The sequence below is a fragment of the Triturus cristatus genome, chromosome 4_2 (genome assembly GCF_964204655.1).
Source record: "Triturus cristatus chromosome 4_2, aTriCri1.1, whole genome shotgun sequence".
Taxonomy (NCBI): domain Eukaryota; kingdom Metazoa; phylum Chordata; class Amphibia; order Caudata; family Salamandridae; genus Triturus; species Triturus cristatus.
This window is the reverse complement of record NC_140586.1, coordinates 928467166-928724719: the sequence shown is the minus strand read 5'-3', so window position 1 is coordinate 928724719 and position 257554 is coordinate 928467166. Positions and strand designations below refer to the sequence as shown.

At 46.4% G+C, this 257554-nt stretch overlaps 2 pseudogenes across 1 annotated transcript; both read left to right on the top strand.

Annotated features, from left to right (window-relative positions):
• The first annotated feature begins 6954 nt into the window (after positions 1 to 6954).
• Positions 6955 to 8361, top strand: LOC146835435 (endogenous retrovirus group PABLB member 1 Env polyprotein-like; annotated as a pseudogene).
• Positions 8362 to 15423: 7062 nt separating this feature from the next.
• Positions 15424 to 121127, top strand: LOC146835434 (uncharacterized; annotated as a pseudogene). The gene is made up of 4 exons (XR_014960732.1): positions 15424 to 15735; positions 27701 to 27778; positions 87705 to 87753; positions 118917 to 121127. The product of XR_014960732.1 is annotated as an uncharacterized LOC146835434 (transcript).
• Positions 121128 to 257554: the final 136427 nt, after the last annotated feature.

Here is a 257554-nt window from a genome sequence, read left to right as displayed (position 1 = left end):
AGAAACGTTTATGGACCACAGTGGTCAAGATATGAGTACGGAAGGTGGTCAACGGTTGTTTGTCGATAAGTTTGTGCACAATTTGCTTCCTGAGTGTTGTAAGAAATTAAAAGATTCAAAGAGTTCTTGGGCCGTTTCCTCTTCAGCACAAATATTGGCTACTGCACAGTACTACGAAAATAGGGATAAAGATGAGAAGGATAGAGCAGAAAAGAAAACTAAAGAGTTAAAAACGAAGGTTCTTTTACAACAGGCTTATCCTCCACGTGGTGGTCAGAGTAACTATCAGCAACCTCAACAGTTTCAGAGAAACTCGCAAAGGTTCGAGTATTCCCAACCGCGTGTTCCTGTAGGTCCCAATCAGTGTTCATATTGCAAAGAAGAGGGTTATTTCAAGTATAGTTGTCCTATTTTGTTACAGCGTACGAATGGTGCTTTTGGCGCAAGAGGTAGAGGTGTTCAACAAGCTCCTAGAGGTAGAGGACGTGGAAGTCTTCCCCAGAGCGCACGTCCCCTTCCATCTCAGAATACGATTAATAGTTTTGACCAACAAACGAACGCATCTGGTAGGACAGCTCAGTACTGTGCTGACGACTACTATGCAGAAGATGAGAATATGGAAGGTACTGTTTGCTAGGAAAGCCATAGACAAAGAGAGGGAGTTGTTTCGGTTCCAGTAAATCAAAGTGGACCGTATGTTAAGGTGACTACATCAGGTGTGTCAGAACCTTTTCTGTTGGATACTGGTGCTACAAAGAGTTCCATTATGCATTCAAAACTCCCTGGCGCACCTTTGTCTGGCGAAATGAATGTTTCTGTAGGTTTTTCTGGCGCCCCGGTTAGGAACCCGATATCTAGTCCTATGCCCCTTTCTGTTGGACCTTGTGAATTGGAAGCACCCCTTATCCTAACGACAGGTTGTGGTGAAAACTTGCTGGGATTAGATTTGTTGAAAAGATTGCATGCAACATTATATTGTTCTCCCTCGGGAGTACAACTTGGGTAGGGAAGTAATTTCACCAATGTATTTGTCGAAGGATAAACTTCCGACCGAATTGTCGTTTCTTCCTGATGTTCTTTGGGCTACTGGTCCTAATGATGTGGGTCTTTTGGAAATACCGCCATATGTTGTGACATTGAAAGCCAATGTTAAATTGCCACGAATTCCCCAATACAAGATCTCTAGTGAAGGTGAAAAAGCGTTGCTAGCGATCATTTATGATTTGATTGAAAAAGATGTAATTGAAGAGACAAGAGGCAACGTTTGCAATAGTCCTGTTCTGCCTGTCTTAAAACGTACTGACCCTTCACAGCCACCTGTTTACAGGTTCGTGATTGATCTTAGAGAGGTCAATAAGATAGTTGTGCCACAGTTTCCAGTTGTACCTGATATCACTGCCCTATTGACTATGATTCCAGCTTCCGCCTCCTGGTTTTCGGTGATTGACTTGAAAAATGCTTTCTTCAGCATCCCGATTGCTGAGGAGAGCAGGTATATTTTTGGGTTCAGTTTAGGATGTCGAAGCTTCCGTTTTAAACGCGCTCCTCAAGGCTACTGTGAAAGTCCATCAATATACAGCCAGGCTTTAAAAACACAGCTCGATGCAATTGTTTTACCTAGTGGTGCTACCCTTATTCAGTATGTTGACGATTTGCTAATCGCCGCAGATACTGAGGAAATTTGTAAAGAAGCCACCTTGTCGTTGTTGCGTCATTTGTCTGATTTAAATCACAAAGTGTCTCTTTCAAAACTGCAATATTGTCGACAAGAAGTGACCTACTTAGGTCATCTCTTATCGAAGGAGGGAAGGAAACTGACCCCAGAAAGAATTCAGGCAATTGCGAAATTGAGTGTGCCAAGGACACAGAGAGAAGTACGTGCTTTCTTGGCCATTACATCCTACTGTAGGCAATGGATACCGAGTTTTTCTTTGCTGGCCAAACCTTTGGTAGCATTAACCTGTAAAGACATACCGAATCCCGTTCCATGGTCTGAAGATTGTCAGAAAAGTTTTTCCGAGTTGCGTAAAGCATTATGTTCGGCTCCTGTGTTGGGTACCCCCGACTACAGCAAGCCCTTTACACTGTATGTCCACGAGAAGGAAGGTTGTGCATTGTCAGTGTTGACACAGTCTTTTGGAGACAAGCAGCGTCCATGCGAGTATTTTTCATCAATTTTGGATCCGGTAGCTAAAGCATTGCCAAGTTGCGTGAGAGCCACAGCGGCAGCAGCCGTATCTATTCGACAGTCTGCTGGTTTATTGATGAACAATACGTTGATTGTGATGGTTCCACATGCAGTGGACACGTTGTTAAACAGAACCAAGACACAGCACTTAACTAGTGCTCGATTGTCAGGTTACGAATTGACACTGTTAGCGAGTAATGTACACATAAAGAGGTGCAATACGTTGAATCCAGCCACGTTATTGCCGATCTCAGCAGAGACAGATGATGAAATTGAACAGCATGATTGTCTTTTCAGGACAGAAGAAGAAACGAAAGGGAGAGTGGATCTTAAAGATACTCCTCTGGTAGAATGTGATGGTACCTTATGGGTGGATGGTTCATGCTTCAAGCTTCCGAATGGTGATACGACTGCAGCATATGCTGTCACGACCTTGCATACGATTGTTGAAGCTGCACGTATACCACATAATTCAGCTCAAGCAGCAGAGTTAATTGCACTTACGAGAGCGTGTGTGTTATCAAAAGGAATGAAAGTAACCATATATACAGACAGTCAGTATGCTTTTTGTGTGGCCCATAGTTTTGGGCGATTGTGGAAAGAACGTGGGTTCCTCACTTCACATGGAACTAAAATTCAGCATGGTCAGTTGGTGAATGAGCTCCTTGAGTCACTGACCTTACCGTTACAAGTTGCGATTCTGAAATGCAGTGCACATAAGAAGGTTATCGATGATGTTGGTCGTGGTAATGCATTTGCTGACGAAATCGCAAAAGAAACAGCAAAAGATGTGACAAATCGAATGTATGTTGCAGGCCCTGCAAGATGGGTTGGTGATATTGGAATGTGTGAAGATACGATAGAGAGTGTGAAGTCTCTTCAAGCTGAAGCTTCAGAGAAAGAGTTGAGTGTGTGGAGAGAAAGTACGGGTAAACTGGAGGAAAACGGTTGTTGGATTGACTTGTCAGAACATCAGCGATGGCTGTTACCTGATGCGTATGTGCTTGCAGTGGTGGCAATGGCTCTTGGAATGGCCCATATCAGTGTGAAAGGGATTTGTAAGTTGTTGGCTCCAGTATGGCAAAATGCTGGAATTCCTAAATGTGCAGAGAATGTGATCAAAAATTGCATGGTGTGTCTGAAATACAATCCTGGTAGGGGAACCCCAACTCCAGCTGGTCATTTTGCGCCTCCAACGTATCCGTTCGAGGTTTAACAGCTAGATTTCATTCACATGGAAAGATGCAACAATTTGAAATATGTGCTCGTCGTTGTTTGTGCCTTTTCAAGGTGGATAGAAGCATATCCCTTAAAAGACAACACTGCCTTATCCACAGCTAAAACCCTTGCCAAAGAATTCTTCCCTAGGTTTGGAATGCCGAGAATGGTCTGGAGTGATAATGGGAGTGAATTTGTGGGTCAAGTGATGAAAACAGTATGTGAAGGGCTAGGCATCCAGCAGAAGTTTCACGCTGCAAATCACCCCCAATCAGCTGGACTAGTAGAGTGCTATAATGGCACATTGAAGCTTAAATTAGGCAAGATCCAAGCGAGCTCTGGTCTTAAATGGCCTGACGCTCTGCCTTTAGCACTCCTATCAACAAGAATGACTGCACATTCACGAGTGGGACTTAGTCCTTACGAAATCGTGTTCGGCCGCCCGGCCAACATATGGGGAGTGCCGAGGCCGACGAAGTTCAGTGAGATCGAACATCCAGTACTGCTTGATCATTTGTATGAATTGACGGCTAAATTGCGTGTCTTACACCAACAGGTCCACGATACTCTGCCTCAGGTCTCTGAAGCTCCAGGACATCCTATCAATCCTGGATCGTGGGTGCGGGTCAAAAATTTTCAGCGGACGAAAAATGATGAGCCCCGTTGGACCGGCCCCCACCTCGTCCTTCTCTCAACAAGATCAGCTGTTCGAGTGAAAGGGAAAAAGAACTGGATCCACGGCGTGCACTGTAAAAGGATCCCTTTGCCTCTACCGTATGACCAGTGGGTCCAGGAGGGTATCGCTGACTCTGAGACTGAGACTGTGCCTCGTTTTCTGCCATTTAGCGATGCACGTGTAAAAGGAACAACTTCTGAACAAGAAAGCGACGACATTTTGCAAGAAGCTGTGCCACCGTCAATTCGATTGAACACTACAGAGCCTGGACTCTTGTTAGAGGACCAGACAGTACCTGGGAAAAGCCGTTATAATTTGAGGTCAAGGACTATGGACAAATAAAAATTTCTTTTTTCCTTGCTATTTTTGAAAGTGCAGCACTCTCTTTCATCTGAGAAACTTTCTCATTTTTGTTTTTTTCGAACCACCATCCGGGTTCAGCTGCAGGGTCGCGGTTGCCCAAGTCTTTGGAGGGCAACTGAAGACGTTAGGTCGACAGTTCTGGTCGGTCTAAGGGAGTTGCCCTGGACTGACAGAAGCATTCCTTAGCATAGAACACCCTACCACCGCGAGCAGCAATTAGAGAGGATGGAGTTTTTCGAGAATGAGAGACCTGCCAAACAGATGAACTTCAAAGACAAAATGTGTATAATGATGACAAAGAAACGATTTTTGATATTATGTATTTCAATTTTATTTTATTATGTTTTGGCTCTCAAAAGAGGGCCACATAGAAGTTTACAATGATAAAAGCAGAAGACAAGTACATATCAAGATTATGACATTTAAGAAACATATTTAAGTACAAAAATAACATACAATGACAGATCTACAGCAGGGAGCAATGTCAAACATCTCCAGAGGCATGTTAATAAATAGCTAAAAAACCTTTAAAAAAGTTAAAAATATAGAAACAGAACATTTCATTAGGAGGCCAATAAAGTGCTTGGAGAAAGCCGTTCAAAGTGGAAATGCCCAGACGGATACAAATAGGTTTTAACCATCTGAGACGCAATATACGGAGCGCAGGGCAGATCAATAAAACATGCATACAATCCTGGGTACTCAATTTACATAAATTGCACATAGGAGAAGAACCGTACCATTTGGATAAAAGTAGATTTAAAGGTACTAGGTCGTAACGTAAAAGAAACCAGAATCTACGAATACCATGCGGCAAGTTCCATGTGACATAGGGTTGGGCCAACTTCATCACATAAGAATTAAGGAGAAGGTCTACATCCCTTTTTTCACAGATTAACTTCTTATCAGACTGAAAACATAGTTCCCACGAGGCCTGTTTTAATACGAGTTTTAACTGTAAGGGAGAATAAAAAAACAAGGTGTTTTCATCTAATTTTAGAAGGGTTACGGCTTTTCTAAAATTCCTTACAAGTTGTGAAAACTCTTTCAAATTACCCAGTAATTCACTTCTGAGGAGAGCTCTCATCGTCCCTAGTTCAGCTCTAGCCAGGCAGGCCACCCATTTTACTAGGGCACATAGTCCCTGTACCCAACTGCTCCTGAGACCGAAATCGAGCCTACAAGCGGCCAAAGAGCACGCAGTATTTAGAGAAGATAGGGATCTTAAGAGTTTCCCCTCAATCTTATGGCAAAAGTCCCAATATTTCACCTCTATAAGTTCTATACCATACAGTATCGTTGCGCGGATTTTAGACCTGTACACCTCCAGTAAACACGAAAAGTGCCTTTTCCCCGTAGCCTGATAGAGGGAGTTTAAACCTTTGCCATGGGCTAGGGCTTTGCGTGAACTATGCTCAATATGGGGCCTCTCACTCAAGTTAGCCGTGATAATTTTCCCCAGGAAGGTATAGGAGTTAACAACCTCCAGTTTTTGGCCGCCGATATACCATCCAAAATTTACAGATCGGCACTTCTTCTTACCGGCTATGCACATAACTTTACTTTTAGATATATTAATCTTCATGCAATGGGCAGCAGCAAAAACATGAAGGGCATGTAGCCGATTTGTAAGTCCTTTAGGAGTCAAGTCTAGAATAAGGACGTCATCAGCATACATCAAGCAGGATATTGGGGTCCCCCCCATCACCGGAGCAATACACTCACTGGCAGACAAGGCGGCGGGTAGGTCTACAGTATATAAGGAGAACAAAAGGGGAGCCAATAAACAGCCTTGTTTAAGGCCATTCAAGGACGGAATTTGGTGGGAGAGCCCCCTTTCGCCCCCTTGCAAGACACTACACCAAGTCTCTGTATGGAGAGTCCGAACAAGCTCCAATAGATAAGCTGGAACACCAAGAGCTGCCAATTTTCTCCACAGCGTTCTACGATCTACTTTATCGAACGCTGTGGAGAAATCAATAAAAGCCGCATACACCACCCCCCCTCTCACCTGCACGTATTTATCAGTAACCACATGGAGAGCGGTGAGGTTATCTAAAGTACCATGCCCCCTACGGAAGCCAGTTTGTTCAAGAGGCAAGATATTATTCTCCTCGACCCAGTCGGAGAGGAAATTTAAAAGACATTTCGCAAAGACCTTTCCGATAGAGTCGAGGAGGGCTATCAAACGATAATTGCTGGGGCTATCCCTGGTTCCCTTCTTAAAAATAGGGACCAAGATACTTCCCCTCCAGGAGGCAGGTACCGTTTTAGACAAGAAACAGGCTTTAAACAATGGATACAGGATTTTACTCCACCTTAAAGGATCCTGCTTCAGGAATGTCATAGGAAGTTCGTCAGGACCCATTGCCCCAGAGGCACGCATATTTTTTATAGCCATCTCAATTGCTTCCTCTGTGGGATAATTAATAAGACCTTCGGGCGTTGCATCTAGGACAATATCTTCACCTGTAATACCATTCCCTGCATAGAGGTATTATGTATTTTTATGTTGCTTAGTGTGATGATGTTTTTTATAGGATATGTTTTATCCTCTTTTCAAGTGACATTTGCACCCACTACACAGCCCATTCCTCCTCCTACTGTTTCCTCACATTCTTTTCACCCTTTGCCTGAACACAAGTCCGCTAGATTAGAATTTGTCAATAACTCATTCATTTAGCTTCTACAACAACATCAATTGGTAGTGAACACAACTAACTGTTGGGTGTGTGGCCTTATGCCTCATACTACTGACAAAGGTATCCCCTATCTAATTCTGCCTTTCAGCCATAATGGTTCTGTGTGGGCCTATACAACGATGTTCATGTATGCTAATGAAGCAAACCCCCTACGTTCCGTGAAAGATAACCCTAAGAATAGTGCTCTAGTTAAGGGAATAGTAGATATGATTAAGGAAGAGATTTCCTATGAGACTATCCCAAGAGATGAGACACTAGCATACATTGGATGGAACATGACAGGATATGGAGTTACCCTGAGTGAGAACCAGCGAGGTAAGAGATCCTCCCCGATTTGGATTGTACCCCATCAGGGTCACCTATGTCTGCAAGGTAGAGGCAAGAATCCTAGAGCTCAGTTAGGGAAAAGTATCTGCGCTAAAACATATGTTTTTGCGTCTCAGACTTCCCCTTCGTTTCTAGCAGCTAAGGGTACCTATTTCGTCTGTCACGATAGAGCCTATACATGGTTGCCCCCGGACTTCTCGGGCACATGCTTTGTTTCGTTCCTGTTGCCTCCCACCTACACGACCACGGCAGATTACCATAAGACAAGGATAGTTAGAGGTGTCATCAGTAAAGAAGACACTGCCGGACAAGAACTTGGAGATTTCATAAAGGGTTCTCTGCCGTTTTGGGGTCCAATGGTGAACAGCAGGAACATAAGGCAATTGACAAGAGTGGTTGAATCCACGGTAGTTGAAACACCCGGTGCCCTTAGTAATTTGACTGCTGAGCTCCAGTCGGATCGCCTTATGACTCTTCAGAACAGGGTCGCATTAGACGTCATACTTGCAGACCGAGGTGGGGTATGTACAGTGATCCAATCAAGTTGCTGTGTTTTCATTCCAGATAACGCTCCGACAGTCTACCAGGCCATTTCCAAACTGCATAAGATTTCCGAATCTATTCACGTGGATAAAGGAGATTGGTCATTGATGGGATGGTTCTGGGAACTGATATCCGCCTGGGGTTGGAAGGTACTGATAGTCATTGGGATGATCTTAGCCATCCTTTTCCTGTTCTGTCTGTGTGTACAGTGTGCTCCTACAATATGTGGCATCTGTGCTGCATCCTGTGTAAGGAAACCTGTATCAAGAGACGAGCTAAGTAATAGGATGATGCTACAGCAACATCTCCACGACTTTATGGACATAGACCTAGACTCAGACTAACAAGAGTATGGGTTATTGCCCATGTAAGGGCAAAAGGAGGGTCTGTGGTACTGTAAAAATTCGGAACCATGTTGGAAGCATGGTCCTACCATGCCGATTTTGGTATCAACAGACCGGAAATGATTAGAATACTATGCACAAGCATTTGCGTCATATTCGAGTGACAGAATCGCCCGAAATCAGAGTTTCCGTCCTGAACCCTCGGGTTCCATTTTAGAACGGCAGCCATTTTAGTGATTGCCCTCACATGGGCTAAGCATTAAGGCCAAGCATGGGTCTGAAGGACACGCACACCTTCGCTGACTCCTCTGTGACCTGAGCGAACTGACTGCATTGCCTGGGGTCAAACCTGTTCGGCCAGTTCATTTCCCAGCGGCCGAATGAGATTAGTATCAGGGCCCACCTCATCATGAAACCCTTTCATCTCACACGAACCATGCCTAATCTTCCATACACCTGTCCCTGTTTCCTTCTTTATGACTTGCTTTACGCGGAGGAGGTGCCCGTTTTTATTGAGGGGGTCCGTCGATATCTGATGAAAGTACTAAGCTTTGCCGGGTATTTTATTAAGGGCTGGACAAACTGAAATATGTGCTTGTCATCATGACTCTGCTTTTCCTTTGTAGTAAAAAATGTGAATGATCAACTGTAAAATAAGGAATGTTTGCCTAAAGCATAATATTTTGTATAAAAGAGAAGACAGAGTTTTGTTTGAGAGCAGTCTCCTGAGAATATACACCGTGTTGTACTTCTCGGATACCTGTTACTGGCTGCAGCTAATAAATACGATCTTTGACTTCACCTAGAAGACTCTGTGTTTCTGTAGTCTGAAACAGGAAGAACTCGAAGTCTTCGGGTGTGTTCCCTGGCACCGCTGGGTTCCGAAAAACCCAGTACTTCAGAAGCAGTAATACTTTTCAAATGCAGTAAGATGTGTTTTGCAAAATAGTAATACAGTAATAGAAATACTTTTGAAGGATCAGTTTAGAACAGTAGAACTTGACATACTTTTGTATGCAATAGATTTGTAAATGCAATGCAATCCTATGGGAGGAAAACAGTAGTAGGCATTAACAGGTAAGTACACGACTTACTGTCCCAGTCTTGAGGGGTTTAGATCGACATTGGGCAAGGTTCCGTTTCAGGTAATTACTGCACCACCAGCAACAGTGTGGCAGCTGGGTGCAGCGGTCAATGTGCCCAGTGTAAATCAATGGAAGCTGGGGTCACCTCAGAGAGTCATGGTTTGCAGGTAAGTACCTGCGGTTTCAGGGCACAGGCCCCAGTGGTTAAGATCAGCAAAGGGGGGCCAAAAAGCTGCATCAAAGCTACACCACCAGCGGCACAGGGGCGGCCGGGTGCAGGGTGCAAAATCAGCATTGGGTGCCCAATAAGTTTCAATTGGGAATCTCTGTCACACACACAGGCTGCAGGCTCGGACCAGGAAGCTGGATGAAGGTGAGCACCGGCTGGGCAGTTAAGCTGAAGAGTTGAGTTGGTCGAGGCACCATTGGTTGGGCCCCACAATGCCAGGGGGGCTGAGGATGCGAGGGTACCTTTTGCTGTCAGATTTCTGAGTTGGAGCCGGTCGGAGTCAGGGGGTACCTTCATGTTGAGACTGCAGGCGACTTTGTGGGGTCCAGGAGAGGTCACCCAACACTGGAGTCGAAGTCAGAATAACTGGGGAGACGTCACTGGACAAGTAAGTCACTTGGGCCGTGGGCAGGGGTCATGGATCCACCCAGATCCAGAGTCCTTCAGGATGGTGGTTTTTCTGGACCGAGCCACTGTCCTCTGGAGATCTTGGCCTTTATTGAAGAGAGTCTTCCTGAGGTTCTTGGAAGTCGCTGGCCACGGGACAGGCCTCCTCTTCTTTGCAGACTAGGGTAGCAGGAGACAGGCTGGTAGGGCTAGGGCCAAAGCAGTAGCTGTCTTCTTGCTGTGCTGCACGGCATCCTGTTCGCCTGTCTTCTTCCTAGGTTGCAGGAATCTGAGGATAAAGGTTCAGGGGGGTCCCTAAATACTGAATTTAGGAGTGTTACAGGTACTGGCAGATGGGAGACAATGAGCCCCTTGCCTTTTAGGGTGACTACATCATTTCTACGTCCCCTTCCTTGGGGATGGGGCATCCTCTAATCGTATTGGCTAAAATCCTTCCATTCAAGATGGAGGATTTTCTAAGGAAGGGGTCACTTCAGCTCTCAGCGAGGTCCTGGCTGAGAGGGGCACACCTCTCCTGACTACTAATTTTCCGACCAACCTTGCCGCCAAAATTGGGGCTTGGTCAGGGAGGCGGGCATCTTCACTGGCTGGAAAGGGCCTGGCTAGCATTACAAAGGGCAGAAAGCCTTTAAGGCTCACCACCCTGAATGCTGTTCCTGCAAAGGGGGAGGTGTGAAGGACCTCCTCCCAGGCAGGCTTTGTTTATGACCCACATGAGCACAAGGGCTCTCACCTCAGGAGGTCAGAAACATGTCTGTGTGTGGCAGGCTGGTGCAAACCAATCAGCTAGACTCAAGTGGGGTGGTCATTTTTGTAAGATGCCCTCTGAGTGCATTTTCCATAAATCCAACATTGGCATCAGTGTGGGTTTATTGAGCTGAGAAGTTTAGTACCAAATGTCTTGGCTTTCAGCTACGCCATCATGGAGCTGTGGAGTTCGCAATGACCCATTCCCAGCCCAACTACTCTATATGGCTTCACTGCAGACCCTCTCTGGTCACAAAGTCCTTGGTACCAGTGGTGGCTTTTACAAGGGACTTACTTATATGTGTGCCAGAGTTGTGTCAATGGTTGAAGTTTTTTAGTCACTTCACTCCGCGAACTCTGCCCAGGACCAGATACAACACATCATTATAGTGCAGCAGCGATATTGGCACCCCTGCCCTCAAACGGTACCCTGGAGTTATAGGCAAAGCCTCTTCCCCCATACTAGGTCGTGTTTAAGAGGGCAGCCATTGGCCTCAGAGAGCGCTTTCTCCTGCAACGCACAACAATCCACCCCCCGGCGCTATTGTGAGAGAGTGGAAGGTGAAGGGGATTTCCAACGGGCAGCAATATCTCTCTTAGCAAGCACAAGGGCTGTCCCCAGGAATGTTCAGTCAGCCCTCATACCACCTGAGCCCTCGACACCCAGGAAAAGCATGAGGGGGAAGAGGGGGACCTCCCATTCCAGCACCTCGGTTAATTTACCCACCACTGCTGACCAGAACCTTTAAATGATACCCTGACGGCCTTTGAGAAATGGCTTGGGTGTAAAACGAATGATAGTAAGCTCGTCTCTGAACTTTACGCTATGATCATGGCCTCAGCCAAGAGGCACCACACAAAAGCGCAGGTCCGATGGGAAGCTGACTTAGGGGGGCCATTGTCGCATAAAGAGTGGGAACTCGTTTTTTATAGGGCACACCATACTGCTTCTAACACGGCAGGAGCGGAATCTGCCTATAAGGTGGTCACTCACTGGTACTATACTCCAGTGCGCATTAAGAGTTGGGACAGCTCCAAGTCAGACCTCTGCTGGCGGAGGTGTGGGCTTGTTGGCACTCTGGTACATCTCCTTTGGCGCTGCCCCAAACTGGTGCGCTACTGGGCAGCAGTCCTTGATGACATTGATGCTGCATTTCAGGTGACCTTGCCCCGTACTCCAGAGTCTACTTTGCTAGGTCTCTCCCACCCTAAGTTTTTCCCATTGAAATCGTTGAAGGGGTAAGCAAATCGCTATGGCATTGCTGGCAGCGCGACAGGTGCTTCTAGCCCATTGGGGGTCGCAGACGATTCTGGACTCCCGGGATTGGATTCAGAAGCTTTGGCAACTCTTAGCGATGGAGCGATTGTCGATGAGTGTGGATGGGAAAGGCAAGGACTTTGCGCGGCTGTGGGCTCCTTTCTTGCAGATACTTACCAAAGATATGAGAGAAGTCACGTGCCCGAAGTATCTGCAAATTCTGCGTCTTATACCTTTAGAGCCGCCTGGGGCATCCCCGAACTGAGCGCTGGTTAATTGCTCAATGATAGGTGATGCGAAAGGCTGATTTTGCCAGATCGAACTGATGCGGAGGGCGGGCGGGAGGGTGGGGAGGCGGAGGGTTTGTTTTCTTCGGTTTATGTTTTTATAAAAGTGGCACCTTTGCTTGCTGTCTTCGTGTCTCACTATGATTTGAATTTATCGCGGGGTCGGCCTCAGGGATTTAGACCTAAACGCTGTGTCCCTTTAGTGGTGTCGCTCTGCTGGCAGTACGATGTAGGCAGCTAAGCTGTGTATTTGATCTCTTGCAGCCACGTAATAAAAATGATTGATTCCTAAATGATAGGAGACAGCCAAACCACATGATAAAAATTGTCAGGAAACATCGCCACACCGAGAGCAGGAGGGATCGGGAAGCAATCTTGCTCGGTGGAGCCGGGCCGGGGAGAGATAAGCACCATACTGGTAGTATGTTTGGATAAGACCTAACTTGGAATAGGTTGTGACTGTCCTTGGTGCCATCAGTGTGTCGCGCCGGTCATCATCCTAAAGGGGTCCCAGCCATGCCTCCCAATGGGCCCTGAGCTGCACTAAGGTGCCTTGGGTGTTAATTATCAAGGTGCAGTACATTTTTGAGACTCCCTCTTTGCCCAAATCACCCATTAACAGCTTAGCCGCTAGTGGACTGATATCTGGGGCTAAGTCAACTTGAGAGAGGTGTGACTGAAGTGCATGTCTTGGCTGGAGTTATTTATAAAATTGTGTATGAGACAAGGTATATGTAGTTTGAAGTTCCTGATATGAGCGCATATGGGTCCCTGACCAGACGTCCCCAAGCTGTGAGATTGCAAAAACCCTGTGTAGCCGCCACTTCTCCCAACCAAGTCCCATGCTAAAGAGGTGTTTGCTGCATGAGTTTGGTATCCCAGTGGGTGTGCTGAAAAGCAGTCCCCCATGCCTGCAGGACCAGTTTGGCCACTGAGGGTGTAGAGTTAGGAATAGGGAAACCATACAGCTTAGACAAGAGTTTGGGGGAATCCCATTAGGGTTAACTTCAGGCAGTAGGCAGGATTAAACCAGCCATGGATAATTAGTAGGTGATCAATTGGGAGTTCTTCGCAGCCTGTTCTGGGGTGGATATTGTGTCTGGGAGGTTGGAGTTGAGAGTGTTGTTCCACTGGTTTTCTGATATTTTTGAGTTTCTGCACATTGAGCTGAGGGGCACGGTGCCAGTGATGGTAGGTCCTGAGAGGGTGTTGTGGATGCTGTAGTGGTCAGTCCAGGTGAGCTGTGGGATGTGGTTGTACTTGACTCTTTCACTGAACGTGAAATGGTGTTGAGCATGTCCTGCAATATGAGTTGGGTCAGTGACAAGTTTCTTGAGGCCGACGTTGCTCATGCTTTTCAGGAAGCCGGTTGAGTTAATGTCGCTGGGATCATTGAGGTGGAAGATAGGATCGCCCAGGAAGATATAGTGCTCGGAGTCGCAGGCGACCAGGGTGATGAGGTCGGGGATGGCACTGCAGAAGCTGGACGTGGTCCTGGTAGTCTGTATGTGAGGGTGCTTTTTCCATCTGTGTGAAGTTGAGATACTCCATTATCAGGGTTGAGTGGTCTGAGAAGGTTGTACAGCGGATGGTAACCTTGTAGATGATGGCAATTCCACCACTGTGTTTGTTGGTTCGGTCCCACAAACTAAGCTGCTCATTGCCTACGAGCCAGTTTCTGAAGAGGCCAGTTCTCCAATTTTTGTATCAACCTTTAAAAAGATTGACCGTCTGTGTTCAGCTGATAAAGACCAGTTCACCTTGCCCTTGAGACTCATGGCCTACTGGGAATAGCATGAAAGGATCTCAATGTCAAGCTGCCTTCTTGGCAGGCTCAGTCGATGCCATAATCTTAATTAATGGTCCTGCAACTTGTCCTGGAAAGTGCACTGGGACCTATCAATACCTGCTCACAGTTTTTTGGTTAATTTTGCCAGGAAACTCACCATGTTTGCATCAAGGTGGATGATCTTGGCTACTCAGCTCTCAATTTGTTCTTTACTTCCCTGTCCTGTGATTGTCCCCGTCTTCTTGGGGGCAAGTTCCAATTCTGCCAAACAGGAGTGTCTGGCTTCCTCAGTATTGAATAACCCATACACCAGATTACGGTCATTTGTTAGATCTCTTTTGACCTTCCCCCATACATGCCAATAGACTTGATTCCGGCGGGAGGCTCCCGATTTTTGAAGCCCAAATGGATTTATCTTACCCTTCACTCGGTGGTTCATGTAGGAGTATCTGTGTCTCCATGATCTCGGTCCTAATGATTTCCCCCACCCACATTGTAAGTGGGAGCTAGAAATAGGACAGCCCCAGGTCTGCACAGCAGTCCTCCTTTCTTTGGCATACATGGAAGCTCCTGAGGCTTCGACGAAGAACCTGGGTGTGTCTCCATGAGGGGCGTGGGAGGAAGCAGGTACAGCGGGGTTGCTGCGCTGCTGAAGGAACTCTTCCGAGTCGTGCGCAACGAGTTTCTGTATAAATAAAGCAGTTAAAGCAGTTAAAGATATAGGGTAAAACCAACCTTCATTATGCACAGCAACACGAATGGCATAAGAAAATGACTTATCTCAGCAGGAAAGAGCAGTGACTATGAGGAACTTGTTTTTGGGCTTGAAATAGTGTTTAATGGTGCTCACTTATTGTGTTTTGTATTTCTTCATACATATGCCCATTGGTTATAATGTAGTTTGTGATAACATTGACCTATTCCCCAGCACGGACACAGCATTCACATGTAACATTAGGCTCTTTACAAAGGAACATAAGTTCTTTTTAATCAACCAGCGCTTTGCTGTTTCAGGATACTAAAGTGTAAACAAATAAACAGCATTTTTTATAACCAAATAAACCCGGGAGCTCTGCTTGCTTTTACTGAGCGGGACCAGTGCGCCGTGCATACAACTGTCTCTGCCAGAGAGAGTCTGAGGGATAACCCGTGCTTTTCCGGTTCCGGGGCGCGGCTTCAAGTGACGCATGACGCACCGTCCACGGAGTGAAGCGGAAGTGTGCGTCACTCACGTTCTCAATGGAGCAACCAAGGGGAGATCACAATCGAACCTTCATTCCAGGGCAGGAAGGCGAGGAGGAGCTCCTCGCCTTCCTGCCCTGGAGTAAGGGCGCTGCCCCCCCTGCCTTCCTGTCCTGGAGTAAGTGCGCGGGTCTCCCTCGCCTTCCAGCCCTGGAGTGAGCCTGCGGCTGAGATCTCTCTCCCCCCCCCGGCTTTAACTTCATGCAGAAGTCTCCGCCGTGCCTCGAGGCCCCAAGTCTTCCTGAAAAAAAAGAAGCTCCTTTCATTAATAAAACGAAAGCGCCGTTGGGACTCCTCGCCTGTCCTTTGGCGGAGACATAAAAGCACAGGTATGTCCAGAGAAAACAGTCCCCGGCCGAGGCACAGGGCCCCCTCCTGCATTACCCATAACTTCTCTGCAGCCCCCGCCCGAGGCACAGAGTCCCTCCTTCATTATTACCCATCATTTCTCTGCAGCCCCCGCCCGAGGCACAGGGTCCCTCCTACATTACCCATCACTTCTCTGCAGCCCGAGGCACAGGGTCCCCTCCTTCATTACCCATCACTTCTCTGCAGCCCGAGGCACAGGGTCCCTCCTTCATTACCCATCACTTCTCTGCAGCCCCCGCCCGAGGCACAGGGCCCCTCCTGCATTACCCATCACTTCTCTGCAGCCACAGGCATAGGGCCCCTCCTGCATTACCCATCACTTCTCTGCAGCCCCCGCCCGAGGCACAGGTTCCCCTCCTTCATTACCCATCACTTCTCTGCAGCCCCCGTCCGAGGCATAGGGTCCCTCCTTCATTACCCATCACTTCCCTGAAGCCCAAGGCAAAGAGCCCCCTCTTTCATCGCCTATCATTCCTGTGCAGCCCCCGCCCAGTGCACAGGGGCCCCTCCTACATTACCCATCACGTCTCTGCAGCCCCTGCCCTAGGCACAGAGCCCCCTCCTACATTACCCCTCACTTCTCTGCATCTCCCGCCCGAGGCACACGGCCCCCTCCTAAATTATCCATCACTTCTCTGCAGCCCGAGGCACATGGCCCCCTCCAGCATTATCCATCACTTCTCTGCAGCCCAAGGCACAGGGTCCCCTCCCACATTACTCATCACTTCTCTGCAGCCACAGGCATCGGGTCCCCTCCTACATTACCCATCACTTCTCTGAAGCCCCCGCCGAGTCACAGGCCCCCTCCATCACCCATCACTTCTCTGCAGCCCCCGCCTGAGGCACAGAGCCCCCTCCTATATTCCCCATTACTTCTATGCAGCCCCCGCCCGAGGCACAGGGCCCCTTCCCACATTACCCATCACTTCTCTGCAGCCCCTGCCCCAGGCACAGGGCCCCCTCCTTCATTACCCATCACTCTTGTGCAGCCCCTGGCCGAGGCACAGGACCCCTCCTTCATTAACCATCACTTCTCTGCAGCCCCTGATCGAGGCACAGGGCCCCTCCATCATTACCCATCACTTCTCTGAAGCCCCCGCCCAAGGCAAAGAGCCCCCTCTTTCATCACCCATCATTCCTGTGCAGCCCCCACCCGATGCACTGGGACCCTCCTTCATTACCCATCACTTCTCTGCAGCCCCTGCCCGAGGGCACAAGGCCCCCTCTGCATTATCCATCACTTCTCTGTAGCGCCCGCCCGAGGCACAGGGTCCCGTTCTATAATTAACCATCACTGATCTACCGCCCCCGCCTGAGGCACAGGCTCCCCTCCTTCATTACCCATCACTTCTCTGCAGCCCCTGCCCGAGGCACAGGGCCCCTCCTACGTTAGCCATCACTTATCTGCAGCCCCCACCCGAGGCACAGGGTCCCCTCCTACATTACCCAGGGACCCCACCTACATTACCCATCACTCCTGTGCAGCCCCTGGCCGAGGCACAGGACCCCTCCTTCATTAACCATCACTTCTCTGCAGCCCCCGCCCGAGGCACAGGGCCCCTCCATCATTACCCATCATTTCTCTGAAGCACCCGCCCAAGGCAAAGAGCCCTCTCTTTCATCACCCATCATGTGCAGCTCCCGCCCGATGCATTGGGACCGTCCTTCATTACTCATCACTTCTCTCCTGCCCCAGGCACAGGGCCCCTCCTTCATTACCCATCACTTCTCTGCAGCCCCACCCGAGGCACAGGGTCCCCTCTTTCATAACCTATTACTTCTCTGCAGCCCCTGCCTGAGGCACAAGGCCCCCTCCTAAATTACCCATCGCTTCTCTGCAGCCCCTGCCCCAGGCACAGGGCCCCCTCCTTCATTACCCATCACTCCTGTGCAGCCCCCACCCGAGGCACAGGGCCCCTCCTTCATTACCCATCACTTCTCCACAGCCCCCGCGGGAGGCACAGGCTCCCCTCCTTCATTACCCATCACTTCTCTGCAGCCCCTGCCCGAGGCACAAGGTCCCTTATCACATTACCCATCACTTTTCTGCAGCCCCTGCCCGGGGGCACAAGGCCCCCTCCTACATTACCCATCGCTTCTCTGCAACCCGAGGCACAGGGCCCCTCCTGCATTATCCATCACTTCTCTGCAGCCCCCGCCCGAGGCACAGGGTCCCGCCGTATAATTACCCATCACTTCTCTACAGCCCCCGCCTGAGGCACAGGCTCCCCTCCTTCATTACCCATCACTTCTCTGCAGCCTCTGCCCGAGGCACATGGCCCCTCCTACGTTAGCCATCACTTATCTGCAGCCCCCACCCGAGGCACAGGGTCCCCTCCTACATTACCCAGGGTCCCCACCTACATTACCCATCACTTCTCTGCAGCCAACGCCCGAGGCACAGGGCCCCTCCATCATTATCTATCACTTCTCTGAAGCCCCTGCCCAAGGCAAAGAGCCCCCTCTTTCATCACCCATCATTCCTGTGCAGCCCCGCCCGATGCACTGGGACCCTCCTTCATTACCCATCACTTCTCTGCAGCCCCTGCCACAGGGCCCCCTCCTTCATTACCCATCACTTCTCTGCAGCCCCTGCCACAGGCACAGGGCCCCCTCCTTCATTACCCATCACTCCTGTGCAGCCCTCGCCCAGTGCACAGGACCCCTCCTTCATTACCCATCACTTCTCCACAGCCCCCGCCTGAGGCACAGGCTCCCCTCCTTCATTACACATCACTTCTCTGCAGCCCCTGCCCGAGGCACAGGGCCTCTCCTACATTAGCCATCACTTCTCTGCATCCCCCACCCGAAGCACAAGGTCCCCTCCTACATTACCCATCACTTCTCTGAAGCCCCTGCCCGAGGCACAGGGACCCCTCCTATAATTACCCATCAATTCTCTGCAGCCCCCGCCCGAGGCACAGAGCCCCCTCCTACATTACCCTTCACTTCTCTACAGCCCCTGCCCGACGCACAGGGTCCCATTCCACATTACCTATCACTTCTCTGCAGCCCCCACCCGAGGCACAGGGCCCCCTCCTACATTACCTATCACTTCTCTGCAGCCCCCGCCCAGTGCACAGGGTCCCCTCCCTCATTACCCATCACTTCTCTGCAGCCCCCGCCCGAGGCACAGAGCCCCCTCCTATATTCCCCATTACTTCTATGCAGCCCCCGCCCGAGGCACAGGGCCCCTTCCCACATTACCCATCACTTCTCTGCAGCCCCTGCCCCAGGCACAGGGCCCCCTCCTTCATTACCCATCACTCTTGTGCAGCCCCTGGCCGAGGCACAGGACCCCTCCTTCATTAACCATCACTTCTCTGCAGCCCCTGATCGAGGCACAGGGCCCCTCCATCATTACCCATCACTTCTCTGAAGCCCCCGCCCAAGCCAAAGAGCCCCCTCTTTCATCACCCATCATTCCTGTGCAGCCCCCACCCGATGCACTGGGACCCTCCTTCATTACCCATCACTTCTCTGCAGCCCCTGCCCGAGGGCACAAGGCCCCCTCTGCATTATCCATCACTTCTCTGTAGCGCCCGCCCGAGGCACAGGGTCCCGTTCTATAATTAACGATCACTGATCTACCGCCCCCGCCTGAGGCACAGGCTCCCCTCCTTCATTACCCATCACTTCTCTGCAGCCCCTGCCCGAGGCACAGGGCCCCTCCTACGTTAGCCATCACTTATCTGCAGCCCCCACCCGAGGCACAGGGTCCCCTCCTACATTACCCAGGGACCCCACCTACATTACCCATCACTCCTGTGCAGCCCCTGGCCGAGGCACAGGACCCCTCCTTCATTAACCATCACTTCTCTGCAGCCCCCGCCCGAGGCACAGGGCCCCTCCATCATTACCCATCATTTCTCTGAAGCACCCGCCCAAGGCAAAGAGCCCTCTCTTTCATCACCCATCATGTGCAGATCCCGCCCGATGCATTGGGACCGTCCTTCATTACTCATCACTTCTCTCCTGCCCCAGGCACAGGGCCCCTCCTTCATTACCCATCACTTCTCTGCAGCCCCACCCGAGGCACAGGGTCCCCTCTTTCATAACCTATTACTTCTCTGCAGCCCCTGCCTGAGGCACAAGGCCCCCTCCTAAATTACCCATCGCTTCTCTGCAGCCCCTGCCCCAGGCACAGGGCCCCCTCCTTCATTACCCATCACTCCTGTGCAGCCCCCACCCGAGGCACAGGGCCCCTCCTTCATTACCCATCACTTCTCCACAGCCCCCGCGGGAGGCACAGGCTCCCCTCCTTCATTACCCATCACTTCTCTGCAGCCCCTGCCCGAGGCACAAGGTCCCTTATCACATTACCCATCACTTTTCTGCAGCCCCTGCCCGGGGGCACAAGGCCCCCTCCTACATTACCCATCGCTTCTCTGCAACCCGAGGCACAGGGCCCCTCCTGCATTATCCATCACTTCTCTGCAGCCCCCGCCCGAGGCACAGGGTCCCGCCGTATAATTACCCATCACTTCTCTACAGCCCCCGCCTGAGGCACAGGCTCCCCTCCTTCATTACCCATCACTTCTCTGCAGCCTCTGCCCGAGGCACATGGCCCCTCCTACGTTAGCCATCACTTATCTGCAGCCCCCACCCGAGGCACAGGGTCCCCTCCTACATTACCCAGGGTCCCCACCTACATTACCCATCACTTCTCTGCAGCCAACGCCCGAGGCACAGGGCCCCTCCATCATTATCTATCACTTCTCTGAAGCCCCTGCCCAAGGCAAAGAGCCCCCTCTTTCATCACCCATCATTCCTGTGCAGCCCCGCCCGATGCACTGGGACCCTCCTTCATTACCCATCACTTCTCTGCAGCCCCTGCCACAGGGCCCCCTCCTTCATTACCCATCACTTCTCTGCAGCCCCTGCCACAGGCACAGGGCCCCCTCCTTCATTACCCATCACTCCTGTGCAGCCCTCGCCCAGTGCACAGGACCCCTCCTTCATTACCCATCACTTCTCCACAGCCCCCGCCTGAGGCACAGGCTCCCCTCCTTCATTACACATCACTTCTCTGCAGCCCCTGCCCGAGGCACAGGGCCTCTCCTACATTAGCCATCACTTCTCTGCATCCCCCACCCGAAGCACAAGGTCCCCTCCTACATTACCCATCACTTCTCTGAAGCCCCTGCCCGAGGCACAGGGACCCCTCCTATAATTACCCATCAATTCTCTGCAGCCCCCGCCCGAGGCACAGAGCCCCCTCCTACATTACCCTTCACTTCTCTACAGCCCCTGCCCGACGCACAGGGTCCCATTCCACATTACCTATCACTTCTCTGCAGCCCCCACCCGAGGCACAGGGCCCCCTCCTACATTACCTATCACTTCTCTGCAGCCCCCGCCCAGTGCACAGGGTCCCCTCCCTCATTACCCATCACTTCTCTGCAGCCCCCGCCCGAGGCACAGAGCCCCCTCCTATATTCCCCATTACTTCTATGCAGCCCCCGCCCGAGGCACAGGGCCCCTTCCCACATTACCCATCACTTCTCTGCAGCCCCTGCCCCAGGCACAGGGCCCCCTCCTTCATTACCCATCACTCTTGTGCAGCCCCTGGCCGAGGCACAGGACCCCTCCTTCATTAACCATCACTTCTCTGCAGCCCCTGATCGAGGCACAGGGCCCCTCCATCATTACCCATCACTTCTCTGAAGCCCCCGCCCAAGCCAAAGAGCCCCCTCTTTCATCACCCATCATTCCTGTGCAGCCCCCACCCGATGCACTGGGACCCTCCTTCATTACCCATCACTTCTCTGCAGCCCCTGCCCGAGGGCACAAGGCCCCCTCTGCATTATCCATCACTTCTCTGTAGCGCCCGCCCGAGGCACAGGGTCCCGTTCTATAATTAACCATCACTGCTCTACCGCCCCCGCCTGAGGCACAGGCTCCCCTCCTTCATTACCCATCACTTCTCTGCAGCCCCTGCCCGAGGCACAGGGCCCCTCCTACGTTAGCCATCACTTATCTGCAGCCCCCACCCGAGGCACAGGGTCCCCTCCTACATTACCCAGGGTCCCCACCTACATTACCCATCACTCCTGTGCAGCCCCTGGCCGAGGCACAGGACCCCTCCTTCATTAACCATCACTTCTCTGCAGCCCCCGCCCGAGGCACAGGGCCCCTCCATCATTACCCATCATTTCTCTGAAGCACCCGCCCAAGGCAAAGAGCCCTCTCTTTCATCACCCATCATGTGCAGCTCCCGCCCGATGCATTGGGACCGTCCTTCATTACTCATCACTTCTCTCCTGCCCCAGGCACAGGGCCCCTCCTTCATTACCCATCACTTCTCTGCAGCCCCACCCGAGGCACAGGGTCCCCTCTTTCATAACCTATTACTTCTCTGCAGCCCCTGCCTGAGGCACAAGGCCCCCTCCTAAATTACCCATCGCTTCTCTGCAGCCCCTGCCCCAGGCACAGGGCCCCTCCTTCATTACCCATCACTTCTCTGCAGCCCCACCCGAGGCACAGGGTCCCCTCTTTCATAACCTATTACTTCTCTGCAGCCCCTGCCTGAGGCACAAGGCCCCCTCCTAAATTACCCATCGCTTCTCTGCAGCCCCTGCCCCAGGCACAGGGCCCCCTCCTTCATTACCCATCACTCCTGTGCAGCCCCCACCCGAGGCACAGGGCCCCTCCTTCATTACCCATCACTTCTCCACAGCCCCCGCGGGAGGCACAGGCTCCCCTCCTTCATTACCCATCACTTCTCTGCAGCCCCTGCCCGAGGCACAAGGTCCCTTATCACATTACCCATCACTTTTCTGCAGCCCCTGCCCGGGGGCACAAGGCCCCCTCCTACATTACCCATCACTTCTCTGCAACCCGAGGCACAGGGCCCCTCCTGCATTATCCATCACTTCTCTGCAGCCCCCGCCCGAGGCACAGAGCCCCCTCCTATATTCCCCATTACTTCTATGCAGCCCCCGCCCGAGGCACAGGGCCCCTTCCCACATTACCCATCACTTCTCTGCAGCCCCTGCCCCAGGCACAGGGCCCCCTCCTTCATTACCCATCACTCTTGTGCAGCCCCTGGCCGAGGCACAGGACCCCTCCTTCATTACACATCACTTCTCTGCAGCCCCTGCCCGAGGCACAGTGCCTCTCCTACATTAGCCATCACTTCTCTGCATCCCCCACCCGAAGCACAAGGTCCCCTCCTACATTACCCATCACTTCTCTGAAGCCCCTGCCCGAGGCACAGGGACCCCTCCTATAATTACCCATCAATTCTCTGCAGCCCCCGCCCGAGGCACAGAGCCCCCTCCTACATTACCCTTCACTTCTCTACAGCCCCTGCCCGACGCACAGGGTCCCATTCCACATTACCTATCACTTCTCTGCAGCCCCCACCCGAGGCACAGGGCCCCCTCCTACATTACCTATCACTTCTCTGCAGCCCCCGCCCAGTGCACAGGGTCCCCTCCCTCATTACCCATCACTTCTCTGCAGCCCCTGCCCGAGGCACAGGGCCCCCTCCTATACTTCCCATCACTTCTCTGCAGCCTCCGCCCAGTGCACAGAGCCCCCTCCTACATTACACATCGCGTCCCTGCAGCCCCCGCCCTAGGCACAGGGCCCCCTCCTACATTACCCATCACTTCTCTGCAGCCCCCACCCGAGGCACAGAGGCCCCTCCTACATTGCCCATCACTTCTCTGCAGCCCCTGCCCGAGGCACAGGGCCCCCTCCTACACTTCCCATCACTGCTCTGCAGACCCCGCCCTAGGCACAGGGCCCCCTCCTACATTACCCATCACTTCTCTGCAGCCCCCACCCGAGGCACAGAGGCCCCTCCTACATTACCCATCACTTCTCTGCAGCCCCCACCCGAGGCACAGAGGCCCCTCCAACATTACCCATCACTTCTCTGCAGCCCCAGGCACAGGGTCCCCTCCCACATTACCCATCACTTTTCTTCAGTCCAAGGCACAGGGCCCCTCCTACATTACCCACACTTCTCTGCAGCCTCAGGCACAGGGTCCCCTCTGGCATTACCTATCACTTCTCTGCAGCCCTCGCCCGAGGCACAACGCCCCCTCCTTCATCACCCATCACTTCCCTGCAGCCCCCGCCTGATGCACAGGGCCCCTCCTACATTACCCATCACTTCTCTGCAGCCCCAGGCACAGGGTCCCCACTGGCATTACCTATCACTTCTCTGCAGCCCCCGCCCGAGGCACAACGCCCCCTCCTACATCACCCATCACTTCCCTGCAGCCCCCGCCCGATGCACAGGGCCCCCTCCTACATTACCCATCACTTCTCTGCAGCTCCGCCCGAGGTACAGGGCCCCCTTCTGAATTACCCATCACTTCTCTGCAGCCCCCGCCCGAGGCACAGGGCCCCTGCCTAAATTACCCATCACTTCTCTACAGCCCCTGCCCGAGGCACAAGGTCCCTTATCACATTACCCATCACTTCTCTGCAGCCCCTGCCCGGAGGCACAAGGCCCCCTCCTACATTACCTATCACTTCTCTGCAGCCCCCGCCCATTGCACAGGGCCCCCTCCTACATTACCCATCACTTAGCTGCAGCCCCCACCCAGTGCACAGGGTCCCCTCCTGCATTACCCATCACTTCTCTGCAGCCCCTGCCCGAGGCACAGGGCCCCCTCCTACACTTCCCATCACTTCTCTGCAGCCTCCGCCCAGTGCACAGAGCCCCCTCCTACATTACACATCACGTCTCTGCAGCCCCGCCCTAGGCACAGGGCCCCCTCCTACATTACTCATCACTTCTCTGCAGCCCCCACCCGAGGCACAGAGGCCCCTCCTACATTACCCATCACTTCTCTGCAGCCCCCACCCGAGGCACAGAGGCCCCTCCTACATTGCCCATCACTTCTCTGCAGCCCCTGCCCGAGGCACAGGGCCCCCTCCTACACTTCCCATCACTCCTCTGCAGCCTCCGCCCAGTGCACAGAGCCCCCTCCTACATTACCCATCACTTCTCTGCAGCCCCCACCCGAGGCACAGAGGCCCCTCCTACATTACCCATCACTTCTCTGCAGCCCCCACCCGAGGCACAGAGGCCCCTCCTACATTACCCATCACTTCTCTGCAGCCCCCGGCACAGGGCCCCATCTGGCATTACCTATCACTTCTCTGCAGCCCCCGCCTGAGGCACAACGCCCCCTCCTACATTACCCATCACTTCTCTGCAGCCCCGCCCGAGGCACAGGGCCCCCTTCTGAATTACCCATCACTTCTCTGCAGCCCCCGCCCGAGGCACAGGGCCCCTGCCTAAATTACCCATCACTTCTCTACAGCCCGTGCCCGAGGCACAAGGTCCCTTATCACATTACCCATCACTTCTCTGCAGCCCCTGCCCGGAGGCACAAGGCCCCCTCCTACATTACCCATCACTTCTCTGCAGCCCGAGGCACAGGGCCCCCTCCTGCATTATCCATCACTTATCTGCAGCCCCCGCCCGATGCACAGGGTCCCGTCCTATAATTACCCATCACTTATCTACAGCCCCTGCCCGAGACACAAGGTCCCTTACCACATTACCCATCACTTCTCTGCAACCCCTGCCCGGAGGCACAATGCCCCCTCCTACATTACCCATCACTTCTCTGCAGCCCCCGCCCAAGGCACAGGGTCCCCTTCTATAATTACCCATCACGTCACTGCAGCCCCCGCCCGAGGTAGAGGGCCCCCTACGACGAAAGCCAACAGCCCCCGGTTGGTCCTCTGTTCTTGTTCTGAGGCTCAATGTTGAGTAGTTGAAAGGAAGGCTCAGAGCGGTGTTCTCTCGCAGCCCAAACCACTCTTGCGCCTCCAGGTGATAGGTTTTTTGTAGTTGCAGTTTTATGAAGCGCATACTCAACCCAGCGGTATCGGTTTGCTATACACGAGCACCAGTTGCATTACAGACGGACACAATCATTTTTAGGCACAAGACGATTAAGTGATTTGCCCAAAATCACCGGATGCTTAAACCTCCCGTTAGATTCTAACCTGGTTCCCCAGCTTCAAGGTCAGGCGGGCTCTCTAGCCATTAATCCACATCCTCTCCTGGCTCTGATTTGTATCTGAGTCAGTGTTTGCCCTGGTAATTATTGTTGAGCATGTTGTGGTGATTAATATCGAATAGTGAGGGTGTTCCATGGTTCTAGCCTAGCTTGTGTACCTCTCTTGGCCATTCCTATCTTATTTTCTGAACATGTCCTCGCTATTAACACTACACACTACATATCTTGCAACTCGATGCCCTCCTGTGAAAGAGGACTACCTCCCACCCATCTCATCTTTATTCTCCAAAGTACCTCTGATGAAAAGTGCAGACACTCGGCCTCTCAGAATAAAGAATTGCAAGTTCTCAGTGCCTGACCATGCCGACCCATTTAAAGCACTGGTCTTTGTAACTCAGAAAATGGAGGTTTGCAAAACATGATTGTATCCTGGTTAATGCCTCATCTTCTGAGTAGGTACTGTTGATGCTACATAATCAAGTCAGTATTTCTTATGATTAGGAACTCAAAAGAGGTCCGCACGATATGAGCTAAATTATACAAAGAATACTACAGGGATACATACAATAAAATATATATACATATTTAAAAGTACAAAAAGATGCCACATTACTTAATACTACAGTCTACTTCAAAGACAGATAAAGTGCAAATGTGCAAAGAAAGTTCAACATTATGCAATTCTCAAACAATACTAGAAACTATGCATTCTTGATACATTACAACAGATACGAGTACAAAATAACAAGGAAGAGCTAAACAATTAGAAAAGAGATTCATTCAACTTTTCAAATCAATAGTGATACACCACTTTTGTAGTGGGATACAGTCTTGAACCTTCTGATACCCTATTCAGACATATGCAATGCCAAATACAGTAAATACTAAAAATACTGTAACAAAGCAGATTTTAAAAAATATTTTGAAAATGTATGTTTTTTGTGTGCAATCTGTTTGAGATAAAGGGTTGAAGAGGCATTGACGAGCTTCTGCTGCCAAAGTTAGGTTGTACTTTATGAACAGTGGTCTTAACCGTTGGCGTCCCAATGAATGTAGGAAGGGACACACAAATCTCATGTTTTAAATCTTGCACACCGTTCAAATAAAGGTCGCGAAGTCTCTTATCTCTGAAAATACCTTCCCAAGCTCCCGTAACAGCTCATAACAGAAGCAAGTTCAACCTGAGCAATAGGATAGGTCCACGCACACCAGGGGGAAGGTTCCATGAAACATACAGTTGAGGTTTTTACATGTACTACTTTCTACTACAGTTCCATTCTGAGCATGATCGGCAGAAAATGAAATTACCCTTTTCCGTCTCATTACAAAAATTGATTTTTTAAAATCTGGTTTCTAAAAAAAAGCTTGGGGACAGGTACCACCTAATGCTGACCAATTTCGAACATAAGCAGTGTTTTCAAGTAATTTGAATACAGGGTACTTCTTCCCTTCAAGGGGTAAAATATTGCATGGTTTAGTGATGCACGGATAAACCTGGGTCCCTATTCAATAAATTGTCCCCCTACCTTAGAACAGCTGCTATAGCAAACACATTTGTAGAGAGGAGGCCAAAGTCGGAGGGCAGAAGAAGCAGCTGATTGATTCAAGTTACAAATTTGGCGCCAAATTCGCCCTTCTCTAAAAAGGGCCAATTCCACTCCTTCGTTACTTCCCACGCATAACTCCGAGAAGGTGGGATTCTAATCTTGCAGACTGCAAGAACATGGATTAAGTGCCTTTACCCACAGCACTTATATAGTCTACGAATAGCGGCGACTAAAGTAATATTTCCTGAATTGAATATCGCAACTAAAGTTAGCTAGAGCTATTGTGAATAACTTTCTTCCACTCTTCCTGTTCAATGTGTTATTTCTGCCTTTAGCAACAAATGGTTTGAGTAGTTCACCAACCCACATTTTGTTACATTCAGGGCTGCAGCTGTTGTAGGATTCTTGAGGAAAACCAGCTGTCTTCCTGGAAGGCATTTTCCAGCCTGAATTAAGATTAGGTGAGTAACGCACAGCTGTTTTCTTTATGCCTTTTGCAGAATTGCTCCCTTTACAAACAAATATTTTTGCTGTTTACAGTAAACCCTAAACACAATGAATGTCAGAACTTTATACTAGCAGTAAAAAGATCGAACCTGCAGGATAAAAGATGCACTCACACCTCCTGGCCAGAGTCTGCTCTCCTCCTAAGCAGCTCTGCTGTAGCCTCACCTGCCGCTGCTCCAGACACCTCTCTCCCTGGTAGGTGTTTGAGGCCCTCCTCCACCTGCATGCTACTGCTGGTGCCTAATCCCTGGTGGTCCAGTCGGAGAGCCTTGCTTTTCTGCTGTTCCACTGTTGTGTGTCTGCCTCATTGTGCTCGTTTTCTCTTTGTATCTTCTTTCTGTTGTTTTATTGTATTGTGATTTCTGTGCCCGTTTTATCCTTGTGTCTTGCTCTGACTGTTTACTGTACTGTGTTGGGATTTCTGTGCTCTTTTTATCCTCGTGTCTTACTCTGTCTGTTTACTGTACTGTATTGGGATTTCAGTACCCGGTTTTGTCTTTGTGTCTTTTTCTGTCTTCTCACTGTATTGTATTGTGATGTCTATGCCTGCTTTGTCTGTGCCTCTGTTTCCTGCCCTTCTTTTCATCTTTTTGCCTGTGCCCCATTTTTTTTTCCTTCTGTGCCTGTCCCTTGCCACCCTTTTTCCACCGCTGCTCCCCTGCGGCCCCTCCTCCCTGCCTCTCACACTCCCGCCTCCCAGCTGAGCTTCCCTCACCCTTCCCTATTTGATGGCAGCCGCTGCATTGCTGTGCTCAGCGGGCATGCCAAAAGCAAGCCCGTCTGTGCCATGTCTGCATCCAGGGGCAAGGATCTCCGACCACTCACCACTATGACTGCTGCCCTCCTCGTACTCCACTCTGGAAGAAACATCAACTGCCACCGGTCCACTCTGAAATCCACCCACGGCCAGTTCTCCTGCAGACGCTGCAGTCGAACCTTCACCACACCCTGCACCCCCATGGCCGTCACCCCCACACTGGACGCCAACACCCCCGAAGCCCTGAAGTGCATCCTCCTTAACGTACGCTCCCTGCACAGACACGCCATAGAGATCTGGGACCTCTTCTTCACCATCTCGCCCAACGTCGCCTTCGTCGCAGAAACCTGGACCAACTCCAACCTCCGCCCCGACATCCCCAACGGCTTCAAGATCCAGAGACCGCCCCAACCACCCTGGAGGAGGATTCGCCATCGCACCCAAGAACTCCCTCCGACTCACCACCTCCAGCACAAGCGACTGTACACCACCGAACACCTCTATTTCCAGATACATACCAGTCCCAGATTCACCCTACGTGGTGCCCTTGCTTACAGGCCCCCGGACCTCGAACAGCATTAGCCACTTCGATCACCAACCTTGTTGTCCCCCCACGCCATCGCCTCCATGGACTACATACTCATCGGGGACCTCAACTTCCACCTCGGGGACCTCAACTTCCACTTCGACAACCTCAACAACCCCAAATCCTCCACCCTGCTGGACAACCTCGCCAACCTTGGACTGAATCAGCTCGTCACCACCCCCACCCACAAGGCAGGACGTACCCTCAACCCTATCTTCGCAGGAGGAAACAACCTCCACCCCAGCAACACCACGCAACCCCTTTAGGCGGATCACCACTGCGTACACTTCCACGTCAACAAACCCCCGCCCCCAAACCTGCACCTCGCCCACCGCGAACAAACTGGAGCAAAGACACAGAGAAGCACCTCAACTCCACTCTCAACCGCGATGTCCCTTCCTCGACCGACGCCAACCTCGCAGCCAAAGAACTACACAAATGGATCTCCAACTGCGCACACAAACTCCCACTCCTTCCCAATCCCGACGGACAGCACCCCAGAAAAGCCACCTGGTTCCCTGCCAACCTCCAAGAATCCAGACACACCTGCAGACGTCTGGAGAAGAATTGGCCAAACAACAAAACCTCAGAAGCCCGCACCACATACAAGAATGACAGAATACCACCAACTCATCAGATCAACCAAACGATCCTTCATCCAGCACAAGATCACCGCCAACTCCAGCAACTCGAAGGAACTCTTCAGCATCTTTCAAGAATTCACCAAACCCCCCAGCGAATCCACGGCAGTCATCCCTCCCACGACCTCTGCAACAAGCTCAGCTCCTACTTTCAACTGAGAATCTAGGCCCTCTGACAACTTCAGCGAACAGACACCGGACTCCAAAACCAGTCCCCCCTCCATCGACACCAACAATTCCCCCATCTCTGCCTGGACCCCTACCACCACCAAAGACACTGAATTGACCATGAAAGGCATCCACTCAGGAACAACCACGGACCCCTGCCCTCCGCGCATCTTCCACAAAGCTGCTGCCGTCGCACCGGAACTACGACGCACCATCAACCCCACGTTCGAAACCAGCACCTTCCCCAATGACTGGAAACGAGCAGAAGTCAAGCCCCTGCTCAAGAAGTACCAACCCATCTCCCTCCTCCCCTTCGCGGCCGAAGTCACTGAGAAGAACGCCAATGCACAATTAACAAAGTTCATCGAAGAGAACTCCATCCTTGACCCCTCCCAATTTGGATTCCGCAGCAACCACAGCACGGAGACCGCCCTACTTGCCGCCACAGATGACATTCGCACCCTCCTTGACCAAGGCCACTCCACAGCCATGATCCTACTCGACCTCGCCGCAGCCTTTGACAGTCTCCCACCACACACGCCACCAGACTCCACGACGCCGGCATACAGGGAACTGCCCTCAATAGGCTCTGCTCCTTCCTCACCGGCAGAACCCAAAGAATCAGACTGCCGCCCAGTGCTTAATTTGTGTCGGAGCTTTCCGGTGCTCAGCACCGGCACTTATTTTACCGGCCTATACGATTTTTCTCCTCTGTCAGATGGATTGCCCGGTAATTATTAAAATAATTTCCTGCACTGCTCTCTTTCTGTGGCTGCTGCCTGGTATGTCTCATAGGAAGTCACACCCTTGTCCAGGCATACTTGAAGAGCGTCGTCATCACGTTAGTGATGTCACGTCATGAGCAGATCGCGCCTGCCTTTCACAGAATGTTGTTTCATTTATGTTGGAAAATGCTTGAGGACGGGCTTTTGGCTGCGCTGGGGGCACGTCAGCCTGGAAGTGTGCAGCAAGACTGCCAAAGTGCCAATAAATGTTTTAAAATATACAACGTCCTGTCCAGCATGAGGGAAATACTGAATATATATGAGCGCCGGCGCCCGCAATCAATACAGATATAATTTTTGTATATTAAATGTACTTGCTTCATAAAAGCAACAAGAGCTGTACGTTAAAAAAGAAAATAACTTGTCTGGCATTTAGGCACGTTCTTTTAATCTCCTGTGCTGAGGGCTCAGCCTGCACTTCAGATTTATTGCCTAAGCCTTGTAAAATTGGACGATGGTTGCCAGAGGGCAGGCTGCGCTTGAGTCTCATAGTGCACGTGCTGCTCTGCACTCAGTCTAGGTCAGTTTGTGTTTTAGTGAAGTAACATGTTAAAGCAGATTGCATTCTTCTCGCAGTAAGCCTGCCAAAATCTTTGTCTAATTCTGTCTGGCATGGTATTGTAATAGTGTAGTGACAAACTGAAGAGTTCGGAGGAGGTAGTACTGTGTTTTTTAAGGGGCAAAAAAATAGAATTCTCACGTAAATATTCTGCAGGATTTCCCATATGCTTTTTTTTTAACTTTAGCATCTTTGCAAATTTCCGGCTCCACTTGTGTAGGTAGAGTGTGCAGGTTATTGCTTGACTTGTTCGGAATAAATTATATGACCCTTGGAATTTAAAAGACATCTTAAGTAGATAATAATCTTACATTTTAGATAAGGGGGAACATCAATTCAAAACCTGCAGAGAAACAATGTGATTCGGAAACATTAAATTACTATCAGGAACCTGGTATGAGATATAGCGGAACTCTAACAGAGATTTTTCTATGTAAAATTGGGAAACCAAGAAAGCCTGAAACCATTTTTAGGTCTCGGCTCAAAGGCTGCGCTTGCGCAGTCTCGCTCCGAGATTTAACGTTTTGGAGTGGGGCTTTAAGCCGCCCCTTTTTTTTTTACCTCTTCTCCATTGGCTGGCCTCTAAAATACTGGTCAGCCATTGGAGAAGAGCATTGTCTCTCCAAACAAGCCCCGTCTTTTTCGGATTCGGGGGCGTGTTTTTTCAATTTTTTCTCTCCTCTGGAATGTAAACATTCCAGCCAATGGCAAGAGGAGAGAAAGAAAAACACGCCCCCGATTCCGAAAACGACACTGCGTTTCTTCGAGGCATTTCTGGCTGACCTCGGAGAAAGGCGGTGGTTTTCATGGCGACTCCCTCCCCCTGCTGCCTCCTTTCAGTGCGAGGCGCTACATGCCGCCTTATTCTGCGCTGCCCAGGTTCATGGCTCAAAGGCAGCTCGTACACCTTCCCTCTTCCAGATGTTTGTCTCTGGCGTTTCCAGTTGAATTGGCTCAGTGAGGCGCGCGCTATTCATTACTTTGTTGGCGCTGCCTGCACAAGTTTAATCTGCAGAACAAATGAATGCGGGTTTAATTAGCGTCTTGTTCCTCGTCTCTAGTATGTTGCACATATTGGATAATGAGTAGTGTGGTTTCTATTCAGCGGCGGTCAGCTGATATCTGCTCTCTTCCTCGCGCGCGTCTGTCTCTGCTCCTGGATCTTTTCTGCTGCCGGCTCAAAGTCCAGAAGCCAGGAGCGGGCGGGTGCGTGCTTGCGTTGCACTAACATCATTGAGTACTCTTCTTCCCCCACACGTGTAGGCTGAACTTTCCCTCTGTGACCCCGGGCCCAAGAATCGCGAGCAGGCTGCCGAGTGAGCGGATAGTCGCAGGTGACAAGGCGGCGGATCATTTCATCGATATCACGAAGCAGGGCCAAAGGGACGAGCACTGAACCTCCTGCCGTGCACCTGATAGGGTTTGAAACCGCTACTACCACCCAATGAACCCCTAGCAGAGCACTTACCGTCCGTTCGGGGAAAAAAACTTGCCAAACGTCGTGACTCCACAGACTGTCAGCCCGACCGTGAATGAAAACCAAATTCTGCACATTTGAGCTCTTACTAGGGCCTGGGTACCTATGGTGCAACAAACTGAAATACCTCAGAAGATAAAGGAAGTCCTGGCTACACCTGTCTCTGACTTAATGCTGAACGGTATTTTCATAACAGGTCATTTTGGTTTGTCAAAAGACAACGGTGCTGTGCATGCACCTGCAATGTGGATTGTGATATTACAGTGTTGCTGTACAAATCTGGGCAACACACTCCCCTCCCGACCCCCGCCTCAGAGTGTTGAAGCTGCCTGCTCTGAACCATAGCGGAGGTGAGAGATGTTGCACACTCCTCTCAGGGGCCCCGGTAAGTTCACTTCATTTATGCTCTGCTTCTGAATCCGCTGCTGCCAGTCTCCATCCCCATCTGCGCTGCCCTAGCCTGCTGCTGCTCCTGAGAGCGCCACCTCACACCTCATTTTCCCTGTCTGGATCCCAGTCTGGGCTGTCACGTGCACCTAATTATGTACTCTGATTTTTTTGTACTTTTGGTGTGCACGGACCCAGTGGCTATGTGTACTTGCTTTGCATGTTTATAGTCAGTCACTCAGTGGAAAGGTATGTCACTGGTAGAAGGGGGCCCGCAGCGTGTCGGCCGGCAGTGAGTAGGGTGCATGGAGAAGCTTTGACCTGAGTCCTCTTTTACGGAACAACCCTCACGTTTCGTGTCTTCAAAAATACAGCGTGTCTGCCTGTTTCATATGATTATAAGAAGAAGTGATCTGGAAACTAAACTGCACTCTTCAGAACCAGAGATCCGGGTTTGCAAATTGGTTGCTTCTGTTGTGTGATCCTGCCCAAATTACCCGAGTGTCTTCCTCTGACCCGCGTCTCTTGTCTGGCAAAAATAAACGGGAGTGCCTCGGTGCATTGTGTAAAGTTTGCATTGTATGTTCTCCATGAAAAACATACTTATAGTTAAAAAATAACTTAATGATGGTAAGTGATGAGCATTATACGCGGTAGGTTGTATATGAGGCGCACTTGTTTACAAGTTGGATTCTGAACCAAACCGACACATCGGTGATTGCTGGCCATTTACTTAACCCTCAGATATCTTTAATGCGATTCAATTGTACGAATGACTCGGCGAAGGCTTGTATCAGCTGTGCTCTTCTGCTTCAGTTTCAGTTATTTGTTTGATGCTGGAGGCGAGAGTGCGTATAAACTCCTCCCCCTCGTTAATCCAATTCTGCTTTGGAATTCAGAGATTCGTGCCTGCCCCGGTCACGCTAGAAGCTGTTATTTTTAAACATTAGCATATCTGCCAAGTCATCCCTGGTTATGAGATAGTTTAGTGTTTGTCCACGATTCACAAACATTTTGTGCTGGTTTTGTGTTACAAAAATGATGCAAATCGGAGAAGGTAAGATTAAAATGTTTGTGGTGCACACCTGCCAACTTAATTTTTAGTGATAAATGCAAAGATCTAGAAACAACGGTGCCACTTCTGCTTTGGCTCCCAAAATCAAGATGTATGTGTCTAGATCTATGTGTGTGGTTCTGTATGTGTGTGTGTGGCTGTGTGTGTATGTGGCTCTGTGTATGTGGCTCTGTGTAAGTTTGGGTGGCTCTGTGTGTGTGTGGGAGGCTCACACACTCTGCGTGTGGCTCTGTGTGGGTGGCCTTTTTTGTAGGTGGCTTTATGCGTGGGTGGCTGTGTGTAGGTGGCTCTGTGTGGGTGGCTCTATTTGTGTGTGGGTTGCTCTGTGTAGGTGGCTCTGTGTAGGTGGCTCTGTGTAGGTGTCTCTGTGTGTGGGTGGCTCTGTGTGTGTGGGTGGCTCTGTGTGGGTGGCTCTGTGTGTGTGGGTGGCTCTGTGTGTGTGGGTGGCTCTGTGTGTGTGGGTGGCTCTATTTGTGTGTGGGTGCAAACGCAATAGGTCTCGCATTTGAGAGTGATTACGCTATTGACATTGTAAATAACAATGCAGTTTCTTTAAATGTTTTAACCCCTTCTGTGCCTAGCTCGTCATGGAGCACAGTCGCGCTGTGCCCATGACGAGTCCAGCTCGTCATGAGGCATTCCCTAGGGAATCCCTCTGGTGCGGGCACCAGAGGGATTCCCTTTAAACCAAAATAGCCTCGGGAGCTGGGGAAGAGCTTCCCCAGCTCCCGAGGCCCCCCCCTTTCACTGTAATGACGATCGGCACGCACGTCGCGCCAACGTCATTACAGTGAAAGTGAAACTGCCAAGAGGCTCATTTCAGGTTTCACTTTGTACGTGCTCAGGCCCTGAGCACGTAGAAAGACGGGAGAGGTATCGTTGGAAAGGGAAGAATCTCCCCTTTCCAATGGTACCCCTCCCCAGTTGATCCCTGCTTGGGGATCGCCACAGGAGGGCGATCCCCAAGCAGGGATCCACCCACTAGACACCAGGGAGGGGGGAGCGGCCCCTTGGGCAAGGGCCTTTGCTCCCCCCAAATTATTTTGGGCACATTTAGTCTTTTTGCCCCCCCCCCTGGGGGGCAGATGGGGGCAGTAGCCCCAAATCTGCCCCTTCGGGGGGGGCAGAAAGCCCACTATACACCAGGGAATTTTTTTGACAACCCACCCCTAAATTATCACAGTCTTTCTGCCCCCCCCCCCCGGGGGGCAGATGGGGCACTGGCCCCTAATCTGCCCCTTCGGGGGGGGCAGAAAGCCCACTATACACCAGGGATTTATTTTCAGTTTTTTTAGGGTGGGGGCTGCCCGAAACAGGCACGCCAATGCCCCCACCCACCCACCACCATTACAGCCTTCCTGCCCCCCCTGGGGGGCAGATGGGGCATTGGCCCCCAATCTGCCCCCCCGGGGGGCAAAAAGACCACTAGACACCAGGGAAATGTAAAAAAAAAAAAATAGGGGTGGGGGCTGCCCAAAATGGGCAGGCCCATGCCCCCACCCCACCCCCCAATTATCACAGTCTTTCTGCCCCCCCGGGGGGCAGATGGGGCATTGGCCCCTAATCTGCCCCTCGGGGGGGGGGGGGGGGGCAGACAGCCTTCTGAACACCTGGGATTTTTTTTGCGCAATTGTTTTTAGGGTGTGGGCTGCCCGAAACGGGCACGCCAATGCCCCCACCCTCCCCCCCACAAAAATGACAGTCTTTCTGCCCCCCAGGAGGCAGATGGGAGCTGTAGCCCCCAATCTGGCCCCCCCTGGGGGCGCAGAATGGCCACTGGAAACCATGGATTTTTTTGTTTTATTAGTGATGGGGTAGGGGCTCCCCAAAATGGGCATGACTATACCCCACCCCCAGAGAAATTCCAGTCTTTCTGCCCCCCCGGGAGGGCAGATGGTGGCAGTGGCCCCTGATCTGCCTCCTGGGGGGGCAGAAAGCCCATCAGGCGCCAGCGAGTACGCAGGCTTTTTTATGCGTGGGGGTGGGGGCTGCCCAAAATGGTCATACCAGTACCCTCACCCCCACAAAAAATAGCCACAGTCTTTCTGCCCCTTTAGGGGCATATCAGGATGAAACCCCCTTCCCCGATTCCCCCCCCAGGGAGGCAGAAAGGCCACTGGGCTCCGGATTTTTTTTAGCAATGTGCATACCTGTGGATTTTGGGCCCTAGCGCAGTTGGCACGTAGGCAAACCTAGCAAACCTGTACATTCTTTAAAACTAGACACCGAGGGGAATCCTGGATGGGTGACTTCACTGGCTCTCACCAGGTTCTGTTACCCAGAATCCATTGCAAACCTAAAAATGTTTTCCTCACATTTCTGTGGTGGAAAGTTCTGGAATCTGCGTGGGTCCACGCTGGGTGGTAGGAAATTTGTGTCAGCCCGCTGATGCCACAACTTCCCACACAAAAATGTGTGAAAAAGGTGAATTTTTTGCCTAACTTTGAGGTTTGCAGGGCATTCTGGGTAAGGAAACGTGGGGGGATCCACGCAAGCCATACCTCCCTGGAATCCCCCGGGTGTCTAGTTTTCAGAAATGTGTGGGTTTGGTAGGTTACCCTAGGTGGCCGCCGAGCACCGGGCCAAAAATCCAGGTGAGCCCCTTGCAAAACCAGGTCGTTTTGAGGTAGGCAATTTTCATGTCGCCTCAATACGTTTTGGACCCTTGCCTGTCGCGGGTACTTGGGCCTCCGAGTGAGGTACCGTTTTTATCGGGAGACCCGGGGGAACGCTGGGTGGAAGGAAATTTGTGTCAGCCCGCTGATGCCACAACTTTCCCACACAAAAATGTGTGAAAAACGTGATTTTTTCAGCTAAATTTTAGGTTTGCAGGGCATTCTGGGTAGGGAAACGTTGGGGGATCCACCCAAGCCATACCTCCATGGAATCCCCCGGGTGTCTAGTTTTCAGAAATGTGTGGGTTTGGTAGGTTCCCCTAGGTGGCCGCCGAGCACCGGGCCAAAAACCCAGGTGACCCCCCGTGCAAAACCAGGTCGTTTTGAGGTAGGCAATTTTTATGTCGCCTCACTACGTTGTGGGCCCTTGCCTGTCGCGGGTACTTGGGCCTCCCACACGAGTGAGGCACCGTTTTTATCGGGAGACCCGGGGGAACGCTGGGTGGTAGGAAATTTGTGTCAGCCCACTGACGCCACAACTTTCCCACTCAAAAATGTGTGAAAAAGGTGAATTTTTTGCCTACCTTTGAGGTTTGCAGGGCATTCTGGGTAAGGAAACGTTGGGGGATCCACGCAAGCCATACCTTCATGGAATCCCCCGGGTGTCTAGTTTTCAGAAATGTGTGGGTTTGGTAGGTTTCCCTAGGTGCCGGCAGAGCTAGGGTTAAAAAACTACAGCTAGGCACTTTGCCAAAAAAGGTTCATTTTTCACTGCGAAATTGAGGTGTGTCCACGATGCGTTTTGCGCCGTTTCCTTTCGCGGGCACTAGGCCGACCCACACAAGTGAGGTACCATTTTTATCGGAAGACTTTGGGGAACGCGGGGTGGGTGGAAATTAGTGGATCCACGCAGATTCCAGAACTTTGCACCACAGAAATGTGGGGAAAATGTGTTTTTTTTGGCAATTTTTTAGGTTTGCACGGGATTCTGGGTAGCAGAACCTGGTGGGAGGCAGTCAAGTCACCCCATCCTGGATTCCCCTGGGTGTCTAGTTTTAAAAAATGTATAGGTTTGCTAGGTTTCCCTAGGTGACGGCAGAGCTATGGTTCAAAAACTACAGCTAGGCACTTTGCCAAAAAAGGGTCATTTTTCGCTGTGAAATTGAGGGTTGTCCACGTTACTTTTTGCGCCGTTTCCTGTCACGGGCACTAGGCCGACCCACACAAGTGAGGTACCATTTTTCTCGGAAGACTTTGGGGAATGCGGGGTGGGTGGAAATTTGTGGATCCACGCAGATTCCAGAACTTTCCACCAGAGAAATGTGGGGGAAAAGTCTTTTTTTTGGCAATTTTTTAGGTTTGCAAGGGATTCTGGGTAACAGAACCTGGTGGGAGGCAGTCAAATCACCCCATCCTGGATTCCCCTGGGTGTCTAGTTTTAAAAAATGTATAGGTTTGCTAGGTTTCCCTAGGTGCCGGCAGAGCTATGGTTCAAAAACTACAGCTAGGTACTTTGCCTAAAAAGGGTAATTTTTCGCTACAAAATTGAGGTGTGTCCACGTTACGTTTTGCGCCGTTTCCTGTCGCGGGCACTAGGCTGACCCACACAAGTGAGGTACCATTTTTCTCGGAAGACTTTGGGGAACGCGGGGTGGGTGGAAATTTGTGGATCCACGCAGATTCCAGAACTTTCCACCAGAGAAATGTGGGGAAATGCGTTTTTTGGCAATTTTTTAGGTTTGTAAGGGATTCTGGGTAACAGAACCTAGTGGGGGCAGTCAAGTCACCCCATCCTGGATTCCCCTGGGTGTCTAGTTTTCAAAAATGTATAGGTTTGCTAGGGTTCCCTAGGTGCCGGCAGAGCTAGGGTTAAAAAACTACAGCTAGGCACTTTGCTAAAAAAAGGGTAATTTTGCATTGTGAAAATGTGGTGTGTTCACGTTGGGTTTTGAGCCATTTCCTGTCGTGGGCACTATGCCTACCCCTACAAGTGAGGTACCATTTTTATCGGAAGACTTAGGGTAATTCAGATTTGTAAAGGAACTGTTATTACCTATTGACTTTCAATGCATTTCTGCCTTCCAAATTAAAGACATTGTGTAAAAAAGAAGTCATTCTAAAAAATGACTGATAATTCTCATGCTAGTATGAGTTTTCCCAATTTCGGAAATGTGCAAATATCTACTGTTTCTAAACTCTATATTTTGTTCCCATTTCAGAAATACATAGGTGTCTTTCATACCGATTTTTCCATGTACACATTTTTACAGAATAATTACTATATACCCGGTACATAATAAAAAACCATTGCAAGTTGCTGCTCAGTTTTTGGCTCTGGGTTCGTCGGGTTCTTGGTGAACCTACAAGTCCTATATATCCCCACAACCAGAAATGTCCAGCGGATGTAACGGTATATTGCTTTCAAAGAGCTGTCAAAATTAGAAGAAGTTACAGGTGAAAACGTTGACACAAAAGGCGTTTTTTTTCAACAAATTTTCAATTTATCTTATATTTAACTGTTAGTTTCTATAAAGAAACCTTGATGGATCTACACAAATGACCCCTTGCTGAATTCAGAATTTTGTCTACTTCTCCATAATGTATAGCTTTCCAGGATCCATTATTGCTTTTGTACCCATTTCTACCATTAACTGGAAGGAGGTCGAAAGCACAAAAAATAGCAAAAATAGGCTATGTCCCAGAAAAATGCCAAAACTGTGTAAAAAATGTTGTGTTTCTGACAAAAGTCTGATATCCCCTAAAAGCTGGGAAAATGGTGATTTCAGCCCCACAAACCCTTTTTTGATAACACTTGCAGGGAAAAACGCAGATGCTTTCATTTGCAGCCCGTTTTTCCCATTTCCCCCCCAAAAAACTAAATTTTGCTGTATTTTGGCTCATTTCTGTGACCCCTCCAGGGGAATCCACAAACCCTGAGTACCCTCAGAATCCCCATGATGTTGGAAGAAAAGGACGCAAATTTGGCGTGGATACCTTATGTGGTCAAAAAGTTACAAGGGCCTCAGCGCGCACTACCCCAAATAGCCAAAAAAGGGCGTGGCACAGGAGGGGGAAAAGGCCTGGCTGCAAAGGGGTTAAAAACAAAAACATAAACAAAAATAATGTCATGAGCAATACCAATAGCTCTAACTTTAACAATGCCGAGACCGTTGCATTGTAAATGCTTGTTAGAAAAGTCACTCGTACTGATATAAAAAGCATGCTGTTCCTTTAACAAACGAGACGGACCAAGTGGTGTGCATGAGAGTTTGTGTAGAGGCAACAATGTTGGATATGGAAGCCCTCACACACCCATCAGGATGTCATGCTTCATCATCGGGCTGCTCCACGTCGAGTCGGCTCGTGCAATACCCGACGGGCTCCTTATTAGGGAACACTCTTATGGAGATCTTTTATCCAACAGCCGTCCGGTGAAGTGGGGGTGAGGGGCTCTAATTTAATGTAGATGAAAGGAGATAGTGATTGTGAATTGAAATAGGGATGGGAGTGCTTATATAATATGAATATTGTGCACCGTCACTGCAGCTGCACAAACTAGTTCACGAGACGCACATTTTAAACATGAGAAGTTGTATTTTTGCATTCTATAACCACCCTGGTCTTCCTTTCCTTCCTCTCCATAGGTAGACCGGGTTACAGGTAAACTTGTGGAACACTAGCTACCAATATGAATGCTTACTGAATACTGGATAAACAGTCTAAATGTAGATAGAACACACTAGGTCGTGAAGAATCGCTAGAGTAATCCTCAGATAGAGCGAGAAACATGTTGACCCCAGATGAGGCAGTGTATACAACCTAGCACATAAATCTACGTTACCAACACTTCACCTCATAGCTTTTAACTAGGTAAGGAGGCTTCATAATAAACTGATTGAGAAGCACTCCCATCCCTATTTTAATTCACAATCACTATCTCCTTTCATCTACATTAAATTAGAGCCCCTCACCCCCACTTTCAAATAGTTTTAAACCAATTTAGGTATGTGTACTACATTGTATTTCTGCATGCTGGACAGTTGTAGAATATATACTAATTTCACCACAGTGACTAGAGCAGGGGCAATACCACTGAATATTCACCAGTTATCCTTCATATTTTGTGCTGACTTTTTGAAGTTTTTTTTTTCAGGAACAGAAGTAGGGCTTCTAAAAAGTAGTTTCATAATAAAGCTGCATTTATTTGCTTTTGAAGCCCTGGTGAACCCAGTTGTTTAATGTTATGCTAAAAAAAAGAGTATTAATTGGGGTTTGCACAGTTGAATCTATTTTGTCACCATTTGCACTGATGGGACAAAACAAAGGGAGCCACTTGGAAGGGTGTTCCTGGGGTTGCAGTCATCTGTCACCAGCAAAGAACACTAGATTTGGAGAATGAAAAGCCCAGCTCTTATTACCTTGGATAGTACATCAAAGAGTAATGGCAATATTTTCCATACGAGAAGGCCTGTTTTTCTCTATCACATATACTGTGTTGTGTAAAGGAAAGTGCTGTTACCAGACTGATTTTCTCTAATAGCTTTTATAGGGGCGAAGGGAAATGCTATATTTCTCAAAAGAACACACATACAGAATATTGCAAATGTTTGTTCAGTCACCTAATCAAGTATGCAATATAAGGGAAAAAGGGGATTGCAGCCATCTTAACCTGTCCTATCAAAACCTAACTATGAGGAATGCTCCTTTGCTGATATTCAAATTGGTTATTACATCTGATGTTTAGCAGTCAGTGCCAGTTAAGGATGTGGTGGAGCTAATAGAGTAAGTGGGTCGGGCCAGTGAAGGAAATGGGTGGAGCCGAAGAAAAGTAGGTGCAGCCTCCAACAAACATTTGAGCACCTGCACTTCATATTTTACAAATTAAGCACTGGCTCTGCCCCGTCTGCTCTTTCCTGTCTCGTGCTTGGGGGCTAGCAGGAGGAGCGTATCCTGTAGACTGCTTTGGGGGTCGGGGCCCTTGCTGGGAATCTGCAGGTCGGGGCCCTGGCAGTGGCGAGACTCGATGTGCCACCGGTGAGGCGCCTTTTCACCTGCTGAGGACTTGCAGTGTGTTTTTGAAAAAGAGGGGACCCCTACATTACCAAATAGGATTGCTATACGTAGGGAATGTTAATGAATTTAGAAGAAAATTATAGCAATCTTGATCAGAAAGTGCCACTCGTTTACCAGGTGTATATCTATATAGATTTACTCGTATCTATTTATAAGTGCAGCTCCAACAAGTTGAGTTATTTTTTTAAAAATCATTTATTGAGTATTATCATAAAAGATAATTAATGATAATATACAAAATTATTCTTTAATTCCAAATGATTGAAGATATGATACAACACATCTATACACATAAGAACATTGATACAACACATCTATACATATAAGAAAATTGATACTGAATTCAAATCAAAATTGGTGAAAGCAAAGTGGTGGTTGGGGACTATGCGCGTTTCGGCAAGGAATGCCTTCATCAGGACACCGTCTTAATGCATTGTCACTCTAAGAAATGGAAATAATATTTATACATAAAGGTAAGAAATAAATATTGGAGGGACACACATAATCTTATTTACATATCATTTTTGTTAGGAACACCTGGAAACTACAGTCTACTATATACAACATAACTACATTTTATATGTACACATATTTACAACAGTTACTAAGTAAAGTTCATACAAACCAACTTTGGTACTACTGTACATAAATGCTAACAAACCCATAATTACTTAAAGAATCAATTGAGTAATTCAAGACAAACTTAAAACTTCACCAGACAGAATATAATCAAATAATACTTTTAGTGCATCATTATAGATCACATCGGAAGAAGATATTAGAGAATAGGTAAAGCAAGAAATGAATAGGTAAGAAGGACAAATAACGGATGGAATCCTAACTAGTAACTTCAATAGAAATTTTAATTGCCTATTTTACTTTGTAAAATTCTAGGATATCAAAGCCAATATATTGTTCTAAATCTGGTTCCTGTAATATCATAACAGTTCGAGACTTATAAGTACCTGATAGTTTGTAATAAGTACCTACGATATAACTGGTTTCCATAGATGTTATTAATTTGAGATAGTACTTACTCAGTTGCTATCAGGTAACATTTTTTAGATTGGAGGATGTGGTGCCAGCATCTCTTATTACAGTAGCTTGTGTATACTGCAAAGAATTTATGTCCTAAAAGAAAATGTATGAATATTTTAGTCTTTGCTGAATAGCTATTTAATGGACAGTAAGGAAGGCCTTATTACTGAACTTACTTTGAGAAACTAGAACAAAGGCTTAGAAAAAAAGTAGGCCCAAAGTTAAAATCAAGTTGGTAGTTGAGGAAATTCTGGATAAAGAGGATCTTATCTGTGAAGCAAAAAACCTATAGTCAGTGAAAAAATGCTGTGTTCAGTTGCTACGACTTTTTATAAATCGTTATCATTCTGCATTATTAACCCTAAATTAACGATTGGTGAAATTTTTATTTCCAACATTTTTGGAGATTACGCCTATGAACATACGTCTATCGCAGATCATTGTTCATTGTAACTCTAATACAAAAGCATGAGAAAAGCATCTCCATGTTTATTTATAATCTGAGGATTGCAGATCTATTTTATTAAAATGGACAAGAAAAAATTCGAATCATTCTGAAGAATACATACGGAGATAGATCATTAACTAGCCTAAAATGGTGATAGCTCGTTGTTTGAATCAGAGGATGAAATCAAATTGACTACCTAAAATATTTGCCAAAGAAAGTCAGTACTTACAGCAAACAATAGAAGATAATGTTTATAGAAAAGTAGTTGTGAGCGGGCGTACTATCACGAAATTTGTCAGCTTCTGTGGAAAGAGATACAGAGGAATTTATGTAGAGTATTGTACTCTTTAATAGTAATATTCCTTAATTCAGATAGATTTTCCGCTGTATTGAAAAAAGATCGTTCAGCTAGTTATTGTCAGTTCCGTACTTTGGTCATAATATAGTATTAAATTGCGAGGCTGTTATATCAAAGATTTCGCCAATTACATAAAGCTACGATATAATAATCCAAGAGTACTTTATCAGATAACGCTGTATCTCTACCAAATATGTTGGATCTGGCGGACTAAATATTGTCCTGACATGGGGTATTATATAGACCCTGTCTGCAGTACGCGTAGGTAGTAGTCACACAAATTCAGACAGCCTGAAACTTCTATAAAATGACCAGCCTCAGTATACTTACTGAGGAGTATAGTCAAGCCGCTTTTGTTTCAAACAGGTGATTCTGGCTCGTATACGGGTATATTATCTGATGGATTAATATCTAAAAAAGATAAGACCGGGTGGACAACATTACAGCTATAGTCTCTATATTGAAGAAAAAATGCCTTCTTTTTGGAAAGAGTAACTTATATTTAAGGTCTCACCTGGCGGATAGAGTAACGCCGTATATCGAGGGGGGCCTGATTCTAAAAAGAGAGCTTCGCTGTTCAGCTGGCACTCGAATTGATGGCTGCAAACCATAGAGTGAACCGGTGATGTTTAAATACCATAGAGTTGGTGCGCAAATAGGGCCATGTGATAGCGTGAGCCTATGGGGAACAGCGTGAGCCTATGGGGAACATAGTATTTTGTCCACCATTTTGAAATCAGGCAAATAAGAAGTGCATCACTTTTATAGGAACAATGTGCGTGACAATTATCGAGTCTGAACTGAACATAATTTCTAAATATATTCTTTGTGACGATGTGCATGGGTATAAATCTACTTTCAAATTGCCAGTAATAACGGAGATGTGAAATGGACACAGAATCGAACTCACGCTACTTGGGATCTAAAAAATGATGAATAGCAAAGGCTCTAACTGGTAGAGCTACATGAATAGTACGTGACAAAGATAAGAAAGTGCTAACATATGTGCTTACTACAGAAACAATCTAGAGAAAGGAACAATAATAGTGTCTCTAGGGAACAAAGTCAATCAGTGAGTATAGATAAAAAATACATCCACTAATCAACATAAAGAGAGAGGCAGTATGTTGATTGCCAATCGTTAATACAACTAATTTTCAAAATCAGAAACCCGGATTGTTAGAAGACTCGCTACTGAGAGAAGAGAGATTGTCTGAATATAATTATAGAAACCTACCAGGAGTCGAGAATCCTGGGCAGCTTAATACAGATTATACAACAGAACCTTGTACTTTCATAAAAAGCTCTGCTCCCATGGAATTTCTAAATTGAGTCCCTTGTTGACAGTATCCAAGGAAAAGCAGTGTGACCAGATCATGGTGGTGCTGATGGCAGCGCCTCGAAGCGGTGAGATCACGGCTGCACGCTGTGGCCCGTGGTTCATTGAGGGCTCAGGCGGCGGCCTTGGACTCCACCTCTAGCAGACTATAGACTGCCTGCCATGCCCCACAATTGGACCAACTGCACTTACCTCTGTTCACCCCTCAATCTGCTGATCTGATTCGAGTCCTGATCGGGCTGAGGTGGGGGGCTGCGAAGTCCATCGCAATGTGTGTTATTTGTACATTGGAAGGCTCATTGTTGACTTTCTATGTTGTCGTATCGAAAGGTACAGACAAATGCTGTGCCATGGAAGTCTCTCCCAGCCTGTTTTTCCATGTCTGCCAGCCCCTGCAGTTTATCCGCACAGTTGTTTGTGGTGGTACCTGCTGGGAGTGTTGACTCGCACATGTCAGTGATCTGATGTTCTCCTCCGCCCCACCCCCCTCCTCTACTCTTGTCCTCTGGTTGTTGCCATGTTTCTCTGCCTTGTTCTGTCTGATTTTGGACAGCTGGCCGGTGTCAGTCCGCCCTGGGGTTGGGGGGTTTGGGGTTTTTACAGTTGTTTTATAGTGGGATTGCTGTCTCCTTGGGAAGAAGAGGGATTGAACCCTGGGGAGGTACTTTCTGGTCTACACACACTACATGGCTTGATTCATGCCTCCCACTGAATTGAAACTACTCACCTGAAACATCAGGGGCATGGGTACTGTTGTCAGCGACACATATATTTGTTTGACAGCGAGCTGTACATATAGCGCCCCTACAGGAGGCGCGCTTCACTGCGAAAGTGGCGCATCGCCTTCGGTGGCGTTGGAGCGGGTCAGGTGTTAGCCACTGGCTTTTCTGCCTATTGCAGGGTTGTCTTTATCTGGGTTGGGGCAGGTGTGCTCTTCGACGCTCTGCAGAGCCATGTTGACAAGAATGGTTGCTATGTACTGGTGGAAGGGGGGTTGGATGAGAGACAGTTGACTTTGGGCAGCATTTATCCCCCCAACCGCGACCAGATTGTCTACCCAGCTGCTCTCTCTAATCAGCTGAGACATGATTTTTTGGGGGAAGGGGGGTCTATGGGGGAGGATTACAACTATGTCATTAAAAGCTCCTTAGATCTTTCCACCCCTCCATTGCCAGGGGCAGTAGCCTATAGGGTGACAAAGGGGTTTCGAGATTGGACAGTGAGCTGGAATTTTGAGCACGTATATAGAGAGTGCAACATTCGAGGGGAAGGGATTACTCATTTTAATTGAGCCTTTATGCTCTTCCTGGCCGCCTGGTTAAGGTGCTCTGCTCCACACCTCTCTGTCCACTTTCTACCACACGGAATACTTGGGTTGCACCATCTCGGACCACAATCCACTTCTTAGGGGCATTCGGTTAGGTGCTCCTCAGCTGGCGATACCCATGTGGGGGCTTTGCGCTGTGGACCTAGAAGAAGACATCTACCGGGATGGCCTCCATGTGTAATGCGGACGCAGCCTCAAACTGCCTTGTTGAGTGGGAAGCATTTAAAGTGTTGATCCAAGGGCATTGTATGGGGTCGTTTGTGGGGGTCCGACGAGACCTAGACAGCAAGCTGCTGCTGTTAGATGGGACAGTGCATGACTTGGGGAACCAAATCGGTGCTGATCCAAATGCATGGGCGTAGCTGGCTGAAGCTCAAACTGTATAGTGTCTTACAGGAGAGACTTTGGTGTCACAATGACAAGGCCTATATAAGTAGGGCTCATGAGAAGGAGGGTAAGGCGGACAGATTGCTAACTTGGCTAATCCACCCTGAGCTATGTGGGTACCATATAGTGCCGGTGATGGCTCCCAATGAGCAGCAGGTCTGTTCTCCTGTGGTGATCAACAGGATCTTCCGCAATGATTCTATCCAGTTCTATGGGCAAAGCCCAGGATTCTCAAACCACAATATTGCAGCTTTTCTTACCCTGTTGCAGTTAGGGACGCTACCTTCCCCTGCACTCAAGCGTCTGGGGGTCCTATTACACCCCAGGAGGTACGGGAGTGATCAGAGACATGGTCGGGGCAAAACATTGCGCCCTGATGGGCTCCCAGTGAAGTTTTACTCACCCTTTGTTACCTCACTGGCCCCCAAATTTAGCGCCTGTCTATAATAAAGCCCTGAATACTTTCAATCTCCCGGTTTCCTCAAGGGACATGGTGGTTATCCCTCTCCACAAAACAGCTATGCAGGGTGCACTCACCACAGTGTACCGCCCTTAATCCATGTTAAACATGGGCTTTGGAATATGGAGTAAAATTTTAGCTATAAGTCTTCTGCCCCACATGTTCTGTTTGATCCATCCTGCCCAGTGCGGATTCCTCTCCAACAAAGTACAGCCCGTAATCTCCTTTGCTTTTATTGGGTGGTGTTCGCCACCCGCCCGGTGGAGGACCCAGGGTCTGGCCTACTTGCAGTGGACCTGGAGAAGGCATTTGGCACTGTCAGCTGGCAATCTCTCATTGCAGTCATGACTAAGATGCAATTGTGGGCATGGTGGGTGGCATGGGGGCAGCTTTTATATACTAAGCCCATAGCCAAGGTCCGTACGGGCCAGGTTATATCGGCCTCCTGTGACATCTGTCGGGGTACTAGACAAGGGTGCCCAATTCTGCTGCTCCTGTTCGCCCTAGTTATAGAGCTGCAGGCAGCGCTCTGCCTGGCTCAGGGACGCGCTATCCATGTGGGAGACACCGAAACTCTGATCTCACTGTATGCAAATGACTTCCTAATATGTCTCCAACATGGCCATGGATGTTCCATTCATGCTCCAGCTACTCAATGGCTAAAGGTGAATCTGGCTATGACTCGTGTCTTCTCAGTGACACCCGATGTGCTGAGGCGCGGGTCTCTAGCCCCAGAAGTCCACTAGGCCGTCCTACATTTCGATATCTGGGCATACATGCTTACAGTACTTCATAAGATCTGAAGTAGGGCAAACTCGGAGTGGTGTTGAGTTCCCTTAAGGGTTGTGTGACCTTCTGGCGCTCCCTTCGACTTCCTAGCACGGCTCGAATAGCACTAGCATTGATGAATATGTGGCCCCGTTTCTTGTATCTTTTTTTACCAACTTGCCAAATGAGTTGCCTCCCTCCTGGCTTAAACCGTTAGATGCACTGTTACTTGGGATGGGGCAGACAGAGTCTCTATGGACATTCTCCGACGGCCTATTTTAGAAGGGGGCTTGGATCCTCCTGACTTCGAGCTTGATTAAGTGGCCGCTCAACTTCAATGGATTGCTTAATGGCTGGCTAGTGCAAATCTGGCTGAAGTGGGCTGCGGGGGGTGGGGTGGGGGGGGGGGTGGCTCTTTGGATGGAGTTTTGTTACTGGCCTACTTGCTGCAACGTTTACCTGGGCGGCAGGCTGATGGCTTACTCCTAGAAACAGCGCTCCGGTGTTGAGGCGACGTGTGACTCGAACTTCGGACCTCCCACCGTACGCCCCCTCGTTGCCATCGTGGGACTTCCACATGGCGACCGCCCTACACTCTTCACGGCGGCTCGGCTGGCACTTTGTTCTGAGGCGGGGCTGGTGATGGTCGGGGACTGCTGAGGTGGACACATTAATATCCCTGGAGTTCCAGTTTGACTCAAGGGACCTGGTTGACTCGATTGAGAGTTTCTTGTCTACGAGGCACTGGTGAAGACCTTTGGAGCTCTGTGGGGCGTTGGAGCGGCTCAGCCACAACCGCATCCGGTTTGTAGTTGCTACTGACATTAGGTAATCGCCACCACTTGGTTAGCTGGTTCCATGGAGCTCTGAATAGACTGGTATGGAAACCCCTGGCTACACTTTGAGACAAATGGGAGACTACACTGGGTAGGGCCTGGTCCGGCAGGGATTGGGCCTGAGAGCTCGTTTCTCCGCAGAAGGTGCCCTGAAAAACTCGTTCTAATGTGATCCAATTTAATTATGTGCACCAGACTTACCTAACCCTGAAGAGACTGATGTCTATTTACAGAGGTCCACCTTTGTGCTGCACGTTTGAAAATGTAGAATTCTGTCATATGACTTGTTCCTGGCACACTGTGCAGGCGTTCTAGACAGCACTAATACAGAGGGTGAACGGGACATTGCACCGACATTTACCCTGTGCGTTGGGAGTCTTGCTTACTGGGTCGGTTTCCACGCCCTGGGCCCAAGAAAGTGGGCAATAGATTTATGGATTTGGCATTCATTGTGGCCAAAAGGCTTATTGCAGTGACTTGAAAGGCAGCTGCTGGGGCAGGGGTGGCAATATGCAATCTGCAGTTATGGACTGGGTGACCGAAGAAGACCAGGCTCTACACAGGGAATAAACTTGCGCCATCCATAGGGGCCCTATTGCAGCCTTGCGGGCTGAGGTTTTAGCAGAATTTGATGACCCCGGAGACCCTGTTGGATCTTCCGCAGTGGTCTCGATGTCTGAGAGTGGTGATGAGACCTGTCTAGCGGTGTCCTCATGAGGAGACTGAATTGACTGTGGATAGCAGGTAGACGCATAGTTTTGATTTCTGCGGGTGTGATCGGGTGATACCTCTGCGATGTCGCAGTCTGCCTGGCGTGTCCTGAGCATATGTAAGTGTTGTGTGCCCGTGGGAGCCAGGCTCCCATGGAATGATGGGATGATCCTGACCCTTACCTCCCTAGCCAACTCTTGTCCATCTAGATCTCCTTCTATTTCAGACATTCTAGTCTCAACTACCCGGAACTCACTGTTTGTTTACTCATTTTTAGGTTTTGCCTGCACAGCGCTTGCAAAGTCTTTTGTATTTATAAAAAAAAAAAAATCATAAAAGGGGCTTTCAGTCTGCCCATACTTTCCATATGTTTGAATGCATGTCACTGTTTTCCTTGTTTTTGGTCTGATGTAACATGCTATTTCCTGTTGTATTTGTCTTTCACTTTGTGTGTTTTCTTATCAATGGAGTTTGGAGTAATTGCTCCTTTTGAACTTTTCCTACTCCTCTCATGGCAGCACTTCTCTTGGTGCTCCAGCCTGTTTGGCGACTGCATGTTATTTGTGTAGCTCTCCCGATCCATGCCTAGCAGCATCCCTGCTTGTCCCGTCAGACCTCTTGCCCAGGCGCAGCAACCTGACCTCCCTCAGATTCTTATCTTGTTTTCTCGACAGCTGTTCCCAATATGTGGCATCTGTTAAATATCAAATATGACCATACGAAGAACAGCCAAACTCAGAGAAGAAGGAAGTGGACCCCATGCTATCACGGAAAGAGGGTGGGTGCGGGATTCTTATGTATAAGGCGGCTACTGTCTGAGAAGGCATCAGCCCTCTGCTATGCACCGTCCCCAAGTACCTTCAGCCTGCTTTTATGACTATCCAAAGCCAGATTCTGGCTGCGAGACCAGCAGTGGGCCCAGCTAGGAAAGTACATCGCCGCCGCTGAGATCACCATATGAGAGGCTCTGGTATCAGCTTGATGTGAGTGTTGGGCGTTCTCTCTCACTCTCCCCAGTGGTTTGCACAGTGAAAGCGAATTACGCCACAAGGAGCCCAACCCAGGTTAGTATGTCCTCTTTAGCAGTTTAACATTAACCGACCACGTTGGCACTCAGGATTTAAAGCCATATCATTTTACAAACCAATCCCCTTCATTCTATTGGACATTCTAGCCTTTAGTCGTTTGTTGTCTCTTCTTCAAGAGCACTGCGGCATCTTCAATGTGCGATCTAGTGCTTAAAGCGTTGAGGCATTTTGGCGACTCGAAGTGCGTGTTTGACAAATTTCACATGACAGTAAAAAAAACAAGTCTTGGTTTTATTTTCTTCAGCGAGCACAGCAAGCTGTTGCGTCATGGCACCCATGGCATAGACTATATGGCACTGTAGTGCGACAAGCGATAGTACTGGAGAGGCTGTCAGCCATGAAAATATCTTGTAGACTATTCTTTAGATACCTTCCCCGCCCCAGCTCTACATTATGCCCACACTATGTTGCAGACAGCTTAATTCTTCGGCAAAACAATATTGTAAACATTGTAGAGCAAAGAGTATAATATGCCTTGCTGTAGTAGTAGCATACGTAGAGCGACTAATAATGGGAAATTTAGCTTCTTGTCATTGTTTTTTTAAGGAATCCATGCATTTTGGCATTTGTAGTCCTATTCAGGAGCAGTCGCACCACAAGCATGAGCATCATTAAAAGGGAACCCCAGGCGTGATAAATGAGTGACAAAAAGTCGGGTGGTAATTGAGCAGGGACTCAAACATCTAAGTGTAGTGTGTGCACACTCCAGCACTCACTTTCTCCTATCTATTAAGCACTGGGAATCAAGTCCGTACAACAGCTATGCTAAAACTGGGGGTCTCTGGTTGGCAGAGGTAGGTACCTTTGACCAAATAGGGGCCCTTGCTTCTAGTCAGAGTAAGGGGGTACACTCCTAAAATAACCCCTGCTCACCCCCTTGGTAGCTTGGCACGAGCAGACAGGCTTATCCCAGAGGCAGTGTGTAAAGCATTTGTGAATACATACAGTAACCCAGTGAAAACACCACACCAGTTGTATATAAAAAAAGAAGTATCTTTTATATAGACTTAACACAAGACCACAAACGACAAAAATCCACAATACTGTACTTTAAAATTGGTAGAAATAGCTTAGTTCTCTCAAGATGTAAAAGGCGACACTTTGAGTTCAATGTACCTTAGGATGCGGAACGCTATACAACGAAAGTGTTGCAGGGAAGGTGATGCGTCGGTTCATTACACGTAAGAACGGTGATGCGTCGGGTCCCTACTGATGCGTAGGGGATGCGTCGGTTCTTCTCTGCGAGGGGAAGTGAGGCGTCAGTTTCTTACTGTGCTTCCGTGGCGATGCGGCCCGCAACGCCATGATGCGATGAAGATCCGGTGCAATGAAACAAAGATGGCATCTTCTTCTTGATGCGACACGATGCGTGCACGCCCGACAGCCGTGCGGCGACTCAGCGATTCTTCTGAGCCGCGACAGGCCCTACGATACACTTCCCGGTGATGCGGCGGCATCTGATGCGACTATGATCTTCTTCTCCGGCGATGCGAGGTGCTTCGGCAATGATGTGACAACTGCAGCGGCGACACTCTTTCCCAGCGATGCGACGGCTGCGGCTGCCACACGCTTCTCCGATGATGCGGCGGCGTCTGGTGCGACGTCGATCCTGTTCTCTGGCGATGCAAGGCAGCGGCAGTTCGGCGACCCGCTTCTTCGTGCGTTGCGCTTCCAGCTCCTTGCAACACGCAGTCCCTCAGAAAGCCCAAAACAACTGCAGACACTTCCAAAGAACTCTTGGGGAGCTGGTGGGTGAAGTCTGTTGTCCCTGAGACTTCAGCAGGAAGCAAGCTCTTTCTCAAGCCCTTGGAGATCCTTCACAAGTTGATGAAAGTACACACAAAGTTCCTCTCTCCTTTCTTTGGCAGTCAGGCAACCACTGCAGGCCAATCCCCCAAACAGCACTCAGCTTTAGGATAGTCTCTCCTCAGTCTATCTGGTTCCTCTCCGGCACACCCAAAAACATTTGTCAGACTATTATTAAAAAGGTTCTTAATAATCCATCTAATTCCAGAAACATCCAATATGGCTATCATTAGAAACAAAATACATGCAAATAAGACCGTTATTTTTTACCTCATCAACAAAATACTCAAGAAAAACACCGTCAACACCTACTCAAAAAGGAGAGTGACAAGATTAACAGAGAAAAGTTAAGAGCGTTACAAAACATGGGAGCATTTCGGCACTATCGAGCAGTATCCATCCCTTGACGATACGAGTAAAAGGGACTACTCTCTCATTTATAAAGTTACAATATAGTCAGTAGCCAAGACTCGGAGTAGTACAACTAGAAAAACCCTTTCAGGTCACCTCAACTTCAAGAACATTGCTGAAACATGCAAGTCCGCTTTGTTTCCCAAGCAACAGTAGGAATATTTAACCGTACTAATAATCACACCGGCTTCACGATGCAACGGTAGCCTTTCTACCAACTCTTCCAGCAACCAAATCAAATAAACTTAGAAATAGCATAATTAATTTTGAATCCTCCACAAGAACATACTTCCCACCATCTCCAAAGAAACTTTCCAAATCCTACCGAACAACGAGTCCAACACCAGTCAACCTGATCCATAGCAGAATCACCAACTTTCAAAGTGTAGGAGCTTTTTATATATTTTATTTAAAACTGATCTTCCTGTCCTACTCGCTCTTAACGATAGGCTTCTAAACCCTCAATTATTTTTCCATGAGGCCTAGCCTTTTCCATCCGCCTCCTCTCCACAACACGCACATTTCCTCATAGTGTACACCTGCCTGCAGGTTCAGAAAAAATGGGTAATCCTCCATTCTTTAAATCCAACAGTCCTCCGAAAAGCGTTCCTTGCACAACTGCAACTGCAAGGCAGTCCATATTCACACACACCACTTCCTGCTTTCGGCTCGGTTCCCCACAAGTAGGGATGCAAGTTCAGTCCCATAAATACTATATATCACGACTCTTTCAAGTGAGCGCACACAAAACTGACATGGCCTCTCCTTCACTCAAAGTCTAGTTAGTCTTCAGTTAGACACCACAACTTCTCGGAGCATGAATTATCACCCCACAGCTTCCAGTGATTCTGTATTGCAATCCCTAGTCACTCCCTTTGCATTGCCTCAACCCCTTGCAATTCAGTAGACATGGTCACCATCCCCAAATCTTTGCAAGCACGGGCCATCAGCTGTAGCCATATTTCTATATGAATGTGTCTCCTCTAGGGTCTTCCACTGCCCACTTCCATAACCTCTGTCTCTGTTCCCTTCCAGGGGCCTCTAGGCTCTATATCAAGCCCCTCATCTTCGTCGTTTGGCTTTCTATGCACACCTCCTCTACAATCTACAGTATTACTCTCACTTTCGAGGCCTCTGTGGTCACCCCCCAACATTCTGGCTTCTCTACAAGGCTCCTATGTCTGCCCTCCCAGGGGCGTACACGTCGCCTCTCTCTTCGGGTCCCATAAAGTCTACTACCTGACAGATTCTCGGGGTTCGCAGTCTGCCCTCCTTTACGTGGCACTTCCTAGAGCCTAAATCCATCCTCCCACTCCCAGGACCTCTGCATCTGCCCCACAAACCCCCACCCTCCCAGGGCACTTCTATGTTTACCACAACCCTCAGAAGGCCTCACTGTCTGCCCCCGCTCGCTAGGTTTACCCTCTTCGTGAGTCCCTTTGACAGCCTTCCCCCACCGCTGCCACAGCACCCAAACCAGAGTCTCCTCCCCGGGAATACCAGTGCCCGCCCGCTTTCCCCTCCGAGAGCTTCATGCCCCTCTCTTGCCCCCGGTGCTCCATTCCAGTACACGGCCCCAATGTCCCTCAAAGTTAAGAATCATGGACTGCACCCCTCAGCCCCCCTTCAGGCATGACCACCCGCTCCGGTGCCAGGGTTACCGGCGCCGCTCGCTTTGCCGCCGCTCTTTTACCTGCCAATGTGCTCACAAAGCAGCAGAGCCTTTCACGTGACACCAGCCCAGCCGCGCGGACATCTTAACAGCCGCTGACGTCACCGAGCTTGGTGCCGCGGCCTAGGGCTTTTGTGAAAGCTGGCTCAAATAACATGAAAGGAACGAAGCTGCCCTTCTAATCTCTCCGTCATACCTGCCCTTCCCCCTCACAGGGCCCCATCTGCCCTGGCATTTAAAAAAAAAAGCATAACGCACCTAACGACGAGGAACCGAGTCCGGGGGCCGCGCACGCAGTTATGATGTAGTCCCAGGCGCTGCCAGTCAAGTGCCTGGAATGCACTCCCGAGACGCTGCTGTCAGTGCTCCCCTCAGCTACTGTCTGTCGCCAGAGACCTGCGCGCAGAGTGGGGTGGTGCTGCTGCCAGCCCTCGCACCGTCCGAGATCCGCACGTGCCCCAGGGAGCGCCGCAGCACGGCCCAAAGGAGGCCTCAAACCCCCCCATCACACGTACCTGAGACCAACGCGCTCTGTGCGCAGACCTCCCAGCCTTACTCAACCATGCTTCTCAGATAACCACCAGTGACCATACCGGTCACCCCCTTGACTCAAAACTTCAGGTGAAGGCAGGTTTCTAAGAGGGTGATACACTTTAGGTGAATGGAGAACAAACTTTTTTTCTTTTTCAGAGTAATATAGATTGGAAAAGTGGGTTACCCCACTCAACCCCAGACTGTTGAGGCTTTTTGTCAGGGGGTTGTAAAAAGAAAGTGTCACTGTTGGACCTGGCCCTTTTGACCGGATGGTCCCTAGACTTTTCACCTTCCACCTGTATTTTTTCTGACCTGTTGTTGGCTGTTTTATGACTCTGGGCACTTTACCACTGCTGTTCAGTGCTAAAGTGCATATGCTCTCCCTTTGTGAAATGTATTTGTTGGTTGGATTCCATGATTGGCTTATTTGGTTTACTGTCAGACCCCAGTAAAGTGCACCAGGAGTGCCCAGGGCTTGTAAATACAAATGCTGCTGGTGGGCTTGCAGCACTGGTTGTGCCACCCACAGAAGTGGCCTGGTAAAATGTATCTAAGGTCTGCCATTGCAGAACCTGCGTGCAGTCTGGTACTGTCATGCTGACTGGGCAAGTGCACACACTTGCCAGTCCCTAAAACCTTCCCTTAACTTCATATCAGTCACCCCTATGGTAGGCCCAAGGGCAGAGTGCATTGTAAGCATAAGGTAGGACAAGCCCTGATGTGTGTGGCATGTCCTAATAGTGAATTACAGCCATTTTCGTTTTTCACTATTGTAAGGCTACCTGTTCTCCATAGGCCAGAATGGGCTGTTAGAATTGTTACATTCTATGATCCTAACAGACCCAGGGAACATGGTAGAAATTCGAGTTTAGTATGCCTGAACTCAGAATAATAAAATACATATTTTAGTAAAGTTTATTTTAATATTCTGTGTTTGCAAATACCACTTTTAGAAAGTTGGTATTTGCTTGCCTGACCATTTCAGCCCGCCTCTGCTATGATGTGTATCTGCCTGTCTGGTTGTGTGAGTGACAGGGCTGGGGAAACCCAGAGGGGCAGCAGCAAGGCAACCACTGCAGGCCAATCCCTCAGGTCAGGGACAGTTACTCCTCTACAGCTTGCCCCCTGAACGAAGTCCCAGGACCAGTGGACTTCACTCCCAGCTCCCCAGAGTCTTTTGGAAGTGCCTGCTGCTGTTGTTGGGCCTTCTGAAGGACTGCGTGTCGCAAGGAGCTGGAAGCGCGACGCAAGGAAGAGAAGCGTGCCGCCGTCGGAGCCGCTGTTGTCGCATCTCGCAAAGGGTGTCGCCGCTGCATCATCGCATCGAGCGGAAGCGTCTCGCATCATTCCGGAAGTGTCTCGCAACGCCGAAGAAGCGTGTCGCCATCGCAGCCATCGTAGCTGTCGCATTGCACCGCATCGAGAGAAGAGTCTCGCATCGAAGAGGAAGCGTGTCGCCATAGCAGCCATCGTAGTTGTCGCATTGCACCGCAACCAGAAAAGTGCCTCGCATCCACGGAGAAGCGTGCCGCGGTCGGAGCCGCTGTCGTCACATCTCGCAGAAGTGGTGTCGCCACTGCAGCATCGCATCGAGCGGAAGCGTCTCGCAACGTTGGAGAAGAGTGTCGCTGCCAAGGCCGCTCTTGTCGCATCTCGTCAAGGGTGACACCGCTGTAGCTGACGCATCGAGTCGAGCCTTCTCGCAACATCGGAGAAGCGTAACGCATCTGGAAGATCCCGTCTTTATTTCTTTTGCACCAAGAACTTCAACGCAACTGCATCGCTGCAACACTTTTGTTGCCCTGCGTGTCGCATCTAAGGTACATTGACTTAAAGTGTCGCATTTAAGAACTTAAGAGAAACTAAGCAATCTTCTACCAACTAAGCAACCGTATTGTGTATTTTTAATCGTTTAATGGTCTTGTGATAATCCTATATAAAAAATCCTTATTTTTAATATAAATACCTGTGTGGTGTCCATTTGTAGTGTTGTCACTTGGTTACTGTATGTGTTCACAAATGCTTAACCTATAACGCTCTGATATAAGCCTTGTCTGCTCGCGCCAAGCTACCTAGAGGGTGAGCAGGGGTTGTTTTAGTAGTGTAACCCCTTTCCTTGACTAGAGGAAAGGTTCCCTGCTTGTCACAAGTACCTACCTGTGCCAACCAGAGAATCCGGATTCTCACATTGGTGGTCAGCGGTGAGGATTCTGGACTTGCATTGGTGACTCATGTACAGTGATTGGTGAACACTACCTAGTGAGTTCAGACCTTAAACGCAACCAATACTTGTTGGTAGATTTCTTTTTGGGACTGTCTATTTTTGAGCACTTCCAAGCTTTACCATGGCGGAGAAAGCAGCATCCATAGTCTCTGTCAATACAGAATTTGAATGGGAAGAAGAGGAAATAGATAATTACACTGCCAAGCAGCTAAAGTTCTTTTGCAAGAAGTTTAATGTTTCTACAACTGGATGTAAAAACAAGACACAGTTCTACAAGGCGCTGAGGGCCTGGGTAGAAGCAAGGAAGGCCACTGATGACGATAATGCAGATGAGCAACTGGATGGGCTAGTGGGCTCAAGACGAAGGAGACGCCCTTTCCCTTCTGGTAGCAGTATTTCTAGGAAAAGTATATCTCCAGAGGAGCTGGCAGATAGAAGAGAGGGTGGATGCACGAAATGGAAATGGCAAAGCTCAAGTTAAATAGGCAACTGGAGCTAGAAAGCAAAAAGCTGGCTCTGGAAGAGAGAAAAATGGAAATGGAGCATGAGTTGATCATGAGGAATCTGACTTAGAGCTCGAGAGGCTTGAGACCATGAGTGTCTCAGCCCAGCAACAAGAAATGTGTGTAGCTCAGAGATTGAGCTTTGCTGAGTGGGAGGAGGAATCCAGCTCAGATGGTGGCAGCAATATTGAATTTTCTAGTGCAGATAGAATAGTACACACACCCAGAGACATGGCACCTGACTTGAAGGAGGGGGTTAACATACACCAGGAGGTTCAAGGACATGAGGTAGCTCCAGTAGTGCGCAGTGTCCCTGAGAGGGATAGGGTAACTGGCGCAGGGGTTCATGGTCCTAGTAGTGGGAGGGTCACTCTACTGACTCTAGATGAGAGGTGCAGGGAGAGGGGTTCTCCCAAAATTGAAGTCCTGGTATGTGAGTGTGAAGACCGCCCAGAAGAGTGTGGGTTGTGTGACAGAGACAGTCAGATACTGTCTTGCCAGTCTCAGGAGAGGGGTGTGCAGTACGTGTGTGAGGCACTGGATGGTGAGGTGAAGGATAGTTTGGTTAACCCTGCTAGGGGGCTGTGTGATCCAATTGTGGGAGAGCATATTGTAAGTCCCTGTTTTCCAGAGCTATGCCAACACCTGTGGGAGAGTGAGTTCTCTGACCGCAGGGAGCTCACATTGGAGGCAGACCTTTTGGTGGAGTCCAAAGGGTCTGGGAAGGCATTGGCGAGTGATCCCAAGAGGAGTGGTTCAGGTATCTTCAAACCCAGTGAGGTGGAAGTGGCTCAGAGTAGCCCAACTAGGTCCTGTAGTAGTGAGAGGGGTGTAGGGCCTCACGTCCTGTCTTTAAGGGGAAGGAGTGAGAATGGGTTATGTCCCGGTAGTGCCCAACCTCAGTCTCAGAGCCTGAATGGTTCTTTAAGGGAACACCAGGTGGGGAGCCTAGTCTGTCCTGAGGGGCTGCCCGTTGTGCGGGACCCCCTAGTGTCTGGTGAACGGGGAGTGTCTGTAAGCAAGCCTCCATCAGTTCTGGTGTCTGGCAGTACCGCTCCAGTTGGGAGGGTGCAGAAAGCCAGAGTGAGGGGTGAGAGGGGGAAGGAGCCCCCAGTGGAAGAAGCAGTGGGTCAGGGGCCAGCCAGAAGGGCTGCGTCACCAGTGAATGACCATGGTGACACCACTTCTGTCCTGGGGGATCTTCGCACACTGTCAGATGGACAGGGGTTGGGAGATCTGCGCCAGGCAGACTGTCACATGACACAGGAGTTATGTGTCACCCTCAGGGGGGACATGCGTGCTCCCCGGGAAGTCCTGGTGCGCCAGGCGAGCGTTCAACCGCATGGGTTGGCCCCAGGGTTGGGAAGCCAGGTTCAGGTGTTGTCTGACCTGGAGGGAGGTACATCTGTAATCAGTGTCCCTACCAGTCTGTCTTCTTGGTGTACCACTCCAGGTGGGAGGGTACAGCCATCTGGAAGGGGGTGCAGAGGGAGGGAGTCCTCGCCTCTGACCCCCGCTCAACTGAAGGGTTTAGACCCTCGGATGACGGGCCAGGTGCAGGGTGTCCCCCCTGACCTGGACGCCCAGTTGCAGGATAGAACCCCTGAACTGGTGGGCGAATTGCGCAGGACACCTGCCACAGGTGCCCTGGCAATTCTGGAAGGGGGTACCACTCCAAGTGGGAGGGTACAGAGCCCCAAGGAGGAGGACCGGGTGTGGGAGAGGCCACCCCAGTCTTTGGTCCAGCCGCCGGGTACAGGCCTGGGGCTGGTGGGTCAGTGCCAGGATGTTATACCTGACCTGACAGGAGGGAGAATGGACAAAGGGTGCCAAGCACCTGGGGCTACTGCCCCCGCTCCTTGGCGCCACAGAGGTTTGAGAGCCCTGAGAGGCATACGGCCTGGGTCTCATCCCTGACTACTATCAGTGGCCACTGTAGCATTTTGCTGTCTGTCTGTTGGGACACACCTGTGAGCCAGTTAAGGTTAGGTGCTGCACAGGTGGTGTCCCCGGGTGAGGAGAAGGGTTCCCCAGGGATTGGCTTGGTAGGCCCTGAGAGTATGGACAGAGGGATTCCAATAGATTCAGATTGGCGTAGGGCTGGAGTCTGCCCCTGCAGTTGCGGGCCAGGTCCTTGTTCTACCGCCTGCAGCAGGGAAGCCCATCAAGGTAGTGATTGGTCTACCCTGCGTTTTGGCTGGAAGGGGGTTGTGTTGGACCTGGCCCTTTTGACCGGATGGTCCCTAGACTTTTTGCCTTCCACCTGTATTTTTTCTGACCTGTTGTTGGCTGTTTTATGACTCTGGGCACTTTACCACTGCTGTTCAGTGCTAAAGTGCATATGCTCTCCCTATGTGAAATGTATATGTTGGTTGGATTCCATGATTGGCTTATTTGGTTTACTGTCAGACCCCAGTAAAGTGCACCAGGAGTACCCAGGGCTTGTAAATACAAATGCTGCTGGTGGGCTTGCAGCACTGGTTGTGCCACCCACAGAGGCGGCCTGGTAAAATGTATCTAAGGTCTGCCATTGCAGAACCTGCGTGCAGTCTGGTACTGTCATGCTGACTGGGCAAGTGCACACACTTGCCAGTCTCTAAAACCTTCCCTTAACTTCATATCAGTCACCCCCTATGGTAGGCCCAAGGGCAGGGTGCATTGTAAGCATAAGGTAGGACAAGCCCTGATGTGTGTGGCATGTCCTAATAGTGAATTACAGCAATTGTAAGGCTACCTGTTCTCCATAGGCCAGAATGGGCTGTTAGAATTGTTACATTCTATGATCCTAACAGACCCAGGGAACATGGTAGAAATTCGAGTTTAGTATGCCTGAACTCAGAATAATAAAATACATCTTTTAGTAAAGTTTATTTTAATATTCTGTGTTTGCAAATACCACTTTTAGAAAGTTGGTATTTGCTTGCCTGACCATTTCAGCCCGCCTCTGCTATGATGTGTATCTGCCTGTCTGATTGTGTGAGTGACAGGGCTGGGGAAACCCCGAGGGGCAGGGCTAGGTAGCCTGGTGGTGAATAGGAAGATTGGCAGTCAGATGGGTGGGAGGAGTGCACCTGGGCTCTGAATAGGGTTGTGCTCTGCTACCACAATGCTGGCTCCACCTCCTGTGGAGTGGCTGATGTCTCTGCCCTGCACCCTGAATAGAAAGGCAGAGTCATGTCAACAGAGTGCTCAAGAACTGGTTTGGACTGGGCAAAGGCCCCTCAACCCCAGAGGAACAAAGGAATTAGGGGTATAAGTATTGGGACCCTGCTCCTAAGAAATGAGATCCTGCTGAAACAAGAAGAACCTCTGCCAGAAGAGAAGGAACTGGGAAAGCTGTAGGAGGAGTAACTGTCCCTGACCTGGGGGATTGGCCTGCTTTGGTTGCCTTGCTGCTGAAGGAGAGGAGAAAGACTACTAAGAACTTTGCTTCAACTTGTGCTTTGAAAAGTTCTCCAAGGGCTTGAACTGAGCTTGCCCCCTGAACGAAGTCCCAGGACCAGTGGACTTCACCCCCAGCTCCCCAGAGTCTTTTGGAAGTGCCTGCTGCTGTTGTTGGGCCTTCTGAAGGACTGCGTGTCGCAAGGAGCTGGAAGCGCGACGCAAGGAAGTGAAGCGTGCCGCCATCAGAGCCGCTGTCGTCGCATCTCGCAAAGGGTGTCGCCGCTGCAGCATCGCATCGAGCGGAAGCATCTCGCATCATTCCGGAAGTGTCTCGCATCGAAGAGGAAGCGTGTCGCCATCGCAGCCATCGTAGTTGTCGCATTGCACCGCAACCAGAAAAGCGCCTCGCATCCACGGAGAAGCGTGCCGCCGTCGGAGCCGCTGTCGTCGCCTCTCGCAGAAGGGGTGTCGGCGCTGCAGCATCGCTTCTAGCGGAAGCGTCTCGCAACATCGGAGAAGAGTGCCGCTGCCAAGGCTGCTGTCGTCGCATCTCGTCAAGGGTGACGCCGCTGTAGCTGACGCATCGAGTCGAGCCTTCTCGCAACATCGGAGAAGCGTAATGCATCTGGAAGATCCGGTCTATATTTCTTTTGCACCAAGAACTTCAACGCAACTGCATCGCTGCAACACTTTCGTTGCCCTGCGTGTCGCATCTAAGGTACATTGACTTAAAGTGTCGCATTTAAGAACTTAAGAGAAACTAAGCAATCTTCTACCAACTAAGCAACCGTATTGTGTATTTTTAATCGTTTAATGGTCTTGTGATAATCCTATATAAAGAATCCTTATTTTTAATATAAATACCTGTGTGGTGTCCATTTGTAGTGTTGTCACTTGGTTACTGTATGTGTTCACAAATGCTTAACCTATAAAGCTCTGAGATAAGCCTTGTCTGCTCGCGCCAAGCTACCTAGAGAGTGAGCAGGGGTTGTTTTAGTAGTGTAACCCCTTTCCCTGACTAGAGGAAAGGTTCCCTGCTTGTCACAAGTACCTACCTGTGCCAGCCAGAGAACCCGGATTCTAACATTCACCGTCCAAACTCCGTGAAGCAGGAGGCTCCCCATTTTGTAAGCAAAAAATTGCTTTATTTTAGCTGTCTCCCGCCTGAAATTGCATTTGCTTCAATAGAAGGCAGTTAGAAAAATACATTTCCTCCTATTTTTCTTCCCCCTTCCTGTTCTAAAACGTAGCTTGTGTGGCACGATGCAGTACAGACCTCCCTTGAATTAATCAACACATGCCTCTCTGGCCATTACTCATGCCTCTGTACCCTATAGTGCATCACTGTCATCCCTCACACTACAAAACCCTCTCCCCCACCATCATTAATACTCCTGTTCCATCAGTATACCACGACCAGCCACACCCATAAACACAACCCTGTGCTCTGTTGTCCCTCTCCCGCCGTCTTTTCCCGCCGTTTTTTCCCTGGGTTTTCCCCCGCCGCTGAGCCCCTGCGGCCCGCCCCCTTCACTCCCATTGGCCGCCCTGCTCCCACCTCCCAGCTGCTCCTCCCCCCCCTCTGCCCTCATATAGAGGCTGCCTGCGCCCGTCCGCGCCTGGACCACACCCAGCGCCAGAACCCCTGGACCCCGCACCCCTCGCAACGCCAGACTGCACTACGACGCAAGCACCCTCCACGCACTCAACACCAGACGAGACCACCCCTGCTACCGGGCCACCCCGAAACGCACCCAGGGGCCTTTCACCTGCCGGAACTGCAGATTCACCAGCATCCAACCCTCCACACCACCAGCCAGAGAACCCAACCACCTCCGCTGCATCCTCTTCAACACCCGCTCCGCTCGCAATCACGCCATCGAACTCTGGGACCTCCTAGACTCCACCGCACCCAACGTCGCCTTCCTGACGGAGACCTGGCTGATCGCCACCTCAGCACCAGACATCGCCATAGCCATCCCACAGGGCTACAAGATCTCCCGCAGAGACCGCACCAACGGAGTGGGAGGAGGAATCGCCATCATCTACAAAGACTCCATCAAAATCTTAACGAACACCGATGACACCCTCACCACCGCCGAGCACATGCACTTCCAGATCCACACCGACCCCAACACCACCCTCAGAGGAACTCTCATCTACAGACCTCCCGGACCCCACCCACAGTTCAGTGACACCATCGCCGACCTCATCAGCACCCACGCCCTCGCTTCCACGGACTACATCCTCCTCGGAGACCTGAACTTCCACCTCGAGAACAACAACGACGCCAACTCCACCGCCCTGATCGACAACCTCGCCAACCTCGGACTCAAACAGCTCGTAACGACACCTACTCACGCCGCTGGACACACGCTCGACCCCATCTTCTCCGCAAGCCCCCACGTCTCCTTCAACCACACCACCGAACCACACTGGACCGACCACAGATGCGTCCACTTCACCTTCAGAAAACCCACCACACACCACCGCACCCAACAGCTACCATGCCGCTGCTGGGGCAAGGTCACCGAGGACCAACTGACTACCGCCCTCGCCGTGAGACCACGCACAGTCCCCACCGACCCAGACACCGCCGCGACCAACCTCACACATTGGATCAACGACTGCGCCAACACCCTCGCCCCTCTCAAGACCTCTACAATCAACCACACCAACAAGAAAGCCGCCTGGTTCACCGAGGACCTCCGGATCTCCAAGCACACCTGTCGGAAGCTGGAGAAGAAATGGCTCCACGACCGAACACTAGACAACCCTCAAGAGCGTCACCCGCAGACACCACCAACTCATCAGGACCGCCAAGAAGACTGCCTTCAAGGACCGCCTAGACAACAACGCACACAACACCAAAGAGCTCTTCAGCATTGTGAAAGAACTCTCCAACCCCAGCTCCAACACCAACGACATCCCGCCATCTCAAGGCCTGTGGGACTCCCTGGCCACCTTCTTCCACCGCAAGATCACCGACATCCACGACAGCTTCAACTCCGACCCCCCCCCGCACCCACCACCGAATCCACCACCCCTGCGACTACCACTCGCACCAGTCGCCTGACCGTCTGGTCCAGCGTCAGCGACGAAGACACCATCAAAACCATGAACTCCATCCACTCCGGATCCTCATCGGACCCCTGCCCTCACCACGTCTTCAACAAAGCCAGCGCAACCATCGCGCCCCACCTCCGGAAAACAATCAACTGTTCCTTCGAGACAGCAACCTTCCCAGAAAGCTGGAAGCACGCCGAGATCAACGCCCTTTTGAAGAAGCCCAAGGCGGACCCCAAGAACCTCAAGAACTTCCGGCCCATCTCCCAGCTCCCTTTCCCGGCAAAAGTGACCGAGAAGATTGTCAACAAACAGCTGACCCGCTACCTCGAAGTTAACAACATCCTGGACCCTTCCCAATCCGGTTTTCGCAGCAACCACAGCACCGAGACCGCCCTCATGGCCGCCACTGACGACATCCGGACCCTGATGGACAAAGGAGAAACAGCTGCCCTCATCCTCCTGGACCTATCAGCAGCCTTTGACACGGTCTGCCACCGCACCCTATCAGCACGCCTCCATGACGCCAGTATCCAAGAGAAGGCCCTGGCCTGGACCACATCCTTCCTCTCCGGCAGAACCCAGAGCGTCCGCCTCCCACCCTTCCGCTCCAAAACCACCGAGATCATCTGCGGCGTCCCACAGGGATCCTCCCTCAGCCCGACGCTGTTCAATATCTACATGGCCCTCCTCGCCCACGTCGCACGACAACACAACCTCAACATCATCTCCTACGCCGACGACACCCAGCTGATCATATACCTCACCGAAGATCCCCACACCGCCAAAGCTAACCTCCGCAGAGGAATGAAGGCCGTAGCCGACTGGATGAAGGACAGCAGACTGAAGCTGAACTCAGACAAGCAGAGGTCCTCATTCTCGGACCCACCCCATCAGCCTGGGACGACTCTTGGTGGCCCACGTCACTAGGCACAGCCCCGGAACCCACGGACCACGCACGCAACCTGGGGGTCATCCTCGACTCCACTCTCTCCATGATCAGGCAAGTCAACGCCGTCTCCGCGTCCTGCTTCAACACCCTCCGTATGCTCCGCAGGATCTTCAAATGGATCCCCCTCGACACGAGAAAAACCGTTACCCAGGCCCTCATCACCAACAGACTCAACTACGGGAACGCCCTCTACTCAGGAACTACAAACAAGCTCCTGAGTGATTCCAACGCATCCAGAACGCCTCGGCCCGACTCATCCTCGACGTCCCCCGCCGCAGCCACATCACACTCCACCTGAGAGGCCTGCACTGGCTCCCCGTCAACAAAAGGATCACTTTCCAGCTCCTGATCCACGCACACAAAGCACTGCACAACACCGGACCCACCTACCTCAACAACCGACTCAGCTTCCACACCCCCACCTGAAGCCTCCGCTCAGCCAACCTCGCCCTCGCCACAGTCCCTTGCATCTGAAAGACCACCGCCGGCAGCAGATCCTACTCCTACCTCGCCGCCAAGACCTGGAACACTCTCCCCACAATCCTACGACAGACCCAGGACCTGCTGGCCTTCAGAAGACGTCTCAAGACCTGGCTCTTTGACCAGTAGCACCCCCCCCCCCCCCTCCCCAGCGCCTTGAAACCCTCTCGGGTATGTAGCGCGCTTTACAAATGCAGTGATTGATTGATTGATTGATAGCCTTCATCACAAGGTCTCCCATTTTTTCAATAAAACATGGGGCAGTATCAAAGACTTTGCTTTGACTTTACTTAACCTATTTAGAGCGCTGCTCTAGTTTGAGGCCGCTGCTCTAGTTTGAGGCCGCTGCTAGGTGTTCCCATGAACTTGGCGATATATTTTTAACTCAGCTGTGTATTTTAAATGTTTTAAACTTTTTACCTGCCTCAGAAAAGATTTGAAGTTTATATCCTGCCATTTTTGCACATGTTGTACTTTGCACACTCTTCTTAAAACTTATTGAATCATAGTACTCACGTAATCTGTTGTTTCATCTTTGTTTCATCCTGTATTGTCGCCCCTGACCCCGTTCCGTCACGGCTCGTGCCGATTGAGCGGAGGGTCATCGGGGTTGGTACTCACTTCCGGTAGTTTCCGGAAGTAGAAGGTTAGCGCTCTAGCCTGCATCCCTCAGCCTATTTAGTTCCGGCCAGGGCGCGGACGCGCGCAGCGGCGCACCGGCGGCGCGCCGAAGGCAAGCCCGTCTGCGCCCGTCCGCGCCTGACCGACGCGAGACGCCAGGACTGCTGCACGTTTGTACCTCGATTTTATTCTTTTGCACCCACCTCATGGCTTTTATTAAATATTCCCGTGAGGAACTCATTGCTATAAATGATAATAGTCGTACCACCAATTTATTAAATCATTCCTCTTCCCCCTCCTCCCCTATTAATATCGCAGCCATCGCACCACCATCGCAGAGAAGATGCCTTCCAGCTGTACCCACCAACAGTGAGCCCCCACCTATTACATCGAGGCCCCTTTCCTGTATATACTGTAATGCCCGATCTCTTCCTAAACATGCTTTGGAAATTTGGGCACTCTTAGATTCCGACAAACCTGATCTCCTCTTCATCACCGAAACTTGGCTGTCTAAGTCCTCACTACCAGATATTGCAACGGCCATTCCCCAGGACTTTAAAATTGCAAGATTGGATAGGACAGACAAAAGAGGTGGAGGAGTTGCCATCGTGTACAGAGCTCACTTAAAGTTACACCTTGTCAATTCGCTCGCAGCAGACTGGGGTGAGATCTGTACCTTCACGCTATCATTGGGGAACAAGGAATCCTGGAAAGGAGCCCTCCTATATAGACCTCCAGTAACTAAAACTAATTTTGTTAATAAACTCACCGAAAACATAGCATCGCATGTTTTATCCTCCCCTAACTTCTTTTTATTAGGCGATTTTAACCATCACTTTGAACTTGCACAAGATCCCTACACTGCTGAACTTATTTCCAGCATGAATGCGCTAGGTCTAAATCAATTAGTGACCGGCCCTACCCATTCCGCCGGACACACCCTGGATCTTTTATTCACTAATTCAAATAAAATAAAGATTGACTGTTCTGTATCGGTTCTGTGGTCGGATCATTTCAAAATTCATTTTCATATTCAACGTACCTCACTCTTACCACGGCCCAGGAAAGATCCCATTATGAGTAGACCTTGGAATAAGATCAGTCCTGAAGCATTTCTCTCACATTTTTCCCCTCCTCCCATTGAATCCCATAACGACCCTAACCTGGTAGCCAATAACCTAGACCTAGCCATCACGACAACTCTTGATATAATTGCCCCTAGCAAAATAAACCGATGCCCCGACAAATTGTCCCCGTGGTTCACCTCAGAACTTAAGACCACGAAACTGGCGGTAAGAGCCTGTGAACGCAAATGGCGACACACTAAAGATCCCAGTGACAGACTGCATTACAAAAAACTTCATCGCCAATACATGTGCGATATAGCTTTAGCCAAAAAAGTTTACCTGGGGAATAGGATTGACCAGGCTTCTAATTCACACAAAGAACTTTATAAAATAGATAAAGAGTTCTCTAACCCTTTAACTTGCCAACCTATCACAAATGCGTCTAGGGAATGGGCTGACACCCTTTCGTCTTTCTTTCACAATAAAATAAATGATATTTACAAAGCATTTATTAAGGTCTCTGCCCCTATCACATCTTTTGAGTCATCCATCATTATAACCTTGCCCTCCCCCGTCACTACACTAAATCAATTTCGTTCACTCACAGATGAAGAAGTTACTCTTACTATGAAAAGAATCAAGTCTGGCTCCCCCATTGATCCAGCTTCTTCTCCAATTTTATCTAAAATTGCGCCCATTTTGACCCCTCATTTGACCAAAATTTTTAATCTCTCACTCACCCACGCAACAGTACCCTCCCACTGGAAAGAAGCCATTGTCAGACCAATACTGAAGAAGCCCTCTGCTGATCCAGCCCAACCTCTAAATTATAGGCCGATCTCCCTTCTCCCGATGTTTGGTAAGATCATGGAATCCTTAATCAACACTCAACTCACCAAACACCTTGAATCTAATAAACTCTTGGACCCGTCCCAGTCAGGATTTAGGGCGTTCCACAGCACCGAAACTGCCCTACTTGAAATGGTCGATAACATTAGACTGGCTTTAGATGCAAAACAATCAGCCATTTTGGTATTACTCGACCTATCTGCTGCCTTCGACACCATCTCACACAGCATCTTGATTGAACGGCTGATGGAGGTTGGTGTCGAGGGCTCAGCCTTGGCATGGATTAAAAGTTACCTGACTGGTCGGAGTTCTAAGGTCCAGATTGGCAAATTTACATCGGCCAGTCAGGAAATTGATAAAGGGGTACCACAGGGCTCTATCTTGAGCCCCACGCTCTTTAATCTTTATGTTTCTCCTCTTGCAAGATTAATTAAAGCTTTTGGATTTGATACCGTGTCCTATGCAGACGACACTCAAATCCTCATCACGTTGGGGCCTAATCCCATTAACATCAAACATAGGTTCCAAAAATGCATGCTTGCAGTAAAGGACTGGATGTCTAACAACTATCTCTTACTCAATGCGGCAAAGACGGAGATTGTGCTCTTTGGATCTGCCCATAAGCACTGGTCTGACGAATGGTGGCCATCACCATTGGGTGCCTGCCCTTCTCCCAAATCAGCAGCCCGTAATCTTGGGATAACGCTTGACAATAAACTTACCATGGCAGATCATATTAATAACATCTCTCACACCAGCTTCGGACTTATGCGTAACTTAAAGAAAATTTTTAAATGGATCCCTCTCTCTTCTCGTCTACCTTTAATCCAGGGACTTATTATTAGTCGCCTGGATTACGGTAATGCCCTTTTTGCTTCCATAAATGAGAACCTCCTTAACAGACTTCAGGTTCTTCAAAATACTGCAGCCAGAATGGCCTTGGATTTACCTATTCGTACCTCCTCTGCCCCCTGTCTGAAGATGCTTCATTGGCTCCCCATTAAGAAACGCATCACGTTTAAAATGTGCTGTCTAGTTCATAAATCCCTGCACGGCAATGGCCCAGTCTATCTAGCCAACAAACTGACAGAATACCGCCCGGCCAGAATGCTCAGATCCTCTAGCTTGCACATTTTAACGGTCCCTAAAGTGCGAACTGTTAGAAATGGAGACAGATCATTTTCGAAAATCGCTCCCGTAAGCTGGAATACTCTTCCACTCCACATCAGATTGGAACCCAGCCATCAGAAATTCCGCAAGCTTTTGAAAACCTGGCACTTCTAAATCGGCGTGTCTTATCCTTACCATCTGAGCAACTGCTGGCGCTATGAGACCTTCGGGTGATATAGGCGCCTTACAAATACCAATACATAGACATAGATAGAACTCCTGGGTTACTCCTGAATTCCAGGAGTGAGGCTGGAATTCAGAAGTATCTAGAAATCCTCCAAGAGCATGGCACAGTAAAATATTGAGTGAATTAGGCCCATCGCCCATAGTTCTGCACTTTCCACAACAGCATGGCTGCCACGTTTTCTTCAGTGTGTATACATGTGTTACATTTGCTATTGCATTTAGGGACATGTAGTTTCGTGTTTCTAATGAAAATATCAAACCTAAAAGTACCAGCACACAATGGGTGCAGAGGGTTTTGATGCCACATTCGTAGTGAGTTCCTTTGTGTCTCAGACACTTTTTTTGGAACAGTGAAAACATCTGTGTCAAGTAAATAAAATACAGATTTGTTTTAGACTATACTAGGAATATCTAAACTTGGCTAAATACAGATTTGAGTAGTGTAGTGTTGATGCTATCTTGTCAGGTAATCTAAAGATAAAGTACCTACGCAAAATCAAGGGCTACTATGTGAGGAAGTTTGCCTCTTAGAGATATAGACAGTAAATCAAGTAACATAATAAATAAGCCTTCTTGAGTCAGATGTAAGATCAGAACCGCAAAGGTTTATTTACAGTTTCAGATCATTATAGAAGGAAACATATGGGTAATCAGTCAAATAATCTCATATACAGGGAATTGGCATGATGCAAAATCAATAACCAGGATTAGATAAAATGTAGCTCAATGCTAAATTAATGCAGTAAGAGGCCTGACATAAGATCTTGCCTCAAGAAAAATGTCAAAATTATTCTAAACCCCAAGTACGAGACAGATTGGCACGGGTCTTCTCTGTAAGAATCAAGAAGCTTCCCCAAAATATTCTGGCTCAACTCCAAAATGAGCTCTCTTTTATAGCAAAATATACGGTAAAATCAAACAGTTAGCATGAGGGGAGCAAAAAGATAGATACATTATTTGAGTGAATATTTAAAATCATTACAATAAAACCATGCATACATTTCTGCATGTCAGCAGTGTTACCGAATTTACAGGGCCTATAAGAACATGAGTACTGAAATAGAGCTAAAAATTGCTATAATTCAGAGGAAAAATGTGGTTAAAAACGGCCACTGTACCATTCAGAAATGCATTAATCTAAAGTGCAATCATTAAAGTGCATAGAAAGACTAAAGTGCATTTGTTGCCCCTAAATGGATTACGGGCTTAGCCCCAAGGCCACCCACAATGGGACTTGGTGAAACCCGGGTTAAAAGACAATTACTAAAAAACTTTCTCAGAGGCTAAACAGTTAACAAAACAAATTATTTCAAAAGAGGTCGTCTATAAGGATTTCGATGGGGCCAAGGTGAAGTTATTATTAAAAAGTATCACAAAAACGTGGGGGACACTTTTTTGTCACAGTAGTCTTTCGATGAAGCTGAGGTTAACAAGCATTTGCAATGGAATAGGTCTCGCATTTACGCGAGTTTAAGCTATTGGCATTATAAATGACAATGCCTTTTATGTACATTTTAAAAAACAAAAACATAACTAAAAGTCAATAGCTAAAACTTACATAAATGCGAGACCTATTGCATTGCAAATGCTTGTTCTCTGAAGGCAGAGAGGCCTTTGCCTAGTCCAAACCAGTTCTGGTCAGTCCTGGAGCACTTTGTTGACAAGACTCCTTCTTTCCTTTCACAGTGCAGGCCAGGGACATCAGACACACCACAGGAGGTGGAGCCAGCATTGTGGAGGGAAGGCACGGCCCTATTCAGGTCCCAGGTGCAACTCCTCCCACCCATCTTCATGCAGATCCCTCTATTCAGCCCTGTGCTGACTCACCCTGTCTCTTGGAATCCCCCAGTCCCTGTCACTCAAACTCCAGACAAGGAATACACAACCTAGCAGAGGCAGGCTTGGATGGTTAGACAAGAAAATACCTACTTTCTAAAAGTGGTATTTTCAAACACAGAATGTTAAAACCAACTTCACTAAAAGATGAATTTTATCTTTCTGAGTTCAGGCATACTAAACTTGAATTTCTACCTAGTTCCCTGAGTCAGTTAGGATTATAAGATGTAATAATCAAACTGCCCATTCTTGCCTATGGGGAACAGGTCGCCTTGCAATAGTGAAAAACGAAAATGGCTGTGATTCACTATTAGGACATGCCACACACACCAGGGCATGTCCTACCTTATACTTACAACGCACCATGCCCTTGGGCCTAACATAGGGGTGTCTGATATGAAGAAAAGGGAAAGTTTAGGGACTGGCAAGAGTGTGCACTTGCCCAGTCAGCATGGCAGTACCAGACTGCACACAGGCTCTGCAATGGTAGACCTGAGACACACTTTTACAGGCTGCTTCTGTGAGTGGCACAACCCACCACCAGCATTTGGTTTACAAGCCCTGGGCACACGCAGTGCATTGTACTAGGGTCTGACAAGTAAACCAAATCAGCCAATCTTGGAGTCACTAATCCATAAATCAATTTACCATAGGGAGAGCATATGCACTTTAGCACTGATCAGCAGTGGTAAAGTGCCCAGAGTCACAAAACCAACAAAATCAGGTCAGAATAAATACAGGAGGAAGGCCAAAGGTTCAGGCATGACCCTGCAAAAAGGGCCAAGTCCAACAAGCTGCATCCATGCACACCTCTAAAATGCTTTCCACCCACCCTGTGGTTTTACTCCTCACCCCTCTCACCGTGGTTTCATCCAACCCCCGACCTCCGATTTCTTTCGCAACCTCCTCCCTTGGGTTGCTTCAACCACCCAGGCTGTCAGTTTTGTATGTTGCACAGCAGTGCGGCCTACTGTCCAACATGACCTAAAGTAAAATTTACAAAAATATATCGCTAGGATGCAGTCAATACTGGCCGTGTCCTAGTGCTTTTCAATTATTATTTTTTTTAACTTTAAGCCATGATGTCCAGCTGCCTGCGTTGTGGTGAAACATGTAAAAAAAATGGTCTTTGCCAATGCTTGTGTTATTTCTAATTGTTTTTTTGTTCTCCTTGCACCGCAGTATTGGTAGGATTCATTTTTTTTTGCTTAAACTTCGTTATGTGCATTTTATCATATTTTAACATTACTAGTGCAGAATTCACATGTGACATGGGAGCAAATATACAATGAGATCAGATACATGGCACTTGTACATATTAAACATATCATCAAGACATGGCCATTTGGGTGTAAGCGCCGTAATAAGGACATGTTCAAATTCACATTGTATTGGTAGCAGTTACGATACGACCGACAAGTCCACGGATGATGATGGTAGGTGTCACCCGCTTCTAACACGTGGCATGTCTCATCAGAATCATGAACCGATCTGCCCACTGCGGCAGGTTGAATCGACTTGGTTCTTGGTTCAGGAAATAATGCAATGCATGTTTAACAAAGAGAAAACAAAAGAAAACCAAACAAACAAAACAAGAAAAAACAAATTGTACAATAATCCAACACGCTATGATCATTTCAGTTTATTGTTGGTGCTTGCGATTGGTATGATTAATTATGCTCTGTCCACCAAATTGATGTGTTTCTGGCATGCTACTCACAGTCTTTCCTTATGTTCAATGCTGCCTTCCATGTGCTTACTGTTGTGGTGTTTAACCAGTTTGCACTGGATTACTGTGATGTGGGTCATGCTACACAGACTCAGACTATGACACAACAAAATCGTGTACAATACTGTTCATTTATTTACTTGAAAACGCTAATAACATACTTTAAAAAAATGATCTTACCTATTTATCATCAGATTTTCTGCTTTGATCTTTAGTACATTTCTCTAACCTATTACCTGTAAATTCCTTGTAACCTAGTTACTGATTTTAAAGGTATATTGTACTGTTTCACATTTCCTGCATTGGAAAGGAAATAGGATGTTAGTGTTTTTAGAGATTTTTAGAGGGATATTTTTTTCTCTTAATCAAATTGGCCAAACTTGTTTTCACCTGTGTTTTGCTCGTGAAGCTGTCATTCTTCCAGCTTTCAACAGCACTTTGTTCTGCCACCTACAAACTAACAAGCATTTGCAATGCAATAGGTCTTGCATTTTAGAAACTTTGACCTATTGGTATTGTAAATGACAATGCCTTTTATTATTGCATGTTTTTAAACACATAAATCAAAGGCATTGTCATTTACAATGCCAATAAGGAATTAATAGAATTAATTTATATAATAGCAATATTAGGTGTTTACAAGAGTTCTGACAACTTTTGGGCCCGGTGCCACTGCACCTGCTGCACCATTCAAATCATGTCCATATTGCCTGTAAGGTAACTGCACTGGTGACTGCCTGTTAAGTAGTAAAATATTGCAATAGTTGGTGGTTAGAGGGGTTCCTAGAGCTTTGGGCCCATCTAAATAAAGCCTCTTTCAACTGCAAGGTAACTGCAATTTGACTGCCCGCTTAGTAGTAAAATATAGCAGTATTAGGTGTTTAGAGGAGTTCTGACAACTTTTTGGCCCGGTGCCATTGCACCTGCTGCACCATTCAAAATATGACCATGAAAGGAAGTTCAACTGCAGAAATAAACGTGAAAGTCCGTTATTCATTAAGAAAAACATTCCTTTTGTATAATGTTACATATAATCTATCTTGAAAATTAATACCTATATAAAAACAAGTGTTATTATTACCCAGTTTAACAGTACACGATTTATCAACCTGAGAAAGATGAAAGGTGGATATGGCCCACCAGATTTTGAACTTGCTTTCTGAATGTCTGAAGGAATGTTAAAAATTGTGCTCAGCTCGCTGAGTCATTCTGCTGGTAAAAGCGTCCTGGAACTCCTGGTCTCCGTCAAGTAAAAAAATGTTAAGCACTTTTACATAGGTACAGGACAGACAGGAAGTGATGATTGAATTAATGTCTTGACTCAGATACGATAAGGGTACAGGATAAGGGTGCAGGCAGCATCTCCCCAGGCAGGAGTATGGGGGAGTGCGTATGGGGCTGACGGAGACCAGGAGTTCCAGGACACCAACTCAGATGAGACTTCAGTTGTGTGCCTCTGTCAGCTGAGTATATTGTGAAGTCACTAGTTCCAATATAATACCACAGTGTCTGGGGGGGGCGGGTTGGGGGGGGTGGAGACGATATTTCCCCTGGCCTAGTAGTAACTGTTGTTTACCACGTTGGAATTATCCGTCATTTCCGCAACCCAGGAAAAATCCATAGATGTAAATTATACGTTCAAATAAACCATTTTAGGAGAAAAAAAGGTTTTAGGACCAACCAGACCGAGACTGGCAAGCAACCTCAGCTGTAGCAAACTCTTGCACACCCTCTTCCAGTTTGTGAGGCATGATACTGCGCCACACTATGAATACATTACTTTTTTAGTGCTTTATGAATAATTAAAATGAAGGTGCTACTATGCACATTTTCATATTTTGCCATTTAAGGATACTGTGGTATAGAAGGAAAAGAGACCTACCTCAGAGCACACAAATTAGTCAATGGAGAGCCGAGAGCTGGGATTCCAAGCCATGTTTGCTTGTGTCAAAGTCTGCTAAGTAATAAGCGTATTTTTAGTTCGTGTGTGTCTGCTCCACATGGAACTCTTCGTCCTCTGAGGAACACGTGCTTCCTGGACTTCCTTACTTTAGAGTGTGATGAAGTGGTGCCAATAGTTAACAAGCATTTGCAATGTAATCGGTCTCGCCTTTGGGAACCTATATGTATTTAGCTATACAGCACATTAGCCTGGGTGCTTAACATCTACTGTTCTTTAAAATGGAGGGAGAGTAAGCACCAGACTGTGTGACACGCCAGGTATGGGAACACATGGAGAGAAATAGTGCCTTTCAGTGGGAAATGGTATAGTCCAAAGCTCTGTTTTTAATATAAAATCAGGGCCTTCGGTGGTCATTTCACTGAAAATACAAGATTTGAAAAAAACATTTTTGTCTACGGGTGCTCGTGGAAGACAATTTTTATGGATTGGAATCTAGAGCATGCTAAAGTGATTCTGGTATTTTACTGACCTCTGCTGGTCGTTTTTTATCAAGACAAATAGAGGCAGTTAAACAGAAAAAAAAAGTCCTTAAGCGGAAGCAGACAAGTCCTAGGGCTGATCTCCAGAGCCCACATAGTACATACACATATAAGTATATAATAAGTATATACTAAAGTATATACAAGAGGTCTCGAATGCTCAACCTAAACACACAAAGGGGAAAGAAGGAGGGTGAGAAAGACTTAAGTACCGTCACAAAGGGAGACAGCAGGAACCAGCAAGTGGAATAAATGAGCCATGGGTGTCAGGTACTGGATTAAAGAGGCCTGGGGTGGTTTCAATTCTAGAGAGCCCTGGTATTCGGTCCGCCGACATTTATTTAATAGTGCTTCTGAGCAGATCTTTGGGCACCGGTACTCATTATTTGACAAATTAAGCACTGACGCATCTGAAAAATACTTTTCCTTCGACGATGCACACAGCACTCATCCCACTGTGGCGCAGTGCTTTCCCATTCACGTCCCACTCGCAGGCTCCTGCACACCGCGTGTGGGAGTGCTTCGGGCTCGTGCTCTGACCAACATGCTCCTTTAATAGACTGTAATGGAAGTGAAGTTCCTTGTGCGCTGCAGGGCTCAGGGTTTACTGCTCCGGTGTCCCGGCGGGAGTAACACCGAGCAGCTGAAGCACGAGGCAGGAAACGCGGAAATTACCCGAGAGAATAGCTGCCAAGAGATTAGATTGCTATGTGTGACATTTTCATACTTTCTGTGTAATTATGAGTGCCATGAGAACCACTTTGAGTGACACTTTTCTCGCCAGCAAAATCAACAAATAAAAGATGAGGGAAACATAAATATCAGAAATCTGAACCATTTGAGCAACGAGAAACTCTAGGATCTTAAAACTGCTTCAAAATCATGAGATGGCTGAGTCATAATTACAACAAAATTATCAAAATATCATACATAGCAATCTGAAACCTTGGCAGATATGAAAGAGGCCGAGCATGACTTCACATGACATAGCATCGAAGACCATGCCCATACTTCTGTTCTTGACACAGAGTCTTGTTTACTTAAATATTTCATAAAAGTGATAGGAAGTATGTGTTTTATTCTGTTGCTATTTTATTGCTTCTCTTGTGCAATGCTGATCATATAATAAACTTGTGAATTTTGGTTGGCATAATGTATTGACTAAAAAGAATAAAAAGGCATGAGCAATGCCAATTAGACAAAAAGAAAAGAAAAGGAGCATGGTAAAACAAGGAGAATAAAATAAATCACTTTTACCAGGTGGTGTTTTTTGTCCAAGACGAGGCCATGCAAAAAATGAATGTGATGGGAAAAGGTTTTCCACTTGGAGTGGGGTGAACTAAGATGGTAAAGCTGTCACTGCAGGGGCCACCTTATTCATAAGCGAATGCTGTAAGCAGGAAAGTAAGACTTGTGAAGTAACGACTAATATTAGCCTTAGATGTCACCACTAGGAAAAGAAGAAAAAAAAAGCGGACAGCTAGAAAGCAGGTCACATGGCTCCGCTAAGAATTAACACTAAAAGGAGCAAGGACTTGCGTTTATACTGCAGAACCCCCTAACAGGGTGTGAGAGGCCCTAACACAGAGCCTAGCTGCCTCGGGCCAATAGCGTACATTAATTAGAGTCAGCTGACTTGCAGACTCCGGACTGGCGCAGTTAGCAGTGTCATGACAGCATGGTGCTGGGCAAGCCTCAGGAGAGGCTGGGAGATACACACAGCGGTCACAGCAGGCTGTATTATTTCAAAATGTAGCACCAGTGAAGTGAGCACTCCAGGGGTCCGGCGCACCACAGCTACACAATTCAGTTACTTGAACGAGTCAATAAACTAAGAGAACTGCATGTACTCTGTAGCAAAGAGAAACCTTTTAATTCATTTTTAAAACATACTTACTGCATATTTGCTATGTCGTGGGTTTTAGAACAAGTTGCGCACGGTCCACCCTGCAGTAGAGCCTCTCTTCCTCCTGCAGAGTACATCTTCTTGCCCATGCTGTGACATGGGAAATGTCTGGGAGCCCCAAGAGATTGTCACATACAGGAGACTGGTCGGGCCAGGAGAGGTAGGGGCCAGGAGAGGTAGGGGCCACATTTGTACTCAGCAAGGAATGTTCGAGGATTTTTTTTTTTTTTAAACAGACTTTTATTGTAATACAAGCAAACCTCCCGCTCGCTGTCGGGCTACCCCGATGAACCAGGATGTAGGAAATCAGCCAACCCGCCAGTCAGAGCACAACAGCATATCTCTCTTCCCACAAGGCATCTGTGCCATAAGGCAGTCCGTCCATAAGAGTGGTCCATTATCACAATGCAGTACAAGCAACAGACCCCCCCTCCCGCTCCCCGGTAAATCTCCCCCAGCAACGCCCCCCACCCCAGCCACCCCCCCAAGCATGCCGCCAGTAGCCAACGTAGGGGGATTTTTTTTTTATTAAATCCCAGATGTTTATTTTCCAGTGTAAAAAACACTTACCGAATGGATAACCCTTTCCTCTTGAAGCAATATCGTGATTGGAACAAGAACAATACTCCCTGGGGTGCACAATTGAAAATGTCTAAAATCAGTTCTTAAGTGTGTTCGATTGCTGAATTTTACTTAGCCCACATGTATGGAAATAGAGAATTTTCATATTCTGCAGCATACATTGAAATGATGGTTCTGAGATGGACAGTTTGATTGACTTGAAAATAAATTGCTGCAAAGTCATTTTGTTTGGAGCTCTGCTGCCCTCTTGTCGGCTCTTGCCTGCACTGACATTGGCACGGCGAATGAGGGAAAGCCAGAGAGCATACATTTTCTTTTGTCAAATTGCTGAACCGCGGATATTGTCTCATCTACAGGGTAGGTTATATAATGTAATGACCCTAAAACACTGCGTGAAACCGATTAGAGTAATACCAACAAGCATTGGCAATGCAATAGGACTCGCATTTACGCGAGACCTATTCGCGAGAAGGCATTGGACTGCGGGAGAGGGGCACAGGAAGAAAGTAGTCTGTGCTGTGAAGGGGCCAGTAGCCGTGGAAGGACACAGATGACTGACATGGCTATTATGGGGAGGGACTACAAGGTGAAAACCAATCGTAAGGCAGCATTTAGAACCTAAGCCGACTACAAGGTGAAAACCAATCGTAAGGCAGCATTTAGAACCTAAGCCAATGAAGAAGATGGGCCGGAGAGTGGGCGGAGCTTCAACAAAGCTTCCACACTATAGTGTATACTGCATGCCTCACACTATAGTGTATACTGCATGCCTCACAAAGCAATGGCAACGCATTCGCGCTGCACCGCTAGGCAAGACCTGAGAAGAAGAAAGTAGTCTGTGGTGTGAAGGGGCCAGTAGCCGTGGAAGGACACAAATGACTGACATGGCTGTTGTGGGGAGGGACTAACAAGCTTAAAACCAATTGGAAGGAAGCATTTAGAACCGAAGACAATGAAGAAGATGGGCCAGAGAGTGCTTCCACACTATAGTGTATACTGCATGCCTCGCAAAGCGATGGCAGCGCATTCGCGCTGCAACACTAGGCGAGACCTATAAACAGACTTGTCCTCGCGCAGTGAGCACAATGCCAGCGTCTGTAGGGTTAAATAATGCATGTGAAGCATGTGGACCATTATTATGAGTGTAATATAAGACAGGCTCTGTAAAATTCTAACTGAGGACGTCCTGTGAGCCAGGAAGGGGTTGTTTACTTAAATTGTGATGCTGAGCCTACAATCCGTCTGCACAAGCCCTCCCTCCACCCCCTCACCTCTCCACCCTCCTCACACTGTCGGGCAGACTGAGTGACAGTGGTGTAACAAAACGTTAAGGGACTTCCCATATACAATCATCCTAGCAGTCGCACATGCAGACATAGGGATACTTCATAGGGTTGGTATGACAAAGTTGGAGACCTCTGAATGACCTGCTTTCAGCTTACTCCCAGGACCAGATGGTCATTAATGGAGGCTTCAGACCTTCCCCAGTATTTTAAACACCAAAGTATGTGATGTTAGCTAGTGTCTGTAAGGCGTGCAGCTTCTGCTGGTGTGACATTACGGCATTGTTACTTTGTCCGTGTGCGAGCCGACACATACATGTTTGATTCCAACAGTGTGTTGATGAAAGCTTTCCTATGTAGCAATGTGCGAAGTTTACCTCCAAGGTAGATGGATGCCGGAGATCTTTGTTTGGCAACACAACTCAAATGGATGTGAAGGGTCCCAAAGGTCACATTCGGAAAACTTTGTGAACATCCTGTGATTCTGGGCGAAACACTTAATATCCCGAGTCTAAAAAAAATGAACGTATTCTTGCAATGTACCTGGTGCTCGCGTAAAGCATTCCAATAGCTTTAGGTCAATGAGGGAGAGACGGGAAATACACAGCAGAAGTTTGTCTGTGCCTGGCATCACTCGGAAACAGGAAGGGAAACAACAAATAAGCAGGGAGAGCACATGGCTTCGAGGCTTTGCGGAGGGCAGGGCTTAGGGCTGAAAGCGAGGCTTGGAGCACGATGTGTTTCAAGCCTCATTTAATAATAAATAAACAATGTACATCTGTGCATGCACGGCCACGGACCTAGGTGCTCTTCAACAAAGTCCCGCCATGTGGAGCAGAAGGTTTGAAACAATTCCAGTTAAAGTATTTATTATTATGAAAGTAAAATGTGTAATATTCACAAAGATGCCTTCCATAAAATGTAGATTGCGCAGTCACCAGGAGGAGGTAAACCATTACTACGCAGCACAAGCGCAGCGAGACTTGTGAGCTTTGTGTACCTTGGAAATCAATCCTACAGCCAGAACCTGCTAAAAGATGCCGCTAACTCTGCGATTTCAAATGTAGAAAACAGTGCATATGCTATTCCCAGCTTGACCCTAATTTGCAGGAATACCAGTACTGTCAGTTTTGGTAATTCAATTACCGGATCTAGTATTACTCCTAATCAGGCCTTTTGTTGATGTGAATTTAGGTGTTGCGATCGCCAAACTAACAAGCCCGATCCTCCTTTTAAAAAAAGCCCAAAACCAAACTAACATCCTACTAAAACAAAGCCCAACGTACGCACAACTTCTAAAATTGCTAAAAGCTTAAAAAATATAACCAACGAAGCGGGAGGCATGGCTCAAGACGTACCCCCCAATACAACTGTGGAATTAAGAGGTGGTGGGAGGGAGGAAAACTGTATTTCAATATAATCTGCTATGGTGCCGAAACTTCACACAGGCAAGCAGAAACAAAGCAGGAAACCATGAAAAAAGTAGTTCCTCAGAGAACAAATAAAGCACGGTAGTGCAATTAGACAGTACTTAGTCCCTGCTGCATGGGTGGAACGGAAGAGAAAAAGGAGGGACAAAGATGCAGCACTAACCACTTTTTTTTGTCCTCATACGTACGCCAGATAGTGATTGCTCTAGATGGGATCTATCCAGGCCCTCCACACCGACCATTTCGATTCCTGCCCTCGGGGCCTATGTGCAGCCGCTGGATTCCCCCAGAGAAGGGCTGTCTCCTTATCCATTTCCGTTTACCACTGGGAATCACGTTGGTGCTAGGAAAGGATGGACCACAGACCCCTGGCTTAATCATTGGACCCATCAGACTTTCTTTTTAGCAGGCCAGAAGAGGAGACCAAAGTGTCTCCGAATTTCTTTGATCACACGCGATATCTGACTGGCTAATCCACATAATATTTCTCAAACAATCAACAAATTTAGGAGGAATCTCAGACTTCCATTGTCTACAGATTTCTCTCCTGGCAATGACAATCACGTAAAACACAAGTTGTGCAGCAATATTTGTACTATATCCTTGTAAAATACCAAAAAAGATCAATCTGGGACAACTGGTGATTGGTACACCTAAGAACTCTTCTAAAAAAATGGCAAACGGACCCCCAGTAACCGGAGATCTTGGGACAATTCAAAAACATATGGGTGTCATCTGCTACCGGAAATTTGCATCTTGGACAAAAGTAATTATCAGATGAAACCCGGGACAGTTTAGCCGGAGTCCAATAGACCCTATAAGCTGTAAACAGATGGTTTCTCCTCAAATTAGCGGGTTTAATGATTCTCTGAGACATGCGAAACGAGTCTCTCCAAATTTCTTGTATCTCCTCCGTATTCCCTATTAGGCCATTGCCCCAAAGTTTCTCTACCTCTAATATTAAACTATCCCCAAAACCAACCAGTGTTTGATACCAAAACGAGACTTCCCGTTTCCAGCCTCCCACCCTACAAATAGAATCAAAGATTGGGAAATCAACTGTCGGTCCCCAAGATTGTCTAACCCACCACGCAGACAGTTGGTAGAACTTAAACCTAGTTAGGGATCCATTCGTTAGATTTGCTAGAGACTCCCAATCCATAAGCCTAAACTCACAACACAGGTCTCCCCATACTTTGACCCCTGCTACTTTAAGAGGCTGAGATAGTTGATCTAAGAGGCATTCAGGAGTGCCTGGGGAATCCCAAATTGGGGCATATAGATTGAAATAAGGGATCCCGAGAGTTTTCCGAATAAATCCCCAATTTTTAAGTGCTGTTAGTAAAATCTTGAGGCGTACCTTTTTAAAAAATTTTTGGTCTCCAAATTTAAGAAGAAAACACTCAAGACCCTGTGGTTGGTCATGTAGTAGAGCCTGAAAAAGGCGCCCTTGTGAAGAAAAGTCCAATTTATTAACTAGAATTCTAAAATTCTTAAAGTGAAAGGCATGGCAGTATATTAACAAGTCAGGTAGAGCCAATCCCCCTACATTCAAACCCCTCCTCAATTTCTTCCACGCTATCCTGGGCGATTTGGTGGCCCATATAAATGAACTAATCTTTCCTTGAAGAGAGGCCATATCCTTATAGTTAAATAGTAAAGGGATAGCATTAAAAAGAAACGTTATTTTAGGGAGGATAATCATTTTAACAAGATTTACTCTCCCGTAGATATTAAGCGGGATACTTCCCCATCTCAACATTAGCTTACAAGCTTCCTTAACAACCTGCAACCAACTAGTTTTAGAAATATCAGCTAATTTCTGAGTTAAAAATATTCCTAAGTATCTGATTTTTTGTTTAGTCCCTTCTATCGGGATTAAATTATTCCAACCCATTATATTCGTTTTTTCCTTGTTAACTTTATACCCCAAGACTCTTCCAAATTCCTCTGCTAGTTCAAAAAGCCGTGGAATTGCCTCGACATGATTAGACGTATACAATAAGAGATCATCTGCATACAGTGCGGTTTTCAACTCCAGTTCGCCGATTTTAAAAGGAATAATTGTGTTATCTCTTCTAAGTGTACAAACAAAAGGCTCTATATAAAGATCAAACAATAATGGGGACAAGGAGCAACCCTGCCTTGTACCCCTAGTGATATTAAACCAATCCGATAGCCCCCCATTCACTAAGACTTTTGCACGAGGTCCAGAGTATAAGGATTTAACTGCCTCTATGAACAATAGAGGGAAGCCAAACTTCCTCAAAGAGGCCCAAAGGTACCCCCAATTCACCCGATCGAAGGCCTTGGCTGCATCTATTGCTACAATGGCCAGCGGGAGTCCTTTCGCTTCAGCATACTCTATTGCTCCTAAAACCTGAAACGTGAGTTCGTTGAGCTGCCTCCCTGGTATAAACCCTCTTTGGTCGGGGTGTACAATTGTTTTAATGGATCGCGCCAATCTAGTGGCCAGTATCCCTGAAAAGATTTTTAGATCTGAATTTAACAACGAAATTGGTCTATAAGACTCCATTTTTTGTGGATCTTTGTTTGGTTTAACTAGCAAAGTTATAGTAGCCTCCGACCAAGATGGAGGGATAGGCTCTCCTTTTAAAAGGATACTATTAAAAAGTGTCTTAAGAACGGGAACAACTGTTTCAGGGTTATCAGAATACATTTCTATCGGGAGCCCATCTGGGCCAGCGGCTTTCCCTCTACTCATTTTCTTTAATTGTTCCAATATTTCACCCTCTTTGATTTCGCTGGCTAAGTATATTTTCTCTGTCTCTGTCAGTTGAGGCAGATTAACCAAATTGAGCCATTCATCTACCTCGCCCAATCCAACTCTAGTATCCTCTTGATATAGAGTAGACATAAACCCCATAGCCTCATCTCTAATCAATTCATCCTCTGAAGTTAATAAGCCAGAATCCCTTTGTACTACAGCCTTTATATTATTCCTAACCCTATCCGCCCAAGATTTCCAGGCAAGAAGGGCTCCACACTTTTCTCCATACTCAAAATGTTTCAGCCTGCTGGCCTCCCATTTTTCTTTATTGATCTTATCACACCTCGCGCTAAACGCTGCTTGTAGTTCCAACAGCCCTTTGTAAATCCAATTCTTTGTCTTTTATAGCTTTAATATCATCTATTTCTTCTCTCTTACGCATTTTTCTCCTGTATGACATTTGCGAGCTTAACAAGCCTCTTAAATAAGCTTTGAAGGACTCCCAAACCATTTGTACTGTGGTGGAACCAAGATTAAAATAAAAAAAATCGGTTATTCCCGTACTTACTAGGACCATCACTTTGTCATCCGCGAGAAGTGATCTATCGAGTGTCCATCTAGTCACTGTATTTGTAAGACTTAAACTAAGAACAAGTTCGACCACTGAGTGGTCAGAAAGGCCTACCGAAGTATAAGCAGTCGAGACAGTATTAGAAAGCAAAGATTGATCCACCAAAAAAAAATCTATTCTTGAAAATTGCTTATATTTCTTACTGTAGAAGGAATACTCTCTTTGAACTGGATTTTTCACTCTCCAAATGTCCAAAAGCGTATAATCCTTCATAATATACTTCAATGATGACAAAGTTTTAGTTGGAACACAATATTTAGCCCTTGAGGTCCGATCAACCTGCCCATCAAAAACCAAATTAAAATCTCCCCCTAAAATAACCGGGGCAGGATACTGTAAGAGGCATGCATTCAATTTTAAAATGGAACCCGAATCATCCTCATTCGGGCCGTAGTACACTGCGCACGTGAAAGCCAAACCAGCTATAGATAGAGCCGCCACTAGCCATCTTCCTGAATTGTCTGTTTCCCATTTCTGGACTTTAATCCCTCTATTCGATCTAATGATTATAGCGACACCTCTGGTACAACCTGTCTGATGTGAACATAATATATCCTGAACCCACCCTAATGTACGAAAAGATTGTTCACATAATTTTACCTCTAGGTGAGTTTCCTGTAATAAAATAAGATGGGCTTCCGTACCCCTTAAATACTCACAGACCCTCCGTTGTTTCCTGCTGCATCCTAGACCATTGACGTTCCAGGAGAGAAATTTTATCTTAACTGATTCACTCATACCATCCTGATCTTACCAGACATCTAGAGCAATTAACATGAAGAAACAATCTTGCGCAATACGAGAACAATTTTACACATTTTCTAACCCCCCTATCCCCCTTCCCACACCCTCCCGTGAGGAACCCACCCTTCACACCTGGCGTTGAAATCGCCTATTCAGGAGCCCAGACCCCAGTGGCAACAGCATGCAAAAATCACGCCAAATAAAACATAAAATAGAATAGGAGTTACCATCCACAAAACATATTACTTCATATGCCAGTTGTTCTTACAACAGAAACATTTAGTTATATACGCCTATCTCCTACCCCTACGTTCCATATTTTTGTTTATTTTATTTTATCTTATATCTATGTATTTTTTCCTTTTTTTTTTTTTCCTCCTCTTTGTCCCACATACCTCTCTCCTTCAGAAACTTTTTCCACTCTGCTCTCTTATTTCATATTCATATTCACATTCAATTCCCCTTACCTCCTTCTTCTTTTATCTTGGATAAGAAGATGTCTACATCCTCTGGCTGGCTAAAATTATACATTTTGTTCCTCCACATCACTTTCAGAAGGGCAGGAAATTTCATCTGAACTTGTACACCTAAAGATCTTAATTCTGGCATTCTAGAGCCCAACTCCCACTGTCTCTGCGCAGTTTTCCCCCCAATATCGGATCTAATTTGATATGGATGTGCATTATGGAGGAGACTAGTGCTAGATAGACATTTGCCTTGAATTAATTCTTTCACACTGTAGGTTTGAAAATTCACCAGAATCTTTCTCGGAACTTTCCTGTCTGAATGTAGTCTGAACGGGTCCCTGTGCACCCTTTGAATTTCACTCTCCAAAACAATATCGGGGTGGTCTTTCAGGACCCCATCCCTCAAGAGTTTACAGACAAAATCCTTGATGTCCCCACGCTCTTCACCTTCCGGAATCTTCAAGATTCTGAGATTATTCCTGCGCGCTTGCATCTCTAGCCGTTCAATGTCCATTGCGAGAGACCGGTTCTGCATTTTTAAAGTGTTAATTACCTTTGTATTTTCTTGAACCGACTCTGACAATGCAGAAACTTTAAGCTCCAACGAGCCAGTACGGGCACAAATATCATCCAACCTGGACTCGAGAGTATCAAATCTGTCATGGATGCTCTTTTGATTACTCTCAGAGATCTCGAATTTAGCCATAAGGTCATCCTTCAGGGACTTTAACAGGGAACCTAGCACACTCTCCTCTCCATCAGAATTACCCATCAAGCCATCTGCAAGCGGAATAGGTGAGGCCCCTGATGAGGGATTTGGATTTTGGGGTTGGGATAGAGGTAAGCCACCTACCAAAGGCTGGCCCCCACCTCTACCTTCGCCATCACCCTCCGGAACTAACATATTCTCTAAGGGTGCATATCGGTTTATCAGCACTAAGGGAGAACTACTGCTACTACTTCCCTGTATTGGTACAGCCCCCCCATCTCCAGCCCTAGCCTGTTGCATAATTTTGAAGAAGGTCTTAAGTGATGGTGTATTCTTCTGAGGTTGTGGACCCCTAGGGGTTTTTGTTTTCTTAACATCTCCTTGCTTTGTCTTCTTCTTAAGTGGAGTAAGCGGAGTTGGACCCTCCTTAATACCGGAATCTAGTACCCCGTTTGACATAAGCTCCTGCTGAGACCTCAATTGGTATCTATTTCTACCTCTTGATGGCGATCTTGATGGCGCTCTATGTACAAAATGGGGGTCACTAGAATCTTTCCTCCTCAAATGCACTTCAACACCACCACGCCTCTCTGCTTCATCCACCGCGCTCACCACGCTACAGGGAGTATCTAAGTTAGTCTCCGCAGAAATCAGATCCATGTAGTCATAAGAACCGCCCTCCCCTTTTGGAAGCTCACTACCAAGGTTGTTCCTGTTTGTTCCTGTTTGGCAAGAGGGAAAGGAAATACGGCATACCGGACCACGGAACTGAACCGATATCACAGCAGCTCGTGCCTTACACCAGAGCGTTCTCCTGCTTCCTCCGGTCTGCTGAAGAGCCGATATCTTCTTCACCTCCTGCGCTGCTTCACGAAGCCGTTCGTCTCTCCCCACCGGCACCACTGCCTCTGCTGCCTCAGCGTCGACGAGGAACATCCGGGTCCGTGTCAGTCTCAGTTCTGTGTCTCCAGGGTCCTAGTGCCTCCGAGCGCGATGGATCGGCTCCTCACCCCAACACCTCGACCAGCGGAAAATAAAAATGAAAGCAAGTTATCCAGTAGTCGATAAGGTAGGAGACAACCGATATCTGCTCACCTATATGGTAGGAAATTCCTCATCGTGTAGCGTGCATTGCTTGCTGTGCCTATCTGCCGGCCTCGGAACTCCTACGACGGGCGTCAGCCTGCCGCCGCCATGTTCCTCGCTCAAGCAAGGATTTTTGAAGGACACTGACAGAGAGAAATGAAAAACAAAAGCAAACAATGGGTGGAGTTCGAACTCCACAAAGCAATTACTAGAGGTCGCTAAGCAACAGCACAAGCGCTGCCTAGGCTCGACCTAAAAATGACTATTCAGACATAACATTGCAAATGCAAACGCTTTTATTATTGTTTTCGACAAGAAAGGTTCCACCACAAATGAAATGAAGTTTTCACTCAGTCTCTGAGGAAAGCATTTTGCAATGTTATACTTTTGAATGGAAGTATTAATCACACAATAATAAACACTGTACTGTTTAGTGTGTCAATAGAATGTGCTTTGCATTATTAGCATTTTGACTTGTTCCTTTTTTCTGTTGCAGGCTTTCCATTATCTCCAATGAACAATCAGTTCTCTCCTCCCTTGTGATGGTAGGTAATCAGTGCAGCACACATTTCTGGCAGACCTCACATAGTAAACGTATTATGCACCAAAGTGCTTGCATTAACTCACTGCCAGATATTCTGTTTGCTGCACGGAGTGCTCAGTGGCAACATGGGTGCACATGATGCGGCGTTGCCCTGAACGGGGTCTTTTTTGGATTTCTATTTCCTCTAAGTTGAGCAAAGGGATCCAGCCAGTTTTATACACTGCTATCTTGGGGCTGTGCTGATGCCACTTTTATCACACTAGTTTTAATGACCATTGGATTGATTGTTTTCTGCAGTTTAATTGCTAGATTTCTTCTAGCACAAAACTAACGCTCAATCAAGGTTCCTTCAACATCCCCATGGCTTGAGATAAATACATTCTTCTGGGGAGTGAATTTCTGTACTATGAACATTGGTGCTAAGTGCTAAGATTTTCCACTGCATGGAATTCTCTAAAGGAAGTTCTTGCTTTATGAACTGTTGTCTTCTGCATGGCTTAAACCCACACTTAAGGGAACAAGATTTGTTGTATATTGCTTGCTATACAGATTCTTCATTATTTTTATTTTTTCTACCACCTCTAACACATACATTAGCGTGCTGACACTGAAAATCATTGTTCATTTTTGTTGATTTCATTGCCCACCATTATAGAGCTTTTGATCAAACCTTGTTCCTCATAAATCAGCTCTAGATTAGTAAAACAGTATGATTCAGAATGTAGAGTGGCTAAGAGGCAGTATGTTCCATCTTAGAAAGTACATCAGACATTGAGTAATGAGAGCCAAACAGGTTAGTCGTTATTAACCAAGCTAATCTCTAGGAAAAGTGATTTTGGGGCTGTCAAATTTCTAAAATTGTGAGAGAGACTTGGTGCAGATTTTGGTTATTTTTCTCAGAAGGGTTAAGTGTTGTCCCTACTACCGTATTTCTTAATCTGATTAGTTGCCTACTTTTCTTCATTTGTGATGAAACATGGTATAAGGCTCACCAAAGATGAACTTGTTGTCCAACTAGATTCGAACATCACCATTGGTTTAATTACACATGATAAGGTGGTTTGGGCTTTTTACACTTACAAAGGCTATGAAGGCCCGGGGAAATATATGGTTTCAAAATATTTATTTTTTGTGGAATAGTTAGGGGTTCTCCTTGTTCTTATTTAAGAAGTGTTCAAAAATATTGTTAGATCTCATTTTTGATTGAATCATAAAAAAAGTTGGCTTTACTAGGTATTTCATTGTGATATGTTCAACTTGTATTTTAACAATACTACTATGGTACACTTTGATTTTAAGGGTGATCAGATCAAGACCCTGATTAGAAATGGACAGGTAATCCCGTTTCTGGCTCAAATCACACCAATTTGGTGCTAATTCACCCAGTGCAGGTGTTTTTTCTATGATTTTCAACAGGTATACCCTCAATAATCACAGGGGTAATCGTGCACTGTAAGAAATTAGGTTATTAGTTGAGGGGAATAAGTACCCACCTCAAGTAATAATATTTCTTGTCAGGGTGAACTTCCTAAAGTCACTAAATACACCTGGGCTCAACCCTCATGGCACAGAGCAGACAAGCTTATCTTGGAGACAATGTGTAAAGTATTTATGCGGTACTAATTTAGTAATAAAGTTGAAAACAAAACATTAAAACTCTCATAATGAATTAGAAAAATACAATAACATTTAGTAAACAAAATGCCATCAAAAAGACACAAATTGAATAAGGGGACCTGGGAATATGAATTTGTGAAGTTTTAATTAAAAAAAACCCACAAAAAAGCACAAAGTGCCCATGATAGTCAATGGTTGCAGTAGAACAAAATCTGGGTGCAATTTGATGCTGACGATAATGGATTGCGGGTCGGACGCATTAACCAATTTCATCCAAGTCAAGGATTTTACCTTTTAAGTCCTAGGAGTACAGTTCTAAAGCCCCTCGGAGGCACTTCGAGACTTGCAGGGAGGAGGTCTATTCTTCTTGAGTCTCAGACAGTGGGTTCAGTCCTTTTTTGATCTTCCACAGGTCAAAGAGTTTTCTGAAGTGGGACAGGGGCGATGTTAGAAAGGGTAGACGGACCGGGAGGGTCGGCCGGGGTCAGGAGGAGAGGTCTCCGGGGAGAGCCGTCTCCAGCGATCGTACAGACAAGTAACTTCCCCCCCACAGACAGATACCACACACGGATAAGGTTCAGTGTTCTTTATAAGCACTTCTTAAGGTACGGTTGAATGGTACAAGGAGGTCTGGACTCAGGGGTCCCCTCGATTCAAGTCTCTCAATGCAGGGTAAGGGGGAGCGGGACAGTCTGGTTACCAGTCAGGTAGTTCGGATGAGATGATGACTAGCTCACAATCCTCGAGCTTGGTGGTTTAGTTGGTACGGGCCGCGGCAGCGCCAGCAGGTCCCGGTCGAGATGGTCGGTACACGGTCCGCGGCAGCGCCAGCAGGTCCCGGAAAGATGGTCGATGTACGGTCCGCGGCAGCGCCAGCAGGTCCCGGTGAGGATGGTCGTTACAACGGGCCGCGGCAGCGCCAGCAGGTCCCGACGAGGATGGATGTTGCAGAAGGCCGCGGCAGCGCCAGCAGGCAGGACGATGGTTCACAAGAGCGGGCTATGGCAGCGCCAGTAGTCCGTCAAGGCTGAGTTCTCTCGGTGTCTCTCGACTCCAGGATACAACTGCCTTCCTGCTCCGGAGTTGCCCCAGTTATAGGGCAGGCGCTCTTTGATGTCCGGACCCTCGCACTTGGCGGTCGGAGGGCCCGGGATGAAGGTGTCCAGACACCCAGCAGGGGGTGGAGCCAGCGCCTGGGGGAGCTGGAGGCGATCGGCACCTGGCGGGGGAAGAGCTCTTGACACTTCGTCCTCCCATTGACCTGCCAAGTGGTCCGCTCACCTCCCGGGTGGATGGTGGTGCCGGGATGTCGGGGCCGGTCAGGCCCGGGGTTAGGGTCGGGGCGAGGCCACGCGGCCTCGTGGTGCAGGGCCCAAGATGGCGGCTTGAACCGGCCGGGGGAGCCGGTGGGGCTGGGCCCCGTGATGAGTAGAGGTCCGAGGGCAGAAGATCCGTCGGGAGACGGGGTACAGGTGCTTTTCGTGGGTTATGCCTGGTGGGCCTGAGCTCGGGCCCTGTCGTGCGGGGAGGGAGCAAGCCCTTCGTGTGGCCTGTCCAACAGGCGACCTCTTTAAAGTGCACACCAACTGTTGTATGAAAACCCCAGCAGACCTGTCAAGCAGGATGTGACATTCAGGGGATGTGTGGTACAGCAGCCAGGGCGGCTGACTCTGGAACACATGGGCTCACGGTTCAATCCCCAGTGCCAGCGGCAGGTTAGCCAAGCACCTTGTGACTCTGGGCAATAGCTTGCTTAATCTTCCTGACTGCCCCCAGTGCCGGGACACCTCTCCAGAGGTAGCTGTGCGATTTACAAATGCTGGCATTTATTTATTTATTCATCCAATGTCTCTTGTCTCCTGGTCCTTTTAGACCTGTCCTCAGCCTTCGATACCATCAAACACGAAAACATGATTGATCTCCTACAACATAGGATGAGATTGTCAGGACCGGTCCTAAATTGGTTTGCCTCCTTCCTTCACAACCGTACGCAAAGAATCAAAGTTAATCATACGCTGGCGTCCAGCATCCCTGTCCTGATTGGAGTCCCCCAAGGTTCTGTGCTCTTGCCCACTCTCTTCAACCTATTCATGGAGCCTCTTACGGTCATTCTGAACAGAGCCAATATCCAATACCACATCTATGCGGATGACAGGCAATTGTACCTGAAGATCTCCTCGCAAGAGGACATAAAAACTTTAAATGCTGCTCTAGCCCAAACACAACAATGGCTAGCTCAGAACCATCTCCTACTAAATACTCTCAAAACTGAATTTCTCTTGATCACCCCACCTAATCACTCTATCCTATGGATCAAGCACCTAACTGCTCTGAATTGCACACCTCACGTTTTGGAGTCTGCCACATCTTTAGGTATCACCTTGGATAAACATGCAGGCATACATCAGTGCTACTATTAGGGGAGCCAATTTCCAACTCAACACACTGAAGAAAATCAAACCATTCCTCCCCGCTGAAGCCCTCAGGCCGGCGGTTCAATCCCTGATTATCCCAAGATTGGAATATGGGTTGGTGACCCTCGCTGGACTTCACAAAGCCAGCCTAGCCCCACTCAGAACTACCCTGAATGCATCGGCCAGGCTGTTAACGGGTTCTAGGAAATTTGATCACATCTCACCGGACCTTGTGCAGCTAAACTGGTTATCTATTGAAGCTAGACTCCGACTCAAGATAGCTTGTCTGACTCATAAAGCCATACACCACAACACCCCACACTAACTAGCAAACAAACTTGAGCTATTGGGCTCCAGCCGTAATCTCAGAAGTGCGTCCACCCTTCTCTTGAAACCTCCAAGATTCAAAAAGAAAAGGTCATACAACCGTTCGTTCGCTGGTCTTGCTCCTAGAATATGGAACTCCTTGCCAACTGAGATCAGATCAAATCCTTCCACTAGCTCCTTTAAAAAACTGGTCAAAAGACTATTAATAAACTAACGCTAATGCGCTGATTATACTCGTATGTTCTGTTAATAACCTAAAACGGGAAATATATTCATGAATGTTGTATGATATGTTCTCACCCTCTTTTGCTCTAGTCCTCAATAGCTCCTTTAACTGCATCAACTGTTGATTCCATGATGTTCATCGCACATCTTGGTTCTTTCTATGTTTATGATGTTTTACTCGGAGCTCACTAGGGCACCTCCGATACACCCTACTCCTTATTCGTGAATGTTTTTCCCTTAGGCTGTATTATTACACACCGTCTTTATGTTTGTATAATTTCTGATGACAACGCTGTGCAGCGCTCCGATACCCTTTTGGGGTCTTGTTCGTGCTCTATAAAACTTTTCAAATAAATAAATACATTCAAGCAAGACTTGACAGTTTGATGTTAGAGGGTCCTGCATTTTCTGTCAGGTTTAAATGGATCACCTCTGTCTAATCAGGTCAGCCTATTGTTTTCTTTTAGGAGCAGTTTCACAGCTCATTCACACCTATTTAAATGTTAATTGCTGACTGCCCGAACTGCGAAAACAAAATGCAGATTTAGCTTCCAGGGACTTCAGGCAGGGCAACGTCAACTTTTTAAAGTCATCTTTCCAAAATATTTATTACTACTTCGACTTCACCAGTGAATTGGGCTTGTAATGAACATTTCAAGAAGTCCAAAAATTAAATTTGAAGCTGCTTCTTAAAAGTATAAAACACTTATTAAATTTAATGCTGTATCCCAGTGCTTTCCTATGGAACAGCCAACCGTGTTACAGTGAAAATAACTGTTATTCCGTTTTCACTGTAAAGACATTTTAACATAAGTTATGTCTTTTTACTTTTATTTACCATCTACCTTGCCCATTGGGCAATAAGGCCTCTTTAGGGTTAAGTTATAAATATTTAAAAGAAGGTTTAGGCATGTCAAAAGGGGAGTTTGCAGTTAAACCCTGCGCAGTGTGGCTACTGGTGGGCAGCCTCTAGTCATAATTACATTGTCACTGTACTGGGTGGCACATTAGGTGCTGCAGTGTACTTGTAACATTTAAACATACAGGCCCTGGGTACACCTTGGCGAGTTAAATAATCCAATCAGGTGTATAACAATTTTACTTTGTTGAGAGGAGGAGCACAAGCCCTTTACTACTGCTCAACTGCAATAAAGTGCACAGAGTTCTATAGCCAGTACAAATTGGTTTTAGCATGAAGGAAAAAGAACATCTGGGTTGACCCTGCAGAAAGGGGAACATTTCCAACATTTACAATTCTGGCATGGATTCAAATTTGAAGACCCCTCAATAGATTAGCTTTTTGTAGTTTAGTGTCGTTTATGCACTCACTGCTTACAACACCCACAAGTGAAATACAGAGCAGGTGCTTTAAAGTAAGCACTGGCAAAGTAAAACAAAAATCTTGCATTGTGCTACACAACATTGACAGAAAGCAAAATGCTTTTACTGATGATGTGCAACTTCAGCCAAAAGCGAGAAGCAAAACATAAGCATGATGCTGTATGCACACTCGTATCACCACACGTCCACGTGCATACTGAAGGATGCAGATGACATTTTTCTTTTTTTATTTACCAACCTAAATTGCAACCTCTTTTAGCTCAGTAAATTTAAAAAATATTGAATTTGGGCAAAAGCACTTTTAGAACAAATAAAAAAAAACATTAACTGACCATGATGGCTGGCGGAGCTGAAGAGTAGTGTTTGGGGGGGACACAAAGCAACAAAGGAGCAGTTGAGTAAGGGAACAACAGAGGTGCACGAAAGCCCTGGAATGCCAGCAAATGGGAGCTGCAAAAAAGTAAATACAAACTTTGTTTCAGTGACCGCTAGGGTTGAGGGTGGAATGGGGGGAGGCCAAGGGGTGGAAACAATGGAGGGTAGGTACTTGAGTGGGTATGTAGCACACGAGAGAGAGCAGGAAAGCACATGCACTTTCATTGGATTCTTAATGAGAAGAAACACTTATTTCCCTAAATGTGAGCAGTGGCAGGAGACAAGTCAGCCAATCAAAAAGGCAGTAAAGAGGCTATGCCCAAGGGGAGGGACAAACCCAAGAAGAGGAAGGCAAGCAGTCAAAAAAGAAGCAAGTAAATGAAAGTGACAAAGCCAGCCAGTGGTAATCAGTGGACCCACTGTAAGTGGGTGTTATGGTCCGCTAGAGGTCTTTTGTAGACCAGAGCTAATATGGCATTTTTTTTAATGTTGTCACTGAGCAGGGAGAGCTACTTTGCAGTTATACTCTTCTAGAGGTTATCTCATTTCGATGGTGGGCCCGCTTTTCCCATTAGAGCCATTAACTGTTACTGTGCTCTGCCTTGCTCTATGGCAGCAGAAAGGAGTAAGGCACAGGCACATTGCAGATGTTCACAGCTGTATTTTCTGGAGCAGAGACCCAGAGCGGCTGTTGAAAGGGGACTCTTTATCCAAATTCCACATGGGCTTTTATGAAGGGATCTGGACCATTGTTTTTCTTTGAAATGATGGGCAACGTGAGTGAGAAACTGTGCTGAGCTGGTGGGTTTAGCATCTATAGAGCATCTATGGAGAGTGTATGGATGTCCTTGAGAGTACAGGGATAGGATTACCAGTGCTCTTCTTTGAGGATGAGACAGTTCTGCTAACTGGAGCCCTTATTACAATGAGGAATTGTTCTGCGCTCATTGCAGAAATGTATGTGGCTGAACAAAATGCTCATTAATACAGCCAAGTATAAAGCAGTGTCTGGCGGTGGAAGTCCCCAGTGCCTGAACAGAGGGAATCTTTGAGGATGGAAGTGTCTAGTGGTCTCTTGAAGACTGTTAGAAATGGGATTTCTGGTTGGCTAGGGCTTGCGCCAAAGCCAGGCAGAAACCACCACTCTAGTCAGGGCTGGGTAGTTACGTGCCAAAGATAACCCCTGCTCACCCCCTTGGTAGCTTGGCACGAGCAGTCAGGCTTATCCCGGAGGCAATGTGTAAAGCGTTTGCGCGCGCACACAGCAACAACCCCCTAGGCCCACCACAAAGGAAACTCCACACAAGGTTATATATAAAAATAGCCTTTGTATTATACCAAAACACATTAGATAATATTCACACAATTTACACTGTGCCAACTGGCACTGGGGAGAATTTTACAAGGGACTATTTACACGGGACAGGGTCACATGGACCACTGTCAGAATCAGCACAAATCACCAATAGTAAATGTAGAACATATACTGTTGGACAGGCCACACGAAGGGCTTGCTCCCCCCCCGCATGACAGGGCCTAAGCCCCGGCCCGCCAGGCGTGACCCACACGAATCACCCGCACTCTGTCTCCCGACGGAACTCCTGCCCTCGGACCTCCATGTATCACGGGACCGAGCCACCACCGGCTCCCCCGGCCGGATCAAGCCGCCATCTTGGGCCCTGCGCCACGAGGCCGCGTGGCCTCCACCCGACCCTAACCCTGGGCCTGGCCGACCCCGGCATCCCGGCACCACCATCCACCCAGGAGGTGAGCGGACCACTTGGCAGGTCAATGGGAGAACGAAGCGTCAAGGGCTCTCCCCCGCCAGGTGCCGATCGCCTCCAGCTCCCCCAGGCGCTGGCTCCACCCCCTGCTGGGTGTCTGGACACCTTCATCCCGGACCCTCCGACCTCCAAGTGCGAGGGTCCGGACATCAAAGGGCGCCAGACCTATAACTAGGGCAGCTCCGGAGCAGGACGGCAGTTGTATCCTGGAGTCGAGAGACACCGAGAGAACTCAGCCTTGACGGACTACTGGCGCTGCCGTAGCCCTATCTTGTGAACTATCGTCCTGCCTGCTGGCGCTGCCGCAGCCTTCTGCAACATCCATCCTCGTCGGGACCTGCTGGCGCTGCCGCGGCCCGTTGTAACGACCATCCTCACCGGGACCTGCTGGCGCTGCCGCGGACCGTGCATCGACCATCTTTCCGGGACCTGCTGGCGCTGCCGCGGACCGTGTATCCACCATCTTCACCGGGACCTGCTGGCGCTGCCGCGGCCCGTCCCAGCTAGAACACCGAGCTCGAGGATTGTGAGCTATCCACCATACCACCTCAACTACCAGACTGGTAACCAGACTGTCCCGCTACCCCCCTTTCCCCATCTTGAGAGACTTGAATCGAGGGGACCCCTGAGTCCAGACCTCCTTGTACCTTCCATCGTACCGTAAGAATTTGCCTATAAAGAACGCTAAATCTTCTCCTTGTGTGGTGTCTGTCTGTGGGGGGGAAGTTATTTATCTGTACGATCGCTGGAGACGGCTCTCCCCGGAGACCTCTCCCCTTGTCCTCGGCCGACCCTCCCGGTCCGTCTAACATATACTAACTGTAACTAACTAACTGTAACACAAATTAGCACGGTAGAGCACAACCAGTAACTACTGGCGCAATAATGACCTCAGCGTCATCACACTAGCATCAGGTATAAAACCTATCATGCATCCATCACAGGGGCATAAACACATTATGTAATTTCTCATGAGTCTAACGCATTAGACCTAACCACCTAAGTATAACTACACTAGGGGCGTATATCGCACAGGGAAGTACAATCTCCCTATCATCAACCTAAACAGGTAAAACAACCTCATAATCATAGAAGATCACATTTAGAGGAATAACACAGGGTGCGTAAAACATATTACATGAATTACATTTCCTAACACCCTCAGCATTAATATATGCATCGCAATAACAGCTCAATCACATTAGGGCCCTGCGCCCTACAAACCTAACAATCTCAACCACCCCCCCTGGCCAACTGGTCATCCCAAAGAGGGGCCCAAACGCCCTGTGTCCCAAAAGTCAGGGCGCGCTGCCTATGCAGCGCAAGTCAAGGGTTTTGCGCAGACCTAAACGTTGCAGCTGGCACTAAGTGCTGCGCAGCTGTGAAGGTCAGGGGGGCGAAGAAGTGCATCTCACTTCTAACTTAGGCATGTCCCCCAAAGTAAAGAAAGACCTAAACGGTGCAGCTGCCCACTACTTGCTGGGCAGCTGGAAATATTCAAATGAGGCATGGGCTCTAAATGGCCCGTAAAACAAACGTGCCCCCTTTGTTGGAGCCACACGGGGCTCTGAGAACAATTTTGCCTGTGGGGGCGACCTGGCGGAAATAACCATGCCCACCATGCTGGAGCCACACAGGGCTCTAAACAAACAATGCCAGCAACGTTGGAGCAGCCCGCTCTCGTGGGCCCGCTCATGGGAATGGCCAATTCAGAACACGGGCCCCTCTGGCCCTCGGGACTCACCACTGGGGCCCTTAAACAAAATATCACCCACGTTGGAGCCACGCACAGGCTCTAAAAATAAACATCTGTGCCCTGTGTTGGAGCAGCCCTCTGTCAAGCGGGGCTGCTCGGGAAAGAGGCACCGGCGTGGTGCCTCGACTCTGCTCCCCCCAGCCATCCCACTCACCGGGCTCTCTCTCGACTGGAGGGGGGGAGATCTCCTCTTCTCTCTCTCCCCTCTTCACCCGGGCCCCTTCCAGGGACCCAGGACTTCTCCTCCCTTCTGCCGGATGCGCGGGGCTCTCCCTCGCTCTGGGGAGCCCCGCCTCACTCCTGGCGCCGAACTCCTCCGGGCCTCCTCGCGGGCCTCCTTGCGGCCCCCCAGCGCCGGCAATCCGCTCTCCGCCCGGTCCCTCTCCTGGGACCTGGACTTCAGCATGGAGCCTGCAGGGCTCCAGACGTCTCCTCGGGCTGCCGGGGCATGCGCGGGACTTCCTCTGCAAAACCGGAAGTCCCGCCCGCCGCCAGGCACATTCACGCCTGACTTCCGCTTTTGCCGCGACTCGGGCAGCGGTGATCGCGGTTCTCCTGTCACAATGAGGGGTAGGCTCCCTCTTTAATTAAATATATAAAAGCGGGGTGGGCACCCGCTCAATCACTAAATAAGGGCAAAGTCACGGGGTGGGTACCCGCGCATGATCAATTAGCGGACATAAGCGGGGTGGGCACCCGCATCAAGCCATCACTTGAAACAAAGACGCAGGGTGGGCACCTGCGCACCAAAAGCGACAAAATAAGCGGGGTGGGCTCCCGCAAGGCCGGCATCATGGGGGAATCCCTAGTCTGGGGATTCCCTCTCTCAGCAGCGCGACGCTGCACAGCCCCAGCTCCTCTCTCTGGGGAAATAAAGCCCTCTCCAGGCGCTATGTTCAGGACCAAAATCCAAGGCAAGGCGCTCCCAGGCGCTAGAAGGATGCAGCAAAAGTTCCCAGAAGTCTTCCAGATATGCAGGGGCTGGGCAGGGCCCAGGGAGGCAAGCCTTCCCCTGGGCCCCAGCAGCAGCACGCCCCTGGCAGAACGAGAACATTTTCATGGGGTCACAGCCCCTCTTTTATACGCCAAATCCTTTGTTCTCAAAGGTGCAGGGAAGGGGCGAACCAGATACAACTGGTTCCTGAGCACTTTGTTTTGCTCAGCCCCTCTCCCTATTCTCAGAACAGGCCAGGGTCATCAGTCGCACCACAGGGGGCGGAGCCAGCATTGTGTGGGGAAAGCCCAGCCCTATTCAGGTCCTAGGTGTACTCCTCCCACTCATCAACCTGCAGAGCTCTCCGCCCCCCACTGGGGCAGACCCACCCTGACTCCTGGAGCCAGGCACACCAGCCAATCACACACCAGGCAGTCACTGCACATTTATGCCAGCGTCTACAAGTGGCACTTCTACACTAGCTACATTGATGCCGCACACATCATCGCGCAGCATTTCATCACACGAGTCCGCACATACCAAACTCGCACCTGCACTCCCCACGCATCAGGAACTACCAGGGACACATACATTCCCCCATGTATTCCTATGGGAGGGCAGGTCAGTCTCACCAAACCATACACAGAGCGCACACGCTTTCCACAGTGTGAAAGCGCCTAGAGGCCTAAAACCACTAGTACAACACAGGAAAAAGGCTAGGATACTGCAAAAAGTTCTAGAACTTGCCAGAAGGGCCAAGTCCAACAAAGACTATCGGGAACAAACTGCAATGAACCCTGCAAGTGGCTGAATGAGTGTTATATTTACTGCATGAAAAATAGTGGAGTAAATAAATTCTTCCTACTTGTATGTGGGTCGTCCTCAAAGGGACTCCTTTGTTCCAATGTTTGCAGAACAAGTACTAAGCCCAGTTATAGAGCAGATCGGAATAGGACCTCTTTTCTTTGGGGTAGGATTGTTACTCTTCCGTCTATACAGTCAAGCTGAGAGAAGGAGTGAAAATGGGAAAGCCTGATATTAGTCAAAGGCTCGCATATGTTGAGCATTCTCCCCCCCGTTAGCCTCAGGTTGGTATGTTCCATGCCGTGTCAGTAGGTTGCGTTTGGCAGAAATGAAGACTGAGTGCGATACTCAGTCTGAGAACTTATGATGCAGGAGGCCTGGGGTTCTGAAGCTTTGGACTCCTTTTTCAAGAGGCACTTAACACATATGTTTTTGGCAGTCTGTCCAACTTTTCTATAGTACATTATACCACTTTGACATCAGCCAGACCCCGCTGTAGGCCAAGGATCAAGAGACAAATATGCTAGTGGGAAGGATACAGTGTGAAACAGTATCTCATTTTGGCCTCTCCCCTTGTGGCCTGTTTGTGAAAAGCATATTTGAAGCCTGTACTGTAGTCCAGTAGTGCAAATAGGGACAAATCAGCTATCCCCTTCCCATCAAGCACAGTAGTAGCAGTGATTGTCTTTACACAGATTCTTGGAGCCTCTTAGCAGATGTGCCTCAACTCTAGACCGTATCTTAGTTTCTGAGAGCTGCATGATTAGCATTCGACTTTTGAGAAGATGAGTTCTTTGGATGGAGTATTTTATGTTGGCTTATCTAAGTTGTATTTTAGTTTGTTATACATTACACATTTAATTGTTATTGTCTTTTTTTGATCATTGCACTATTTCTTGATTCATTTAAATAATAATTAATTTGACTTTGCTTTGATTATAGACATGTACTGTTTTATGCATTTGGTCTCTGGTAGATGTTTTCTATGAAATTAAATAAATCCTTGGTCTGGGGTGTCTCCATTTAAGTGTTCCTTTTTAGGTTGAGCCTAACGGCAGCATGCATGCACTGCTCGCTCTGCGAGACTGCTGTAGTAGAGTATGGTAGAGAAGCTGTGCCCACTCTCCTCCCATATTTTCTATTGGCTGGTGTCATTGTGTTTTGTAACTGCTGCCTTCGGATTGGTTAATAGGCTTGTTAGTCCCTCCTTAGTACGGCCTTGTCTTCATTTGTGCCCTCCCATGGCGACTGGCCCCTTTACTTTGGTTGTTACACGGGACCTGTTATTTAGTCTGTAGGCACTATTTACTTTGTGTTTCTCTTACCGCAGGCCAGACATGCACTGCTTTAGCTGAAACTGCTTGTTTTTTTTTTTTAAGCAGCACAGCCGCCCCCATAACACGGGCGCCTGCTTTCAATCACTTTAACCCGGCACTATCTTGTGTCTGTTTCAAACCCTCATCCCCCCCAACCCCCCAAGTAAAATGGATTTAGAAATGATTAGCGAATTAAGTCATGTGAATTCCAGGTTGCACATAATCCTGTGCTAATGGGCTGAAGCAGACAACAGCACATCTGTGTTACATGTCATCTGCACTAAGCCACCTGACGTTTTTTTTTCAAAAGGCTGTTTTATTAACAACACCACCACCAATACCACCACCACCAATACCACCACCACTACCACCATCAATACCACCACCTCGAATACCACCACCACCAATATCACCACCACCAATACCACCACCAATATCACCACCAATACCACCACCACCAATATCACCACCAATACCACCACCACCAAGACCACCACCAATACCAATACCCCACCACCACTACCACCACCGCCACTACCAATATCAGGACCAGTACCAAGACCACCACCACCAGTACCACCACCAATACCACCACTGCCAATACCACCACCAATAACAACACCAATACCAATACCGTCACCACCAATACCAGTACCACCATCACCAATGTCACCACCACAACCACCAATGCCACCACCACCATTGCCAACACCACCGATGCCACCACCACCAATACCAGCACCAATACAACCACCAATACCAATACCTTAGCGCCTCTCGCTCACTGGTAATAGCAGGGGCACTGTACGAGGCCGGAGCTGCAGCTGAGACCATCCCTCCCTCCCTGCATGCTTGCCATAAAACACTGCCTGCCCTTCACCAGGAGGTGAAGCCAGGGCCCTACTACAGCTGGAGTGTTTTTTGTTAGGCCATAGATAGCAATGGCATTACGTAATGCCACACTGCACACTCAAATCACGGAGATTGCAGGAAATTGCCCCCCCCCGCTCTTTCTCCTGAGCCCGACAGTGTAATCACAGAATGAAAGGTGTTGGAGCGCTTTGTTAGTGTTTTTAGCGCAGATCATATGTAACTCTCACTTCACACTTTGTGTCTGTGTAATTTATAACACTTAAACATATTCTTCACATCACTTTTTATTACTACTTTGAAGACGTCGCAGGCCGGTCTCTTCCTCTGATATTTACAATCCAACAAGCGATCGACAAGGCCCTTTATTACAATGCAATAGGTCTCACATTTGCGAGACTTTAAGCTATTATTATTGTAAATGACAATGCATTTTAATTATGTTTTAAAACCCAAAACATAAATAAAAGGCATTGTCATTTACAGTGCCAATAGCTCAAACTCACGAGAATGCGAGACCTATAGCATTGCAAATGGTTGTTTGTAATATCTGAGTGTTCACCAGTTTATATTGACATCATTGTTTGGGCTGTATTTTGGCTGAGAATCCTGATGTTGCCATTCATTAGGGCACTGTGGGATCAATGTGAATTATGAGATCTGTACTTTTCTTGCCATCATATGCGGTCTATTTTATTACTTTATCAATTCTTTAATGTTTAGCACTAATTTGCTGTTAATAGTATAAACCTGATAGATAATTAGTTATTGTTAGATCTGAGGGTCTCTAGTTGGCAGAGGTATACACCTTAGACCAAATAGGGACCCTTGCTTCTAGTCAGGGTACAGGGACACACACGGTGGATAACCCCTGCTCACCCTCTAGGTAGCTTGGCTCGAGCAGACAGGCTTATCCCCAAGGCAATGTGTAAGGTATTTGCACGTAGACACCACAATGATCCCCCCTCCGTACACCACAAACTTAGACCACACAGGTGAGTTATATCAAAAATAATATATCTTTATCTAGTTTCCGCAGTTGAAATCAAGCATCACAAGTTTACACCATATTCGCTTTCTTGGTTGGTCGGGATCGTAAGACGATAGTCTCTAGTCTCTTGCGTGATTCGATACTCACTGAGAATGAATCAGTTCGTAGGCTCTTGTTGTTTAGGCAGCTACGTTGCTCCGTCGGCGTCACTGCGCTCGTTGTACAAAGCGCTCCTCTGGCTGTTCGGTGCAAGGTTTCCACAACTCCCTCGACGAGCCCCCCAGTGACGATGTCGACGTCACCGGAGTCAGCCACTCACAGCGCGGCTTCGTAGAGCAGGGAAGTACGACTCTCGATCTGCTTCAGGCCTCCGGGTCGCGGCAAGGCACGTGCCGATGAGCACGTCGGTCTTCTTGATGCGGCAACCGGTGTCATGCCCGGATCAGCGCGGTACTCTCCAGCAAGACAGAGAGCAGCCAGCCTACTTCACCGGCAGATGTTGAGAAGCTTGGTAGAGCAGTCCACGGTCCCTGCAGCACACAGCAGCGCAGGGGGGGACACAGCAGATTCTTGGGTTCTGGGCAACCTTTCTATCCCTGGCTTGCGAAACAGGAGGCCAGCTCTTCTCAGGCCCTTGGAGATTCGGTTTAAGACACAGCACACAGCAAAGTCTTGTTTGGTCAAGGGGGTAGAGTCAGCACACAGCAAGACCCCTTCTCCTCCTCAGCTTCAGTTGTACAGCAGAACAGGTCAGCCCTTAGAGCACACAGCAAGGCAATCTTCCTTTAGTTCTTCAGCGGTCCGTCTTTCAGCAGAGGTTCCTCTTGATGGTAGAATCTAAAAATCTGTTGTCAGGGGTCTTGTACTTATACCCCTAAAAGTCTTTGAAGTCTTTGTGCAAGTGGGTCCTGAGCCCGTTCTGATCCAGTTCTGGGTGTTGCTGGAGCACTTTGTTTTCCTGGCTTCTGCTTTCTTTTCAGAGTGAGGGGCAGAGTCGTCAGCCACCCAGCAGGAGGTGGAGCCAGCAGTGTGGCAGGCAGGCACAGCCCTATTCCCTCCCAGGTGCTATCTCCTCCCCCCACTCTACTTGCAAATGTCGCCATTCAGCAGAGGGCTGACTCAGCCAACCTCCTGGGGGATCCCCAGCCCCTGTCACTCTCAAGCCAGACAGTAAATCCACAAGCATGCCCAGGCACACAGAAGGGTCAGACAAGAGAACAGCTACTCTCTAAAAAGTACTATTCTCCAGCTCAGGATTTAAAAACAACCTCTCCTAAAAGATGTGTTATTAAATGCTGAGCTCAGGGATATCAAACACTCATGTCTTATCTTGTTCCTATGAGAAGATAGGCGGATAGCCATTGGCACCAGCCTCCCCCATGTTAGCCTATGGAGCAAGATAACCTTGCAGCAGTGAACACACAAAATGGCCGTTGTTCACTACCAGAACATGTTACCTGCACTAGTACATGCTCTACCTTTTACATACACTGCACCCTGCCCAGGGGGGTACCTTGGGCCTTCCATAGGGACGACTGACGTGTATAAAAAGGGAAGGGTTAGGCCCGGTCAGTGTGGACACTGGCCAGGAGGACATGGCAGTCCGGGGACTGCAGGCAGGCCTGCGGTGGCAGGCCTGAGACACCATTTTAGGGCTACACAGGTGGGTGGCGCAATCAGCGCTGCAGACCCACTAGTAGCATCTGTCATCACCAGCCCTGGCACACACAGTGCACTTTACTAGGGACTTCAGGGTGATACAGATATGCCAATCAGGTATATCCAATCAATATGATATTTTACACAGGGAGCACTTACACTCTGGCACTGGTTAGCAGTGGCAGAGTGTCCAAAGCATCTAAACCAGCAAAAACGAAATCCATCACAGCATCAAAAATCCAGGTAGCAGAGGCAAAAGATAGGGGAAAAACCCACGCCAAGGATGTCAGGTCTAACACGTGTCCCCTCCAGCTGAAAGTGGGGAGAACTACCACCCTCTTGGGAGTTCTCATCACTAAGGCGGAAAAACCTGGACAGACCATCAGCATTGGCGTGCTCTGTACCGGGACGGTGTTCCACCGTAAAGTCCATTCCCTGTAGGGAGATGGACCACCTCAACAGTTTTGGATTCTCACCCCTCATCTGCATTAACCATCTGAGGGGCCTGTGGTCGGTCTGAACACGGAAGTGAGTCCCAAACAGGTAGGGCCTCAGCTTCTTCAGGGCCCAGACCACAGCAAATGCTTCCCTTTCAATAGCGCTCCACCTCTGTTCCCTGGGAAGTAGCCTCCTACTAATGAAAGCTACGGGTTGGTCCCCGCCCTCGTCGTCCATCTGTGAGAGTACTGCTCCCACGCCTTGCTCTGAAGCGTCTGTCTGCACTACGAACTCACTCGAAAAGTCAGGCGCCTTAAGCACCGGTGCTGTGCACTTTGCAGTTTTCAGGGCATCAAAAGCAGTTTGACAGGCCTCGGTCCAATTCACTTTCCTGGGGTGATTTCTAGAGGTTAGTTCTGTCAAGGGGGCAACAATGGTGCCGTATCCCTTGATGAACCGTCTGTAATACCCGGTGAGTCCTAGGAAGGCTCTCACCTCTGTCTGCATCTTGGGGGGTTCCCAAGCCAGAATGGTATCAATCTTCGCCTGTAGGGGCGCCACCTGGCCGCTCCCCACCGGGTGTCCCAAATACACCACCGATCCCTGGCCTATCTGGCACTTACTGGCCTTGATAGTGAGGCCTGCCTTCTGCAGCGCCCTCAACACTTCACAGAGGTGTTGCAAGTGTTCCTCCCAAGTGGAGCTGAACACAGCAATGTCATCCAGGTACGCGGCGCTGAATTGCTCCAGTCCGGTCAGTACCCGGTTGACCAGTCTCTGGAAGGTGGCAGGGGCATTTTCAATCCAAAGGGCATGACGCGAAACTGGAAGTGCCCCTCCGGTGTGGAAAATGCCGACCTCTCCTTTGCCCCTTCAGTTAAGGCAATCTGCCAGTACCCCGAAGTCAAATCGAAGGTGCTGAGGTACCTGGCAGCTCCCAACCGATCCACGAGCTCATCAGCTCTGGGGCTGGGGTGCGCGTCAGTCTTGGTGACCGCATTGAGCCCACGGTAGTCCACGCAAATCCGAAGTTCTGACGGGCCACCGGGTGTAGCAGATTTCTTGGGAACGAGGACCACTGGGCTAGCCCAGGGACTGCTAGAGGGCTCAATTACCCCTAACGCCAACATCTTGGAAACTTCTTCCATGATGCTGGCCCTGACCTTGTCAGCTACTCTGTAAAACTTCTGTTTCACAGGTAGACTATCTCCAGTGTCCACATCATGGACGCACCAATTGGTGACACCTGGGGTCAGGGAGAACAGGGAGGCAAACTGACCCAACACCTGGCGACAGTCCCTCTGCTGTTCTGGGGTCAGGGTGGGCGAGAGGACCACACCATCCACTGACCCGTCTTGCTCCTTGGTTGCCAGGAGGTCAGGGAGAGGGTCACTATCCTCCTCCCCACCGTCATCGGTAGCCATGAGCATCGTCACTTCAGACCTCTCGAAGTGGGGTTTGAGGCGGTTCACATGCAAGACTCTAAGGGGCTGCCTAGGAGTCTTCATGTTGATCAGGTAGGTCACCTCACTCTTGCGCTCTACCACCTCGTATGGCCCGGTCCACTTGTCACGGAGCGCGCAGAGCTCCACCGGTGCCATCACCCACACTTTCTGCCCAGGATGAAATTCAACCAGAGTGGTATTCTGGTCGTACCATCTTTTCATTTCTTCCTGGCTGGCTTCCAGGTTCTCTTGAGCGAGCTTCCTGAAGCGCTGTGTCTGGTTGCGGATGGCCAGCACATAGCTGAACACATCCTGGGGGGTTTTCCCACGGGACTTTTCCCACCCCTCCTTCACCAGTGTGAGAGGTCCTCTAACAGGGTGGCCATACAGCAGTTCAAAGGGGCTGTACCCTAAGGACTTCTGAGGCACCTCCCTGTAGGCAAACAACAGGCATGGTAACAAGACGTCCCACTTCCGTCTCATGGGCTCCGCTAGGCCCATAATCATACCTTTCAGGGTGCGGTTGAACCTTTCAACCAACCCATTTCCTTGAGGGTGGTAAGGAGTGGTGAACTTATAAGTTACCCCACACTCCTCCCACAGAGACTTCATATACCTAGAGATGAAGTTGGTACCCCGGTCGGAGACCACCTCTCGGGGGAACCCCACGCGGGAAAAGATCCCCATCAATGCACGGCCCACCACGGGGGCTGTGATTGTCCTGAGAGGGACTGCTTCCGGGTACCGAGTGGCGTGATCCACCAAGACCAGGATAAACCTGTTGCCTAAGGCGGTCTTGGGATCCAGGGGCCCTACGATATCAATGCCCACCCGCTCGAAAGGGGTGCTCACTACAGGAAACGGATGGAGGGGCGCCACGCACTTCCCTCCGCTCTTACCACTGGCTTGACAGGTTTGGCAAGACTTACAAAAGGTATCGACGTGCTTCTTCATCTGGGGCCAGTAGAAGTGGGTGACAAGCCTGTGATAGGTCTTGTCTTGCCCCAGATGTCCTGCGAGAGGCACGTCATGAGCCAGACCCAGTAAGAAGTTCCTGAAGCGCTCGGGTACCACCAGCACACGGGCTGCACCGGGCTCAGCAAACTTAGGCTCACTATAAAGTAAGTCATCCTCCCAGTAAATCAAATGTTCCTTGGACCCTAGGCCCGCTGCCTGGTCTGCAGCCTGCTGCCGCACACCAAGGAGAGAAGGGCACTCCTTCTGAGCCTGGCAGAATTCCTCCCTGGAGGGACCACCCTCTTGCTGCCAATGGGTCCGCTCAGGCAATTCCCCCAGTTCGGCCACCTGTTCCCCTGTAGGTTCCAGGGCATCCCCCTCAGGTTCTGCTTCCTCCTGGACCGTGGGGACAGTGGGGGCCGGTTTCCCGCGCCCTCTGCCCCTTCCTCTCCTGACAGGTTCCTGGGCCATTGTTCCAGGCTCCGGTTCTACTAATCCACCCTTACTGGCTGTCATGGCACGTGTGGATACACAGATCCACGCTGGCAGTCCTAACATCTCCAAGTGAGTTCGGTGCTCTACGTCCTTCCATGGAGAACTCGCCAGGCCGTTACCCAACAGACAATCTACTGGCAAGGCATCACTGACACAGACTTCCAAGGTACCAGAGACTCCCCCCCCATGTAAAGGGAACACGCGCCATCTTGCAGAGGCGCACTGAAGTGTCAGCTGCCACTACTGGGCGGAGCACATTGGGAATGACTTGCTCTTCAGACACCCACTGACACCTGACAGATGTCACACTAGCCCCGGTGTCTCTCAGAGCCTCTATCTCCCTCCCATTGATGGTCACCTTTTGCCCGTATTTCTTAGTGTTCGCGGGTATCAAGGTATCCTGGACCATCTCTTGGTCTCCTAACGAGACTAGGGTCATCATAGCTAATCCCTCTTCCCCACTGGAAATCAAATCCCCTCCCAAAGCTACACTAGCTAACCCTGGGACTGGAGCAGCAGCTGGTGCTGGGGGTTTCTTGGGACATTTAGGGGCGATGTGCCCCACTTCCCTACAAGCATAGCAAGTAGGCGGTGGTCTGTTGCCCTTAGGGGGCCAAGACCTCTTAGGCTTGGGGGCTTGGGACTCCTTCTCCTGGGAACTGTTGTGGGGCCCTTTAGAGAACTCCTTACTGTTACCCTTGTCCTCCCCACCTTTCTGCTGGGGACCCTGTCCACCCTTGGCTGGCATACTTACCACCCCTTTGTTGACCCTGGTGCTAGTCCAGCGGTCTGCCTCTTTAGCAAGCTCACTAGGATCAGTTAACTTGCTGTCTAAAAGATGCTGGCGCAGCTCTGGAACACATAGACTACTCAAGTGCTCCCAACAATCAAGTGACACAACCCCACATAATCAGTTACTTTGCTGCCCTTTCTCCAACCTTCCAGTGCACGCGTGTACATACTCACACACTCCACCCAAGTACTCGAATCAAGTTTCTTGAAGTTCCTGAACTTCTGGCGGTACTGTTCTGGTGTAAGCCCATACCTGAGGCATAAGGCCTCCTTCATAGTGGGGTAGGTTAAGGTCCCTGCTGCTTCTAAGGGTGCTAAGACATCCCTCCCAGAGGCCTCAAAATGCTTCCACAACCCTGCTCCCCAACTCTTCTCAGGCACTTCATTCATCTTCAAGGCAAGCTCATAGGATCTAAACCATGCATAGATATCCTCACCCCTCTGATAATTCTGTACCAAATCTTTCGGTATGTATACTTTACCCGCCTGTACTGGTTGTGCGCTGCCACCATTCGGACTGGACTCCACTTGTTTGGCTTTAATGTCCAGCTCCCTCATGCTCAACTCATGAGCCAACTGGAGTTTTCTCTCTTCCAAAGCAAGAGCATTCCTCCTCTCCTCCGCCTCTTTCTCACTGTCAAGGCGCAGTTTCCTTTCTTCCGCTTGAGCTTTGAGCTTAAAAAGTTCAATCTCATGGGCCCTAATCCTCTGATTTTCCTCCAGCTCCTCTGGAGAAAGGCTCCTACTGGAATGGGTGCTGCCAGCCCTAGTCGCTGGCCTATTCACTGGCAGATCATCGGATCCAAATCCGTGCTCCGGTGTGCCATCCCCTCCAGTAGCTTCCTCGGTTGCGCCATTCTTGGCCTCCCATCAGGCACTTAGAGCTTTCTGTAGCTCCGTCTTGTTGGCACCGCCCTTCACTGGGCATCCAAGCTGCTTGCAGAATTGCTTTAGTTGCTCCTTCTTATATTCGAGCAACTTTTTCACTTCGAATTGCAATTCCGACTCCTCACCTACTCCATTCAGAGACATGATGCTTCGTCGATCCTCCAAGAATAGTCTTCGCAAAAACTTCGTGCAATGCAACTGCTTACTAGATTAGTGATGTATGAAGAATCACTGCAGGTCAAGTGCAAATACTGGTTCTAATCCCACCGCTGCCACCAATGTTAGATCTGGGGGTCTCTAGTTGGCAGAGTTATACACCTTAGACCAAATAGGGACCCTTGCTTCTAGTCAGGGTACAGGGACACACACGGTGGATAACCCCTGCTCACCCTCTAGGTAGCTTGGCTCGAGCAGACAGGCTTATCCCCAAGGCAATGTGTAAGGTATTTGCACGTAGACACCACAATGATCCCCCTCCGTAGACCACAAACTTAGACCACACAGGTGAGTTATATCAAAAATAATATATCTTTATCTAGTTTCCACAGTTGAAATCAAGCATCACAAGTTTACACCATATTCGCTTTCTTGGTTGGTCGGGATCGTAAGACGATAGTCTCTAGTCTCTTGCGTGATTCGATACTCACTGAGAATGAATCAGTTCGTAGGCTCTTGTTGTTTAGGCAGCTACGTTGCTCCGTCGGCGTCACTGCGCTCGTTGTACAAAGCGCTCCTCTGGCTGTTCGGTGCAAGGTTTCCACAACTCCCTCGACGAGCCCCCCAGTGACGATGTCGACGTCACCGGAGTCAGCCACTCACAGCGCGGCTTCGTAGAGCAGGGAAGTACGACTCTCGATCTGCTTCAGGCCTCCGGGTCACGGCAAGGCACGTGCCCATGAGCACGTCGGTCTTCTTGATGCGGCAACCGGTGTCAGGCCCGGATCAGCGCGGTACTCTCCAGCAAGACAGAGAGCAGCCAGCCTACTTCACCGGCAGATGTTGAGAAGCTTGGTAGAGCAGTCCACGGTCCCTGCAGCACACAGCAGCGCAGGGGGGGACACAGCAGAGTCTTGGGTTCTGGGCAACCTTTCTATCCCTGGGTTGCGAAACAGGAGGCCAGCTCTTCTCAGGCCCTTGGAGATTCGGTTTAAGACACAGCACACAGCAAAGTCTTGTTTGGTCAAGGGGGTAGAGTCAGCACACAGCAAGACCCCTTCTCCTCCTCAGCTTCAGTTGTACAGCAGAACAGGTCAGCCCTTAGAGCACACAGCAAGGCAATCTTCCTTTAGTTCTTCAGCGGTCCGTCTTTCAGCAGAGGTTCCTCTTGATGGTAGAATCTAAAAATCTGTTGTCAGGGGTCTTGTACTTATACCCCTAAAAGTCTTTGAAGTCTTTGTGCAAGTGGGTCCTGAGCCCGGTCTGATCCAGTTCTGGGTGTTGCTGGAGCACTTTGTTTTCCTGGCTTCTGCCTTCTTTTCAGAGTGAGGGGCAGAGTCATCAGCCGCCCAGCAGTAGGTGGAGCCAGCAGTGTGGCAGGCAGGCACAGCCCTATTCCCTCCCAGGTGCTATCTCCTCCCTCCACTCTACTTGCAAATGTCGCCATTCAGCAGAGGGCTGACTCAGCCAACCTCCTGGGGGATCCCCAGCCCCTGTCACTCTCATGCCAGACAGTCAATCCACAAGCATGCCCAGGCACACAGAAGGGTCAGACAAGAGAACAGCTACTCTCTAAAAAGTACTATTCTCCAGCTCAGGATTTAAAAACAACCTCTCCTAAAAGATGTGTTATTAAATGCTGAGCTCAGGGATATCAAACACTCATGTCTTATCTTGTTCCTATGAGAAGATAGGCGGATAGCCATTGGCACCAGCCTCCCCCATGTTAGCCTATGGAGCAAGATAACCTTGCAGCAGTGAACACACAAAATGGCCGTTGTTCACTGCCAGAACATGTTACCTGCACTAGTACATGCTCTACCTTTTACATACACTGCACCCTGCCCAGGGGGGTACCTTGGGCCTTCCATAGGGATGACTGACGTGTATAAAAAGGGAAGGGTTAGGCCCGGTCAGTGTGGACACTGGCCAGGAGGACATGGCAGTCCGGGGACTGCAGGCAGGCCTGAGGTGGCAGGCCTGAGACACCATTTTAGGGCTACACAGGTGGGTGGCGCAATCAGCGCTGCAGACCCACTAGTAGCATCTGTCATCACCAGCCCTGGCACACACAGTGCACTTTACTAGGGACTTCAGGGTGATACAGATATGCCAATCAGGTATATCCAATCAATATGATATTTTACACAGGGAGCACTTACACTCTGGCACTGGTTAGCAGTGGCAGAGTGTCCAAAGCATCTAAACCAGCAAAAACGAAATCCATCACAGCATCAAAAATCCAGGTAGCAGAGGCAAAAGATAGGGGAAAAACCCACGCCAAGGATGTCAGGTCTAACAGTTATGTTATGTTATTATGACTTGTGTAGCCCACTTATACACTAAGGTGTCTTTGCGCTCCCTGTTTCCATACTATGTTTCAGACCACTGATCTTAAAACAGCCATGTCTTTAGTTGCTTTCTGAACTCAAAGAGGGAGGGAATTTTCCTAAGATATAGTGGGAGGGAGTTCCATTCCTTGATGGTATTGTAGCTGAAACTCTTTGCACCCCAGTTCATTTTTTTGATTCTGACAGTAGGCATCAGATTCCTATTTGCCGATCGTAGAGGTCTATTGGGGGAATTCTATTTAAAAAGGTCCCATAAAAATATCGGACCTTCTTTGTGGAGAGCCTTGTAAGCGATATAAAGCTCCTTAAATTTTACCCGCCGACCGACTGGCAGCCAATGCAGGTCCTTAATCCCTTTTCTAACTGACCGATGCTTGGGGATGTCCAATATGAGTCTTGCAGCAGCATTTTGTACCCTTTGCAACTTCCTAAGGAGAGTGGATTGAATATTGATATATAGTCTGTTGCAATAATCAAGTTTTGATAAGACTAGAGAGGTCACAACCATCTTTCTCGATTTTGAGGGAATGAAAGGAAATATTTTTCTTAAGGTTTTAATAATGAAGTAGGCGGAGGACACCACCTTGGATACTTGGGGCTTCAGGCTCAATTTCTCATCTATAATAACTCCAAGGTTTTTAGCTTTGGTTACAGGAGTAGGAAGGGGGCCGAGATTGTCTGGCCAACATTCAGGGGACCACGGTGGAAAGAGATTACCAAACATGATCACTTCCGTCTTGCTTGACTTTAATTTCAAGCAGTGATTGCTCATCCAGCTACTTAACTTAATCATACAGTCATGAAGCATTAGATAATGATTGATCTCCTTATCTGTCGAGATTACCAACTGGGGATCATCAGCGTAGGAGGTAGGAATCATATTAAAACTTCTGATCAGTGGTGCCAATTCAGCCACGTAAATGTTAAAAAGCGTAGGGCTCAACGAGGATCCCTGAGGAACCCCGCACGGCAGTGAAAAAGGTGCCGACTTGAATATGCCTAGGTGGACAGTTTGGGATCTTTCTGATAAAAAGGATGTCAGTAGGGAGAGGGCTTCTCGTCCTATCCCTATTGTTTTTAATGGTTGGACCAGAAGAGCATGATCTACAGTATCAAATGCTGCGGATAGGTTAAGCAGTATAAGAACTGCTGACCCACCGCCATCTACAGAAGATAGGATTTCTTCCGTAGTTTTAATCAGCGCCCTTTCCGTACTATGATTGGTTCTAAAACCGAACTGGCTATGATCTAGAACCTGACTGTCCACGATAAACGTAGAGAGTTCTGCATTTATAATTTTCTCAATTATCTTTGCAGGCAGAGGAATTCTTGCGTTAGGTCGATAATTGGCAGTGTCGGTCGAATTCAAATTAGCTTTTTTTAAAAGAGGCAAAATACAAGCCTGTTTCCACACAGTGGGAAAAGATCCTTGTGAGATCATCTGGTTAAATAGTATAGACAAATAAGGCCCCATGAATTGACTAATGGTATGTAAAATTCTAGGGGGACAAGGATCTTCTGGTGATCCTGATGTGGCCATGGAAACAAGTTTAGCTATTTGAGTTGCCGATGTGGGAGTAAACTTAAGAAAAAGTGGTTTTGGAGTGTCATCTCGCTCTAAATTAGTGTGTGAATTAGAGTGGGCAAAATGATAAAAAATTTGATCCACCTTAGATTTAAAAGTGTGAGCGAGTACATCACAAAACTCTTGACTATGATTAGCAGACTCCTGTTTCACACCTGAGGTCAGATGTTTTACAGTTTGAAAGAGTTCTTTGATGGAATTACCAGCTTTTTCTATTTGTGATGTGTAATATTGGCTTTTCTCTGAAATCAACTTTTTTTTTTAAATCTGAGAGCATAGCTTTATACTTATCCTTTTCTAGTGCACCACAATGTTTTCAGCATAATCTTTCTTGCCTTTTGCAAGCCTGTTTGTCTAGTCTAAGAGCTTCCGAGAACCACGGAGCTGAAGGTGTTTTCCTATTTTTATTGATCACCATAATAGGAGCACGTTTAGAGCAGTTTAACTCTAACCATGAGGTGTAGTTTATGGCTGAGGATTCTGCCTCTAGCTCCAAGTCCGGCTGACTTTGGGCTAAATTGTCCACAAGAGACAAAGGATCAATTTTGTGCCAGGATCTAGCATTGGTCCTGGTATGGGCAGTGTTAGTGGAGTTGGATCTAAGGAGCTTATATCTAAAAAGAATTGCATGATGGTCAGACCAAGTTAGAGGAAGAGTAGATATGTTGGAGATGGCAGGATTGTTGACAAAAAGACCATCTAGGGTATGCCCTGCTAGATGCGTATGTTTTTGTACAAGCTGTCTGAGACCTAGTTCTGATGTCAGTTCTAGGAGCTCCGTTGTGTCTTTATCTTCCAGCGCTTCTAAATGAAAGTTCCAGTCTCCCAGAATCGTAAAGAAATTAAATTCGAGACTTAGCTCTAATAGTGAATTTAAGTTAGCCAGAAAGTTCAATCTAGGACCAGGAGGGCGGTAGATCAGTAGACCGTTGATTGTATGTTGTCCCTGTGTTGAGATTTAAAAAAGGAAAGCCTGGCAGTTAGGTGAACAGATAACTGAGCAGTGGGAGCTTAGCTCCATTCTTTGTATTACCGCCAGACCACCACCTCTAATCAGTTGTCTGTCATGTCTGAATACTTTATTGCCATAAGGGACTGTAATATTAAAGTCCGGTTCAGAGGTGGCATTGCCCCATGTTTCTGTTATGAACAGTATATCAATTTTGTTGTCAGTGATAAGATCGGCGATTTCGTAACTATGTTTAATAAGCGATCTTGCATTTATAAGAGCTAGCTGTAGTTCACTAAACACTGGGTTGATTTAGTTGATTTTCCACTTTTAAATTTGTCATTCAGTAAATAGAATGGTCAAATGATATGTATATTAGATAGCATCTCCGTATTTAATATGCCAACATGTTGCCAATTTCTGCCATAAGAGAGAGACTCTCTTGCAAACTAATGGCAAATGTGTTTATATTTACTGTATTAAACATAATCAGTGGTACATCAGTTGACAAACTTCTGCCCTTCTACAAACATACCATGAATTTGGGGCCACCTTCTTCCATCATGTTACACAAAAGCCATAGCATGCAGGATTCTAGTTTCTTACACATACTGATGAAACACCTAGAATTTGCTCACTAGTTTTTAGGTCTCGACCTTGCTATCGCGTAAGCGATCGCAAAGCGAGACTATAGAAAGCGGGTTTGAAAAGTGCTCCCAAAAAGCGGATTGCATGGCTAGCACGCGCACAATCACGCGCATCGTGCCGCCATGCAATCCGCCTTTTGGGAGCACTTCAAAGGGTCCGCTCCCTCTCCTGGAATGCGCTCCCCCGCCCCCAAGCGCACGCTCGCCACGCTCCGCCGGGCTTGTTTTTTAATCCTGCGATGAATACTTGCAAATGGCGCCTCGTTCTTTTCTTCAAGGAGTGTGCATTTTCTCTTTTATCAGGAGCTAAAAGATATTTAAACGTGTGGCGCGTTCTGGGTGAAGCGTGCAGCAGTTTGGGATTAACCCTTGCAGGAATGTGATTCTGGAGACAGCTCCAGATGGCAGGGATTTGCATGTAACCTTTGACCTCTCCTCCGTACTCCACAGGTCGAGCAATTCACAAACGTTTTCGCAGACAGTGTGACTATCAAACGTGAGGGGTTGCTAAAACTCTCGCCCCCCAACCCACACACACAAACATACACCCACAATGAAAGGCCTGGACCTAAGTGCAAGCAGGCGCTGCAAACCCTCGCGCGGTAAGCAGCTGCGCCCCAAATCTCATTTTGTCTATGAATGACGGTTCGGCTTTTTTGAAAGACTGAATATGCAATAATTACTCAAGCTGATCTGCACACAAGCAATGTATACAAAGTCAGTATACAAATATGCTTTTCGTTTCTCCCTGTTTACAAAGTTGGGCAACTTAGCTGATCGACTGTATTCTCCATAGTTTTTGCAACAAAAAAAATCTCTTACAAAAAATGGAGCTTATCATGTTACCTTACAATCTCCTTGTTTTTTTTTATTGAAAAAAAAACACTGAATGTTTAAAGATTGGGAAGTAAAACAATCCCACTAAATTGTATTTTAATTCCTTCACAAATCGCATGTTTCCCCCGAGCTGCCTCAGCGCTTGTTGCTCATCACATGGGAGAGTGCGGTTTCTACTGCAAAGACTTCGAAGTGGCGCCTCGTTGTTTCTTCAACGTTTTCTCTTTTTCAAACTTTCATTTTTATTTGTAGTTGTTACTTCAAAGTTGGTGCAACAAATCAGAAAGTGGGCTTCACAGTGCCAGCCATGCCCGGTTTGGCAGTCTCCGGCAGCCTGGGTTTTGTCATATCTGCCTGCATTTTTACCTCACCCCGTCTCCCTCCCCAGCCAGTGTTTGCTTACCCTGTGCCCTATTATTTGCATGTGTTTGACAGGTCTGGCCACACCTCTCAGTCTATAATTACATCGTGAGCTTGGTCGTTATTTGCATCGGTTTACGCATTTCTGCCTGTATTTATTTACATCTCACTCAAGCTGTGCTTGGTGATTATTTGCCAATGTTTGCACAGATATTGCGGAGTATCACTCACTTGTTCACCTTACAAGTACAACATTCTTACATATTGGGGCTCTCAGCGAGACCCTCACCGATTCAATTGACATATTTTGCCCTGGGAAACAAATTAACCGTTTTGTGTTTGTCCGTCACTGTAATCAACACGTGTTGCGATTAGCTCCTCAAATAAAGTATACAGAATGATGAAAGGCTGCCTGGACGTAAACAGAATTTAAGGCCATCAGAGTGCACGCTGAGTTTGCAAGGTAATCCACCTTCAAGCTGTCTGGCAGAAAATATGTTGGTTTCCCTTTAAATTCTGGCCCACATAAAGCACCTCAGTCTGACGGGGAGATACGACACGCTTCGCTCGAAAAGGAATGTCAAAACAGTACCTTTCTAAGGAGCCAGGTGTGCGCTGCATACATTATTAAGTGGCCATCTATGCAATTTAGTAACAGCGGACGGCCCCGGACCCTGCATCCCCCACCACCCACTGGAAAAGTTCCCGCCTTTCATCACAGGGCCTCTCTTGGAACCCCCGCATTTGACACGGTTTCTCCTCACAGGCACTGGAGGAGCATCAAGGGCGTGTGTGTCCCGCCCCAGGGGCTCTCAGAGGTGCATTGTGGGCTGTGCGCGCGCTAACTGGGTAACACAATACACATGTCCCGCTACTGCCCCGGGGCTTCCATTCATGAGGAAGCTTTCTCCTACCCCTGCTGTGCTTTTTAACCCTGATCTGCCATGGGTTTGTGGGTACCCCCCTACGATTTCGGTTTCTGAAGACCAGACACTGTTTTAGCCGAGCCGGCGGTAGGAATAACTTCTCGCCATGCGCGGTTGGCAGTAAATAGGCCCGGGCACCAACATAAAAGCGGCCTGTGCCACAGCTGACTGAAGAGAGGGCACTCCCGTGCATCCAGCTATGGATTTTTGTGAGTTCCCAGATTTACTAAAGCTAGGAAACCTGGAAATAAGTCAACAAGCTATGCCTATATCTTTCTCCTCATTATTTCCCTTTACCATGTGTGCCTTCGTTTGCAGCTCGAGGCGGTTTTAACTTGCACAGACTCGCTGCTTAGGTTTGTACAGACTCACTGTATAGGTTTTTTGCGAGCTGTGGACGGCTATGCATGTGTTCTTGCTGTAGGCAATGTGTGTGGTAATATCAGGGAAATCCACTGTGCAAGCAGACCGGGCCACATACAGACCCATCAGACTACCCCAACCCTGTCACAATGGGCCGTCAACCAGGGCCTCTGGTGGCGCGGGCGGGGCCGGTTAACAAACATCGTTTTTCACTGGGTGGACAGAAATGTGCCACCCTTCTACTGATCAACGAAACGATGCAGCAGGGGTCTTTCCAAAGTCCCCAGACGGCATCCTCGATGATCTGCCTTTGAACACAAACATCACCCCCCTCCTCCCCCTTACCAGAATCACCGGCTGGTGCCAAGTTGTTTGTTGGGGTGGGGAGTGGGGGTGTGGCAGCAGGGGGTGACAGGTATCTGTGAGGGCAAGGAAAGCGGTTCATAGGGTGTTAACAGCGTCTGCAACACGTTGTGAATGATTGGAGGCGTGTTCGACTGAATGTAAATGTAAATGTCAAGGTACTTATAGAGCGCACTGTCACCAGACGGCCACCTTGCGGTGTCGCCTTTGCAGTTTCCTGGCGCTGATACCGCTGTGGAACCCCTCCTGGCTTTCCCTGTGAAGTGTCCAGTCCTGGGCACCCCCAGGGTGAAGCCAGGCATCCTTAGCGCTGTTGGGGCCGGTGTGGAGGCTAAGCAAGCTATTGCCCAGAGTTGCAGCGTGGGGCCCGTGATTAGAATAGGCACCGAGGCGAGAATAGACAGGTCCGAGGAAATTGAGCCCGAGCCCCGCCGAGGCGGGAATCGAGCCCTGGTCCCTGGTCCCTGGCCAGAACTCTGCTTCAGGGTCTGCCGCTCTAACCATTGAGCCACACTCCTCCACGAATCACTGGAGCCAAGGTAGAGGAACTGCTGCTCGCAGGGCCCGACCTTTCTGCAGAGAGCTCCGTGAGGCCCCTGAAGTTTGGCACCCAGGGCCTGGGCCCAGCTCGCCTACCAAAAGCCGACCCTGGTCGCATCTCACTTTCATGGAAACAGTGAGAATAGCACCGCCTCTACTACAAGTAAATATGAACAAGCATTTGCAATGCAATAGGTCTCGCATTTACGCAAGCTTGAGCTATTACCATTGCAAATAACAATGCCTTTTATTTTTGTTTTAAAAACTTTAATAAAGGGCATTGTCATTTACAATACCAATAGCTTAAACTCAAGTAACTGCGAGACATATTGCATTGCAAATGCTTGTTTCCCTTCATTCTCTTGTGGTGTGCTGGATAAAAAGCACTGAAAAGTAAATAGTCAGTGCGTGTATCAGCCATTGGAACATGGAAAGGTGCATGGTACAATTACTCAATCGGTCACAAGTATGTGTAGCTTCAGTTCTTTTCACTCCAAAGACCTATTTCTCTGCAGAGTCTGAGATCATTTTAGTCTCCATATAAACCAAAACATACAATTACCTGCATGACTACAACCAGAGCTGTTAATGGTTCATTATTCTTGTATGCGGTGTCTAGTGCATAGAAAGTTATTGACTTCTCTTATTTTTGTCAATAGGTTGTCTGGCACAAAAAGAAGAAAGCAAAGAAGATGCTTCTGCTGAATGTGGCCAAAGATCTGTATATTGGAAAGAGATTTGTGAAAGAGAAACCCTTGAAACCTTAATTTATTTTAGAATAGGGTGACTTAGTGAGTGAGAAACGAGGAATCCGATTTTGAAAGTTAGATTCGAGAGTATGAGAAAAATTGGTGGATGTAAAACTGTGTTCTTGTCAGTCAAACAAATAGACACATTAGAAACCAATTCCAGGTAACAAATGAATAACTATCCCAACCATAAAAACAAAAGTCACAAATGTTAATGTTTTACCTGAGCGCCATGAATGTAAATGTCCTAAGGAGTAAGTAGCTCACATAGATGTATCAATGCTTTATTTGTAAGGCATAACTGATTCGGTAAGGAGGAACAAATTTGGGAGCTCTGAGGCTATATTGAGAATTATTTCTTCCTTGTCATGTATAGACAATAATCAACTTGTAGACAGTAATAACATGGATAAATCTTATCAGTTCACTGAATGTTTGAGAAAGTTCACATGTAAAGAAAATCTTGCTATCCATCAGAGAACGCATACAGGAGAAAAACCTTATCAGTGCACTGAATGCAATAAATGCTTCAGTCAGAAGGCAAATCTGATTCGTCATGGGAGAGTACATTCTGGAGAGAAACCTTATTGTTGCACTGAGTGCTGGAAAAAGTTTAGTAGGAAGGAATATCTCATTGTCCATCTTAGAACACACACAGGAGAAAAACCATATGCATGCACAGAATGTGGAAAAAGGTGCAGTGGATCACAGGCGCTCAAAAGCCATCTGAGAACACATACAGGAGAGAAACCTCATCAGTGCAGTGAATGCGGTAAATGCTTCAGTCAGAAGGCACATCTAATTTGTCATGAGAGAATTCATTCTGGAGAGAAACCTTATTGCTGCACTGAGTGCTGGAAAACATTTAGTCAAAAGGGAGAACTCACTGTCCATCTGAGAACACATACAGGAGAAAAACCATATGCATGCACAGAATGTGGACAAAACTACAGTAGATCGGGTGCTCTCAAAATACATTTGAGAACACATACAGAAGAGAAACCTTATCAATGCACTGAATGCGATAAATGCTTCAGTGGGAAGGCACATCTAATTTATCATCAGAGAATACATTCTGGAGAGAAACCTTATTGCTGCACCGAGTGCTGGAAAAAATTTCGTCAAAAGGGACATCTCATTGTCCATCTGAAAACACACACAGGAGAAAAGCCATATGCATGTACAGAATGTGGAAAAAAGTGCAGTGGATCACGGGCGCTCAAAAGACATCAAACAACACATACAGGAGAGAAACCTCATCAATGCAGTGAATGCGGTAAACGCTTCAGTCAGAAGGCAAATCTAATTTGTCATGAGAGAATACATTCTGGAGAGAAACCTTATTGCTGCACTGAGTGCAGGAAAACGTTTAGTAGAAAGGAATATCTCAATGTCCATCTGAGAACACACACAGGAGAAAAACCATATGCATGCACGGAATGTGGAAAAAGATGCAGTAGATCACAGGCGCTCAAAATACATCTGAGAACACACACAGGAGAAAAACCATATGCATGTACAGAGTGTGGAAAAAGGTACAGTGGATTGGGGGTGCTCAAAATACATCTGAGAACACATACAGAAGAGAAACCTTATCAATGCACTGAATGCGGTAAATGCTTCAGTCAGAAGAGTATTCTGGTTGTTCACATCAGAACACACACTCAAGAGGCGTCTTATGAGTGTGCTGAATGTTTGAAAAAATTCCTACATAAAGGAAGTCTCATTAACCATCAACGGATACATACTGGAGAGAAACCTTATCGGTGCACTGAATGTGGGAAAAGCTTTGGTCAAAAGATCGATCTTTGTCGCCACCAAAGTACACATACAGGAGAGAGACGTTATGCATGCACTGAATGTGACAAACGATTTGGTTACAGGTGCTCACTTGTTATTCATTGGAAATCGCATACCGGAGAGAAACTTTATCAATGCTCTAAATGTGGGAAACACTTCATTCAGAAGTCACATCTAATTATACATGACAGGTTGCATACTGGAGAGAAACCTTATCACTGCCCTGAGTGTTCAAAAACCTTTAGTCGCAAGGGAACACTCAATGTCCATCTCAGAACACATACAGGAGAGAAACCATATGCATGCACCGAGTGTACAAAAAGATACAGTGGATTGGGTGCACTCAAAATTCATCAGAGAACGCATACAGGAGAAAAACCTTAATGCACTGACTGGAAAAATCTCTGCTTAGAAGGTGTATCTTATCAGCCGCAAGAGAACACATTTAGGTGAGAAGATGTATCACTGCACAAAATGTGAAAAAAATATTCCTTCACAAGGAAACTCTTATGCACCACCAGTGAATACTTACTGGAGATAAACATCATCATTGCACTCAGTATCAGAAAAGCTTCAGGGACAGGACATTAATTTTTTAGCATGTGAGAACACACTGGTGAGAAACCTTATGATTGCCCTGAATGTGGGAAAATCTTCAGCCACAAAAGATACCTCATTAGGCACCAAAGAGCACATACAGAGTAAAAGCGTTACCAAAGCGCTGAATGTGGAAAAAGCTTCCTTTAAAAAATTCAGCTCAATACTCACCAGAGAACATATACTGGAGAGAAACCTCACCCGTGTATTGAATGCGGAAGATGCGTCATTCATAAGGGGTCTGTTATTAATCATCAGAGAGCACATACAGGTGAGACTCCTTATCAGTGCAATGAATGTGGGAAAAGCCACTGCCAGGTGACACATCTCATTATTCATGAGAAAACTCGCGTGTCTGAGAAACCTTACGAATGCACAGACTGTGGTAAACAATTCAGACAAAAGAGTCCTCTTATTATCTATGCAGTAACACATTCTGGTGAGAAACCCTTTAAATGCAATGAATGCGGAAAAAAATTCAATGAGAAGAAAAATCTCATTTGTCATGAGAAAAAACATGCATAATTAAAGAACTTGACTGAGCATGATGCTAATAGAAAAGTTTAATTACTACACACAAAAACGGAGAGGAGTACAGTAGTAAATGAAATCACATTCAGAAGAGCGCTTACAGTGAAGTGGATTATATAATGTGTGACAGTAACTTCACTGTGGTATCCCTGTGCTAGAGAACATTTATAACCTCAACAAAGTGAAACAGTCCCTGCATTATAAACAGCCAGGGTTTGAGTCGTTTCTAAAATGAAAGGTGGTTGGCCATTTTTTTCAAAAGGGGGGGGTCAAAGCAAAAGCGAACCAGCAACATGCTATGAGGTCGGAAAAGGTATGCCTCTTGGACTGGTCTTTTTAATGCATGGAACACAGAGTAGATGGACCAAGCCACATCGAGGAGAGCTATAGGGAACATATTTATGGTATCAAGATCACAGGATGATGAACCATTGCTGTGGTAAGCTGGCTGACAGATACATAAATAGTAAAAATGAATTCATGAAGTGAAATCATTGTAACAGAGAAAATATGATTTCTCTGAGACAAAGACCAAAGTCAAGACTAACAGCTGTATATTGGATCATCTGCAGCTGGCATAAAAGATAGGCAGGAAGGCCAAAATACATTGCATTTTCATACTCTATGCACGAATATGTGAAAGCCTAGATAATTGTTTTGTCACAAGCCAGAAGGCGAAGACAGAGGGTCTTCTTTAACATCTTGCAAAACCAAGAAGAGATGGTAGAGTGCTTTATGACTTGTGGTTTGAAAGAATGCTTGTGTTCATAAATATCGCTACGTTTCTGACAAAAATCCAAGTTGTCTGATTAGAATAGCAGGAGGAGCCACATAGATGTTAACGTGTGTGGCTGAGGGAAGATCCCTGAAGCACACCACATGCTTCCCTGTCTGAAAGTGTAGGGAACGGGAGGAACAAACTGTTGCCTACTTAGAAGAAATAAACCTACGCAACTAACTGCAGTGTCATTTTCACCCCAATATTATTGGGGTCACACTTGGTAGCCCCCATTAGCTCCAAAAGGATTTGTCTGTTTTCAGAGAAAAGGAGTACTGCAGGTGTCACTCACGCTTATTCTGGCAAACTAATCTACGTTAGACGGAGTGTTTGGAGTCTGACAAACCTATCACAAAATCTCTTACCTGTAGGTAGGTGATTATACAGTGGAACTCCTCCCTTTTATCTCAAAATCAGTGCACACACAATGAGAAATCATGGGTATGATGATTATTATTATAAATAACTATGCAGATATTATGAAAATGATGAGGGCATAAGAAAATGAATTCCCAACCAGATATCATCACACATCCCTAACCTGTTACTCTATTTCCTACCCACAGTGCCTAAATGTTGTGAGCCATCCAACCCATATGACTCCATTTTCTCATAAAGTCTTACCTATGCCAAGATCTTGATAGTTTCCTCATATTCCTTATCCTGTCATTAGGTCATTAGTTGTAATTAAGTCATTCAGCATTGCCCTTCAGCAACCAGTCTATATCTCTAACCCAGCCCTTGCTCTGATACCTCATATACACTTATCACCAATGATGTCTTATGGGGCGAGGAGTGGTCACTAGTTACAACGCTTGAACAAAAGAAGTGGAAGTTTACCTTTCTGTCTTGTTAGTTGAACAGTGTCTGAAAACATGGAATTTCTAAACGGAAAACATGCCAATCAAACATTTACTATTCAGTCTGCTTTCCTATGTCCAGTGTCTGTGACACACATCCAGATATATTAAATGCAATATTTACTTGCAATCAGACTTGTATCTAATATACACTGTATCATGTGAAAATACAACACACTTAACACTGCTCTTGCGCGTCAATCGTCATGATTGTCAATCATTTTCCCCCGTCTTGTACGCAGACTAACAAAAACGTTGAAACTCATGAAATCTATCATTAATATGTTGTGGTATAACTTGAATGTTAGATCATTGGAAATGGCTCTTGAGTAGAAAAACAAGCTCAGCGGGTATTCTGGATTCTTCGGGCTTCAGACCATCGTTTCTTCATGGTGCTGTTCTTCAGAGAATTGGTGGAGTGCTAAGACTCATTCCTGATGCATTTCTGTGGAATGACAACTCTCAGGACAGATGCTCAGAAGCACAGAAAAATTTCAAATTACTTGTATTTTTTTGTAGATGTTTGTCTTCTTTATCTGTTTCTTGATTCACAGTTGAATCACCTTCTTTGGTCTACTGTGCTTATTCACTTCTTCAACAGTAACACTGAGACACGTTCAAAATCCACACAGTATTGGGATTGAAACATGGGTTTCAAACATGAAAGATAGTTTCTAAGCTCTAGTAAAGTCTGGCGTGTAAGCTGTTTATAATAGCTGTGTTATTTGTGTTGCACAATATGCATGCAGTGCTGTTGATAGTAACATTATGTCCTGTTTGAATAAAAATGAAACTATGCTTGTACATTTCTCAAAGCTTGCATACAAGAACTTGTTAATAAATGGCCAATGAAGCAAGATGATTCCTTCTTGTCATGAAAAGGTGTAATTTATAACCACAATGAACAGGTGCCTCACTCAGGTACTAGATAACTAGCCTTTACTTGAAAGAGCTACTTTTTGTGATTCTCGCTACATGTGTACTGTTTCTCACTGTAAATATCTCCGCTATTTTTTGTCTTGGAGACCCCTTCAGTTCAGGAGAGTTTGAACTCGGCCGAAGATATTAGGTATCAGAGTGCTTTACAAGAGCACCAGTTTTGTTACAGATGGACACATTCATTTTTGTTAGGCACGGGGAGATTAAGTGATTTGCCAGGAATCAAAGGGTGTTGAGTGTCGCTGCCGAGGCTCAAACCCATTTCCCCAGCTTCAGGGTTGACCGCTCGAGCCGTAAGGCTGCATCCTGGTTGTTACACTCATCATATAATTGTGTTTTAGCAATGAGAAACGTTCACAGTTGACTAAAGCTGCATTTAAGTGTACAGGCTATTTCTTCAGCTAACATTACAATAATATTGGAATCTTCAAATAAGATTGTATGAATTTGTTTCCTAATATGAAAAAAACCTTGTAAAGCAAATCATGTCCTTTAAAATGGAGATAGAATTGATACTGTATATAGTTACAACTATCTAGGGGTATGATATGAGCAGAAAGCTGCTCCAAAAACTCAAAACTCTGCATTTTTTTTTGCAACACTGTCTTAGAAAACTAAGTAGATATTTTAAAAGTAGAGCCAATATTGACAATTATAAACTCTAGCTGTTTGGAGACAGGATGAGCCCTGTTTTGTGGGATATTATGGGCAGATGTCTAACAGACATTTTATTCTTCCAAAGTCTTGTCCTAGTATCCATTGTAAGTTAGAGTTAGGGCTTTTTAAGATAGGGCTGTTGGTCGATTCCCTTGTTATCAACTATTGCTATAACCTTTATGTAGCCCCATTGGGCTTTTCTAAATCTATTCTATGGGAGCAAGATAGCAAACAAGCACCTCCATTCTCCGATTACTTCTGCCTAGAATTGGTTAAGCTGGAAGGAGGATTCTTCGCAGGTGCAATAATGAGAGAAGTTCTTCTGACAATATTTTCACAATACAGATATTTATGAAGTTGAAAAGGGTGGAAGCTTTACAGCAGTTAAACAACTGCTGTGAAACATCAGGTCATTTATGAGCTTCCACATGTTTTGTGTTATCTCTTTCTGATTTTCATTTTAGTTCATCAAGCGAAACTCTAACTGCCATTGTTGTTGGGTGCATGGGTCTCCTGTGCAATTAGTTTCACAAGTTTTATGCATTAGCGCAGCTTTCAAGCGGAATGTGTAAATTGTTGAAACCTTGTTCCCTTGAGTACATACTATAGTTCAAACATGATGCATCATTGTCTAGCAGGAACAAATGTGCAGCGAATTTGTAATGTCACTAAATTTAGATTACATTTTGCTACATTTAAACTATATGTAATCGAGGAAACATTCCTACTTTTGTGACCTAAATAAGTACTAATGTCGATATTTTTCAAGATAATACTGACATATTATATTGTTAACATTTTATTTAGGCAATAATAAAGATTTATTTAACTCTGTTCAACTGTGTACATCACCCTATGTCTTGTTTCAGGAGGCAGTCTTCAACATCTAAAAGATTTATTGGTATCATAATAAACACATAGCAGCCATGTAATGCTTAGTTTTTATGTGGTTTAGTTGCTTCTAGTCACTATCCCAGTTATTGGCAAATGGCCTTGGAGATAAAATGACGTCTAGGTTGAAATTAAAGGTGTGACAATTAAACAGTCTCTACTGGACCTTGGATTTGATACACCAAGTCTTTTCAACTGACATCATATTGCAGTGGAGTTGCTATCAAGTTGCCCTAAGACTCGGTGCATTCCCTCTTGTTTGGTCATCTTCCTTGCAGCCCGATCAAGAATCTCAATTTTTGGAACATATTTGTCACGTACCATCCTTACTAAAAGCAAAAAGTGGTTTGTATAAGACCCCTTAGTACGTCTAAACTCATATGTATTTGTAAAGCGTGCTATCACCCATGAGGGTATCCTGGCGCTCAGCAGGTTTGTGTGCCTAGCTCTGCCTATGGAACTTTGGTTAGATGATAAGCCAGGTCTTCCGCTTTTTGCAGAGTTCAAGAGAGGAGGAGGAGGCTCTGATGTGAAGTTGGTGGCCATTCCATGCTTCAGAAGTAATGGAAGGAAATGCCCATCCTCCTGATTGGATCTGTGTATGAATGGTATATGTATGAGAGTCCTGCGTAGTAGAGGTGTCTTGGTGGGTGGTAGAAGGAGATGTGACTGTTAACGTAGGTGGGGCCTGAGCTCTGTGGTGCCATGAATGTGTGTGTGAGGAGTTTGAATTGAACATGTTTGTGTATCTGGAGCCAGTGTAGTTCCCTGAGGTGCGGTGTGATGTGATGTGATTTCTGTGTGGGAGGTTGAGCAAAAGTCTGGCTGCCGATTTCTGGATGGTCTGTAGTCTCCTAGTCCAAATTGCTGGTGACTAGGTCATAAATGATAGGTTTTCTAGTGTTGCTTGAGAGCCAAATGAAAATCTTACTCAGTATCTTCAGGGTGTGGGAGCGGGATGCACCCACAACGTTGAATTGTGCAGTCATGTCCAGTTTGCTGGTGATTATTCCGACGTTCCTGGCATGGGTTCTGGGTGTGGATCACTGTTTGGCCATCCACTAGTTGAAGTCTCATGGAGAGGTGCTCTTGTTGAAGATCACTACTTCTGTCTTGTGGATGTTGAGCTTGAGACAGTTGGCATTCATCCAGTTTGCCACTTCGGTCATGAAGAAGGTGAACTTAATTCTTGTGTTGGGGGTCTTGTCTGAGAGGGAAAGTATGAGTTGTGTGTCTTCTAGGTGAGGATATTGTTGTCGTGTACGTGGATGATGTTGGCCAGAGGGATCATGTATGCGTTGAGGAAGGTAAGGCTGAGCGATGAACGTTGAGGCAAACCGCAGGTAAATTTGCGGACTTCCGAGGAGTAAGGTGGCAGGCTGAAAGCTTGTGTTATATGTGTTAAGAAGAAGCAGATCCACCAGAGCGCGAATCCTTGGATGCCAATCTTGTGCATCTTGCTAGAGCCAAAAGAATCGTGAGACTGGTCTTGTTCCTATGTCCTAAAGCAGTTGTTAATGGTCATCAACTTGAGACCGCAATTGGAAATGTAGGTTCACACAGAATCTGCATTTAACAGTTTCAGAGACCCAAGAAACAGTTGTTACAGCACAACTTTGAGGTTGTGACAGATGCACAGCAGTCACGCTGCTATACAGCATGGCTCAAACATATTGACAAAGCCAACAGCTCTCACATAGGCCAATGCTTGTTACAAAAGTCTTAGATGACTCTTTTCAGAGGCTATTTGTTTGCATAAAACTAAATCCTGGAATGCACACAGTTTTAGATATAGCCCCTGGAGGCCTTTAAGCAATGAATGTCGAACTTCATATTCGGAGTTGTTGAAAGTTTTTTTTTCTTTGAAGGAACCACAAGTAGTTTTTTTTTTTAATACAAGGAGGTGAACAAACCATAAATCTCCTGTTAGTTTACTGTGCTAACTTGTTAGAGCTGAAGTGTTTCAATTAACTTTAATTGACCTGGCTCTTTTCTCGGGAGACCAATCAGCCTTTATGCCCAACAGGTCGATGAGACACAATATAGAAATGTTATTTAATGTTATTGCACTTGCTCCTAGGTTAGAATTTTCATAAGCTATTCTTCATATTGACCATCAAAAAGCTTTTGATTCTGTAAACTGGCCTTATCTGTTTACCCTTATGAAGAGAATGGGCGAGGGTAATGCATTAATCGCATACACAAAACTGCTATACTCTAACCCTATCAGTGTTGTACTGTTCCAGCCCCTTTCTATTGCCCAACGTACCCAACATGGATGTTCACTATCACTGCTACTGTTGACACTCATAGTGGAACCTGTTGCAGCTTTGGTGAGGATGCATAGCGGCATCCACTGGCTTTGAATAGCACAGTAACAAGATTGATAAAATCTCCCTATGTGTGGGCGACCTTTTAATATACTTACAGGAGCCATGGTGACACTCAATGCTTTTGAGACTTTCTCAGGCCTACAAGCCAATTGGGCAAAGTCAAACATTTCTACTAGTGGGGATAAAGCCACAGATAATAGTTGGATGACACAATATTCCATGCAACTTTTTACAAGGACCCTCAAATACCATCAATAGAGGAGGACTGTGTTTGAAATCATAACTTGGTCATACTGGTTTAGAAGCTGTACACACAATACAGGATGCATTTGTCTAAATTCTCCATGGGCACAATAGCTGAAATAAAAATGATCTCCTTACCTAGAATGTTACTATTCCTTGTAGCACATTCCTTGGAAATACCCAAATCATTTTTAAACAGGTGGCCTCAATAGCTCATTCCTTCCTACAGCAAACTCCACAAGTCAATTTGTAAGTCTCCCTTTGACAGAGGTCTGGGGATGGCTGACTTTCAGGCACATTACAGAGCCTCCAATCTAGCTGTTATAAATGTCAGTATTTAGGACACCACACAGACATTAGCTTCTATAGTGAACATTGAGTACTGGGAAGGAAAGACCCAAAACACCCCGTGTATAGGGGGTCTATTCCACAGGGATACCCCAGCTACCAGAACAGTTATATTGATTTGAAGGAGGGTCACTTGAGAATTGGGATGGAAATCTCGACTCACAGAACAGACCCTTCTGTGGGTGGGTACTCATGCCGATATAGAAAAATTACAAGGGTTCCATGCTGGAATACTTTGGGAATAACATCCCTAGTTCACAAAACAATGAATATCTGTTCAGAACTTTTAGGGAAGTTCTGTAGGAATTTGGGCTATTGTTCAACAAATCTTTGCAATATTTACAGTTGAGGCACACAATAACACCATACTTTACCGCTCTTGACGATATTCCTGAATGTGGTCCTTAAAGCCAAATTACTACCTGTGCACTAGCCACTAAAACATTTCCCAAATATGCAAAACCCTAATTATTAATTCCTCAGCTCCTTTAATACATTTGGGACAATTCTATGAAACTGATATAGGCACTCTTGAAGATGAAAAATGGTAAGGGACGTTCATGGCCTTGACTAAATTGCCATCATAGCTCATCTCAGACTTATCAAGTTTAAATATCTGTTGTGCATACTACAGCAAGAACGCTTGTGATGGATGGGGCAAGAAATGGCCTCTACTTGTTTGAGATGTGCTGAGGGTACTGGCTCGTTTCTACACACCATTTTGGGAATACACGAAAATACAGGCGTACTTCTCACGCTCTGAGATTACAAATGTAAGAATCCACTTAGATTCATGATGGGCCTTACAAAACATTGTGACCAAATTGCACAATAATAGATTAGCAAACTGTTTATTACAAGCACAAAATTTGGGAAAATGTAGAAGGTGGGGCTGAGCATTGTAGGGTTCTAGAAACCTAGGTGTATGAGGACTGTGGTTGTTCACACAAATGCATCAAAATATGGTCACAGTGGCAATCCTATCGTGGATATAAAAAGTCTGACGGTACTCTGAATTAATCCTCATTATAATTATGAACTCCAATTTTGATTTTGCTTTGCTCTTTAATTACCTGGATCCTTGTGTTGCACAATAATGTCCACTACAAATAAGATACATTTTTCATGTGATTGTGTATACAAGCTGCTACTGTCACAATATTGTTTTTACCTAGTAAGGTTTATACTAGGAAAAGCAATAAAAAATTCCCCAAAAAGGAAAAAGATCTATATAGGTGTGGTTCTGTTATCTGCCAGGCTGTGTTCTTGATCTGCTTATCACAAGTTGTTAATGGTAATTCAAACTTTATACCGGTCCTTGCTATGTATTGCCCCACCGAAAACGCGAGCTGGTTTAAAAATCTCTTTTTATAGTGTTGTATGTTGCACGTCAAGGGAGCCTCCTGTTATGTTTAGTAATGTACCCCAATATAGGCCTGGGTAGTCACCTAACCTTTCACCTACATTTACCCCGCCATTGTACTACATAACGGTTTTTGGTGCTGACCTTTTACCTAGTTAGGTGATGCAGTGATGTTTTCTCATTTATTATGCATGAGGATTCTCAGAATCACAGAGGATTACCATCTTTTGCATAATAACTATGTATAAGGTTCATCACTATCGTCATCCTCTGCCGACATGACACAGCAAGGTAGAACCACTGAGGATACCTTCTGGGTATACAAACACCATATCTTTGCTGGGGTGAGCAGAGGAGAAAAAGACTTTCATGCTCTGGTCAGTGTGTGTGAGACGTTGAGGTTCCTGCACGCAGACACTCCAGCACGCCGTGTTCTGACATCCCTCGCGGGGTGTTCACCTCGAGACCAAGACGGGGTCCTTCATTCTCTCGCACCAGGAAATGGGGTTGGCTTTATCCTAGAGGGATTCTTGTCTATACACCTACATACATGCTAGGTACATTTTGGAACATCTAGTTAGGGTTAGCATCGTAGGAGTACGCATTGCTATCGACATGTATATATTCATTGTTTTAGCATTATGGTGGAACTGTACCATCTATCTACTCTATTGGTCCTTACAACTGTTTATATCTGTTTCTGTCTTGTGGTTGTTACAGCACACATATTTTACACTAGAATGACACTGGTTCAATAAATGCTTATTGAAAACGTCCCTACCGTTTATCCGTTTATTTTGTGTACTTCTCTGAGACAAAGTGAGCACGAGTGACTGAGCAAAAAGTCCTGTACTGTTTCCACGATCCCTGAGGGGCCATGGTTGTCATATTTGATAGTTGCCAGAAACTATCCTCTCCTTGGTAAGAGGGGTTCATAGTGGCACGATGATCTGGCTTGCATACAGACCAACACATCCGGTGGAGGTGTCTGGAATCAGTCTGGACACCAATCCCACAGTTTATGTTGTCCAAACGAGCCAATCCTAAATAGATTTATAGGAACTACACGACATTCCAGTCCAGGCTCCAAATGCCCAACGGTGGTTCCTCCATTGGAGCGGAGGATTGTCATCTCCCCTTTGTCAGTGCAGCAAGCATGAAAAATAAAATGGTAATGAAGAGATTTCATTACCGTTTTATTTTTCATTTCAGCCGACTAGCAGCACTGGGTGAGGCCATAGATTCTGATTGACAGGAGGGAGCAGTGTTGCTGCCTGCCCCAGTTTAAACTGTGCATACCACTTTGTCTGGCTGTCTTGCGATCGCCAGCCTGACATGCACATTTCAAGCCTCTCCACTTACTGTCTTAGGCAGCTGGGTGGAGAGCAGGCACAGGTTTCCAGTGCCTCAGGGAGCGTCAAGGCACCCCACGCCAGCCAATCTTGGTGCTTCTCTCATGCTGCCTAACATCAGCAGCATCAGGTTTAGTTAGGGGAGCGGCTCAGAGACTACTTGATGCCTTGGAGCCTCGTATTGCAGCAGGACCATAGAGAAACACAAGGATGGAGGTAGTGGATAAGTTGTCTATTTTATTTGTTTATAAAAATGCTTTCATACCCATTTGTAGGCAGTGTGAGAAACTTGCACTGTGCCTTCTCCTTGCTTTTCCCTCTTCTTCTTCACTTTTTTTTAGATTTTTATATAGCGCGAACTAGACCCGAGACCTCGGGTATCAGAGCACTTTACATGAGCACCAGTTTAAAAAAAATTATTTTTATTAACTGTACCAGCGAAAGGAGGGTAGAAGTTGAGAAAGAGTTTAAACAAAGAGTAGAGCATGGAGGGGAGAGGTGGACGTAAAGGGGGCAGAACCATTGAAAAAAGTTGAGGCTGGAGGGAGAAATAAATGGTGAACAGCTGTGCTTGGATAGGAGAGGTAAACTTTCTGGAGAACTTAAGTGGTGGAGAGAGGAAATGGTGAGGGATAGATATAAGAGAGCAGGATCTTGAAGAGCAGGTAAGAGGTAGATGTTAAAGAGGAAGAACCAGCGAGAGAAGGTTAGCGACTAGTGAGAGATGAGAGGAAGTGTATAGCAGAGAGGTGGATGTAATGGGGCGGAATCTGTGTGAAAGGTAAGAGGCAGTTGGAGATATGAGGTGAAATGTAGAGCATGGAAGGGAGAGGTGGATGTAAGTGAGGTACAAACAGTGAGGCAAGGTAGGAGGCTGGGGGGTCATAGGGGAGAGGTGGATGTAAAGGGTACAGACCAGCAATAAAAGTTGAGTGTCTGGATGGAGAGATGAGAGGTGATGGGCAATACATGGATGGGAGATATAGATAGATTGGAGATACTGGTGTAAAAGATGCAGAACTGTTAGGAAACCTTAAGAAGAGAGAGGGAATGGTGAGAGGCGAATGTAGACGGGCAGAATCAGTGAGAAAAGTGAGAGGTAGAGATGTGGTGAGATGTAGACAGTGGAGGAGAGAGGTGGATATAAGAGGGGGCGAATCAGAAAGAGAATGTGATAAAGCTGGGGGAAAGGGTAGAGATGGAGGTAAGAGGGGCAGAATCCACAAGATACAGTTAGAGGCTGGGGAAGAGATGATAAGAGTACAGCATGAAGGGAAGAATTGGTGGGAAAAAAGAGGTGAAGAGTAGGGAAGGAACGGAAATGTGGATGCAAGAGGGGCAGGCCCAGCAAGAGAAGGTGAGATGCTGGGTGGAATGATGAGAGGTAAAGGGTAGAGCATGGAGGGGAAAGATGGATATATGATTGGCAAAACCAAACAGGGAGCATAAGCCGCTTGCGGTGAAAGGAGTCATGGAGACATTAAGAGATGAGCACGTAGGTTTAGGTGGATGTAAGAGGTGTTGAACGAGCAGGAGAAGGTAATAGGCTGGGCAAGAGGTGAGGTGAAAAGTAAAGAATGGAGGGGAGAGGTAGATGTAAGTAGTCAAAGCCAGTAATAAAAAAGTAAGAGGCTGGAGGAGAGGTATAAATGCTTTGAACTAGTGTGATACTACTTACATTGAGCCTTCTGTCACCAATGCAATTCCCTGTCTCTTTTTTTCATTTTTTTAAATGGCTTAGTTTTGGGATGTCTGACCTCCTTTCGAAAAGTTTTTGATCTTGAACCATCCTGGATGTGCCTGCAGAATTTCAGCCTGCTCTCTTTGCAGTCTTACTCCTCTTGACCTTTTTAAGAAATCTAGATACCAGTGGGACCCTTTTCTGCCCATGTCCTGATGGGACATGTAGAGATCAAAACTCCTGCCCTACTGCCTGGCCTCAGAAAACAGTGGTGGGGGATGCCAAAATTCCACCGGGGAAACGTAAGCCCTGCCTGACAAAGCATACTGCCCCACACGAAAGTGGCAGTGCAATCCCTTGGAGTAAGGCTGGTGGGCGAGCAGACCTGGATGAATAAGAGGTATAGTATGGAAGGGAGTCGGATGCCTCAGCTGCTGTATTGACAGAAGATGGATGCTTCCACCTTTTCTTGTACTGTCATGCACATCATCTCATGCTACTGATACTCTCTATACTGACCTGGCTACCTGCCCTGCGGTGAGACTGAGATCATGAAGAGTAGAGGCACTGGTGGAGGCCTGTTCCAACACTGGTAACTGGACACCGGAGTTGAGACTGCGGGATTGGGCTGACTGGAGAGTGCCAGGCTGGCCTTGAAGTTTTTACTGCAGCTTGAGACACAGCTGGCCCCACATTCCGGTGAGAATCCACTGCCTTAGAGGAGCTGCATATCCAGAAGAAAGGCTGACACAGATACATATTTAATAGAAGACTGTTGTAGTCTCCTTTGGCAACCTGATGTTAAAAAGTATATTACTCTGCACGTCTTTGCCTTTCCCTCTGCCGAAAGTGCAGCAAAGTCAAATATTTCTGCTATTATTCTCAATTATACCACCTGTTTGACTGTGATGGTAGCCTTCTCTGATATCTTTTAGACAGTATGCCTTCAATTAATCCTCTGCCCTTAACATTGCTCAGTGTCATCTTCACTGGGCAAGAGGACAGACTTTGGTCAGCTACGTCTTCCTTTCACGAGGTGCAGTGGTTATGCAGGCCATGTGCTGATAGCCTATCTAGCACCTAGAAACCAAGGACCACTGTGTATGCGTGGAACATCATCTCTCCTGACCTAATATTGGTTACAGTCATAATGGTAATCTGGTTTCCCACCAGAACCTGGATATCACCGCGAACACAGGAGTTATTAATTTCTTGCTTCATACTCTGCTAAACCCACAGTCAATTACTGCACTGGTGGAACTATTGGACACCTTTTCTGTGTTTTCAGGGTGAAGGGTTAATTCAGAGAAATACGATGGTATTGCCGCTGTCTGATGTGACGACGACAGCGAGTATAGAGGAAGTTGTGTCGGTGAGCCAAGGGCCTGCGACTGGGAAGGGCCAAAAACCTATGGATCGAGGGGATAGCACACCGAGTTCTAAGCTCTTTTTTTAAATACATAAGCGTTTTAGGCTAACTATGCATTGGGCACCCACACACATGACGTATCATTTTTATCGGGAGACCAAGGGGCACGCTGGGTGGTAGGAATTTTTGCCGGCACAGTGATCCCACACAGAAATGTAAGAAACCTGGGTTTTTCTAGCTACATTTGTGGTTTGCTGGGGATTCCTTGTAGGAAAACGTTAGGGGAGCCAAGCAAGCCATACCTCCTTCAACTTACCCCAGCTGTCTAGTTTTCAGAACTGTGTCAGTTAAGTCAGTTTCCATAGATGGCCGCTGAGCCCGTGACCTAAAACACATGTGACCCTCCTTGCAAAACCAGGTTATTTTGCGATAGGTAATTTTGATGTCTCCACAGTACGTTTTAGGTCCTTTCCCGCTGCGGGTACTTGGTCTACCCACAAAAGTGAGGTACCATTTTTATCGGGAGACCTGGAGGAACACTGGTTAGTGGGAAATTCTTATCAGCCAGGTGTTCCCATATCATTTTCACACAAAAATGTGTGAAAATCAAGATTTTTCAGCTACATTTGAGGTTTGCAGAGGATTCTGATAGGAAAACTTTGGGGCATCCATGCAAGCCAAACCTCCCTGGACTCCCCTACCTGTCTAGTTCTCAGAATTGTCTAGGTTAGGTAGGTTTCCCTAGATGGCTGCCTAGCTCGGGACCAAAAACGCAAATGAATGCCTTGCAAAACCAGGTTGGTTTGTGATAGATAATTTTGATGTCTCCACAATACGTTTTGGGGCCTTCCATGCCGAGGGTACTTGGCCCACCCACACAAGTGGGGTACCTTTTTTATTTGGAGACTTGGGGAAAAGCTGGCTGGTAGGAAATTTGCAGTTTCTTTCTGAAGCTGGAAAATTATGGCACCGTATTGCAAGGAAAAATGTGACTGTAGTCACATTTTGAGGTTTGCAGGACATTGTGGGTAAGATAACTTGTTGGGATCCCCGAGAGAGACATCACCGTGTACTCCCCTGGGTGTTTAGTTTACGAAAATATCTAGAGTTGGTAGATTTTACAAGAGGGAATGTACAGCTGGGCAGAGAAAGACAGAAACAACTATTACTGCACAACCATCTATTCCTCACGTACACACACATACTGGTTGCATTTGGCACAAGAGTGAGTGATGCTTCAGTATATAAAATGTTATTAACAAGAGATTTCACAAAAATGAAATGCATTGTTAATTATTGAAAGGACAAAAAACTGAACCAGTGGCTCACAGCTTGTGAGCTGTGAAGCCACAACAAGGCACCAACCTCTTTACAGGCCATTCATAAACCTTTCATACGTGTGACACAGACAAAACCATTCACACTGCCAGCTGCGGGCCCAGGACATAACAACACTCACATCAACAGAGAGCGCCATTCAAGGGCCCATCAGTTTCACACGCCCACATGCCTGATACAGCAACCACACCGACTGACGGATTGTGTGGACTGGCGTTTGGCTACCAGTGTGTGTAGTGAACAGCAGCAAGTAACTATTCACATACCGCCAGCCAAGCGCCATTCCATGTACACCACCAGCCAAGCGCCATTCTACACATACCACCAGCCAAGCGCCAGTCCACACACACCGCCAGCCAAGCGCCAGTCCACACACACCGCCACCACATTTTGTTATTTTATACAAAAAAGAAAACACATACAAATTGTAAGTAGATACAAAACTGCAAACACAAAAGCTGAAACGAAATATATTGCACTACAGGCAGTTCACTTACCACTCATGGATCATCCCAAAAATTATTTAGCATGTGGTACATTCGAAAACAAGCAGACACACGCAGCGCAGGGTTAGAAGGACACTCGGGCAGTACATAGGAGTCTCCTTCCGCTTAACTCTTCCCCAACGGACTCTTACATCTCCTACTGGGAAAGTCTTTTGTGGATGTGGGAGGAATATGATCAGGAAAGTGGCGATCTTTCAATCTAGCCACATCCTCCGCTACTCCAACTCTAGAAACACTTGCCTGTTCCACTACAACAAGGCTGCCTGTCACTGACCCCTGAAACTTAACAAAAGTCATCGTTGACTCAGGAGAATAATCCCTAAATACAACAAAAGCATTAAAGGTTTCCAAGTGGAAAAGATGGATAGCCAACTTCCTATACCAAATGTAAGCCTTACGAAGAGCAGTGTAAGGTTCCAACAGCTGATCTACTCTATCAACACCACCCATGTGCCTCTTGTAGTCTAAAATACACACAGGTTTGCGCACTTCAGCAACCTGACCTCAAACAGTCACAGGTTAAGTACTTTCATCATCTATGGTAGACCACATGTAGACATCTCTCCTGTCTGCAAACTTCACAGCTAGAAGTTCCTCACTGTGCAACGCACTGCACTATCCCCGCTCAAGCTTTTGACAAACACGTTTTCTTGGGGAAACCTTTATGGTTAGAGCAGATTGTGCAGCCAGTAACAGTGTCCACTTTGGCCAATTCCCTGAACAACTGTGAACGGAGAGGATGTGGCCTAACAGGCTAGAGCGGTTGATCTCAAATCTGGGGAACTGGGTTCAAGTCTCGGCAATGATGCTCAACATCCTGTGATTCTGGGCAAATCACTTAATCTCCCTGTGCCTAACAAAAATGAATGTGTCCTTGTGTAACGTAACTGGTGCTCATGTAAAGTGCTCTGATACCTTTGGGTCAAGTTTGTGCTATATAAAACTCAGAAAAAACCCAAAAGAAAAACTGCACACCACTGTAGAAGTTATCAAATAAATGATGACCTTTGTTAAAAAGTCCTCTACAAGTTCCCACACAATTTCTCACTACCCAAAAAAGTGGATGGACAACCGGGGGGTCAATCCTGGAATCCCTACCAGTGTATACCCTCAAATTAGAGACATATCCAGTCCTACTGTCACACAGCATATACATCTTAATTCCATAGCTTGCTAGGAATGTACTGCCTAAAAACCAAGCGGCCCTTGAACAAGACTAAAGACTTATCCACAGATATTTCTTTCCCTGGAGCATAGATCACCGAAAATCGATCCACAAATTGATTAATGTAGGCTGAATCTTAAAAAGACAGTCACAATCAGGGTGATCTTGTGGCAACACTAAACCATCATCGACAAAATGCAGCATCCGAAGCAGAAGCAAATACCAAACACAATTCATGATTACCGGAAATATAGGCGTTGCCATCAAGGGACTAGTAGACCAATATGAAGAGATCAATGGCTTGCTTATCAAGTCCATCTAAAAAGTTAAACCCAAGAACTTCTTCAACTTTTCCAGATTTGTGGGAGTCCGAGTAACTCTAGAGTGGGGCCTAAGTCTGGCACTGTTGTCCCTCAAATACTGTTCAGCATACAAATTAGTCTGCTCAACAATCTCTGCCAAAAATACATTGTCCATAAACAACTGAAAAACATTTATAGGCAAAAGGTTTTCAGTATCCACTCTCTAATCTGGGACACCAGTAAAGTCAGGCAATGCTGGCTGCATCATGCCTGGGGCAACTTCGAGGTCAGCTCTTCCAATGGGAAGCCTTGCAGCCCCAGGATGCGGTCCTGATGCCTCTTTCTGCACTATCGGCACATCAATGTCCTCTAAAACAGGCACGTCAGTCTCATAATCATGTTCAGAGGAAGACTCGAAAAGCATACCAACAACATGCTGAGCAGTCATCCTGCAGCTAGCCATAATTAATAAGAAAGGAGACTTCACAAACAAGTCAACAATAACCAACGCTGCGCAAAATAAGTAATAAACAAAGTGTAGCTGTTGGAAACCGGGCAACCGGGTTAGCAGTCACCAGGTTCCCAGCACAGTGGTAGCTTGGCTCGAGCGGTTGGGGGTCAGGCACCGTGTTAAGCGTACGTCACACCCTCACAATAACCATGCGTTCATCCGTTCCAAAAACGACACTACACCGTAAAAATTATGGAAGACAAGTTGAAAATATATATGTCTTTGTCTTATTTTCTCTTAGTTGCAGGTTTCATAACATAAATACAATACAATAGGACTTTCCTTTAAAAGAGCAGGTCAAATAAACAATGCTACTTTGGGATTTCAATAAATAGGTTCAGGTCATCATTAAGCAAAGAATAAATAGATGTGCAATAAATATAGACGGCAAATAAATACAGTCAGACAATAAATACAGTGCAAGAATAAATTAGTGGAAGACAATAAATAAAGCACCTTCAATAAATAAGGTAAAGCAATCAATGACAGTATAGATCAGATCACTTTCATGAGGTAACTTGGTCTTACTTTGCCCATACACAGCTTGTGGTCATTTGGATGGCATGGGGGTGTCCCACCTAGATTGGTCAAGGCTGGGGCCTAAGCTGAGGCAGAACCAGGGTAACCTAAAGATCTGGCCCTCCAAACTACACAGCCCCTCACAGATGTCACTGCACCAGTCTTAGTTCACCCCTGGCACTCCCAGGCTGGTTCTAACACCCCTCTAGCCCCTTAGAATGGTCTTTTAGGGCTCCACGGGGCCTCAGACGCCCCCTCTACCACTTACTGCCCTTTTCACGATGATCGGCTCCGCTCGGCGCCGGGTCGATGTCGTGAGGCGGCTCCGGCTCGATGTCGCTGGGCGGCCTCGTCTCGATGTCGCTGGGCGGTCTCGACTCGATGTCGCTGGGCGATCTCGACTCGATGTCGCTGGGCGGCCTCGTCTCGATGTCGCTGGGCGGTCTCGACTCGATGTCGCTGGGCGGCCTCGTCTCGATGTCGCCTTCCGGCGTCGCAGGGACACGGCCTTCCCGCTTCCGGGTGCCTCCGGAGTGCGATCTCCACTCCCGACCTCCGGCGCGCTTCACGACCTCCGTCGGCGCCCTCACCTCGACCTCGGGTGAATCTCCACTCGACCTCCGGCGCATCTCCACGACCTCCGTCGGCGCCCTCACCTCGACCTCGGGTGAATCTCCACTCGACCTCCGGCGCCTCTCCACGACCTCCGTCGGCACCCTCACCTCGACCTCTGGCGGCTCCGGGTACGACGTCTGCTTTCTGTCAGCGCCGCTTCTCTACCTCAGGCCCCAGGTCTCCAGGCTCCTCGACGTCAGGACTCCAGGAGGACACCACTGAACAGGTCAGGAACTTGCTGTTCTTCCTCTTTAAGGCCTGTTTCAAATGTTCAGTTCCTTAAGATGGTTCTTCTGGTCTTGGTCCCACACAGGGCTTTAGGCTGGGCTTGGTCAGTAGGGACTAGCATCAAGGGTGGGTTTCTGGACCCCACTCCAAGCACTGGTTTCCACCTCTGCTGCCTTACTCCGACCTCCTTCTATCTCTGTCCTCTCTCCTCTCCAGTCAGATGCCAACTGCCACACTGAGATGGCCTCCCAACATTCTAAACTGCCTCCCACTGTCACAGGGTTCTAGAATGTTACAGAAGGTTCTAGAAACCTCCAGTGGGTTCTGGTGATGTCACAGGTGACAATGGGTGGCCACCATTTTGTGTCTCAGGCCCTCAGACAGAAGTTCCAGGGGTAGGGAAAATGGCTCCCTGACCCTGCATCAACACTAAAAAGTCTGGTGGTTCCCAAAAAGGAAAAATTACAACAGGGTTTGAGGCAGAAAGGGGGACAAAATAAATAATGATGAGGAGGGACCACCCAAAGGGCTGACAGGTCTAACAGTAGCTTTATCATAAAGATCTATATACTCAAAAAGTATACGACTCACTTGTCAGAGATCGATTCACTCATCAGCACCTACTCTTCAGAGACACAGCAAAAACCAACGATATCCCACTAGAAAGAAAAACAAAACAAATTAATCACAGGACAACTAAATACACATAGAGCACAAACGCAAAAATATTTTCACACTCAATAAAACAGAAGCTATACAAACTGCTGTTATTACACCCTTTACAAAAACACATTCATGCAGGGAAATGAGACTCACTTAGAGTAAATAGTACCAAAAACATTTTCTTATCAAACACATGCAACTACACAAACTGCAGAACCACCAGTGACGAAACCTCAACCTGGAACATCAGTCAAAAGAGCAAAAGCCTTGCCTAGAATAAAAAGGAAAAATGAAACATTACAATTGCAATTCACAAGAAATAAAACAATTAGCATTATAACAAGCTATGGAGCATATGTATCAAGCTCTTTTCTCGTTCGCAAACGGCCCATTTGCAAAATAGGGAATCGCAAAATTTGCAATTCCCTATTTTGCGATTGCAGTTAAGGAATCGCAAATTGCGATTCCTTAAATGCGAAGCAGGAAGTACCCAAGTTGTGCGATTTTTGCATAAGAAATCGCAAATTACCACCAACTTCAAGTTGGTGGTAATTTGCGATTTCTTTGAAAAATGAACTTTTTTTGCATTTTTCTAAGTGCCATATGGTGCACATACATGCCCTTAGGGCACATAAATGTGCACACATACATATTTCAGGGGTGCTACAGGGTGTCCTTTTGACACCTTTGCACCTTTGTAATTGCATTCGCAATTTGCGAGTACCTAATGGGTACTCGCAAATTGCGAATGTCTTCCCATTCATTCCTATGGGCCTCTAGCCCTATAGGAATGAATGGGAAACTATTCCTTAATTGCGAATCGCAATTTGCGATTCCTACATACATTCCATTTTGCGAGTCCTTAATAGCGATTCGCAAAAAAACGCTATTAAGGACTCGCAAAACGGGTTTTAAATACATATTCCCCTTTGTCACTAATCAAATTGCCAATCTGCCACCAAGGGGGGCATAAAAACAGCCAAAAGTAAATAATAACCGATGCCCCATCCCATTGGGGTAACCCTTAACCCCTTCGACGCGCATAACGGAGCGGTTCCGTCATGCACGTCGGTTGCGCTGTGCGCATGACGGAACCGCTCCGTCATGGCCCCGCCCGCGCACAGAACCTTCAGTGTGGCGCGGAAATCCGCGCCGCGCTGAAGGGGTTAACCAAGGGGCCACCACCAAACATAAATATAGACATATCCTTGGTGCTAATGTGTTTTCTACCTCCCCCTCCCCTGTAGGGCATACAAGCATCACAAGAAATTGAGGGGCTATCCTTGCCCAAGGGTTCAAAATTGGCCCAATCTGTCCCCAGTGGGGTGAGGGCAGAAAGCGGCCGATACAAAATGCCCCCATTTAGAAACGATCCTTGCCCAAGGGGTCACTTCCATTTACACAAATTCCCTGGTTCTTGTGGGTTTTCTATCCAAGGGGAACATGAGCCTTCAAAAGGAGCAGAAAGCGTCCACAAGTATAAAAACAAATTGGGGGGGTGATCCTTGCCCAAGGGATCGCCCCCATGCACCTTTAATCAAGATCTCTGGGTTTAGTGGGGTTTTCTGCCCCCCAGGGGAGGCAGAAAACGGGCAACGGAAAATCACCCCCTTTGAAAGCGACCCTTGCCCAAGATGTCACTTCCATTTACAAAACAAGTTTCTGGTTCTAGTGGGTTTTCTACCACCCTCCCGATGGCAGATGGCCATTCAAAAGAGGCCGACCCACCCCCGGGGGAGGGAGGGCAGAAAACAGACACAAGTATAAAACAAGCATTTACAATGCAACAGGTCTCGCATTTGTAAATTTTAGAGCTATCGTACACTAAAACTACGGACCCAAATCACTCCATTCCAATGCTCGCAAGACTCCAAGATTACATCAGGTGTGATAATGTAATGTCAGCACGTATTTGTTATCTTAGCTCATCCTGCTATCCTTACACACTTGGAATATAATGTGACATTTATTCAGAATTAATAAGGGCAGAAGTTACAACTAAAAAAACTGCCTGCAGCACTGAGCCCATATACACTATAAGACGAGCATATTTTCAAATACAAATACTGAGTTTTAAGCACGACGGCGTGCTTGTCTACAAAATCAGGAATTTTCACGCTCGCTGCTAACATCAGCTGCAATAGTAATTACGACCCAAATCACTCCATTCCAATGCTCGCAAAACTCGCAGATTACATCAGGTGTGATAGTATAATGTCAGCACGTAATTGTTATCTCAGCTCATCCTGCTATCCTTACACACTTGGAATATAATGTGACATTTATTGAGAATTAATAAGGGCAGAAGTTACAACTAAAAAAACTGCCTGCAGCACTGAGCCCATATACACTATAAGACAAACATATTTTCAAATACAAATGCTGAGTTTTAAGCACGACGGCGTGCTTGTCTACAAAATCAGAAATTTTCACGCTCGCTGCTAACATCAGCTGCGATAGTAATTACGAGCCAAATCACTCCATTCCAATGCCGCAAAATAAAGACAGCTAAACCCTTCTAGTAAAATAAATACAACGACCTAAATAGCAGTACAACTCTTCCCGAAAAATAAATTAAAACAAAATAAATAGCAGAAATGGACCATCGTACACTAAAACTACGGACCCAAATCACTCCATTCCAATGCTCGCAAAACTCCAAGATTACATCAGGTGTGATAGTGTAATGTCAGCACGTATTTGTTATCTCAGCTCATCCTGCTATACTTACACACTTGGAATATAATGTGACATTTATTCAGAATTAATATGGGCAGAAGTTACAACAAAAAAAACTGCCTGCAGCACTGAGCCCATATACACTATAAGACGAGCATATTTTCAAATACAAATGCTGAGTTTTAAGCACGACGCCGTGCTTGTCTACAAAATCAGAAATTTTCACGCTCGCTGCTAACATCAGCTGCGATAGTAATTACGAGCCAAATCACTCCATTCCAATGCCGCAAAATAAAGACAGCTGAACCCTTCTAGTAAAATAAATACAACGACCTAAATAGCAGTACAACTCTTCCCGAAAAATAAATTAAAACAAAATAAATAGCAGAAATGGACCATCGTACACTAAAACTACGGACCCAAATCACTCCATTCCAATGCTCGCAAAACTCCAAGATTACATCAGGTGTGATAGTGTAATGTCAGCACGTATTTGTTATCTCAGCTCATCCTGCTATACTTACACACTTGGAATATAATGTGACATTTATTCAGAATTAATACGGGCAGAAGTTACAACAAAAAAAACTGCCTGCAGCACTGAGCCCATATACACTATAAGACGAGCATATTTTCAAATACAAATGCTGAGTTTTAAGCACGACGCCGTGCTTGTCTACAAAATCAGGAATTTTCACGCTCGCTGCTAACATCAGCTGCAATAGTAATTACGACCCAAATAACTCTATTCCAATGCTCGCAAAACTCGCAGATTACATCAGGTGTGATAGTATAATGTCAGCACGTAATTGTTATCTCAGCTCATCCTGCTATCCTTACACACTTGGAATATAATGTGACATTTATTGAGAATTAATGAGGGCAGAAGTTACAACTAAAAAAACTGCCTGCAGCACTGAGCCCATATACACTATAAGACGAGAATATTCTCAAATACAAATGCTGAGTTTTAAGCACGACGGCGTGCTTGTCTACAAAATCATGAATTTTCACGCTCGCTGCTAACATCAGCTGCGATAGTAATTACGACCCAAATCACTCCATTCCAATGCTCGCAAAACTCGCAGATTACATCAGGTGTGATAGTATAATGTCAGCACATAATTGTTATCTCAGCTCATCCTGCTATCCTTACACACTTGGAATATAATGTGACATTTATTGAGAATTAATAAGGGCAGAAGTTACAACTAAAAAAAATGCCTGCAGCACTGAGCCCATATACACTATAAGACAAGCATAGTTTCAAATACAAATGTTTAGTTTTATGCACGACGGCGTGCTTGTCTACAAAATGATGAATTTTCACGCTCACTGCTAACATCAGCTGCGATAGTATAGTTACAGCACGAAATTGTAACATGAAATCATCCTGCCGTCTTTACATACTTAGAACATGGGATGAGATTCGAGAGGGATTAATAAAGTTAGAGCTTGCAAGTATAAAACACCCGAAAACAGTGAGCCCATGTGGTTACAACAACAAAACAACACCAAAGGCTAAACTGATGTTCCTTATAACACGAGCACAGTTGTAAATAAGAAACGTTTGTTTTGGGCAAATGTATACCATTTTACACATCAACACGCTTCACGCTCGCTGCTGATATCAAGTATGATCGTATATTTACGGGACTTCATTCACACATCAAATCATCCTGCTTTCCTTACGAAGTCAGTACATGGTGTGCCATTTGTTATATATTCATAAAGGCACAAGGCACAACTATAAAAGAGCCTGAAGCATTGCGCCCATGTACACTATTATTCAAGGGTTTCCTACCCGCATCCACGCTACGCGCACACAGCCACTTCGCAGTGCCCTTCAATTGGGAATAATGTGTGAAAAGGGTAAAACAAGCATTTACAATGCAACAGGTCTCGCATTTGTAAATTTTAGAGCTATCGTACACTAAAACTACGGACCCAAATCACTCCATTCCAATGCTCGCAAGACTCCAAGATTACATCAGGTGTGATAATGTAATGTTAGCACGTATTTGTTATCTTAGCTCATCCTGCTATCCTTACACACTTGGAATATATTATGACATTTATTCAGAATTAATAAGGGCAGAAGTTACAACTAAAAAAACTGCCTGCAGCACTGAGCCCATATACACTATAAGACGAGCATATTTTCAAATACAAATGCTGAGTTTTAAGCACGACGGCGTGCTTGTCTACAAAATCAGGAATTTTCACGCTCGCTGCTAACATTAGCTGCAATAGTAATTACGACCCAAATCACTCCATTCCAATGCTCGCAAAACTCGCAGATTACATCAGGTGTGATAGTATAATGTCAGCACGTAATTGTTATCTCAGCTCATCCTGCTATCCTTACACACTTGGAATATAATGTGACATTTATTGAGAATTAATAAGGGCACAAGTTACAACTAAAAAAACTGCCTGCAGCACTGAGCCCATATACACTATAAGACAAACATATTTTCAAATACAAATGCTGAGTTTTAAGCACGACGGCGTGCTTGTCTACAAAATCAGAAATTTTCACGCTCGCTGCTAACATCAGCTGCGATAGTAATTACGAGCCAAATCACTCCATTCCAATGCCGCAAAATAAAGACAGCTAAACCCTTCTAGTAAAATAAATACAACGACCTAAATAGCAGTACAACTCTTCCCGAAAAATAAATTAAAACAAAATAAATAGCAGAAATGGACCATCGTACACTAAAACTACGGACCCAAATAACTATATTCCAATGCTCGCAAAACTCGCAGATTACATCAGGTGTGATAGTATAATGTCAGCACGTAATTGTTATCTCAGCTCATCCTGCTATCCATACACACTTGGAATATAATGTGACATTTATTGAGAATTAATAAGGGCAGAAGTTACAACTAAAAAAACTGCCTGCAGCACTGAGCCCATATACACTATAAGACAAGCATAGTTTCAAATACAAATGTTTAGTTTTATGCACGACGGCGTGCTTGTCTACAAAATGATGAATTTTCACGCTCACTGCTAACATCAGCTGCGATAGTATAGTTACAGCACGAAATTGTAACATGAAATCATCCTGCCGTCTTTACATACTTAGAACATGGGATGAGATTCGAGAGGGATTAATAAAGTTAGAGCTTGCAAGTATAAAACACCCGAAAACAGTGAGCCCATGTGGTTACAACAACAAAACAGCACCAAAGGCTAAAGTGATGTTCCTTATAACACAAGCACAGTTGTAAATAAGAAACGTTTGTTTTGGGCAAATGTATACCATTTTACACATCAACACGCTTCACGCTCGCTGCTGATATCAAGTATGATCGTATATTTACGGGACTTCATTCACACATCAAATCATCCTGCTATCCTTACGAAGTCAGTACATGGTGTGCCATTTGTTATATATTCATAAAGGCACAAGGGACAATTAGAAAAGAGCCTGAAGCATTGCGCCCATGTACACTATTATTCAAGGGTTTCCTACCCGCATCCACGCTACGCGCACACAGCCACTTCGCAGTGCCCTTCAATTGGGAATAATGTGTGAAAAGGGTAAAAAAATCGGAAGACAGAAAGTCTGGTATGGTGTGAAGTGTCAGCTTGTTTGTGGCAGCTAAAAAACGAAAGAAACCAGGCCAAGATAATTAAGTACATTGAGATGGGCAGTATAGATTGTAATCTCTTCGTTCCCAGCTTCAAAGACATGCAAATGAAGACACAGAGTGATGTGAAAGGTCTTTTCCATTCCAATGCCGCAAAGTGAAGACAGCCAAACTCCCGGGAAAATAAATAAAAATAAGCCCAAAAGCAGAAACGGACCATCGTACACTAAAATTACGACCCAAATCACTCCATTCCAATGCCGCAAAATAAAGACAGCTAAACCCTTCCAGTAAAATAAATACAACGACCTGAATAGCAGTACAACTCTTCGGGAAAAATAAATTAAAACAAAATAAATAGCAGAAACGGACCATCGCACACTAAAACTACGGACCCAAATCACTCCATTCCAATGCTCGCAAGACTCGCAGATTACAGCAGGTGTGATAGTGTAATGTCAGCACGTAATTGTGATCTCAGCTCATCCTGCTATCCTTACACACTTGGAATATAATGTGACATTTATTTCAAATTAATAAGAGCACAAGTTACAACTAAAAAAACTGCCTGCAGCACTGAGCCCATATACACTATAAGACGAGCATATTTTCAAATACAAATGCTGAGTTTTAAGCACGACGGCGTGCTTGCTTACAAAATCAGGAATTTTCACGCTCGCTGCTAACATCAGCTGCGATAGTAATTACGACCCAAATCACTCCATTCCAATGCTCGCAAAACTCCCAGATTACATCAGGTGTGATAGTATAATGTCAGCACGTAATTGTTATCTCAGCTCATCCTGCTATCCTTACACACTTGGAATATAATGTGACATTTATTGAGAATTAATAAGGGCACAAGTTACAACTAAAAAAACTGCCTGCAGCACTGAGCACATATACACTATAAGACGAGCATATTTTCAAATACAAATGCTGAGTTTTAAGCACGACGGCGTGCTTGTCTACAAAATCACGAATTTTCACGCTCGCTGCTAACATCAGCTGCGATGGTAATTACGACCCAAATCACTCCATTCCAATGCTCGCAAAACTCGCAGATTACATCAGGTGTGATAGTATAATGTCAGCACGTAATTGTTATCTCAGCTCATCCTGCTATCCTTACACACTTGGAATATAATGTGAAATTTATTGAGAATTAATAAGGGCAGAAGTTACAACTAAAAAAAAATGCCTGCAGCACTGAGCCCATATACACTATAAGACAAGCATAGTTTCAAATACAAATGTTTAGTTTTATGCACGACGGCGTGCTTGTCTACAAAATGATGAATTTTCACGCTCACTGCTAACATCAGCTGCGATAGTATAGTTACAGCACGAAATTGTAACATGAAATCATCCTGCCGTCTTTACATACTTAGAACATGGGATGAGATTCGAGAGGGATTGATAAAGTTAGAGCTTGCAAGTATAAAACACCCGAAAACAGTGAGCCCATGTGGTTACAACAACAAAACAGCACCAAAGGCTAAAGTGATGTTCCTTATAACACAAGCACAGTTGTAAATAAGAAACGTTTGTTTTGGGCAAATGTATACCATTTTACACATCAACACGCTTCACGCTCGCTGCTGATATCAAGTATGATCGTATATTTACGGGACTTCATTCACACATCAAATCATCCTGCTATCCTTACGAAGTCAGTACATGGTGTGCCATTTGCTATATATTCATAAAGGCACAAGGGACAACTATAAAAGAGCCTGAAGCAGTGCGCCCATGTACACTATTATTCAAGGGTTTCCTACCCGCATCCACGCTACGCGCACACAGCCACTTCGCAGTCCCCTTCAATTGGGAATAATGTGTGAAAAGGGTAAAAAAATCGGAAGACAGAAAGTCTGGTATGGTGTGAAGTGTCAGCTTGTTTGTGACAGCTGAGAACCGAAACCAGGCCAAGATAATTAAGTACATTGAGATGGGCAGTATAGATTATAATCTCTTCGTTCCCAGCTTCAAAGACATGCAAATGAAGACACAGAGTGATGCGAAAGGTCTTTTCCATTCTAATGCCGCAAAGTAAAAACAGCCAAACTCCCGGGAAAATAAATAAAAATAAGCCCAAAAGCAGAAACGGACCATCGTACACTAAAATTACGACCCAAATCACTCCATTCCAATGCCGCAAAATAAAGACAGCTAAACCCTTCCAGTAAAATAAATACAACGACCTGAATAGCAGTACAACTCTTCCGGAAAAATAAATTAAAACAAAATAAATAGCAGAAACGGACCATCGCACACTAAAACTACGGACCCAAATGACTCCATTCCAATGCTCGCAAGACTCGCAGATTACAGCAGGTGTGATAGTGTAATGTCAGCACGTAATTGTGATCTCAGCTCATCCTGCTATCCTTACACGCTTGGAATATAATGTGTCATTTATTTCAAATTAATAAGAGCACAAGTTACAACTAAAGAAACTGCCTGCAGCATTGAGCCCATATACACTATAAGACGAGCATATTTTCAAATACAAATGCTGAGTTTTAAGCACGACGGCGTGCTTGTCTACAAAATCAGGAATTTTCACGCTCGCTGCTAACATCAGCTGCGATAGTAATTACTACCCAAATCACTCCATTCCAATGCCGCAAAACTCGCAGATTACATCAGATGTGATAGTATAATGTCAGCACGTAATTGTTATCTCAGCTCATCCTGCTATCCTTACACACTTGGAATATAATGTGTCATTTATTTCAAATTAATAAGGGCAGAAGTTACAACTAAAAAAACTGCCTGCAGCACTGAGCCCATATACACTATAAGACGAGCATATTTTCAAATACAAATGCTGAGTTTTAAGTACGACGGCGTGCTTGTCTACAAAATCAGGAATTTTCACGCTCGCTGCTAACATCAGCTGCGATAGTAATTACGAGCCAAATCACTCCATTCCAATGCCGCAAAATGAAGACAGCTAAACCCTTCTAGTAAAATAAATACAACGACCTAAATAGCAGTACAACTCTTCCGGAAAAATAAATTAAAACAAAATAAATAGCAGAAATGGACCATCGTACACTAAAACTACGGACCCAAATCACTCCATTCCAATGCTCGCAAGACTCCAAGATTACATCAGGTGTGATAATGTAATGTCAGCACGTATTTGTTATCTTAGCTCATCCTGCTATCCTTACACACTTGGAATATAATGTGACATTTAATAAGGGCAGAAGTTACAACTAAAAACACTGCCTGCAGCACTGAGCACATATACACTATAAGATGAGCATATTTTCAAATACAAATGCTGAGTTTTAAGCATGACGGCGTGCTTGTCTACAAAATCAGGAAATTTCACGCTCGCTGCTAACATCAGCTGCAATAGTAATTACGACCCAAATCACTCCATTCCAATGCTCGCAAAACTCCCAGATTACATCAGGTGTGATAGTATAATGTCAGCACGTAATTGTTATCTCAGCTCATCCTGCTATCCTTACACACTTGGAATATAATGTGACATTTATTGAGAATTAATAAGGGCACAAGTTACAACTAAAAAAGCTGCCTGCAGCAGTGAGCCCATATACACTATAAGACGAGCATATTTTCAAATACAAATGCTGAGTTTTAAGCACGACGGCGTGCTTCTCTACAAAATCAGGAATTTTCACGCTCGCTGCTAACATCAGCTGCGATAGTAATTACGAGCCAAATCACTCCATTCCAATGCCGCAAAATGAAGACAGCTAAACCCTTCTAGTAAAATAAATACAACGACCTAAATAGCAGTACAACTCTTCCGAAAAAATAAATTAAAACAAAATAAATAGCAGAAATGGACCATCGTACACTAAAACTACGGACCCAAATCACTCCATTCCAATGCTCGCAAAACTCCAAGATTACATCAGGTGTGATAGTGTAATGTCAGCACGTATTTGTTATCTTAGCTCATCCTGCTATGCTTACACACTTGGAGTATAATGTGACATTTATTCAGAATTAATACGGGCAGAAGTTAGAACTAAAAAAACTGCCTGCAGCACTGAGCCCATATACACTATAAGACGAGCATATTCCCAAATACAAATGCTGAGTTTTAAGCACGACGCCGTGCTTGTCTACAAAATCAGGAATTTTCACGCTCGCCGCTAACATCAGCTGCGATAGTAATTCTGACCCAAATCACTCCATCCCAATGCTCGCAAAACTCGCAGATTACATCAGGTGTGATAGTATAATGTCAGCACGTAATTGTTATCTCAGCTCATCCTGCCATCCTTACACACTTGGAATATAATGTGACATTTATTGATAATTAATAAGGGCAGAAGTTACAACTAAAAAAAACTGCCTGCAGCACTGAGCCCATATACACTATAAGACAAGCATATTTTCAAATACAAATGCTGAGTTTTAAGCACGACGGCGTGCTTGTCTACAAAATCAGGAAATTTCACGCTCGCTGCTAACATCAGCTGCAATAGTAAATACGACCCAAATCACTCCATTCCAATGCTCGCAAAACTCCCAGATTACATCAGGTGTGATAGTATAATGTCAGCACGTAATTGTTATCTCAGCTCATCCTGCTATCCTTACACACTTGGAATATAATGTGACATTTATTGAGAATTAATAAGGGCACAAGTTACAACTAAAAAAACTGCCTGCAGCAGTGAGCCCATATACACTATAAGACGAGCATATTTTCAAATACAAATGCTGAGTTTTAAGCACGACGGCGTGCTTCTCTACAAAATCAGGAATTTTCACGCTCGCTGCTAACATCAGCTGCGATAGTAATTACGACCCAAATCACTCCATTCCAATGCCGCAAAATGAAGACAGCTAAACCCTTCTAGTAAAATAAATACAACGACCTAAATAGCAGTACAACTCTTCCGGAAAAATAAATTAAAACAAAATAAATAGCAGAAATGGACCATCGTACACTAAAACTACGGACCCAAATCACTCCATTCCAATGCGCTCAAAACTCCAAGATTACATCAGGTGTGATAGTGTAATGTCAGCACGTACTTGTTATCTTAGCTCATCCTGCTATACTTACACACTTGGAATATAATGTGACATTTATTCAGAATTAATACGGGCAGAAGTTACAACTAAAAAAACTGCCTGCAGCACTGAGCCCATATACACTATAAGACGAGCATATTCCCAAATACAAATGCTGAGTTTTAAGCACGACGCCGTGCTTGTCTACAAAATCAGGAATTTTCACGCTCGCTGCTAACATCAGCTGCAATAGTAATTACGACCCAAATCACTCCATTCCAATGCTCGCAAAACTCCCAGATTACATCAGGTGTGATAGTATAATGTCAGCACGTAATTGTTATCTCAGCTCATCCTGCTATCCTTACACACTTGGAATATAATGTGACATTTATTGAGAATTAATAAGGGCACAAGTTACAACTAAAAAAACTGCCTGCAGCAGTGAGCCCATATACACTATAAGACGAGCATATTTTCAAATACAAATGCTGAGTTTTAAGCACAACGGCGTGCTTGTCTACAAAATCAGGAATTTTCACGCTCGCTGCTAACATCAGCTGCGATAGTAATTACGAGCCAAATCACTCCATTCCAATGCTCGCAAAACTGGCAGATTACAGCAGGTGTGATAGTATAATGTCAGCACGTAATTGTTATCTCAGCTCATCCTGCTATCCTTACACACTCGGAATATAATGTGACATTTATTGTGAATTAATAAGGGCAGAAGTTACAACTAAAAACAAGCATTTACAATGCAACAGGTCTCGCATTTGTAAATTTTAGAGCTATCGTACACTAAAACTACGGACCCAAATCACTCCATTCCAATGCTCGCAAGACTCCAAGATTACATCAGGTGTGATAATGTAATGTTAGCACGTATTTGTTATCTTAGCTCATCCTGCTATCCTTACACACTTGGAATATATTATGACATTTATTCAGAATTAATAAGGGCAGAAGTTACAACTAAAAAAACTGCCTGCAGCACTGAGCCCATATACACTATAAGACGAGCATATTTTCAAATACAAATGCTGAGTTTTAAGCACGACGGCGTGCTTGTCTACAAAATCAGGAATTTTCACGCTCGCTGCTAACATTAGCTGCAATAGTAATTACGACCCAAATCACTCCATTCCAATGCTCGCAAAACTCGCAGATTACATCAGGTGTGATAGTATAATGTCAGCACGTAATTGTTATCTCAGCTCATCCTGCTATCCTTACACACTTGGAATATAATGTGACATTTATTGAGAATTAATAAGGGCACAAGTTACAACTAAAAAAACTGCCTGCAGCACTGAGCCCATATACACTATAAGACAAACATATTTTCAAATACAAATGCTGAGTTTTAAGCACGACGGCGTGCTTGTCTACAAAATCAGAAATTTTCACGCTCGCTGCTAACATCAGCTGCGATAGTAATTACGAGCCAAATCACTCCATTCCAATGCCGCAAAATAAAGACAGCTAAACCCTTCTAGTAAAATAAATACAACGACCTAAATAGCAGTACAACTCTTCCCGAAAAATAAATTAAAACAAAATAAATAGCAGAAATGGACCATCGTACACTAAAACTACGGACCCAAATAACTATATTCCAATGCTCGCAAAACTCGCAGATTACATCAGGTGTGATAGTATAATGTCAGCACGTAATTGTTATCTCAGCTCATCCTGCTATCCATACACACTTGGAATATAATGTGACATTTATTGAGAATTAATAAGGGCAGAAGTTACAACTAAAAAAACTGCCTGCAGCACTGAGCCCATATACACTATAAGACGAGCATATTTTCAAATACAAATGCTGAGTTTTAAGCACGACGGCGTGCTTGCCTACAAAATCATGAATTTTCACGCTCGCTGCTAACATCAGCTGCGATAGTAATTACGACCCAAATCACTCCATTCCAATGCTCGCAAAACTCGCAGATTACATCAGGTGTGATAGTATAATGTCAGCACGTAATTGTTATCTCAGCTCATCCTGCTATCCTTACACACTTGGAATATAATGTGACATTTATTGAGAATTAATAAGGGCAGAAGTTACAACTAAAAAAAATGCCTGCAGCACTGAGCCCATATACACTATAAGACAAGCATAGTTTCAAATACAAATGTTTAGTTTTATGCACGACGGCGTGCTTGTCTACAAAATGATGAATTTTCACGCTCACTGCTAACATCAGCTGCGATAGTATAGTTACAGCACGAAATTGTAACATGAAATCATCCTGCCGTCTTTACATACTTAGAACATGGGATGAGATTCGAGAGGGATTAATAAAGTTAGAGCTTGCAAGTATAAAACACCCGAAAACAGTGAGCCCATGTGGTTACAACAACAAAACAGCACCAAAGGCTAAAGTGATGTTCCTTATAACACAAGCACAGTTGTAAATAAGAAACGTTTGTTTTGGGCAAATGTATACCATTTTACACATCAACACGCTTCACGCTCGCTGCTGATATCAAGTATGATCGTATATTTACGGGACTTCATTCACACATCAAATCATCCTGCTATCCTTACGAAGTCAGTACATGGTGTGCCATTTGTTATATATTCATAAAGGCACAAGGGACAATTATAAAAGAGCCTGAAGCATTGCGCCCATGTACACTATTATTCAAGGGTTTCCTACCCGCATCCACGCTACGCGCACACAGCCACTTCGCAGTGCCCTTCAATTGGGAATAATGTGTGAAAAGGGTAAAAAAATCGGAAGACAGAAAGTCTGGTATGGTGTGAAGTGTCAGCTTGTTTGTGGCAGCTAAAAAACGAAAGAAACCAGGCCAAGATAATTAAGTACATTGAGATGGGCAGTATAGATTGTAATCTCTTCGTTCCCAGCTTCAAAGACATGCAAATGAAGACACAGAGTGATGTGAAAGGTCTTTTCCATTCCAATGCCGCAAAGTGAAGACAGCCAAACTCCCGGGAAAATAAATAAAAATAAGCCCAAAAGCAGAAACGGACCATCGTACACTAAAATTACGACCCAAATCACTCCATTCCAATGCCGCAAAATAAAGACAGCTAAACCCTTCCAGTAAAATAAATACAACGACCTGAATAGCAGTACAACTCTTCCGGAAAAATAAATTAAAACAAAATAAATAGCAGAAACGGACCATCGCACACTAAAACTACGGACCCAAATCACTCCATTCCAATGCTCGCAAGACTCGCAGATTACAGCAGGTGTGATAGTGTAATGTCAGCACGTAATTGTGATCTCAGCTCATCCTGCTATCCTTACACACTTGGAATATAATGTGACATTTATTTCAAATTAATAAGAGCACAAGTTACAACTAAAAAAACTGCCTGCAGCACTGAGCCCATATACACTATAAGACGAGCATATTTTCAAATACAAATGCTGAGTTTTAAGCACGACGGCGTGCTTGCTTACAAAATCAGGAATTTTCACGCTCGCTGCTAACATCAGCTGCGATAGTAATTACGACCCAAATCACTCCATTCCAATGCTCGCAAAACTCCCAGATTACATCAGGTGTGATAGTATAATGTCAGCACGTAATTGTTATCTCAGCTCATCCTGCTATCCTTACACACTTGGAATATAATGTGACATTTATTGAGAATTAATAAGGGCAGAAGTTACAACTAAAAAAACTGCCTGCAGCACTGAGCACATATACACTATAAAACGAGCATATTTTCAAATACAAATGCTGAGTTTTAAGCACGACGGCGTGCTTGTCTACAAAATCACGAATTTTCACGCTCGCTGCTAACATCAGCTGCGATGGTAATTACGACCCAAATCACTCCATTCCAATGCTCGCAAAACTCGCAGATTACATCAGGTGTGATAGTATAATGTCAGCACGTAATTGTTATCTCAGCTCATCCTGCTATCCTTACACACTTGGAATATAATGTGAAATTTATTGAGAATTAATAAGGGCAGAAGTTACAACTAAAAAAAAATGCCTGCAGCACTGAGCCCATATACACTATAAGACAAGCATAGTTTCAAATACAAATGTTTAGTTTTATGCACGACGGCGTGCTTGTCTACAAAATGATGAATTTTCACGCTCACTGCTAACATCAGCTGCGATAGTATAGTTACAGCACGAAATTGTAACATGAAATCATCCTGCCGTCTTTACATACTTAGAACATGGGATGAGATTCGAGAGGGATTGATAAAGTTAGAGCTTGCAAGTATAAAACACCCGAAAACAGTGAGCCCATGTGGTTACAACAACAAAACAGCACCAAAGGCTAAAGTGATGTTCCTTATAACACAAGCACAGTTGTAAATAAGAAACGTTTGTTTTGGGCAAATGTATACCATTTTACACATCAACACGCTTCACGCTCGCTGCTGATATCAAGTATGATCGTATATTTACGGGACTTCATTCACACATCAAATCATCCTGCTATCCTTACGAAGTCAGTACATGGTGTGCCATTTGCTATATATTCATAAAGGCACAAGGGACAACTATAAAAGAGCCTGAAGCAGTGCGCCCATGTACACTATTATTCAAGGGTTTCCTACCCGCATCCACGCTACGCGCACACAGCCACTTCGCAGTCCCCTTCAATTGGGAATAATGTGTGAAAAGGGTAAAAAAATCGGAAGACAGAAAGTCTGGTATGGTGTGAAGTGTCAGCTTGTTTGTGACAGCTGAGAACCGAAACCAGGCCAAGATAATTAAGTACATTGAGATGGGCAGTATAGATTATAATCTCTTCGTTCCCAGCTTCAAAGACATGCAAATGAAGACACAGAGTGATGCGAAAGGTCTTTTCCATTCTAATGCCGCAAAGTAAAAACAGCCAAACTCCCGGGAAAATAAATAAAAATAAGCCCAAAAGCAGAAACGGACCATCGTACACTAAAATTACGACCCAAATCACTCCATTCCAATGCCGCAAAATAAAGACAGCTAAACCCTTCCAGTAAAATAAATACAACGACCTGAATAGCAGTACAACTCTTCCGGAAAAATAAATTAAAACAAAATAAATAGCAGAAACGGACCATCGCACACTAAAACTACGGACCCAAATGACTCCATTCCAATGCTCGCAAGACTCGCAGATTACAGCAGGTGTGATAGTGTAATGTCAGCACGTAATTGTGATCTCAGCTCATCCTGCTATCCTTACACGCTTGGAATATAATGTGTCATTTATTTCAAATTAATAAGAGCACAAGTTACAACTAAAGAAACTGCCTGCAGCATTGAGCCCATATACACTATAAGACGAGCATATTTTCAAATACAAATGCTGAGTTTTAAGCACGACGGCGTGCTTGTCTACAAAATCAGGAATTTTCACGCTCGCTGCTAACATCAGCTGCGATAGTAATTACTACCCAAATCACTCCATTCCAATGCTCGCAAAACTCGCAGATTACATCAGATGTGATAGTATAATGTCAGCACGTAATTGTTATCTCAGCTCATCCTGCTATCCTTACACACTTGGAATATAATGTGTCATTTATTTCAAATTAATAAGGGCAGAAGTTACAACTAAAAAAACTGCCTGCAGCACTGAGCCCATATACACTATAAGACGAGCATATTTTCAAATACAAATGCTGAGTTTTAAGTACGACGGCGTGCTTGTCTACAAAATCAGGAATTTTCACGCTCGCTGCTAACATCAGCTGCGATAGTAATTACGAGCCAAATCACTCCAATCCAATGCCGCAAAATAAAGACAGCTAAACCCTTCTAGTAAAATAAATACAACGACCTAAATAGCAGTACAACTCTTCCGGAAAAATAAATTAAAACAAAATAAATAGCAGAAATGGACCATCGTACACTAAAACTACGGACCCAAATCACTCCATTCCAATGCTCGCAAAACTCCAAGATTACATCAGGTGTGATAGTGTAATGTCAGCACGTATTTGTTATCTCAGCTCATCCTGCTATACTTACACACTTGGAATATAATGTGACATTTATTCAGAATTAATATGGGCAGAAGTTACAACAAAAAAAACTGCCTGCAGCACTGAGCCCATATACACTATAAGACGAGCATATTTTCAAATACAAATGCTGAGTTTTAAGCACGACGCCGTGCTTGTCTACAAAATCAGAAATTTTCACGCTCGCTGCTAACATCAGCTGCGATAGTAATTACGAGCCAAATCACTCCATTCCAATGCCGCAAAATAAAGACAGCTGAACCCTTCTAGTAAAATAAATACAACGACCTAAATAGCAGTACAACTCTTCCCGAAAAATAAATTAAAACAAAATAAATAGCAGAAATGGACCATCGTACACTAAAACTACGGACCCAAATCACTCCATTCCAATGCTCGCAAAACTCCAAGATTACATCAGGTGTGATAGTGTAATGTCAGCACGTATTTGTTATCTCAGCTCATCCTGCTATACTTACACACTTGGAATATAATGTGACATTTATTCAGAATTAATACGGGCAGAAGTTACAACAAAAAAAACTGCCTGCAGCACTGAGCCCATATACACTATAAGACGAGCATATTTTCAAATACAAATGCTGAGTTTTAAGCACGACGCCGTGCTTGTCTACAAAATCAGGAATTTTCACGCTCGCTGCTAACATCAGCTGCAATAGTAATTACGACCCAAATAACTCTATTCCAATGCTCGCAAAACTCGCAGATTACATCAGGTGTGATAGTATAATGTCAGCACGTAATTGTTATCTCAGCTCATCCTGCTATCCTTACACACTTGGAATATAATGTGACATTTATTGAGAATTAATGAGGGCAGAAGTTACAACTAAAAAAACTGCCTGCAGCACTGAGCCCATATACACTATAAGACGAGAATATTCTCAAATACAAATGCTGAGTTTTAAGCACGACGGCGTGCTTGTCTACAAAATCATGAATTTTCACGCTCGCTGCTAACATCAGCTGCGATAGTAATTACGACCCAAATCACTCCATTCCAATGCTCGCAAAACTCGCAGATTACATCAGGTGTGATAGTATAATGTCAGCACATAATTGTTATCTCAGCTCATCCTGCTATCCTTACACACTTGGAATATAATGTGACATTTATTGAGAATTAATAAGGGCAGAAGTTACAACTTGCCTGCAGCACTGAGCCCATATACACTATAAGACAAGCATAGTTTCAAATACAAATGTTTAGTTTTATGCACGACGGCGTGCTTGTCTACAAAATGATGAATTTTCACGCTCACTGCTAACATCAGCTGCGATAGTATAGTTACAGCACGAAATTGTAACATGAAATCATCCTGCCGTCTTTACATACTTAGAACATGGGATGAGATTCGAGAGGGATTAATAAAGTTAGAGCTTGCAAGTATAAAACACCCGAAAACAGTGAGCCCATGTGGTTACAACAACAAAACAACACCAAAGGCTAAACTGATGTTCCTTATAACACGAGCACAGTTGTAAATAAGAAACGTTTGTTTTGGGCAAATGTATACCATTTTACACATCAACACGCTTCACGCTCGCTGCTGATATCAAGTATGATCGTATATTTACGGGACTTCATTCACACATCAAATCATCCTGCTTTCCTTACGAAGTCAGTACATGGTGTGCCATTTGTTATATATTCATAAAGGCACAAGGCACAACTATAAAAGAGCCTGAAGCATTGCGCCCATGTACACTATTATTCAAGGGTTTCCTACCCGCATCCACGCTACGCGCACACAGCCACTTCGCAGTGCCCTTCAATTGGGAATAATGTGTGAAAAGGGTAAAACAAGCATTTACAATGCAACAGGTCTCGCATTTGTAAATTTTAGAGCTATCGTACACTAAAACTACGGACCCAAATCACTCCATTCCAATGCTCGCAAGACTCCAAGATTACATCAGGTGTGATAATGTAATGTTAGCACGTATTTGTTATCTTAGCTCATCCTGCTATCCTTACACACTTGGAATATATTATGACATTTATTCAGAATTAATAAGGGCAGAAGTTACAACTAAAAAAACTGCCTGCAGCACTGAGCCCATATACACTATAAGACGAGCATATTTTCAAATACAAATGCTGAGTTTTAAGCACGACGGCGTGCTTGTCTACAAAATCAGGAATTTTCACGCTCGCTGCTAACATTAGCTGCAATAGTAATTACGACCCAAATCACTCCATTCCAATGCTCGCAAAACTCGCAGATTACATCAGGTGTGATAGTATAATGTCAGCACGTAATTGTTATCTCAGCTCATCCTGCTATCCTTACACACTTGGAATATAATGTGACATTTATTGAGAATTAATAAGGGCACAAGTTACAACTAAAAAAACTGCCTGCAGCACTGAGCCCATATACACTATAAGACAAACATATTTTCAAATACAAATGCTGAGTTTTAAGCACGACGGCGTGCTTGTCTACAAAATCAGAAATTTTCACGCTCGCTGCTAACATCAGCTGCGATAGTAATTACGAGCCAAATCACTCCATTCCAATGCCGCAAAATAAAGACAGCTAAACCCTTCTAGTAAAATAAATACAACGACCTAAATAGCAGTACAACTCTTCCCGAAAAATAAATTAAAACAAAATAAATAGCAGAAATGGACCATCGTACACTAAAACTACGGACCCAAATAACTATATTCCAATGCTCGCAAAACTCGCAGATTACATCAGGTGTGATAGTATAATGTCAGCACGTAATTGTTATCTCAGCTCATCCTGCTATCCATACACACTTGGAATATAATGTGACATTTATTGAGAATTAATAAGGGCAGAAGTTACAACTAAAAAAACTGCCTGCAGCACTGAGCCCATATACACTATAAGACAAGCATAGTTTCAAATACAAATGTTTAGTTTTATGCACGACGGCGTGCTTGTCTACAAAATGATGAATTTTCACGCTCACTGCTAACATCAGCTGCGATAGTATAGTTACAGCACGAAATTGTAACATGAAATCATCCTGCCGTCTTTACATACTTAGAACATGGGATGAGATTCGAGAGGGATTAATAAAGTTAGAGCTTGCAAGTATAAAACACCCGAAAACAGTGAGCCCATGTGGTTACAACAACAAAACAGCACCAAAGGCTAAAGTGATGTTCCTTATAACACAAGCACAGTTGTAAATAAGAAACGTTTGTTTTGGGCAAATGTATACCATTTTACACATCAACACGCTTCACGCTCGCTGCTGATATCAAGTATGATCGTATATTTACGGGACTTCATTCACACATCAAATCATCCTGCTATCCTTACGAAGTCAGTACATGGTGTGCCATTTGTTATATATTCATAAAGGCACAAGGGACAATTAGAAAAGAGCCTGAAGCATTGCGCCCATGTACACTATTATTCAAGGGTTTCCTACCCGCATCCACGCTACGCGCACACAGCCACTTCGCAGTGCCCTTCAATTGGGAATAATGTGTGAAAAGGGTAAAAAAATCGGAAGACAGAAAGTCTGGTATGGTGTGAAGTGTCAGCTTGTTTGTGGCAGCTAAAAAACGAAAGAAACCAGGCCAAGATAATTAAGTACATTGAGATGGGCAGTATAGATTGTAATCTCTTCGTTCCCAGCTTCAAAGACATGCAAATGAAGACACAGAGTGATGTGAAAGGTCTTTTCCATTCCAATGCCGCAAAGTGAAGACAGCCAAACTCCCGGGAAAATAAATAAAAATAAGCCCAAAAGCAGAAACGGACCATCGTACACTAAAATTACGACCCAAATCACTCCATTCCAATGCCGCAAAATAAAGACAGCTAAACCCTTCCAGTAAAATAAATACAACGACCTGAATAGCAGTACAACTCTTCGGGAAAAATAAATTAAAACAAAATAAATAGCAGAAACGGACCATCGCACACTAAAACTACGGACCCAAATCACTCCATTCCAATGCTCGCAAGACTCGCAGATTACAGCAGGTGTGATAGTGTAATGTCAGCACGTAATTGTGATCTCAGCTCATCCTGCTATCCTTACACACTTGGAATATAATGTGACATTTATTTCAAATTAATAAGAGCACAAGTTACAACTAAAAAAACTGCCTGCAGCACTGAGCCCATATACACTATAAGACGAGCATATTTTCAAATACAAATGCTGAGTTTTAAGCACGACGGCGTGCTTGCTTACAAAATCAGGAATTTTCACGCTCGCTGCTAACATCAGCTGCGATAGTAATTACGACCCAAATCACTCCATTCCAATGCTCGCAAAACTCCCAGATTACATCAGGTGTGATAGTATAATGTCAGCACGTAATTGTTATCTCAGCTCATCCTGCTATCCTTACACACTTGGAATATAATGTGACATTTATTGAGAATTAATAAGGGCAGAAGTTACAACTAAAAAAACTGCCTGCAGCACTGAGCACATATACACTATAAGACGAGCATATTTTCAAATACAAATGCTGAGTTTTAAGCACGACGGCGTGCTTGTCTACAAAATCACGAATTTTCACGCTCGCTGCTAACATCAGCTGCGATGGTAATTACGACCCAAATCACTCCATTCCAATGCTCGCAAAACTCGCAGATTACATCAGGTGTGATAGTATAATGTCAGCACGTAATTGTTATCTCAGCTCATCCTGCTATCCTTACACACTTGGAATATAATGTGAAATTTATTGAGAATTAATAAGGGCAGAAGTTACAACTAAAAAAAAATGCCTGCAGCACTGAGCCCATATACACTATAAGACAAGCATAGTTTCAAATACAAATGTTTAGTTTTATGCACGACGGCGTGCTTGTCTACAAAATGATGAATTTTCACGCTCACTGCTAACATCAGCTGCGATAGTATAGTTACAGCACGAAATTGTAACATGAAATCATCCTGCCGTCTTTACATACTTAGAACATGGGATGAGATTCGAGAGGGATTGATAAAGTTAGAGCTTGCAAGTATAAAACACCCGAAAACAGTGAGCCCATGTGGTTACAACAACAAAACAGCACCAAAGGCTAAAGTGATGTTCCTTATAACACAAGCACAGTTGTAAATAAGAAACGTTTGTTTTGGGCAAATGTATACCATTTTACACATCAACACGCTTCACGCTCGCTGCTGATATCAAGTATGATCGTATATTTACGGGACTTCATTCACACATCAAATCATCCTGCTATCCTTACGAAGTCAGTACATGGTGTGCCATTTGCTATATATTCATAAAGGCACAAGGGACAACTATAAAAGAGCCTGAAGCAGTGCGCCCATGTACACTATTATTCAAGGGTTTCCTACCCGCATCCACGCTACGCGCACACAGCCACTTCGCAGTCCCCTTCAATTGGGAATAATGTGTGAAAAGGGTAAAAAAATCGGAAGACAGAAAGTCTGGTATGGTGTGAAGTGTCAGCTTGTTTGTGACAGCTGAGAACCGAAACCAGGCCAAGATAATTAAGTACATTGAGATGGGCAGTATAGATTATAATCTCTTCGTTCCCAGCTTCAAAGACATGCAAATGAAGACACAGAGTGATGCGAAAGGTCTTTTCCATTCTAATGCCGCAAAGTAAAAACAGCCAAACTCCCGGGAAAATAAATAAAAATAAGCCCAAAAGCAGAAACGGACCATCGTACACTAAAATTACGACCCAAATCACTCCATTCCAATGCCGCAAAATAAAGACAGCTAAACCCTTCCAGTAAAATAAATACAACGACCTGAATAGCAGTACAACTCTTCCGGAAAAATAAATTAAAACAAAATAAATAGCAGAAACGGACCATCGCACACTAAAACTACGGACCCAAATGACTCCATTCCAATGCTCGCAAGACTCGCAGATTACAGCAGGTGTGATAGTGTAATGTCAGCACGTAATTGTGATCTCAGCTCATCCTGCTATCCTTACACGCTTGGAATATAATGTGTCATTTATTTCAAATTAATAAGAGCACAAGTTACAACTAAAGAAACTGCCTGCAGCATTGAGCCCATATACACTATAAGACGAGCATATTTTCAAATACAAATGCTGAGTTTTAAGCACGACGGCGTGCTTGTCTACAAAATCAGGAATTTTCACGCTCGCTGCTAACATCAGCTGCGATAGTAATTACTACCCAAATCACTCCATTCCAATGCTCGCAAAACTCGCAGATTACATCAGATGTGATAGTATAATGTCAGCACGTAATTGTTATCTCAGCTCATCCTGCTATCCTTACACACTTGGAATATAATGTGTCATTTATTTCAAATTAATAAGGGCAGAAGTTACAACTAAAAAAACTGCCTGCAGCACTGAGCCCATATACACTATAAGACGAGCATATTTTCAAATACAAATGCTGAGTTTTAAGTACGACGGCGTGCTTGTCTACAAAATCAGGAATTTTCACGCTCGCTGCTAACATCAGCTGCGATAGTAATTACGAGCCAAATCACTCCAATCCAATGCCGCAAAATAAAGACAGCTAAACCCTTCTAGTAAAATAAATACAACGACCTAAATAGCAGTACAACTCTTCCGGAAAAATAAATTAAAACAAAATAAATAGCAGAAATGGACCATCGTACACTAAAACTACGGACCCAAATCACTCCATTCCAATGCTCGCAAGACTCCAAGATTACATCAGGTGTGATAATGTAATGTCAGCACGTATTTGTTATCTTAGCTCATCCTGCTATCCTTACACACTTGGAATATAATGTGACATTTAATAAGGGCAGAAGTTACAACTAAAAACACTGCCTGCAGCACTGAGCACATATACACTATAAGATGAGCATATTTTCAAATACAAATGCTGAGTTTTAAGCATGACGGCGTGCTTGTCTACAAAATCAGGAAATTTCACGCTCGCTGCTAACATCAGCTGCAATAGTAATTACGACCCAAATCACTCCATTCCAATGCTCGCAAAACTCCCAGATTACATCAGGTGTGATAGTATAATGTCAGCACGTAATTGTTATCTCAGCTCATCCTGCTATCCTTACACACTTGGAATATAATGTGACATTTATTGAGAATTAATAAGGGCACAAGTTACAACTAAAAAAGCTGCCTGCAGCAGTGAGCCCATATACACTATAAGACGAGCATATTTTCAAATACAAATGCTGAGTTTTAAGCACGACGGCGTGCTTCTCTACAAAATCAGGAATTTTCACGCTCGCTGCTAACATCAGCTGCGATAGTAATTACGAGCCAAATCACTCCATTCCAATGCCGCAAAATGAAGACAGCTAAACCCTTCTAGTAAAATAAATACAACGACCTAAATAGCAGTACAACTCTTCCGAAAAAATAAATTAAAACAAAATAAATAGCAGAAATGGACCATCGTACACTAAAACTACGGACCCAAATCACTCCATTCCAATGCTCGCAAAACTCCAAGATTACATCAGGTGTGATAGTGTAATGTCAGCACGTATTTGTTATCTTAGCTCATCCTGCTATGCTTACACACTTGGAGTATAATGTGACATTTATTCAGAATTAATACGGGCAGAAGTTAGAACTAAAAAAACTGCCTGCAGCACTGAGCCCATATACACTATAAGACGAGCATATTCCCAAATACAAATGCTGAGTTTTAAGCACGACGCCGTGCTTGTCTACAAAATCAGGAATTTTCACGCTCGCCGCTAACATCAGCTGCGATAGTAATTCTGACCCAAATCACTCCATCCCAATGCTCGCAAAACTCGCAGATTACATCAGGTGTGATAGTATAATGTCAGCACGTAATTGTTATCTCAGCTCATCCTGCCATCCTTACACACTTGGAATATAATGTGACATTTATTGATAATTAATAAGGGCAGAAGTTACAACTAAAAAAAACTGCCTGCAGCACTGAGCCCATATACACTATAAGACAAGCATATTTTCAAATACAAATGCTGAGTTTTAAGCACGACGGCGTGCTTGTCTACAAAATCAGGAAATTTCACGCTCGCTGCTAACATCAGCTGCAATAGTAAATACGACCCAAATCACTCCATTCCAATGCTCGCAAAACTCCCAGATTACATCAGGTGTGATAGTATAATGTCAGCACGTAATTGTTATCTCAGCTCATCCTGCTATCCTTACACACTTGGAATATAATGTGACATTTATTGAGAATTAATAAGGGCACAAGTTACAACTAAAAAAACTGCCTGCAGCAGTGAGCCCATATACACTATAAGACGAGCATATTTTCAAATACAAATGCTGAGTTTTAAGCACGACGGCGTGCTTCTCTACAAAATCAGGAATTTTCACGCTCGCTGCTAACATCAGCTGCGATAGTAATTACGAGCCAAATCACTCCATTCCAATGCCGCAAAATGAAGACAGCTAAACCCTTCTAGTAAAATAAATACAACGACCTAAATAGCAGTACAACTCTTCCGGAAAAATAAATTAAAACAAAATAAATAGCAGAAATGGACCATCGTACACTAAAACTACGGACCCAAATCACTCCATTCCAATGCGCTCAAAACTCCAAGATTACATCAGGTGTGATAGTGTAATGTCAGCACGTACTTGTTATCTTAGCTCATCCTGCTATACTTACACACTTGGAATATAATGTGACATTTATTCAGAATTAATACGGGCAGAAGTTACAACTAAAAAAACTGCCTGCAGCACTGAGCCCATATACACTATAAGACGAGCATATTCCCAAATACAAATGCTGAGTTTTAAGCACGACGCCGTGCTTGTCTACAAAATCAGGAATTTTCACGCTCGCTGCTAACATCAGCTGCAATAGTAATTACGACCCAAATCACTCCATTCCAATGCTCGCAAAACTCCCAGATTACATCAGGTGTGATAGTATAATGTCAGCACGTAATTGTTATCTCAGCTCATCCTGCTATCCTTACACACTTGGAATATAATGTGACATTTATTGAGAATTAATAAGGGCACAAGTTACAACTAAAAAAACTGCCTGCAGCAGTGAGCCCATATACACTATAAGACGAGCATATTTTCAAATACAAATGCTGAGTTTTAAGCACGACGGCGTGCTTGTCTACAAAATCAGGAATTTTCACGCTCGCTGCTAACATCAGCTGCGATAGTAATTACGAGCCAAATCACTCCATTCCAATGCCGCAAAATGAAGACAGCTAAACCCTTCTAGTAAAATAAATACAACGACCTAAATAGCAGTACAACTCTTCCGGAAAAATAAATTAAAACAAAATAAATAGCAGAAATGGACCATCGTACACTAAAACTACGGACCCAAATCACTCCATTCCAATGCTCGCAAAACTCCAAGATTACATCAGGTGTGATAGTGTAATGTCAGCACGTACTTGTTATCTTAGCTCATCCTGCTATACTTACACACTTGGAATATAATGTGACATTTATTCAGAATTAATACGGGCAGAAGTTACAACTAAAAAAACTGCCTGCAGCACTGAGCCCATATACACTATAAGACGAGCATATTCCCAAATACAAATGCTGAGTTTTAAGCACGACGCCGTGCTTGTCTACAAAATCAGGAATTTTCACGCTCGCTGCTAACATCAGCTGCGATAGTAATTCTGACCCAAATCACTCCATTCCAATGCACGCAAAACTCGCAGATTACATCAGGTGTGATAGTATAATGTCAGCACGTAATTGTTATCTCAGCTCATCCTGCTATCCTTACACACTTGGAATATAATGTGACATTTATTGAGAATTAATAAGGGCAGAAGTTACAACTAAAAAAACTGCCTGCAGCACTGAGCCCATATACACTATAAGACGAGCATATTTGCAAATACAAATGCTGAGTTTTAAGCACGACGCCGTGCTTGTCTACAAAATCAGGAATTTTCACGCTCGCTGCTAACATCAGCTGCGATAGTAATTACGACCCAAATCACTCCATTCCAATGCTCGCAAAACTCGCAGATTACATCAGGTGTGATAGTATAATGTCAGCACGTAATTGTTATCTCAGCTCATCCTGCTATCCTTACACACTTGGAATATAATGTGACATTTATTGAGAATTAATAAGGGCACAAGTTACAACTAAAAAAACTGCCTGCAGCAGTGAGCACATATACACAATAAGACGAGCATATTTTCAAATACAAATGCTGAGTTTTAAGCACAACGGCGTGCTTGTCTACAAAATCAGGAATTTTCACGCTCGCTGCTAACATCAGCTGCGATAGTAATTACGAGCCAAATCACTCCATTCCAATGCTCGCAAAACTGGCAGATTACAGCAGGTGTGATAGTATAATGTCAGCACGTAATTGTTATCTCAGCTCATCCTGCTATCCTTACACACTCGGAATATAATGTGACATTTATTGTGAATTAATAAGGGCAGAAGTTACAACTAAAAACAAGCATTTACAATGCAACAGGTCTCGCATTTGTAAATTTTAGAGCTATCGTACACTAAAACTACGGACCCAAATCACTCCATTCCAATGCTCGCAAGACTCCAAGATTACATCAGGTGTGATAATGTAATGTTAGCACGTATTTGTTATCTTAGCTCATCCTGCTATCCTTACACACTTGGAATATATTATGACATTTATTCAGAATTAATAAGGGCAGAAGTTACAACTAAAAAAACTGCCTGCAGCACTGAGCCCATATACACTATAAGACGAGCATATTTTCAAATACAAATGCTGAGTTTTAAGCACGACGGCGTGCTTGTCTACAAAATCAGGAATTTTCACGCTCGCTGCTAACATTAGCTGCAATAGTAATTACGACCCAAATCACTCCATTCCAATGCTCGCAAAACTCGCAGATTACATCAGGTGTGATAGTATAATGTCAGCACGTAATTGTTATCTCAGCTCATCCTGCTATCCTTACACACTTGGAATATAATGTGACATTTATTGAGAATTAATAAGGGCACAAGTTACAACTAAAAAAACTGCCTGCAGCACTGAGCCCATATACACTATAAGACAAACATATTTTCAAATACAAATGCTGAGTTTTAAGCACGACGGCGTGCTTGTCTACAAAATCAGAAATTTTCACGCTCGCTGCTAACATCAGCTGCGATAGTAATTACGAGCCAAATCACTCCATTCCAATGCCGCAAAATAAAGACAGCTAAACCCTTCTAGTAAAATAAATACAACGACCTAAATAGCAGTACAACTCTTCCCGAAAAATAAATTAAAACAAAATAAATAGCAGAAATGGACCATCGTACACTAAAACTACGGACCCAAATAACTATATTCCAATGCTCGCAAAACTCGCAGATTACATCAGGTGTGATAGTATAATGTCAGCACGTAATTGTTATCTCAGCTCATCCTGCTATCCATACACACTTGGAATATAATGTGACATTTATTGAGAATTAATAAGGGCAGAAGTTACAACTAAAAAAACTGCCTGCAGCACTGAGCCCATATACACTATAAGACGAGCATATTTTCAAATACAAATGCTGAGTTTTAAGCACGACGGCGTGCTTGCCTACAAAATCATGAATTTTCACGCTCGCTGCTAACATCAGCTGCGATAGTAATTACGACCCAAATCACTCCATTCCAATGCTCGCAAAACTCGCAGATTACATCAGGTGTGATAGTATAATGTCAGCACGTAATTGTTATCTCAGCTCATCCTGCTATCCTTACACACTTGGAATATAATGTGACATTTATTGAGAATTAATAAGGGCAGAAGTTACAACTAAAAAAAATGCCTGCAGCACTGAGCCCATATACACTATAAGACAAGCATAGTTTCAAATACAAATGTTTAGTTTTATGCACGACGGCGTGCTTGTCTACAAAATGATGAATTTTCACGCTCACTGCTAACATCAGCTGCGATAGTATAGTTACAGCACGAAATTGTAACATGAAATCATCCTGCCGTCTTTACATACTTAGAACATGGGATGAGATTCGAGAGGGATTAATAAAGTTAGAGCTTGCAAGTATAAAACACCCGAAAACAGTGAGCCCATGTGGTTACAACAACAAAACAGCACCAAAGGCTAAAGTGATGTTCCTTATAACACAAGCACAGTTGTAAATAAGAAACGTTTGTTTTGGGCAAATGTATACCATTTTACACATCAACACGCTTCACGCTCGCTGCTGATATCAAGTATGATCGTATATTTACGGGACTTCATTCACACATCAAATCATCCTGCTATCCTTACGAAGTCAGTACATGGTGTGCCATTTGTTATATATTCATAAAGGCACAAGGGACAATTATAAAAGAGCCTGAAGCATTGCGCCCATGTACACTATTATTCAAGGGTTTCCTACCCGCATCCACGCTACGCGCACACAGCCACTTCGCAGTGCCCTTCAATTGGGAATAATGTGTGAAAAGGGTAAAAAAATCGGAAGACAGAAAGTCTGGTATGGTGTGAAGTGTCAGCTTGTTTGTGGCAGCTAAAAAACGAAAGAAACCAGGCCAAGATAATTAAGTACATTGAGATGGGCAGTATAGATTGTAATCTCTTCGTTCCCAGCTTCAAAGACATGCAAATGAAGACACAGAGTGATGTGAAAGGTCTTTTCCATTCCAATGCCGCAAAGTGAAGACAGCCAAACTCCCGGGAAAATAAATAAAAATAAGCCCAAAAGCAGAAACGGACCATCGTACACTAAAATTACGACCCAAATCACTCCATTCCAATGCCGCAAAATAAAGACAGCTAAACCCTTCCAGTAAAATAAATACAACGACCTGAATAGCAGTACAACTCTTCCGGAAAAATAAATTAAAACAAAATAAATAGCAGAAACGGACCATCGCACACTAAAACTACGGACCCAAATCACTCCATTCCAATGCTCGCAAGACTCGCAGATTACAGCAGGTGTGATAGTGTAATGTCAGCACGTAATTGTGATCTCAGCTCATCCTGCTATCCTTACACACTTGGAATATAATGTGACATTTATTTCAAATTAATAAGAGCACAAGTTACAACTAAAAAAACTGCCTGCAGCACTGAGCCCATATACACTATAAGACGAGCATATTTTCAAATACAAATGCTGAGTTTTAAGCACGACGGCGTGCTTGCTTACAAAATCAGGAATTTTCACGCTCGCTGCTAACATCAGCTGCGATAGTAATTACGACCCAAATCACTCCATTCCAATGCTCGCAAAACTCCCAGATTACATCAGGTGTGATAGTATAATGTCAGCACGTAATTGTTATCTCAGCTCATCCTGCTATCCTTACACACTTGGAATATAATGTGACATTTATTGAGAATTAATAAGGGCAGAAGTTACAACTAAAAAAACTGCCTGCAGCACTGAGCACATATACACTATAAGACGAGCATATTTTCAAATACAAATGCTGAGTTTTAAGCACGACGGCGTGCTTGTCTACAAAATGATGAATTTTCACGCTCACTGCTAACATCAGCTGCGATAGTATAGTTACAGCACGAAATTGTAACATGAAATCATCCTGCCGTCTTTACATACTTAGAACATGGGATGAGATTCGAGAGGGATTGATAAAGTTAGAGCTTGCAAGTATAAAACACCCGAAAACAGTGAGCCCATGTGGTTACAACAACAAAACAGCACCAAAGGCTAAAGTGATGTTCCTTATAACACAAGCACAGTTGTAAATAAGAAACGTTTGTTTTGGGCAAATGTATACCATTTTACACATCAACACGCTTCACGCTCGCTGCTGATATCAAGTATGATCGTATATTTACGGGACTTCATTCACACATCAAATCATCCTGCTATCCTTACGAAGTCAGTACATGGTGTGCCATTTGCTATATATTCATAAAGGCACAAGGGACAACTATAAAAGAGCCTGAAGCAGTGCGCCCATGTACACTATTATTCAAGGGTTTCCTACCCGCATCCACGCTACGCGCACACAGCCACTTCGCAGTCCCCTTCAATTGGGAATAATGTGTGAAAAGGGTAAAAAAATCGGAAGACAGAAAGTCTGGTATGGTGTGAAGTGTCAGCTTGTTTGTGACAGCTGAGAACCGAAACCAGGCCAAGATAATTAAGTACATTGAGATGGGCAGTATAGATTATAATCTCTTCGTTCCCAGCTTCAAAGACATGCAAATGAAGACACAGAGTGATGCGAAAGGTCTTTTCCATTCTAATGCCGCAAAGTAAAAACAGCCAAACTCCCGGGAAAATAAATAAAAATAAGCCCAAAAGCAGAAACGGACCATCGTACACTAAAATTACGACCCAAATCACTCCATTCCAATGCCGCAAAATAAAGACAGCTAAACCCTTCCAGTAAAATAAATACAACGACCTGAATAGCAGTACAACTCTTCCGGAAAAATAAATTAAAACAAAATAAATAGCAGAAACGGACCATCGCACACTAAAACTACGGACCCAAATGACTCCATTCCAATGCTCGCAAGACTCGCAGATTACAGCAGGTGTGATAGTGTAATGTCAGCACGTAATTGTGATCTCAGCTCATCCTGCTATCCTTACACGCTTGGAATATAATGTGTCATTTATTTCAAATTAATAAGAGCACAAGTTACAACTAAAGAAACTGCCTGCAGCATTGAGCCCATATACACTATAAGACGAGCATATTTTCAAATACAAATGCTGAGTTTTAAGCACGACGGCGTGCTTGTCTACAAAATCAGGAATTTTCACGCTCGCTGCTAACATCAGCTGCGATAGTAATTACTACCCAAATCACTCCATTCCAATGCTCGCAAAACTCGCAGATTACATCAGATGTGATAGTATAATGTCAGCACGTAATTGTTATCTCAGCTCATCCTGCTATCCTTACACACTTGGAATATAATGTGTCATTTATTTCAAATTAATAAGGGCAGAAGTTACAACTAAAAAAACTGCCTGCAGCACTGAGCCCATATACACTATAAGACGAGCATATTTTCAAATACAAATGCTGAGTTTTAAGTACGACGGCGTGCTTGTCTACAAAATCAGGAATTTTCACGCTCGCTGCTAACATCAGCTGCGATAGTAATTACGAGCCAAATCACTCCAATCCAATGCCGCAAAATAAAGACAGCTAAACCCTTCTAGTAAAATAAATACAACGACCTAAATAGCAGTACAACTCTTCCGGAAAAATAAATTAAAACAAAATAAATAGCAGAAATGGACCATCGTACACTAAAACTACGGACCCAAATCACTCCATTCCAATGCTCGCAAGACTCCAAGATTACATCAGGTGTGATAATGTAATGTCAGCACGTATTTGTTATCTTAGCTCATCCTGCTATCCTTACACACTTGGAATATAATGTGACATTTAATAAGGGCAGAAGTTACAACTAAAAACACTGCCTGCAGCACTGAGCACATATACACTATAAGATGAGCATATTTTCAAATACAAATGCTGAGTTTTAAGCATGACGGCGTGCTTGTCTACAAAATCAGGAAATTTCACGCTCGCTGCTAACATCAGCTGCGATGGTAATTACGACCCAAATCACTCCATTCCAATGCTCGCAAAACTCCCAGATTACATCAGGTGTGATAGTATAATGTCAGCACGTAATTGTTATCTCAGCTCATCCTGCTATCCTTACACACTTGGAATATAATGTGACATTTATTGAGAATTAATAAGGGCACAAGTTACAACTAAAAAAGCTGCCTGCAGCAGTGAGCCCATATACACTATAAGACGAGCATATTTTCAAATACAAATGCTGAGTTTTAAGCACGACGGCGTGCTTCTCTACAAAATCAGGAATTTTCACGCTCGCTGCTAACATCAGCTGCGATAGTAATTACGAGCCAAATCACTCCATTCCAATGCCGCAAAATGAAGACAGCTAAACCCTTCTAGTAAAATAAATACAACGACCTAAATAGCAGTACAACTCTTCCGAAAAAATAAATTAAAACAAAATAAATAGCAGAAATGGACCATCGTACACTAAAACTACGGACCCAAATCACTCCATTCCAATGCTCGCAAAACTCCAAGATTACATCAGGTGTGATAGTGTAATGTCAGCACGTACTTGTTATCTTAGCTCATCCTGCTATACTTACACACTTGGAATATAATGTGACATTTATTCAGAATTAATACGGGCAGAAGTTACAACTAAAAAAACTGCCTGCAGCACTGAGCCCATATACACTATAAGACGAGCATATTCCCAAATACAAATGCTGAGTTTTAAGCACGACGCCGTGCTTGTCTACAAAATCAGGAATTTTCACGCTCGCTGCTAACATCAGCTGCGATAGTAATTCTGACCCAAATCACTCCATTCCAATGCACGCAAAACTCGCAGATTACATCAGGTGTGATAGTATAATGTCAGCACGTAATTGTTATCTCAGCTCATCCTGCTATCCTTACACACTTGGAATATAATGTGACATTTATTGAGAATTAATAAGGGCAGAAGTTACAACTAAAAAAACTGCCTGCAGCACTGAGCCCATATACACTATAAGACGAGCATATTTGCAAATACAAATGCTGAGTTTTAAGCACGACGCCGTGCTTGTCTACAAAATCAGGAATTTTCACGCTCGCTGCTAACATCAGCTGCGATAGTAATTACGACCCAAATCACTCCATTCCAATGCTCGCAAAACTCGCAGATTACATCAGGTGTGATAGTATAATGTCAGCACGTAATTGTTATCTCAGCTCATCCTGCTATCCTTACACACTTGGAATATAATGTGACATTTATTGAGAATTAATAAGGGCACAAGTTACAACTAAAAAAACTGCCTGCAGCAGTGAGCACATATACACAATAAGACGAGCATATTTTCAAATACAAATGCTGAGTTTTAAGCACAACGGCGTGCTTGTCTACAAAATCAGGAATTTTCACGCTCGCTGCTAACATCAGCTGCGATAGTAATTACGAGCCAAATCACTCCATTCCAATGCTCGCAAAACTGGCAGATTACAGCAGGTGTGATAGTATAATGTCAGCACGTAATTGTTATCTCAGCTCATCCTGCTATCCTTACACACTCGGAATATAATGTGACATTTATTGTGAATTAATAAGGGCAGAAGTTACAACTAAAAACAAGCATTTACAATGCAACAGGTCTCGCATTTGTAAATTTTAGAGCTATCGTACACTAAAACTACGGACCCAAATCACTCCATTCCAATGCTCGCAAGACTCCAAGATTACATCAGGTGTGATAATGTAATGTTAGCACGTATTTGTTATCTTAGCTCATCCTGCTATCCTTACACACTTGGAATATATTATGACATTTATTCAGAATTAATAAGGGCAGAAGTTACAACTAAAAAAACTGCCTGCAGCACTGAGCCCATATACACTATAAGACGAGCATATTTTCAAATACAAATGCTGAGTTTTAAGCACGACGGCGTGCTTGTCTACAAAATCAGGAATTTTCACGCTCGCTGCTAACATTAGCTGCAATAGTAATTACGACCCAAATCACTCCATTCCAATGCTCGCAAAACTCGCAGATTACATCAGGTGTGATAGTATAATGTCAGCACGTAATTGTTATCTCAGCTCATCCTGCTATCCTTACACACTTGGAATATAATGTGACATTTATTGAGAATTAATAAGGGCACAAGTTACAACTAAAAAAACTGCCTGCAGCACTGAGCCCATATACACTATAAGACAAACATATTTTCAAATACAAATGCTGAGTTTTAAGCACGACGGCGTGCTTGTCTACAAAATCAGAAATTTTCACGCTCGCTGCTAACATCAGCTGCGATAGTAATTACGAGCCAAATCACTCCATTCCAATGCCGCAAAATAAAGACAGCTAAACCCTTCTAGTAAAATAAATACAACGACCTAAATAGCAGTACAACTCTTCCCGAAAAATAAATTAAAACAAAATAAATAGCAGAAATGGACCATCGTACACTAAAACTACGGACCCAAATAACTATATTCCAATGCTCGCAAAACTCGCAGATTACATCAGGTGTGATAGTATAATGTCAGCACGTAATTGTTATCTCAGCTCATCCTGCTATCCATACACACTTGGAATATAATGTGACATTTATTGAGAATTAATAAGGGCAGAAGTTACAACTAAAAAAACTGCCTGCAGCACTGAGCCCATATACACTATAAGACGAGCATATTTTCAAATACAAATGCTGAGTTTTAAGCACGACGGCGTGCTTGCCTACAAAATCATGAATTTTCACGCTCGCTGCTAACATCAGCTGCGATAGTAATTACGACCCAAATCACTCCATTCCAATGCTCGCAAAACTCGCAGATTACATCAGGTGTGATAGTATAATGTCAGCACGTAATTGTTATCTCAGCTCATCCTGCTATCCTTACACACTTGGAATATAATGTGACATTTATTGAGAATTAATAAGGGCAGAAGTTACAACTAAAAAAAATGCCTGCAGCACTGAGCCCATATACACTATAAGACAAGCATAGTTTCAAATACAAATGTTTAGTTTTATGCACGACGGCGTGCTTGTCTACAAAATGATGAATTTTCACGCTCACTGCTAACATCAGCTGCGATAGTATAGTTACAGCACGAAATTGTAACATGAAATCATCCTGCCGTCTTTACATACTTAGAACATGGGATGAGATTCGAGAGGGATTAATAAAGTTAGAGCTTGCAAGTATAAAACACCCGAAAACAGTGAGCCCATGTGGTTACAACAACAAAACAGCACCAAAGGCTAAAGTGATGTTCCTTATAACACAAGCACAGTTGTAAATAAGAAACGTTTGTTTTGGGCAAATGTATACCATTTTACACATCAACACGCTTCACGCTCGCTGCTGATATCAAGTATGATCGTATATTTACGGGACTTCATTCACACATCAAATCATCCTGCTATCCTTACGAAGTCAGTACATGGTGTGCCATTTGTTATATATTCATAAAGGCACAAGGGACAATTATAAAAGAGCCTGAAGCATTGCGCCCATGTACACTATTATTCAAGGGTTTCCTACCCGCATCCACGCTACGCGCACACAGCCACTTCGCAGTGCCCTTCAATTGGGAATAATGTGTGAAAAGGGTAAAAAAATCGGAAGACAGAAAGTCTGGTATGGTGTGAAGTGTCAGCTTGTTTGTGGCAGCTAAAAAACGAAAGAAACCAGGCCAAGATAATTAAGTACATTGAGATGGGCAGTATAGATTGTAATCTCTTCGTTCCCAGCTTCAAAGACATGCAAATGAAGACACAGAGTGATGTGAAAGGTCTTTTCCATTCCAATGCCGCAAAGTGAAGACAGCCAAACTCCCGGGAAAATAAATAAAAATAAGCCCAAAAGCAGAAACGGACCATCGTACACTAAAATTACGACCCAAATCACTCCATTCCAATGCCGTAAAATAAAGACAGCTAAACCCTTCCAGTAAAATAAATACAACGACCTGAATAGCAGTACAACTCTTCCGGAAAAATAAATTAAAACAAAATAAATAGCAGAAACGGACCATCGCACACTAAAACTACGGACCCAAATCACTCCATTCCAATGCTCGCAAGACTCGCAGATTACAGCAGGTGTGATAGTGTAATGTCAGCACGTAATTGTGATCTCAGCTCATCCTGCTATCCTTACACACTTGGAATATAATGTGACATTTATTTCAAATTAATAAGAGCACAAGTTACAACTAAAAAAACTGCCTGCAGCACTGAGCCCATATACACTATAAGACGAGCATATTTTCAAATACAAATGCTGAGTTTTAAGCACGACGGCGTGCTTGCTTACAAAATCAGGAATTTTCACGCTCGCTGCTAACATCAGCTGCGATAGTAATTACGACCCAAATCACTCCATTCCAATGCTCGCAAAACTCCCAGATTACATCAGGTGTGATAGTATAATGTCAGCACGTAAGTGTTATCTCAGCTCATCCTGCTATCCTTACACACTTGGAATATAATGTGACATTTATTGAGAATTAATAAGGGCAGAAGTTACAACTAAAAAAACTGCCTGCAGCACTGAGCACATATACACTATAAGACGAGCATATTTTCAAATACAAATGCTGAGTTTTAAGCACGACGGCGTGCTTGTCTACAAAATCACGAATTTTCACGCTCGCTGCTAACATCAGCTGCGATGGTAATTACGACCCAAATCACTCCATTCCAATGCTCGCAAAACTCGCAGATTACATCAGGTGTGATAGTATAATGTCAGCACGTAATTGTTATCTCAGCTCATCCTGCTATCCTTACACACTTGGAATATAATGTGAAATTTATTGAGAATTAATAAGGGCAGAAGTTACAACTAAAAAAAAATGCCTGCAGCACTGAGCCCATATACACTATAAGACAAGCATAGTTTCAAATACAAATGTTTAGTTTTATGCACGACGGCGTGCTTGTCTACAAAATGATGAATTTTCACGCTCACTGCTAACATCAGCTGCGATAGTATAGTTACAGCACGAAATTGTAACATGAAATCATCCTGCCGTCTTTACATACTTAGAACATGGGATGAGATTCGAGAGGGATTGATAAAGTTAGAGCTTGCAAGTATAAAACACCCGAAAACAGTGAGCCCATGTGGTTACAACAACAAAACAGCACCAAAGGCTAAAGTGATGTTCCTTATAACACAAGCACAGTTGTAAATAAGAAACGTTTGTTTTGGGCAAATGTATACCATTTTACACATCAACACGCTTCACGCTCGCTGCTGATATCAAGTATGATCGTATATTTACGGGACTTCATTCACACATCAAATCATCCTGCTATCCTTACGAAGTCAGTACATGGTGTGCCATTTGCTATATATTCATAAAGGCACAAGGGACAACTATAAAAGAGCCTGAAGCAGTGCGCCCATGTACACTATTATTCAAGGGTTTCCTACCCGCATCCACGCTACGCGCACACAGCCACTTCGCAGTCCCCTTCAATTGGGAATAATGTGTGAAAAGGGTAAAAAAATCGGAAGACAGAAAGTCTGGTATGGTGTGAAGTGTCAGCTTGTTTGTGACAGCTGAGAACCGAAACCAGGCCAAGATAATTAAGTACATTGAGATGGGCAGTATAGATTATAATCTCTTCGTTCCCAGCTTCAAAGACATGCAAATGAAGACACAGAGTGATGCGAAAGGTCTTTTCCATTCTAATGCCGCAAAGTAAAAACAGCCAAACTCCCGGGAAAATAAATAAAAATAAGCCCAAAAGCAGAAACGGACCATCGTACACTAAAATTACGACCCAAATCACTCCATTCCAATGCCGCAAAATAAAGACAGCTAAACCCTTCCAGTAAAATAAATACAACGACCTGAATAGCAGTACAACTCTTCCGGAAAAATAAATTAAAACAAAATAAATAGCAGAAACGGACCATCGCACACTAAAACTACGGACCCAAATGACTCCATTCCAATGCTCGCAAGACTCGCAGATTACAGCAGGTGTGATAGTGTAATGTCAGCACGTAATTGTGATCTCAGCTCATCCTGCTATCCTTACACGCTTGGAATATAATGTGTCATTTATTTCAAATTAATAAGAGCACAAGTTACAACTAAAGAAACTGCCTGCAGCATTGAGCCCATATACACTATAAGACGAGCATATTTTCAAATACAAATGCTGAGTTTTAAGCACGACGGCGTGCTTGTCTACAAAATCAGGAATTTTCACGCTCGCTGCTAACATCAGCTGCGATAGTAATTACTACCCAAATCACTCCATTCCAATGCTCGCAAAACTCGCAGATTACATCAGATGTGATAGTATAATGTCAGCACGTAATTGTTATCTCAGCTCATCCTGCTATCCTTACACACTTGGAATATAATGTGTCATTTATTTCAAATTAATAAGGGCAGAAGTTACAACTAAAAAAACTGCCTGCAGCACTGAGCCCATATACACTATAAGACGAGCATATTTTCAAATACAAATGCTGAGTTTTAAGTACGACGGCGTGCTTGTCTACAAAATCAGGAATTTTCACGCTCGCTGCTAACATCAGCTGCGATAGTAATTACGAGCCAAATCACTCCAATCCAATGCCGCAAAATAAAGACAGCTAAACCCTTCTAGTAAAATAAATACAACGACCTAAATAGCAGTACAACTCTTCCGGAAAAATAAATTAAAACAAAATAAATAGCAGAAATGGACCATCGTACACTAAAACTACGGACCCAAATCACTCCATTCCAATGCTCGCAAGACTCCAAGATTACATCAGGTGTGATAATGTAATGTCAGCACGTATTTGTTATCTTAGCTCATCCTGCTATCCTTACACACTTGGAATATAATGTGACATTTAATAAGGGCAGAAGTTACAACTAAAAACACTGCCTGCAGCACTGAGCACATATACACTATAAGATGAGCATATTTTCAAATACAAATGCTGAGTTTTAAGCATGACGGCGTGCTTGTCTACAAAATCAGGAAATTTCACGCTCGCTGCTAACATCAGCTGCAATAGTAATTACGACCCAAATCACTCCATTCCAATGCTCGCAAAACTCCCAGATTACATCAGGTGTGATAGTATAATGTCAGCACGTAATTGTTATCTCAGCTCATCCTGCTATCCTTACACACTTGGAATATAATGTGACATTTATTGAGAATTAATAAGGGCACAAGTTACAACTAAAAAAGCTGCCTGCAGCAGTGAGCCCATATACACTATAAGACGAGCATATTTTCAAATACAAATGCTGAGTTTTAAGCACGACGGCGTGCTTCTCTACAAAATCAGGAATTTTCACGCTCGCTGCTAACATCAGCTGCGATAGTAATTACGAGCCAAATCACTCCATTCCAATGCCGCAAAATGAAGACAGCTAAACCCTTCTAGTAAAATAAATACAACGACCTAAATAGCAGTACAACTCTTCCGAAAAAATAAATTAAAACAAAATAAATAGCAGAAATGGACCATCGTACACTAAAACTACGGACCCAAATCACTCCATTCCAATGCTCGCAAAACTCCAAGATTACATCAGGTGTGATAGTGTAATGTCAGCACGTATTTGTTATCTTAGCTCATCCTGCTATGCTTACACACTTGGAGTATAATGTGACATTTATTCAGAATTAATACGGGCAGAAGTTAGAACTAAAAAAACTGCCTGCAGCACTGAGCCCATATACACTATAAGACGAGCATATTCCCAAATACAAATGCTGAGTTTTAAGCACGACGCCGTGCTTGTCTACAAAATCAGGAATTTTCACGCTCGCCGCTAACATCAGCTGCGATAGTAATTCTGACCCAAATCACTCCATCCCAATGCTCGCAAAACTCGCAGATTACATCAGGTGTGATAGTATAATGTCAGCACGTAATTGTTATCTCAGCTCATCCTGCCATCCTTACACACTTGGAATATAATGTGACATTTATTGATAATTAATAAGGGCAGAAGTTACAACTAAAAAAAACTGCCTGCAGCACTGAGCCCATATACACTATAAGACAAGCATATTTTCAAATACAAATGCTGAGTTTTAAGCACGACGGCGTGCTTGTCTACAAAATCAGGAAATTTCACGCTCGCTGCTAACATCAGCTGCAATAGTAAATACGACCCAAATCACTCCATTCCAATGCTCGCAAAACTCCCAGATTACATCAGGTGTGATAGTATAATGTCAGCACGTAATTGTTATCTCAGCTCATCCTGCTATCCTTACACACTTGGAATATAATGTGACATTTATTGAGAATTAATAAGGGCACAAGTTACAACTAAAAAAACTGCCTGCAGCAGTGAGCCCATATACACTATAAGACGAGCATATTTTCAAATACAAATGCTGAGTTTTAAGCACGACGGCGTGCTTCTCTACAAAATCAGGAATTTTCACGCTCGCTGCTAACATCAGCTGCGATAGTAATTACGAGCCAAATCACTCCATTCCAATGCCGCAAAATGAAGACAGCTAAACCCTTCTAGTAAAATAAATACAACGACCTAAATAGCAGTACAACTCTTCCGGAAAAATAAATTAAAACAAAATAAATAGCAGAAATGGACCATCGTACACTAAAACTACGGACCCAAATCACTCCATTCCAATGCTCTCAAAACTCCAAGATTACATCAGGTGTGATAGTGTAATGTCAGCACGTACTTGTTATCTTAGCTCATCCTGCTATACTTACACACTTGGAATATAATGTGACATTTATTCAGAATTAATACGGGCAGAAGTTACAACTAAAAAAACTGCCTGCAGCACTGAGCCCATATACACTATAAGACGAGCATATTCCCAAATACAAATGCTGAGTTTTAAGCACGACGCCGTGCTTGTCTACAAAATCAGGAATTTTCACGCTCGCTGCTAACATCAGCTGCAATAGTAATTACGACCCAAATCACTCCATTCCAATGCTCGCAAAACTCCCAGATTACATCAGGTGTGATAGTATAATGTCAGCACGTAATTGTTATCTCAGCTCATCCTGCTATCCTTACACACTTGGAATATAATGTGACATTTATTGAGAATTAATAAGGGCACAAGTTACAACTAAAAAAACTGCCTGCAGCAGTGAGCCCATATACACTATAAGACGAGCATATTTTCAAATACAAATGCTGAGTTTTAAGCACGACGGCGTGCTTCTCTACAAAATCAGGAATTTTCACGCTCGCTGCTAACATCAGCTGCGATAGTAATTACGAGCCAAATCACTCCATTCCAATGCCGCAAAATGAAGACAGCTAAACCCTTCTAGTAAAATAAATACAACGACCTAAATAGCAGTACAACTCTTCCGGAAAAATAAATTAAAACAAAATAAATAGCAGAAATGGACCATCGTACACTAAAACTACGGACCCAAATCACTCCATTCCAATGCTCGCAAAACTCCAAGATTACATCAGGTGTGATAGTGTAATGTCAGCACGTACTTGTTATCTTAGCTCATCCTGCTATACTTACACACTTGGAATATAATGTGACATTTATTCAGAATTAATACGGGCAGAAGTTACAACTAAAAAAACTGCCTGCAGCACTGAGCCCATATACACTATAAGACGAGCATATTCCCAAATACAAATGCTGAGTTTTAAGCACGACGCCGTGCTTGTCTACAAAATCAGGAATTTTCACGCTCGCTGCTAACATCAGCTGCGATAGTAATTCTGACCCAAATCACTCCATTCCAATGCACGCAAAACTCGCAGATTACATCAGGTGTGATAGTATAATGTCAGCACGTAATTGTTATCTCAGCTCATCCTGCTATCCTTACACACTTGGAATATAATGTGACATTTATTGAGAATTAATAAGGGCAGAAGTTACAACTAAAAAAACTGCCTGCAGCACTGAGCCCATATACACTATAAGACGAGCATATTTGCAAATACAAATGCTGAGTTTTAAGCACGACGCCGTGCTTGTCTACAAAATCAGGAATTTTCACGCTCGCTGCTAACATCAGCTGCGATAGTAATTACGACCCAAATCACTCCATTCCAATGCTCGCAAAACTCGCAGATTACATCAGGTGTGATAGTATAATGTCAGCACGTAATTGTTATCTCAGCTCATCCTGCTATCCTTACACACTTGGAATATAATGTGACATTTATTGAGAATTAATAAGGGCACAAGTTACAACTAAAAAAACTGCCTGCAGCAGTGAGCACATATACACAATAAGACGAGCATATTTTCAAATACAAATGCTGAGTTTTAAGCACAACGGCGTGCTTGTCTACAAAATCAGGAATTTTCACGCTCGCTGCTAACATCAGCTGCGATAGTAATTACGAGCCAAATCACTCCATTCCAATGCTCGCAAAACTGGCAGATTACAGCAGGTGTGATAGTATAATGTCAGCACGTAATTGTTATCTCAGCTCATCCTGCTATCCTTACACACTCGGAATATAATGTGACATTTATTGTGAATTAATAAGGGCAGAAGTTACAACTAAAAAAAATGCCTGCAGCACTGAGCCCATATACACTATAAAACAAGCATAGTTTCAAATACAAATGTTTAGTTTTATGCACGACGGCGTGCTTGTCTACAAAATGATGAATTTTCACGCTCACTGCTAACATCAGCTGCGATAGTATAGTTACAGCACGAAATTGTAACATGAAATCATCCTGCCGTCTTTACACACTTAGAACATGGGATGAGATTCGAGAGGGATTAATAAAGTTAGAGCTTGCAAGTATAAAACACCCGAAAACAGTGAGCCCATGTGGTTACAACAACAAAATAGCACCAAAGGCTAAACTGATGTTCCTTATAACACGAGCACAGTTGTAAATAAGAAACGTTTGTTTTGGGCAAATGTATACCATTTTACACATCAACACGCTTCACGCTCGCTGCTGATATCAAGTATGATCGTATATTTACGGGACTTCATTCACACATCAAATCATCCTGCTATCCTTACGAAGTCAGTACATGGTGTGCCATTTGCTATATATTCATAAAGGCACAAGGGACAATTATAAAAGAGCCTGAAGCATTGCGCCCATGTACACTATTATTCAAGGGTTTCCTACCCGCATCCACGCTACGCGCACACAGCCACTTCGCAGTGCCCTTCAATTGGGAATAATGTGTGAAAAGGGTAAAAAAATCGGAAGACAGAAAGTCTGGTATGGTGTCAAGCGTCAACTTGTTTGTGACAGCTGAGAACCGAAACCAGGCCAAGATAATGAAGTACATTAAAATGGGCAGTATAGATTGTAATCTCTTCGTTCCCAGCCTCAAAGAGATGCAAATGAAGACACAGAGTGATGCGAAAGGTCTTTTCCATTCAAATGCCACAAAGTAAAGACAGCCAAACTCCCGGGAAAATAAATCAAAACGCGCTAAATAGCAATGCAACTCTCCCGGGAAAATAAATAAACATAAGCAAAAAAGCAGAAAAAGGAACATCGTACACTAAAATTACGAGCCAAATCACTCCATTCCAATGCAGCAAAATAACACAGCTAAACCCTTCTAGTTACATAAGTAAAACGCGCTAAATAACAGTGTAATTGTTCTGAAAAAAAAAATGAAAACAAAATAAATAGCAGAAACGGACCATCGTACACTAAAAGTACGGAACCAATTCACTCCATTCCAATGCCTCAAAGAAAACACAGCTAATAAAACACGCTATGGACCCAATTCAAAGTAAACACAGCTATAATAATAAAACACGCTACTGACCCAATTCACTTCATTCCAATGCCTCAAACTAAACACAGCTAAACTCTTTCAGCAATAGCCACGAAAAGAAACAAAAGAGTTCCAACTGAAACACTTCATGCCACATAAAGCATGTTTACTGTAGTTAGGCGGTGCTGCGTGGGCGTTCTTAAAAAAGTAAAGGCTGATCGACAAAGGGCATTAGCCTGTCAGAAACCAACACACTAAAACAGACAAGCTCAGGAACCAATTACTGACAAAGAGCTGCAGTAGGCGGAGATTCAACACATTTACAAATTACTTAATGCCTCGGAGAGGCAGCGCATGCGCTGCCCTATGCGAGACCTAAAAATTAGGGGGCGATCCTTGCCCATGAAGTCTCTTGGCCTAGTGGGGATTTCTCTTCCGCCTCGGGGGCAGAAAGGCAAAAAAACAGGCTGATCTGTCTTCAGGGGGCAGAAACCAGCAGAGAGAAAATTGCCCCCATTGGAAGTGACGCTTGCCCAAGGGGTCTCTTCCATCTGTAAAGTAAATGAATCCCTGTTGCCTAGTGGGATTTTCTGCCTCCCCTGGGGACATAAAGGCCAAAATAATGAGGCGATCTTTACTGGGGGGAGGTGGGGCAAAAACCAGCACAGAGAAAATTTCCCCCTGTGAAAGCGACCCTTGCCCATGGGGTCGCTTCCATCTATAAAATAAACAAGCATTTGCAATGCAATAGGTCTCGCATTTGCGAGACTTTGAGCTACTGGCATTGTAAATGACAAACCTTTTAAATATGTGTTAGTTTTTAAAACAGATAAATAAAAGGCATTGTCATTTGCAATGCCAATTGCTTAAAATTTCGCAAATGAGAGACCTATTGCATTGCATATGCTTGTTTCCCATCCTGTTTACTTTAAAAATGGTTGTAGCTGATACGCAGCGCTTGAACCAGCTCTGGTTTGGACGCTATACCCGGCCAACTCTCTGTAATGAAGACTATGTCTAGATTCTGTGTCTCAGCAAACTCAAGTTTGTGCTTTATTAGTGAGAGTTTATGGTGGAGGGCACAGCCACGGATGTATGGAAATTATGGAAGGAGTAGAGGATCCCGAAGAGAGACGCGGAGACAAAAAAAAAAAAACAAGCAGCTGATGGATACTTTAGCCTTAATGTGGCGCACTCGCGCATTTCTTTTGATGTGTACTCGGCACGCAAACATTATTTTTAATTGAAATTGACAACAACGGCGCCTGTGTTGTCAATTTCAATAAAAAAAAGAAAACACTGTTTGGGTGCCGAGTACACAATAAAAGAAATGCACGTGAATTAAAGCTCAGAAGGAGGAGGCTGTGGCCGGCGGCCGCCACTGTGTCTGCAGGCTCTTCGCCACTCATACCAAAGGCGGAAAAAAACGACTATCCGGAGGCACTGCATTTTGTTAGCCGAGGTATCGGGGCAAACTAAAACTCGGAAAACAGAATAAAAATAAAGTATACATCAACTCTAGACAGCTCGAGACAGTCACACTGGTAGAATGACTAATCCAATTGTAATAATGACATTTACATCAAGACTTCAGCTTCACAGTAGTAGCTGGACAGCATTAGGATTTTTTTACATCAGGACAGTAATGAATAATAAAAAAATGCATATTTTCCTCAAACAAACTGGCTTTGGTAGATCGGAAACGTTCTTGTCAATCCTCAGCAAGTCTCAGAACAGAATAAGCGCCTGCTCTCCTCAGCATCATCATAGACTGCATCTGTACAAACTTCCCTCACACAAGCGTAAAGTACACCCGCCACCCAGTATAACGGAACAGTGCCAACTTTTTTTCTTTCTCGTACACATGTACGTAGTACAACATTGGAAGCAACAGTGGAAGGTTTACTCAAACAAGATTAAATGGAAGACAATCGTCAACTTGTAATGCGGGGGAGAACATCTGAATTTTGTTAAAACATGTCCGAAGCGTCGACTTACACAATGAATACAAGGGCACAGTGGCACAATGGAGCTGTGCCCACCAGAGAAGTTTATGGTGGAGGGCACAGCCACGGATGTATGGAAATTATGGAAGGAGTAGAGGATCCCGAATAGAGACGCGGAGACCAAAAAAAAAAAAACAAGCAGCTGATGGATACTTTAGCCTTAATGTGGCGCACTCGCGCATTTCTTTTGATGTGTACTCGGCACGCAAACATTATTTTTAATTGAAATTGACAACAACGGCGCCTGTGTTGTCAATTTCAATAAAAAAAATAAAACACTGTTTGGGTGCCGAGTACACAATAAAAGAAATGCGCGTGAATTAAAGCTCAGCAGGAGGAGGCTGTGGCCGGCGGCCGCCACTATGTCAATTTCAATTTTAAACAAGCTTTGGCAACGCGGCCGCGACGAAAGTGAAAGTGATCGCAATCGCGATTACGATCGCGTGCAACGGAAGGCGCGCGTGCACGTTCACGTGCACTGTAGCTTTAGGCCACGGCAGCACTTTGAAAAAGCCTCTTTACAAAATGTCTCGGCCAGATCAGCGCAAGCGCTGAATCAGGCGAGACCTAAAAATGAATCCCTAGTGCCTAGTGGGGTTTTCTGCCTCCCCTGGAGGCATAAAGGCCAAAAAATGGGCTGATCTGTCCCTGGGGGTGGGGGATTGCAAAAACCAGCTGACAGAAAATTGCCCAAGGTGTCACTTCCATTTGAGAAAAAAAAATCCCTGGTGCCTAGTGGGGGCATTCCTGCTGCATGATCGCTAGCCCATGCGCGATCATGCAGAAGGAATGCCCTGCAAAGAGACATCAGGGGAGAGGAAAAACTCTTTCCTCTCCCCCGATGCCTCAATGCACAGAGCAACCCCCCCCCCCGCCACCCTGGAGCAGGAAACACCTACTTGTTTTTCCGAAGCCTGGAAGCAAATGGCTTCCAGCTAGTCCGGGGGCTCCTGATGACATCGGCGTGCGCTGTGTGCGCTGATGTCATGGGATTGCCGAGGAGGGGGTCGGGGTTGGCAGCGGAAACTCTTCCGCTGACATCCCTGTTTGGGCGGTAGATGGGTTGCCCAAGGGGGGAACGCCAGCACTTCTCCCATGGGTGGGTCCAATGACGGAACGGTTTCATCATGAGCACACGCCCACCGTGGCTTATGACGGAAACTGTTTCGTCAAGAACATAGAACGGGCTAAGCTAGGGTGTTAGGTAGTCACTCTTGACATCAGCTAATATTGTAGACTTCATATAGCTTCATATTTACATCTATTCTATGGGAGCAAAGATATCAAACAATCACTTCCATGCTCTGATTACTTTTACTAGAGTTGGTTAAGCTGGAAGGAGGGTTCTTCGCAGGGTCATTAACAAGAGTTCTTTTGGCAATATGTTCAGAAAACAGATATTTATGAAATTGAAAAGGGTGTAAGGTTTATAGCAGATTTATTTAGCAACTGCTCTGAAACATGGTGTAATGTATGAGCTTCCAACTGTTTTTATCTCTCGCTGATTTTCATTTTAGTTCATCAAGTGAAACTCTAACTGCCATTGTTGTTGGGTGCATGGGTCTTCTGTGGAATCAGTCAAAAATGTTTTATGTGTTAGCCCAGCTTTTCACAGGGAATGTGTTCAATTTTTGAAACTTTGTTCCTTTGAGTACATACTATAGTTCAAACATGATTCATCATTGTCTAGCAGGAACACATTTGCAGCAAATGTGTAAGGTCACTACATTTATAGTTTACATTTTGACACAGTTAAACTACATGGAATTGGGGAAACATTCTTCTTTTTGTTACCTAAATAAGTGCTAAAAGTCTTTATTTAAGATGGGCACTTTTAAGTACAGGCTTGGACTGAAGGTGGCCAATGAGCTTGACTAAAATATTTACTTTCTGGTTTGAGGGCATCCCTGACCACAATCTTTATTAGGTCTTCCTTTGGAGACTCCATAGTACAAGATTCTGATATGATACCTGCATCATACATTATGGTCAACATGCAAGTTTTTATTCTGCAGACAGTTATATATAGGGTAATGCGGGACCAGTTTTAACAATGTTTATATCAATGGTGACAGCTAATGGTGATATTTTTAAAGATAAATATGTAATAATGTATTGTTAGCGCTTTACTTAGCCAATAATAAAGATTTATTTACCTCTGTTCAACTGTGTACATCACCCAAATTCTTATTTCAGGAAATCTAAGATATTAATTGGTATTATAATAATAAAAACATAGCAGCCATATAATGCTTATTTTTTTATGTGGTTTAATTGGGTCTAGTCACTATCCCAGTGATTGACGAATGGTCCTGGAGATAAAATGACATCTAGGTTGAAATGAAAGGTGTGACAATTAAGTCTCTACTGGACCCTGGATTTGATATGTCAAGTCTTTTCAATGGACACCATATTGCAGTGGGTTTCCCTTCCATTTTTTTTTGCTGTTGCCTCTTATGTTTTCGCTGGTTTTAGATGCTTTTGGGCACTGTGCCACTGCTGTTCAGTGCCACAGTGCAAGAGCTCCCTATGGTAAATTGGAGTATGGATTCCATGATTAAATTGTTTGGTTTACTTGTCAGACCCTAGTACAGTGCACTACGTGTGCCCAGGGCTTTTAACCAATGCTGCTGGTGGGCTTGCAGCACTGATTGTGCCACCCACCGGAGCAGCTTGTAAAGTGTGTCTCAGGTCTGCCATTGCAGAGCCTGTGTGCAGTCTGATACTACCATGTTGACTGGGCAAGTGCACCCACTTGCCAGTCCCTAAACCTTCCCTTTTATACATATTAGTCACCCCTAAGGTAGGCCTAAGGGCAGGGTGCATTGTAGGTAAAAGGTAGGACTGATGTGTGTGGCATGTCCTGATAGTGAATAACAGCCATTTTCGTTTTTCACTATTGCAAGGTTACCTGTTCCCCATAGGTCAGAATGGGCAGTTTGATTATAACATCTTATAATCCTAACTGACTCAGGGAACTAGGTAGAAATTCAAGTTCAGTATGCCTGAACTCAGAATTATAAAATAGATCCTTTAGTGAAGTTGGTTTTAACATTCTGTGTTTGAAAATACCACTTTTAGAAAGTAGGTATTTTCTTGCCTAACTGTCCAAGCCTGCCTCTGCTAGGTTGTGTATTCCTTGTCTGGAGTTTGAGTGACAGGAACTGGGGGATTCCAGGAGACAGGGTGAGTCATCACAGGGCTGAATAGACCCATCTGCCTGTAGCGGGGTGGGAGGAGTCAGCACCAGGGCCTGAATAGGACTGTGCCTGCCTTCCACTATGCTGGCTCCACCTCCTGTGGTGCGTCTGATGTCCCTGGCCCACACTGCCAAAGGAAAGAAGGAGTCTTGTCAACAAAGTGCTCCAGGACTGACCAGAAATGGTTTGGACTAGGTACAGACACTCTCTGCCTTCAGAGACAAAGGATTTTGGTGTATAAAGAGGGGACCCAGACCCCAGAACTTTAGATCACTTCTGGGAATCAAGACAAACCTTTGCTGAGGAGAAGAACCGGGAAACTGAAGGAGGAGACTACCTCTATGCTGCGTGTTGTTGGGGTTGGCCTGCAGTGGTTGCTTCATTGCCAAAGAAAGGAGAAAAAAGGATTGAGTGTGCTTTCCTCATCTTGAGGAAGATCTCCAAGGGCTTGAACTTGAGCTTGCCTCCTGCCTGAAGTCTCAGGGATACAAGACTTCACGACTTATGCTTGCCTGCATCTAGAACTGCGGTTTTAGCTGCTGCAAAACGGAACTGCAACACAGACGCCTGCAAGCGACGCTGTCTTCTGCACCGAAGCCGTGAGCGCTGCTCCAGCTTGCACCGTAGACCCGCGGCCGTCCGCCGTGCCACATCGACAACTGCGAGCTACGCCGGAACCTGCCCGAAGCTGTGACCGCTGCTCCGACTTGTGCCGTGGTCCCGACGCCTGCTGCTGGGCCACATCGACTCCGAAGCTGACATCGACATTGCGGAGCCAATCCTCGACGTGGGTGACCGAGAATCCATCGACAGCAGGACATCGTAAGGAACCGTGGTTTCGGCGCCATCGTGACTTCACCTCCCCGACGCAGTAAGGAACCGTCTTCTCACCTCCCCTGCAGTAAGGAACCGAGTCTACACCTCCCCTGGGGTCGTAAGGAACAGACGCCGTGCAGCGCCAACAAAGGCTCGGGCAGGAGGGTGCATGGACCCTTTTTCTTTTTTATGGTAATGAGCCCGGGGAGATGGAGTCCCTGGGGCCAATTAAGCCTCAGGAGGGGAGTCACGCACCCTCCTCCCTTTAACATACATGGTCTTGCCCTGGGGTATAGGGGTCCCCGTGGCCCATATTGCATTGGGAAGAGGGGCTGTGCACCCCCTCCTTTTAAAGGACCCCAGGGCCCCTTGTGGCTCAGGGAAAGCTGCTATGTAGCCCTCTCTCCATTACAAATATCTTTTGGCCCCAGGGAATGGGGAATCAGGGGCTTATTAAGGCTTGAGGAGAGGGGGGCGTGCAGACTGCAGGGTCTGAAGCACCTCCTGGAGGTGGTACAGGTACTCCTCCCAGCTGGCGCTGTAGACAGCGATATTGTCTAGGTAGGCGGCACAGAAGACCACCTTTCCAGCTAGGACCCCCAGTTAACCAATGTCTGGAAGTTAGCAGGGGCATTTTACAAGCCAAAAGGCATCACCTGAAATTGGACGTGGCCCTCTGGGGTTCAGAATGCCGACCTCTCTTTTGCCCCCTCAGTCAGAGGGATCTGCCAGTACCCTGAGGTACTTGGCCGTGCCTGACCTGTCGATGAGCTCATCAACTCAGGAGATGGGGGGTGTGTCAGTTTTCGTGATGGTATTTAGACCTCGGTAGTCCACACAGAACCTAAGTTCTGGCGTGGCACCCTGTATGGAAGCCTTTGGTTCCAGCACTACATGTTGGTGGGCTCAATCACCCCTAACACCAGCATCTTGGAGACCTTCTCCTTCATATTGGTCCTCACCCTATCTGACAACCTATACATTTTGTTCGTCATGGATGCGCTGTCTCCAGTGTCCACGTCTTAGACGCACAGGTGTGTGAGTTCAGGGGTGAGGGAGAACAGTGAGGTAAGCTCCCCCAGTAATTAGTAATGGTTTTCTGCTGTTCAGGAGTCAGGATAGGACAAAGGTTGACACCTTTCACTGATCCATTATGTTTCTTGGTAGATAGAATATCAGGAACAGGCTCGCTCTCTTCTTCCACTCCCTCGTCTGTTATCAGGACCATGCTCACTTTGGACTCCTCAAAGTGAGATTTTAGGGCGAGTCACATGGAGCACCCTCAAGAGGTACCTAGGGGGTCTGGAGATCCACCAGGTCAGTGGACTCCCATTTTTGCACTTTCTCCTCGTATTGGCCCATCCAGCGTTCCTGGAGAGCTCTGGGTTCCAAAGGCCCCATGACCAATACAATCTGGCCAGATTGAAGATCGACAAGAGTGGCCTTCTGTTCGTACCAGAGCTTATTTATTTTATTTATATTTTACATTTATAAAGCGCACTGTAACCCTACGGGCATCCTGGCGCTAAGATACCAGAAGAAAGCTAGCTGGTAGACTGCAAAGCTAAACCAAGTGATTATACTCTAGGAAAGAGCCATGTCTTGACTTTCTTACGAAACATCAATAAATCCTGTATTTGCCTTAATTCCAGAGGAAGGCGATTCCAGAGGTGGGCAGCTGCAACACCGAACGCTCTTCCCCCAAAGTAACTCTGTCCTCGGAATCATAACAAGATTAGCTGATGAGGAGCATAGGCTACGTACCGGTTCATACCATCTGAACTTGCCCTGAAGCGGCTTAGGCCCCTGTCCATGCAGTGCCTTAACCCCTTCAGTGCCCGCCCCTTTCCCCGCCCTGTGCCGGCCGTTTCATTAGCGGGCGGGGTTTGTGAGGAGCTGGTCTCGTCATGGGCACAGCGCAACCGCAGCCCATGACGAGACCAGCTCGTCACGGGCATTGAAGAGGTTAAACACGATACAACGAGACTTGAACAATATCCTGTGAGTCACCGGGAGCCAATGTAGCTCTGCCAGTGCCTGGGATGTTGATGACCGACGTGCCCTTGTCAGTGCCAACTTCGCTGCTGCCGCCTGGACACTCTGGAGCCTTGCAATCAGGTATGTCGGGGACTCCAGTAACAAAGCATTACAATAGTCCATGCGGCTCAAAATGACACTTCTAACTACTGTAGCTCTTGCCTGAGCTGGCAGTATAGGCAGCACTTTGCGGAGTCCTCTAATAAGAGTATAGCAGCTTCCCACCAGCTTGTTGACATGGGATTCCAAGTTCAGCTTGTCATTAAAGCTGTCCCCCAGATTACGTACCGTGCTCACGGGTACCAAAGGAACGTCTGAGGGTATGGGCCAGAAATAATTTTGCAATACTGGCGGAACACTGCCCACCCCGCAGAGCAATATCTCAGTTTTGTTGTTGTTAAATTGTAATGAATTGTCCCTCAACCAATTCACCATTTCCCGCATGCACATTTGGAAAGTATCCTGGGAGTCAGCATGGTCACCTTCCAAGGACACAATAAGCTGGGTGTCATTGGCGTAATTAACCACACTAATATTATGAACTTTGATGACATCCAGAAGCGGCTGCATGTATGCATTAAACAAAACGGGCCTGATTGAGGACCCCTGAGGTACCCCATGCTCATTGTTGGTAAACTCCGATTGAAACGGGCGAAGTGCTACTGCCTGCCGCCTTTCAGACAAATAAGATCGCACCCAACTCAATGCAACATCCACCACTCCCAGATCTTCCAGCCTTGCAAGGAGGATGGCATGGTTCACCGTGTCGAATGCGGCGGACAGGTCCAGCAGAATTAAAATTGCAGATTGACCCCTGTCCGCCCGCATCCGGAGATTGTCCAACACGGTTACCAAGGCTGTCTCTGTCCCATGACCTGGCCTGAACCTAAATTGCTCATCCTCCAGCTTGTTATTTGTTTCCAGAAACTGGTGCAATGCCCTACTTACCAGGCGTTCCACAATTTTTAATGGATATGGTAAGAGGGAGATTGGTCTGTAGTTTTTTGGGCAGTTTGGGTCCAGTGTAGATTTTTTCAAGAGGGGTGTTATAATTGCCTGATTCCAGCAAGGTGGCACCACCCCACTGCTAAGGGACTGACCACACAACTGGGGAAGAACTGGAATGACCTCAGATCCTAGCTCTTTCCATATTTTTGGGGGAATGGGGTCCAGCGGTGATCCCGAGGAAATTTCCAAAGCCAGTCGGACAAACTCCGCTTCCGAGGGCAACTCACACTGATCCAGAGTGGGCTCCTGAATTAATGGCCCAAGCCTATTTTCCCTATCTTGGTTGATTTTTAATGTATCTCCCCCGTCCCAGTCCGAATTGCCCGATGGAATCGCGGGTTTCAGGCCTTCCACAATCTTATAAACTTATAAACCTCTTGGCTGGCCTCAAGGTTGCTCTGTGCCTTTTTCCAGAAGTATGGTTGTGGAGGACCAACACACAGCTGACCACATCCTGAGGAGTTTTCCTGTGGGCATTCTCCCACCCCTCCCTCACAAGGCTCAGAGGTTCCCTAAGAGGGAGACCATGGAGTTCAAAGGTGCTGAACCCTACTCCTTTCTGTGGCAATTCCCTGTAGGCAAAGAGAAGGCATGGAAAGAGGACGTCCTACTTATGCCTCATGAGCTAAGGCAGGATCTCTCCAAAAGACCACTTGTTTGGGGGTGACAGGGTATGGTGAACTTGTAGGCTACCCCACACTCATCCCAAATGGAATTCATGAACGCTGACAAACGTTAGTGCTTCTGTCAGACACTACCTCCTTGAAGAACTCTACACGTTTAAAGATCCCCATCAGAGTTCTGGCCACGACAGGTGCGGTCACTGAACTCAGAATAATGGCCTTTGGGTAGCAGGTGGCATAGTCCACCAAGACCAGGACAAACCTGTGGCCTAAGGTTGTCTTGGGTCCAAAGGTCCAAGGATGTTAATACTATCCCTTTCAAAGTGACTGCCCATGGCAGACAAATAATGGGGTCAGGGGAACTTTGTGCTTCTTTCCCTAATTTCCCACTGGCCTGGCAGGTGGGACAAGACTTACAGAATGCATCTTAGGTCGTCTTCATCTGGGGTCAATAAAAGTGGGCAACCAGCCTGGGAGGACTTGTCTTGCCCTAGAAGTCCTGCCAGGGGTATATCATGAGCAAAACCCAGTAGGAAGGTCCTGTAACACTAGGGGACCACCAGCACAAGGGCTGCCCTAGAACCAGGAGCCTTACACTCACTATGTAGGTCATTCTCCCAATAGAAAAGGTGATCCCGAGAGGTGTCACCTGTTGCCTGGACTTCGTCTTGCCACCTCAAGCCCTCTAGACTGGGGCACTCTTTCTGAATCTTGCAGAACTCCTCTCTGGTGGGCCCACCCACAACTTGTCAACCAGCAAGCTCAGGTAGGTCACCCAGGGTGGCAATGTCTTCCCTGGTTGGGTCAGCGACCTCCTCCTCAGGTGCCCCAGTCAACCTAGAGTATGGGAACTTCGGGGGCTGATTTCCAACACCCTTTGTCCCTTTCTTTCTTGACAGCTGCCTGGGCCATTGTTCCAGGCTCCAAGCACTCTTGACTCCCTTCTCGAGCAGCCATGGACTGTGTTGTCATACAAACCCAGTCAGCAATCCCAACATCAACAAGCGTGATCTGAGCTCTACCTCCCTCCAGGTAGTTTACTCCTGGTAATTGCTTTACATTCTAAAGGCATAGCAGGGCTCACAGCTACTTCAGAGAACCTGAGATCCCTCCTCCCCCATTCAAGGGGAACCAGAGCCACCAGTAGATGGCTCTCTGATTGTCAGCAACTATGACTTGGTGGAATGTGTTAGGGAGGACCTGCTCTGAGGACACCAGCTAACTCTTCACAGTAGTCATGCTGGCTCCTGTGTCTCTCAGAGCCACTACCGTTTCCGATTGATGGTGGCCTACTGCCTGTACTTGGCACCATCTCTTTATTCCCCCAGAGCCACTAGGGTTACCTCTATCTGTTCACCACAGCTAACTAGGACTATCTCCTCCCCAAGTGGGGGGCTGTGCCCTCTTGGGACATTTGGAGTCACCCTTGAAGTGACCATACATGTAGCACTTGGGGTACAAAAATCCCTGCCTGTTTATCACAACAACACTTCTTCTTTCAGTCAGACTGGACTGGTTAACATTACAACCTTGAGGGGGGGCACTAGAGGGCACACGGCAATATGCCCGGCCAATCCACAATCCGCCTAATATCTGCTGTGAATCCGCTGCATCCAGGTGCAAAAAGCATCAGACCTGTTCAGCGGGTCACCCTTGCTTAAGGAGGTGGCACTGCGGTGTGCTGGCGCAGGAGTAAACTGCTGAAATCTGCCGAGAGGTAGCCTGACAGCAAGGATACAAGATGGTGGTCGCCATATCATTGCGGTGAGGCTTGTCGCTGAAGCTGGTGGAAAGTGAGGCCGCAGTCACCGACGAGTGAGGATCGAGCAGGCGGAGCTGAGTCTGCGGCAGGTGGACATTTGTGTGCCTCTAGCGGAGCGTCCCGGGCTGAGGCATTTTGTGAGCTGCCTGGACAGAGTGCCGGAGACATAGCACACCCATTGAACTGAAGGTGGCGTGGCTGCGTATAGCGGAGGCTGACTGACGCTGACTCGCGGTGACCAACTGAGTGCTCCGCAGAAAGGCTGCCGTGTCTGGAGGTGGGTGTGGTGAGTGGGGGTGTGACCCTGCCCGGGCCTGCATCTGCGGAGGTGGGTGCAGGGCTGTGGCCCACTGGCCGTCACAGGCGGGAATGGAGTGTGGGTCATTGAGGCTGGGGAGCGCGTGAGACACAGTGGTGATCGGCATTGGAGGCCACCCGGTTTTCCTAATAGGTGGCAGGGTGTTGAGTGGGATGCTGCTGGGAGCACCGGTACACACTAGACCTGGAGCTGTCCATCTGCAGGGAGGAAGGCCAGGGACTTAAAGACCTGCGCTGCTGCCACAATCTTTGGAGGTCTCGGGTCGGCGGAGGGCAGTGAAGAGGCCTACTCCTATAATAGCAGGCCTGGCTGGCCCTCTTGCACACCACCGCAAGGCAGAATCTCCTCATATCCTTACATGTGAACTTTGGCGGACTGTAGGGGGGCTCATAACATAAGCTGAGGCACAGGTGTGGATGGCTTTGTTGCAAGGAAACGGCATATTGCCTGTCTGGCAGTGTCTGGGGCAAAGCAGACCCGCAGCAACACCTGTTACGTGAACACTTTGGAGTTGGTACAACGATACACTTGGTGCACACAATGGGGAAGACAGATAAGTCGCAGCCTCACCTCACAAATTCCTGCGAGACTCATTCAAATCTTATGGTATACGGACATGCAGACAGGCAGTCAAACTTTGCTTCAATCCCAGCAAAACAAAACTAAACTGTCAGGTCGTAAAATTCTTTGAACTGGCCGGAGACAGATACATGAGAGCTTGAGGACTGTTGATTTTAACAATGCAACACTTTAATCTGAATCAACTTGTCAAACTCACAGGACAGAGAGAACTTTTAAATACCCTTTGGTTAATTCTCTTTGCAACTTTTAATTGTCCTTTTAATGTTTTTTATTCGACTTGTAAAGATTTTAATTAATCATGTACAAATAAATATTTACTTACTTACCTCACGTTTGACGCGTGAATTATGGCTGTGCCGTAGTGCAGCTCTGCCCAGCCAATCCACAATCCGCCTAATATCTGCTGTGAATCCGCTGCATCCAGGTGCAAAAAGCATCGGACCTGTTCGGCGGGTCACTCCTGCTTAAGTAGGTGGCACTGCAGTGTGCTGGCACAGGAGTAAACTGCTGAAATCTGCCGAGAGGTAACCTGATGGCGAGGATAAAAGATGGCGGTCGCCATATCATTGCGGTGAGGCTTGTCGCTGAATTCGTTGGCCTTCTTCCCAGACTTCACGGTTATGTCCACCAACACCTGCATAATGGAGACCTATGTGGAGAACTTGATAAGAGAGGTTTTTGGCACTGAGAACTTGTCCCATATGTTCATCATCGAGTGTGCCCATCGCTCATTGGCTGCTAGACCAATCCCAGGGGCAGCTCCGCGGCCTATTATTGCAAGACTGTTAAATTACAGGAACCGCGATGCCATTTTGCTGATGGCTAGAGAAAAAGGCGCCATTGAGCATCAGGGGAATTCGTTGGCCTTCTTTCCAGACTTCACAGTTACGGTACAAGCAGCGAGAAGGGAGTTTGGTACGGTGAAAAAACTCATGCAAGCGGAGGGCTTCCCCTATGCCATGCTGTACCCGGCTCACCTGAGAATCTGCCAGGAGGGGGACTATAAGATCTTCACCAACCCTAAGGTGGCACTGGACCATGCGAAGAAGCTAAAACGGAGGGGGCGAGAGGCCTCGGCTGATGTGGACGAGGAGGAGGAGTAGTATGTGATCGTGAGGCTGGATACACGTTGCGCCAGTTACCTGCTTTGGGTCATGGACTCAAGTACCATGCACTACTTGTTCTGATACTGAACTGGTGAATCAGGAGATGATATGCATGGCAGGGCACCTGGATCCATAATGTTTACCTGTATGGTTGTAGAAATACTGCATTATTGTAGATCTCATCGGCCACCTCCTACTTCAGTGGGAGGCTCGTAGCACTCTGACGCTCCCCATACGGGAGAACCCCACATGTTGAGATTGTTCTGTTGTATATTGGGAGTTTTGTTTACTCAGGGTAGGGATGGCTTTAGCAAGTTGGGAGTGCTGAAGTTGGTGGGGGGCTGGTGGGGGCGGTGGGGAAGGGGTGTTGGGATCCTCACAATGGCACTGCAATTGAACCATGGCAGCGAAGTCTCTATCTCCAGCATCACCATGTCTTTTGTATCATGCTGAACAGCAAGTATGGGGGGGTAACATAAAGTTCTTTACCTGGAATGTATGTGGCTTAAACTGCCCTAAGAAAATCCAGACTGTCATAGCATATTTGGAAAGGTTAGATGTCCAGATTGCATTTCTGCAGGAGACCCACCTCACAAAGCTCTCAGAGAAAAACGTGGGTGCACTTTGGGCAGGGGTGCGGGTGGCTTCCTCCTACTCCAGGGGTGTGATGATTCTTGTTAAGAAGGGAGTCCCGTTCACTATGATTATTTCGGGAACAGATGAGCAGGGCAGGGTTGCGCTAGCCCAGGGCAAGCTGGGTGGCGTGAGGGTACTGCTGGTCAATGTGTACGGCCCAAATATAGATGACCCTGCTTTTTTTGCTGATGTTTGGCGTCAAATTTCAATGTCCCCGGCAGCAGAGATACTTTGGGGTGGCGATTTTAATATATGCCTTGATGTGAATGTAGATAGGTCAGGGAGTGGGACAGCGCGAAGCAAGCAGGCGACAGACACACTACTTGGGTTGTTCGAGGCAGGGGATATCCAAGACATTTGGCGAATGCGGCACCCCTGGTGGCGGGAAAGCACCTTCATATCCTCAGTGCATGGGACGTGGTCCCGATTAGACTATTGGCTTGCATCTGAAGTGGCACGCACATGGGTGGTCCAGGTTAACCATTTGGCGAGGACGCTGTCGGATCACTCTCCGGTCCTACTTGAACTACAGGTGCCTGAGTGTGAGAGGCCCCCCTTTATGTGGTGGCTTCAGCAGGCTTCCTTGATGGACCCAGTTTTTAAGAGAGCTATTGGGGAGGCGATATGAAATTATTTTAGGGAAAATTAGGGGACAGTGGATAACGCAGGGGTGTTGTGGGAAGCATTTAAAGTCACGATCCGGGGCGAGTGTATCAGCGTGCAGGCCGGAGTCTTGAAGTACCTGCGGTGCAGAATTAGCAGGTTGGCTGCGGAAATATCTACTCTGGAGCAAGAGTAGGAGCAGAACCCGGCCCCAGAAAAGCTTGCTGCAATACGGAATCTCGTGACTGAGCATAATGAAACGGTAGACCAAGAGATGGCGCACAGGTCAAGGCGAAGCACAGCTCGATATTATGGGGAGGGGGGTAGTCCAAGCCAGTCGCTGGGCCAGACGTTAGCTGCATTTAGTTCCCAGGAGTACATTACAGAAATGCTGGACAGGGAAGGGGTGGAGCACCACAATACACCTGAGATTAGTAGGGTGGTGCTGGACTTTTACTCAGAGCTTTATGGTGCTGGGGTGCAGGTGTCAGCCGAAGACATAAACACATACCTGGAAGATATTGCACTGGGGTGGCTGTCAGCTGACCAGAGGTAATATCTCACGCAGCCCTTCAATGAAGATAATGTCAAACTTGCCATAATGTCTCTCCCCACGTGCAAGGCAGCGAGACTTGATGGGCTCTCCAGTGAGTTCTACAAGGCCTTTGTAGATGTGCTGGCACCCAGGCTTTTAGAAGTCTTCGCGGAGGCTTATGACATAGAAAACTTCCCCACACACTTAAAGAGGCACTCTTTGCTACGCTACTGAAACCAGACAAGGCGGCAAATGGATGTGACTCGTATAGGCCTCTCTCACTTATAAATATAGATGCTGAAATATTAGCAAAGATGATTGCCAATAGGCTGCAGCTGCTGGTACCCAAATTGGTCCTCCCTGACACGTCGGGATTTGTTCCCACCAGATCGGCGATGCACAATCTGCGCACTATTTTTGCAACTCTGCATGACTTTGAGCCGGATTTTCAGGCAGTGGCTGTGCTGCTCGATGCAGCGAAAGCGTTTGATTCCTTGAACTGGGAGTATATGTTCACGGTGCTATTGAGAATGGGCCTGCCACCGTTTTCTCTTAAGTGGATTCAACTTTTCTATAATGAACCAGAAGCTCGGGTGCGCGTCAAGGGTTGGGTTTCAAACGCATTCTCTATAAGAAGGGGCACGAGGCAGGGCTGCCCCCTGTCGCAGGTGCTCTTCTCGCTGGCGCTGGAGCCCTTGGCTTGTAAACTTCGTCAAAAGGATGGACATGCCGCGCTGCTATTTCGGCAAAGACCCCTAGTGGTCTCATTATATGCCCATGATATGCTGCTGTAAGTGCGTGAGCCTGCTGTGTATCTCCCGGAGTTATTGCGTGAATACGTGAAACTCGAGCGATATTCCGGTTTAGGAATAAATTGGGCGAAGTCAACAGTCTTTCCGTTGATAGTCGCACCCAAGAGGTGGAGCTGGAGTGTCCACTGTCGTGGTCAAATGACCCAGTGAAGTATTTAGGAATATGGCTGCATAGGGCCCTGACATGGTAACCTCCATGAACTATGGTCGAGTCATTATACAGATCACTGACCAAGCGGCGCGGTGGGCGAGGCTGCTTCTCTCGCTCGCAGACAGAATTGCCGTAACAAAAATGAGGATACTGCCTAAACTCCTCTAATTGTTTACCAACATCCCTATTTTGCTGAATAGTGCATTATTCTGTACACTTCAGACGGCCATACTGCACTTCACATGGGAAGGCAAGAAACCCAGCTAGGAAGTGCTTCTACAACCATCCGAACAAGGGGGTTTTGAAGCACCTGACATGTGTCTGTACTATATGTGCGCGCAGGCGCAGTTTGCGCATAATTGGTTCTTCCAACAGCGGTACCAGCCACATACTGCAATTGAAGCGGACACTGCAAATCTGAATCCCCTGGTGGTGGCGGCGCTATGGGGAAGCGGGTTGGGGGCCGAGAACTGAAGTCAACTCGGTTCAGTGCTCTGTTTGGGCATGGAAGGCTCTGGCTAAGCGAGCGTAGATGGATTATTTATATGCCCCAGCGCTACCGCTTGCCGTGCACCATGATATCTCTGCGACTCGGGAGCAGGCAGCCTTGCGGCCACTAGGGGCAGCGGGGATCAGAAGATTGGGAGATCTGTATAAGAATGGTCGGTCTGGTCATTTCTGGACTTGCAGGGTGGGCGGGAACATGGTATTATGCTGGGCTTCACATATGTCAGGGCAGGCGGTCAGAGCGATTTTTCCTGATTATCCAGCGGAGCCGAGAACACTGATGGCGCTGCAGGCGGTGCTGGCGGGGGGAGAATGTAGGGTCAGGTCTTGATAACTAAATTGTACAATGCATCATTGAGAGACCCGGAGCTCACTGAAACCCAGTCTTACACTATATGGAGTGCGGTGCCTGGGTCTCCACTGACGCTAGAACAGTGGAAGTTCTGCTGTGAGCTGACTGGCAGATTGACCGCAAACTGCAGCCCCCGCATTATTCATTTCAAATATCTGCATCAGTTATATTATACACCTAGTCAACTGTGGAAGTTTGGTCTGCGGGAGAATGCATGTTGTGTGCGGTGTGGGCAGGATGATACAGACTTTATGCATCTTGCATGGAGCTGTGATAACATTTTCACATTCTTGACTCAAGTAACGAAAGTGCTTACAGAGGTTGTGTCAAAAAACGTGATATGCATGCCTGAAGTATGTTTACTGGGATGGGTAAAGAAGTTAAAGCCATGCAACCGGTGACTTGTCGCCATCTCGACCTTGTGCGCCAAACGGGCAGTGGCACAATGCTGGGGCGCCAAATCTACCCCAACTGTGCGAAAGTGGGTCCGGGATTTAATATATTGTAGAGAACAGCTAAGGGCATGTGCCGAGAGGAAATACCTGAGTTCTCTTGACCGAGGGATTTTTGGGCACCTACTTGGGAATCCGGATCTGCAACAGACATGAAGTGTAAATGTTTGGGCAGCCAATGATTGCAAGAGGTGGGTTGGACAGTGTGGGATGCCATAATTATGATGTATAATTGCTTTGTGGTCAAGATAAGAACTTGTAGTGCCGGGAGGGGTGGAGAGGAGTTTGTGGGTATGTTCACTGGGGTAAGTGTTAGATATAAAATGCTTTTTTGCTGTATATGGTCACAATGGTTATGGTTGGTTCCAGATGCAGAACTATGTGTTCACGTGTTACAAGCAGATCGATAAAAACAGGTTTTTTAAAAAACATTACTACCGTGAGAATTATTTTGGGAGCTTTTAGAGAACTTCTCATTTTTTATATTTTCTCCAGACTGTTCCCATAAGGAGCAAGGTCAAGACTGAATTGGATATGGCTGGGTACAAACTGAGGTGACGGTGAGCAAAGGATCAATTGGTTGGAGTGCTAACCCAAGTGATTGCCAGTGGTTTGACTTATTGCAAACAGCCTCCCATTACCTTTTATGGGATTCATATACCGCCCTAAGTGGCATGGGTATGCCCAGACATGGCTCCCATTCTCACTGCGTCACTGGAACCAAGCTGTACCCGGCTGATGAGCAAAACACTAGGGCAAAACCATTCCTGGGGTGCTTATGTTCCAGTTCAGGGAGGACCTGGCTTGGCAGTTCGGGCTGGACTGTCCCCATGAGAAGCAGGGTCAAGACTGATTGGCATCTGGTTTGGTCCAAACTAAGGGGGCATGGTGAGCAAAAGAACAATGGGTTGTAGTGCTACCCCGAGTGATTGTCAGTGGTTAGACTTATTGCAAACAGCCTCCCAACACCTTTTGTGTGTTTCATATACTGCGCTAAGTGGCATGGGAATGCCCATACATGGGTCCCATGCTCACAGTGCCACTGGAACCACCCTAAACCTAGCTGTTGAGCCCATAACTAAGGCAAAATCGGTCCTGGGTTGCTTGTGTTCTGGTTCAGGGAGTAGCTGACCTCACAGTTCAAGCTGGACTGTTTCCATGAGGAGCAGGGTCAAGGCTGATGGGGAAATGACTGGGTCCAAACTGAGATGGCATGGTGAGCAAAAGAACGGTGGGTCGGAGTGCTACCCTGAGCAATTGCCTCCCATCACCTTTTGTGTGTTTCTACAAAACTAGGCAAGTGCAATCCGTTCAGCACTTCACTCTCAGTAGTAGTGATGGCAAGCAGTCAAAAGCTTCATAGGGAGGTAGCGTGGGAGCAGTCACAAGCTTCATAGGGAGGTAGCGTGGAAGCAGTCACAAGCTTCAAAGGGAGGTAGCGTGGAAGCAGTCACAAGCTTCAAAGGGAGGTAGCGTGGGAGCAGTCACAAGCTTCATAGGGAGGTAGCGTGGAAGCAGTCACAAGCTTCAAAGGGAGGTAGCGTGGGAGCAGTCACAAGCTTCATAGGGCGGTAGCGTGGGAGCAGTCACAAGCTTCATAGGGAGGTAGCGTGGGATGTATAAGCTTAGAACACAAAAATCACCCGGTAGCTCAATAACTGATTGTCCAGTCTAGTGATTTAGTTTAGTAAAGAAAAGTGCTTTAATACACAAGTAAAATGTAATACTTCATATTGTGGACTACGGTGTTGCGACTGTGACATCTCGACTTGCTCCGCACCTGAGATCAGCAGAACCCTGCAAGGTCCTTCAGTTCCTAGGAGGCGAGAGACATCACAGGACGCCCTCCGCTGTGTGATGCGATTGTCACTTACCTAGGGCTGCCTCCTCATGTGCTCCTTATCTCCTGGTCCCGCTGGCTCCAAAATTGCAATCACATGTCTGAGAGTTTGCAGCTGCTTTTACAGCTGCTTCCCAGCTAGTCAAGTTCAGGTTTTCATTCTCTGTTCTTTTCCTTTATGCTGTCTCTTTGTTGTTTCATGTATTTCCCCAATCCCTCATGGATCCGGTCACGTGATATTTTGCTTTTCCTGTTCTTTCATTGTATAAGGGCTTCAGTCTGGTTGGAGAGTGGGAAGCCTATTTCATTGTTCCCTCCACCTGCATGCAGATCCTGATTCTTAGCTCCAGAAGAATCCCACTATTGTGTTCTTGATTCCTGGTTTTCTTCAGTTCTCTGAAGTCTTCATCCAGCAAGGAGTTTTGTACACCTTTGGCTTTGTTCTCCCAGTAAGGTGGAAGCTTCTGAGGGCGCTTTCCCACCACATATTCTTGGGTGTGGGTACATCATGGCTATAGAAAATGGTCGCCCTTGCTTCGGGCAGCAAAAGACCTTGATCCGGATTGCTCTTAGACATCCTGCCTGAAATGATGGGTACTATTATATTACTGGTACTTGGGCTACTGAATCTTAGCTCCTCTACTCCCTATCCTGGGTGCGTGATCAGGCGGGGGCGGGTATTGCCTTCTGAGTTTAGGCTCTCTAGGGCAGGAAACAGTTCTCAGCTGCAGATTAACCTAGGAATAGTTGTGCTCAGTTATCTCAAACAGTTTTCACAACAGTGGAGCTGTGTCAGTCCTTTTTGGGCAGCCAGCCGAGACTTACAACAGGGGTCCATCTTCTCCCCTCTACTGGAAGGAGATGTGCTGGGAGAACGTTCTCCCCACATTCAGGCACCACCCAGGATACTTGCAGACACTGATGATGCAGGCCTCCCCTTGCAACAAACCCAGTTCTGGGCTTGGGTGCAATATGGTGATTGGGCTGCAGGGGTCCGTAGTCAAAGCAGCATGGTCTGCCTCGGATGCAGTCTTTCATGCAGCCATTCATCTAAGGCAGAGTTCTTCAATGCAGCGGCTTGGCACCCTGGGGCACAGTTCTTCAATGCAAGGGCTTGGCACCCTGGGGCACAGTTCTTCAATGCAAGGGCTTGGCACCCTGGGGCACAGGTCTTCAATGCAACGGCTTGGCACCCCGGGGCACAGGTCTTCAATGCAGCAGCTTGGCACCCAGGGCACAGTTCTTCAATGCAGCGGCTTGGCACCCTGGGGCACAGTTCTTCAATGCAGCGGCTTGGCACCCCGGGGAACAGTTCTTCAATGCAGCAGCTTGGCACCCCGGGGCACAGTTCTTCAATACAGCGGCTTGGCAACCCAGGGCACAGTTCTTCAATGCAGCGGCTTGGCACCCCGGGGAACAGTTCTTCAATGCAGCGGCTTGGCACCCCGGGGAACAGGTCTTCAATGCAGTGGCTTGGCACCCCGGGGAACAGTTCTTCAATGCAGCAGCTTGGCACCCCGGGGAACAGGTCTTCAATGCAACGGCGTGGCACCCCGGGGAACAGGTCTTCAATGCAACGGCGTGGCACCCCGGGGCACAGTTCTTCAATGCAGCGGCTTGGCACCCGGGGGCACAGTTCTTCAATGCAGCGGCTTGGCACCCCGGGGCACAGTTCTTCAATGCAGCGGCTTGGCACCCCGGGGAACAGGTCTTCAATGCAGCAGCTTGGCACCCTGGGGCACAGTTCTTCAATGCAGCGGCTTGGCACCCCGGGGCACAGTTCTTCAATGCAACGGCGTGGCACCCCGGGGCACAGTTCTTCAATGCAGCGGCTTGGCACCCCAGGGCACAGTTCTTCAATGCAGCGGCTTGGCACCCAGGGGCACAGTTCTTCAATGCAGCAGCTTGGCACCCCGGGGAACAGTTCTTCAATGCAGCGGCTTGGCACCCCGGGGAACAGGTCTTCAATGCAACGGCGTGGCACCCCGGGGCACAGTTCTTCAATGCAGCGGCTTGGCACCCCGGGGCACAGTTCTTCAATGCAGCGGCTTGGCACCCCGGGGAACAGGTCTTCAATGCAGCAGCTTGGCACCCTGGGGCACAGTTCTTCAATACAGCGGCTTGGCACCCCGAGGAACAGGTCTTCAATGCAACGGCTTGGCACCCCGGGGCACAGTTCTTCAATGCAGCGGCTTCACACCACGGGGCACAGGTCTTCAATGCAGCGGCTTTGCACCCCGGGGCACAGGTCTTCAATGCAACGGCTTGGCACCCCGGGCACAGTTCTTCAATGCAGCGGCTTGGCACCCCGGGGAACAGGTCTTCAATGCAGCGGCTTGGCACCCCGGGGAACAGGTCTTCAATGCAACGGCTTGGCACCCCGGGGCACAGTTCTTCAATACAGTGGCTTGGCACCCCGGGGCACAGTTCTTCAATGCAACGGCTTGGCACACCAGGGCACAGTTCTTCAATGCAGCGGCTTGGCACCCCGGGGCACAGTTCTTCAATGCAACGACTTGGCACCCTGGGGCACAGTTCTTCAATGCAGCGGCTTGGCACCCCGGGGCACAGTTCTTCAATACAGCGGCTTGGCACCCCGGGGAACAGGTCTTCAATGCAGCAGCTTGGCACCCCAGGGCACAGTTCTTCAATGCAACGGCTTGGCACCCCGGGGCACAGTTCTTCAATACAGCGGCTTGGCACCCCGGGGCACAGTTCTTCAATGCAACGGCTTGGCACACCAGGGCACAGTTCTTCAATGCAGCGGCTTGGCACCCCAGGGCACAGTTCTTCAATGCAACGACTTGGCACCCTGGGGCACAGTTCTTCAATGCAGCTGCATAGTCTAATTTGGCACAGATGTATGCAGTGGTTCCTGTCTGGAACTGTTCATACAGACGCTGTGCCCACACTCCTCAAGTCACACAGATCAGTGTCCTCAGTCTTGCTGTTCTGGAGAACCCACAGAGCACAGGGGTCAGGCTGATTCTTGTTCTCCTAGGACAGTAACACTTCCTGCATGATCTTCAAGCTCCTCCCCCCTCTTAGCAGGTAGGATGTCTGCAAGATGCTTCAAGTCATGGGAACTCCTTTTTCCTTCCGGGCAAGACCTGAGGTGATGTTCCATCTCCTACGGGGAGCTGGCTGTCAGGAACCCAGCGTTATTTGCACAGCAGTTGTCTGAGTACTCTGTTGAGCGCTACCTTCCATGGTCGGAAACAACTTGGAACTGGAACAACTGGGTCAGTAGCTCCCAAGTTCATACAAAGTAGACAGAGGATGTGGATTCTCCCTGCACTTTCAGAATCAGTTGGGGGTGCTCTCCTTTCAAGTGTCCCTTCCATACACAGCCTATGTGTAGAGTAATGCTCCTCAGAGCAAGGTAGTCTCCAGTGTAAAGGACACAGAGAAGAGGCATTGAGAAATGCAAAGTTTCTGCACCAGGCTACAGCCATGTGAGCAGTGGTCAGGGTACTTACAAAGTCTGGCCTCACCTAAAGGGGTGCTTTTCACTCTTAACAACAGAGACTGCAGTCCCATTTTTCATACTTACCTTCTACAAAATGGCAGTGCTACAGGAAGCCTAGTTAGCAGCTGCCCTCATCCTCTCAGCAAAGGGCCTAATTGAATTTCTAAAGGAGTTTTGTCTCCTCTGTTCCCCCTTCAGTGTCTATGTCTCTACCCTGCAGTTTCAGGAATGCCAGCAATACACTTCCACTGTCTGGTTAACACCCTCACCTCCATCTTTTGCAAAGGAACAGGCCAGGTGTGCCAATATGCGACCCACAGGCCTCCCTCACTGTGGCTCAGTCAAAACACACACTGCTTGTACCACACAGGAAAGACAGTGTCTCTCTCTCTCTCTCAATATTAACTGTAGGATCTAGGTTAAAGCCTAGAGATAAAGTGTTACACAAGTGGGCCAATACACTTTTACTCTATTGAAAATAATAAAATAGTCTGGTCACTACAACTGACTAACAAAACACAGTGTGCTGCCATCACCACTCTCCATGCTAAACCCACAAAATGGACAGTAGTGTATAATCAGTAAATGAGGACATGTTTGGTGAACCCCTTCAGGTCGCCTCACTCATGTATTGGGACATACCTAGGACTCATTGCAGAAACTTGATTTGTATGATGTAGGGTCAAAAGTTAAAAACAAGCATTTGCAATGCAATCGATCTCACATTTACGATAGTTGCATTGTAAATGGCAATGTCTTTTATTTATGTGTTTTGAAAACCTGCAAGCAGTGCGTAAACATGCATTTTTTACTTATAGTCATATAGCTGGCAGTAACTGCGCCCCTTTTACTGTCAGCCTTGCTTCTCGGAAGCAAGGACTATAAGTTCAAAGTGCGTGTTTATGCACCGCTTTAAGGTTTTCAAAACGCAAATAAAAGGAATTGTCATTTACAATGCCAATAGCTCAAATGTTTGCAAATGCAGGACCTATTGCATTGCAAATGCTTGTTGTAATATGGAGTCTTTGCATGTCGGGGGAGCAGGGGTGCCTTTGCAGGCCTATGTTGTGGGTGTTGCCTTTATGGTCCTTTAGTATCCACGGTATGTGTGGGCACAGTTCTATTTCTTTGCTTAGTCTGGGGCCATTTCGGTTTTGGGTTCTGAAAAACTAGTCACTTGCCAGAGACAACCTTTATGTGGCACCCGGTCTTAAGCACTTCTTCGAACCCTCAAAGAATCTCCTACCCAGGATACCCTCTGGCCTTCTAACTTCCTGCTGCAAGATTCAAGCCAGCAGGGGGCAGCACCAGGCTGCAGGACACCACAATGGTCTACACACCTCCTTAAGGTTCTATTTGAATCCTGATGATCACAGGTTTGAATCTCTACAAGCCGAGTTGACTCAGCCTTTTATCCTTAAGAGGCTCGTAGCACCAGTCTTACTGGAGATGGGTGGCAGCAACACTCGATTTACAGGCTGAGAGAAATAATGTTTCTAGCATTTGAATGGTGCACAGCCTGTGGCACCAGCGTGGCTTTCTAGTGCTCGGAGGCATCAGAGTTGGCACTGGTGCACAATTCCCAGGTTTCCATGGCAGACTGGAGCCTGAGACACTCTGTGATGATGTTTGGGTTGGTATGTACTGCCTGGCATGAGGCTGGGCACTGGGTTAATCCCTGGTACGCTGGAAGCTATGTAGTAACGGGGCCTTTCCTGAGCTCTGGGTAGATCAGTGGTGAAGTTGAGAGGGGCGTGAGGATGAGGAGGCAAGAGGGTGAGAGGAGGCAGGAGGGTGAATGCTGGCTCCATGCCCGATGGATCAAGAGACCACCAGACAACTTATAGGCAGCAAGCGCTGCAAAACTTGAAAGGTGCATGTATGTGTACAGCGCACCTACACTGCTGGTGCTGCAATAACAGGTGTTTACTGTTAGCCAGCTTCATGTTACTCATGTTATCGACCTTGGACGGATGAAATATATAACAGAGCAGTGGTTCATCCGGAACAAATTTTCTTATAATGTAATTTTAGCAAAGAAAAAGAAAAACAGTGCATACACTTTGGGGTCTAATAGGGTGGCGGGCAGATGGCCGCCGCCTGTCCAGCCCGCGTTCGAAACCCGAAAACTGTCGGTCCAATTAGTATCGCGGTCGTGACCACGGCGGTTTGATTTTCCACCCGCCACTTTTCTGCCGGTTGCTGTTCAACCGCTTGCCTGGCAGGTGGAGCTGGACCGCTACAATTGTGGCGGATCAGGGCCAAGCACCGCCGGCCGATTATGATGCCGGCGGTAGCCAGCCTTTCCGCTGCGGTGGAACTGCCATGGAAGGGTTGCGGAAACATGTTCCGGGGGCCCATTGCGGGCCCCCAATGTGTTGGGGGGGTGCACTTGGGGGGTACACCTACATTTCCCTGTGCCAGGTGGTTGCTCCTTTTAGCATTGTGGAGGTGCTGCTGTCAGCAGTGACCGCCGCAATGTTAATCGCCAGAATCCGACCGCCGCAGTCGGATTTAGACTGCGGAGCATCCTAATTGGTGTAGGAGAGTAGGGTCTGCAATCCTATGATCACCCAGATTTTTTGCTTTTGCTTCATTGGTTTACGACTTTCTCCGGCTGTGGGCCTGCCAATCAGGCCCACAGCCTAGCTGTTCTCTCTCGAAATTAACACACCTGTACGTTAGGTGCATCCACTAATTGGAACTGGGCCGCCTTGTCAGTCCCTGTCTCAGCATACCACAGGTATCCAGGGCATCGGTGTACCCAGGGCCTACCAGGGGCTGAAGCATGTATTATGCCACCCCTGGAATGGCCGCCCAAATCTGACACAACTGGCTGCACGACAGCTGGGGCCACGTGGTGTAATCACCCGTTGCTGTAGGTGTAGTATTCCTACACCTAAACCCTAAAATGGACACATGGATTCCTATCAGTCACTCCTATAGCAGGCCTTATCAATCCTGAAGGCAGAGTGCAGGGGATCATGTGGGACGGTGCTCTGGCGCGAGCTGAGCCCGTCGACGGCTTGCGGAACCAAGTCCTAATAGCCGTTCCATGGTGACGCGGGCCAACTACTTTTAATGCAATTGCTAACTTTGGCCTCACCTCACCTATACATGTCGAGTAAGGTGTCATACGAATGGGAATACGAACCCCTCGCCAGTCCTGGTGACGGGGTTAGCATTCCCCCCCCTTTTAGAGGGACACGACATGGAAGTAACCTTGAACCCCGGTTAAAGTTGACTCAAGCCTCAGCATCACAAAATGGATGCTGCCACCAGACACAAGTCTGACCTCCTGCTGCTGGGGGACCTTCCAGCAAGGGGAGCTTGGACAAAGGGTTTCCTGTCGAGGGCGGTGTTAGCACCGTCCCAGACAGGGTTTGTGTATCCCAGGTAGGCAGGGCTGAAAGGAAGGTGATTGCAAGTGGCACCCCGGTGCTCACTGTGCATAGCCCGGCTCAAACCAGTTTCGGGGGCACACCAGCCCCTGAGCTGGCGCGAAGCCGGACAAAGGTTAGGGGTGTAACCACCCCCCTCCTGGCTCCACCCATAGGTAGAACCTAGTCACGGGCCAGCCCCTTTTCTTAGAATAAAGGTAGGAGCGAGTCCCCTTCCCAAATTGGATAATCAGATAATCGGATAACTCCGAATCACGAACCACTTTCCACGAAAGGAACTCTTGACTATTTCTGAAGACTCTCCCTTGTGGCTAAGGAGTAGCCACCCTGCACCAGCAGGCACCACCTAAGCGCTTGCGGTTTGCTGTAAGTCTCTCCTACGGATCAAGACTGCCCAGCTCGACGAGACCCGAGTACCCTGCCATCTCTGACCTTTTACCTACCTCATCAGCCCAGCTGAGAGACGTAGGTGTGACGAGACCTGCGGGACCGGCTATCTTCAGAACCTGCACGACGCTTATCTAGCACGCCCACCGAGGGACCCTCGAGTGAGTGCACCTAGGGTTTGAGAAGCCCTAAACCCTGAGCAGCTCCAGCATCGAAGTCTGCCTCCCCAGCATCCCCGAGATCTGCGTGGGGGCCCTTCCGCTCCTTGTTGTTCACCGCGTTGTTCGACCACTTGCCGACCGGCTTGTGGCCCTCTTCACGACGCACCACGATTGTTTCATCACTAGTCTGGTTGCTCCAGACTGGCTCTTGCTCCCCTTCAACAGAGGAGTACCACGGACCCTCCTGGTCCACTCCCGACGCCATCTTGACTCCCCCGCTTGGGTTGCCACTGCCAAGATCCGCTGCCCCTGCCTGGGCCCAGCATCATCGACAGCAGACACCTTCGTGGGACAGCTCGCCCTCCATCCTGGTCGCCGCCGCGCCTCCTGGCCCGAGGAACAGCCGAGTCCGACGTCACCCACTCACCTGGTCGAGGTGACTTCAGCCGGTACCCTCCTGGTACCCACACGATCGCTGGCTAGCGGTTGAGAACTGAGTCCCCTCTGCTTTCAGGTTTCCTTCATCACCGATCCAGGCGTGGATCGCTCTGAACATCGTCACTGGTCGCCTGCCAGCAACTGCTTCTTTCAGGCTCCTGAGACTACACGAGGACTCCCGACATCTTGCCGAACTTCACGCAGCCGCAGCCTCCGGGCTAGGTAACTCGAGCATCTCGGTGCTCCATCGCAGGTTCGCTCTACAAGTGTCCAGTTCCTTTTTCGTTTAGTCCCACTGATCGGATCACTCCGGAATCAGTACCTCCAGACTCTAACCATTCGCATTTTCACTGTTAGTGTAGATGGTTTCTCGTGCCCCTCGGGCATTTGTGTAAATTGTGCAACTGAAGTATTTTCCTAAGAGTTTTGTAGTGTGCTTAGCTCCCTGACTCATACGGAGCCAGGGTAGTCTTGTTATAAATAAATATCCTTTTATTTTCATAACAACTTGTGTGGTGTCCTTTCACTTGGTGTTCAAGGGGTATATGTGATGGTAAACAGCTGGCTTAACACGCCCTCTAGAGTTTAGCCTAAAGACTGCTCGTATCCACGCTACTAGGATAGCTGGTCTAAAAGGTTGACTTACAACCAATCATCAATAAGGGTCGTTTGGAATGATACACAGTGATCACTAGAATAGTGAGCACTACATATCAGGCCAACTTCTCACATTGGTGAGCAGCGGTTGGGATTTGAGCTTGCTGTTGTTTTACCACACACGTATCCTAAGAATATCGCAGTGAAAGATCACATAAGTACCCAGGTACATATAACTTAACTTAGAATACTCCGAGTTCTACTGAACCGGCTGTTGTAGTGTAACAGGGCTTAGCACACCCTGACTACAACTCTTAGCAAGGGATCAGTAGGTAAACCCATAGTGTAGGTAGGTGCAACACTTACACCTCACTAGAAAAGCATGTCGATCCACGGAGAGTCTTCGCAGACTCCCTTAGTGGTCAGTGACCCTCCACAGGTCGTGTCACGATATGCAACTCTTAGCTTCAAGGAGATGCGACAACTGTGTGCCTCCAGGAAGCTAAACCAGGGTTCTAACCCTACCATCGCAATTCTGATAGGTCTCTTAGAGGCGTACGATGCTAGGAGGTCCTCTAACACAGGTCCCCCCAGTGCAGATGGGAACATGCCGCCCTTAGAGGGAACCCTCGGTGACCCAGACCTCGACCTCCGCACAGAGGACGAGGACGAGTTGTCGGGAGACGAGGCAGACAAAGGTCCAGTGGTAGTCGGCAGGCTTACAAGGACCAACTTAAGCAGGCATGAGAATGGAGCTGGGGGAGCCCCGGGCCCACGCTCAAGCAGGCTTAACCTTGGGAACGGACGAGCTAGGTCTCTCTCCAGAGGCTCTGGCAGATCGGTTCATACACATGTCTCTCAGGCATCTTCTCAGAGAGGAATGACTTCCCCTCAGAGGAGGGAGCATGAAGCGAAGATGCGGGAGGTCAATCTGAGGATCGAGCGGGAAGAACTTGCCCTCGCCAAAGAAAGACTTGCCTTGGCCCGAGAGCAGAAATTAAGTGGGTTAGATCCCGCTGGTGGCAGCATTCTCAATAGAGAGAAAGACAGGGGTATAGACACTAGACACCTGAGTAAAATAGTGCCCCCCTTTAAACAAGGGGACGACATCCACAAGTGGATAACTGCCTTGGAGAGGGCCTGCACTGTCCAGTGCGTCCCCCCAAGTCAGTGGGCAGCTATACTGTGGCTTTCCTTTGAAGGTAAAGGAAGGGACAAGCTCCTCACTACAAGAGCTGAGGATGCTAACAACTACCAAGTCCTGAAGAACACACTGATTGATGGGTTCGGCTTAACCACGGAACAGTACCGGGTGCTGTTCCGGGACACCCAGAAAATTCAGTCTCAGGATTGGGCTGACTTTGTCGATTGTGCCACTAAGGCTTTGGAAGGCTGGTTGCTGGGTAGCAAGGTTACTGATTACACAGGATTGTACAATCTTATCATGCGAGAACAGATTTTAAATAACTGTCAGAACCAATTGTTGCATCAGCACCTTGTCGACTCGGATCTGACCTCTCCCCAAGAATTGGGAAAGAAGGCGGACAGATGGGTCAGAACAAGGGTCAAGCAGAACCAGAATCAGAACCAGGGTGGTCAGAAGAAAGCAGACCAAAAGGGTAACAAGAACGAACAAAATGACCAGAAGTCTTCGACAGGTCCCCAACAAACCAAAGAGGGTGGGGGTCAGGCTTCACAGAAGAAGAAGACTCAAGAAGGCCAGTCAAAAAGGTGGTGCCAATACTGTAAAAGTAAGACTCACTGGTTTAGTGAGTGCACCAAGAAAGGAGGGCAAACTCCTACCACTGCAGCCCCTAAGGCACCTGCGCCCCCTAGTACAGTCAGCAGTGGTAGTGCGCCTCCCAAGGCATTAGTTGGGTTAACCTTGGGAACCGAGGGGAGTGACGACTTAGTCGGCACGCTCACTCAGGCCGTCCTTGTCTGTACAGGGGATATGGATATGTCCCCTGATGCCAGTCCCAATACTTTGGGCAAATACAGGCAGACACCTTTGATAAATGGAAGAGTGGCTCAGGCCTACAGGGACACGTGTGCCAGTGTCACCATGGTGACGCCTAACTTCGTGGACCCTGGACAGATCATGCTAGGTACCAGTTACCTAGTGACCAATGCCAGCAACGTCACTACCAATCACAGTATGGCAGTTGTTGATTTCTCCTGGGGGGGGGTAAGTGGCCCGAAAAAGGTTGTGGTTAGTTCAGACCTCCCCGTAGAATGTCTGTTGGGCAATGATTTGGAAACGTCACAATGGTCAGAAGTGGAGCAGAGGACTCACATGGAAATGTTAGGTTTGCCAGCACATGTCCTTGCTGTGACCAGGTCACAGGCCAAAAGATGCCCCACTGAACAGGTGCTGGATCCTGGAAGAACGGACCAGACACCTTCCAAGAAAAGGAGCAGTAAGGGTAAGGCTTCGCCTTCCCCCTTGCCCCAGGTCGTGGATCAAGTCTCCGAGGAGGCTGACCTTAAAGAGCTGAGGGAAACTGAGCCGCAAGAGCTTGAACCTGGTCAGGTTGAGTTTCTGGGCTCAGGGGGACCCTCCAGGGAAGACCTGGGGAAGGCACAGTTAGACTGCCCCTCACTTGAACCCCTCAGACAGCAGGCCGCTGCTGAGGCTGCAGGGAACGCCACAGGTACCCACAGAGTGTACTGGGACGATGGACTCCTGTACTCTGAGGCAAGAGACCCCAAACCTGGTGCGACCAGGAGGCTGGTCATCCCCTTGTCTCTGAGAGGTTTCCTTCTCACCTTGGCCCACGAGATTCCCCTTGCAGGTCACTTAGGCCAGAATAAGACTTGGGACAGAATTGTTCCACACTTTCACTGGCCCCACATGTCCGAAGATACAAAGGAGTTTTGCCGCTCCTGTGTCACTTGCCAAGCCAGTGGTAAGTCAGGTGGCACGACAAAGGCCCCCCTCATACCACTACCAGTGGTGGGGGTACCCTTTGAACGAGTGGGGATCGACATTGTCGGACCAATGGAACCCCAGACAGCATCAGGGCACAAGTTTATACTGGTGGTGGTGGACCACGCCACCAGGTATCCTGAAGCTATTCCCCTTAGGACCACTACGGCACCTGTGGTGGCACGGGCCCTACTTGGAGTGTTCTCCAGAGTGGGCTTCCCTAAGGAGGTCGTCTCAGACAGAGGTGCAAACTTCATGTCGGGATATCTGACTGCTATGTGGAAGGAATGTGGTGTCAACTACAAGTTCACCACACCCTATCACCCACAATGCAATGGGCTTGTTGAGAGATTCAACAGGACCCTAAAAGGGATGATTCACGGACTACCTGAAAAGCTTCGGCGGAGATGGGATGTCCTGATACCCTGCCTCTTGTTCGCCTACAGAGAGGTCCCGCAGAAGGGGGTTGGCTACAGCCCTTTCGAGCTTCTGTTCGGACATCCTGTAAGGGGACCCCTTTGTTTGGTAAAGGAAGGATGGGAGAGACCTCTCAGAAAGCCGGCATCAAACATTGTGGACTATGTGCTCGGTCTCCGCTCGCGGATGGCGGAGTACATGGAAAAGGCGTCTAAAAACCTGGAGGCGAGCCAAGAATTACAGAAAGCTTGGCACGACCAAAAGGCTGTCCTGACTGTGTACCAGCCTGGACAGAAGGTGTGGGTGCTGGAGCCAGTGGCCCCAGCAGCACTCAAAGACAAATGGTCTGGGCCCCACACGATCATTGAGCAAAAGGGAGAGGTCACCTACTTGGTAGACCTGGGAACTCCCCGGAGCCCCCACAGGGTGCTCCATGTAAACAGGCTCAAGGCATATGTCGACAGGGAGGGCATGGGCTTGCTCATGGCCACAGATGAGGGACAGGAGGAGGAGAGTGACCCTCTCCCAGACCTGCTCTCTCAGAACCCTGACGATGGATCAGTAGATGGTGTTGTCTTTTGTGGCAGCCTCTCTGGACATTAACAAGAGGATTGTAAACAGGTTCTTCAATCCTTTCGACATATGTTCTCTCTGACACCCAGTCAGACCAAGTGGTGTACCCACGAGGTCGACACTGGGGACAGTCTGCCCGTAAAGAGTAAAATCTATCGGCAACCTGATCATGTCAGAGACTGCATCAAGACAGAGGTGCAGAAAATGTTGGAGCTGGGAGTCATTGAACCCTCGGACAGCCCCTGGGCTAGTCCCGTAGTGCTCGTGCCGAAACCTCACACCCAGGGCGGTAAGAAAGAGATGAGGTTTTGCGTGGACTACAGAGGTCTCAATGCGGTCACTAAGACCGACGCCCACCCGATACCAAGAGCAGACGAACTTATCGACCGGTTGGCCTCGGCCAACTACTTAAGTACGTTTGACCTGACAGCTGGGTATTGGCAAATCAGGTTAGCTGAGGAGGCCAAGCCCAAAACAGCATTTTCTACCCCGGGTGGGCATTATCAGTTCGTGGTAATGCCCTTTGGTTTGAAAAATGCACCTGCCACCTTCCAAAGGCTGGTGAATCGAGTTCTCACTGGGTTGGACGACTTCTGTGCGGCGTATCTGGACGATATCGCTGTCTTTAGCTCCACCTGGGAGGATCACCTGGTCCACCTGAGGAAAGTGTTAGAGGCCCTGCAGAAGGCAGGCCTCACTATCAAGGCCACCAAGTGCCAGATAGGGCAGACACAGGTTGTATACCTGGGCCACCTTGTAGGTGGAGGCCAGGTTCAACCATTGGAGAGCAAAATACAGGCCATCCAGGACTGGGCTCCTCCAACCACCCAGACTCAGGTTCGAGCTTTCTTGGGCCTGACTGGTTATTACCGGAAATTTGTCAGAAATTATGGATCCATTGTGACCCCGCTAAACGACCTGACAAGTAAAAAGATGCCAAAAAAAGTTCAGTGGACAGCAAGCTGTCAGAAGGCATTCGATGACCTAAAGCAGGCCATGTGCACAGCACCTATCCTAAAGAGTCCAGACTACTCCAAACCATTCATTGTCCAAACAGACGCTTCGGAGCTGGGTGTGGGAGCTGTTCTATCGCAACTGAATTTTGATGGTCATGACCAGCCCATAGCTTTTATTAGCAGGAGGCTGACCCCCAGAGAGAAGAATTGGTCAGCTATTGAGAGGGAGGCCTTTGCTGTGGTTTGGGCCCTGAAGAAGTTGAGGCCATACTTGTTTGGCACTCACTTCAAGATTCAGACCGACCATAAGCCCCTCTTGTGGCTAAATCAAATGAAGGGTGAAAACCCCAAACTACTTAGGTGGTCCATTTCCCTACAGGGGATGGACTTCACAGTGGAGCATAGACCTGGCACTGATCATGGCAATGCAGATGGGCTCTCCAGGTATTTCCACTTAGAGCAAGAAGACTCACCTGGTCAAGTTTAGCTTATTGTCCCGAAGTTTGGGGGGGGGTCATGTAGGAGAGTAGGGTCTGCAATCCTATGATCACCCAGATTTTTTGCTTTTGCTTCATTGGTTTACGACTTTCTCCGGCTGTGGGCCTGCCAATCAGGCCCACAGCCTAGCTGTTCTCTCTCGAAATTAACACACCTGTACGTTAGGTGCATCCACTAATTGGAACTGGGCCGCCTTGTCAGTCCCTGTCTCAGCATACCACAGGTATCCAGGGCATCGGTGTACCCAGGGCCTACCAGGGGCTGAAGCATGTATTATGCCACCCCTGGAATGGCCGCCCAAATCTGACACAACTGGCTGCACGACAGCTGGGGCCACGTGGTGTAATCACCCGTTGCTGTAGGTGTAGTATTCCTACACCTAAACCCTAAAATGGACACATGGATTCCTATCAGTCACTCCTATAGCAGGCCTTATCAATCCTGAAGGCAGAGTGCAGGGGATCATGTGGGACGGTGCTCTGGCGCGAGCTGAGCCCGTCGACGGCTTGCGGAACCAAGTCCTAATAGCCGTTCCATGGTGACGCGGGCCAACTACTTTTAATGCAATTGCTAACTTTGGCCTCACCTCACCTATACATGTCGAGTAAGGTGTCATACGAATGGGAATACGAACCCCTCGCCAGTCCTGGTGACGGGGTTAGCATTCCCCCCCCTTTTAGAGGGACACGACATGGAAGTAACCTTGAACCCCGGTTAAAGTTGACTCAAGCCTCAGCATCACAAAATGGATGCTGCCACCAGACACAAGTCTGACCTCCTGCTGCTGGGGGACCTTCCAGCAAGGGGAGCTTGGACAAAGGGTTTCCTGTCGAGGGCGGTGTTAGCACCGTCCCAGACAGGGTTTGTGTATCCCAGGTAGGCAGGGCTGAAAGGAAGGTGATTGCAAGTGGCACCCCGGTGCTCACTGTGCATAGCCCGGCTCAAACCAGTTTCGGGGGCACACCAGCCCCTGAGCTGGCGCGAAGCCGGACAAAGGTTAGGGGTGTAACCACCCCCCTCCTGGCTCCACCCATAGGTAGAACCTAGTCACGGGCCAGCCCCTTTTCTTAGAATAAAGGTAGGAGCGAGTCCCCTTCCCAAATTGGATAATCAGATAATCGGATAACTCCGAATCACGAACCACTTTCCACGAAAGGAACTCTTGACTATTTCTGAAGACTCTCCCTTGTGGCTAAGGAGTAGCCACCCTGCACCAGCAGGCACCACCTAAGCGCTTGCGGTTTGCTGTAAGTCTCTCCTACGGATCAAGACTGCCCAGCTCGACGAGACCCGAGTACCCTGCCATCTCTGACCTTTTACCTACCTCATCAGCCCAGCTGAGAGACGTAGGTGTGACGAGACCTGCGGGACCGGCTATCTTCAGAACCTGCACGACGCTTATCTAGCACGCCCACCGAGGGACCCTCGAGTGAGTGCACCTAGGGTTTGAGAAGCCCTAAACCCTGAGCAGCTCCAGCATCGAAGTCTGCCTCCCCAGCATCCCCGAGATCTGCGTGGGGGCCCTTCCGCTCCTTGTTGTTCACCGCGTTGTTCGACCACTTGCCGACCGGCTTGTGGCCCTCTTCACGACGCACCACGATTGTTTCATCACTAGTCTGGTTGCTCCAGACTGGCTCTTGCTCCCCTTCAACAGAGGAGTACCACGGACCCTCCTGGTCCACTCCCGACGCCATCTTGACTCCCCCGCTTGGGTTGCCACTGCCAAGATCCGCTGCCCCTGCCTGGGCCCAGCATCATCGACAGCAGACACCTTCGTGGGACAGCTCGCCCTCCATCCTGGTCGCCGCCGCGCCTCCTGGCCCGAGGAACAGCCGAGTCCGACGTCACCCACTCACCTGGTCGAGGTGACTTCAGCCGGTACCCTCCTGGTACCCACACAATCGCTGGATAGCGGTTGAGAACTGAGTCCCCTCTGCTTTCAGGTTTCCTTCATCACCGATCCAGGCGTGGATCGCTCTGAACATCGTCACTGGTCGCCTGCCAGCAACTGCTTCTTTCAGGCTCCTGAGACTACACGAGGACTCCCGACATCTTGCCGAACTTCACGCAGCCGCAGCCTCCGGGCTAGGTAACTCGAGCATCTCGGTGCTCCATCGCAGGTTCGCTCTACAAGTGTCCAGTTCCTTTTTCGTTTAGTCCCACTGATCGGATCACTCCGGAATCAGTACCTCCAGACTCTAACCATTCGCATTTTCACTGTTAGTGTAGATGGTTTCTCGTGCCCCTCGGGCATTTGTGTAAATTGTGCAACTGAAGTATTTTCCTAAGAGTTTTGTAGTGTGCTTAGCTCCCTGACTCATACGGAGCCAGGGTAGTCTTGTTATAAATAAATATCCTTTTATTTTCATAACAACTTGTGTGGTGTCCTTTCACTTGGTGTTCAAGGGGTATATGTGATGGTAAACAGCTGGCTTAACACGCCCTCTAGAGTTTAGCCTAAAGACTGCTCGTATCCACGCTACTAGGATAGCTGGTCTAAAAGGTTGACTTACAACCAATCATCAATAAGGGTCGTTTGGAATGATACACAGTGATCACTAGAATAGTGAGCACTACATATCAGGCCAACTTCTCACAATTGGACCAGCGGTTATGCCGCGGTCCTTGCGGGCGGACTTTTGCCGCTACCATGGCGGTCAGGGAGATTTTCCGACCGCCATCCCATTTTAGCCTCGTGTGGCACAAGAAAACAAGCATGGGCATAGCCAATAGTTCTCGCTTTTGGGACCTTATAAGTGTTTAGCCATGCAACAGTCGATGTTGTTGCACCAAGGATATTATGCTGGATAACTGATCACTTATAAGGTCTTAAAAGCGAGACCTATTGGCTATGCCAATGCTTGTTTTAGGAGGTGTGCAGAGCCTAGCATTGCAGTTCATTGGTGACACACAACTGCAAAACTGATACTGTGCTCATGCACATAGTCATAGAGTGGGCTAAAACTCTAAAGATCAAAAGAAAGTAAGAAGCTCCAAATGTATTTACAAGCAGCCGGTTAAGTTATAGGTCTTGCAATGGCTTTGCAAAAAAAAAGAATGATATACTTTACTTGGGATTGAGCTCTCATATATGCATGCTTGTCAAAATCAGCCCATAGCCAATTCGAGAACGATTTGATTAGCATGCTCCTTGCTGTGATGTGTAGGAACTTTGTGGTCTTTTTATTTGCCCAGTTTTCTATTTAAGATCCAGTTAAAGCTTAAGTCAGTATGCCCAAAGAGAACATATTATTTGAATATGATAGAGAAATGCCCAGTGGTAGTTACCCACTATAATGTAATTGAAGCTTTGAAGGATTGATAATGTTGCTTTACTTTGATGGCATGTTAAAAGTCACTCACTGAAAGATGTCTTGTACTTACTCCATAATTCTCCGAGAGTGCATGCTTCAGAATAACTTGTTTCAATTAAAAAATGGATGGAATACTTAAAAGAAAATGCGAGTTTCTACAATTTATGTATGGTATGTTTATTGTGAGATTGATAAAGTGTGTCCAATGGTAATTAATATATTAGATCGTAAAATATTGTTTTATGTGTCAGACCAGCTATGAGGTCAACAAGCTATATACAAACTCCTTCACAACATCTCAGACATCTCCTCCATCCTCCCTTGCAAGTCAATAAATTACCCCCATACTTGCCACAATTTTAACACTTACCATCTTCTCAATTTCAGATATCCATTTCTAATATTAAGTCACTGCAGCTGTGTTGAATTTCCATGTTCTTGCCCTCCTTTTGGATAGAAGTTCCATAGTTGGAATCCCAAGATTTCTCAAATTTGATTTTAAGTCATGATCTTCATTAACTTTCTCTCTATGGGGTTGCGCTCTCTTTGTTTTGAATCTTGTAATACCACTATGATGCCCGCGCTGACCATACAGTTTCTTTTCTAGGATTCACTGCACTTAGTCGTGTGATTGCTTTTAATAACTTGACACATTCGCTGTTCCATGAACAGCTTGTGTTTGAATTGAACTATCACACACTGTCCCACAAACACACCTCAGTCAAGGGGTAGTGCCACACATGAGGGCACAAGCTGCCCCTGCCCCCAGGAACAAGAGAGTATATAGTATTCTGCATGTGCTGTGGTGAATTTGTAAAAGTACCAGACTCCAAAAGTGTCCCAACACTGCTTCAGTATCAAGGTTAATAATGCATTTCGAAATATGTTTTACGTGAAAGAAGCATGACACAAAACGGAAGCACACGGGAAATGTAAAAAACACATTAGGTTAAAGAAGCAGTGATGGCATATGTCGACATAAATGAATCAATGGGGCACATATGCATTCCAAATATGTACACTTTCGGATTGGCAGCAACAGAAGAGGTATAATGTGGATGCATACTGAAGCGCAAGCAAAGCACTGTAAACAAGCATGGTCTTCTGGTTGTGAAGTAAATGTAGACGATCATGGGAACGCAAAGTACATTCCTGAATGCCCAAGTTGATATATATTATGCTGTAATGTGAGAGAGTTAGAGAGTGTGTGTGTGTGTGTGTGTGTGTGTGTGAAACGTATTAAGTAGCATCGAAAGGTTACATTCTAGGAAATAATTATTAATATATATTAATGTATCATTTACTTTTGATATATATTCTTTGGTGTCAGTTTTATAAAGGTTCAATTAAAACTAGATACTACGAAATGCATTAAAAATAAACGATACAATGTGATCAAGGACAATTACCGGATTCACAATTCTCAAGTGCACAGTCAGTGAAAGGTGAGTATCGTGTGTATGAAGAAGTTACAGTCCAGGAGGCATATAATAACGTAAAGTGTAGAAGATATTCATCGGTACATGCAAGCTATTACATTATTTTTTAAAACATGTAATGTAAATGAGCTACAAGCTACTGGGATGCGGGGGGTTTGGAGTCTGGGGGTCAGTCCTGCCGACCACCACCGCAGACAGAGGCCAGAAGCGACTGAGAAAGAGGAGACACACAGGTAAGGATGGAGGATACCATGACAGCTCAGTAGGGGGGCTACAGTATCGCACAGGGCGAATAATAGTTTTCTCTATGTCCCTGCGCCCCGTAGGACAGCGTTCAGGCAGCTCAAAGTCGCTGCTCACTCACCTCCTCACTTTCGGTTCTGTAGGCAGCGGCGGCTGCAGGAAAACACAAGGGTACCTAACGACTGCCGTACAGTAGGCCGCGCCATCATGGCAACAAAAGAGAGACTGCCAAAAGCGTGTGAGCGGTGAGATTATAGCCAGAGAAGAAAGACACCTGTAGACAAAGAAGAAGGACTACCATGTAAAGCAGGAGACTGCAGGCAGTTGTAGAGAGAAGATACCAGAAGACGAGACCCATGTGAGCAAGCGAAATAGTTACTGTAAGGAGGCTACTACAGGGGAACACCTTAACAAATGAAACAGAAACGATAACATTTCAAATGGGAACCTTCAAAACACGGCTTTGTCCGCAAGCTACTGGACACGAGTAAAACAAGCATTGCCCGCGCGGCCGTGAAAGTAACGTGATAGTGATCGCGATCAGCGAGACACAAACTGAATGATGAAAGAATGTGCTCACAACTCCCCAGAGACAAACATTGGCGGCGGGGGGGGGAGTGGAGGCCAGCAGAGTGACGCGATCTGTGGTGGGGGAGGGAGAGGGAACTGCAAGGCAGAGAGAGGCATGCAAGGCTTAATGAGTCTTGACAGAAACCCACATGGTGGCTGCGCTCGCGCACGCGCGCGTGAACGTAAGCTTGAGGCCAGCAAAAGCTTCTGGTAGCACTTTCAGAAAGCCACTCACTAAATTTCTCGCAGTGCAGCGCATGCGCTGGCTCAGCGAGACCTAAAAAACTTTCCAGAATGAATTTTAACAGACAACTATAGCGCCTTCTGTCGGTTGTTTATTGAAGCCAGTTGAGCTTGTGTGCAGTGGGTTCAAGGGGGTTTCCAACTCGCTCGTAGCACCGAGTTCCCATCAGGACAAAGCTTGATAGAGACCCCTGAGGAATTCAAACAGCCTCGCAGACACATACGTGGTGGGGGGTACCTTTGGAAGGATGGACACATTCCACCTGGGGATGATTTAACTTTTCATTCTGTACATAAACCATGAGAAATGTTTGCACTTGTCTTTGGTTCTGGTTTACATATTCTTTATGCATATGAAAACCACTCATGAGGCTCAACGTTGATAGTGTTCATTACAATAAATAATATTTGTTTTAACCTAAACCACATTGTAAGAACAGGAATTCCAGATGACCCACTGTTCCGTATATATCGCCAGGCTCACAGCAGCTGTTACTGTTTTTTGTGAAGGATGAAAGGCTGAATTGACCCTGCCAGACTCCTGGCGTGGATGCGTTAGTCCACCAGTCAGGCTTAGAATACTCTCCCTGTCTCGGAGCGTTTTGTTGTGGAGCTGCAATGATTTTGAAATCGATCTGTAAAGCAACAGTCAGACAAAAAAGTCACACATTTGAAAAAGTGCAAGTGTCAGCATTGCACCTATGTTTGTTACATCAGAGCCACGCAGCTGACGTCACTTAGGGAGCAACACGACGTCAGATGGTCCAGGAAGAGCACGGGTGCTCTAAGGGCCCGATCCCTGAAGGTAGCATGACGCACAACTGTGCACGAGGGCCTGCCTTCTTCGGATATGTGCAACCAATGGATGAAATATGTACCCCATATGTAGGGTTGGATTAGTAAGCATAAAAGCCATTACGGGTGCAATTTCATGTAAAACCAGGTTTGGTGAAGTACAACAATGAACCCCACTCTTAAATGCAGCTATTTCCGCATGCAAGGTCAGGTTATCCTGAAGAGTGCGGCCCTAGAACAGGAGTAAAAGGACCCCCAGGTGGAGTAGGGCCCCTTGTCCTTGTACACTACGACATGCATTACATCCTCACTATGAGAAGAAAATGCTTAAGTGATTGGTCGAGGCTGCAGTTGTGGGAGGAGGCGGGTCTGCAGATGGTGGGGGACCTGTATGATGACGGCGTGCTGTCCCCGTTCCAGACTCTGCAAGATCGCTACGACCTCCCCAGAGGGGATTACCTATTGCATGCGGCGGTAGTGAGAGCCATACAGGCACACTGGGGTGAGGGTCAAATTGAGCCCGCAAAGACGCAGGCATGCCAATACACAATGATGTCGGCTGGCACCTTCAAGGCAGTGACGTGTCTTTACTCACGGATGGTAAAGGAGACCCTTCAGCTCCTGACTGCGTTAAAAAACAAGTGGGAGCTGGACTTGCAGGTGGACATCCCTGACACCACGTGGGCGCAGTTAGTGCGTAGAGCCAGAAAAAGCACGAGAAATGCGCGATTTCAATTGATTCATTTCTATGTGCTCCACAGAGCATACCTTACCCCAGACAAAATTAGGAAATACTTTGGAGCTGCGGAAGCTGCGTGCCCTAGATGTAACAGGGTAGGAGCAGACCTGATCCACATGCTGAGGGCCTGCCCAAATCTGCAGGAGTACTGGGGGGAGGTTGGTGGCACGTTGAATGAAGTAGCAGATAGAGACTTACAGTACGACGCGGCCGTTTGTATACTCCACTGGTTCCCGCACACGCCCAAGAATAAAATATCCAGCAAGTTTATAGACATGGGCCTCATCCTGGCAAAGAGGGAGGTGACGAAGGGATGGAAGTCGATGGTGGGTCCTACACACCGGAGATGGCTGAACGAATTCCTAAAATGGGCGGCTAGCGAGAGCACACTCAGATACCAGCTAGCTCACCGCAAACCGGATGACCGGGCTCAGGCGGCGGCAATGGAATGGGAAATGTTGGTACAGGCCTTGCGAGATAGCCTAGCCAGTGGGGAGGAAGATGAGAACTCTGATGACGTAGTAGACGGAGTCGTGACATCAGCTCCCCTGCCAATCACACACGCTTAGGGATTACTGGATCTTTCCTGCTACCCACCACACATGCTAATTATTCCTGACTAGGCGCAATGGGGGGGGGCACTAGGGAGGGGAGGGCTGAGGGTGGGATTGCAAGTTTAAGGTTTCATGGAAGTAGAATGTAAGTTATGTGAGTACCTGGGGGAGCAAGGGGACAACGCTCAAAAGCGGGCAGCGGGTCTCCCCACCAGAAGTTCGTTCTTGTCAGTACTGTATCAATGTGCCATATGAATAAGTGATGCCGCCCTGCCTCCGGGATGTGGGCAGTACGGCTGTGTATGCTGTACGGATAAATGGTTAAGAGGGGGACGGGAAACCCGCATCACTGACATGCGTTCTGGTTGCTGTACAATATCCTTGGTCCTGCAATAAAAATGGTTTGACAAAAAAAAATGAGAAGAAAATGCTTAATTTGTGACTGCAGCAGCACTACAGCGTGTGATGCACACATTACATTCTCACTCTGAGAAGAAAACGATTATCTGCCCCAGCAGCGGCACTATGCCGTGTAATGCACACTCGCTGGGAGTAGAAACAGGAAGTGAGGCCGCCGGTCCCTTACCTTCTGGTCCACCATGGAGCAGGCCAGCTGTTTGACGTGCGCCTGTGTTGGGACACTGATGACGGACATGCGCCCTTAGAAATCAACGTTGTGCTGTCAAGAATGCACAAGCTTGGCGTGCCGGATTTTATGATTAATGATACATTTAAAAAAGCATTTGGGCGGTGCGCGCTATAAGGAAATGGTGCAGCTGCCGTTATTGAAGATTAAACGTGGCATGGGAGCTAAGAGATTAAAAATGTCATGCACGCAGCGTGCACGTCCCTGCTCGCTCCCACAGCAATACTCCGTGGGAGAATACTTTGAAGAAAAGGTGGGACATGCACCCCTCAGTAGCCATTTCTAAAGGTCACACATACAAGCCAATCTAAAGCGTGGAAGGAGTCAGACCCCACAAAGTAAAGATAACAGATCGCCTACAGTGCAAGGGCTGTTTAGGCTCGACCGAACTAGGATACCAGATGTACTCTGTTGGGCATCCTGGGCAGAGGAACAGGACCACATTATGGAGGGAACATCCCCATCCCATCATCTACGCTTATTCTTCTAGACCTCAACGCAACCTTCAGTTCTTTACTCTGCCACTGGTTATAGTCAATGTGGATTGCTAAACAATCACTGAAGTGTCCTTCTTCCTTCCGGATCACTTGCTTTCAGCTAGTTGTTCGTACACCTTATTGCGCAAACCTGTAGCCTCAAGTCTGTAGAGTCCCCCCAGAACTCCTCACTGGGCCATAGGCTTTTTAATATTTACATGACACTATTAGCGGGTCTTAACTGTAGTTACAGCTTCTCTCTTAAGTTTTTATGCAGATTGTTGTCTCATTTGCCGATGAATCTATGCCTCTGTCACAATTTTAACCTGTGCTTACATCCAGGATGAAAAATCACCATCTTAAGCATAATTGTGACAACAGTGAGATATTGCTCTTTAGAGGGGCATCTTGAATTTGGTCTCCCTCTTAGTAGCTGCCAGCACTGGGCAATGCTCCATCACCAAAGGAATCAGCAATGAACTTAGGAGATTTCTTTAACATTACACTTTCATTTATAAAGAAAACAAACACTCTCATTTTCTACATGTTCTCTATTTAAAAACAGTATGCTAATTGTTTCCTGACCTCCCCATCAACTCCTGCTTACATCGATTACTCCTATTCCATTTATCTGGGCGCCCCAAGGACTCCATTCTACGTCTACAACTGATGAACAAGTTACTGGTCTTTGGTAGCATTTTTACTGGTGGATACTCTATCTAACCGCAAATTCCTCATTTTAGGAATTTTCCTTATGTGTCAGACTTATTCTGGAAAATTCAAATCAATACTCCTGTGCGCCGGTAGATGGTATCATGCAACTCCACACCAAAGTGGTTGCACTCTTGAGGTGAGGAGTGAAGCCGCATATAGGCATCACCCAGAACGGAGAACAGTTCCTTTGTTTCCATGCCTTCAGCTGTGGATCCAGAGCTACTTCTTGGTCTATTTAACCCTTCCTTTTTCAAAATTCTTACAACAGTGTGCAAGGGAAAATGACACCCACTAAATCAACAGGGGTTAAGTGGGAGAAGTTTGCCTGGTATATGCTGTCCACTAATTGAAGTGGGCACCCTGTATTCGTCCAAACAACCCCTTATGGTGATAGCTTAAAGACAACCTTTATTGAAAGCTATCCTAGTGGTAGCTATGGAGAGCAGCCTTCATCCTAAATCTTGAAGGAATGTAAAGCAGCTTGTTTTACCAGTCTATAATCTCTTGAATGATCAAATGAAAGGAGAACAACACCAGGTATATATTCAAAATATATGTATTTAGGATAAAACACACCCCTCTAGTCTCTTTATGAGACTGGAGTTCAAAGTACTTAGTTTACAAGTGAGCAAGCATCAGTAAAAGCACAAATACACGTTTGGGCCCTAGGGGCGTACCAAACCATATACCAAAAAAGTGGTATAAGAACTACGACTGAACTAGACACAAGAACTAGAGCCAGTAGAATCGCTGGGACCCCAAGGACCCACCCAAAGTACTGACACAGGGGACCCATGGGGACTGTATGCAGTGTGTAAACACAACCGCGGGTTCCCGTTAGCTTCAATGGTCAATGTCGCGGTTGGAAAATGCAATGGAAGCCTGCAAAGAACTGCTGCTGCCGGGAAGAGGAAAAATGTCCGAAGAGATCCAAGCCTGGATCTAGGATGGAAGGAACCTGAAAGCAGAGGGGACAGAGTCTGGGTCACTAGCCAGTGACCGAGGGCAGGATGGACCAATGCCCACAGATGTTGGGTGCTTCAGGTGAGTTGATGGGTGTCTTGACTCTTCAGCCACGAGGTCCAGGAGGCGTCGACAAAGTCCACGAGCCGGATTCGAGCTATCCCAAAAAGTCTGTCAAGTGCTGCGGTGTCGGCGACCAGAATGGACCCAACAAGCCTTGGCAACGGCAAGTCACAGGAATTCAGAGAAAGGACTGCGGCGCAGACCAGCAAGGTCTGAGGGACTCACCCAGCGAGGGTAAGTCAGGGCACGTCTGGAGCAACCAGGAAAGCCCAAGCAGAAAAGGAGTTGCCTTCGTGGGGACCTGCTAGCCAACGGGCTAGTGATCGTGAAGGAGCCTCGAACGGTTGCACTTGAAACTGGCCCACGGGTCACTCGTGGAGTGGAGGCCAGCAATCTTCAGAGCAGGAGGTGCTCAAAGCTGGGGCTACTCGGAGCCCTAAGCACAACTTCGAGGAGGACCAGGAAGATGCTGTTGCTGCAAAAGATCATGGTGTCCAGGGGTCAAGGTTCCACGTCACCCACGATAGCCACGGGCCTCAGCTTTGCTGTGGACTCAGGGTAGCCTCGGGGAAGTCTGGAAATCCACCTCTGGTGATGCAAAGACTTTGGCGTCCGGCGGGAGCTTCAGCGATGTAGACCGGTCAGTTGCTTCTTTGGTGCCTGTCAAGCAGGGGAGTCACTCCTTGACACCAAGGGAGATTTCTTCCGTCTTCTAGTCGTGATAGAAAGTCGAAGGTCCAGGATATATGTTGCAGAGTTTTGTCCAGGGTAATCTAAAGTCCTAGGGATTGGATTCCTATACTTATACTAAGTTTAGGGGATGGACTAACTCAAGGCCCCACCTACGGGTGGGTTTGGAAAGAGGGGTAGTTACAGCCATTTCCTTTGTCCAGTTTCGCGCCAGAGCAGGGGCAAGTAGCCCCTGCAACCGGTTTGAACTGGACTATGCACAGGGACACCAAGTGTGCCCCCAGTGGAGGACTTCAAAGCACCAGAGAGTGCTCCCGCCCAGCCCCAATACACATCTGCCTGTCTGGGGAGGTGGTTACACCTCCCTTCGACAGGAAACATATTGTCCAGGCCTCCCCTGCCGGAGTTTCGGTCAGCAGCAGGAGGCCAGACCCGTGTCTGTGGCAGAGGCATCCATTTTGTGATGCCAGGGCTCAGGAAAGTCCTACCCGGTTTGACCAGTGTGAACATGTCTCTCCCTCTAGAAGGGTGGAATGCTACCCCCGCCGCCAGAACTGGCAGGGGGAGGGGTAGTATTCCAAAGCGTTTGACACCAAACACAACATGTTTTGATGCAGCCATTCCATAATTAGCATTTACCGTGAGGTTATAATGCACTTAAGAGTACATGGTATGGCTGTATCACAGAACAGCCATAAGGAAGGATTTCCGAAAGCTTCAGAGGGGCTCAGCTCATGCTTGGGCACCCTCTCACACAAAACCAAGCACTCTGCCTTCAGGATTGTTAAGGCCTGCCATGGGAGTGACTTATAGGTTTATATGTGTCTGCATATATATGTGGATATAGGTAGCCTATACCACGGTAACGGGTGCAAGCACACCCTTACCCAGACTGCAGTAGCAGACCTGTGGTGCCATTTTGGAGTGCTTCCCAGGAGTGGCATAATACATGCTTCAGCCCCTGGTAGGCCTCTGAGGTACCTATGCCCTAGGTACATAGTATACCATATACTAGGGGCTTATAAGGCACTCCAGAATCCAATTAGATATGTACCTAATGTACATGCAAACCATTTTAGAGAGGAAGCAGCTAGGCTGTGGTCCTGATTAGCAGGTCCACAGCCAGACTAAGGGTGAAAAACAGTGAAACACTAGTAAAAAGTGGGGGTACCCATGTGAAGCAGATCCTACTCTCCTACACAATCCCCCCCCCAAACGCAGGGACATTAAACTAACCTTGACCAGATGAGTCTTCATGGTCGAAGTGGAAATACCTAGAGAGTCCATCTGCATTGGCATGGTTACTCCCAGGTCTATGTTCCACTGTAAAGTCCATCCCCTGTAGGGAAATGGACCACCTAAGCAGTTTGGGGTTTCCACCCTTCATTTGTTTCAGCCATAAGAGGGGATTATGGTCTGTCTGAACAAGGAAGTGAGTACCAAACAAGTATGCCCTCAACTTCTTCAGAAACCTAGCCACAGCAAAGGCATCCCTCTCAATGGCTGACCAACGTTTCTCTCTAGGGGTCAGCCTTCTGCTTATGAAAGCTACTGGCTGATCCCGACCTTCATCATTCAATTGTGACAGTACAGCCCCTGCCCCCAATTCAGATGCATCTGTTTGGACAATGAACTTCTTGGAGTAGTCGGGACTCTGCAGAATGGGAGCAGTGCACATGGCCTGCTTCAGGCCATCAAATGCCTTTTGACAGCTAGCTGTCCACTGAACCTTTTTGGGCATTTTGTTGGAAGTGAGGTCATTCAAGGGTGTCACTATTGATCCATACCCTTTGACAAATCTCCTATAGTACCCAGTCAGGCCTAAGAAGGCTCTCACCTGAGTCTGGGTAGTTGGAGCAATCCATTCCATTATGGTTTAGATTTTGCTCTGCAATGGTTGAACCTGGCTTCCACCTACAAGGTGGCTCAGGTACTCAACCTGACTCTGCCCTTTCTGGCACTTAGTAGCCTTGATATTGAGGCCTGCCCTTTGCAGGGGCTCCAAAACATTCCTCAGATGGACCAGGTGATCCTCCCAGGTGGAGCTAAAGACAGCAATATCATCTAGATATGCTGCACTAAAATCTTCCAGACCTGTAAGGACTTGATTCACCAACCATTGGAAAGTGGCAGGTGCATTCTTCAAACCAAAGGGCATTACCACAAATTGATAGTGCCCACTAGGGGTAGAAAATGCTGTCTTTGGCTTTGCATCATCAGCTAGTCTGATATGCCAGTAGCCAGCTGTTAGGTCAAATGTGCTTAGAAACTTGGCTGAGGCCAAAGTATCTATTAGCTAATCTGCCCTAGGGATGGGATGGGCATCAGTCCTAGTGACTGCATTGAGACCCCTATAGTCTACACAAAACCTCATCTCTCTTTTCCCACCACTGGTGTGAGGTTTTGGTACCAGGACTACTGGGCTAGGCCAAGGGCTAACTGAGGGTTCAATCACACCCAGATCCAACATCTTTTGGACTTCTGTCCTTATACAGTCCCTGACATGGTCAGGTTGCCTGTAGATCTTATTCTTCACAGGTAGACTGTCCCCAGTGTCCACTTCATGAGTGCACCAGGTGGTCTGACTTGGACTCAGTGAAAACATATGTCTAAACTGGCTGAGAAGGTTTCTGCAGTCAGTTTGCTGCTGGGCAGTGAGGCTGCCTGCCAAGGCTACACCATCAACTGACCCATCATCAGGGTTCTGAGAAAGCAGGTCAGGGAGTGGGTCACTCTCTTCCTCCTGTTCTTCATCAGTAGCCATGAGCAAGTCCATGTCTGCCCTGTCAACATATGGTTTCAGTCTGTTGACATGAAGTACCCTATGGGGACTCCAAGGGGTGTCAAGGTCTACCAAGTAGGTAACCTCCCCTTTCTGTTCAACAATAGTGTGGGGTCCACTCCACATGTCCTGGAGAGCTGCTGGGGCCACAGGCTCCAACACCCACACTTTCTATCCTGGCTGGTAAACAGTCAGTACAGCCTTTTGGTCATGCCAGGCTTTTTGCAGTTCCTGGCTAGCCTCAAGGTTTTTGTTTGCCTTTTTCATGTACTCAGCCATCCTGGAGCGGAGACCAAGTACATAGTCCACTATGTCTTGCTTTGGGGGCTTGAGAGGTAACTCCCATCCTTCCATCACCAAACACAATGGACCCCTGACAGGGTGACCAAACAAAAGTTCAAATGCTCTGTAGCCAACCCCCTTTTGAGGCACCTCCCTGTATGCAATTAAAAGGCAGGGCAAGAGCAGGTCCCATTTTCGACTAGGCTTCTCTGGGAGTCCTTTGATCAAGCCCTTTAAGGTTTTGTTGAATCTCCCAACTAAACCATTGCATTGTGGGTGATTGGGTGTGGTGAACTTGTAGTTCACTCCACACTCCTTCCATATAGCAGTCAAGTAACTAGACATGAAGTTTGCACCCCTGTCAGATACTTCCTCCTTAGGAAAGCCTACCCTTGAGAACACACTCACGAGAGCTCTTGCCACTACAGGTGCTGTAGTGGTCCTTAGGGGAATTGCCTCTGGGTACTTGGTGGCATGATCCATCACCACCAGTATAAATCTGTGCCCAGATGCTGTTTGGGGATCCATGGGACCAACAATGTCAATCCCTACCCTTTCAAAGGGCACCCCCACCACAGGCAGTGGTATCAGGGGGGCCTTTGTAGTGCCACCTGCTTTGCCACTGGCTTGGCAGGTTACACAGGAGCGACAAAACTCTTTTGTGTATTCAGACATGTGAGGCTAGTGAAAGTGAGGAACAATTCTGTCCCAAGTCTTGTTCTGGCCTAGGTGCCCCGCTAGGGGAATATCATGGGCTAGTGTCAATAGGAAGCCCCTAAACTTCAGCGGTATAACCAACCTTCTGGATGCACCAGGCGTGGGGTCTCTGCTCTCTGAGTATAGAAGTTCATCATCCCAATAAACTTTATGGGTGCCAATAGCATTCCCAGCAACCTCATCAGCAGCTTGCTGTCTGAGGGTTTCAAGAGAGGGGCAGGTTTTCTGCTACAGGCTCAGATCAGACCTGGAAGGGCCCCCTGTCCCCAAGAACTCAACCTGGTCAGGTTCAAGCTCCTCTGGGACAGTTCCTTCTTCAGGCTCAATATCATCTCCCTGAGGAGACTGATCAGTATCCTGAGACAGGTGGGAAAGCTCTGCCTTAACCCTACTGCTCCTCCTCTTGTGAGGCACCTGGTCCATTATTCCAGAATCCAGGACCTGTCCAGTTTTAGACATTTTTGCCTGTCACCTGGCCACAGCAAAGACATATGCAGGGATCCCTAACATTTCTGCATGTGTCCTGAGCTTCACTTCAGACCTAGCTGAAGTCTCTAGATCATTGCTGAGCAAGCACTGTACTGGTAGGTCTGCACTTACCACAACCTTCTTGAGGCCAGTTACCCCTCCCCAGGAGAAGTTAACAACTGCCAGAAAATGGTCTGTTCTGACATTGCTAGCATTCGTCACTTAGTACATTTCACCAAGTATAATCTGCCCAGGATCCACAAGCTCTTTTGTCACCATTTTGACACTTGTTACTGTGTCCCTGAATGTCCAAGCTTCTACTCCATTTATTAAAGGCTGCTGTCTGTATTTGCCCAAGTTACTGGGACTCACAAAGGGGGACATATTCATGACCCCATCACTGACAAGCACAGTCTGAGTTGGTACTCTGACTAGGCCAGAGTCCATCTCAGAACCCAGGGTCAACCCTACTACACCCTTATTCTGTGTATTCCCACCACCAATTGTAACTGCACTAGAGGGAGCAGGTGCCTTAGGGGCATTAGTGGGGGCTGGAGTATTTTCTTTGGCCTTGGTGCAGTCACTAGTCCAGTGAGTTTTCTGTTTACAGATTTTGCACCAAGGTTTCTTTTGGCATTTACCCTTTCCTGACTGTGAATCCCCAACTGAAGAAGATTTTTGGGGCCCTTCTAGTCTTTACCCTTGTCCCCACCCTTGTCAGAGTTTTTGGAATCTTGCTTCTTTGGGTCAACACCTTGGTTCTGTACCTTCTGCCTCACCCTGGTTCTGACCCATTTGTCTGCCTTCTTTCCCAATTCTTGGGGAGAGGTCAGATCAGAGTCTACCAGGTACTGGTGCAACAGCTGATTTTGACAGTTATTAAGAATCTGCTCCCTCATTATCAGATTGTACAATCCTTTGAAGTCACACACTTTATTGCCCAATAACCAACCTTCCAGAGCCTTAGCAGAACAGTCAACAAAGTCAACCCAGTCCTGATTTTGTGCTTTTTGGGTGTCTCTGAACTTTAACCTGTATTGTTCAGTGGTTAGGCCAAAGCCATCTATTAGTGCACTTTTCAAGACTTTGTAATCATCAGCATCCTCTTCTCTTACAGTGAGGAGCTTATCTCTACCTTTGTCTGCAAAGGAGATCCATAAGATTGCTGCCCTCTGACCTTGAGGGACCTTCTGTACTTTACAGGCCCTTTCCAAGGCAGTTATCCATTTGTGGATGTCATCCCCACTCTGTTAGGGAGGGACAATCTTACTTAGGCTTCTATGGTCATAAGACCTCTCCCTATCTCTAGGAAATTGCTCCCACCAAGGGACTCTAGTCCCTCTTTTTTTACTAGCTCGGTAGAGCTCTAGGGCTTCGCTATCTTAGGCCAACTGCTGCTTTCTGAGGTTGAACTTGTCTTGCTCAAACTTCAGCAGTCTCTCTCTCCTCTCCTGGGAGACTTCCCTCCCTCTGTGAGAAGAGACAGAGGTCCCTATAGAGGAGTTAGACTGGATAGATCCCCTTGACAGAGATCTATCCCTTCTAGCCCTGTTGTCAGGTCTACTTGGAGGGATATAGGATGGAGCATTATTGTCATCCTCCTCATCCTCATCCAGGAGATCTGGGTTCACCAGAGTCTGGTCATTGTCACCAGTCTGGTCGGCATCAGAGGTAGGGTCAGGGGAGTTTCCGTCCCTAGGCCCACCCTCAGGTGCTGCCCCACCCATACTGTCTATCCCATCAGGCCCACTAGGCCCTGTGATATCATCTAGCTTAAGTATCTTTATGAGATGCTGGGTGGATGGACTTTTGCCTATCTTCAGCTTCCTAATGGAACATAAGGCCCTAGGCTGAGCAAAGGAGAGATCCTCATATTTATAGGGAAGGAGCTCACTGGTTCCTGGTAGGGACCCACTGGTTCCTGGCTGATTAGACATTACTAATGTGGTGTGGTGTATTGCACTACCTAGACTAGTGTGGCCTACTAAACTCTCTTGAGTTGTAGAAAGGGTGTGCTATGCCTTAACACACAACTCTAAGTTCAGTAGAACTTACTGTAGCTAAACTTGATATTATATGTTCCTTAGGTACCTTTAATGGTTTTCAGTTGATGAATTCAATTGATATTATCTGGTAAAACAATAGCAAGCTGGAATCCCACACACTGCACACCAATGTGAGAAGGTGGCCTGATATATGCTGTCCACTAGTTCTAGTGGGCACCTTGTATCAGTCCAAACAACCCCTTATGGTGATAGGTTAAAGACAACCTTTATCGAAAGCTATCCTAGTGGTAGCTATGGAGAGCAGCCTTCAGGCTAAGTCTTGAAGGAATGTAAAGCAGCTTGCTTTACCAGTCTATAATCTCTTGAATGATCAAATGAAAGGACAACCACACCAGGTATATATTTAAAATATATGTATTTAAGTTAACACATACCCCTCTAGTCTCTTTATGAGACTGGAGTTCGAAGTACTTTGTTTAGAAGTCAGCAATTATCAGTAATAGCACAAATACACGTTTGGGCCCTAGGTGCATACCAAACCATATGCCAAAAAAGTGGTATAAGAACCACAACTGAACTACTCACAAGGCCTAGAGCCTGTAGAATCGCTGGGACCCCAAGGAACCACCCAAGGTAGTGACACAGGGGACCCACGGGGACTGTATGCAGTGTGTAAACACAACCGTGGGTTCCCGTTAGCTTCTATGGACAATGTCGCAGTCGGAAATTTAAAGATTAGGGACACTTCTAATCAGGTCAGGACCAAACCCTTTTGGACTTAAGAAGTTGTAGGGCTAGCACCCATGGGAGCACTGGAGTACTCGAGTTACCTCACCCAGGGAAGCCGGGTGCATAGGTGTCTTTTGGTGTCGGGTCGCGTCGTCGATTGCACTGGAAGCCTGCAAAGAACTGCTGCTGCCGTGAAGAGGAGAAGTGTCCGAAGAGATCCTAGCCTGGATCTAGGATGGAAGGTACCTGAAAGCAGAGGGGACAGAGTCTGGGTCACTAGCCAGTGACCGAGGGCAGGATGGACCAATGCCCACAGATGTCGGGTGCTTCAGGTGAGTTGATGGGTGTCTTGACTCTTCAGCCACGAGGTCCAGGAGGCGTCAACGAAGTCCACGAGCCGGATTCGAACTGTCCCCCCACAAAGTCTGTTGAGTGCTGTAGTGTCGGCGACCAGAATGGACCCAACAAGCCTTGGCAACGGCAAGTCACAGGAATTCAGAAAAAGGACTGTGGCGCAAACCAACAAGGTCTGAGGGACTCACCCAGCGAGGGTAAGTCAGGGCACGTCTGGAGCAACCAGGATAGCCAAAGCAGAAAAGGAGTTGCCTTCGTGGGGACCTGCTAGCCAACGGGCTAGTGATCGCGAAGGAGCCTCGAGCGGTTGAAGTACCGGGTTTTTAGAACCCAGCGGTGCAGGGGAACACACCCTAAGACTTCGGGTTCTTCCTGTTTCAGACCTACAGAAACACAGAGTCTTCTAGGTGAAATCAAAGATCGTATTTATTGGCTGCAGACCAATCACAGGTATCCGAGAAGTACAACACGATGTATGTTCTCAGGAGACTGCTCCTGAACCAAAAAACAGTCTTTTCTTATATACAGAATATTACGCTTCTGGGCAACACCGCCCCTATTTTACATGTGGTCATTCACATATTTTCGTTTCAAAGGAACAGCAGAGCCATAATGACAATCCCACATTTCAGTTTGTTAAGCATAAGTCATTGTACCCAGCAAGGCTCAGAACCCTCATCAGATAACAGCGGACCCCAATAAAACGGGCACCTCCTGCTCGTAAAACAAGCCATAAAGTAGGAAACAGAGCCAGGTGTGAAATAGCTTAGTCAGAGATCGTGTGCGAACAAGGACTTTATGATGGGTCGAGCCCTGATGCTAATCACATTAGGCCGCGAGGAAAGGAACCGGCCGGACAGGACTGACCCCGGGCAGCGGAGTCAGTTTGCACAGGTCAGAGAGAAGTCACAGAAGGTGTACGTGTCCTTTTAGGCCTAAGCATGGCCTTAGACCGCAGCCTATGTGAGGGCAACCACAAAATGGCTACTGTTCTAAAATGGAACCCAAAGGGTTCAATATGTGGTATCGTATGCACGGTGAATTCATCAGTGAAACATGACGAAAACACTCATACATACCGCATTTGACATTTGCGGTTTGCTGATGCTAAAATCGGCATGGTAGGACCATGCATCCAGCATGGTTCCGAAATTTACAGTACCACAGACCCTCCTTTTGCCCTTACATAGGCAAGAACTATACTAGTCTGAATCCAGGTCTATATTCATAAAGTCATGGAGATGTTGCTGTAGCATCATCCTGTTGTTTAGCTCGTCCCTTGATACGGGCTTCCTTACACATGATGCAACACAGAGGCTACACATTACAGGAGCACACTGTACACATAGACAGAACAGGAAAAGAATGGCTAAGATCATCCCAATGACTATTAGAATCTTCCATCCCCAAGCTGATATCAGTCCCCAGAACCACCCCATCATTGACCAATCTCCTTTATCCATGTGAATGGATTCGGAAATTTTATGTAGTTTGGAAATGGCCTGGTAGACTGTCGGAGCGTTATCTGGTATGAAAATACAACAGCTCGATTGGATAACATTGCATACCCCACCACGGTCTGCAAGTATGACATCTAGAACCATACGGTTCTGCAACGTCATGAGGCGATCTGCTTGAAGCTCAGCTGTCAAGTTACCAAGGGCACCAGCCGTTACATTAACAGCGGTTTCAACTACACGAGTCAGTTGTCTCAGGTTTCGACTATTGACCATTGGTCCCCAAAACGGCAGAAAACCCAGGAAAAAGTCTCCTGCTTCCTGACCGGCAGTATCCTCCTCACTAACAACGCCTCTCACAACTCTGGTCTTGTGATAATCAGACGCGGCAGTAAATGTTGGCGGTAGCAAATTTGCAACATAACACGTGCCCGAGAAATCAGGGGGCAACCATGTATATGCTCGATCATTACAAACAAAGTATGTACCCTTGGCAGCCAAAAACGCAGGGGAAAACTGTGATGGAAAAGTGTATGTTTCCGTACAGTCACTCTTCCCTAGTTGAGCTCTTGGATTCTGACCATTGCCTTGTAGACAGAATCGACCTATGTGGGGTACGACCCAAATCGGAGATGAACTTTTGCGCTGTTTTTCGCCCAAACTAATGCTATACCCTGTCGCGTTCCAACCTACATAAGCTCGCAACTCATCCTTGGGAATAGATGTATATGCATCGATATCTCTACTCATATCTGTAACTCCTCTCATCAAGGCTTTATTGTTCGAGTTAGGTCTAGTGGAACGCGGTGGTCGCGGGGAGTAGGTTTCAAGCGCAAAAAGAAACATGGTCTGGAATGCCCATGATGAACCATTATAGCTAAACGGCAGTACTAGATATGGGATACCCTAATTAATGGTATGCGGCATCAAACCACACACCCAGCAATTTGTTGTATTCATAACTAGTTGGTGCTGGTGTAGGAGTTGAATGAACAAATTGTTCACGAACTCAGAACGTCTAGCTTGTTCGTGTTCTGGCAGAGGGTGGAAAGAGTGCGGGAAAACAGTAGGAAGAGGTGTGGGCTGTACAGTGGGTGCAAATGACACTTGGAAAGACAATAATACACGCCCTACAGAAAACATCATTATGCTAGATAGTACAAACAGACACAATATTACAAAACGTTTGCTACTCATTATTTTACATATTCTGCTCTTGAAATTTATTTCCTCAGTGGGCCTCTCCATCTTGAAAAACTCCAACCTCTAACCGTGCTGCTCGCGGCGGATGAGTATCTTCTGCTAGGGAGTACACCTGTCAGTCCAGGGAACGCCCTAGACCAACCAGAACCGTTGACCTAACGTCTTCGGCTTGTACCCCAAAGTCTTGGCACCGCGACCCTGCAGCTGAACCCGGATGGTGGTTCGAAAAACAAAAAGTCAAAAAGTTTCTCAGATGAGAGAGCTGCACCTTTGAAAATAGTGAAGAAAAATAATTGTATTTGTCCATAGTTCTTGGCCTTAAATTATAGCGACTTCTGCCAGGTACTGTCTGGTCCTGAAACAAAAGTTCAGGCTCTGTGGTGTCCAATCGGTTTGACGACGGCACAGCTTCCTGCAGAATTTCGTCGTTCTCTTGTTCTGAAATTGTTCCCTTTACACGTGCATCGCTAAAAGGCATAAAACGGGGCACAGTCTCAGCCTCAGAGTCAGCGATCCCCTCCTGGACCCACCGATCATACGGTAGGGGCAAAGGGATCCTCTTGCAATTTGTGCCGTGTAGCCAATTCTTTTTCCCTTTCACTCGAACCGCTGATCTTGTCGATAGCAGGACGAGGTGGGGCCCGATCCAACGGGGCTCATCATTTTTCGTACGTTGAAAATTCTTAATCAGCACCCACGTTCCAGGATTAATAGGGTGTCCTGGAGCTTCAGAGGCCTGGGGCAGAGTATCGTGAACCTGTTGGTGTAAGACACGCAATTTAGCCGTCAATTCATACAGATAATCAAGCAGTACTGGATGTTCGATTTCACAGAATTTTGTCGGCCTTGGCACTCCCCATACATTGGCCGGACGGCCAAATACAATTTCATACGGACTAAGTCCCACTCGTGAATGCACAGTCATTCTTGTTGATAGGAGTGCTAAGGGCAGAGCGTCAGGCCATTTGAGACCGGAGCTCGCCTGAATTTTGGCCAACTTAAGCTTCAAGGTGCCATTATAGCACTCTACTAATCCAGCTGATTGGGGGTGATTTGCAGCCTGGAACTTCTGCTTAATACCTAATCCTTCGCATACATTATTCATCACTCGTCCCACAAATTCACTCCCGTTATCACTCCATACCATCCTTGGCATTCCGAACCTAGGAAAAAATTCTCTGACTAGGGCTTTAGCTGTGGATAAGGCCATATTGTCTTTCAGGGGATATGCTTCTATCCATCTTGAAAAAGCGCAAACAACAACCAGCACATATTTCAAATTGTTGCACCTTTCCATGTGGATGAAATCTAGTTGCAGAACCTCAAAGGGATATGATGGAGGCGCAAAATGACCAGCTGGAGTTGGGGTTCCCCTACCAGGATTGTATTTCAGACATACCATGCAATTTTTGATCACATTCTCCGCACACTTGGGAATTCCAGCATTCTGCCATACTGGAGCCAACAGCTTACAAATCCATTTCACACTGATATGTGCCATTCCATGTGCCATCGTAACCACTGGAAGCACATATGCATCAGGTAACAACCATCGCCGGTGTGCTGACAAATCAACCCAACAACCATTTTCATCCAATTTGCCCTTACTTTCTTTCCACATACTCAATTCTTTCTCTGTGGCTTCAGCTTGAAGGGACTTCACACTCTCTATCGTGTCTTCACACATTCCAACATCACCAACCCATCTTGCAGGGCCTGCAACATACATTCGAATTGTCACATCTTTTGCTGTTTCTTTCGCAATTTCGTCAGCAAATGCATTACCACGACCAACATCGTCAGTAATCTTTTTGTGTGCGCTACATTTCACAATCGCAACTTGTAACGGTAAGGTTAATGACTCAAGGAGATCATTCACCAACTGACCATTCTGAATCTTAGCTCCATGCGAGGTCAGGAACCCACGTTCTTTCCACAAGCGCCCAAAACTATGGGCCACGCCAAAGGCATACTGGCTGTCAGTATATATGTTCACTTTCATTCCTTTCGACAACACGCATGCTCTTGTAAGTGCAATTAATTCTGCTGCTTGAGCTGAATTATGTGGTACACGTGCAGTTTCAACAATCGTGTGCAAAGTCGTGACAGCATATGCAGTAGTCGTATCACCATTCGGAAGCTTGAAGCACGAACCATCCACCCATAGGGTACCATCACATTCACTATAGAACAAAAAGAAGAAGTACAGTCCATTCAAAACAGAAATAGCCAACTGACGGTTAATGTGAAGGTGTGTACGAGAACCTGCGAATAGTTGAGGCACCCCTGCGGGAGAAAGGAGTCCATCAGCCCACCCTTACTGGCGGAGCATCGTCATCTGGAACTCCAAGGAATCACTGTCTGAGCCCGAGATGGCAGATCGCTCAGGTATACAGGCTAGTGAAACCCGGAAGGAAAATAAACTCCTGCAGGGGTATGGACCCAAATAGTCGAGGGCTCCTGTAAAGTGCAGTGCTAAGAGAGTGATGTGAGGTTAAAAATGAATATTTGATCAAAAATGAATTTAATGTAGATTGATCAAATTTCATATCTAAAAGAACCTATAGTCTGGTATGAATTTTACAGGCTAATTTTTGGTTCGTGTGTGAGAAGTATGGTCGACATGTTTCAGCCGGAGCGGTCAATTTGACCCGGCTTTCTTCAGGACCTTGAAATTGAAAAAAAGCTACTGCTTAAAGTAATCTCATAAAGTGAAAAAACAATAATAACTAAACCCATGCAAATCAATTGAATGTGGGATATGTGTGTGGCGTGTGCCACCCTACCAGAACAGCTCTAGCATTGAGCGTGAGGACAATGTCTTCATTCCTGGAAATAAAATACATATATCAAACCTCATGCACATCAAAACAAAACCATCAGTTGCAAAATGGCCGGTCTAAAGTTAGCCGTGCCTTGATATTCAGACAAACTCAAAACGATGTTTGGAGATACAATTTGTATATCAAAATAGTGGTAGAAAAATAGCAAAAAAACTCACCCAGCTTTGTGTGGGAGTAAAGCCTCACCTCACCCGGCTGACTACTCGGAGAAGGAGGCACCGCTCTGTTTAAATGTGGAGAAAAGCCCAGACAGATTGCTGATTGATACCTGTCTGCTTCAATCTCAAACACACGTATTTTAAACATATTAAAAAGAACCTGTAATAGCTAGAATGTCCGAAACCTTAAAGAACTCCTAACTCTTAGAATGTATTTATGGTCTAAATCTCTGCTGACCCTTGTTGATATGGGATCATGTATCTTAGTAAACTGGTAGCATAATGGACCCCAGTGATAGGCAGAAACCAGTAATTGGTGAATGGTTATTGCCCATATAATCTGATGGAATACTAGGAATTGGTAAAAGATATTAAAAGTGGCTATGAGTGTCCACTGGGCTCTACTGGTTCCATCTGGGGAAATAGTTCAATTGCAGAGCAAAAACAGCAAGAGCTATCAGCCTCCTCCCTTACCTGTCCGTCGATACCTCTGACTGACTCACGAGCCGTCTGGGAGGTATCGACCGGAACAGGAGGGGGCTTTTTATAGCGCTCACATGTGAAGTAAAAGTCCACGATCGAGATCAGCTGTGTGTCTCGACCGGGACTAATGAGCGTGTTGGTAATAGGGCGCATGCGCCTCACGACGTTTTACCCGAGGGGGCTTTTCATAGTGCTCGCAGGTGAAATAGAAGTCCGCGATCGAGATCAGCTGTGTGTCTCGATCGGGACAAGTGAGCGTGTTCGTAATAGAGCGCATGCGCCTCACGAAGTTTTACCCGAGACGTAATTCCCCACAGCGCATAGATCAGTGCTATCACGTTGTATCAGAAAAACCTTGTTTGTTGGCAGATCGGCCGTTGTAGCCGTGATCGAAACAGAGCCGGTCACCCAAAAGGAAGAGAAATCGTACACATCGAGTGTGCGGAGAGCTTGCTAAATAGCGAGTTTATTGTGGAATTATTGCTACGTCTGTCGCGCATGCGTGAACAGTAGATGGCAATTACTGGCGGATGCGTGCACCTGAATCAGTGTAACACTAAAACCGCTTTCGAGAGCAGCATGGACCCAGAGTAGAGTGTAGGTGTTAACCCCGAATGTTTAGGCAATCAAGATCATAAGTCGAACAATTGGTTCACAGCGAAGTCAAGGGTTATAAGGCAGTGGTTCAGAATCCTTGAGACACTGTTACACAGGGTATGTATAGATCTCGTGAAGTAGAGTCACCATGAGAAACATGATGCCCGCTGGTCACTACTACTAGGAGAGCTAAAGTTACAGCCCCTCTCGTGCCAGATAGATACAGGGATGGCAACCAGTTCTTCATTCAGGGGGTCTAGTTGGTAGTGGTGCCCAAAGGGGTCATCTAGTGCCCTAGTAGTATTCTAATAAATCATGTTTAGCTTTTGATGGTAAGGGATGACTCACTCATCAAAGCAGAAGACCCAAAGGGAGATGGACATGGAGAAGTTCGGCCCATCCAAATAGATAATCAATGGATATAAATGGGTGTTATGATTAGTAAAATGCGTCCCAGTCATTTAACCGGATGTACACCTTCATACAGTATGGCAGTATAACTGTCTTAGGTGTAGACGGAAGCCCATGGAATGTTATCATTCAGTCCCTGGGTGTCAGTCTTGAGCTTATAAACCCATTTCTGTTCTTTGGCAAATAGAAATTGAGAAACGTCCGTTAAATGTTGGGGAATAAATGGACGTTCTAAGACAATCCACCTGAGGTCCTCAGCTTTGTGTTTCTTAGCTAGGAAATGCTCGGTCAAACACGTGGATTGTCTCATGCAGCGGATGGTACTTTTGTGCTCGCTGATGCGGAGCTTGACTTTCCGTGTGGTGTACCCTATGTAATGTAGCAAACAAGGGCAAGTGATTCTGTAGATTACGCAATCCGAATTACAATTCGTGTGGTTGCGTAATATCCAGGGGCGTTCTGTGCCTATGTCCACAGATGTAGTTTTAGTAGTCTGCGGACAGACACTGCACATGCCACAGGGGAAATGGCCCCGAACAGGTGGTAAGGACCACAAAGTATTTGTCTCACAGACTGAATGTGATAGTGGTCTTGTGTGGACCAAACTGTCTCGCAAACTTGGGCCCTTTTTGAAAGCAAATAAAGGAAGCGAGATACTGCCCGATGCTATGTTCAATATCGGCCAATGCTTGCGTACTGTCTTCTGTATTTGGTTGGACACAGTGCAGAATGTAGTAACAAAAGTGAGTCTCTCGCTGGTGGTCCTTGGCACAGCGGTATCTAGTAAAGCATCTCGATGATTATTAGATGCCCGTTTCCAGGCTTTCCGTACTAGATGTTTAGGATACTGTCGCGATTGTAGTTGTTTTGCTAGTGCTCCAGCATGTTTATCAAACAACTGTCTGGTGGAACAGTTTCTGCGAATCCGCAGGAACTGGCCGACTGGGAGGTTCTCACGGAGTGCCCTTGGATGATAGCTGTTGAATGACAACAAAGAGTTTTTAGACATGGGTTTTCTGTATAGTTCCGAACTCAATGAGTTTTCATGAACAAAAATGGAGATGTCAAGGAAGGCCAAACGATGTTTACTGTATTCAATGGTGAAGCGTAAAAATGCATTCTGTTGGTTTAGCCACGAATGAAAGGCTAGAATTTCGTCATCTGTGCCTCGCCACACCACCAGGATGTCGTCTATGTATCTCTTCCACAGCACCACATGATGATGATAAGGGTTGCTGTGGTTGAGTACATAGTCCTGTTCGAATAAGTGGACATATAGGTTCGCGAGGCTGGGCGCAAAAACGCTGCCCATTGAAGTACCAGATGTCTGGAGGAAGATCTGATCTTCAAATTTGAAATAATTCTCCATCATGGCCAATCTGGCGCATTCCATGATAAAAGGCACTGGGGTGATGCTGTCCAGAGACCGTGCTTCTAAGAGTCCTCTGATTGCATCTAGGGTCTCAAGCTGCGGAATGCAAGTGTACAATGACTCTACATCAAGGCTGACTAATAGATCGGTATCAGGATTGAATTCAACCTCGGGTAAAATACGGAGGACATCAGCCGTATCTTTCAAATATGTAGGCATCTCGGTGACCATGGGTCTTAAAAACACGTCTACAAATTTAGATAGAGGTTCCAATAATGAACCAATCCCAGAGATAATGGGACGTCCCGGAGGTGGTCGTTGCTGTTTGTGAATTTTAGGGAGGCAGTAGAAATAGGGTATAACCGGGTTGTTGGTCACCAGAAATTTCGCCTCATGTGATGTTATCCATCCCTCTGCCTCCCCTTCCTCCACCAGCTGTTTAATCTCTAGGGACAGTCTAGATGTAGGGTCTGACTCTAAGGCCCGATAAGAATTAACATCTGACAACTGCCTCAAACATTCAGCCCGGTAGGCGACGGTATCTTGTAGGACCGTAGCCCCACCCTTGTCTGCTGGTTTGATGATGATCGACGTGTCCTTGATGATGTTTTTCAGGGCAGTCTGATCCTTCTTAGAAAAGTTACAGTAAGAATGGGGGCGAGTGTCATATAGTGTCATTAAATCATGAACCACCGCCTTTTCAAAAGTAGACACTTGTGGGGGGACCTGGTGAGGAAGAGGACAAAACGTACTATTAGGACGTAATCCAGTATTGACCTCATTGGTCTCGTTGCCAACGGTTGTGACTGTTGGACCTTTCTCTTTAAAGAAGAAATGCAGCCTGATCTTTCTGAAGAATTTCTCAATTTCACATCTCAGGGTGAATGGATCCCCTGAATGTGTGGGAACAAAACCCAAACCCTTGTTGAGGACATTTTCCTCATCAGTCGTCAGCACTTTTGAACTCAGATTGACTACCAGGTCATTTACTCGCTGGTCGAGTTCGTGGGTGGTTGTTGGTTGCCCCTCCTGCTCCGAGTGTTGGGGAATGTCTGGTCTGATTGCCAGTGTACCGTTGGGGTTCCTCTCCGTTTGCCTCTGTTGCGTCCCTGGCCTTGATCTAAAAAAGGCTGGTTAGGGAAGAATTGCTGCTGAGGTGGATAAGTGTGCATGTGTGGCGGAAAGGGGGGTGGTTGGTAGCCCTTCACATTAACCGTCAGTTGGCTATTTCTGTTTTGAATGGACTGTACTTCTTCTTTTTGTTCTATAGTGTCTATTAGGGATCGGAGTTGTTTCAGTCCTTAAACCAAGTCCCTTTTTTGTGACCCTCCTAAAAGTTGTTGTTTTGTTTGTAGAGCAGCCACGGCTGCGGGTCTAATTCTGGCTTCTAGGAATCTCTAGTAGTCGTAAACCGCTCCCTATTGTCCTTAACCACAAGACCCTGCTCTATAATGGCCGACTTTGCAGGCCTTGCTTTCGATGATGAAACCCTGAGTAGCATTTTATCTGACAATCCCAGCATCCTAGACTCTTTACCAGAGATTACAGGAAATCCTAAGGATGACTGGGCCACCTTACTCAATCTTCGAAATCTTCGAAAAAACCAATCACGGACTGCGGTCCATGGCTTAGTCATGACAGAGTACCTACGTGGGAAATGTGCCCCTACAGGGCTTATTGTGACTAATACCCCGAGACTATTCCTTACAGACAAACAGTTCACACGAGACTGGTCACTTATAGCCTGGCGCTGTACCCGTGACTGGCTCATTCTCATCATCAGCACGGCGAAACGTCAGGCAGATGCAATCCTAGTTGAGATCCAAACGCTGGAGGGGCAAATTAAAACTACCATCACAGCAGCCCTTTTCAAAAAACAAATGGATGAGACAAACAAAACTAATAAAGAATATAGGGACAACATCCTGATTAACAAAATTGACAAATTTAAGAAGGATCTCGCCCGATTTTCATGGGAAAAGATATACCCCCACACAAGCGACACATATGTAGCACCAACATTTAACAACAAGGGGAGACGCTATGGTTCCAATTACTCTTCATCTGGGTCCGAAGGAGGATCTGATGATTCTGATTCAGGTATGTCAGGGACACCGCAAGGAAGAGGGAGAGGTCAATCCCGTAGGTACAACCGAAGGAGGGGTAATCAGACCTTTTACCCCAATCAGAGCCAATGGTGGCCACCGGCACCTTGGGGCTACCAACCACCCCCCTTTCCGCCACACATGCACACTTATCCACCTCAGCAGCAATTCTTCCCTAACCAGCCTTTTTTAGATCAAGGCCAGGGACGCAACAGAGGCAAACGGAGAGGAACCCCAACGGTACACTGGCAATCAGACCAGACATTCCCCAACACTCGGAGCAGGAGGGGCAACCAACAACCACCCACGAACTCGACCAGCGAGTAAATGACCTGGTAGTCAATCTGAGTTCAAAAGTGCTGACGACTGATGAGGAAAATGTCCTCAACAAGGGTTTGGGTTTTGTTCCCACACATTCAGGGGATCCATTCACCCTGAGATGTGAAATTGAGAAATTCTTCAGAAAGATCAGGCTGCATTTCTTCTTTAAAGAGAAAGGTCCAACAGTCACAACCGTTGGCAACGAGACCAATGAGGTCAATACTGGATTACGTCCTAATAGTACGTTTTGTCCTCTTCCTCACCAGGTCCCCCCACAAGTGTCTACTTTTGAAAAGGCGGTGGTTCATGATTTAATGACACTATATGACACTCGCCCCCATTCTTACTGTAACTTTTCTAAGAAGGATCAGACTGCCCTGAAAAACATCATCAAGGACACGTCGATCATCATCAAACCAGCAGACAAGGGTGGGGCTACGGTCCTACAAGATACCGTCGCCTACCGGGCTGAATGTTTGAGGCAGTTGTCAGATGTTAATTCTTATCGGGCCTTAGAGTCAGACCCTACATCTAGACTGTCCCTAGAGATTAAACAGCTGGTGGAGGAAGGGGAGGCAGAGGGATGGATAACATCACATGAGGCGAAATTTCTGGTGACCAACAACCCGGTTATACCCTATTTCTACTGCCTCCCTAAAATTCACAAACAGCAACGACCACCTCCGGGACGTCCCATTATCTCTGGGATTGGTTCATTATTGGAACCTCTATCTAAATTTGTAGACGTGTTTTTAAGACCCATGGTCACCGAGATGCCTACATATTTGAAAGATACGGCTGATGTCCTCCGTATTTTACCCGAGGTTGAATTCAATCCTGATACCGATCTATTAGTCAGCCTTGATGTAGAGTCATTGTACACTTGCATTCCGCAGCTTGAGACCCTAGATGCAATCAGAGGACTCTTAGAAGCACGGTCTCTGGACAGCATCACCCCAGTGCCTTTTATCATGGAATGCGCCAGATTGGCCATGATGGAGAATTATTTCAAATTTGAAGATCAGATCTTCCTCCAGACATCTGGTACTTCAATGGGCAGCGTTTTTGCGCCCAGCCTCGCGAACCTATATGTCCACTTATTCGAACAGGACTATGTACTCAACCACAGCAACCCTTATCATCATCATGTGGTGCTGTGGAAGAGATACATAGACGACATCCTGGTGGTGTGGCGAGGCACAGATGACGAAATTCTAGCCTTTCATTCGTGGCTAAACCAACAGAATGCATTTTTACGCTTCACCATTGAATACAGTAAACATCGTTTGGCCTTCCTTGACATCTCCATTTTTGTTCATGAAAACTCATTGAGTTCGGAACTATACAGAAAACCCATGTCTAAAAACTCTTTGTTGTCATTCAACAGCTATCATCCAAGGGCACTCCGTGAGAACCTCCCAGTCGGCCAGTTCCTGCGGATTCGCAGAAACTGTTCCACCAGACAGTTGTTTGATAAACATGCTGGAGCACTAGCAAAACAACTACAATCGCGACAGTATCCTAAACATCTAGTACGGAAAGCCTGGAAACGGGCATCTAATAATCATCGAGATGCTTTACTAGATACCGCTGTGCCAAGGACCACCAGCGAGAGACTCACTTTTGTTACTACATTCTGCACTGTGTCCAACCAAATACAGAAGACAGTACGCAAGCATTGGCCGATATTGAACATAGCATCGGGCAGTATCTCGCTTCCTTTATTTGCTTTCAAAAAGGGCCCAAGTTTGCGAGACAGTTTGGTCCACACAAGACCACTATCACATTCAGTCTGTGAGACAAATACTTTGTGGTCCTTACCACCTGTTCGGGGCCATTTCCCCTGTGGCATGTGCAGTGTCTGTCCGCAGACTACTAAAACTACATCTGTGGACATAGGCACAGAACGCCCCTGGATATTACGCAACCACACGAATTGTAATTCGGATTGCGTAATCTACAGAATCACTTGCCCTTGTTTGCTACATTACATAGGGTACACCACACGGAAAGTCAAGCTCCGCATCAGCGAGCACAAAAGTACCATCCGCTGCATGAGACAATCCACGTGTTTGACCGAGCATTTCCTAGCTAAGAAACACAAAGCTGAGGACCTCAGGTGGATTGTCTTAGAACGTCCATTTATTCCCCAACATTTAACGGACGTTTCTCAATTTCTATTTGCCAAAGAACAGAAATGGGTTTATAAGCTCAAGACTGACACCCAGGGACTGAATGATAACATTCCATGGGCTTCCGTCTACACCTAAGACAGTTATACTGCCATACTGTATGAAGGTGTACATCCGGTTAAATGACTGGGACGCATTTTACTAATCATAACACCCATTTATATCCATTGATTATCTATTTGGATGGGCCGAACTTCTCCATGTCCATCTCCCTTTGGGTCTTCTGCTTTGATGAGTGAGTCATCCCTTACCATCAAAAGCTAAACATGATTTATTAGAATACTACTAGGGCACTAGATGACCCCTTTGGGCACCACTACCAACTAGACCCCCTGAATGAAGAACTGGTTGCCATCCCTGTATCTATCTGGCACGAGAGGGGCTGTAACTTTAGCTCTCCTAGTAGTAGTGACCAGCGGGCATCATGTTTCTCATGGTGACTCTACTTCACGAGATCTATACATACCCTGTGTAACAGTGTCTCAAGGATTCTGAACCACTGCCTTATAACCCTTGACTTCGCTGTGAACCAATTGTTCGACTTATGATCTTGATTGCCTAAACATTCGGGGTTAACACCTACACTCTACTCTGGGTCCATGCTGCTCTCGAAAGCGGTTTTAGTGTTACACTGATTCAGGTGCACGCATCCGCCAGTAATTGCCATCTACTGTTCACGCATGCGCGACAGACGTAGCAATAATTCCACAATAAACTCGCTATTTAGCAAGCTCTCCGCACACTCGATGTGTACGATTTCTCTTCCTTTTGGGTGACCGGCTCTGTTTCGATCACGGCTACAACGGCCGATCTGCCAACAAACAAGGTTTTTCTGATACAACGTGATAGCACTGATCTATGCGCTGTGGGGAATTACGTCTCGGGTAAAACTTCGTGAGGCGCATGCGCTCTATTACGAACACGCTCACTTGTCCCGATCGAGACACACAGCTGATCTCGATCGCGGACTTCTATTTCACCTGCGAGCACTATGAAAAGCCCCCTCGGGTAAAACGTCGTGAGGCGCATGCGCCCTATTACCAACACGCTCATTAGTCCCGGTCGAGACACACAGCTGATCTCGATCGTGGACTTTTACTTCACATGTGAGCGCTATAAAAAGCCCCCTCCTGTTCCGGTCGATACCTCCCAGACGGCTCGTGAGTCAGTCAGAGGTATCGACGGACAGGTAAGGGAGGAGGCTGATAGCTCTTGCTGTTTTTGCTCTGCAATTGAACTATTTCCCCAGATGGAACCAGTAGAGCCCAGTGGACACTCATAGCCACTTTTAATATCTTTTACCAATTCCTAGTATTCCATCAGATTATATGGGCAATAACCATTCACCAATTACTGGTTTCTGCCTATCACTGGGGTCCATTATGCTACCAGTTTACTAAGATACATGATCCCATATCAACAAGGGTCAGCAGAGATTTAGACCATAAATACATTCTAAGAGTTAGGAGTTCTTTAAGGTTTCGGACATTCTAGCTATTACAGGTTCTTTTTAATATGTTTAAAATACGTGTGTTTGAGATTGAAGCAGACAGGTATCAATCAGCAATCTGTCTGGGCTTTTCTCCACATTTAAACAGAGCGGTGCCTCCTTCTCCGAGTAGTCAGCCGGGTGAGGTGAGGCTTTACTCCCACACAAAGCTGGGTGAGTTTTTTTGCTATTTTTCTACCACTATTTTGATATACAAATTGTATCTCCAAACATCGTTTTGAGTTTGTCTGAATATCAAGGCACGGCTAACTTTAGACCGGCCATTTTGCAACTGATGGTTTTGTTTTGATGTGCATGAGGTTTGATATATGTATTTTATTTCCAGGAATGAAGACATTGTCCTCACGCTCAATGCTAGAGCTGTTCTGGTAGGGTGGCACACGCCACACACATATCCCACATTCAATTGATTTGCATGGGTTTAGTTATTATTGTTTTTTCACTTTATGAGATTACTTTAAGCAGTAGCTTTTTTTCAATTTCAAGGTCCTGAAGAAAGCCGGGTCAAATTGACCGCTCCGGCTGAAACATGTCGACCATACTTCTCACACACGAACCAAAAATTAGCCTGTAAAATTCATACCAGACTATAGGTTCTTTTAGATATGAAATTTGATCAATCTACATTAAATTCATTTTTGATCAAATATTCATTTTTAACCTCACATCACTCTCTTAGCACTGCACTTTACAGGAGCCCTCGACTATTTGGGTCCATACCCCTGCAGGAGTTTATTTTCCTTCCGGGTTTCACTAGCCTGTATACCTGAGCGATCTGCCATCTCGGGCTCAGACAGTGATTCCTTGGAGTTCCAGATGACGATGCTCCGCCAGTAAGGGTGGGCTGATGGACTCCTTTCTCCCGCAGGGGTGCCTCAACTATTCGCAGGTTCTCGTACACACCTTCACATTAACCGTCAGTTGGCTATTTCTGTTTTGAATGGACTGTACTTCTTCTTTTTGTTCTATAGTGTCTATTAGGGATCGGAGTTGTTTCAGTCCTTAAACCAAGTCCCTTTTTTGTGACCCTCCTAAAAGTTGTTGTTTTGTTTACCATCACATTCAACCAGGGGAGTATCTTTAAGATCCACTCTCCCTTTTGTCTCTTCTTCTGTTCTGAACAGACAATCATGCTGCTCAATCTCATCTATGTCTGTTGGAATCGGCAATAATGTAGCTGGATTCAACGTGTTGCACCTCTTTATGTGTACATGGTTTGCTAACAGTGTCAATTCATACCCTGACAATCGAGCACTAGTTAAGTGCTGTGTCTTGGTCCTGTTTAACAATGTGTCCACAGCATGTGGAACCATTACAATCAATGTGTTATTCATCACTAATCCAGCAGACTGTGGAATAGACACAGCTGCTGCCGCTGCGGCTCTTAAACAACTTGGCAATGCCCTCGCTACCGGGTCCAAAGTCGACGAAAAATACGCGCATGGACGTGGTCTGTCTCCAAAAGGCTGTGTTAACATTGACAATGCGCACCCTTCTTTTTCATGAACATACAATGTAAAAGGCTTACTATAGTCGGGGGTACCCAACACAAAAAACTTTTCTGACACTCTTCAGACCATGGGATAGGATTCGGTGTATTTTTACATGTTAATGCTAGCAAAGGTTTTGCCAGCAAAGAAAAACTCGGGATCCAGTGCCTACAGTATGAGGTAATGCCCAAGAAAGCACGCACTTCTCTCTGTGTCCTTGGCACACTTAATTGTGCAATGGCCTGGACTCTTTCTGGGGTCAGCTTCCTTCCTTCCTTCGATAAGAGATGACCTAAATAGGTCACTTCTTGTCGACAATATTGCAGTTTAGAGAGAGACACTTTGTGATGAAAGGCAGACAAATGACGCAACAATGACGTTGTAGCTCGTTTACAAATCTCCTCAGTATCTGCGGCGATTAATAAATCGTCAACATACTGAATAAGGGTAGCACCACTAGGTAAAACAAGTGCATCAATCTGCGCTTTAAAAGCCTGACTGTATATTGATGGACTTTCACAGTAGCCCTGTGGAACGCGTTTAAAACGGAAACTGCGACCTCCTAAACAAAACCCAAAAATATCCCTGAACCCAAAAATATCCCTGCTCTCCTCTGCAATCGGGATACTAAAGAAAGCATTCTTTAAATCGATCACTGAGAACCAAGCAGCAGAAGCTGGGATCATAGTTAACAAAGCAGTTATATCAGGGACGACTGGAAATTGTGGCACAAATGTCTTATTGACCTCTCTAAGATCGATCACAAACCTGTAAACAGGTGGCTGAGAAGGGTCAGTACGTTTTAAAACAGGCAGAACCGGACTATTGCAAACGTTGCCTCTTGTCTCTTCAATTACGTCCTTCTCAATCAAATCATAGATAATTGCTAACAACGCTTTTTCACCTTCATTAGAGATCTTGTACTGGGGAATGCGTGGCAATTTAACATTGGCTTTCAGAGTGACCACATACGGTGGTATTTCCAAAAGGCCCACATCATTAGGGCCAGTGGCCCAAAGGGCATCGGGAAGAGACGACAATTCAGCTGGCAGTTTATTCTTTGACAAATACATGGGAGAAATCACTTCCCTACCCAGTGTAAGTTGTACTCCCGAGGGGGAGCAATATAAAGTCGCATGTAATCTCTTTAACAAATCCAATCCTAACAGGTTTTCACCACATCCTGTCGTTAGGATAAGGGGTGCTTTCAGTTCGCAAGGTCCAACAGAAAGGGCCATAGGACTTGAGATCGGGTTCCTAACCGGGGCACCAGAAAAACCTACTGAAACATTCATTTCGCCGGGCAAAGGCGCGCCAGGGAGATTTGAGTGCATAATAGAACTCTTTGCAGCACCAGTATCCAGCAGAAAGGGCTCTGTTACACCTGCTGTAGTCACCTTCACATACGGTCCGCTCTGATCCACTGGCACTGAAACAACTCCCTCTCTCTGTCCATGGCTGTCCTAGTAATCATTACCTTCCGTATTATCATCTTCTGCATAATAGTCATTATTATAGTACTGAGCTGTCTTGCCAGTTGCATTGGCTTGCTGATCAAAACTATTTATCGTATTTTGAGGCGGAAGAGGACGCGCATTCTGGGGAACATTTCCACGCCCTCCACCTCTTGGAGCTTGCTGGCCCCCTCTACCTTTTGCGCCATAAGCATTATTCGTGCGCTGCAACAATCTAAGGCAATTATTTTTAAAATGACCTTCCTCCTTGCAATACGAACACTGATTGGGACCTATAGGGATACGTGGTTGATAATACCCATACCTTTGCTGATTATTCTGAAACTGTTGGGGTTGCTGATAGATACCCTGGGTTTGCCTATAACTATTCTGACCTCCACGTGGCGGATAAGCCTGCTGTAAAAGAACCTTTGTTTTTAATTCTTTTGTTTTCTTCTCTGTTCTATCCTTCTCATCTTTATCCCTATTTTCGTAATACTGTGCAGTAGCCAGTATTTGCGCTGAAGAGGAAACGGCCCAAGAACTCTCCGAATCTTTCAATTTTTTACACAAATCTGGAAGCAAATTGTGCACAAATTTATCAACAAATAACCGTTGGCCACCTTCTGTACTCATGTCTTGACCACTGTGGTCGATAAATGTTTCTTCAAACCTGGTGAAGAAATCGGACACTGTTTCATCTTTCTTTTGTTTGCATGCGGATAGTTTATCCCAATTTACACGTATTGCGGGCATTAAAGTCTTCATATAGTTAATTATTCTACCAGGGAGTTCTGCTACCGCGGGCTCAGGCTTGGCACCACCAACCTGTCTGTTGTCTGCATTAATGATATTAGCCCATGTGTCACCTAGTTCTGCAGCATGATCTGCATTACGAATCAATCCCCATAAAGGCTGTGGAACAACATTTCCGAACAACATATCTATGTCAGCTAGGTTCATGACACACGATTCTGCAGTCTGCGATAACTCCTTATAATATCCTGCAGGGTTTTTACGGGGGTCAGGCAGAGTCTGCTTAAGGGCTAAAACTTCCGATCGTTTCCAGGGAACATGTACCCAAACACGCTGAAAATGTGGCAGAACAGGTGGATTAGCCTGTGCATCACCAGGTCTCCAAACTGGAGGAACCTCACGCATCGGGTATTGTCGCGCTTTTACCTGTTTCCCTTCAGGGAATTCCTGTTCAAACAACGACTGCTGACAATCCCCATTCCTGAAAGACAGCAGTGTCGCTACTGCTTTCTCAACATCAGAACCCACAATCGTACCTTTTTCAAATTCAAATCGCACTTGACACTGTTAAATGGTAGCGGCAATTTCAGTCGATAACCCTTCAAGTATTGCCCGGCGGTAATCGCCTCTCATACCATTCGATAATTTACCAATGAAAGAGGCAGGCGCCGGAGACTGGAAGGCAGGAAACAAAGTTTTATTCCGTCGGAGCAGAACACATCAGATCAGACAGCAAGGTATCGTCACGAGGTGCTCTAACTGCATCTCTGAGGCCTGGCCTCTTATACACAGGTTTATGACTTTATTGCAGGGTTATCATACATGGCACATTCTTGATATTGTTTTGGAACATGAAAGAACATCCTCGGAATCCCCACTTCGAGCTCGTTCCCACACATATCTACAGTGGAAGTCCCCACCCCATCCACAGTAGGAGATGCCTATCACACAGCTGGACATTCCGCCAGTTCCCGGGGGTATGTGCGACCGGCCGGGTCTCAGGGGGTAGAGGCTTTGATCTACTGTAATCCCTTTGATGTGGGGTGTTTCCCTTACAGTAGGGGCAATAAACTGCATCCGCAGGGCTAGGTGATGGCCTGGGATCGGTTCGGACAATGGGGCGCAGAGGAAGGGGGTTATCAAAGAGATGCATGACCATGTACGGGATGTCGGCCAGGAGCGGGGTGTGATTCCATGGCAGGGTCGCGCAGAAGGAGAGGGTTTATGGCCCGTGTATGAGAGAGCGGGGGTGGCCGGCGCGCGGGGGATGCTTGCAGCGCCAGGGGGACACGTTGGCGATCGACAATGAGCGGGGGAGAGAGTGGGGTGCCTAAAATGGCGGCCGTGCGTTCCCTGTGCGTGGCGCTGGGGAGAGGCAAGATTGAGGAAATATGAATTTTATGATCAATTGTGTCCCCTATCTTAGACCCCAACGGCTCCATGTACATGCTACAAGTACATGTATGTTCCCTCCACTTCAAGCTATGAAGACGCAAATACAATTGTGTCCAACGTTAACATGTCCTCTTTCAGATCCACCATGAATGGGTCGAATATTCCGTGCCTAAGTATGCCTTGCCACCGTCTTTATATGGTGTACTTTTCACGTTTTTCAGCTCTGGCGAGTTAGGCCCTGAATTCTGCCATCGAGCTTTTCCTGCTTTCTGCCTCTGAATGCTCCAGCCTGGACCTGCATCTGTATCCATGACCTTTGTCTTACTTCCTGCGCGGCTAACGGTGCCTGGCCCGGCCTGTTGCCTGCCAAGACTGTATTCAGCCTTCAAGTTATCTGCTCCGCTCCTCGAGAAATACATTCCTGTCTAGTAGTTTAGGTAAACACCCTCCCAGCTACAGAGCAAAGGGCTCGGCCTTACTGTCTCCGTGCAAGTAACTCATAGCTCCTGTTGCCATGGTAGGCCCATGCCCCCTCGCATCTCATGTAGACACGTAGACGCTTATACACGCACTAGAAGTCAGTATAGGATAGCCTCTGCCTGAGAGACCTTTCCTTCCAGATAATACAATTCCTTAAACACAAGATATTAGATACGATTTGGGATTAGGTTGTTCTGACATCCCAGACTTCTGTCTCCTCATGTAGGGCTAAATGTCAAGTCCCCTTCACCCTCCAGTTACACGTCAATCACACGTCATGCTGCCGTGTGCG